The following is a 225,826-nucleotide window of genomic DNA, read 5'->3' as shown; positions in this document are numbered from 1 at the left end:
ACCCTGTCGCACAGCCGAATATTAGAACTTGTTCATTTTATCTAACTGTATTTTTGTACCCATTAATCAACACCTCTTCATTCCTTCCGGCCTCTGGTAACCACCATTGTATTTACCACCTCATGAGATCAATTTTTATAGCTTCCACATGTGACTGAGAGCATGATTTATCTTGATGATATTTGTCTTTCTGTGCCTGGCTTATCTCACTTAATATCCTCCAATTCTATCCATGTTGCTGCAATTGACAGGATTTTATTCATTATTCAGCCATTGTCATTAGTGTCATGGCTGAATAATATTTCCTCGTGTATATATAGCACATTTTCTTTATCAGTTCATCTGTTGATGGATGCTTAGGTTAATTTCATATCTTGGCTATTGTGAATAGTGCTAAAATAAATATGAACATGCAGACATCTCTTTGATACATTGATTTTCTTTTTTTTGGATATATACCCAACAGTAGGATTGCTCAGTCATACGGTAGTTCTATTTTTAGTTTTTTGAGGAACCTCCAAACTGTTTTGCATTGTGGCTGTTGATTGTTTCCTTTGTCGTGCAGAAATTTTTAGCTTGATGTAATCCCATTTGTCAATTTTTACTTTGGTTGCCTGTACTTTTGAGGTTTTATCCCAAAAATATTTGCCCACACCAGTGTCCTGAAGCATTTTCCCAGTGTTTTCTTCTAGTAGTTTCATGGTTTCAGGTCTTACATTAAGTCTTTAAAACATTTGAATTTTGTGTAGTATTAGGGATCTGGTCTCATTCTTCTGCATATAGATAACCAGTTTTCTCAGCACTGTTTGTTAAAGAGCCTGCTTTTCCCCCAGTGTAAGTTATTGATGCCTTTGTCAAAAATGAGTTAGCTGTAAATGCATAGGTTTATTTCTGGGTTCTCTATTCGGTTCCATTGGTCTATGTGTTTTTTAATGCCAATACCATGCTGTTTTGGTTACTATAGCTTTGTGGTATATTTTGAAAGTAGGTAGTGTGATGCCTCCAGCTTTTATTTTTTTGATGAGGATTGCTTTGACTTGTGTGTGTGTGTGTCTGTGTGTGTGCGTGTGGTTCCACATGAATTTTAGCACTTTTTTCCATTTTTGTGAAAAAATTTCATTGGTATTTTGATAGGGATTGCACTGAACCATTTTAACAATATTAAGTCTTCCAATCCATGAACATGGATTTTTTTTTTCCTTTTTTTTTCCTGCTCTCTTCAATTTATTTCATTAATGTTTCATAGCTTTCATTATAGAGATCTTTCACTTCTTTGGTTAAATTTATTCCTAAATTTTTTTGTAGTTATTGTAGATGGAATTACTTTCTTAATTTCTTTTTCAGACTATTTACTGCTGGCATATAAAAATACTACTGATTTTTGTATTTTGATTTTGTGTCCTGTAACTTTACCAAATTCATTTATCAGTTCCACCAATTTTTTTGTGGAATCTTTAGGTTTTTCTAAATATAAAACATGTCATCTTCAAACAAGGATGATTTTGCTTCTTTCTTTCCTCTTTGGATGCATTTTCTTTCCCTTGATGAATTGCCCTGGGTGGGACTTCCAGTTGTATGTTGAATAGAAGTGATGAAAGTGGGCATCGTTGTTTTTTTTGCACATCTTTTAATTTATGGCTGGGCACAGTGGCTAACGCTGGTAATTCCAGCACTTTGGGAAGCCAAGGCAGGTGGATCACAAGATCAAGAGTTCAAGTTTGAGACCAGCCTGGCTAACATGGTGAAACCTCGTCTCTACTAAAAATACAAAAATTATCTGGGCATGGTGGCATGTGCCTGTAATCCCAGCTACTTGAGAGGGTGAAGCACAAGAATTGCTTGAGCCTGGGAGGCTAGAGGTTGCAGTGAGCAGAAATCATGACATTGCACTCCAGCCTGGGCAACAGAGTGAGACCCTGTCTCAAAGGAAAAAAGATAGGGAGAGAGGGAGGGAGGGAGGGAGGGAAGGAAGGAAGGAAGGAAGGGAAGGAAGGAAAGACTTGTAATTTTTAATTTTTCCATGTTCAGTATGATGTTAGCTGTAGTTTTATCTTATATGGCTTTTAATGTTGTGAGGTATGTTCCTTATGTCACCAGTTTGCTGAGAGTTTTCATTATGAAGGATGCTGCATTTTATCAAATGCCTTCAGTATCTATTCAAATGTTCTTATGGTTTTTGTCCTTGTTACTATTAATGTGACTTGTCACGTGTATTGATTTGTGTATGTTGAATCATCCTTGCATCCTTGAGATGAATCCCAATTAATTGATCATGGTGAATGATCTTTTTAATGTGTTGTTAAATTCTGTTTGCTAGTATTTTGTTGAATATTTTTGCATCTATGTTTATTAGGAATATTGATCTGTCATTTTCTTTGTCATTATATTTTTGTCTGGTATAGCTATCAGGGTAATACTGGCCTCATAAGATGAGCTGTCCAATTTGGGGGAATAATTTTAGTAGAATTGGTGTTAGTTCTTTAAATATTTGGTAAAATTTGGCAGTGAAGCCACCAGGTCCTGGGCTTTTCTTTGATGGGTGTTGTTTATTACTGCTTTTGTCTTATTACTTGTTATTAATCTGTTCAGGTTTCTTCTTCATGACTCAATCATGGTAAATTGTATGTATTTAGAAATTTATTCATTTTTTTCTAGGTTTTTCAATTTATTGGCGTATAGTACAAAAGTCTCTAATGATCTTTTGTATTACTGTGGTGTCAGTTGTAATATCTCCTTCTTTGTCTCTTATTTACTTGAGTCTTTCTTTTTTCCTAATTAGTCTAGCTAAAGTTTGTCATTTTTTTATCCTTTAAAAAATTAATTTTTCATTTTGTTGCTCTTTTGCATTGTGTTTTAGTGTTCATTTTATTTATCTCTACTCTGGTTTTTATTATTTCTTCTGCTGATTTTGGATTTGGTTTGTTCTTGCTTTTCTAGTTTTTTAAGGTACATCATTAGATTGTTATTTGAAATCTGGCTTTTTTGATATAAGTATTTATTACTATAAACTTCCTTCTTAATATGACTTTTGCTGTACTCCATAGGTTTGGTATGCTGTATTTCTATTTTCATTTGTTTCAAGAATTTTAAAAATATTCTTAATTTTTTCATTAACCCGTTGGTCATTCAGGAGCATGTTGTTTAATTCTTATGTATTTGTTCATTTTCAGTGTTCTTCTTGTTATTGATTTCCTGATTTTATTCCATTGCAGCCTGAATAGATATTTGATATTATTTCAGTGTTTTGAGTTTGTTGCGACTTGTTTTATGACCTTGCATGTTGTCTTTCCTGGAGAATGTTTTCATGTGCTGGTGAGAAGAATGTGTATTTGGTAGCAGTAGGATGAATGTTCTAAAAATGTCAGTTATGTCCATTTGGTCTAAAGTATAGTTTACTTTTCACGTTTTTTTTAATTGTCTCTCTCTATGATCTATCCATTGGCAAAAGTTGGGTTTTGAGGTTCCCTACTATTATTGTAATGGACTCTCTGTCCGTTTGTGCTCTGATATTGGGTACAATTATATTTACAATTGTTATATCTTGCTGCAGAATGATCCCTTTACCATTATATAATGACCTTCTTTGTCTCTTTTTTAGAGTTTCTGACTTAAAAAGAGACAACGTGCTGGGTCTTTGTTTTTCATTCATTCAGTCACTCTGTGTCTTTTAAATTGGAGAATTTGGTCCATGTTTACATTCAGTGTAATTAATGATAGGTAAACACTATTGCCATTTTGTTATTTGTTTTCTGGTTTTTAAGTCCTTTATTTTATTCTTACTATCTTTCTCTGTGGTTATTTTCTCTGGTGTTATGTTTTAACTTCTTACTTTTTATTTTTACTGTATCTATTATAGGTTTTTGCTTTGTGCTTGTTACAGACAAAAACTATCTTATACTTTAATACCTTGTTTTAAACTGATAACTTTGAACACAGAGAAAAGACGCAAACAAGTTTTTAGTTGTTTTTAGAAAAAAACTAAAAAATTCTTCATCTTAACTTCATCTTCCCCTAGTTTCTGACTTTCTCATGTCTCCATTTATAACTTTTTATGTTACTTATCTCTTTTTTTTTTTGAGAAGTAATCTCACTTTGTCACCCAGGCTTGAGTGCAGTGGTACAATCTCAGCTCACTGCAACCTCTGCCTCCTGAGTTCAAGCTGTTTTCCTGCCTCAGCCTTCCTAGTAGCTGGGATTACAGGTTTCTGCCACCACACCTGGCTAAATTTTTTTGTATTTTTAGTGGAGACGGGGTTTTGCCATGTTGGGCAGGCTTACCTCAAACTCCTGACCTCAAGTGATCCACCCACCTTGGCGTCCCAAAGTGCTGGGATTACAGGTATGAGCCACTGCACCCAGCTTTGTGTTGTTTATCTCACAAAGATTGTCATCGTTATTTTTGATTGGTTTGTGTTTTAGTCTTCATACCAGAGATATGAGTGGTTTACTCAACACAATTACTGTATGAGAATATCCTGGATTTGTGTATTTACTTTTATCAATGAGCTTTATAGCTTCAGATGATTTCTTATCACACTCTAGCATTCTTTTCTTTCAGATTAAAGAAGTCCCTTTAGCCTGTTTTGTAAGTTAGATCTGGTGGTCTTGAACTTTCTGGGCTTTTGTTTGTTTGGCAAAGTCTTTATTTCTCCTTCATGCTTGAAGGATAGCTTTTCTGGGTACAGAATTCTCAGTTGAAAGCTTTTTTCCTTCAGCACTTTGAATATGTCAGCCCACTCCCTCCTGGCCCGTAAGGTTTCTGCGGAGAAGTCTGCTGCCAGACATATTGGGGCTGCTTTATATGTTATTTGCTTCAAAAGAAAAGCAGCTCTTGTGGCTTTTAGAATCCTTTCTTTATCCTTTACCTTTGAGAGTGTGATTATTATACGGCTTGGGGTAATCCCATTTGGGTTGAATGTTCTTGCTGTTCTTTAGCCTTCTTGTGCCTGGATATGCATAACCTTCTTTAGGTTTAGAAAGTGATTTATTATTATATCTTTGAATCAACTTTCTATCTCGTCTTTTTCTCTACTTCCTCTTTAGGCTAGTAACTCTTAGGTGTGTCCTTTTGTGGCTATTTTCCAGATCTCATACATGTACTTCCATCCTTTTGCTTTTTTCTCCTCTGACTTTGAATTTTCAAATAGCTTGTCTTTGAAATCACTAATTCTTTTTTTTGCTTGATCAGTTCTGCTGTTGAGACACTCTGATGATGCTTTTTTTGCTTAATCAATTGTACTTTTCAGCTGCAGGAGTTCTTTCTTTTTTTTTATTATTTCAATCTCTTTGTTAAATGTCTTTAATAAATTTCTGAATTCTTTCTGTCAGTTTTCTTGAAGTTCATTGAGCTTCCTCAAAACATCTATTTTGAATTTGCTAAGTGAGATATCACATATCTCCACCACTCCCGTGTTGGTCATTGGCCCCTTATTTAGTCTGTTTGGTGAGGTCATATTTTCCTGAAGTTTTGTCTGGATGCTTTTGGATGTTTATTGATGTCTTGGCATTGAAGAGTTAGGTATTTATTCTAGTCTTCATAGTCTGGCCTTGTTTATACTCATCCTTCTTCAGAAGGCCTTCCAGGAATTCAAAGGGTGCTGAGTCTTGAGTTCAGTAATGCTGTATCATTACAGCTACTTCAGCACTAGAGGGTGTCCAAAGCCCAGGTACACTAAGATTCTTTGTAGATTCCTGGATATTCATCCCTGATGGACTTGGGGAAAATAAGGAAATTCCCTGGATTCACAAGAAAAGTTCCTCCCTCTCTTCCCTCTCTTTCCCCCAAGCAGGAGTTCCTCTCTGGGGTTGGCCACCTGGTGCTGTGGGAGGGGTGATGCAAGCACTCTGTGGCCATTGCAGCTGGCAGTGCACGGAGTTGCATCTGATACCCATGACTTCCCACACCAGCATAGCACTGGGGCACACAAGGCCAATGGCTGCTACTTCTGTTGTCTGACTGCACTGGTTTTTATTCAAGGCCCAAGGCCACTTTAGTCAGCAGGTGGTAAAGTCAGCCAAGACTTGGGTCTGTCCTGCCAGGGCAGCGGATTCCCTCCTGTTCTGGAATGGGTTTACAAATACGGTCCAGAAGCAGCGGCCTAGAAATAGGGGCTTCAACATTCTGCTAGGTGCTTTGTTTTACTGTGACTGGGCTGGTACCCAGTTGCAAGACAAAGTACCCTGTATGTTAGCCTTTTGTCCCCCCGAGCAGGCGTCTCCCTCCTTGCTGCACTCCCTGGAATTGGGGTGGGATGACAGCATTCTCCTGGCTGCTGCAGCTGGTGTCGTACCAGGTGGCATCCCAATCCCACTGCCTCCAAGACCAGTGCAACAGCAGGGTTTGCCCAAAGCTGAGAGTCACTGTGACCTAACTGCCACTTGCATTTATCTGGAGCCCCAGACCACTTTAGCCAGCCTGTAGTGAAGCCAGCTGTGACTTGTGTTCCTCCTCCTGCTCCAAAAGATTCCCCTCTGTTCCGGGACTGGTTGAAATGCTGCCTTCTTGAGCATCAGAAAAACTCTGCCTGGTGTTGTGTTCTACTGTGTCAGAGCAGCTCTGAGTTCCCATGCAAAATCGCTCGTATTTTGCTCCCCCTCCACTAAGCACACAGATTCTCTCTGTGCTGCACTGCCTGGGGCTGGAAATGACGTGGTGTAGGCCATGCAGTGCTGTCCTTCCTACCCTCTTTAATGTGTCTTTTCTTGTTACTGTTTTAAAACCAAGTGCTGTGATCTCTTGCCTGATTTTTTAGTTCTTTTGAAGGTGCTTTATTTTGTAGGTGGTTGTTCAGTTTGATGTTCCTACAGGTAGGGTGCACAATCCCTGCAGGGTTCGTTCTATTCTGGCAACTTGCCCCACTTCCTAGCTCCTCCCGTGTACTTAAAATCATTTCTAGATTATTGATTTACACAATTTAAAGTAAACGCTGTGTAAATAGTTGTTATACTGTATTGTTTAGGGAATAATAAGAAAAATTTTAGAGTGTTCAGTACAGATGCAACCATTCTCTTTTTCTTCTTGATCCAAACTATTTCAATCAATAGTTGGTTAAATCCACAGATGCAGAACCCACAGATTCTGAGGATTGACTATAGTTGTATTTTAATTAATATTTTATGTAAATTGTACCTCCTCTTTTCTCCAGAATAGCTCCTTTGTTATCCATGGTTCAAGCTATAAAATTGCACACTGATGCGAGGTCCGATGTGGTTCCCACAGTCAGCAGCAATGATTGTTCTCCTTACCCTGTGAGCAGTGTTTATAGAATTAGCCAGGTGAGAATGAGGCTGGTAGGAAGATGGCAGTGAAGGAGATAGCATGTTTTCCCTTCCGAAACAAGTTTATCAAAGATTAAAAGGAAGAGGTGCCCTCCTGTCCTGGGTAAAATGCAGTTTTCATGGCCACTGGGAAAGCCGCTGGACCTTTAGCAGAGGCGCCGTGCCCAGTGTTCCTGGTTCAGGGCCCCTTAGACGTCCTGTTTGACCACGAGCTCCTCAGTTTCAACAACTTTATTTTCCCCACCCCTGGGAGAGAACACTCATGGCTTTCAAAGCTGGTAGATTAACTACATTATCTTAGTTTGGGCTCATCTAAATCAGCTTTATGTTAAGTTATATTTTAAGAGGGACAAAAGATTTCTACTTTTTTTCAGCATGACCCTTCATTTTTGACTACAACATATAACCAGTAAGCTATTATATGTAAGTTTCTTTTGAAAGGTAAAAAGACTTCACTAATGCAAAATGATTTCTTTTAATATCCTCATTATAACTACAAAGGCTAAATATATTCCAGGAATCCACTGTTGAAATGGCTTATCTTCCAGGGACAGGGGAAGTATGAAAACCAGAAATAACACGTCCAGAATCTTGCAAAGCATAATCTATGCTGACTTCGTGAAGTTTTTAGCTAACGTGTCAGAAATCCTTCCAAAGCTTTGGTAGTTGTTTGTGGCAGGACGCAGCATGGTCTGCATAATTTGTGATGTTCTTATACTAAATAAAAACAATTTTAAATAAATTACCAGTATAAAGTACCTAGCATACCTGGCAGCTAATGAATATTAGTTGTTATAATATTATAATTGTTATAATATGTAATATTGTTATAATATATAATATAATATATTATATTATATTTAATATTTAATTATTAATTAATAAAAATAATTAATATTTAATAATATATAATATTATTGTTATATATAACAATAATATAGTTGTTATAATATATAATATTATCTGTTATAATTATGTTAATACTCTGATAAGGAGACAGTTTTTGTTTTTTGAGACGGCGTCTTGCTCTGTCGCTTAGGCTGGAGTGCAGTGGCATGATCTCGGCTTACTGCAACCTCCACCTCCTGGGTTCAAGCAGTTCTCCTCCCTCAGCCTCCTAGGTAGCTAACTGAGACTACAGCAGGCACCATCACGCCCGGCTAATTTTAGTATTTTTAGTTGAGGCGGGGTTTCGCCATGTTGGCCAGGCTGGTCTCAAATTCCTGACCACAGGTGATCTGCCCACCTTGGCCTCCCAAAGTTCTGGGGTTATAGGCATGAGCCACTGCACCTGGCCGAGGAAAGTTTTTTGCTAATTATAAAAGTCAAACAGTTTTCTAGAAATGATGCATAACTGAATATATTTCAGTATGATACCAGTTACCATTTGAACACATTTATTTGTAGAATTAATGACTAGCTTTTGATACCTTTCCAATTCTATTTTAATTCAAAGACTTGATTTCAGCAGCCACAGCTAGAGTCCTTATATTTTTCTCTGGGCCTACTCTACCTTATAAGATGAACCCAAACTAATATTTGATTGGTTTTTCACTTTGTTTGGGGGTTACTATTTTGTACATTTGGAAAACTTCTTTTTAAGAATATTGATACGTTAACATGGGCAAGACAAGTCTCTGCTGTCAAGAAGCTTATTGTGGAAAAAAGCAAGCAAGCATATTACCATAGATAAGTGCTATGATCATCATTAACACAGAGTGGTTCCATTCAACCTTGGGGACAGTGGTCAAGAGAGAACTTTCCTGAGTGCTGGGGCCTCTAAACTGAGTCCTCAAGAACCCATTCTGATTAGCCAAGTCACAAGGGGTCGGAGTAGAAGAAGAAAAGGGGATTACTGTGGAACAGCATGCAAGAAGAGCCTGAGACAGAAAAGGCATGGAAACACTCCAAGAAAATGAATCAAGTGCTGCGGAGATAAACAGTCCTGTTAAAGTGGACTTGAGTGTTATCCTTGTCCTGAGGCCACGGGGACAATTTCTCACAGGGAGTTACAAAATTAAACTTGAACCTTTCAAAAATAACTCAGTCTTAACGTGAAGAATTGCAGGATGGCAAACACCAGAGTCAGGAAGATTTATAACTAATGTACTGGTAACCGTACAAGAAGTAGACAGGCTTAAGAGGAATTGGATGTGAGGGATAAGAGAAAAAGAAAGAGGGATCCGGAATCATTCCCAGGTCCCCCACTTGGCAGGTACAAGATAGTGGTGCACAGGAGGAAAGCGGGTTGTGATGATGACATGGGATGGAGATGATTATAGGATACCCATAAGGAAATATAAACAGGCACTAAAAATATGGCCCTGAAGATCTGGAAAATAAGTCTGGACTAAAACCATAGGAATCAATATAAGAGTGGTAATGCCCATATTTGAACAAGATAAGCCAGCTTATATGATTAAATCCCCAGCAAGGAAGTTTTAAACTTACTTTAGTAAGTTAAAAGCCCAGAAGAATTATTTGCTCCCCACCTATTTCTTAATCTAAACCTGGAGAGTATCTCTTAGCTGCCTGTGTTTCTTTAACAATTGCCATCAAAACTGTCTTTAATGAGTATAAATTCTTAGAACATCCAAGGCTGAATTAATAGAAACCCAAGTTTCTCATATGCTGTACATTTAACAATGTCTAAAGTGTCAGTATGACACATAGAGTTATCACCACACTGGCCCATCTTTCACAAAGGTTAGAATCTTCATCCATGCAGATTCAAGCAAAATCAGCAAGCAAAAGTATAGTGCAGACCTACCTTACTGCTGACTGCTAAAGACCACGGCATAGACTTTGAGTCATCTTGGGGAAGGAGAGTAGAAAGAAAACATGAAAAGAGGAGAAAATGTGGATTTCATCTTTTTGTTGTTGTTGCATTTTAGGTTTTGGGGTACATGTGAAGAACAGGCAAGATTGTTGCATAGGTACACACATGGCAGTGTGATTTGCTGCCTTCCTCCCCATCACCTATATCTGGCATTTCTCCCCATGCTGTCTCTCCCCAACTCCCCACCCCTCAAGGATTGCATCTTAAGACTGATTATAAATGCCATAATGAGGGAAAAGAGAGGAGGGAACCCGTTAGGCAGATAGCTAGGATAAGTCCTCCATTGAATTCCTTTGTCTAACAAAGGAACAGCCTGAAAGATCAGGCTGCAAGCATAGACAAGGAGGAAAGGTCCACCATGAAGATGCCTTCTGTGTAATTAGCAAGGGTCACATACACACTGTAGGCTTCAGTGAGCACGTTCCTTTCCTTTTTTGAACATATCCAGATAAGGGAGTTTGCACAGGGGAGAGGGGAGGGGGCTTGCTTGAAACATGCCCGAGAGGAGTAACACAGGACCTGGCACATCCGCAATGGAGAATTCTGCCCCCCTACACATGCGCAGTAAGGGAAACTAAGTAACTGAGTAACTTAGGCTAGGAGTCCACATGTGCACTAAAAGGACAGGGAGGAACTGTCAGGAATTTGTGCCTTGTGCAAATGAAACGCCTAGTCTAACCATTTTTTTCACACCTTATATAAATGAAATGTCTTGCCTTGCTAGCCTGTTTATAAAAGCCCTTGTATTCGACTGTAGAATGGCAACCCTTTCAGGCCCCGGCTCCTCTGTGGAGAGCTTGCTCCTTTCACTTATTAAACTTTTGCTTCATCTTCACCTAGTGTTCATGCTCCTTAATTTTCTTGGTAGTAAGACAAAGGAATCTGGGTCCTACCTAAAAACAACAAAACTAAAACATTGTGGTGCATTGGCAAGGCTGCTACAATAACATGTATTGCCTTGTGAATCCAGATATGTGAGCACCTTTGGGCTCTCTAGGGGAGAAGGGAGGTCAGGGCAGATTGGGACTAACAGTTGTCCTGTATATTGGCCCATAACAAGTCATTGTTGACCTTACTGAAAACAGTTTCAAGAGGGGATAATATTGGAAGACAAATTATAATGATTGTGAAGAGAATGGGAAATGAGGATGTAGTTGATTAGTATAGTGGGGTCTTTCACACACCCCAAAAAAATACTTGAAATAAGAACTCAAGGAGAGAGGGGGCAAATAACTAGATGGTTGCAGAGGATCAAGAGAGGGTTTTTTTTTTAATTTTGTTTTTTGCCTTTTTTTTTATGATGGGAAGAGATTTAATGATGCTTCATAGTGAAAAGAAGGAATCAAGAAAGAGGAAGCAGAAAATACAAAAGAAACAGCAAGGTCCTAGGGGAGATGAGGAATGGAATTAGGAGCATCTTCTGAAACTAATGTGAAAGATGCTGAATCCATCAGAACTTCTCACTTGCAAGTGTAAGAAACCCAACTCTAACGGGGCAGAAAAGGGAAGTTATGATGTCTTCTAAGGGGTGAAGCCAGCTTCAGGTTAGGCTCAAATGATATCAACAGGTCTCTCTCTCCTCAGTCTCTCGTGCTCTCCACTAGGTTGGAAAGCTAGCTGTTTCCAAGGGATGCCAAAGATGGCCGGCAGCAACTGCAGGCTCACATTCTATCAGTTTAAGAACCCCAACAGGCCAACCACTTCTCTTTCTAATAGTCCAGGTTTGGTTGAGTCTAGTAGCATACCCACCCTCATCAACCCCACTGAAACCACATGAACTCAAACTGGAGGTGAAGAGAACCCCAGAGGGAAATCAACATGCATCCATCAGAAGAAAGGACATGGATGCTAAGCAGGCAGAAGCAGCAGGTAGAAGGAGGGTAGCAGAAGTAGAGAAAGTGAGATGGAGTGGTCTTGTAAGTGGGAGTAAACCCAGAGAGATGAGCAAGTAGGGAAGAACCCAATGGTGAACCAGAGTGGAAACTGCCTTTAGAAAATAATTTTTATTGCACTGAGACTCAGTCTCGCTCGTCTTTTTTTTTTTTAAAAAAAAAAAAAAGCAATTTCCTTATAAAGGAGAGTTTCTATTACTAATTTCCTTTTATATTTCAGAGTCAAATGAGGAATAAGAGACTTTTTTAAAAAGCACCTAGTCTCAAATTTCCTCTGCCAAGAATTGACTCCTTTAAACGTTAGGTTGAATTTAATGATCCCCTCAGAAGATGTTCCAGTTTCCATCTTTCTCTGATTATACAAGCAATGATTCTGTACCTTCCCATTTCTAATCTCTCCATTCATTCTCCCTCTCTTAAACCCAAAGAACACCAAGATCCTCCAAAACAAACTATTTCCATATGCCTGAGTTTCTGGATCCAGTTGATGCAAATTGTTCGTCATTCCAATGCCTATGCGCTATACTAAGAATTCTCTGCCTTGGACAGCTCCACTGTCAAGAATACAAAGATGCTCCTTGACTTGTGATGGGGTTGCATCCAGATGAACCCATCGTAAAGTTGAAAAATCATAAGTCAAACCATTGTAAGTCAGAGATAGTCTGTAATTCATATTACAGGTGGACTGCCATCAGTGGGAGGAAACAATTTATCTCTGATGTGCCCAATCTAATATTCTGCAGCTCATGATGGGTCAGGCCCACCTCACCCATTTCCAGGCCTAGCCTCCTTCCTGCAGGTTGAGCAAGCCCATTGAAGTCATGTCTTCTGATCTGGACTATTTATAAGGGGCCTCCCTAAAGTTCTTGGCCTTTCCACAGTTCAAATTCTTGAAAAAACTTTTTCAGAATCCATGAAGGCATGTGTGACTAGTGCCAGTTAGATTTGAACATTAGACTTTTCACTTAATAATCAAAGATCTATATTTGGTATACAGTTTTAAGTGGTATGCAGTTTTAAATGTCCATGTTATCAACTGATATGAGAACCCAAAACCCTAGATTAATATATGGAGACCATGTAAATATCAACTTCAGATATTAAAGTAAAAATAATGCAGGTTCTGACTTCTGCATGTAAATACACATCTATTCCCTCCCCATTGTACTAATCCATCCCCACCACCACCATCACCACCCTCCTCCACCCACCCCAGGCACTGTCAGCATACAGACATTTACAATATGCCTAGCTGAATTTAACTGGTGGCTGTAGAATATAGCAAAGGCAACTGGCCCCACCGACAACTGATTTTCACCTTGGTGGGGGCAGTGTGAATGAAAAGGAATGGACAAATAGAGGATATATCATCTTTTTGAGAGCAAGTCTACAGGGCACTAGGTCTGTCTCACTTCAATCATCTGTTGAAACCAAATTCTCATGAAAGAGTATCTAAGGAAGGAAAAGAAAAATAAACAGCTCTTACCAAGCACATTTACCAGAAAACAGTGTTTCGATATTGATGAAGGTTTAGATTAGAATTTAGGATAATTCTACGCTCTCAGATCCCTTTGCACTTTCCCCCATCCCTAAAACCTTTCATAATAATATGAGTTTTTCATTATATTAAAAGTCAAAGCAGCACCAGTTGCTTTTGGTATAAATGCTGAAAAGCATCTCCTATTACTTGAAGGACTATGAAGGATTTAGACTTCCTCATGTAAAATGATCGTGGCCTCTTTTCTAGGCTTTGTAAACTGACTTTTGGGGGTATAACTTTCATAGGTCAATTGGCCCACCAGAGTAATTAATTAAAGAGAATAGTTCCTAGACTTCCGAGTTTTGGTGGACTTTTATCCAGTGCATTTGAATGACTAGGATAAACCACTGCATTGTAGATTCCACATGCTCCTTATTCCCCACCTCCATGACAGCCCTGCTTCTAGCCTTGGAAGTGGGTGTCTCTAGCACCCTGACACCTTCGGCTTTTGATTACATACTCTCTCTTCATAACTCTGTAGTGGTCCCACATGTACTTTCAAAGTCATAGAAACCTTCTGGCCCTCTGTTAGGAGAGCCTGCTCGAGGCGAGCTTTTTGGCATTTCATATCCCTGTTTTCCATTTTACCTCCACTCCGCTCGTTCACGTGAAAACTATCCTTTGAGCTTAGGAGGCCCATCATTCACCTTTTCTTCTAAAACCCCTTAAGCTCACGAATGACGGTTAGGTACGGGTATGGATTAAATAGTGCTCAAAATGAATACAAGGTATTGTGAAACATAGTATTTTTATTAGCTTTATTTCAGGCAAGCACATTTAACCAAATTGCAAATTGTATCACTATTAAAGTTAGACAGAAAATCCCACCAGGTAAGACTTCTGAGGTTTGGTACAGTAGTTTGTCTTCATGGCCTCATGTACACAGTCACTATAGTCAGTATTGCACTTGCCGCACTCACAGCTTAAAGCAACAGGATAAGAAAAATAGGGAGCAACATGAAGTGGACATCCTGGTATTTCTACAGTCCTGTAGATGAAGTCTCTGTATGTGCAGACATCCTGGGACAGAGCGTATTTGGGAAGAAACAGTTTGCCGTTGATATCCTGAAGAAAGAACAAAAAAAAGACCATAATGTGACAGGACTTTAGGAAACATACGGATAATAGGAAACATAAACTAAATTCACTTATATTCCTTCCTCACAAACACAACTGGGAAAGAATTCCTTAGCCCCATTCTCCAATCCTAGCTTAACCATGCTGAATCCTACAGAGACAAAAGAGACACGCTCTTCTCTTTTATCCTTGATCATGGGAACAAGATAAGGTTTAAGTAGATCTGGGACATAAAACTGTTACGAAATTATCTGTACCCATTGTGCTGAGTAGATCCACATAATATTCTAAAATCTGTGTACTCTGCTTCTAAGGAGCCAATAACCATTAGGTTTGGGAAATGAGGGAAATTTCATTTCCTTTCTACGTAAGAAAGGACTTCAAGGCTTCTATAATTTGCAGCCAAAAGAAGTGACGTGTACTACATACCCGTGTCATACAATATCCAGCACAGATGGTGGTGTTGATGGCGAGGCAATAAGCACACTCTCCCCTTTCTACGTGCATTGTATACTCAGTTGGAACACAGAAAGACATCGCTTGCCCACATGCAAGGCCAAGAAGCATGGACATCAGAAAGACAGCAGCCATGCTAAATCACAGATAAAATTAAACAACCTACTGGTTAAAATCAGAAAGAGCAAAGAAACCAAGATAAAGTATAGCCAAACTTCAATACCATCCCAGTGCATATAATCGTGCTTATAATTCTACCCATTTGATCAAGGAAGTCACCAGAAAGATAAGGTCCAAACAAGGTCAACTAAAATTACCACTGGTGTTAAGGGGCTAACTGAGAAATCGAGGAAACCCTGATTTTACTTCTGAACCCTTAGGATATCCCTTTAAGGTTGAAATATGTACAGTTGGAACAAATAAAAGATTATTTTACATGAAAGAGGCATGTAATTTGTTCTCAAAAAGATTAACAGGTGAAAAAAAAAAGGTTGACACAATGAGAAGAATACAATCAAGGATGACAGCTCCATTATGGGTTAGCCAGGAATGTTAAATAATTTTTAGATGCATGAAAGGAAACAAAGGTTTCATAGTGCCTCAGGGAGAAACAGAACGTGAATCTCAATAGAGCTTGCGTGAGGGAGACTTGTTCAATATCAACTGGATATCATTATCAATATGTATTGATTGAATATAGTTATCAGAGGGATAATGATATCAATATCAACATCATTACCCCTGGATAATGTCATGACAAATTATTTTAGTTCTACTACTGAGTAAGGGTAATCAAATTTCATACGTTGAGATGTAAGTTGATCACCTCAAAGATTAAGATTTTTTTCGGCTTACAGATATTTTACAGCTTGCTAGATGTGTTTGGATTTTTTTTTCCTTCTCCAGTATCATTTTCAGTAAAGAAAATATATACCCTAACAGAGCAGTATTGTTGTCTATGAACATAAACTTGTTTGCTTGTTCTATTAAATAAATTATAATTTATCAAACATTTTGTTCAATCATCAGAAGTACCAAGATTTCCCCAAATCTGTCAGTTATATCCTAACAGCATCTTTAAACTGTATACATTAAAACCTCTGTTAACTGAAGCCTCCTAGGTTCAGCCTTGGTTAACCAGAATTTTTTTTTTCAGTCAACTTATAAGAAACCATGAAAACCACATTACACAGGTTACCAGGGATTTATTTTAAATGTCAAATTCCAGATATTAGTGGTCATTTCAACCAACCTTCTATTCCTAGAATAAGAATTGCAAATAAATTAGATAAACATATACTGAGCAGCTGAAGCAGGCACTGACAGACACAGACGGGTAAGATATGGTCCTTTACCTAAAGGAATGACTGTCCAGTGGAGGGGCTAATTGATTGTTCTAGTGCTCTGAAAGAGTCCCAGTTATGACTTTAAGACCCATGATTATCAAAGATTTATGTTTACTTACTTCTTATTACACAAGAAAGTGAACTAACCCATCTTAGGATGACTTAACTTTTCAAGATTAAAATAAGGGGTTTTTCTCACAAATTCTATTAAATGAAATGTTGCGTATTCAAATGTTCCTTCAAGGGTTTTTTGCTTTTGTTTGTTTGTTTTTGATTTTGTTTTGTTTTGTTTTCTGTTTTTTGGTATTTCAGTTAAGGAGCAAAAGCATACAAATTCCTTACTCATGGAGTCTGGCTTTCTCAAGTGCTTCTCAAACGTGAGCTCCCTCTATGGTACAGAGTTGGTTCCAGTATTTTAGACACAGACCCTGAGGATCCTCTGTAGGATCTTAAAATTACTAACTAGCAAATTATGTAAAATACTTACCCATCATGATCATTATAGTTCTTGCTTGTTTAGACAGCCAGCTACTGAGTTTTTTCCATAGGAAACAATTAACTTCACATATTTTAACTTTTAGCTCTCTAATTCTATATAAAATAGATACGGTGACCTGGTGATGAAAAAATTGGTCTAAAAATTAAGAAACAGAGTTCTTTTATGAATCTAGGAGAATGTGACTAAAATATATAATCTATTTAGGTCTTATTTCCCCATCTGCAAAACAGAAAGTGACAAGTACACCTGACGCTTTTAAAAATGTAGGATGAAAATTGTTTTGGGTTTTCCTGTTGTCATACTCTATATTTTTTGAAGTTTCTCCTATAAATGTAGAACTCTAAACTAACAAAAGTAGAAAACGAAAGTGCTAAATTACCAGCCGCAGTAGCTGTACAACTTTGTGGGCGTAAAGAAAGGAAGAACTGTTCTTTCTCCTTTACTTCTTTATTGCAAATAGTAAAACTTCACCCACAGACTCTTTCTGGACCTCAAGTTTCTTATCTATACAAGGAAGGCTTAGAACCCAAAGATGATGGTGAAAGTCTTTGCAGCCCCAAGAGTCTATAATTCTGTAGGATAAATTAGTGTCAGATCTCTGGCGCTAAGATTGGTAAGAGTTAGTGATCTACATTCTACTTCAGGATTTAGTTGCGGTTGTGTGCAACTGAGCAATTTAATATCTGTGCCTTCATTTTTTCCTGTGTCCCTTGCTAAAGTCATGAAAAGAACAACACATGTGAAACGCCTGGTGCTCTGTATAAGATCATATAACTATACGACAATAAGATCATATAACTATGCGACAATAAGATCATATAACTATGCGACAATAAGATCATATAACTATGCAACACTGTACGAATGAGCACTAGTTAATCCTTTCCTGTGTGATCTTCCACCATTTCTTCCTTATTGTCATCTGGGTTCTCATCTTTGCAACTTAATTGCCTATTCTGACATCATCATAATAATTTATTGGCTACCTAAACATAGAAGGCATGGCTTCAGGCAGGGCCTAAATAATGAGATGCCTTCTTCAGATGCATAAGCATGTATGTTCCTACTTTCAACATATTTTCTTATTCCAATAAATGTTTTTTTTTACTATTTTCCCCTCTTTTTTTTCTCTTATTTTTGCTTCCAATGCCTCATTCTTAATAAACACTTTCCTCTCTGCTCTGCTAATTTCCTTCATTAGTTTTTACTCCCTAAATCCCTTATTATGAAAAGAACTAATTGCCCATCTATGAACAATCCTGGAACTTCACTAAAGCCGTGTATTTTTCTAGAAAGCAAAATGTACTATACAGCAGGTGTGTGTGTTGGACACTATCAAAGGAGGTTTAGCTAAAAAGAACTAAAAAGAGCTCGTAATACAGAGCACATTACCCCTGCAGGTACTCAAAAAGGAATTTGCTCTAACATTTCCCAGAAGTGTGTTTTCATAAAAGATGACCATTAATACAGTAATTGAAAGGATTTAATACACATATCATTAAATTGATAACAATATTTAAATCAAAATGAAAACAGAAGAAAGCTATGCATATCATATATCCTTCCTTAGGGAACTAACCAATTGTTTCTCTAAGTCAATAAATTTTTTTCTTATCCTTATGTATGTAGTTCACTTACCTTCACCTACTACTAAACAATTTGGAGCAATAATTTAAAATGTTAGAGCCTATTGAAGCAAATTATCTTTCAGCATTTGCCACTTTCTAATAAATGATAAAATTATGAAAATGAAAAAAAAACACTAAAGAACATTTCATTTCACAGAGCCTTTCCACTATAGACACCTACCTTACTTTGCATTGGTGAGCAGATGCTGTGATGACCCAAACTAAAAGCTCTTGGTTCATTTTATACCCTTCAGGATAATCCCCTCTGATCTTCTTGTTTATCTAATTGTATTTGACTCACTGCTTTCTTATCTGAAAAACATCTATTGAAAATTCATACTGAACTCCAAATAAAATTTATTTAGACAAACAAGCTCACAATATCTTTCCCTGTAAACTCTGACATTATTGAAGCATGCATTTTCCTTTCTCCTGTTTCAAAATAAAATTACCCTTTTAACTATATTCCTTATTAATATTAATAAAAGATAAATACAGAATGGGAAATGCCAAATTCAAAAAACATTCATCATCTAAGTAAGTCTTGGGAATAAAAATTTATCTGGGGCTCAAGTGCTCCAAGTTTTACCTAAGTGTTCATGTAAAGATATATACAACTACTCCTCATCCAAAAATCAAAGCCAACTTTTATATTTAAATCCAGAGCAAATGGCCTCTGTTGCCATTCAGAACAAAATGTTTAGTTCAAAATATTTTATTGTTTTTTATTTCGATTTTTATATTAAGTAAAATTTACACATTGAAAGAATGACTATCTGAGGAACATGACCACATCTGACAGGATGTCAAGCTGACTGGGATAAAATTTTGGCCCTGCCATTTACTTGCTATATGACATTGGCATGCTTGACTTCTCTTTACTGCAGTTTCTATTAAAAGGTAGTATCACTTCTCTAATGATTCATGGTGTTGAGCATTTTTTCATATGCTTGTTGGCCACATATATATCTTCTTTTGAAAAAGCGCCTGTTCATGTCTTTTGCCCACTTTTTAACAGGGTTCTTTGGTTTTTGCTTATACATTTGTTTAAGTTCTATATAGATTCTCCATATTAGACCTTTGTCAAATGCACAGTTTGCAAATATTTTCTCCCATTCTATAGATCGTGTGTTTATTCTGTTGATAGTTTATATTGCTGTTACATCAGGTAACAAAAGTACATGATCCTAGAGAGATGGGCAACAAACAGGGAGAAACTGCCTGGAGAAAGTTTCTGGGCCATAATGCAGAAGCTCTTTAGTTAAGGGTCCCGTTTGTCAATTTTTGTTTCTGCTGCAATTGCTTTTGTCGTCTTTGTCATGAAAATCTTTGCCTGATCCTATATCCAGAATGATATTTCCAAGGTTATCCTCCAGGAATTTTTATACTTTTAGACTTTACATTTTAGTCTTTAATCCATCTTGAGTTGATTTTTCTATAAGTGTAGGGAAGGGACCCAGTTTCAATCTTCTGCATATGGCTAGCCAGTTATCTCAGCACCATTTATTGAATAGGGAATCCTTTCCCATTGCTTGTTTCTGTCAGTTTAATTAAGCAAAGGACGATTGTCAAGTCAGGCAGCCCTTAGAATCAGCAGATTCACAGAACTCTGCTCCTCAATATGGGAAGGCAGCATTTATGGACAGAAAGTAGAAATGAGGTACAGAAAGAGCTTGATTCCTCTGCAGCTCAGCACTTGCCTTACTTGGACAAGGTCTGATCAGCGGGCTGCCTGTAATTCCCTGAAGCTCAGCTGCTGTGATGAGCTGAAACTGAGCAGTTTGTTACAAAAGTATACTGCTAAGTTAGGATGTCAGTTTGTTTACATACTAAGTTAGGTTGCAGTTCTTTATGTAGGCAAAACCTAGAGGAATCCCCAGGTCATATTTAGTTTAACAGATATATACCTAGAAATGGCCATTCCAGGGGCTCCAAAGTCTTGGGAATGTGAACTGTGTAATCAGATAATTTTGAAAACAGGGAAACTGGAAATGAGGGTGCCAACCTAATTTCAGACAGGATGCTAATACAAGAGTATGATACGTGGAAGAATGTTAGATGTGTGTTTCTAATGGAATTAGTGCCTCCTTTGTATAAAGCATTGATTCAGGAACTCATTTTATAGTGAATATATATACATATCCCTGGGAGATACGTGTGTGTGTGTTTATGTATGTGTGTGTGTGTGTACATATGTAACGGCCAACTGATAGACACTTGGCCTGTTACTAGAATTATAATAAACATCATGCATTTGGGTAATGATTTTCTTGCTAAAAAAGCCTTAATGTATATGATCTCATACTGTTAAAAAAAATTCAGGCATGTTTAAATTGTGCTTCTGATCCAGACTTACTTTCTCACCTAAAATAATTATAAAACAGTATAAAATGTATAAAATAATGTCTCTATACACATTGGACCTCAGGTAACAAAAGTACGTGATCCAAAAGACGTGGGAAACAAACAGGGAGAAATTGCCTGGAGAAGCTTCTAGCCCATAGTACAATAAAGTTTACCCAGGTAGAGGCCAGAAGCATCACCAAATTAAGGAGATAGACCTGGGAGTCCATGGATCTCAAGGCAGCTAGAGTTCACATGAATGACATTATCAAAAAAGAAAACCACAAACTCCTAGCCCTCATGAAATGAACATAGATGCAAAACTCTTCACAAAATTTTACAAAACAAAATAAACAATATATAAAAAGGATAATACATCATGGTCAAAGTGGAATTTATTTCAAGAATGCAACCAAATAGAGAGCAAAAATAAATAAATAAATAAAAAGCAGGAGTTGCAATTCTCGCATCTGATAAAATAGATTTCAAAGCAACAAAGAGATACTGGCAAAATGATCAATGCAACAATAAGAGCTAACGATCCTAACACCCAGATACATAAGACCCATAAAGAGATTTAGACTCAATGAGACAGAAAATTAATAAGGATATCCAGGACTTGAACTCAGATCCGGAACAAGTAAACTTAATAAATCTTTATAGAGCTCTCCATTTTAAATACACAAAATATTGATCGGCCATTATTAATACCCATTTTTAGACTAAAGCAATATTCCCATTCTCTCTCCCTCTTTTTCTTCCTCTTTCTTCCTCTCCCTCACTTTTTTTTTCTTTCTTTTCTTCCTTCCTTTCTAAAGAAAAATTAAAATTAATTAATTAATTAATTAAATTTCAAAATATATACTTTATTTTTGTTGCAGAGAACTCTATGGATGGCCAATACAACTTTCTATGATTAAAAAAAAAAAAAAGAATGCAAGGGTACTTTGCATTCAATCAAGAAAATTCACCATACTAGCAGACTGAAAATAAAAGCCTTGTGATGATCTCAATGGAAACACACACACACATATATACAACCTCACAAAAGCATTTAACAAAATCCAACATACATTCCTGAAAAACTTCTCAGCAAACTTGGAATAGAAGAAAACTTCCTAACTTAATAAAAGGCATCAACAAAAAAAATTATGATTAATATACTTACTATTGAAAGACAGAATAAATTTCCTTTAAGATCAGGAAAAAGGCAACAATGTTTGCTTTCACAGCTTCTACTCAACACTACTTAGGTGCAATGTTAATACAATAAGGTAAGGGAAAAAAGCCATTCAGATGGGAAAAGAAGGAGTAAGATTTTATTCACATACAACATGATCATCTATGTGGAAAATCTTATTGAATCTATAGAAATCTATGAGAACTAATAAACTAATAAATGAGTTTAGTAAAGTTGCAAGATACAAGATTAATATATAAAAATTAATTGTATTTCTACATATAGACATCAAAAATATTTATCAGATATTGAAACAAAAAAATAATACTATTAGGTTGGTGCAAACATAATTGCATTTTTGCCATTGAAATTAATGGTGAGGCCGGGCATGGTGGTTCAAGCCTGTAATCCCAGCACTTTGGGAGGCTGAGGTGGGTGGATCACCAGGTCAAGAGATCAAGACCATCCTGGTCAACATGGTGAAACCCCGTCTCTACTAAAAATACAAAAAAATAGCTGAGCATGGTGGTGCGTGCCTGTAATCCCAGCTACTCAGGAGGCTGAGGCAGGAGAATTGCCTGAACCCAGGAGGCAGAGGTTGCTGTGAGCCGAGATCGCGCCATTGCACTCCAGACTGGGTAACAGGAGCGAAACTCCGTCTCAAAAAAAAAAAGAAATTAATGGTGAAAACTTTCGATGACACTGAAACTTTCAATGGCATTACTTTCAATGGTAGAAATGCAATTACTTTTGCACCATTGCTATTTACAGTAGCATTAATAAATATGAAATACCTAAGGATATACCTGGCAAAAGATGTGTAAGAACCATGCACTAAAAACTACAAAATATTGCTGAGAAAAATTAAAGAATACTTAAATAAATGGAGAGATGTATCATGTTCAAAAATCAAAATACTCAATAATGTTCAGATTTCAATTCTCCCCATTTATCTATAGATTCAACATAGTCCCAATGAAAATTCCAGCAGGCTTTTTTGTAATGACTGACAAGCTGATTCCAAAATTTATATTCATATGCAAAAGACATAGAACAGCCAAAATAAACTTGAGAAAATAAGTGTAAGTTAGAGGAAGTTGCACTAGCTGATTTCAAGATTGCAAAACTATGGCAATTAAGAAAGTGGTGTTAAGACAGGTCATTGGAACAGAATATGGTCCAGTAATAAACCTGTATACATGTGATCAAATGATTTTCAAGAAAGGTGAAAATGAAATAAAGTAGAGAATGAATAGTATTTTCAACAAATGGTGCTGGAACAATTTGTTATCCATATGTAAAAATAAATAATTTTTTAAATTAAATAAAAAACTTCAATCCATATCTTGCATTATATACAAACGTTAACATGAAATGTAAAAACTAAAATTTAAAAACTTCCAGAGGAAAAGCACAGAATAAAACTTTTGTTAGGCAAAACTTGAATCAGGCAAAACTTTATTAGCTGTAACACCAACAGCATTTTTAAAAATGATAAATTGGACTCCATCAGAATTAAGAACTTCTCTCTTCAAAAGGCATTGTCAAAATAACAGAGACATCTTAGCAAAATGAAAGAAAACTAACTTGCAAATTATACATAAGATAAAGAACTTGTATACAAAATATATGAAGAACTTGCTATACTCAATTATAAGAAAAAAATTTTCCCATTTTTTAAATAAACAAAGTTTTGAATAGACATTTCACCAAAGTATATAGACGGAAAGTAAACAGATGAAAAATCTTCATCATTAGTCTCAGAGATAAGCAAATTAAGACCTCAATAACATAGCACTACACACTTCTTAGGCTGCCTAACATTTTAAAATTGGAAACACCAAGGGTTAGCAAGGAATTGGAGCAACTGAAATTCACATACAATGCCTATGGAAATATAAAACGATACAAGTTCATCAGTATGGAAGTCTCTCCAAAAGTTAAACATACACCTACCACATGATCCAGCCACTCCACTCCTAGGTATGTAAGAGAAATAATAGGATAGGTCCATACATGGACTTGTACACAAACATTCATGGCACCTTTATTTTTAATAGCCCCAGACTGGAAACAACCTGAATGTCCATCCACAGGTGATAAACAAATATGTCATATAGATGCAATAGAATATTTGTCAGCAATAAATAGAAATAAACTACTGACACAGCAGTAACACGAATATCAATAATTATGTTATAATCTTAGTATTGTTAAGATGGACCAAAACAGAGTACTTGCCCCATAATTCTGTTTATATAAAGTGCCAGAAAATACAAATTAATGTAAGACAGAAAGCAGATTAATGATTGGGGATGACGAAAGGCAAGGAGGGGAAGGAGAGGGGGATTTCCAAGGGGCGGAGGAATTATTTAGGGGGTGAAAAAGATGTTCATTATCATGAATGTGATGATGGTTTTATAGGATATGCATATGTTAAAACCCATCAAAATTTATGCAAGGTTAGGGGTTGAATTGTGTACCCCCAAAATTCAAATGTTGAAGTTCTCACCTGTAGTATGTCAGAATGTGACCTTATTTGGAAATAAGTTCATTATAAATGAAATTAATTAATATAATACTGAAGTAAAGTAAACCACTGGCCAATGTGATCGGATATATCTCCTTACAAAAAAGAGGAAATTTGGACACAGACACATGAACAAGGATAATGCCAGGTGAAGACTGCAATTGGGTTGCCTCAAACCAAGGACTACCAGAGGCTCCAGCAGAGGCCTGGAACACATTCTAGACCAGCAGCTTCAGAGGGAGCATGGCCCTGCAGACAATTTGATCTTGGACTTCTGGCCTCTAGAGCTGTAGGAAAATAAAATCTCTGTTGTTTCAAACCACTCAGTTTATGGTTCTTTGTTATGGCACTCTTAGGAAACTAGTATATGCAATTTGTTGCAAGTCAATTATATCTCAACAAAGCTGATAAAAAATATGATAGGTGGAAACGATCTGTGTTTACTTTGCAAACTTCACGTCATACCCGCCTTCCTCTACCTTTTATTTATTGTGTGTCTTTGAACATTCCAAACTTGTTCTTGGAATAGTGCTTTTGCATTTGCTATTTGTTCACTATGGAGCGACCTTTAACAAGTCTTTGAATGGCTTTCTCCTTATCATCTCAGCTTAAAAATTACCTTCTTAGAAAACCCTTCCTTGACCACCAAGTCTAATGCAGCCTACTGCCACTGCCACTTCTTATCCTGTTATCTCATAGTTTCTTCATTGCACTTAGCATTTTCTGATATTATATTATTTGTTTATGTACTTATTTTGTCTCTCCCTTTCCAACTAGACTGTAAGCAATTTGAATAGAAGCTTTATCTGTCTTGCTCATCACCATATCCTCAGAATCCAAACCAGCCTATGCCATGTATTAGGTACTCAGTAAATATTGATTACATAAATAAACAGAAACATTTTTGATCCGTGGAGAGGTTATTGAATGCTCTGATGTTCTACAGATAGTTTCAGGCAAAGTCAGGGTAAAATCCAAGTTTCTTCACATTGTTTTTGCTGCATTAAAATTTTAACTCATTTTCAAAGGAAAAAACACTCATATTCTAATTAGCTAAACAGAGAAGTGGCATTAAAATATGAATCAGATTTACTGACATTATCCCCTACCCCAAAGATTGGGTACATCTCTAGCTCCTACTATTCTCTATATCCATAAAATTCTAAAATTCTGGGCAATATAGACACTTTTTTAAAAAATCAGTTTAACCATCGTATGTCTGAGTTATCAGTAAGAGTCACATTAAAATGATTTGCAATATGAAACACAACCTGTTTGTTTACTTAATTCCTTTCAATGGTTTTTTCTTAAACAATACAGATAATTGGTAGCAAATAGAGTTCACCCTAATGTGCATATTGATCATTTTATTATTTTAAAGCTCTCAAGTGAGAAGACAAAAATTGATTTAATATGTATAAAAATTATGTCAGTTTGCTTCTCTCTTTTAGTAACAGATCAAAGCCCCTTATATACCAGAATTACATGAATGAATGCATGTTCCTTTCTATCTCAAAACATTTTTGAAATTAAGGTCATCTATAAATGTTAATAGAATTTGCTAACATCTTCTCTAATAAAATTTGTAATGTTATAAAGTCACAGTAGTATCCAATTTTCCTTGCCTGTATGTCAAAACTAGTTCCTCTGTCCCTTCGTGTAACTTCTTTCATTCTACTTCTGTTACTTGATATAACCTCTTGGTAATTAGATACTATTTCTCTGACTGAATAACGTGAGCAGTATTAGCTGTACTCACAATAACAGGTGTAACCACTTCTTAGCAACTAATGAATAATTTGCTGTTAATCTCACCCCAAATTTTTAAGCTTTTCTGGTTTTTTTTCAGCACAACTTTTATTTCTAAAGACATTCCCAGTATTATTATATGGAAAAATCAATTTAAAATTTAATTAGCAAATTAATCAGTGATAGTGACAGAATAATAAATTCATAATGTAGTTAACTTCTCTCACTACGTATGTATGAGTTTTCCTAGTGTTCAGAATTATCTTCTATTGGGAACAATGGCTATTCAGGAACTCATTAACTCATTTGTTCAGCAGATCTTTATGGGATCTCGACCTCATTTCAGACGCTGCCCTCAAGAAATTCCTTCTTACCAGTAATCTTGTTCACACAGCTATAAAGTAGCAGTCCAGACCTCTCCTGGAGCTCCAGACCCTTGTATACAACTCCCTACAAGACATCTCCAGTTAGATGTTCCAGGCACTTCAGATTCAGTGAGCACCCTGAATCCCAGGGACTGAGTTATGTGCCCCCTTCTTATACCAGCATATCACCCTCTGGGCTTGCTCCCAAAAGAAAGCAGGAGAACAGCACTAAACCAGCTATTCTAGCCCAAAATATGAACCAGGTTTGGGGAATCTTTCCATAGGTAAAGTAAGTAAAGGAATAGAGAGGACCAAAATGTGTTTAAATAAACACATTTTGATTTCAACAAAGTCAAGAGTAGAGAAAAGCTCTTCCCTGCCTGGCACGAGGGGAGGCCTCCCAGTCTCTACTCCAGCACTATTAACTATTGTTCTAATTGTTCAGTGCCCAGACTATTCAACTTCGCCCCAAAGCCCCACATATCATTTCTGCTTTCATCCATCCAGGATTAACTGCTATAAGAATTTTCCTTCTACTAAAAACAATTAGAAAACAGGGCAAAATGAATAAAATAATTATTCATAGACTTTGGATGATAGGCAGCACAAGGCAGATACTGAGTGAAGGAAAGGAAACAAATAGGCTAAGCCCTGTGATTGTCCTGGAAACCTGAAGGCAGTTTCTAGGCTACAGCACAGAGAAGGGGAACAAAACAGAGATGAGAGTCTTGAGGAACTGTTAAGACACATACAGAAGTTCAGAGAGGCTGAAATGCCTAGGAGTTTTAGTACAGAGTAATGAAGAGGAGGGAGCTGCCTAGAAAGAAAATCTGGAGATCTGAAAGGGTTTTTTTATTGAGTCTTTGACTGATGACCAATTTGTATATGATGGGATTTTAAACTATGAAGCCAGGAAAAGTTACTGAGAATCAGGAGGCTGAATATTCCTAGAGCTTATTTATGTCTCAAAATAGTTTGTGCTTCCATAAGCCAGAGTTGAGAGGTGTTATAATACATAATTAGGTAGAGTCTTCAGAGAAGTTATGCTTTGAAAGTGAGGATAAATTAACTCTAGAGTTAAGGCTGCTCTGAACTTTCCTGAACAAAGATAAAAAGCAACTTTCAAAGGGACTGAGTGAATGAAGTAACGTAAATCTCTCCCAGAACAAAGTGCAGTATTCCTTAAAAAAAACAATAACAACAAAATATAACTCACTTATTAAAATGTAAAATTAACAAATTAACAATGTCTAGCAGCCAATAAAAAATTACTAGGTGTGTAAAGAAGAAGAAACATAAGACCCATACTAGAAGGAAAATCAATAAATAAAAACAGGCTCAAAATGTCAGAAATAATGAAATTCACAGATAAGAGTCTTAAAAGAACTTTTACAAACATTTTTATTAGGCCAAAGAATCTAAATGAAAACATGAACATGAGAAAAAGAGAAGTAAATGGTATCATAAAAGACCCAAATGGATCTTCTAGAGATGAAAAATACAGCATCCAAAATGAAAAAAAGAAGTCACTGAATTGAACTGAAAAACAGAGTGGGTAGTTCAGAAGAATAAACCTGACAAAAACAAGCAATGGGGAAAGGATTCCCTGTTTAACAAATGGTGCTGGGAAAACTGGCTAGCCATGTGTAGAAAGCAGAAACTGGACCCCTTCCTGACACCTTACACCAAAATTAACTCCAGATGGATTAAAGACTTAAACATAAGACCCGGCACCATAAAAACCCTAGAAGGAAATCTAGGCAAAACCATCCAGGACATAGGAGTAGGCAAGGGCTTCATGAACAAAACACCAAAAGCATTGGCAACAAAAGCCAAAATAGACAAATGGGACCTAATCAAACTCCACAGCTTCTGCACAGCAAAAGAAACAGTCTCTAGTGTGAATCGGCAACCAACAGAATGGGAAAAAATTTTTGCAGTTTACCCATCTGACAAAGGGCTGATATCCAGACTTTACAAAGAACTCAAACAGATTTACAGGAAAAAAACAAACAAGCCCATTCAAAAGTGGTCAAAGGATATGAACAGACACTTTACAAAAGAAGACATAGATGAGGCCAACAATCATATGAAAAAATGCTCATCGTCACTGGTCATCAGAGAGATGCAAATCAAAACCACATTGAGATACCATCTCACGCCAGTTAGAATGGCGATCATTAAAAAATCTGGAGACAACAGATGCTGGAGAGGCTGTGGAGAAAAAGGAACACTTTTACACTGTTGGTGGGAGTGTAAATTAGTTCAACCATTGTGGAAGACGGTGTGGCGATTCCTCAAGGCCTTAGAAATAGAAATCCCATTTGACCCAGCAATCCCATTACTGGGCATATATCCAAAGGTCTATAAATCGTTCTACTATAAGGACACATGCACACGAATGTTCATTGCAGCACTGTTTACAATAGCAAAGACCTGGAATCAACCCAAATGCCCATCGATGATAGACTGGATTGGGAAAATGTGGCACATATACACCATGGAATATTATGCAGCAATCAGAAATGTTGAGTTCGTGTCGTTTGTAGGGACATGGATGAATCTGGAGAACATCATTCTCAGCAAACTGACACAAGAACAGAAAATGAAACACCACATATTCTCACTCATAGGCGGGTGATGAAAAATGAGAACACATGGACACAGAGAGGGGAGTACTAAACACTGGGGTCTATAGGGGGGAAAGGGGAGGGCCAGTGGGAGGGGGAGGTGGGGAGGGATTGCCAGGGGAGAAATGCCAAATGTGGGTGAAGGGGAGAAAGCAAACAAAACACACTGCAATGTGTGTACCTATGCAACTGTATTGCATGCTCTGCACATGTACCCCAAAACCTAAAATGCAATAAAAAAAAAAAAGAAAATATCAGTACACATAAAGACATAACAATCTAAACTGTGGTAGCCAACCTCCTAGATGGTACCAATGACCCGCAATTCCTGGTACTTGTATCATTGTGTAATACCAGGATTTGACATGTCTGTGTGATCTTCAGACTGGAGCGGAATTGAAGTTATGTGATTCCTAAGGCTGTCATAAAAGACATCTCCACTTTCGTCTGCTCACCTGGACCACGTGCTGTGAGAGAAGTTAGCCATCAAGTCGCAAAAACACTCTAATGACAGCAACTATGCAGCAGTCCAAACGGCAAAGGACAGAGACCTCCTCCCAACAATCAGAACCAACTAATCGACAATCTGAATGAGCCGTCTTGGAATGACTGCAGTCTCAAGACGATATATTGACTACACCTCGATGAGGGATGCTCCAAGCCAGAACCGTTAGCGAAGTCATGCCCAGATTCGTGATCCACAGAAATCATTGATACATGTTCATCGTTGCTTTAAACTATTAAGTTTTAGAATAACTTGTTGAGCAGCAACAAACACTTAATTCAGAGACTGCTTAACATAAATAGCACAGGCAAGATAAGTTTTAAAAAGCCTTAGTGGGACAGTATCAAGCCGAATAAAATACATGTAATTGGAGTCCAGAACAAAAGATGAGAATTGAAGTGGGGGACAAAAAATATTTGAAAAAAATGTGGCTAAAATATTTCTAAATTTGATGACTACAAACCCAGAAATCCTAGAAGTTCTATAAAAGCGAAGTAAAATAAACATCTACAAAACCATTCTGCTTTCCTCTCCCATGATGGAAGATTAGAGGCTTTTCTAGCATGCCTCGCCTATCTGGAAGAAGCAAAACAGTGTGTAGAGATTCACACTGTGATCTTTCATTCAAGAAGGAACATGAGAATTCAACAGAAAAGCAAAGGACACTTCAGCTCTCAGGAAAGAGAAGGTAAGCGGCAACCTGCACAGCAGCATCTGGCTGAGAAATGTGAGTGAAGACCCAGCACATGAGAAGGGGAAGACAGTGTCCTTCTAGGAGTCAGTCTGTTCTTTCACTGCTGTGAAAAAAAGACCTGGGACTGGGTAATTTATAAAGAAAAGGGTCTTAATTTGTTCACAGTTCTGCAGACTATACAAGAAGCCTAGCAGGTTCGGCTTCAGGGGAGGCCTCAGGAATCTTCCAATCATGACAGAGGTCAAAGGGGGAGCAAAGGATCTCAAGTGGCAGAAGCAGTAGCAGGACAGAGTAAGAGGGGAGATGCCGCACACTTTTAAACAACCAGATGTTAGGAGACTCACTCACTAGCACAAGAACAGTGCTGAAAGGATGATGGTAAATCATTCATAAGAAATACACTCCCATGATCCAGCCATCTCCCACCGGGCCCCACCTCCAACACTATTGACTAGAATTTAACATGAGACTTGGTGGGGACACAGACTCAAAGCATATCGCTCTACATTCCACCTTTCCATTGGGAAACTGTGCCATTCAAGGCACAGTAAAGTACCTTGTTCCTCCCAAGCCCTGGAGCTAACCGGGGGAAAGGCTTGGATACTTTGAGAAGGAAAGAAACTAAGAAGTACCCTAGGCATTTTCTCAGATCTCAGACAGATACCATTCTCCAACCTTGCTCATCCCAAACTGGGTGGGATAGGTATAGCAGCAGTGCCTGCCATGGGCATTAGAGAGTCTTGGGCTGGAGATTGGAGTCCTGGGTCTGGAGTGGGGGAGGAGCTCCCATAGCCCGAACTGAGGAGCAAGTTTAGAGTGTGCTGCAATTATGAACACTGGAATTGGGCTCTGTCTCTTCATGGAATCAGAGGAGGAGGAAATTTTCCAGAGAGCTCTGGTTTTGCACAAATGGTGAAATTTGCGGTCTGCAAATTTAGCTTTGCAATCTAAAGCCAATCTGTGTACAAGTTTACTGAGTGACCAACCTTGCTCTCTTGGTACAAACAAGGAAGTGAGCACAGCTGGCTCTGAGGAGTGAGAGATAAGTGAGTACCACACCCACTTACCTAGTCTAGGGGCTTGTGCTACCCCTCCTTTCCCATGCAAGGGACTTCATGCAGTGGCTGTTTTTCACTCCTTAACCTGAGAATGTCTCCAGCCATTTGGCAACTGCCCCTGGGCCCATCAGAGCAAGTACTTGCACCCACCATTAGGAAACCTGAATGCAGGCTAGCCCAGTCCAGCTGACCCAGCTTTACTCCCACAATTCCCACTGACGCTGAGCATAGAACCCAAACCACTGAGCATTCCACAGCCTAGCCCAATGCCTGGGACACTGGAAAACTGCTCCTGGTAAACAAAGATGAAGATAAACCCAATTGTACCACCATAGTCATCTCTTACCTGCCACCTACTGGCCTGGAGGTCAAGCAGCACAACCAAATAAAAAATCTGCTGTCACAACTGCACGGCAGCTGGGAATGACAGAAGCTTCTGTAGCCTCCACCCCTCCAGCTTCTTAGGACACCATAAGCCTGCTCACTAACCTGGTACACGGCTACTATAACTGACATTTGAGAAAGCTACAAAACTAAGGTTACCTGTAACTAGTCTTTGCCACTGAACACACTGAGAAGCAAAGCGAAATGGCCCTGCTCAATATACTTTATAGTCACATGCTCAAGGAAGGATTAAAAAGTCCCATCCATGGCTGGGGAATTGATGTGAAGGTCAGAGCAGATATGAGAAGCTCCAGCAGAAGGAAACATGACTACCAAAGTGTTTGAGTTCATCAGCAAGTTTGGCCCAGCCTCAGCTGTTGCAGGAGATGTGGTGAACTCTGCCTTATATAATGTGGATGCTGCACACAGAGCTTTCATCTATGGCCAGTTCCATGGAGTACAGAACATTGTGGTAAGGAGAACAACTCACTTTCTCATCCCATGGGTATAGAAACCAATTATCTTTCACTGCCATTCTCAACCATGTAATGTGAGTCATCACAGATAGCAGAGATTTACAGAATGTCAACATCACACTGCACTTCCTCCTCTGGCCTTTTGCTAGCTAGCTTCCTCACATCTTTACCAGCATCAGAGAGGACTATGATGACTGTGTGCTGTCATCCATCACTACAGAGATCCTCAAGTTAGTGGTGGCTCACTTTGATTAGCCAAAGAGAACTAATTAACCTGAGAGAGCTGGTCTGCAGGCAGGTGAGCAATGACCTTAAGGACTGAGCAGCCACCTTTGGGCTCATCCTGGACAATATGTCATTGGTGTATCTGACCTTCGGGAAGGAGTTCACAGAAGTGGTGGAATTCAAAGAGGTGGCTCAGCAGGAAGCAGAGAGGGCCAGATTTGTGGTGGAAAAAGGCAGCCATCATCTCTGCTGAGGGTGACTCCAAAGCAGCCAAGCTGATCACCAACTCACTGTCCACCATGGGGGAGGGCCTGATTGAGCCGCACAAACTGGAAGCCACAGAGGACGTCACATGCTGGCTCTCATGCTCTTGGAACATCACTCGCCTGCCAGCAGGGCAGTCTGTGCTCCTCTAGCTTCTTCAGTGAAGGCCCCCGCTGCCTGCACCTCCATGGGCCAACTGAGCCACACTCCTGATGATTCTTAACACCACATTCCTTCTGCCCTGACCCCAGAAATCACAGTGAAATTTCATGACTGGCTTAAAGTGAAGGAAAAAAAGTAAAATCACTTCAGATCTCTTAAAAAACAAAAAAAGTCCTGCCAAATAAAAGTAAATGCAAAAATACAAAATGACTATTTCTTCAGATGAGATGAAATCAGCATAACAGGCCGGGCATGGTGGCTCACGCCTGTAATCCCAGCACTTTGGGAGGCTGAGGTGGGTGGATCACGAGGTCAAGAGATCGAGACCATCCTGGTCAACATGGTGAAACCCTGTCTCTACTAAAACTACAAAAAATTAGCTGGGCATGGTGGCGCGTGCCTGTAATCCCAGCTACTCAGGAGGCTGAGGCAGGAGAATTGCCTGAACCCAGGAGGCAGAGGTTGTGGTGAGCTGAGATCGCGCCATTGCACTCCAGCCTGGGTAACAAGAGTGAAACTCCGTCTTAAAAAAAAAAGAAAAAGAAAAAGAAAACAGCATAACAATATTAAAAGTATAAAAAAGTAGGGTGTTATCACACCCCTCTCCAAAAAAAAAATTACACTAACTCTATAGTAATAGATCCTAACTGAAATGAGATATTTGAAATGCCAGGTAAATAATTCAAAATACTGATTTTAAAGAAGCTCAGTAAGATTCAGAAGAAATCTGTAAACTAATACTAAAAATATCAATTCAGGATATGAATGAGAAATTTACCAAGGAGATTAGTACTTTAAAAAATAGAATGTCTGGAAATGAAAAATTATTGAAGAAATAACAAAATACAGTTGAAATCCCCAACAGTAGACTAGAACAAGCAAAAGAGACAACAAAACTTGAAAATGGATCTTTTTAATTAATCCATCAAGCAAAAATAAAAAAAGAATAAACAAAGCCTTCAAGAAGTATGGGACTATGTAAAGTCTCCAAACATACAAATCATTGGTATTCCGATGGAATACCAATATATAGATTCATGGTATACAATGGATCTTTGTTTACCAGGAGAAGTTTTCCAGTGTCCCAGGCATTGGGCTAGGCTGTGGAATGCTGGGTGGTTTGGGTTCTATGCTCAGCTTCAGTGGAAGTTGTGGGGGTGAAGCTGGGTGGAGCTGGACTGGGCTAGCCATGGGAATACCAATGATTTGTATGGGAGAATAAAAAGCAAAAAGTTTTAGCAACTGATTAAGACAAATAATTGGTGAAAAGTTCCCTAGTCTTGCAAGAGATTTAAACATTTAGATACAGGAGGCCCAGTAAACACCAGGAAAAGACATTGCAAGGTGGACTTCATTACAACATGTTGTCATCAGTTTAAAGTAAACATAAAGAAAAAAAATTCTAAAATCAGCTAGAGAAAGCATCCAGTCACCTCTAAAGGGAACCTCATCAGACTAACAGTGACCATTTCAGCAGAAACTTTACAAGCCAGAAGAGATTCCATTTTCAAAGTACTTAGAGAAAAAAAAACTGCAAATCATGAATTTTTTGTCCCACCAGAATAAGTTCCATAAATGAAGAAGAAATAAATTCTTTCCAAGACAAGCAAATGCTGAGGGAATTCATCAGTACTTGGCTGGCCCTATATGAAATGTCCAAAGGAGTTCTAAACATGGAAACAAAAGGTTGTTATTCACTACTATAAAAAAAAAAAAAACTCACAGGTCTCATAAAACAATCACATAAGGGAGAAAGAGAAAGAAATCAATGGCAACATGACAGAACTCCACCAAACCACAGGCAGGGGGAAGGGTGGCAGGAAGGAACAAAGAATCTGCAAAGCAACTAGGTAACAATTAATATTATGACAATAATGAAAAGTCACATATCAATGTTAACATTAAATATAAATGAATGAAATGCACCACTTCAAAGATACAGATTAACAGAAGGAATTAAAAAACATGAACCAACTATATGCTGCTTACAAGAAACCCACCTTCTGGAAAAGACACTTATAGATTGATGGCAGAGTTGTGGAAAAAGATGTTCCATGCAAACGGAAACCAAAAGCAAGAAGGAGTAGCTATACTTACATCAGATGAAACAGACATTAAGCCAACAACAGTTAAAAAAAATACAAAGGTCATAAAATAACGATAAAGGGATCAATTCACCAAGAGGATATAATGATCACAAATATACATGCATCCGACATCAGATCCCCAGATTCATAAAACAAATAATGCTAGATCTAATTAAAGCTATAGACAGCCATACAGTAATAGCAGGGGACATCAACACCACACTCATAGCACTAGACAGATCACTCAGACAAAAAAATCAACAAAGAAAAACTGGGCTTAAATTGAACTTTGGACTAAATGAACCTGAAAGACATCTGTAGAACATTCTACCCTAAAATGGCAGAATAGCATTCTTCTCATCAGTTCAGGGAACATTCTCCAAGACACATAACATATTAAGCCACAAAACAAGTCTTAATAAATTTTTAAAAAGTGAAATTATACCAAGTCTTCTCAGACAACAGTGTAATAAAACTAGAAATCAATACCAAGAGTAACTCTCAAAACTATACAAATACATGGAAATTAAACATACTCTTGAATGATCTTTGAGTCAATGACAAAATTAAGTTAGGAATTTAAAATTTTTTGAAACAAATGGAAAAGGAAACTGTAACATACCAAAGCCTCTAGGATACAGAAAAAGCAGTGCCAAAAGGGAAGTGTATAGTGTTAAATGCCTACATCAAAAAAAGAAAGATAACAAAATAACAACCTAGCATTGCCCCTCAAGGAACCAGGACAAAAAAGGACAAATGAAACCTGAAGCTGGCAGAAGAAAAGAAGTAACAAAAATCAGAGCAGAACTAAATAAAATTAAGAACGAAAGAATACAGAGGATTAATGAGGCAACAAGTTAGTTCTTTGAAAGATAAAGTGGATAAACCATTAGCTAGACTAACCAAGAAAGAGGGAGAAGATCCAGGTAAACATAATCAGAAATGTAAAAGAAAGTGCTAAAACTGATACCACGTGAGTACAAAAAATAATCAGAGACTGCTGTGAACAACTATATGCTCACAAACTAGAAAACCTAGAGGAAATGGATACATTCCTGAAACATACTACGAACCAAGACTGATTCAGGAAGAAATAGAAATCCTGAACAGACCAATAATGACTAGTGAGACTGAATCAGCATTTTTTTTTTTTTTTTTGAGACGGAGTTTCGCTCTTGTTACCCAGGCTGGAGTGCAATGGCACGATCTCTGCTCACTGCAACCTCCGCCTCCTGGGTTCAGACAATTCTCCTGCCTCAGCCTCCCGAGTAGCTGGGATTACAGGCACACACCACCATGCCCAGCTATTTTATTTTTTTTTTTTTTGTATTTTTAGTAGAGACGGGGTTTCACCATGTTGACCAGAATGGTCTCGATCTGTTGACCTCATGATCCACCCGCCTCGGCCTCCCAAAGTGCTAGGATTACAGGCTTGAGCTGAATCAGCAATTTTTAAATCTCCCAAGAAAAGAAAAGCCAATGACCACAGGGATTCACAACAAAATTCTGCAAAACATAAGAAGAAGAACTGGTAGCAATACTCCAGATACTCTTCCGAAAATAATCAATGAGAATAAATCCTGGCATTCTATGAAGCCGGTATCATCCTAATACCAAAGCCAGGCAAAGATAGAAAAAAAAAGAAAGAAAGAAAACTACAGACCAATATCACCAATTAACATAAATGCAAAAATCCTCAACAAAATACATGCAAACTGCATCCAAAAGCACATCAAAAAGATACTACACAATGATCAAGTGAGACTTATCCCAGAAATGCAAGAATGGTTCAACAAATGCAAATCAACAAAATGTGATTCATTACACAAACAGAATTAAAAACAAAAACCATATGATCCTCTCAATAGATGCAGAAAAAGTATCTGATAAAATCTGGCATCTCTTCATGATAAAAACCCTCAACAGAGGGTTAATGAAACATCCCTCAAAATAATAAAAGCAATATATGACAAACCCACAGGCAATATCACACTGTACAGGTTACAGTTGAAATCATCTCCTAAGAACTGGAACAAGAAAAGGATGCCCACTTTCACCATTCCTATTCAAGATAACACTGGAAGCCTTAGCCAGAGCAATCAAGCAACAGAAAAAAAGAAAGAAAAGGCATCCAAATTGGAAAGAAGGAAATCAAATTATCTCTGTTGATAATGCGATCTTACAGCTAGGAAACCCCAAGGCCTCCTCCAACAGACTCCTACATTTGATAAATGAATTCAGTAAAGTTTCAGAACAAAAAAAATAATGTGCAAAAATCAGTAGTATCTCTATACAATAATAATGATCAAGCCAAGAACCAAATCAAGAAGTCAATCCCATTAACAACAGCAACAACAAAAGAATACCTAGGAATATATTTAACCAAGAAGGTAAAAGCTCTCTACAAGAAAAACTACAAACACTGATGAGGGAAATTGTAGATAATACAAACAAATGGAAAAACATCCCATACTCATGGGCTAAAAGAATCAATATCATTAAAATGACCATACTATCCAATCTACAGATTCAATGTAATTCCTATCAAAACATGAATGCCATTTTTTACAGAAAAATACAATTCTATATGGAACCAAAAAAGAGCCCAAATAGCCAAAACAATTCTAAGCAAAAAGAACAAAGCTGGAGGTATTAGATTACCTGACCTTATACCACAAGGCTATAGTAACCAAATAGACACATAGATAAATGGAACAGAACGGAGAACCCAATAATACACCCACATAGTTACAGCCAACTGATCCTTAACAAAGTTGACAGAACCATATATTGAGTAAAGGACACTCTTTTCAATAAATGGTTCCGGGGAAATCGGATTGCCATATGCAGAAGCATAAAACTGAAGCCCCTCTCTTTCATCTTACACAAAAATCAACCCAGGATGATTTAACAATTTAAATGTAAGACCTGAAACTACTAAAATGCTAGAAGAAAACCTAGGGAAAATTCTTCTGGACATTGACCTAGGCAAAGAATTCACAACAATTACAGCCTCAAAAGCAAATGCAGGAAAAACAGAAATAGATGAATGGGGCTTAACTAAAAAGCTTATGAACAACAAAAGCAATAATCAACAGAATAAACAGACCACCTGCAGAATGGAAGAGAGTATTTGCAAACTCTTCATCTGACAAGGAACTAATATATAGAACCTGCAAGGAAATCAAAGAACTGAACAACGAAAAACAAATAGCCCCATTAAAAAGTGGGCAAACGACATAAATAGACATTTTTCAAAAGAAGACATATAAATGGCCAGCAAGCATATGAAAAAAATGCTCAACATCACGAATCATCAGAGAAATGCAAATTAAAACCACAATGAAATATCATCTTACACTGGTCAGGACGGCTAGTTTTGAAAAGCCAAAAAAATAATAGATGTTGGTGAGTATGCCTAGAAAAGAAACACTTAGACGCTGTTGGTGGGAACGTAAATTAATGCAACCTTCATGAAAAACAGTGGAGATATTGCTCAAATAACTAAACAAACAAACAAAACTACTCTTTGATTCAGCAATCCCACTACTGGGTATCCACCCAAAATAGAAGAAATCATTATATCAAAAAGGTACCTGCATCCATATGCTTATCACAGCACTATTTAGTAGACAGTAAAGTCATGGAATCAACCTAACTATCCATCAACAGGTGATTGGACAAAGATATGTCATATTCCGTTGTGTGTGTACACACATGTACACACACATCGGAATACTACTCAGCCATAAAAATAAAGAATAAAATAAAAACGCTGGCCACTATGGCCAACTGGAAGCAGCTGGTGTGCACCACACACTCACAGAGAGAAATAGAAAGGGCAAGTAACTACAGTATATTCAATGGAAACATCCATGTGCATGCATTGAGACTCATCAAGGAAACAGCTCAACTCATGAGAATGGAGAAAAGCAAGGCAAGACGACCACCTATCTGGGAGCAAAACAGAACCGTGGGTGCCTCCCTGACCCAGGAAAGCAGGGAGTGAATGAGCGACCTGGGGATCCACACTTTTCCCATGAATCTCCGCAACCCTCGGGTCAGGAGATCCCCTCATCAACACACTCCACCAGGGTCTTCAGCCTGACATGCAGAGCTCTGCGGAGTCTCAGCAGAGTAGCCGCCTAGGCACACACAGAACCCTGGGAGCCTTAGATATCCAGACTTCCCAGCCAAAGCAGCTGCAACTCTGGCAAGGGGTTGGACACCACCACCACTGCGATACACACACACAGATACCCCGAGGAAAGGGGCTGAATACAGGACACCAAGCAGTGATGGCACGCAGGCCCTGCTTCCACGGTACCTTGCAGGATAAGACCCACTGTCTTGGGATGCAGCTAGCCACCGGTAGCAGCATTACACCTCCCTGAGATGGAGTTCCCAGAAGGAGAGGCAGTCTACCATCTTCGCTGTTTCACAGACTTAATGTCTTCTGTGCAGCTGCCCTAAAGCGGACAGACTGCTTTTTATCATGGGTTCCTGACCCTGCTTCCCCTCGCTAGGTGAGGCCTGCTGAGCAGGTCTCCAGCCACACTCAGTAGTGTTTTCCATCCCAAGATGACCATCATCTTTGCTGATTCACTGCCTTAGCTATCGTTGCCTTTGGACTCCAGGGAGTCTGAGGTGACTAAGGACTGGAGTCGTCCCCTAGCATAGCACAACTGCCCTATAGAAAAGCAGCCAGGCTGCTCATCCACACAGGTCCCGAATCCTGCTTCTCTTCAGTGAGCAGAATCTCCTAACCAGGGCCTCATCCCTGCCACTGTTTTCCAGCTGGCAGTGGTTTCAAACCTCCCTGAGACAGCACTCCCACAGGGAGGGGCTGCTGTTTCACAGCCTTAGCCATCATCGCCTTCAGCCTTCAGGCTTCAGAGCGTGCAAGGCAACTGGGGGCTGGAGGGGTCCCCCAGCACAGCACAGCACAGCACAGCTGCTCTAGGAGAAAGTGGCCAGATAGCTTTTTTACAGATCCCCAATCCCGTTCCTCCTCACTGGGTGAGAACTCCTGACTAGGGTCTCCATCTACTCTTGTCTGTGTTTTCCAACCAGTAGCAGTTTCAACCTTCCCTAAGACAGAGTTCCCAGTGGGAGAGGTGGGCCACCATCTTCACTGTTTAGCAATCTTAGCCATTGTTGTCTTCAGGCTTTGGAGAGTTCACAGTGACCAGGGGCTAAAGTGACCCCAGCAAAGCAAAGCTGCCCTACAGATGAGCAGCCAGACTGCTTTTTTTACATGTCCCTGATCCTATATCTCTTGACTAGGTGGGCTCTCCCAAGCAGACTCTCAACCCACCTCCTGCCAGTGTGTCCAGGCTAGCAACCGCTTTGTACCTCCCTGGGACAGAGCTCGCAGAGGGAGGGCAGACCACTCACTATCTTTGCTGTTTTGTGGCCTTCAGTGTTGAGACTTCTAGGTACTGGAAAATCTGAAGTCACTAGGGACTAAAGCAGACCCCCGATGTACTGCAGCAGCCCTGTGGAAAAGTGGAAGACTGTTATGTGGGTCCCTAATCATGTACTTCCTCACTGCGGGGGTTCTCCCTGTCTCAGTCTCCAACCACCCCCACCAGGGCTATCAAGCCAATATCGGCTGTGCAATTCCTTGGGAGATAACTCCCAGTGGGAGGGACATGTTGCCACTTTTGCTGTCTCACAGCCCTTGCCCTTGTTATCTCGAATCACTGGAGAGTCTGTGGGGTCCAGGGGCTGGTCCAGACCGCCAGCACAGAACACCCATCTTACAGAAAAGTGGCTGGACTGTTACCACAGGTCCTGACCCTCACTTCTCACTCAGCAGGACTACCTGACCTGGGACTCCAGCACAATCGCCTGCCCCTGCCTGACCACTTCAATCAGAGGCAACCCAGAATTTCTCTAAGGAGGAAATCTCAGAGTCAACCCACACCCCCTCCACTATTGTAGTTGCAGTGGTACCACCCTAGCAGTCCTCGGGCTGGGGAAGGAACAAAGGGTCTAGAGACCACACTGGCACATCCAGCACAGCACAGCCATCATGGAGAGAGGTCCACCACCTCTTCTCCAGGAACCCTCACCCCCAACTCTTCACTTCACCAAGAAGCGCCCTGGCTCATGACCAAAAAACAGCCACTCCACCCACCACTGAGCATACCTGCTGGTAGTGGCCCAGAATTTCTCTGAGGAGAAGCTCCCAGAGGCATCCATGGCTCCTCTGTCACTGCTACAGCAGCATATCTAACCCTGCTGCCCTTGGTATGGGGAAGAAACAACGAGCCTAAGGGCTACACCCAAGCTTATAGCACAGTCACCATATACAGAGGAGATCATTCTTCTCTCAGTGACACCCTGACCTTCTGACAAGCAGAACCCAAGCTCGTACCAGCAGGGCAGCTGCCCCACCCCATTGGCTGAACATTCCTAGTAACAGCAACTCTGTGTTTCTCAGAGGTGGAACCTCCAGGGGCAATCAAAAGCCTCTCTGCTACTGCCTCTGAAGTGGTACTACCCCTGCTACCCTTGGACTAATTAAGGAGCAACAACCTGAGTGCCTTATCCACATGTCCAACAGGCTGCAGTCAACCTAAGGTAAGGAAGCCAGTCTGCCTCCCAGGGGTCCTACCCACCCTCGCTGCTTATCACCAGGCAGGAAACCCACAGTTTGGGCCCACAGCACAGACCCCTCCATCTCAGACTATTCACACTGAGCAAATGCTGACCTACATCTCTCTAGGAAGGGGCCCCTAGGAGACAAGTAACAGACTCTCAGCCATGACCACTACTAAGGTCCCTTCTTCTGCTGCCTCCAAGTTGTGGGGGGAACATAAACCCTGAAATCACCCCAGAGCTGCAGTGGGCAGCCTGTGAGTATCAAGCCATGATCTACAGTGAGGACTCAAGTGGTACAGGAGCCCACACTTTCTGAGCATTAAAGGGAGCATGGCTGCAACTGTGAGGATATATAGGAAGAAACATAACTGAGCAGAGAAGTCTACCAACTGACCACTATGTTGAAGTGCCACCTACTAGATCAAGCCCCAAAGCTTCAACACCAAAATACCTTACTAACATCCCCCGCTGCCAGCGAAGCCAAAGCTATAAATAAAGACCCTGTATAAAGCCTTGGTCATGTGAAAACATCCAGAAAAGAAGTCTATTGACTGTACTCAATCAATACCACATTTAAAGGAACACTTACACACAGAGATTTTAAAAAACAAGGCAAGAACTCCAGCAACTCAAAGGGCCAGAGTGGCTTATATCCTCCAAACGACTGCACTGGTTTCCCAGCAAAAGTTCCTAACCAGATCAAATTCTCTGAAATGGCAGAAATAGAATTCAGAATGTGGATAAGAGTGAAGATCAGCAGGATTCAGAGGACCAGCAAAACTTAATCCAAGGAAACTAAGAATCACTGTAAAATGATACAGAGGCTGACAGATGAAATAGCCAGTATAAAAAGGAACCTAACTAATCTGATAAGGCTGAAAAACACACTACAAGAGTTTCACAATGTAATGGCAAGTATTAACAGCATAATAGACCAAGCTGAAGAAAAGAAACTCAGAACCTGAAGACTGGTTCTCTGAAAAAAGACAGTCAGACAAAAATAAAGAAAAAATAATGAAAATGAATGAGCAAAACCCCTGGGAAACATGAGGTTTTATATGTAAAGAGGCAAAATCTATGAATCATTGGCATCTCTAAAAGGGATGGGAAGAAATCAAACAACTTGGAAAATATATTTCAGCATATCAAGCATGGAAACTTTCCCAACCTCACTAGAGAGGCCAACAGTCAAATTCAGAAAATACAGAGAATTCCTGCAATGTTCTAAACAAGAAGATCATCCCAAACACACATAATCATTAGATTTTCCAAGGTTGGAATGAAAGAAAGAATGTTAAAGGTAGCTAAAGATAAAGGGCAGGTCATCTGCAAACAGAACCCTATCAGGCTAAAAGTATATACCTCAGCAGAAACCTTACAAGTCAGAAGAGATTGGAAGCCAATATTCAACATTCTTAAAGAAAAATATCTTCAACCAATAGTTTTATATCTGGCCAATCTAAGTTTCTTACACAAAGGAGAAATAAGATCCTTTAAAGATAAGAAAATACTGAGGGAGTTCATTACCATCAGACCCACCTTACAAGAGATCTTGAAAGGAGCATTAAATATGGAAAAGAAAGACCATTACCAGCCAATAAATAAACACACTTAAGTACACAGACCAGTGACACTATAAAGCAACCACACAAACAAGCTGACATAATAACCAGCTAACAACATAATGACAAGATCGAATACAGACATATCAATACTAACCTTGACTGTAAACATACTAAATGCCCCATTTAAAAAACAGAGTGGCAAGATGAATTAAAATAAATAAATAGATAATAAAAAAAGCAAAGCCCAGTGGTATGCTGTCTTCAAGAAACCTGTCTCACACACGATAACACCCATAGGTTCAAAATAAAGGGATGGAGAACAATCAACCAGGCAGATGAGAAACAGAAAAAAAAAAAGTAGGGGTTGCAATCCTAATTTCAGACAAAACAGACTTTAAAGCAACAAAGATCAAAAAAGACAAAGATGGGAATTAAATAGTGGTAAAGGATTCAATTCCACAAGGAGTCCTAACTATGCTGAATGTATATGCACCCAACACAGAAGCACAAAGATTCATAAAGCAAATTCTTAGAGACCTACAAAGAGATTTAGACTTTCATACAATAATACTCTAATGACAGATTGCCAAGGCAGAAATTTTAAAAAAGATATTCAGGATCTGAAGTAAATACTGGACTAAGTGGATCTGATAGACCTCTACAGAACTTTCTATTCAAAAACAACAGAATATGCATTCTTGTCATTGCTACATGGCACATACTCTACAATCAACCACACAATCAGGCATGAAACAATCCTCAGCAAATGCGAAAGAACTGAAACCATATGAAGAACAATAAAAATAGAAATCAAGACTTCAAAAAGCTCAAAACCATGCAATTACATAGATATTAAAGGCCAGCATCTCGATTTTCTAAAATTGTTTGCCTCAGTTTTCTGGAAGTGTTCCAGTAGGAATGGTATCAGCTCTTTTTGATGTATCTGGTAGAAATCAACTGTGAATTTGTCTGGTCCTGGACTTTTTCTGGTTGGAAGGTTATTTATTGCTGATTTAATTTTAGAGCTAATTATTAATCTATTCAAGGAATCAATTCCTTCCTGGTTCAGTCTTAGGAACATGTATGTGTCCAGAAATTTATTCATCCTTTCTAGGTTTTCTAGCTCGTGTTCATAGGTGTTTGTAGTAGTCTCTGATAATTATTTGTATTTAAGTGGGGCCAGTAGTAATACCTCCTTTTGTCATTTCTATTTTTCTTTATTTAGATCTTCTCTACTGTCTTTATTAGTCTAGCCACTGGCATATCTATCTTATTAATCTTTTCAGAAATCCAACTCCTGGATTTCTAATCCTTTGAATTTTTTTTTGTGTCTCAATCTCCTTCAGTTCAGCTCTGATGTTGGTTATTTCTTGTCTTCTGCTAGTCTTGGGATTTGTTTGCTCTTTCTTATCTAGTTCTTTCAGTTGTGATGTTAGGTTGTTAATCTGAGATCAATCAAAGTGTTTCAAATGGGCATGTAGTGCTAGAAATTTCCCTCTTAACACTGCATTAGTGGTGTCCCAGACATTCTGGTGTGTTGTATCTTTGTTCTCATTAGTTTGAAATGATTTATTGATTCTTGCCTTAATTTCATTATTTATCCCCAAATTATTCAGGATCAGGTTGTTTAATGGTTGATTGTAGAGTACATGCCACGTGGCAGTTAGAAGAATGTATATTGTGTTGTTTTGAGTAGAAAGTTCTGTAGAGGCCTATCAGATCCATTTGGTCTAATGTTGAGTTCAGGACCTGAATATCTTTTCCCAACTCATTCTATGATGTCAGCATCATCCTGATACCAAAACCTGGCAAAGACACACCATAAAAATAAAAATAAAAATAAAATAAAATAGAAACTTCAGGCCAATATCCTTGATGAACACTGATGCAAAAATCCTCAACAAAATACTTGCTAACTGAATCCACCAGCGTATCACACAGCTAATCCACCACAATCAAGTAGGCTTTATCCCTGGGATACAAGCAAGTTGGTTTAATATATGCAAATCAACAAACGTGATTCATTACCTAAACATAACATAATTGTCTCAATAGATGAAGAAAAGGCTTTTGATAAAATTCAATATCTTTTCATGTTAAAAACTCTCAATAAACTAGATATTGAAGGAACATACTTCAAAATAATAAAAGCCATCCATGGCAAACCCACAGCCAATGTCATACTGAATGGGCCAAAGCTGGAAGCATTCCCCTTAAAAACCAGCATAAGACAAGGATGCCTTCTCTCACCACTCCTATTCAACATAGTATTGGAAGTCCTAACCAAAGAAATCAGGCAAGAGAAATAAATAAAAAAATCCAGGCAGGAGGAGAGAAAGTCCAACTATCTCTGTTTGCTAACAGCATAATTCTATATCTAGCAAACCCCATAGTCTTTGTCCAAAAGCTTCTTGATCTAACTTCAGCAAAGTATCAAGATACAAGATCAATGTACAAAACTCACTAGTATACCTATATACCAACAATAGCCAAGCTGAGAACCATACCAAGAATGCAATCTCATTCACAATTGCAACAAAATTAATAACATATGTGATGACGGAGGTAAAAGATCTCTACAATGAGAATTACAAAATATTGCTCAAAGTAATCAAAGGCAACACAAACAAATGGAAAAACAGTCCATGCTCATGAATAGAAAAAAATCAATACCTAATGTGGCACGTTCTGAGGGGAAAAAAAATCAATATCATTGAAATTGCCCTACTGCCCAAAGCAATTTACAGATTCAATGCTATTGGTATCAAACTACCAATCATATTCTTCAATGAACTAGAAAAAACTATTTTAAAATGTGTATGTAACCAAAAAAATGCTCAAATAGCCAAGGCAATTCTAAGCAAAAATAGCAAAGCTGAAGGCATCACATTACCCAACTTCAAACTATGCTACAGGGCTACAGTAACCAAAACAGCATAGTCCTGGTGCCAAAACAGACACATAGGCCAGTGGGACAGAACAGAAGCCCCGGAAATGAGGCTGCACACTTACAACCATCTGATCTGTGACAGAGCTAACAAAAACAAGCAAGAGTGAAAGGACTCCCTATTCCATACATGTTGCTGGGATAGCAGGCTAGCCGTATGCAGAAGATTAAAACTGATTTTTTTCCTTATGCCATATACAAAAATCAACTGAAGATGGATTAAAGACTTAAATGTAAAACTATAAAAACCCAGAAAAACAACCTAGGCAATGCCATTCTGGGCGTAGAAACTGGCAAATATTTCATGATGGAGATATCAAAAGCAATTGCAACAAAAGCAAAAATTGAGGAATGGGGTCTAATTAAACTTGAGAGCTTCTATATGGCAAAATAAACTATCAACAGAATAAACAGACAATCTACAGAATGTGAGAAAATATTTGCAAACTATGCATGTGACAAAGGTCTAACATTTGGCATCTATGAGCAACAAGTTTAAAAGGAAAAAACCCTTGAAAAGTGGGCAAAAGACATGAACAGACACTTTTTAAAAGAAGACATACATGCAGCCAACAAGTCTATGAAAAAGGTTCAAAGTCACTGATCATTAGAGAAATGCAAATCAAAGCTACAATACCATCTCACACCAATCAGAATGGCTATTATTAAAAAGTTGGTGCCTCATGTCTGTAATCCAAGCACTCTGGGAGGCCAAGGCAAGGAGATTGCTTGAGCCCAAGAGTTTGAGACCAGCCTGGGCAATATAATGAAACATTATCTCTACAAAAAGTTAAAAAAAAAATAGCCAGGTGTGGTGGCATGTGTCTAAAGTGCCAGTTACTCAGGAGGCTGAAGTGGAAGAATTTCTTGAGCCTGGGAGGTGGAGGGTGTAGTAAGCACCACTGCATTCTAGCCTGGGTGACAGAGTGACGCCCTGTCTCAAAAAAAAAAAAAAAAAAGAATGAAAGAAAGAAAAAAAGAAAAGTAAAAAATAACAGAGAAAAGGGAATGCTTATTCACTGTTGATAAGAGTGTAAATCAGTTCAACCTTTGGGTAAAGCAGTGTGGCAATTCCTCATAGAGCTAAGAGCAGAGCTACCATTCCACCCAGCAATCCTATTACTGGATACATACCCAATAGAATATAAATTGCTTTACCATATAGTCACATGCATATGTATATTGATTGCAGCACTATTCACAATAGCAAAGACATTGTATCAAGCTAAATGTCCATCAATGGTAGATTGAATAAAGAAAATGTGGTGCATATAAACAATGGAATAATATGCAGCCATAAAAAAGAACGATGTCATGTCCTTTTCAGGAACATGAATGGAAACTGGAGGCCATTTACTCTTTGAGTGATGGTTACACTAAAAGTCCAGATTTCATCAGTATGAAACATGCCCTTGAAACAAAACTAACATTTATACAAACGAAAAACTATTCCAAATTATCATAAGCACCTGGCTGACAGTTATTGTTAAGAAGAATCTTAAAGGCAACTAGAGAAAAATAACACATTAAGTATAGACAAACAGAGGTAAGAATTACAGAAAACCTCGCATTAGAAACTATGCAATCCAGAATTCAATAGAAAATCCCCACTTAAAGTGTTAAAAGAAAAAAAATCTGTCAACCTAGAAATGCAATTTCCCACCAAAAAAAAAAGCTTTTAACAATGAAGGCAAATTAAATACTTTAAAATTAGAACCAAGAGGACAGAATGCATCACCAGCAGATCTGTATTACAGGAAATGTTAAAGGAGGTTCTTTGAGAAAAAAAAATAAACAGGAGAAAATTTGATACTATTCAATGAAGAGATGAGTAAATATGTGAGAAAATAAAATTGTTATCATTTTTAATATTGGCGAAAAATGACTGAAGTGAAAGAAGCCAGACATAAAATGTCACATATTGGATGAGTGCATTCATATGACATATACATAATTGGTAAATGCATGGAGACAAAAAGCTGACTGGTGGTTATCAGAGGCTGGAAAGAGTAGGGAATGAAAATAACAGCTTAATGAGTACAGGGTTTTCTTTCGGGGTGATAAAAATGTTTTGGAACAAGAGAGAGGTGGTTGCATAATTGTGAATATATTAAATGCCACTGAGCTCTTCATTTTAATGCTTAATTTTCTTGGGTAAATTTACATCAATTTTCTTAAAAAGACAATTGACAGCTTAAAACAAAATAATTATTGTGGGGTTTGTAGAAGTAAATTCTCAAAAATAAAAGAGAGGATAGGAATAAGAAATAGAAGTATATTGCTGTAAGTTTCTTACACTATATATTAGTCTGTTCTCATGCTGCTAGAAAAAACTACCTGAGACTGGGTAATCTGTGAAGAAAAGAGGTTTGACTCACAGTTCTACAGACTGTACAGGAAAGCATGACTGAAAGCCCTCATGAAACCCACAATCATGGCAGAAGATGAAGGGGAAGCGAGGACTTTCTTCACATGGTGGCAGCAGAGAAAGAGAGAGAGAGAAAGAGGAGAGGTAAGTACCATACACTATTAAACCATCAATCAGATCTTGTGAGAACTTACTATCATGAGAACAGCAAGGGGGAATTCTGTCCCCAAGATCCAATTACCTCCCGCTAGGTTCCTCCTTCACTTCAACATGAGATTTGGGTGGGGACATAAATCCAAACCATATTATTCCAACCCTGGTCCCTCCCAAATCACATGTCTTGCTCACATTTCAAAACCAATCATGCCTTCCCAACAGTTCCCCAAAGTCTTAACTCATCCCAGCATTCACTTGAAATTCCATGTCCAAAGTTTCATCTGAGACAAGGCAAGTCCCTTCCACCCATGAGCTTGTAAAATAAAAAACAAGTTAGTTACTTCAAGAAACGTTGGGGGTGCAGGCATTGGGTAAATGTTCCCATTCCAAAAGGGAGAAATTGGCCAAAATAAATGGGCTACATGCCCCATCGAAGTCTGAAACCCAGCAGGGCAGTCATTAAATCTTAAACTCTGAGATAATCTCCTTTGAATTCATGTCTCACATCCAGGGCACACTGATGCAAGCAAGGGGTGGGCGCCCATGGCCTTGGGCAGCTGCACCCTGTGGCTCTGCATGGCTGGCACTGAGTGCCTGCAGCTTTTCCAGGCACATGGTGCAAGCTGTCGGTGGATCTACCATCCTGGGGTCTGGAGAACGGTGGCCCTCTTCTCACTACTCCACTATGCAGTGTCCCAGTGAAGACTCTTTGAGGGCTCTGATCCTACATTTTCTTTCCACATGGCTCTAATAGAGGTTCTTCATGAGGGCTCTGCCCCTGCAACACCACATGGAAGTCACCAAGGCTTGGGGCTTTCACTCTCTGAAGCAATAGCCTGAGCTGTACCTTGGCCCCTTTTAGCCATGGCTGGAGCTGGAATGCTGGGATACAGGGCACCATATCCTGAGACTGCACAGAGCAGAAGGGTCTTGTGCCTTGCCCAGGAAACCATTTTTCCCTTCGAGGCCTTTGGGGGTGATAGGAGGGGTTACCTCAAAGGTCTCTGAAATGCCCTGGAGACGTTTCCCCATGGTTTTGGCTATTAACATTCAGCTCCTCTTTACTTATTCAGATTTCTACAGCCAGCGTGAGCTTGAATACCTTTCCACAAAATGGATTTTTCTTTTCTACCACATGGTCAGACTACAAATTTTCCAAACTTTTATGTTCTGCTTCCCTTTTAAATATAAGTTTCCATTTCAGACCATCTCTTTCTTTACGCAAAGGAGCATCCAGGCCACATCTTCAAGGCTTTGCTTCTTAGAAACTTCTACCAGATACTCTAAATTATCTATCTTGAATTCAAATTTCCATGGTTCTCTAGGGCAGGGGGAAAATGCTGCCAGCATCTTTGCTAAAGCATAGCAAGAGTGACCTTTACGTCAGTTCCTAGTAAGTTCCTCATCTGAAATTCCTCGTCTTCACTTCACACCCTCAACCTGGGCTTCATTGTCCATATCACTCTCAGCATTTTGGTCAAAAGCATTCTCCAAGTCGCTAGGAAGTTCCAAGCTTTCACATATCTTCCTGTCTTCTTCTGAGCCTTCCAAACTGTTCCAGCCTCTCCCTATTACCCAGTTCCAACGTCACTTCTGCATTTTCAGGTATCTTTATAGCAGTGTCCCACTCTTCTGGTACCAATTTTCTGTATTACTCCATTCTCACACTGCTAGGAAGAACGATCTGAAAGTGAGTAATTTATGAAGAAAAGACATTTAATTCACTTCATTTATTAGCTGACCTCCATAAGTCACTATTTTAACTGGAGGACCACAATGATGCCTTGGTCCCCTAGAATCAATGTCAGCTCAGACCCAGTGTTCAGCAGTCCCCAGCAGGTCTGATCATTTCCTTTTCCCAATGCACAGTTACCCTGCTAAAAGGCTGAAGGTTTCCTTGGGGAAGAATGGGAGAAAGATTAACAGCATAAATTGTTGGTAGTATAGTGGGGTCCTTCCTCAAGGGGACCTGGCCTCCCCATCCATCATTCAAGGGGTTCTGGGTCTGTAAACTGATTCAATTCTGGAAACTGATTGAGGGGCTGTGATTCTCTGTTTTATAATTCATATTAGTCTTTTGTCCATTCAATCTGGAAATTTTCTGCTTATATAAATTAAGTAAGGATGCAGTAGACTTCCTATAAATTTCACTTCTAGCTACACCATGATTAGTTAGCCAATAGTCTGCATGTGTCAGACTTCTGATTGCTGCTTTGCCTCTGCTGTCCATTATGGTAGCTACATCCGCCTTGCCTTTGGTGGTTGACTGCTGCTACTTGGTTCCTGCCACCTTGGGATCCAATTGTTCTCATTGCATTTAAATTTTGTAGTTGAATGACTGCTGTTCCTACTGTAAGATCGGGCACACAGACAGGAGCAATTACAGAGCTCTTCAAGGATGCAAGTGCTTCTCTCACAAATCTGTTATACAAAGTATTGTTCAAGGGTGTATGTATATCTTCTGAACCCTCCCAGATGAGATGAGGGGATCTAAAGTGACCAATCTACTCCAGCATCCCAATCGCCTTAAGCCTTTGGATCCCTTCCTCTACATTAAACCAAAAGAGATCAGACATTTCCAGCTGCTCACAGTGGGCTTTCTTTTAATCCATATTTCATCTAACCAAGCAAATAAACTATTAGAACCTTTTTTCAATTCCCCAAGCTGCAACATTAAATGCAGAGTTCCTGCTTAGTGAGCTCAGATCAATAAATTCAGCTTGATTCAATTCTGTGTTCCTTTCACCATTATTCCACACCTTTAATATCCATTCCCTTGCCTGTTCCCCAGATTTCTGCTTACATAAATTAAAAAACTCAAGCAGTGAATGTCGTTTTAGCTCAGGTCTGACTTACAGTGGGTGCAGTGGGTCCCTGGACTCATCCTGTGGTCATTTCCCCAGTGCCAGGATGCATAATTGGCATAGACATACTTAGCAGCTGGCAGAACCCCCACACTGACTCCCTAACTGGTAGGGTGAGGGCTATAATGGTGGTAAGGGCCAAATGGAAGCCATTAGAGCTCCCTCTACCTAGGAAAATAGTAAGTCAAAAACCATATTGCATTCCTGGAGGAATTGTGGAGATTAGTTTCACCATCAAGGACATGAAAGACACAGGGGTGGTGTTTCCCACCATATCCCTGCTCAGCTCTCCTATTTGGCCTGTGCAGAAGGCAGATAAATCTTGGAGAATGACAGTGGACTATTGTGAGCTTAACCGAATGGTGACTCCAAATGCAGCTGCTGTACCAGATGTGGTTTCATTGCTTGAGCAAAACAACGTATCTCCTGGTGCCTGATATGCAGACATTGACTTGGCAAATGCCTTTTTGTGCATTCCTGTCAATCAGCCCCACTAGAAGCAATCTGCCTTCACCTGGCAAGGCCAGAAATATACCTTTACTGTTCTACCTCAGGGGCATATCAGCTCTCCAGCTTTGTGTCACAATCTTGTTCAGAGGCCTTGGTAATTTTTCCATTCCGCAAGACATCACACCGGTCCATTACATTTGGACTTGGAAGATGCATGATTGGATGACATTGGGCTGATTGGATCCAGTGGACAAGAAGTAGTAAACACAATGGACTTATTGGTGAGAGGTTTGCATGCCAGAGGATGAGAAATAAATCCGAGTAAAATTCAGGAAATTTCTACCTCTGTAAAATTTCTAGGGGTTCGATGGTGTGGAACCTGCCAAGATATTCCTTCCAAGGTGAAGGATAAGTTGCTGCAGTTGGCCCCTCCTACAACTAAGAATGAGGCACAGTGCCTAGTGAGCCTATTCAGATTTTGGAGGCAACGCCTTCTTCATCTGAGTGTGTTATTCTGGCCCACTTACTGAGGGACTTAAACGGCTACCAGTTCTGAGTGGGGTCCAGAACAGGAGAAGGCTCCACAACAGGTCCAGGCTGCTCTGCCACCTGGGCCATATGATGCAGCAGATCCAGTGATGACTGAGGTGTCAGTGGCAGATAGGGACGCTGTGTGGAGCCTGTGGCAGGCCTTCAGAGGTGACTCACAGAAGAGGCCTCTAGGATTTTGAAGCAAGGCCCTGTCATCTTCTGCAGATAACTACTCTCCTTTTGAGAGACAGCTGTTGGCCCGTTACTGGGCTTTGGTGGAAACGGAACGTTTGACTATGGGTCATCAAGTCACTATGTGACCTCAACTGCCTATCATGAACTCTGTTGTATTACCCATCTAGCCACAGATTGGGTAGTGCACAGCAGTGTTCCATCATCAAATGGAAGTGGTATATATGTGATCGGGCTTGAGCAGGTCCTGAAGGCACAAGTAAGTTGCATGAGGAAACAGTTCAAATGCCCATGGTCTCCACTCCTGCCACCTGCCTTCTCTCCAGCAGCCTGCACCAATGGCCTCATGGGGAGTTCCCTATGACCAGTTGACAGAGGAAGAGAAGACTAGGGCCTAGTTCACAGATGGTTCTGCATGATATGTAGGAAACACTCGAAAGTGGACAGCTGCAGCACTGCAGCCCCTTTTCAGGACATCCCTGAAAGACAGGGATGAAGGGAAATCTTTCTGGTGGGGAGAACTTTGAGCAGTGCACCTGATTGTGCACTTTGCATGGAAGGTGAAATGGCCAGACATGCAATTACATATAGATTCATGGGCTGTTGCCAATGGTTTGGCTGGTTGGTCAGAGACTTGGAAGAAGCATGACTGAAAAATTGGTGACAAAGAAATTTGGGGAAGAGGTATGTGGAGGGACCTCTCTGAGTGGTCAAAGATTGTGAAGATATTTGTATCCCATGTGAGTGCTCACCAACCAGTAACCTCAAAAGAGGGGATTTTAATAATCAGTGATAGGATGACTCTCTGTGGACACCACTCAGCCTCTTTCCCCAGCAACCCGTCTTTGCCCAATGAGCCCATGAACAAAGAGGCCATGGGGGAAGGGATGAAGGTTATGCATGGGCTCAGCAATATGACTTCCATTCACCAAGGCTGACCTGGCTACAACCACTGCTGAGTGCCCAATTTGCCAGCACCAGAGACCAACACTGAGCCCTTGATATGGCAACATTCCTTGGGGTGATCAGCCAGCTACTTGGTGGCAGGTTGATTATATTGGACATCTTCTGTTATGGAGAGGGCAGAGGTTTGTCCTCACTAGAATAGACACTTACCCTGGATATGGGTTTGCCTGTTCTGCACACAATGCTTCGGCCAAGACTACCATCCATGGATACACGGAATGACTTGTCCACCATCATGGTATTCCACACAGCATTGCCTCTGACCAAGACACTCCATTTGTGGCTAAAGAAGTGCAGCAGTGAGCTCATGCTCATGGAATTCACTGGCCTTACCATGTTCACCATCATCTCTAAGCAGCTGGATTGATATAATAGGTGGGATGGTCTTTGTGAAGTCACAATTATAATACCAACTGGGTAACAATACTTTGCAGGGCTGGGGCAAAGTTCTCCAGAAGACTATGTATGCTCTGAATCACCATTCAATATATGGTGCTGGATAACAGCCAGGATTCATGGGTCCAGAAATCAAGGGGTGGAAGTGAAAGTGGCACCACTCAACATCACCCCTACTGAACCACTAGCAAAATTTTTCTTCCTGTTCTCACAACTTTATGTTCTTCTGGCCTAGAAGTCTTAGTTCCAGAGGGAGGAATGCTGCCACCAGGAGACACAACAACGATTCCATTAAACTGGAAGTTAAGATTGCCACCTAAATAGTTTGGGTTCCTCTGACCTTCAAGTCAACAGGCTGAGAAGGGAGTTACAGTGCTGGCTGAGGTGACTGACCCTAACTATCAAGATGAGATCAGTCTACTACTCCACAGTGGAGGTAAGGAGGAGTATGTCTGGCATACAGGAGATCCCTTAGGGCATCTCTTAGTATTATGCTCTGTGATTAAGGCCAACGGGAAACTACAACAGCCCAATCTGGGCAGGACTACAAATGGCCCAGACCCTTCAGAGATGAAGGTTTGTGTAATTCCACCAGGAAAGAACCATGATCAGCTGAGGTGCTTACTGAAATCAAAGGGAATACAGCATGGGTAGTAGAAGAAAGTAGTCATCAGCACCAGCTATGGCCATGTGACCAGTTGCAGAAATGATGACTGTAATTGTCATGAGTATTTCCTCTTTCTTCTGTTAAGAACATGTTTGTGCATGTTTACACTTGCACTAAGAAAATATCTTCATTTTATTTCCATTTTCCTTTATCAGGTGACATAAGATTTATTGACTTCATATTAGCATTTAAGTATTAACTTTATGTAATATCATTTGGGTTGGGGATTGTGCATTTCCCATTGTATAAAAGATAGTTGTATTATGTTAGATGTAATTGTGACCTTATTATTATTGTCTTTATTTGAAGATTATGTGTGATTTCAGGAGATGTGTATGGGTTCAAGTTGACAAGAGGTTGACTTGTGATAGTTAATATTGAGTGCCAGGCTGGGCATGGTGGCTCAGGCCTATAATCCCAGCACTTTGGGAGGCTGAAGCAGGCAGATCACTGGAGGTCATGAGTTCGAGACCAGCCTGACCAACATGGCAAAACCCTGTCTCTACTAAAAATAGAAAATTAGCTGGGCATGGTGGCATGCACCTGTGGTCCCAGCTACACAGTAGGCTGAGACAGGAGAATCGCTTGAACCCAAGTGGCAGATGTTGCAGTAAGCTGAGATCACACCACTGCAGTCTAGCCTAGGCAACAGAGCAAGACCTGTCTCAAAAAAAAAAAAAAAAATTGTCAACATGATTGGATTGAAGGATGCCAAGTACTATTCCCGGGTGTGTCTGTGAGGGTGTTGCCAAAGGAATTAACATCTAAGTCAGTGGACTGAGAAAGGAAGACCCACCCTCAGTCTAGGTGGGCACAATCTAATCAGCTCCAAGTACAGCCAAAATGAAAGCAGGCAGAAGAATGTGAAAAGGCTAGACTGGTTTAGTTTTCCGGCCTACATCTTTCTCCCATGCTGGATGCTTCCTGCCCTCAAATATCAGACTCCAGGGTCTTCAGTTTTGAGACATAGACTGGCTTTCTGGCTCCTTAGCTTGCAGATGGCCTATTGTGAGACCTCACCTGTGACCGTATGAGTCAATACTCCTTAGTAGCCTCCCCTTTATATATACATCTATCCTATTCATTCTGCCCCTCTAGACAACCCTAATACATTGACTTTATCATAGTTGCAGGATACAAATTCACTGTACCAAAATCTCATTACTGACTGCTCCCTTCCACAAGGTATCTGAAGGACCAGACCATGCCACATTCATAAACTTTTATTGAATCTTGAGACCCAAACATGGATCTCAAGGTCCATGACATGACAATGAGTATGACGGGCCAAGAAAGTAGGTGGGCCATCCCGTCATGCTCATCTGGCATGTCATATACTTGGCTACCTATCACTGGGCAGAGCTCCCTGTGGTAGCTCTCACGTGTCTATTTGTGGAAACTACAGCCTCCAATCTACAGTTGATCTTTGACAACATAGATTTGAACTGTATGGGTCCCTTTATAGGCAGATTTTTTCCAACCAAACATGGATTGAAAATACGTAATTCGGCCAGGCATAGTGGCACACACCTATAATCCTAACTTTTTGGGAGGCCAAGGCAAGCAGATCACCTGAGGTCAGGGCAAAATCCTGTCTCTACTAAAAATATAAAAACTAGCCAGGCATGGTGGCAAATGCTTCTAATCCTAGCTACTTGGGAGGCTGAGCTAGGAGAATTGCTTGAACCCAGGAGGCAGAGGTTGCAGTGAGCTGAAACTGCACCACAGCACTCCATCCTGGGTGACAGAGTGAGACTCCATCTCAAAAACAAAGAAAAAGAAAAAATATAACTCGTGGGTTTTCGTATCCCATGCAACAACGACATATATGGAGACTTGTTGTATACATGGGTTTTGCAGGGTGAACTATGGGGCATGGATTTTTGGTATATCAGCAGGGAACAGAGAGGGTCCTGAAACCAATCCTCCAGGTATGCCAATATTCATGTTGTGTTTTTTTAGAGATGAAGTTTCCATTATGTTACCCAGGCTGGCCTCAAACCCCTGGGCTCAGGTGATCCTCCCACCTCAGCCTCTGGAGTGGCTGGGACAGTGCTGGGCTCTGTACTTCCATTTTTAAAGAACCTGAGAGAAGCAAGTAGGTGATAATAATGGCTACTTTAAGACATAAAAAAAAAAAAAGACACTAATCTGGTAATATGGGTTCTACTGACATTGCAGGTCCTTCCAGTATAGGAAAGAGGTTTCTGAGGATGGAGAGAACACAGAGGACTCATTCGTAGCTAGGGAACTTCTGGAGCACCAGTCCTCCTATTTCACTGTCTGTTGAATTTTCAGTTTTATATATTGAATCAAATTCATTAAAACCCACTGAAGGACCACCTTTCATGGGCACTAACAACATCAATTTTATAAAAATGAAGGATAACACTTAACACTTGATTTGTGCTAGGCGCTTTTCAAAATGTGTATTAACTCATTCCCTCTAGTTATCATAATCATCGCACTTTCCAGACGAGAAAGCCGAGCCACAGCAAGGTTATTCAGAACTGAAATAGCACAGCTAGCCTTACAAACTCAAGTAGCCAAACAACCCCATACTGTTAAGTGACACATCACATCATCTGTAGTCTGGCCTGAAGAGTTAGTTTTGACTTAATTAAATATGATAATCTAATAAACTATATTTGTGAGTTAGCTGATTATATAAAACAGATTATATAAAAATATCAGGTACTATTGTGGCTAGAAAATTTTTACTATAAAAGTTGTTAATTTAGTAAAAGCTGAAAAAATTCAGCACTATGAACAATACTGTTAGTAGAAAAAAAGCAATTCTCTACTTACTGAGACATTTAAAAGCTACTGATTTACAAGAAGTCATTGGGAAAAAATTGATGCATTTTCTTTGACAAATCATAGTTCATACAGAGGGTTCTTTTATCTGCAGACATCCATATCAAACAAACAACAGGAATCGTTTTTAAAAATTTAAAAATAAGTTGCAAATCACTGAATTAGACAATTTTCAATACAATTTATGTCACTTTTTTAGTAGTTTTATAAGGACATTGTGTAGAATATATCTTGTTGTAGAATATATTTTCAACTTTTACTTACTTAATGATTTATACATTTAACACATATTTCCATACCAGTGGTTTTATATTTACTGTCACTCCTAGGCAACATCTACAAAAATTTTAAGAATATATTACCATAAACCCATGAATTCCAAAATTGGGTATTTATTCTATAGAAATAAAAACACTAACATTAGCACTGTTCATGCAAAACAGAGAAACAGAATTCCCATTATATCAGTTAGGATACAACAGATTATGCCAGCAATAACAATCTAAACTCTAAGGGGCTTAACATCTGAACCTCTTATTTCTTACTCATACTACATAACCAAGATGAGTTAATGAGGGAACTGTGTTTCATGCAATTTTCACTTCAGGAACTGAGGATGACAGAGACTTTGTTATCTATAATACCACAAATTGTTACAACAGAAGAAGAGTGTGATAGAGGGTCTCAGACCACAGAAGTAATTAACATGCATCACTTCTACCTAAAATTCATTTGCTGAAACATAGTATCACCAAGGAGAGAGGGAGGCATAATCTTCTCATATGCCTGGGGGAAGAGAAGATTAGATATAAGTGATCAAAGATCTATCATACCTTTCAATAGAGAAATAGTGAATTATTAGACATCCATGAAATATTATACAGCCACTAAAAAAAACCTACAACCATACCAGATGTTCAGAGAGATTTACCATGTTTTAGAGAGATTTCCATGATAATAAGTAAAGCAAGACTCTGAAAAGTATACATATTATCCTGTGTTTGTAATTTAACCCTAACCAGAAAATCCTGTGTATATGCATATATGTGTAAAAATATAACAAACTACTAAACACATTATAACTATCTCTATCTGTCATGGAGAAAAATAAGAAAGCTTACACCCTAGGTTCTTGTTGAGGGTTACCTAAAGAGAACAGAAGTTAGCAGAGGGGGATTCATATGTGTGGAGTGGGGAAGAGAGAGGTTGAGGGAGAAAGCAAAAGCAAAAAAGGAGGTGGGGAGGATCCAAGATGGCTGAATATGAAAAGCTACAGAGTGCAGTTCCCAGCAAGAACAATGCAGACGGTGAGTGATCAGTGCATTTCCAAACGAGTTTTCACTGCCCACAGACCAGGAGATTCCTGGGCCTAAAAGCACCACTAGTTTTCAGCACGGCTGGTGTCACAGGTTGGTGCATAGAAACTCACACAACTCTGGGCAGCCATTTCAACTGATGCCTGGAATACCTGGGAGACAGAGCCACCAATTCAACTGAAAAGCAGAAGGCTGAGAAAGAGGGAGCTAGGCGATCTGGCTCGGCGGGTACCACCCCCACAAAACAAGCAATCTGAAACACTCTGGATTGGGAGTTTCACAGCAAGTGCAGCTGGACCCAGGATGGTCCAGATCAGTGGGGGAAAGTGTGTCCACCACTACCAAGGCAGTCCAGTGATACCAAGGCAGTTCACACAGCAGGTGGGCAGAGCCTGCATCAGCTCAGCAATGCCTCTGCTGGCAGACTGTGACTAGAATACTCTGTATAGGGCAGGGCATCTCTGAAAAAAGGCAGCAGCACAACAGAACTTATAAAAAAAAAGCCAACCTCCCTAGGTCAGAGCACCCAGGAAAAGAGGTGGTTATGAGGTCCACTGCAGCAGACTTAAAGATACCTGCCCAGCAGCTCTGCATGTAACAACAGAGCTCCCTGCACAGCACTTGATCTCCTAGAAGGGACAGACTGTCTCCTTAAGCAGCTCCCCAAACCCTGTATACCCAAAGAGACACCTCATAAAGGAGAGCTCAGGCCTATACCTGGCAGGTACCCTTCTGGAACAAAGATAACAGAATAAGAAACCAGCAGCAACCCTAACTGTTCCGCAGCCCCTGCAGGTGATCCCCAGGCAAGCAGGGTCTGGAGTGGACCTCCAGCAGTCCTGCAGCAGAGGGGCCTGACTGTTAGAAGGAAAACTAAGAAACAGAAAGAAATAGTTTCAACATCAACAAAAAGGACGTCTACTCAGAGACCCCATGTGAAAGTCACCAACTAAAAAATGCTAAGGGCAGCCAGAGAGAAAGGCTGCATTACCCAGGTAGATAAATCCACAAAGATGGGAAGAAACCAGCACAGAAAGGATAAAAACACCCAAAACCAGAATGCCTCTCCTCCTCCAAGGGATCACAACTCCTCAAGGGATCAAAGATGGGTGGAGAATGAATCTGATGAATTGACAGAAACAGGCTTCAGAAGGTGGGTAATAACAAACTTCTCAGAGCTAAAAGAACATGTGCTAACCCAATGTGAAGAAACTAGAAAAAAGGTTAGATGACATGTTAACTAAAATAAACAGCTTAGAGAAGAATATAAATGACTTGATGGACCTGAAAAACTCAACACAAGAACTTCACAAAGCAAACATAAGTTTCAATAGCCAAATCAACCGAGCAGAAGAAAAGATATCAGAGATTGAAGATCAACTCAATGGCGGGTGTTGAACAATGAGAACACGTGGACACAGGGAGGGGAGCATCACACACTGGGGTCTGTTGTGGGGAACAGGGGATGGACAGTGGGGGGTGGGGAGTTGGGGAGAGATTGCATGGGGAGAAATGCCAGATATAGGTGAAGGGGAGGAAGGCAGCAAATCACACTGCCATGTGTGTACCTATGCAACTATCTTGCATGTTCTTCACATGTACCCCAAAACCTAAAATGCAATAAAAAATAAAAAATTAAAATAAAACAAGAAGATAAGAATAGAGAAAAAAGAGTGAAAAGAAATGAACAAAGCCTCCAAGAAATATGAGATTATGTGAAAAGACCTAATCTACATTTGATAGGTATACCTGAATGTGACGGAGAGGATGAATTCAAGCTGGAAAACACTCTTCAGCATATTATCCAGGAGAATTTCCCCAACCTAGCAAGGCAGTCCACCATACAAGTCCAGGAAATGTAGAGAACACCACAAAGATATTCCTCAAGAACAGCAACCCAAGGCACATAATCATCAGATTCACCAGGGTTGAAATGAAGGAAAAAATGCTAAGGGCAGCCAGAGAGAAAGGTTGCATTACCCACAGAGGGAAGCCCATCAGACTCACAGCAGATCTCACCACAGAAACCCTACAAGCCAGAAGACAGTGGGGGCCAATATTCAATATCCGTAAAGAAAAGAACTTTCAACCTAGAATTTCATATCCAGCCAAACTAACCTTCAAAAGTGAAGGAGAAATAAAATCCTTTATGGATAAGCAATTGCTGAGAGATTTCATCACCACCAGCCCTGCCTTACAAGAGCTCCTGAAAGAAGCAATAAACAGAAAGGAACAACCAGTACTAGCCACTCCAAAACTGTACCAAATGGTAAAGACCATCGACATCATGAGGAAAATGCATCAACTAACAGGCAAAACATCCAGTTAGCACCAAAATGGCAGAATCAAATTCACACATAACAATATTAACCTAAAATGTAAATGGGCGTGCTCGCTTCGGCAGCACATATACTAAAATTGGAACGATACAGAGAAGATTAGCATGGCCCCTGCGCAAGGATGACATGTAAATTCGTGAAGCGTTCCATATTTTTCTACTGGGGGGAAAAGGGGAGGGCCAGTGGGAGGGGGAGGTGGGGAGGGATAGCCTGGGGAGAAAAGCCAAATGTGGGTGAAGGGGAGAAGAAAAGAAAGCACACTGCCATGTGTGTACCTACGCAACTGTCTTGCATGCTCTGCTCATGTACCCCAAAACCTATAATCCAATAAAAAATTAAAAAAAAAATGTAAATGGGCTAAATGCCCCAGTCAAAAGACACAGACTGGCTAATTGGATAAAAAGTCAAGACCCATTGGTGTGCTGTATTCAGGACACCCATCTCACATGCAAGGACACACACAGGCTCAAAATAAAGGGATGGAGGAAGATTTATCAAGCAAATGGAGAGCAAAAAAACCAGGAGTTGCAATCCTAGTCTCTGATAAAATGGACTTTAAACCAACAAAGATCAAAAGAGACAATGAAGGGCATTACATAATGGTAAAAGATCAATGCATCAAGAAGAGCTAACCATCCTAAATATATACACACCCAATACAGGAGCACCCAGGTAAATAAAGCAAGTTGTTAACGACCTACAAAGAGACTTAGACTCCCACACAATAATAATGGGAGACTTTAACACTCCACTGTCAATATTAGACAGATCAACAAGACAGAAAATTAACAAGGATATCCAGGACTTGAACTCAGAACTGGACCAAGCAGACCTAATAGACATCTACAGAAATCTCCACCCCAAATCCACAGAATATACATTCTTCTCAGCACTGCATTGCACCTACTCTAAAACTGACCACATGATTGGAAGCAAATCAGTCCTCCAAATGCAAAAGAATGGAAATCATAACAAATAGTCTCTACAACTACAGGCAATCAAATTAGCACTCAGAATTAGGAACTATCTCAGAACTGCATAACTTTGTGGAAACTGAACAGCCTGCTCCTGAATGTTGATTAGATAAACAATGAAATGAAGGCAGAAATAAAGATGTTCTTTGAAACCAATGAGAACGAAGACACAGCATACCAGAATCTCTGGGACACATTTAAAACAGTGTCTAGAGGGAAATTTACAGCAATAAATGCCCACCAGAGAAGTGGGTACAGATCTAAAATCAACACCCTATTGTCAAAATTGAAGGAGCTGGAGGACCAAGATCAAAAAGAACTCAAAAGCTAGCAGAAGACAAGAAATAGCTAAGATCAGAGCAGAACTGAAGGAGATACAGAGACAAAAAAATCCTTCAAAAAATTAATAAATCTAGGAGCTGGTGTTTTGAAAAGATCAACAAAATAGACCACTAGCCAGATTAATAAAAAAGAAAAGAGAGAATAATCAAATAGATGCAATAAAAAATGAAAAAGAGGATATCACCACTGATTCCATGAAAATACAAACTACCATCAGAGATTACCACAAACAACTCTAAGCACATAAACCAGTAAACCTGGAAGAAATGGATAAATTCCTGGACACTTGCACCCTCCCAAGCCTAAACCAGGAAGAAGTTGAAACGTGGAACAGACCAATAACAAGGACTGAATTTGAGCAGCAATTAAGAGCCTACCAACCAAAAAAAGCCCAGGTCCCAGTGGGTTCACAGCCGAATTCTGCCAGACATACAATGAGGAGCTGGTACCAATCCTTCTGAAACTATTCCAAACAATCCAAAAAGACGGAATCCTTCCCAAATTATTCCATGAGACCAACATCATCCTGATACCAAAACCAGGCAGAGACTCAACAAAAAAAGAAAACTTCAGGCCAATATCTATGATGAACATCAATGCAAAAGTCTTCAATAAAATACTGGCAAACCAATTGCAACAGCACATCAAAACGCTTATCCATCACAATCAAGTAGGCTTCATACCTGGGATGCAAGGATGGTTCAACATACACAAGTCTATAAATGTAATCCACCACAACACAGAACCATAGACAAAAACCACATGATTATCTCAATAGATGCAGAGAAGGCCTTTGACAAAATTCAACAGCCTGTTATGCTAAAAATTCTCAATAAACTAGGTATCGAAGGACCATATCTCAAAATAAAAGCTATTTATGACAAACCTACAGCCAATATCATACTGAATGGGCAAAAACTGGAAGCATTCTCTTTGAAATCTAGCGCTAGACAAAGATGTCCTCTCTCACCACTTCTATTCAATATAGTATTGGAAGTTCTAGCCAGAGCAATTAGGCAAGAAAAAATAAATAAAGGGTATTAAATTAGGAAAGGAGGAAGTCAAATTTTTTCTATTTGCAGATGACATGATTGCATATTTAGAAGACCCTATCATCTCAGCCCAAAATCTCCTTAAACTGATAAGGAACTTCAGCAAGATGTCAGGATACAAAATCAATGTGCAGAAATCACACGTATTTCTATACACCAATAACAGACTAACAGAGAGCCAAATCATGAACAAACTCCCATTCACAATTGCTACAAAGAGAATAAAATACCTAGGAATACAACTAACAAAGGATGTAAAGGACCTCTTCAAGGAGACCTACAAACCACTGCTCAAGGAAGTAAGAGAGGACACAAACAGATGGAGAAGCATTCCATGCTCATGGTTAGGAAGAATCAGTGTTGTGAAAATGGCCATACTGCCCAAAGTAATTTATAGATTCAATGCTATCGCCATTAAGCTACCAATGACCTTCTTCACAGAACTGGAAAAAATCACCTTAAACTTCATATGGAACCAAAGGAGAGCCCACATAGCCAAGTCAATCCTTAAACATAAGATGTAACACCATAAAAACCCTGGAAGAAAACTGGAAGATGCTGGAGAGGATGTGGAGAAACAGGAACACTTCTGCACTGCTGGTGGGAGTGTAAACTAGTCCAACCATTGTGGAAGACAGTGTGGCGCTCCCTCAAGGACCTAGAAATAGAAATTCCATTTGACCCAGCAATCCCACTACTGGGTATATACCCAAAGGACTATAAATTGTTCTCCTATAGAGACACACACACACATATGTTCATAGCGGCACTGTTTACAATAGCAAAGACCTGGAACCAACCCAAATGCCCATTGATGATAGACTGGACAAGGAAAATGTGGCACATATACACCATTGAATACTATGCAGCCATAAAAAATGAGTTCATGTCCTTTGTAGGGACATGGATGAATCTGTAAACAATCATCCTCAGCAAACTGACACAAGAAAAGAAAATCAAACACTGCATGTTCTCACTCATAATCAGGTGATGAACAATGAGAATAGAGGGACACAGGGAGGGGAGCATCAGACACTAGAGTCTGCTGGGCAGGTGCCAAGGGAGGGACAGTGTGGGGGTGGGTAGGTCGAGGAGGGATAACATGGGAAGAAATGCCAGATATAGGTGATGGAGGGGATGGAGGCAGCAAACCACATTGCTATGTGTGTACCTACACAACAATCCTACATGATCTGCACATGTACCCCAGAACCTAAAGCACAATAAAAAAAAGAAAAAAAGGAGGGCACTAAGATTTTACATGTTCATAATTATGCATTAGTGTAAATTATGTACATGCATACTAAAATTTAAAGCCATTTTATAAAACTATCCTTTACTTTTCAATTTCTTTATTGCTTTAATAGAACTCAAATGACTGATCTTTTGAGATTAAATGATCTTTTTGGTTCCCGTCATCTCTAAACTCTGATTTTGTGACATAAATAATGTTGTCATATCTATCTCTTGTTTGTCATTTTCTATTTCTAACCCATGGTTGACTTGTCACTGATTAAAGTTCCTGATGTGCTACAATAGCCTGTGGACTATTAATTATACTGAATTCAGGTTACCTAAATTATCAATAATTTATTTCTAACCTTTATATCAACCAAAGCAACTTGCTCTTTGACATCATTAATTTAAATTTACATGAAATAGAAGACATTTTATTACTGTTAGAGTGATAACGTTATGAATATTTTTCTCAAGACAGGTATCGGATCTAATCCAAAAGTTTGAAACTGAAGCTTTCAACCTAAGACATTTTCCCATTGTAATTGAGTACCCCCATTTTTCTAAGAGGTGATTTAATTTTTTCCTCTCTTCTCATTTCCCCTGTTCCCTATGTCCTACTTAGCCCTTGAGAAACACAAATATAACCTTTCATCTCCCCATCACCAGACATTCCCTACAGGGGAAGTTCATGTATGTGCTTAGATAGATCTCTCCTTGAGAGCTGACAGTTGATTTATAGACCAACACATGCCCCTCACACCCCACCACAGAATTCTGACCTCCAGGAGGTTGCCTCAGGACAGCATGTCAAAAGCATGCCCACTTGGATACTTTTACAGCTTACTTCTTCCCAGGAAGGTGCCAATTCAACCGCCAGATAGATAAGGCACTGAGCTAGCAGCGGGACCCTGGTGTAGCAGGAGTGGCAAGGAACAAACCTTTTGAACACCGAACTGAGGAAGGAAGTGGCTTTTATTCAGCTGGGAGCTGCAGCGGGCAACAGCCTCATTCACCAAGCTCCCCGAGTTGCAGCTTCTCTCCCCTTTTATAGGCTTATAATTCTAAAGAGGAAACTGAGGTGGAACTATGTTATTGTCCATTTGCGACGACCGACCTTACAATCTTTTGGCTTCATTGATTTGCTAATTCATATGCAATTCGAGCAGGGACCAGCAAGGGAGGGGGTCTTACAGAGACAAGACAAAAGCCACAAGCTGTTTATTTGCAGAGGTGTTTCCAGGAGGGAACCTGGTCTGAGGAGACGTGGGGGCATGAAACAGTGCCGGGCTCCAGCTGGCAGAGATAGCATTCATTTACAGCTCTTTCAAGGTTAGCAGACAGCAGAGATGCTGGGAACTAAAGAGGGAGTCATTTTCCCAGCTCTTTGGTATTTTATTTATTTTTTTCCTTCTTCACTCTCCTTCCCATCTGGAAGCAGGTGGGGGGCGGGGGAAGGTAAAATTGAAGGAGGCTTGGGGGTCTCCCCTCTCACTGGCACTTGTGCACTTCCTCCCCTATCATATAAAAGTGCTTCATTTCTACTCCAGAAGTGAAGCAGTGTGGGAAGACATCTGTATCTGACCTCCCACTGTTAACTGGATTCTGCATGTGGCAAGCAACAAACCTGCATTTTGGTTACACTATCTCTTACCTGGACTATTTCAATAGCTTCAATTACTTTATCCAGTTCCAATTACCCTTATTCATCTTCCAAAAGAAAAGTTTTTTCCTCAATTCGGGGGATGGATGACAATTAGGAGACCTTATACTGTATAACCTTTTGTAAAATTTAAATTTGGCTGGGCGCGGTGGCTCAAGCCTGTAATCCCAGCACTTTGGGAGGCCGAGGCTGGTGGATCACAAGGTCAAGAGATCGAGACCATCCTGGTCAACATAGTGAAACCCCGTCTCTACTAAAAATACAAAAACTTAGCTGGGCATGGTGGAGCATGCCTGCAATCCCAGCTACTCAGGAGGCTGAGGCAGGAGAATTGCCTGAACCCAGGAGGCAGAGGTTGCGGTGAGCCGAGATTGCGCCATTGCACTCCAGCCTGGGTAACGAGAGCAAAACTCCGTCTCAAAAAAAAAAAAATTTAAATTTAAAAATACTATATTTTTGGTTCCATATGAATTTTAGGATTGTTTTTTCTAGTTCTATGAATAAGTATAGTGGTATTTTGATGAGAATTGCATTGAATATGTAGACTGCGAAAAAAGGGCTTGTATAGCCAAAACAAGACTGAGCAAAAAGAACAAATCTGGAGGCATCACATTACCCAAACTACACTACAAGTTTATAGTCATGAAAACAGCATGGTACCTGTAATAAAAATAGGCACACAGGCCCATGGAACAGAATAGAAAACCCAAAAATAAACCCAAATACTTACGGCCAACTGATCTTCAACAAAGAAAACAAAAACATAAAATGGGGGAAGAACACCCTATTCAACAAATGGTGCTGAGATAATTGGCAGGCCACATGTAGAAGAATGAAAATGGATTCTCATCTCTCACCTTATGCAGAAATCAGGTCAAGATGGATCAAAGACCTGAAACCATAAAAAGTCTATAAGATGACATCAGGAAAACCCATCTAGACATTGGCTAGAAGAAGAATCCAAATGCAAAAGCAACACAAACAAAGGTAAATCGATGGGACTTAGTTAAAATAAAGAGCTTCTGCACAGCAAAAGAAATAGTCAGCAGAGTAAAGAGACAACCCACAGAGTGGGAGAAAATATTAGCAAAGTATATATCTGACAAAGGACTAATATCTGGGATCTAGGAGAAATTCAATCAAATCAGCCAGAAGAAAACAACCCCATCAAAATGGGCTAGGGACATGAATAGACAATTCTCAAAGGAAGATATACAAATGGACAATGAACATGAAAAATGTTCAGCATCACAAATTATCAAAGAAATGCAAATCAAAACCACAATGTGATACCACCTCACTCCTACAAGAATGACTGTAATCAGAAAATAATAGATATTGGTGTGGATGTGGTGAAAAGGGAACATGTTTACACTACTGGTGGGAATGTAAACTGATACAACTATGGAAAACAGTGTGGAGATTCCTTAAAGAGCTAAAAGTAGATCTACCATTTGATCCAGCAATCCCACTACCAGGTATCTACCCAGAGGAAAAGAAGTCATTACACCAAAAAGACACTTGCACATGTGTATTTACAGCACAATTTATAATTGCAAAAATATGGAACCAGCCCAAATGCCCATCAGTCAATGAGTGGATAAAGAAAATGTGGTATATATATACCGTGGAATACTATTCAGCCATAAAAAGGAACAAAATAATGGCATTTGCAGCAACCTGGATAGAACTGGAGACCATTATTCTAAGTGACATAACTTAGGAATGAAAAATCAAACATTGTATGTTCTCATAAGTGGGAGCTAAGCTATGAGGACACAAAGGCCTAAGAATGATACAATGGACTTTGGGGACTTGTGGGGTAAGGGTGGGAGGGAGCTAGTGATAAAAGACTATTCACTGGGTTCAGTGTAAACTGCTGGGGTGATAAGTGCATTGAAATCTGAGAAATCACCACTAAAGAACTTATCCATGTAACCAAACACCACCTGTTCCCCAAAGCTTATTGAAATAAAAAAAAATTAGTACCATATTTAAATAATATTAAATTATCATTGACTTCTATGTAGCTCTTATGTGTGTGTACTGTCAAATTAATTATAATTGATTCATCTGTTTACATATAAAATTTTGCTCCTTGACTGTGAGTTATTCAGAGCAGAGATTATATCATACAGATAACCATAGGTCCAATTATTTATTTTCTGCTTTCATGCTCATTAGGATTTCATACAGGGGAATATTCCCTTCTTCTTGAATCACTTTGTTCTCTAGGCTTCCATCATCTCTTACACTTGGTTTTTCCCTCCTCCAGCAGTCCCTCCTTCTTAGCTTCTTTGTAGTTCTTCCTGTATTGCTTCATTTTTTGTTTTTTTTCTCTGAGACGAAGTCTCATTCTGTCACCCAGGTTGGAGTGTAGTGGCATGATCTTGCCTCACTGCAACCTCCACCCCCGCTGAGTTCAAGAGGTTCTCCTGCCTCAGCTTCCCAAGTAGCTGGGATTACAGTTGCCTGCCATGTCACCCGGCTAATCTTTGTATTTTTAGTAGAGACTGGATTTCACCATCTGTGCCAGGCTGGTCTTGAACTCCTGACCTCATGATTCACCCACCTTGGCTTCCCAAAGTGCTTGGGATTACAGGCATGAGCCACCGTTCTGGCCTATTGCTTCTCTTTCAAATATTCCTTTACCTCAAGGCTGCTGCTAACTCCTTTCTCTTCTATAACTAACATTTAGTACTGAAAAAAGAGTACATTCAGTTCTGTACTTTAAATAGAACCTATACATCAATGATTACTAAATACACTTCTGGAGAATTCTACATTCATTTATCCAATGGTCTACTCACTATCTCCACTTGGATATCTAAAATATCTCAAATACGACAATGCCCAAACCCATACTTCAAAACCAAACCTTGCACCTTCTCTTTCCCTCAATCCTTATCTCCAGAAATCTTTTTGGTTCCATCATTAAAATACACACAAAATATCTCTGACTGAGTCTCACATCTTTGCCCAGTCTAGTGTGGCTAATACTTGTTTTTTAACAGCCAATAATTTGGCTGAGGCATCCTCAGGCCATGCATCTTCTAAAGTTTATGGCCTGCAGACATATTAAATGCTCATTTTTGCTTCAGATAAAGCTTATGCACTATTCACTTAAGACCCAGAACTTACAACGTGTTTCTGTAAAAACAGTAACTTATGTAAAGTTAAGGCTACTACCAGCTGTAACGACCCACAAAGTGAAAACTCCTATGCAGCTACTTTCCAGGTAGTGCCACAAAAGCTACATCAGAGTTTCAATACTGTTATGTTAATTCCTCTGAATTGCACTCTATTTCCTTCTCAAAGTGTCCAGCCTATTCATCAAAATACTGGAACTTGCAAATATTATTGTGAATTTTTAATTTATTAAACTTATCCCTTCACAACAGGACCACTCTTCCACCTGCCCTATAAAACTTGCAGCATGGAAAAGATCATGTGATTCCCGTAGGAAGCTTCACACCTGAGAGAGACAGAGAATAGTTTGTATCCCACATGCCCACTCCTAAACACATCTGATTGATCCTAAACGCATCAATCAGATTAAGTCAATACTACAAAGAGTGGCTAAAAGGCAGGAGGAGTTTCCTACCAACCTGAAAATAGGCTTTCGCAAACCTTGAAATAGTCTCCAAAATGCATTCAATGTTTAAAGAGGCATTAGTTAATAATCATGTAATTATCTCATAAAATTTTCATAATTAAATAAGCAAATTATGAATTTACCAATTGTTCATTAAGACTAGTGTTTTTTTAAAGTAGTTTAAAAGTAAAACAATAACATGTTATAAATTTTTTTCTGGGACTTTATTGTCAAAATTGAACTCTAGAGTGCAAAGAAGAGTCAAATATAGGATACTATAATATGCTTTTAGAAAATTTCATGATTTTTCTAGTTTCCAATATTTAATCTTATTTTTAAATCAGACACTCAACATTTAGGTTGTAAAGTTTTACTTATTGTAAGGGACAGCGGAGTGGGGGGAGCTGGGGAGGGATAGCATGGGGAGAAATGCCAGATGTGGGTGAGGGGAAGGAAGGCAGCAAATCACACTGCCACGTGTGTACCTATGCAACTATCTTGCATGTTCTGCACATGTACCCCAAAACCTAAAATTCAATAAAAAAAGAATCACTAATATGGTATATACAGGTGTTTCTTAAATATGTATTAATATTTTATTTATTCAACAAATATGTGTGTGTGTGTGTGTGTGTGTGTGTGTGTAGTTTTGTTTTTTTTTTCTTTGAGAGGGAGTCTCTCCCTGTCACCCAGGCTGAGTGCAATGGCGTGATCTTGGCTCATTGCAACCTCTGCCTCCTGGGTTCAAGTGATTCTCCTGCCTCAGCCTCCCAAGTAGCTGGGATCACAGGCACACACCACAACGCTCAACTAATTTTTTGTATCTTAGAGATGGGATTTCATCATGTTGGCCAGGCTGGTCTTGAACATCTGACCTCGTGATCCACCTTCCTTGGCCTCCCAAAGTGCTGGGATTACAGGCGTGAGTCACCATGCCTGGCCTTCAACAAATATTGAGTACCTACTATGGGCAGCATGATTCTAGCCACTTGGAATACATCAATAAGCAAAGCAGATTAAAATTCCTTTGTGAAGTTTACATTCTTGTGAGGAGAGAAAAGGGATAATAAACATGCCAAATAAGGTATACAGTATGTTAGAAGACATAAGGGAATAAGAAATGCTGGAGGAGGGAGAGGGTTATAAAACACGAACATACCAGGCATGTTCAAGGAACAGCAAGGAGAAGCAATCGTCCAAAATTTAAGAGCCTTAACTAACTCGTTCTAACTAAAAGTAAGGAAGAACAATATTTGAAAACTCAAAGACTGTTAACTAATTGTGACAGACTGGCTAGTTGTTTATGCTTTTCCCTAATCTCCTGAGAGATAACTCAAATATGGGTCACAGTCTCCCCTGAAGTTAGGTGTGCCCATATTGACTTGTTTCTGGAAAGTGAAATGTGGGAGGAATTGCTATACATCTCTTTCATGCCCAGGTCATTAGAAACTTCCCATATGGATCCTCCCATATGGTGTTTCTCTTTTAGCATAAACCTGGAAGCCAGCTTCTGAAGATGGGAGAATGAGAAGTTGAAAGGAGTCAGGGTTCCTGAATTACTGCCTGGAGGAATGGTTCTCACTCAACAGAAACATTATGTTGGACTTTAGATAAGTTAGAAGTAAATGAACAGTTAGCCACAGCAGCTAGTCTAATTCTAAATATTTGAAAATATATAGCTTAATAGATAGTCTTATTTAAAATATTTAAATTTAAAATATATTAAATTTATAGATTAATATATTATTTATTTTAAATACTTGAAAATATTTATATTATTTATATTTGAAAATATATAGCTTCAAATGTAAAATTTCACATTTTCAAGACCAATAATTCTCCAAAAATGCTTGCTTAGGAGACTTATTATAAAGTTTCAATTAAGAGATCAGAAGCTAGAAATCTCAAGACCATGGCTAGTTAACAGAATATAATTGCAGTCACACAAATTAAAGGAGGAACAAAATAATTTCCGTAATGTTATTGCATTTCCATTTTTTCTTGGTTAATCTTTTCTACAAACACAATCCATACAGTAAGATGATTCAAATTTTACTTCACCATAGTTGTTTACAGATAACTCTAAAATCATTTTATTCATTTATACATGAATAAAGTAAAAAAGTACAGCTCATTCACTTTCCTACTCTGAGTCTTTCATACCTACATTTCTTTCCACAACCTCCAACAGTGTCTTCCCTGTCCTCATTCTCAGTGCATGGTGTTAATTCCAGCTGCACTGAGAAAACTGAAATTGTGGAATCAAAACTTCTACAAACTCCCATACACTTACCATCATCATCTTGTGCCACATACTCTTCCTTTTTTCCTATTGTTCATGGCAGAAGTGTCTATTCTCTTACTGAAGGCCCAACAGTTTCAATTATCCACTAAACTCCATCCCTCTTGCCTATTATGAGACATTCTATAAAAAATATCCCTTTCTCTCCCACATCATCATTTTCCTTACTCTGAATCTTTCTCTAATTATTTGGATATGCTATTAATTCTTATGTCTTAATAACAACAACAACAAAACCATCTGTTGATCCACTTTCCTTTCCAGTAACTTCCCCATTTATCATCTTCATGTGAAGTATAACTTCTCGAGTTTATTACAACTGACAGAAATAGCTGTCTGCTTACTCTCCCTCTTTTTCCTTTAAACCCTTCCAATCAAGCTGCACTTTACAAAAACTGACATTAAGATGATCAGTGACTACATTAATAACATATTAAACAATTTTACTTTAACTCTGATTAGCATTTAACACAATTTATCACTCCCTCCTCTTTGAAATACTTTCTTGGTTGGGTTCCAAGAAACCATAGCCTACATTTTTTTTACTACCACTCTGGCCAGTCCTTTGATGACTCCTTCTCATCCCTCTGACCTCTTTCCTAGGTACACGCACTCTGATGACTACACATGTTCTCATCCAGTCTGGTCGCTTTAAATATAATGTTGACTCCCAAATTTATATCACTAGTCTGGACTTGTCTTTAAGCCTACTTACCATCTCTATTTGGATCTCTAACAGGTATTTCAAACCTAACATGTGCAAAACTACATTGTTCAGGCCAAAAATATTGCCCATTTTTTTCTTTCATATTCTATCTGTATCTTCAAACTATATCCAAGAGTTCACTATTTTACTCCTCTGCTGCTCTTGCTCCTGTTTAAGCCAATATCATCTTTCACAGGCATTACTAAAATAATCTCCTGTTTATTTATGTCCTCTTTCCAGTCTGTTCTCAATATAGCAACCAGAAAGATACTGTTAGAACATAAGTTGGATCAGAGAAGCCAAAGTTCTTACAGTGCCCTACAAATGCTACATAATCTGCCCACTCAAAAATCCTCATCCCATTAACTATCAGGCCTTCTCTTCCTTCTGCTCACTGTCCTTCCCAATACTGGGCTCTTTGCTGCTTTCCAGATACGCTAGGCACACTCCCACCTCTGGGCCTTTGTATTTCCTATTCTTTCTGTGAGAAATGTTATTCCCTTAGGTAGCCCCACGCTCAGTTGCTGTTTTAATCATGTATTCATTCAAATGTCACTTCTGTAAGGGATATCATACCTAAAATGTAGTCTTCTTCATACTCGTTAATACTCTTCCCTGTTTTTTTCTTCTTAGCAGTTACCATTAACTAATATACTGTGTTCTATTTATTTTTTTAATTGTCTATTTCCCTCACTAGAATGTAAGCTTTAGGAAAACACATGTTATTTTTCTGTTTTCTTTACTATTACATCCCCAGTATCTAGAGTTCTGTTTCTCTTAGTAAACATTAATAAATATTTGCTTAATAAATGTTGCATAAATGAAATATTTCAGGAAGTCGTACTGGTAGAGCCATTTTTTCCTGTCATAAAAGCCATTTGTCGATTTCATAAAAAATAAAAAAATCAAAGCTGCTTCAGAAGTATAAAACTCCACTACAATGCTCTCAAGACTTTAAAAATGAGTAATACTCTCTCAAAATTATAAGGATGAGCTGTTTATATGACCTAACAGAATCAATGAGAAGCACTTATTTGCATCAAAATATTTTAATAGTAAAGAATAAAGAATGACCCTCAATAATGCATTCCCAGCATTCAAAGATTAACTTTACAAATTTGAAAACTTCTTAAAAACAGTTTTCATGAATACAAGAAAAAGTAACAACAAAATATAATCATTTTAATTAACTGAATATAATGGCAGGTTTTCAGACAATATGTAGTTACTTCACATTTAGACTAAAAATAAAAACACAAATCATTCATGCAAATATTTTTTAAAAGTCTCAACTTCCAGATAAAATTTGGCTCTGGAAAATAAGAAAAAAACATTAACTCTAAGTTTCATGTTATTAGGTTCTTAATTATACTGATTCTCCGAAATTAAACAAATAACTTTTCTGCTTCTTTTAGTTTTTTTTTCCTATCCAGTTTAGCAATTACAGCCCAACGGTCCTCCCGCATTTTTCTTATAGCTCCACACTTCAGTGTAGATCCAGGGGTTGTTAGAGATGAAGGGGTCTGAACACAAAATAAAATTTTTAAATTAACATTGTTTTAAGTGCAGTTTTTAAAATTTGCTTTCTGAAATAAAATTTAAAAGCTACCTTTTTTGGTGTTCTGACACAAAGATGAGAAGCTGGTAGATTACTGTTCCCATGTAGTGATTCCAATGTCTCTTCTTCTGAAACCATGCTCTTGAAGAACAATACAAAAATATGTTAGCCTTACCATCATTAATATTATATTATCAACATTTTGTCAACATATCACATGTGAGGAGAATGAAGAGTAGAAAGAGGAGGGATGAAGAAGGGAGAAGGGCAAAAGGAGGAGGAAAGGGAAAGAAGATTATAGAGAGAAGAAAGAAGACCAAAGAAAACAATAACAAAGTAAGTCAATTGTCCAAGCAAGGACCTAGATTTTTATTCTATTAACTGTATTACTGAAAGGCTATGTGAAATACAAGATATATATAGTGAGCAGCATTTCCCTACTGATTTCTACCTCAGTTTCAGAGTCTTTTTAATACCATCTTGTCCTTCTTTCCTAACCCTGTTTATTCAATCTCACATTTATAACTTATAATAAGTATTTACAATTCTATAAAAATATAATATTATCTATGATCCAGCAATTCCACTTCTGGATATATACTCAAAAGAAAAGCAGAGTCTTGAAGAGATCATTGTATACCCATGTTCACAGCAGTATTATTCACAACAATTAAAACATGGAAACAACCAAAGTATCCATCCATGGATGAATAAGCAAAATGTGGTGTATACATACAATGGAATATTATTCAGCCTCAAAAAGGAAGAAAATTCTGACATATGCTACAACATAGATAAACCTTGAAGACATTATGCTAAGTGAAAAAAACTAGTCATAAAAGAACAAATCTTGTATGATTCTACTTAATATACTTAGCATAGTGAAAATCATACAGAGAGAAAGTAGAATGGTGGCTGCCAGGGGCTGAGGGGAAGGTGGAATGAGGAGTTATTGTTTAATGGGTACAAGGTTTTTGTTGTAATGAAGAGTTATGGAGATGGACGTGGTGATGGTTACACAACATTACGAGTGTATTTAATGTCATTCACTGTATAATTTAAAATGGTTAAGGTGGTAAGTTTCATGTGTATTATACCAAAATAAAAAATGAATTATAACGTCACTTAATTTATGATTACTGTAATTCTTCCAAATAATGATAACACTTATTTAGTACTTTCTGGGTGCCAGTCTCTATTTTAATCACTTTGCGTATTTTAATTCCTTTTAATCTTCATAACAATTTTATAAAGTAGGTATACTATTATCCCCATTTTACAGGTGAGGAAACTCAGGCACACAAATATTAAGTGATGTACCCTAGATTATATAGCTAGGAAGAGTGGAAGGAAATTCAAATTCAGGTAATCTGACTCTAGAATCTATTCTCTTAATGAATATGAAACACAAGTCATGTAAGCAGTCAGTTCACATTAAAGCCACATTTGACAAAAACTTCAGAGGCTTCATGGATGGAAAATCTCAAAACAGATTTTTATTAATCTAAGATTTCAACAGAATTCAATGAATAAGTCATAGAGCTACCTTTACAGTATGAGTGTGTATCAGTGTGTATCAATTGACTCTCTGTAGCATTCATCTTTTCATGTGTTCATACACCATTTAAGTTTCATCTTTGAGAAATGGCTATTCAAATCCTTTCCCCCAGTTTTCAGTTGGGTCTTTTCGTGGTTGTTGAATTGTGGGAGGTCTTCATGTATCCTAGACATCAATCCCTCATCATATATATGGGTTTTAGATATTTCGTCTCACTATTTACCTTGTCTCTTCACTTTCTTGATAGTCTACATTAATTCACAACAGTTCTTAATTTTGATGCGGCCCAATTTATCTTTCTTTTTCTTTAATTACCAGAGCTTTTGGTGTCATTCATAAAGTTGTTGCCAAATCCAATGTCATGAAGATTTCTACCATGTTTTCTCCTACAGTTTTATAGTTTTAGCTCTTAAGTTTAGGTCTTTGATCCATTTTGAGTCATTTTTTATATGACTCAAAGGGTCCAACTTAATATTATATTTTTAAAGGGTCCAACTTAATTCCTTTTACATGCAGACAGTTATCCCAGTACCCTATGTTTTTTTAAAAAAAAGTCCTTTCCCCATTGAACAGTCTTGGCACTCTTGTCAAAAAATCAACTGACTATATATGAGACGGTATATCTCTAGGCTTTCTATCCTATTTCATTGGTCTGCATGTCTGACCTTATACAATTACTATGCTGTTTTAATTACTAGCTTTGTAGTAAGTTTCAAAGTTGGGAACTGTGAATCCTCCAACTTTATCCTTATTTTTCAAGACTGTTTTAGCCATTTGGGGCCCTTTGCAATCCCACATTAATTTGAGTACTTTTTCCATTTCTGCAAAAAAAATTGTTGGAATTTTTACAGAAATTGCATTGAATCTGGAGATTTGGGTACTACTGACATCTTAACAATATTTAGTCTTCCTATCCATAAACATAGGATGTGTTTCCGTTTATTTAGGTCTTTCAAAATTTCTCTCACCAATGTTTCATAATTTTCAGTGCATAAGTCTTTCACTTCCTTGGTTAGATTTGTTCCTATTTAAATTATTTTAGATGCGACTGTGAATAGAATTGCTTTATTAATTTCATTTTTGGATTGTTCATTGCTGGTATATAAAAAACATAATCAATTTTTATATGTTGATGTTGTACCCTACAATTGTGCTGAATTTATTTATTAGCACTACTAGCTTTCTTAAAGAGTCTTTGCAATTTTCTATGCCTAGGATCATATCATATCATCTGTAAAGAGAGGCAGTTTTTCCTCTTCCTATCTGAATGCCTTAAGTTGCTTTTTCTTTTACAGTATCTCTAGTTAGAATTTACAGCACAATATTGAATAGCAGCAGTGAAAGTGGGCACCCTGCCTCACTCTTAATCTTAGGGTGTAAGTCTTTCAGTCTTTCACTATTGAATATGACGATAGCTGGGGGTTTCCATAAATACTTTTTATCATATTGAGAAATTTTCCCCCTATCCCTAATTTTCTGGGAGTTTTTCTACCATGAAGAGGGCTGGAGTTTGTCAGATGCCTTTTTTTTTTTTGCATTAGGATGATGATATGGCTATTTTCTCCTTTCTTCTATTAATGTGATTTATTACCTTGCTTTATTTTCTTATGTTGAACCACTCTGGCATTCCTGGGATAAATCCCACTTGGTCATGGCAAATAATTTTTAATATGCTATTGAATTTAATTTGCCAATATTTTGTTGAGTAGTTTTGTATCCAATTTATAAGAGATATTGATCTGTAATTTTCTTTTCTTGTGGTGTCTTTATCTGCATTGGTATTAAGGTAATTAATGCTGGCCTCATATAATGAGTTAGGAGGTGTTACCTTTTCAACTTTTTGGAAGAAGCAAAACTGATGTTAATTTTTTTCTTTTCTTTTTTTTTTTTTTTTTTTTTTGAGATGAAATCTTGCTCTGTCACCAGGCTGGAGTGCAGTGGCACAATCTCAGCTTATTGCAACCTCCAAGTCCCAGGTTCAAGCATTTCTCCTGCCTCAGCCTCCCGAGTAGCTGGGACTACATGTTAATTATTTTTAAGGTCTTAACATATATGTCAAATTTTTATTCTGAAAAGTTTTTTTGCTTTGCTTTTGAATATCCTAATCCTTAAGTGCCTGGCTTTCCAAAGGGTAGAGATGGAAAAAGAGAAAAGAAAAAAGAAAAAGAAAGGTGTGCTTCATGTAAATTCCTGAAAGTTGCTTCAGCCAGAGGGGGCTGAAACACTGAACTCTGTTATTTGAAGGACAAGTTCTTATTGCACCCTCTGACACCAGCAAGTCACTCAAGGAACATAAACATGGCTTTCTGCCACAGGACCGTAGGCTGAGAAGACTGGTAGCTGCTATCATACTTTAGGCTAAAATTGACCAAAATTTACTGCAATTTACCAGCTAAACTTCCCCCGGAAGCTATAAACATTCAAATAAGACTCAGACTTATAAAATAGTTAATTCAGAGAGTTTCTGCCAGTATACTTGTTGCTTAGGTAGAGAGATGGATTCCTGGCACTTCCTACTACACCATCTTCCTGAGGTCATGCTCAATAACTCATTTTTAAATCTTGATTTTTATAATTTGAATGTTCAAAATTTAACTATATGAGCTTAGAAAATTACAAAATGACTAATAGGTTCATATAATAATTATAACCAGGAAACTCATTGTGAAATATGATTTTAGACTAAACAATTGTGTTCAATTCTATAATACTGTAATATATTTATTGTGTCGCAAGTTTGTGATGCTCCTTTTAGAAATGAAATGACGTCATGTTGAATCATTCTGAATCTCAGATCAGCTAAGAAATTGGCCTAAATTCAAACTACTAGAATAAGAGGGATTATAATCCCAGAATGTTTAATTCTAAAGCTCCTTTTCTTTCTAATTCTCAATACATTTTTATATATCTGGACTACAGTTTGAATTGGCAGTTATTATTTGCAGTGACTTACATTGGCTCTGAAGCCAGACTGTGTTCAAATTTGGCTCCATGTTTTACTATGTGATACTGAAAAATATACTTGTGTGACTCAGTTACCTTATCTGTAAACTGGAAAAAACAGTATATGCTGTGATCTCTTAGTATCCATGGGGGATTGGATCCAGGATCCCTCCATGCATACCAAAATCTGTAGATATTTATATAAAATAATGTAATATTTGTATATAACCTATGTTCATCCTCCTGTATAATTTAATCATCTCTAGATTACTTATAATACCTAATACAATGTAAACACTATGTAAATAGTTATGTTGTACTGCTTCCTTATTTATATTATTTTCTATTGAATTGTTATTTTTTATTTTTTTCAAATATTTTTGACCTGTAGTTGGTTGGATACACAGATGTGGAACTTGTGAATACAGAAGGCCAACTGTATTTCTAAAGCCTGAAATTGTTATAAGAAATAATTGATCTGCATCGTATAACATGTTTACAATAGTACCTGGTTCACCGTTTTAATTGTTAAGATATTAATCATTATCTATTAAACAAGGGGTACTGAAGTAGGGACTTTGTAAGTTAACTTCAATAATTAAGGTTTTAAGACTTCAACTACTCATTATTCCAGAAAAAATGAAAATAGAGGGTCCCAAAACAGTAGAAAGCCTTGAAGGATCTTCTAGTGAAAAGTGGGAATAATAAAATTAATGAATTTAACTAGGATTTTTTAATTAAGAATTATTGGTGCTTTGCTCCATTTACTGTGGTATGGTTTACCTTTTTAAAAAAAATTAAATGAATCTAAGCTTAATTATTCTCAAAAAACTATGATTATACCTTCAGAAAATAGTGGTATATGTGAATGAGAGTAATTAGTGATACAAAGCGTTAGATGAAATAGCCTGCTTAAACATGTTGTTCTTAATATATTAACTTCTTTAGAGTGGTAGAAATGTTATACTTGTCAACCAATACCTCGATATAAATATCAACCGGTGATGTAAGAGGAGCATGTATAATATGCAAAATAGAGGAGATACCTAAATAACATTTGGCTACAGCAAAATGAAAAATATTCACCCCATCTGTCTTTTTAAAAATACAGTAAGAACTCCTCTATGATATTCTGCTGGAAAACAAGACAATGATTAATCATATATATGCCCATTGTGCCAAATCAAGTATTTTCAAAGTGCCAGATTTTCTGAAATTTACAGAGACATTATTTGAACCCTAATTTCTCTAAAATGCTGCAAAAGCACAAGGATCTGCATTTCAGCAGAGCTCCACTGTATATCGGTATTGCAATGGTAGGTACTATGTAACTGTGTTTTATATAATATATTATATATATATCAAGAAAAATTGTATACAAATAAGATGAACAAATAATAAACATTATTGTAAAATTTTACCAAAAGATCAGTAGTTTCTGAACTATCTGAATTAACATCAAACTCAAAGGCCATTTTTCTCTTTTTATTACTTTCTTCAGAGGGAATATTCAGGTTTTCTCTTTGCTGCAGTTTTAGTTTTGTTGGCGTCTTCACTGTATATGCCTATCCATAAAGAAAAGATAACACATTATCATATCAAATAAAATATACATTATTAGTAAATGATTTCACGAATAATTTTAAGGTAATTTGAGTCCCTAGCAATCAGAAATCTCCATTACTATTGGCAAGTATATAAGGCAAAAATTTTGGATAAGAATTTAATTCAGGTGTTTTTGATACTATAACTTGTCTTTCTTTAAAAAATGTTACAATGGTAGACTTTCTTTGCCCTTCCTTTAACTTGCTAAAGAAAGTAAGAGAGAGAAAGAGTGAGACAGAGAGACAGATACACTCCAGCCTCAGCAATCAACAATCTCAGGGGCTTTAATATTTCTAATCATGATTGTAAAAAATAACTGAGTGAGCTTTTGTGGAGCTCTCTCCACAAAACTTGTTACTTTATGAGAAAATACACTTGCTTATTTTTAAATTGGTAAAATAATTCACATTAGCCAATGTTTCACATTCTACATTAACTTATAATTTTTATAATTTTTTAAAGTATCTTTAAAAAGTAAGGTCAAAAGCCAAGCACAGTGGCTCATGCCTGTTAATCCCAGCACTTTGAAAGACCAAGGCAGGAGGATGGCTTGAGGCCAGTTCAAGACCAGCCTGAGCAAACAGCAAGACCCCCACCTCTAAAAATTACTTTTTTAATTGAAAAAACATAGCCAGGTATAGTGGCCCATCCCCATAGTCTCAGCTACTCAGGAGATTAAAGCTGGAGAATTGCTTGAACCTGAGAGTTCTAGGTAGCAGTGAGCCATGATCATGCCACTGTACCCCAGCCCAGGCAACAGAGCAAAAGCCTGACTCAAAAAAAAAAAAAAAAAGGTATAGGTCAGAGACATCAGCAAATTCACTCCTCCATAAAAGCCATAAAAATACTGGTAAAAACTTGTCAGAATCAGTTTTCTTCAGAACTCTGGAAATTAACCAAAGGCTTGCAGCCACTTGGAGAGTGCTTTTTCTTTAAAAAATAAAATAAAATGGTTGAACCTCTTTAAGAACCCCAAGCCTTCTGGTGTCTTAACTTCCCCAGTCCCATCCCCTGCTCTAGCTCTATGTTAGACTTAAAGAATAAGATGAGTCGGTGGATCACGAGGTCAAGAGATCGACACCATCCTGGTCAACATAGTGAAACCCCGTCTCTACTAAAAATACAAAAAATTAGCTGGGCACGGTGGCACATGCCTGTAATCCCAGCTACTCAGGAGGCTGAGGCAGGAGAATTGCCTGAACCCAGGAGGCGGAGGTTGCTGTGAGCCAAGGTCGTGTCATTGCACTCCAGCCTGGGTAACAAGAGCAAAACTCCATCTCCAAAAAAAAAGAATAACGGCCCACATTCCTGGTTCAACCTGACAGCCACCAGACAGAACAGAACAGAACTGAAGCTCTTTCAAAGCTTTATTCCCAAATAATGGTCATTATTTTATTTGTCTGGTGGGTCTCTGAAAGATCCCATTTAAAAGGCTGATGGCTGATTATATTCAACCTGAGTGCCCATTAGTGAAAAAAATGTCTTCTCCTTGGTGTGTGTATGAAGTGGGGGGCAGAATTTGCCAAAAATAACAAGTGTTTTCACTTTGCAGCAATGTGAAGCAGTGATGAATAGTTGGGACAAACAAAAGACTAACCAAAAACCTTAAAAGAAAAGCTAGGAAATGAAACATCCATGGGGGCTTTGAAAAGCTTTGACATATTCCTGGAAATACAGAAGGCCAAACATATGTGTAGGGCTATCGACAGGCTCAGGAAAGTCCTGAGCAGGCCCTAAGTTTTTACCGCTAGCTAATCTTGAGATTCCACATAAGCAGGAATGGAAAGCAGAGTTGTAACTACCAGGCCAATTGTTAAAGGCATGCCCTTACATACATATAATAGAGACCTTTGACAAAGATTGGGAAATTTATTGATTCTAGTCATTTAAGAAATTTCTGTCCAAATAATATCTAAGAGATTAAAAGTAGAGCATCTACACTGCCATTTAGCATGGCAAAGTTGTACGAATTCCCCATGGATTAAGTGGATGTACGGAAGGCAGCCAGAATTGAGACACTTTGCTATAGTCATCTACTCCAAGATGACTGCTAAGTAAAAGACTACAGATGCAAGGTGATGTGGGGTAAACAGCAAAGGGAAGTAGTAACTGCAGCGAACTATAAAACGTCAAGTCAGAATCAGATTTCCTGTGTCAGGGTCTTAAACACTGATAAATAGCTAGTAAGTTATGAAATCTGCCCAAGATGACATTAAGTTGTGGACAGTGATTGAAAAAGATGAAACAATTTCATGTTGAAGGCCAGGCACAGTGGCTCACGCCTGTAATCCTAACACTTTGGGAGCCCAAGACAGGAGGATCAGTTAAGGCCAGGAGTTTAAGACCCTCCTAGGCCACACACCAAGATCTTGTCTTTACATTTCATGCTGACACCACAAAAAAAAAAAAACTGAAACTTTCAAGAAACTAGTTATATATGTGTGCGTGATGCCAGGTATATGATGATAACAGAATTTTATTTATTTATTAAAAAATTGCTACTAACTTGGAAAGTTTAGACACAAACCTTTGGTAAGGGTGTAGATAAAGTACTTCTGGCAGATGTCCACAGATAGTCTCTTTTATCTTTGGATTTGCCATGATCAACTGATGTAAAATTTCGAGATATAGTTTGTGAAGGAACTGCTTTAGAGTCAAATTTCTGATAAATTTCAGGTGTTTCCAATAAATATGTCTGTGTTTTCTGCATTGAACAACAAGAGTGAATAAAATAATCATTAATATCATTTTGATTATTTATTTCTTTAATTAAATAAAGTACAGCAACTAGTAGAAATAATAATGAAATAAGCAAATTTATCCCCAAATTTATCAGTGATTAGATAAGTTTGAATAAATTACAGTTATCTTCTTTGTCACTTTACTTGCCATATAAGATGCAAATATTATCTGTCCCTGCCTATCTTCACTGAGCTTCTATGAAAACAAATAAGATATCTTGGAGGCCATTATCCTTAGCAAACTAATACAGGAACAGAAAACCACATACCACATGGGCTCATTTATAAGTGGTAGCTAAATCATGAGAACACATGGACGCATAGAAGGAGACAACAACACACGCTGGGGCCTATCAGAGCATGCAGGATGGGAGGAGGGAAAGAATCAGAAAAATAACTAATGGCTATATGCTTAATAATCTGGGTGACAAAATAATCTGTACAACAAATCTGCATGACACAAGTTTACCTATATAAGAAATCTGTACATGTACCCCTGCACTTAAAATAAAAGTAAATTTTTAAAAATGAAAACAAATGAAATTTTTCAACTCTCTATTTGACCAAAAGTTGAGATTCTCTTAAAAAAAAAAACAAACCTGTACTCCTGGTGGCAAAAAGCCCTAATCTATGGTGCATTCCAATAGCTTAGAAGAAAATTTATTCTAATTTTCATTCATTCTCTTTCATACATTGATAATTCTTCTTTTTCACCTATAAAAATATCAGCCTTTTCCTATCCACCAGCCTCACTTGCCTCCAAAAGCAAAGATAATAATTATGAAAGTAAAGAATGAGAAAAAATTTCAGGGAAAAAACCAACAAAATGGCTGTTTGCTTCAATTCTAAATAAATAAATTGCAAGTTTCCTTTAAATACTTGACAGTTTTTCAACTCAGTTTCCTCAGGTATCTTTCACTCTACTTTTGTATACAGCTTCTTTTAGCACCTTACCTAGATTTCTAGTAAAAGCTAGTAATAGTTGCCTAGTGTGATTTACATGAAACTCATGCTCATCACTTTCTATTTTACCACTGTCTTTGGCTGCCACCATCTCCACAAATACAATCATAGCAATTACTCATATGAAAGAAACAATAGAGCACACACACAAAGAAGGGACTACAAGGACAAAATTGGAAAGCATGGTGGTTGAACTTTTAGTGCATTTAAATTAGAGTATAGAATAAAGAGCTAATTACATGTACTATAAAAAATCATTGAACTAGCGGCCAAGTACATAATATGGTATTTTCTCCTAGATTTTTACGCCTTTCCAGATGATTTTAAGAAAATCTTCAAGTATCTCCAAGCTTAAATTTATTCATCCATAAATCAAGGGACTAAATGAGATGGCTTATATCTTTTTTGCCCAGTTCTAGTGATCTGTCATTTCATAATCCTTTTTCTAGCAAGTATGAAATTTGGTAGCATATTTTCAGAGTTGCATTTCTGTATCCTTTTCCATACATGTTTATACATCATAGTTGATGACAAAATTTTGATGAGAGCAATTTTTTACTACTCTCTGGATTCATCGGGGTAAACTTTGGAACCTCCAAAATGTAACTGCTTTCATGGACAGTTACACCCTACAAGTAGGAGAATGACAATTTAAGGTCACTACACCACCTTGTGGCCATGTCTGGAATTTAACATTTTCCTAGTGGCCTAGAGAAAATTCTGTATATGAGAATACTGAACTATCCCTTTCCAGAACACATTATTGGAACGTGTACTTCCTTACAAGTTACATTCTTTTTTGAAAGAATGTTACATTTACAGCTATGTATGTGGACAGAACATTCATGATTTTCTCTGTTGTATCTTTAAACAAACATTTATAAGGCATGTGCTATGTGTCAAGCACTATTCTAAATGTTTTACAAATACCATCTCATTTAATACTCAAAACAACTTTAGGAAATAGGCATTAGCATTATCCCTTTATAAATGAGAAAACTGAAGAACAAAGAAGTCATGTAACTTGTCCAAACTCATAAACATTTGGTAAATTTAACAATTATTATTTATAAGGCTTCTATTTCAGTAGTGTTGGAATAAACTATAGCAGAAAAAAGGCCTAGTTAAATTTCTTCATTTATCATTGTGTCATTCTGCAATACATTAAGATGGTTCAATTTGCAACATATATATCCAGACTCTCAGATAACATATATGGCATTTACTAATCTACTTGATAATGGAAACAAATAGAATGATACATGAATCAGAACACCTCTATAAGAATATGTGATACATACTTTCATAATACAAACACATTCTAAGTTTAGAAAAGAATGTTAGAGATTAACCTATTTGCTATATTCATTAGATACTTCCTTAAGTCTATACCTAACCATTCTGGCTGATTCTATTATGATTATAATTTCTCCAAATATAATGTTTTCAACTGTCTAGCACTGTGTCTGGAATACATGAAGCACTCAATATTCACTCACAGGTTCAATATCTCTTTCCTTTATTCTCTTTCTTTTTACCCAAATTTAATAAAACATAATGAACTGTTCTCAAACTACTCTGTCATTTCCTTCCAGTTTTAATTATAATCACAGCAAAGTCTGTAGGAACTTAGGTGATTATATCACTATATATAGCCCTATATTATCAAATAGGTTAGAAGCTGAGGGGTATTCTTCTTCTCTATGACTGATGTTTCCTTCCACATGCGGGGAGTACCACAAGGGTAACATTCCAAACCCCTTCCTGCTTCCTTATTTAGGGGAAAAAAATTACTTAATGTGATTGGGGAATTTAAAGAAAAGAAGAAACTGGACACGTACAACCCAGCCTCTTCCTTATTCCTCCTCTTGAGATCTACAGGAATTACACATACATTCTGCTCTACTCCTTTATACCCTGTTTATAAGAGCAGGCCATTGAGTGGGTAGACTTATGCTAGTCAAGCTCTACTTGTGACAGTAGATAAATTTGTCTAAATTGGGATTTCAAAATTAAGAGACCCTTTTGCCTTCAAATATAAGCTGCATTCTCCAGTTTTTAAAATATTGATACTTAATATTAAGTCTTCAATAATAAAAAATACTAATTTTGTTCTCTCTTGCCGTTCTCAGTTGGTTCAGAACAAAAGTGAGGAAAACAGGATGTCATTTATTAAACCCTTCAAAACCCAAAGTTAGACATAATCTAAATAAGCTTTAGAATTATTTATGAAAATATTTTGCCTCTAATATTAAAAAAAATTTTTAAACCACAGAAGTACCTAATTAAATTAAAACTATAAAAAGAATTACAGAAAAAGACTGAAACCTTCTTTTTCCTTCTTTTTTGTTTCTGCATTAGATTGAAACCTTCTCTAAATCTCCAAATGACAAAATTTTGAAATTTTTAGCTAAAATGCTTTTGAGTTAATGAATAGCAATAAACAATTTAGAAAATAAAACTGTATATTTAAAGTGTTACTTTCCTACTTATAAACCAAAAAAATCATTTCTAAGTAGATGTTGGAAAATGAATTGATATTTAAAACTATTGAGTATTACATGCTCTTACCTTGTCCTTTTTTTCTTTTAGAGTAAAAGTGTTTTCTTCTGCCTCTCTTTTGAGTTTTTCCTATTAAAAATAAATATCAAGTACAAATAACATAATCATCACTAGAATCACAAATGAATGTTATTTTTAAAATCTTTCCTAATAAGTATTAACAAAGAAAGATGACTAACCTCTCAATCTTATAAGATAACAAAAAGAAAAAAAGAAAAGTTAGTGTCTTTCTATAGAGATATTATTTGGTTTTGATTATCTTTTTATTCTAATCTGTCTCTAGTGCATATCTGTGGACTCATAAATAAGTCTCTTAAAACTCTGAATCTCAACTTTCTTATTTGAAAATAAAGTTAATGAAACAAATTACACAGTGAGAGATACACACAAGTAACTAAGCTGTGAAAAGTTGCAAATTACAGGCAGAATTAGATTTTTCCATCCATGTTGAAAACAGGTGCATTTCAATTGGACTTTCAATAATGAACAACTTTTCAACAGGGGATAAATGAGGGTAAAAAGAAAAGCTGAGAAGCAAAAATCAACACATGAATAAATATAGAAAAGAACACAATATTTAGACAATAATACATAACTTTGCTGAGGAATAGGGTATGTATGGTCAAGATAAAAATGGAAAGGAGAGTTGTGATCAGAGTAGAAAGGGTGATATATCACTAAATAGAATATATTCAGTAAGATAAAAGAAAAGCCTGGCCTATATAAACAAATAAGTAGGGTACCTGTAACATGATAACCATTTGAAGAACAAAATTTTTACAACTCCAGGAAATATTAGAGGTCTTACAAAAGGAAAATCTCCAAGTGTGCAGAACTTTAGGCAGTAAAACTTGCCCGTGATATCTATGCCAGTATCTATCCTCACTGAAAACCTTGCATATGCCATGTAATCTCTCCCATGGCACTGTTCCTAACCACAGAACTCACTTCCCTGTGAAAGAAGCTGGCAGTAAACTGATGTAATAGTATTTACTGCTCTTCTTATGTACCCTACCATCTACCAATGGTTGATCTTCAGTTATAGTCGCAATTGGGGTCTACTCTAAGGGGCCGGAATGCTGTCTTTTAGGACAAAGTACATTCTCTAAACCAGCAATATTGTAATGACTGTCAGAATATGTATCTTGGCATCTAGAGGGCAGAAGGGAGAAACCATATTCCACAACGGCACTGTCTCTGCAATTCTGACTTTTCCTGGTCTGGAGATGTTGGGAAAGTCTCCAGTTCTAATACAACATATGTTTCCAAGGTGTGAAATAGTCCACACAAGAACATGTAGACCAAAAAGATGGTCAGACCACTATGATTCCTATTTAATCTGAATAAGTAAAATATGCCTATAATATGGCCTGGCAAACAGAGGGTTGACTTGAGCAACCAGAACAGAGAATGACAGCCTTGTGACCAAATTTTAGATCTAAATACATTTATCATCTGAGAGCCCTTTGAATCAAAAGGAAACCTCGTGGGAAAAAAAGAAGATGGCAAACTCTCCACCCCAAATCCACAGAATATACATTCTTCTCAGCACCACATCACACCTACTCTAAAATTGACCACATAATTGGAAGTAAAGCACTCCTCACCAAATGCAAAACAACTGAAATCATAACAGTCTCTCAGACCATAGTGCAATCAAGTTAGAACTCAGAATTCAGAAACTAACTCAGAACTGCACAGCTTCATGAAAACTGAACAACTGGCTCTTGAATGTTGACTGGATTAACAATGAAATGAAGGCAGAAATAAAGAAGTTCTTCGAAACCAACGAGAATGAAGACACAACATACCAGAATCTCTGGGACACATTTAAAGCAGTCTCTAGAGGAAAGTGTATAGCAATAAGTGCCCATATGAGAAGAGTGGAGAGATCCAAAATTGACACCCTATCGTCAAAATTGAAAGAGCTAGAGGAGCAAGATCCGAAAAACTCAAAACCTAGCAGAAGACAAGAAATAACTACAATCAGAGCAGAACTGAAGAAGATAGAGACACGAAAAACCCTTCAAATTATAAATCCAAGAGCTAGTTTTTTTAAAAGATCAACAAAATAGACTACTAGCCAGACTGATAAATAAAAAAAGAGAGAGAACAACCAAATAGATGCAATAAAAAACGATAAAGGGGAAATCACCAAACAGTCCACAGAAATTCAACCATCATCAGAGAATATTACAAACAACTCTATGCACATAAACTAGTAAACCTGGAAGAAATGGATAAATTCCTGGACACCTGTGTCCTCCCAAGCCTAAACCAGGAGGAAGCTGAAACTATGAATGGACCAACAACAAGGTCTGAAGTTGAGGCAGCAATTAAGAGGCTACCACACAAAAAAAGCCCAGGTCCAGATGGGTTCACAGCCGAATTCTACCAGACGCACAAAGAGGAGCTGGTACCATTCCTTCTGAAACTATTCCAATTAATTCAAAAAGAGGGAATCCTTTCCAAATTATTTTATGAGACCAACATCATCCTGATACCAAAACCTGGCAGAGACTCAACAAGTAAAGAAAACTTCAGGCCAATATCCATGATGAACATAGATGCAAAAATCTTCAATAAAATACTGGCAAGCCGATTGCAACAGCACATCAAAAAGCTTATCCATCATGATCAAGTAGGATTCATCCCGGGGATACAAGGCTGGTTCAACATACACAAGTCTATAAACGTAATTCACCACATAAACAGAACCAAAAACAAAAACCACATGATTATTTCATGTGCAGAGAAAGCATTTGACAAAATTCAACAGCCCTTTATGCCGAAAACCCTCAATAAACTCAGTATTGATGGAATGTATCTCAAAGTAATAAAAGCTATTTACGACAAACCAACAGCCAATATTACACTGAATGGGCAAAAACTGGAAGCATTGCTTTTGAAATCTGGCACTAGACAAGGATGCCCTCTTTCACCACTCCTATTCAATATAGTTCTGGAAGTTCTAGCCAGAGCAATCAGGCAAGAAAAAGAAATAAAGGGTATTCAATTAGGAAAGGTGGAAGCCAAATTGTCTCTATTTGCAGACGACATGATAGTATACCTGGAAGACCCCATTGCCTCAGCCCAAAAACTCCTGAAACTGATAAGCAACTTCAGCAAAGTCTCAGGATATAAAATCAATGTGCAAAAATCACAGGCATTCCTTTACACCAATAACAGACTAAAGAAAGCCAAATCAAGAATGAACTGCCATTCACAATTGCTAGAAAAAGAATAAAATACCTAGGAATACAACTCACAAGGAACGTAAGGGACCACTTCAAGGAAAACTACAAACCACTGCTCAATGAAATCAGAGAGGACACAAACAGATGGAGAAACATTCCATGTTCATGGTTAGGAAGAATCAATATCATGAAAATGGCCATACTGCCCAAAGTAATTTACAGATTCAATGCTATCCCCATCAAGCTACCATTGACTTTCTTCACAGAACTGGAAAAAACCACCATGAACTTCATATGGAACCAAAAGAGAGCCCGCATAGCCAAGTCAATTCTAAGAAAAAAGAACACAGCAGGAGGCATCACACTACCGGACTTCAAACTATACTACAAGGCTACAGTAATCAAAACAACATGGTACTGGTAGCAAAACAGAGATATAGACCAATGGAACAGAACAGAGGCATTGGAGGCAACACAACATATCTACAACCATACAATCTTTGATAAACCTGACAAAAACAAGCAATGGGGAAAAGATTCCCTGTTTCATAAATGGTGTTGGGAAAACTGGCTAGCCATGTGCAGAAAGCAGAAACTGGACCCCTTCCTGACCCCTTACACTAAAATTAACTCCAGATGGATTAAAGACTTAAACATAAGACCTGGCACCATAAAACCCTAGAAGAAAATCTAGGCAAAACCATTCAGGACATAGGAGTAGGCAGGAACTTCATGACCAAAACACCAAAAGCATTAGCAACAAAAGCCAAAATAGACAAATGGGACCTAATGAAACTCCACAGCTTCTGCACGGCAAAAGAAACAGTCACTAGAGTGAATCTGCAACCAACAGAATGTGAAAAAATTTTTGCAGTTTACCCATCTGACAAAGGGCTGATATCCAGAATTTACAAAGAACTCAAACAGATTTACAGGAAAAAAACAAACAAGCCCATGCAAAAATGGGCAAAGGATATGAAGAGACACTTTACAAAAGAACACATACATGAGGCCAACAAACATATGAAAAAATGCTCATCATCACTGGTCATTAGAGAGGTGCAAATCAAAACCACATTGAGATACCATCTCATGCCAGTTAGAATGGCGATCATTAAAAAATCTGGAGACAACAGATGCTGGAGAGGATGTGGAGAAATAGGAACACTTTTACACTGCTGGTGGGAGTGTAAATTAGTTCAACCATTGTGGAAGACAGTGTGGCGATTCCTCAAGGACCGGGAAAATGTGGCACATACACACCATAGAATATTATGCAGCAATCAAAAACGATGAGTTTGTGTCTTTTGTAGGGACATGGATGAATCTGAAGAACATCATTCTCAGCAAACTGACACAAGAACAGAAAATAAAATACCGCATATTCTCGCTCATAGGCGGGTGATGAACAATGAGAACACATGGACACAGGGAGGGGAGCACTACACACTGGGGTCTATTGGGGGGAATAGGGGAGGGACAGTGAGGGGGAGCTGGGGGGGATAGCATGGGGAGAAATGTCAGATGTGGGTGAAGGGGAGGAAGGCAGCAAATCACACTGCCACGTGTGTACCTATGTAACTATCTTGCATGTTCTGCACATGCACCCCAAAACCTAAAATGCAATTTTAAAAACAGGGAAAAAAATATGAACTAAAAATAGATCTACCATTTGATCCAGCAATCCCACTACTGGGTGTCTACCCAGAGGAAAAGAAGTCATTATATGAAAAAGACACTTGCTCACACACCTTTATAGCAGCACAATTTGCAATTGCAAAAATATGGAACCAGTCCAGATACTCCTCAATCAATGGGCAGATAAAATTTGGTATATATATATATATATACCACAGAATACCACTCAGCCAAAAAGAGGAACAAAATAATAGTATCTGAAGCAACATGAATGGAGTTCAAGCTCATTATTCTAAGTTCAGTAACTTAGGAATAAAAAACTAAGCATCATATGTTCTTACTTATAAGTGGGATTTAAGGGACTTTGGAGACTCAAGGAGAAGGTGGGAGGGGGATGAGGACTAAAAGACTACACATTGGGTACAGTGTACACTGCTCAGGTGATGGGTACACCAAAATCTCAGAAATCACCACTAAAGAACTTCCAAGTAACCAAACACCACCTGTTCTCCAAAAACTATTGAAATAATAATAATAATAAGAAGAAGAAGAAGAAGAAGAATTCACAAAGTTTTCAAAAAAAAAGAAACACTGAAAGTCTTTCCTCTAAGGTCTGGAACACAACAAGGATGCCCACTTTCACCACTGTTATTCAAATTAGTAATGGAAGTCCTAACTATAGCCATCAAACAAGAGAAATAAATAAAGAGCAACCAAATTAGAAAGAAAGAAGTCAAATAATCCTTGTTTTCAGATTATATGAGCCTATATTTGGAAAAACCTAATGAATCTGCCAAAAAACTATGAAAACTGATAAAGATATTCAGTAAAGTTGCAGGATACAAAATCAGCATACGAGAATCAGTACCATTTCTACATGCTAACAATGAACAATCTGAAAAATAAGTCAAAAAAGTAATCCCATTTACAATAGCTACAAATAAAATTAAACACCTAGAAATTAACTTACCCAAAGAAATGAAGGATCTTTACAACAAAAACTATAAAACACTGATGAATAAAATTAAAGAGGACACAAAAAAATTGAAAGATATTCCTGTTCATGGACTGATACAATCAATTTTTTCAAATGTCTGTACTACCCAAAGCAATCTACAGATTCAATGCAACCTCTATCAAAATATCAAAGACATTCTTCACAGAAATAGAAGAAACAACACTAAAATTTACATGGAACCATAAAAGACTCAGAATAGCCAAAAATATCCTGAGGAAAAAGAACAAAACTAGAGGAATCACATTACCTGACTTCAAATTATACTACGCAGCTATAGTAACCAAAACAGCATCGTACTGACATAAAATCCTCAGCTCAAAATGCTAGCAAATCAAATCCAGAAAAATAAAATGAAGATTATATTCTCCCAAGTAGGATTTCTCCCAAGAATGTAAAGTTGGTTTCACATCTGAAAATCAATTACTGTAATACATAATATTAATAGAATAAAGGACAAAACACACATGATCACCTCAATAGACATGGAAAAAGCATTTCACAAAACCTAACACCCTTTATGGTAAAACAAAAGAAAACAAAGCAACCCTTAAACTAATTAGTAACAGAAAAAAACTTAGTCTGATAAAGGGCATCTAGATAAACTGAATTTCATCAAAATGAAAACCTTCGTGTTGCAAATGATACCAACTAGAAACTGAAAAAACAACCCAAAGAATGAGAGAAAAGATCTGCAAATTGTACATCATATAAAGAACATGCATCTGAAATAACTCTTAAAACTGAATAATTAAAAGATAAATTACTAAATAATTTTTATTGATATATAATAGTTACACATAGTTTGAAAGTACATGTGATATTTCAATATCTGTATCTGATACCTAATGATCAAAATCCAAATAATCAGGATATCTATCATCTCACACATTTATCCAAGGTCTTTGGTTCCACCAGGGTTTCAGAGACTCCCACTTGAGTCCCAAAGCTCCCAAAGTGAGATTTTGACTGGATAGGGGCAGAATTCTTGTTGTGAGGAGATATAAGTAGGTTACCTTCTATTCCCCATCTTAGTGATGACCCTGAAACAGTCTAATTAGCCATTACACAAATTGAATTTATTTAAAAGTCCCTTTCAGAAATCTACAAGCCTAGATAGTTTCATTGGAGAAATCTACCAAATAGAAAGAAAAATTAACACCAATTTTAGACAATTATTTCTGAAAACAGAAGCGAGGAAAACACTTGCAGACTCATGATTTATCATAACCAGACAAGATAGTATAAAGAAAACTATAGACTAATATTTCTCATGAACTTAAGATGTAAAATCCTCAACAAAATATTAGCTGATTAAATCCAGCACATGCTCTCTTTCTCTCTCTCTTTCACTATCCATATATGTATGTCATAAACCAAATGGGATTTATTCTAGGGAATAGCATTCAAAAATCAACCAAGGTAATCCACCATATCAACAAGCTAAAAAAGAAAAATCATATGATAATGTCAATCAATGCAGAAAAAGCATCTGATAAAATCCAATACCAATTCATGATTTTTAAAAACTCATTAAATTAGTATGGGGATGACGTCAACTTGATTTTTTAAATATAGAAAACATCTATAGCTAACATCACACTTACTGGTCCCCTACAGTTAGCAATACTGCAAGTATGCATGCTCTCACCACCTACTACTTAGTCCATCACATAGTACTGGAAGTTCTAGTCACTCACTGCGATCAAACAGACAACCCCATCAAAAAGTGGGCAAAGGATATTAACAGACACTTCTCAGAAAAAGACATTTATGTGGCCAACAACATATGAAAAGTAGCTCATCATCACTGGTCATTAGAGAAATGCAAATCAAAACCACATTGAGATACCATCTCACCCTGTTAGAATGGCAATTATTAAAAAGTCAGGAAACAACAGACGTTGGAGAGGATGTGGAAAAATAAGAATGCTTTTTACACTGTTGGTGGGAGTGTAAATTCATTCAACCATTGTGGAAGACAAAGTGACCATTCCTCAAGGATCTAGAACTAGAAATATCATTTGACTCAGCAGTCCCATTACTGGGTATATACCCAAAGGATTATAAATCATTCTTCTATAAAGACACATGCACACAAATGTTTATTGCAGCACTATTCACAATAGGAAAGATCTGGAACAAACCCAAATGCCCATCAATGATAGACTAGATAAAGAAAATGTGGCACATAGATACCATAGAATACCGTGCAGCCATAAAAAAGGATGAATTCATGTCCTTTGCAGGGACATGGAAAAAGCTGGAAACCATCATTCTCAGCAAACTAACACAAGAATAGAAACCAAACACCACATCTTCTCACTCATAAGTGGGAGCTGAACAATGAGAACATATTGACACAGGGAGGGAAACATCACACACCAGGGCCCGTTGAGGGGTGGTGGCCTAGGGGAGGGATATCATTAGGATAAATACCTCATGTAGATGATGAGTTGATGGGAACAGCAAACCACCATGGCACATGTATACCTATGTAACAAACCTGCACATTCTGCACATGTATCCCAGAACTTAGAGTTTAATTAATTAGAATAATAAAGCTTTTACAAAAAGACACAGGCCAAAATGTTTGGGATCTAGGGCTAGGCAAAGAATTGATAGACTTATGATCAAAAGCACAATCCAAAAAAGGAAAAACTGAGAAATTAAAATTTATCAAGATTAAAAACTTTTGTTTGACAAAAAAAATGTTAGAATAAAAAGCCAAGCTGTAAACTAGGAGCATACATTGATAAACCACATATCTGATGCTATGGTTTGAATGTTTGCACCCTCCAAAACTCATGTTGAAATTTGGTTGTCACTGTGGTAGTGTCAGGAAGTAGGACATTTGGAAGGTGATAGCGCCATGAGGGTTCTGCCCTTATGGGTGGGAGTAATGCTATTATAAAAAGGCATATTTGACTCTCTTTTTTCTCTTTGCCTTATTGCCTTCCACCATATGAAGACAAGGCATTTCTCCCTCTGAATGATGCCACAAAAAGACCCTCACCAGATGCTGGCACCTTGATCTTGAACCTCCCATCCTCCAGAACTGTGAGAAAAATACATTTCTTTATGAATAATCCACTCTCAAGTATTCTGTTATAGCAACATAAATGGACTAAGTCCTCTGACAGAAATGGATTAAAAATAAAAACACAGATACAAATCTCACCTTGAATTGTAGTCCCTATAATCCCCACATGGTGTGGGAGTGTACCCAGTGGGAGGTAATTGAATCATAAGGGTAGTTACCCCCATGCTGCTGTTCTCATGATAATCAGTTCTCATAAGATCTGAAGCTTTTATAAGGGGCTTTTTCCCCTTTGCTTGGCACTTATTCTCCTTCCTGCTGCCATGTGAAGGACATGTTTGTTTCCCCTTCTACCATAATTATACGTTTCCTGAGGCCTCCCCAGACCTGTGGAACTGTGAGTCAATTAAACTTCTTTTGTTTATAAATTGCCCAGTCTCAGGTATGTTTTTATTAGCAGCATGAGAATAGACTAATATACTGTTCAACAGCAGAAAAATGCAAATTAGAATCACAATGAATTATGACTACAAACCTACAAGAATAACTAAAATAAAAAATAGCAAGTTGCTGCTGGAAAGGATGCAGAGAAACTGGATCATTTGTACATTGCTTTTGGGAATGTAAAATGGTACCACCACTTTGGAAAATAGTGTGGCAGTTGTTTATGAAACTAATATGCAACTACTATACAATTTAGCAATTGTATTCTTAGGTAGTTGTTTCAGAAAAATGAGAAAAGGTTTACACCAAACCTGTGCACAGGTGTTCGTAACAGCTTTATTTATAATAGATCAAAACTAGAAACAACTAATCATTCTTTACTGGGTAAACTCTTAAACAAACTTTGGTACATCCATACCACAGAATACTACTTGGCAATAAAAACTAACAAAAAAATTATTTACATTTTTCTATCTGTTTTCCAACTTTCCATGTACTCGGATTGGACTGACAACTTGGATAAATCTCCAAGGAATAAAGCCGATCACAAAAGGTTACATAGTGTATGAATCCAACTATATAACATTCTTAAAATGGCAAAATTATAGAAATGGAGAACACATTCATAATTGCCAGGGGTGAGGCGAGGGAGGTGAATGTGGCTATAAAACAGCAACATGAGGAATCTTTGTGGAGACAGAACTGTTCTATATCTTAATTGTATCAATGTCAATATCCTGGTTGTGATATTGTACTGCAATCTATCAGATGTGACCCCAGGGGGAACCTTAATAAAGGACACATGGAGTCTCTCTATATTATTTCTAACAACTGCATGTGAATCCACAATTATCTCAAAATAAAAATCTTAATTAAAAGAAACTACACTGGCACCTACATCTTTCCTCCCTTCTCGAAATGTTTTTCATAGTCTGTTTTCTTTACCTTAGAACCTAAGCTCTTTCAAGAACTATTAAATATTTTGTAAAGAAATATCTATCTTAAGTTTAGTAACAATAATTCTGCAATTCTAATTTCAAATTATTTTTTCTGATAAATTCAAATATAATATGTATATTTTAGTTTAAAGTAACTAATAGGGCATTGTTTTCAAAGGTATTCTTTCTTTATCTTTCTTGGTATGTGTGAGTGTATCTGACTGTGGTTCTTTTTGTTTTTATTTTTCATAAAGGAGCCATATGAAGTGATACATGCCCAAAACAGACAAAAGTTATTCTGGGATGTAAGTGCTAGAATTTCATCAATATTTGCCTTTATATTTGTATGTATTACTTACATTCTTATACTGTGTATAAAAGTCTAATTTAACATTATAATTTATATACATATGTATAATTAGCATTCATCATTAGCTAGTCTACAGATTATAATTGTACCTTCATTTTATGTCCTCAGGTACATTCATAAACACTGACTATATTTTACAACATAAAGAAAATGCCAAAGAAATTTTCAAAAAGTCACAATAGTATAGACAATGCAATAAAAGTAAACATTTTTTAAACAGAAGAAGAATACCTAAAAGAATTATCTCTATAACTGTTAGTCCAATCTGAGTATATGGAAAGTTGGAAAGCAGATGGACAAACAGTAAACTCTAAGATATGGGTTTATAGGCTATTCTTAACCTTTTTGTACTTTTCTGTATTCACATTTTATAAAATATAAATGTAATGTGTTTTTATTTAACAATTTATGTATACAATAAATCCCTATATCAATGAGTTTAGATGATACTGTAGTAACAACCCCAAATTTTAGTGGATTACAAGAGAAGTTTATTTTCTCAACCACATTACATGTCAATTATGGACTGGTTTCTACCCTACTCCTTGTCATCTCCAGGAATCTAGGCTGAAGAAGCAACTTCTATATCAGTCTCAAGGACAAAGAAAAAGAGAGGCTGGGAAGACCATGTGGTGTCTCTTAAAGCATCTTCTCAGAAATGCCACTTTTGCTCACATTCCATTGGGTAAAACAAAACATTTGGCCAAATCTGAAGTCAACAAGAAATATATAATTTTTTTCAAGTCAGTAGAAATATATAATTTTTCCTTTGGGAGGGACCCTAATAGAAAATGGCAGCATACATTTTGAATAAAACAATCTATCACAAGCCTAAATTTTTTATGTATATCTATGTACAGGCATATTTGTGTGTGTACATATGTGCACATGTGTGTGTTTATATATTTTTTATAGATAATCAGAAAGAAACACAATATGATGCAAATGGAGGCCCTAAATTATTTTTGATATACAAATAAAAATAAGCCCTTAAATTTCTTAATAAGGAGCTCAGTGTGACCAAAGTTGAGAAACTGGTTAGGCCAATAGCTAAATTTTAAGAGTTGAGGAGATAAGAGCTGAAAAAAACAGACTAAAGTTAAGAAAAGAAGAGAGACAGTATAGCAGCTGAAGGAGTTTAATGGATGATAGAAATGAGACAGTATAGGAAAGGGATTCAGCCCTGGTAGACCAGAGATGATAATCAAGACCCCATGAGCCTCACATATCAAGGCATATTCTCCCCTACCTTTCCATCTCCCTTAATAAGCTGACCCAAGTCACATAGCAGAAGGAGGACCTCTCCTAACTTAGCTGACTAGGCCAAATTCATAAACATCAAAAAAGAAACTAACCGTTTATCTCTTTGAAGTGATACCTCCCCAGGTTACTAAAAGTGGACTCTAGCATTCCTATTAAGAACCTGACCATCTTCCACGTTTACTGAAGTGAGGTTCTGGCATTCCTGATAAGAAATGGAACAGATCCAGTCTGCTAAAGACAAGAAGGACTCCAACACTGACCTTTCACTGATGTTTTCCTCATTATAATCCCATCTTAATACTAAAATCTTCACCCAAGGCGGAACTTATCCACCATTTTCTGGTCATGCAATGTATATCAGAGCATGATGCTCCATTACACAAGCGCAAAGAAAATTTTCCCTAAACATGCTTGTATGTTACTCCATTTTCTGCCTCAGCTTCTGAAATGATGACAGCCGAGCCTCAGGGAGCTAGCGCCAAGATCCCTCTCCCATAAACTGCGCCCCTGCTTTGACTGAGCCACAAGCCTACTAAACCTTGCCTGAGAAAAAAATGTCTATTTGGTTTGGTGTTGATTTCCACTTCCGTGAGACTCAAAGAACTTGGGATACAAGCTACAGTAACAGAAGTCTTCTTTACGTTTATTGACTAAAGTAAAAAGTAAAGATTGCTGAGGGTTTAATAGCATCAAAGAGTTAAACCATAGAAGAATTCCTCTTCTACTGAAACTGTAGCATAAGGGTAAGCATGAATCTTATTATTGCAAATAATGGGAAAGCCATTTTGTTATTCCTTTAAGAGACGTTTATTGAAAATCTAAAAATTTCAAAGCCCTGTACTCAGATAAAGGTAAAACAAAGATAATTAAGGCATAATTAGCCCTTGAAGAGCTTGGAATATAATAAGAAGTACAGAGTAAAATAACCATTTTAACATTAAAAACAAAGTGCTACGAGATTACACACATATATAGTAAGCCCACAACTAGAAGATGAAAGATCTGTGAGATTTTTCCAAAATAGAGAAGGATTAAAGGAATTAAATACAGGAAACAAAGTAAACAAAATCTCAGAGGCTTGAAATTGAAAGTGTAGGAACATGTAAATTAAATTAGAAAAAACATTTAACTAGAAGATCTATCAAAGCTGTTCCAGAGTGATCAAGAGAACAGGTTTGAAGCCATGCAAAAATAGACCTAGACTTGAATTCTAGTCATTCTGCTCTCTTACTATGTAATCTTGAATAAATAATGTAACCTCTGACAAAATAAGGATAATAATAAAGTATTGCATATAACATTGCTGTAAAGATTAAATTAAATGTAAGTAGGGTATTAAACACAGTTCCTATCTCATAGAAAGCAAAAAAAAATAGTATTTGTCATTTATAGGGTGAATCAATTCATTCTGTAAACTGCGAAACACTATAGAGATAGCCTGTTTTCTGAAACATGATGAATACCTTCAAAAAAAAGCACATCTAAATATATAAGCATTTTAATATGAGGTAATATTACTCAAATACTTACAGTATAAAGTGTTCCTTTTCTTAAAAACACACTTATATTTACGTGTGTTTTACATTTACATTAGGAAATATTCTAAATGTTTCTAGAAAAAAGCTTATGGGGAAAAATTATTTTCTCATCCAATTACTGAAATTTATCATATTATTTTATAACATGACATATTTCTAAAAATCCAAAGTTGCCCCTAAACCTTATAATAATTTTTTTTGTAATGCCACAAAACCTACTTTTTCTCCTCTTTCTATTTCAAGTTGCTTCTTAACAGACAAAAGTTCATTTCTAAAATTGGATAGTTCAATCTCCTGAAGAAAAAGAAACATGAAGTTTATAAGAGCTTTCATGTATTTCTCAAGACAATGAAAATATAAACTAGTGCTCTGAGTAAATTCAACTTTGTAGAGAAATAAATTCGCTCATACAATATAGATACTTTTAAAGTCAACTGATATAAAGGCTGCTAGCTGAACATAGCTCAAGACCTCATTTAAACACATTTTTTGGGCTGGGCACAGTGGCTCATGCCTATAATATCAGCACTTTGGGAGGCGGAGGCAGGCAGATCACTCGAGGTCAGGAGTTTGAGACCAGCCTGGCCAACATGCTGAAACCCCATCTCTACTAAAAATATTAATACAAAAATTAGCTGGGTGTGGTGATGCACATCTGTAGTCCCAGTTACTCAGGAGGCTGAGGCAGGAGGATTGCTTGAAGCTGAGAGGTAGAGGTTGCAGTGATGCAGTGAGCCCAGATCATGCTAGTACACTCCAGCCTGGGCAACAAAGAAATGCTCTATCTCAAAAAAAAGTTTTTTTATAGTTTTCTTTAAAGAAAAATTTAATGCAAAGTATATCTCTCCTTGTTCTCTCCCAATTTTTCCTACCCTCCTCTCCCAATTTCAATCAGAGGTCCAAATGTGTTAATTGGAGTTTATAAAATTTCACTTGAAAAAAAATTTGTTCCACTATTTTGAAAATTAAATTAGAAAAAGCATTTAACTAGAAGAGCTATAAAATGCCTTTCAGATTTAAGATTCATTCAATAGCTCAAAAATTAGTTTTACTTAATATTATTCTTTACCACCAGTCACTGCTGACATTATGAAAACTGCTATTTTTCCTGTATCTCACCAAAGATGCTCTCAGTGACATCTGCTCCTGTTCTTTGCTCTTGTAAAGTCCTAATTCTGAGTCTCTTTCTTCAATGATCTTATCATATTGGTGCTATATTAAACAAAGAAGACATTTTAGGTGTATTAAAACTGAATAGATTATAAAATTGGTATCCTAACATATTTTATTTAATATTTAATTTAGTATTTAATTAATTATTTAGTATTTAATTATGCAGAAAAATTATGTTTATAAATTCAGTAATATATATGGGTATATATCTTTTTAATGTTTCAATTATATTTTTTCATTCAAACAACCTCAACAGTGAAACACTCAACAGTCTTGGATATAACCTAAGAGCAGAAGATAATTCTTTTATTGGAAACATTGAATTTGAACATTTAAAAATATGACAGAGACACCAAGACCTCTACAAAACTGACTGACTCCAAATCTGGGACAGGAAATATAAGCCTTAAACATTTTGTCGTAACTCAAAGAAAGTTATCAGAGAAAATTAAAATTAAGTCAAAAGAACTTGCCAGCCACCTTGAAGAGGCTCCTGCTGGCCAAATGTGGAAAAATGTGAGTTATCAATAAGGACACATGCTGCACTGCATTGAAACATACCAAATTTGTTTAAATCTATGAGCTCACAATGCTATTTAAACTATGTTTTAAAATCCTCACTGGTTCTCTCATAATAATCTCTTATTCCAGCAGATTTTTTTTTTTAATGAACAGGTAGGTATATCCTACTTCTTCTCCAAATCCTAAGAATGAGGCTTAGTTCCGTAACAGATGGATACGCTAAAACAACAATTAAAAATATAAGACACAAACACATCACACACTAAGCATTTTATCTATTTTGTCCTTTGATAAAAATTAATTTAGCCTATTATGTGTTAGATATACCTACAGAATACAAATACCAATGAAATATTTATCCTGGGCATGTACTTAAAAATATATAAGGTAGAAAGTGCTATAAGAGACTACTAGGAGAATCCAGAAAAAGAGTGATTACTTCCATTCATCACAGATAATAGAGCTTTCCTCAAGGAAGTGACAGAGAGGCTCAACTTTGTACGGTTAAGATCTGAACTTAGAGAAATGGGCATCAAAGGTATTCCAGCTATAGTCAGTCACTGTTGCATAGACAATTATCTTTGCCGACAAATAAGAATACTATCTTGATTTCACCATTTTTAACAGAAATATGGCTCCAATTAATAATTCTCATTATATAAGAAGAAAAAATTACCTTATGTTTTTCCATAAGTGCTACCATTTCAGCTATTTTATGTTGACATCGTATATCAATTTCTTTCTGTAATTTTACTGCTTCATCAGCTATTGCTTTTGCTTTCTTAACCTACAAAATAAGCAAAAAAAAGTTTCTTAAAATCAATGCACAAAAAACAAACAAGTGTTAATAGTATTCTACTTAAATAAAATGTTATTTAAGTGTTCTACTTAAATAGAATGCAAACTTCAAACACCAGGAAACTTGAAAAACAAGTAGAAAATGCACTGCTTGGGGTTTTTTCAGGGTGTTCTCTGAAGTAAGATGACAATATAACACCGTGGCAATCATTAAATCCTTTCAAAATAATTATATACTCAAAACACTTAGAATAACAAGGACAGTTTTAGCTTCTATAAAAATAAACTGACCCTAATATAAATTTACTAAACCTTTTTTTAAACCATAATTTAAATTTTAAGATTTTTTTACTTTTCTCTTAAAATCCTAATAAAAATATAGATTTTTAGTATAATAAATTCGGAATACATTAAGTTTTTCCCACCTCGCCTAAAAGATTTTCTTCTGATATCTTTTTGTCCTCTATTTCCTTCTGATAGCTGTCAGTCATTTCTTGAAATTTCTGTTTGGCACTTTCTAGTTCTAACTGTAATGTATTGACCTTTAAGTAAAGAAAAATGGCATGAATATCAGTAAATGCTATGGATTGCTTGAAAATATTCCATATTCATTTGGGTTTTATGAATTTTTTAAAATTCCTTATACTTTCATATGATGAGATGTATTTTATTTTCTCAAAATCTATCTTCTCCCCTAAAATATGTATTTAGTCTTGACAAGTAATATAAAATAAATACCCATGCATTTATTTTTAATGAATTTCTAACAATATTTACATTGGTTACTCTCAATGAATATAATATGCTTTATTAGTAAAAGTATGTCCATGTGACAGAAAACTCATGTGATTCAAAGAAAAGGTATATTCTTAATGAGATTAATTTTCTATAGAGAAGCAACAACTTCCAATTATATTATTTTCACATACTTTGTATAAATATTTACTGAGTTGTGTAGGTATAATTCATATATACAAATTATCAAGGGGGAAGGAAAGCCCTGAATTAATACCCTTCATATTCAATTTTATCTTAGATTATTACTGGAGAGGTGTTACATGGCAGGAATAGGAATTGGGAAGGGGGTATGAGTAATATAATGATGAATCAGACTGTATTTTATATCCATAAGTCAATCACCGACTTTAAAATATGGACCATTACCAATATTGATAAACACTGTTAAATGCACCTCCTTCTTCATTAGTTTTCCCTATTGCCCTTTCAAGTATAACATTCTTAATTTATATTTCCTTACTCTTCTTCATAGATTGCAAAATTATGTATTCCTAAAAAATATTTCAAGATTTTTTATTTTTGAACTTTATATAAATGTTTTCATAGAACATTATTTTTCTGGCTTGCTTTCTCATTGAACAGTTATATTTGAGATATTTATGTGTATAATAAATACAGTTCATTCATTTTCACTGCTGAGTAGTGTTCCGTTGCATGAATGTAACAGTTTATTTATGTATTCAATTGTTCAGGGCACTGAGTTGTCTCCATTTTGGGGTTGATACACACAATAATGCTATGAATGTTCTTATAAACGTCTCCTGGTTTACAAGAATGTAGAATTTCTCTATAGTATATACCTAGGATTGGAATTGTCAGGTCATAGGACAGGTTACACATTCAACTACAAGATGACATTATTTTCCATATGCAATTACCAATTTAAATTTCCAGCAACAAGATTAGGACTTTTTCTGTTTCACAACCTCAGCAAGAGTTGATTGTGTCAGACAAAAGTATTTGACTAAGTTTTGTCATTTAATTTACATTTTCCAGAAAATTATGTAACATGTTTAACTCTTCATGTTTTCTGTTCTGTGACCATCTCTGTTCATATATTTTACTCATTTATCTACTTGGTGCTTCATTTTCTTCTTAATTACATTTAATGGGTTCTAATCTTTTTTTCATTATATATGTAAAGTGGGGATATTCCTCCAACTTTCAGGTTTGTTGCTTTCCTTTCCAAGTAACCAAAAATTACTATAGTATATAATAATTTATCAATATTTTCAAATATGGTTCTGTTTTTTTATCTTATTTAGGAAACTTTTCACCAACAGGCCACAAAAATGGTTTCCCATATCTTCTTCAAATATTCTGAAGCCCTGCCCTTCACACTTACGTCCTTAAGGAATTTGTGTTTGTATGCAGTGTAGAGGTAGACTTTCATTTTACATATGAATAGTCAAATGTTCTAGCACTATATATCTACAGTATCACTCTGCATTGTGTCTAGTTACCATACACCTGGATCTTTTTCTAGGCTTCTCTTTTATTCAATCGATTTGACAACTTCTGTGCAAATATCATTCTGTCTTAATTACCTTAGCTATGCAATTAATCTTTATATCTGGTAGGGCATATTTTCCTACTTCATTCTTAAAAATTGCTTTAGTTATTCTAGGCCTATATGATAATTTTTGTTAAATAATCCAAGCGTTCTTGAAAAGTATGTTTTCCTCATTTTCTAATATAAAATTATCCTTATTTCTCCAACAGCCTTAAAAGATAGGTATGTTGTAGACAAAATTCAAGTTCAATGTTGATAGTAAACTTCTCAGTCCATGAAAATACTTTCCCATTGTTTTCTGACTTCTATTGTTGTTTGTTGAGATGTTCACGGCCAATCTGTTATTCCCTCACTGGTGATCTTCCATTTCTCTCCAGTTACTTTTAATACTTCTGTGTGCCCAATATTCTTGAATTATATTAAGTCTAGATGTAGATTTCTTTTAATTTTTCTTGCCTGGCATAAAAAATTTCTCTTTCTATATCTGTGACTTCATGTCTTTCATCAATTCTAAATATTCTCATTAGAGGTTGTGTAGATATCATTTATATATACAAATGATATGAAAGCTTGGGGCCAAAAATGTTTCAGATTTCAGATGTTTTCAGATTTGGGAATACTTACATATACCTAATGAGATATCCCAAGGATGGGACCTATGTTTAAACACAAAACTCATTTATATTTCATATCTACCTTATACACATAGCCTGAAGGTAATTTAATACAATATTTCAGTAATTTTGTACATGAAAAAGTATGTGTTAAGTACTTATGCATGGAATTCTCCACTTGTGGCATTATGTCTGTGCGATAAAGCTTTAGATTTGGGAGCATTTTAGATTTTGGATTTTCAGATTAGAAATATTCAGCCTGTAATTACTGCTTATCCCCAATTCACTCTATTTTTTCTTTCTTCTTGGACAATACAAAGCCCCTAGGGAAAAAATCATCAAAGTACATGACAACTATAATAGTATACTAAGATACAAGACATAAGAGATAAAGGAGATAAGGTAGTCTAAGGCCAAATATGCCAGTAAAAAAGACAAAGATTGTCAGAGTGCATAAAATTATGAACTCTGGCTACATGCTATTTATGAGACATTTAAAACATAAAGATACATAAAGGAGAAGCGTAAACAGATTTAAAAGCAAACACAAAACAGAATAAAAATGGTATAGTTATAAAAATAACATAAAATCTTGCTCTAAGACAAGAAGCACTACTAGAGATAAAGGAATTATCTTATTTTAACAACAATTTTTATTATATGTAAATATATAAAATATATATTAACTATACAGTTGACCTTTGAACAACATGGATTTGAACTGCATCCACTTATATGTGGATTTTTTCAACTAAATTTAAGTGAAAAATATACAGTATCCACAGGATATGAAACCCATGTATATGGAGAACCAACTTTTTATTTGCACAGATTCCACAGGGCTAACTAGGGGATATGAGTACGCACAGATTTTGGTATTCATGGAGGGTTCTGGAACCAATCCTCCATGTATAAACCAAGGGAACAATTATACCTATAAAGTTCTATCATATGTAATAAAAAGGTATATATATTCTAAATAATGTATACCCAATAATATGGCCTTGAAATAAAAACAAGTTAACAGAACTGCAAGTAAGAGAACAGAAATCCACAATCATTGTGTAAAATTTTTAAACACATCTATCTCAATCAACTATTCAATAAAACAAAAAACTAAGCAGAGATACAGAATCAAAAAAGATACGCAAATATAAAGAATATAACTGGTAATCTTTACATAATGGAACACTTCACCCAACATTATTTATATACTTTACATTACTTTCAGGTATGTAAGGCACATTTATAAAAAGTGACCTCATATACTGAGCCATCAGGCAAATATCAATAAATTTCAAAGTACTAAAGTCACACCAGAGGGTGTTCTCTAATAACAATTTAATTATGCTAAAAATCAGTAACAAAAATACAACATGTCCCTTAAATGTAGAAATTAAGAAACACAGGAAGGCTTTGGGCTAAACAGTGCTAATTTACTATATATCAAAACCTATAGGACAGCAATACTTAGTGGGAAATATATAGTCTGAAAATGTGTACTTAGAAAGATTGAAAATTAATGATCTAAGAATTCATCTTAAGATAGGGCCAGGCACGGTGGCTCACACCTGTAACTCCAACACTTTCAGAGACCAATGTGGGTGGATAACTTGAGGCCAGGAATTTGAGACCAGTCTGGCCAACATAGTAAAACCCCATCTGTACTAAAAATACAAAAATTAGCCAGGCATGGCAGCACATGTCTGTAATCCCAGCTACTCAGGAGGCTGAGGCAGGAGAAATCGGTTGAACCCAGGAGGTAGAGGTTGCAGTGAGCCAAGATTATGGCCACTGCACTCCAGCATGGGTGACAGAGCCAAACTCCATCTCAAAAAGAGAAAAAAAACTTCCCAAATTGACCAACTCCTGGTAACAGTGATAAAAAAAAAAAAAAAGAACAACCAACCAACAATAGATTAAAAAGAGGACATTACTGTTTTTAACAGTAAATGCTACAGACAATTCAGAAACTGTAGAAAATATAGATGAACTGGATGAAATCCAGAAAAATATTATTTATCTAATTGAAGAAACAGGATAACTAAGTTATACGGTAACTATGATTAAATCGTTTAAACTAAAAGCCTTTGCATAAATAGAACTCTAGGCCCAGTAGCTTTCATTGGTGAGTTCAACTTTAATGAGACATAATATACATGTATTAAATTGCGTGGCTTTAAGTGTAAAGTTTAATAAGCTTTGACAATTTTTTTTTTTCAGAGACAGAGTCTTGCTCTGTCACCAGGCTAGCATGTAAAGCACAATCTTGGCTCGCTGCAACCTCTGCCTCCTGGGTTCAAGCAATTCCGCTGCCTCAGCTTCCTGAATACCTGGGACTACAGGCGCGCGCCACCACGCCCAGCTAATTTTTGTATTTTTAGTAGAGACAGGGTTTCACCATGTTGACCAGGATGGTCTCGATCTCCTGATCTTGTGATCCACCCATCTCAGCCTCCCAAAGTGCTGGGATTACAGGTGTGAGCCACCTCGCCCAGCCGACAAACATATGAGGGAACATGTTCTGTGAGACTTCAATCTTTTAAAATGTATGGAAACTTGTTTACGGCTTAGCATACAGTCTATTTTGGTAAGCATTCTATATGAATTTCAATAGAATTTATAGTTGCAGGTAGAGTGTTCTATAAGTATCAATTAAATCAAATAGTTAAGAGTGATGTTCGGATTTTCTATATCCTTCCAGATGTTTTACTAGTTGTTGTATCAGTTGTTGAAAGGGGAGTATTATGAGTATGGCATTTTTTATTGCTTATTTTATTATGGTTTTACTTCATTTATTTTGAAGCTCTATTATTAGGTACAAAGATATACTTAATTGTTATATCTTTTTTTTTTTTTTTTGAGATGGAGTTTCGCTCTTGTTACCCAGGCTGGAATGCAATGGCGTGATCTCGGCTCACTGCAACCTCCGCCTCCTGGGTTCAGGCAATTCTCCTGCCTCAGCCTCCTGAGTAGTTGGGATTACAGGCACCCGCCACCGTGCCCAGCTAATGTTTTGTATTTTTAGTAGAGACGGGGTTTCACCATGTTGACCAGGATGGTCTCGATCTCTTGACCTTGTGATCTACCCGCCTCCGCCTCCCAAAGTGCTGGGATTACAGGTGTGAGCCACCGCGCCCGGCCCAATTGTTATATCTTTTTAATGAATTGACACTTTTACCATTATAAAATGCCCCTATTAATCTTTAATAATATTACTTGTCTTATATTTGTGTTATTGAAATTGTCTTCTTATTAAAATTGTCACTCTACTTTCTCATGCTTACTATTGGCATGATAGTATTTCTTTCTTTTATCTTTTTCCTTTAAACCTCTTTGTGTCTTTATATTAAATACAATGTGTCTCTAATAGCAGCATATAGTTTGCCCTTGATTTTTTAGTCAGAATGATCATTTCTGCCTTTTTATTAAAACATTTGTCCATTGACATTTAATCTATTGATATGGTTGAGTTCAGATCATTATGCTATTCATCTTCTATTCATATCTGTTTTTTGTTTCTCTGTACTTCCTTAGGAGTTTATCAAACTTTTTTCATATTCTATTTCATTTCAATTCCTCTATTGGCTTTTTTGCTATTGTTATGGACTGGATATTCCCCCAAAATTCATATGTTGAAATCCTACCTTCAGTGTGATAGTATAGTAGGGCCTATGGGAAGTGATTAGATCATAAGGGTGAGCCTTCATTAATGGGATTAGTGTCCTCGTTAAAAAAGGATCCCAGAGAGCTCTCTTGCCCTTCTGCCATCTGAGAACATGAGAGGATGGCTGTTTATGAACCAGGAACCAGACACTAAATCTGCCAGTGCCTTGATTTTTGACTTCCAGTCTCCAATACTAAAAGAAACAAATGTTTATTGTTTATACACCACCCAGTCTATAGTACTTTGTTATAAAAACCTAAACTAAGACAGCTATACTTCATTGCATGATTTTGTAGTGGTTGCTCAAAGGGTAGCATGTATCACTAACCTATCAAACTCTACTTAAGAGTTAATAATGTACTGTTTCATATGTAATATAAAAATGTTACAACAAAATAGTTATATTTACTCCCCTGTCCTTTGTGTTATGGCTGTCACATAGATTATAAACTCTATAATAGCTATTTTTTTCCTTTAAGCAGCTGTATATACCCTTTTAAAATAAAAATATATCACCTTTTAAATTCTTCTCAATATTTACCATTTCCAGTGCTTCTCATTTCTTCTACTGATCCAAATTTCCATCTAATGCCATTTTCCTTTAGCTTGGAGAAATTCCTTTAGTATTGCTTAGGGTACAGCTTTTGATGTCATGTTATCTTCATTTTTTTATAAAGATTTTTTGCTGCATACAGAATTCTGGGTTGATGGTTGATTTTTGTTAGCATTTTATAAATGTCATTCCTTGGTCATCTGGCCTTCACTGTCCGGATACAAGGTCAACCATCATCTGTGTCATTGTTGTGCAATGTGACATTTTTTTCTGTCTGCTTTTAAAGGTTTTTTATCTTTGGTTTTAGCACTTTGACTAAGATATGACTGCTTACATACAGTTTTGTGTCTATCTTGCTTTGGATTTGCTGAGGGCCATGAATCTGTGAGTTTGTTTTATATTAAATGTGGGAAATTTTTGAGAAATTCCTCAATTAATTTTATTTGCCCAGGTCAGGCACAGTCTCACACCTGTAATCCTAGCAATTGGGGAGGCTGAGGCAGGTGGATTACTTGAAACCAGGAGTTCAAGATCAGCCTGGGAAACATGGAAAAACCCCCATCCCTATCAAAAATACAAAAATTAGCTGAATGTGGTGGTATACACCTGTAGTCCCAGCTACTCAGAAGGTTGAGGTAGGAGGATCACCTGAGCTCAGGAGGTCGAGGCTGCAATGTGTTGTGATCACTTCACTGCACTCCAGCCTGGATGACAGAGTGAGAGTCTGTCTCAAAAATAAAAATTGTATTTTCCCTATTCTCTCTCTCTTCTTATTCAGGGACTCCAATTACACTCTTAAAAACACTTGCTATTGTTCTACAGAACACTGAGGCACTATTCCTTTCTTTTAAAAAATCTTCTGTGTACTTCTGACTAGATACTTTCTACTTATCCAACTTCCAGTTTACTGACACTTGATTCATTTGTCTTCAATCTACTATTAGGATCATTTGGTTTTGGTTTTGGTTTTTAAGGACATTTTACTTTTCAGTTTTAGAACTTCCATTTGATTATTTTCAGTTTCCATTTCTTCACTGAGATTCCCCATCTAATCTTTCATTATGACCATAGTTTCCTTTCTGTCTTTGAACATGTTTATAATAGCTGCATAAAAGACCTTATCTGCTAATCCAACATCTGGGTACTTTTGTGTTATTTTTTTATTGACTGATTTTTATACTACAAATTGACATTTGTGTTGTCTTCTGTTTGGGGCTAACACAAATAATACTGCTATGAATATTTTTGTACCTTTCTCCTGACTTTACCTAGAAGTAGAAGAGCTGAATTATAAGATATATGTATCTGCTACATTTATATAGAATATCAACAGTTTATGAAAATCCTTACTTGACTTACTTTTTAATCACATTTACATATTTTCAATTTCAAATACTATTAAAGGAAGTATGATTTTTATGTTTCCTCCCAAAAAGCACATACTTAATACAATGAGAATTGTTTTCCATTTATAATTCAAAAATGATTTATTGAATACTTACTGTCAGTCATTGTTCAAAGACTTATGAATAAGATTACAAAATATGGCTTTAATATCAGGAGCTTACATTGTAAAGCTTTAATTTGTTTTATACAAGTAAATGGTTCTCAATCCCCTTTTGCAGCCGGATAATCACACCTAGACTTAGGGAATATGACCACACACAAACAGCTCATGCATGCACATACATCCTTAAGCTGCTTGAATCCAATTTCATTTTATACTGTTACAGTATAAATAACTGGCATAAAATTTCTAAATTCTCATCTATCTATTAGTATTTAACAAAACAAAAATAACGATGCCAAATACCTTTATCTCATAAACATTCAGTTGCTTGCTTTCTGCTGTACCTTTTTTTTTCAAGGCCTTATTCTGTTAAAAGTAAAAATAAATATATTTAGTACTAAAGTCATTCAAACCTACCTTCCCACTGACTTTGACTTAAATTACTAAAGGAAGGGAAAGTATTATTCTCTAAAACTGTGGTGATATATCAGTTTGATTTTAAGAATATTTATAAAAAATACATACCTCCTGCTGAAGTTCTTCAATACGTTTGTTTTTATTTTCAATTTGTTTCCTTAAATTGTTACGCTAAAAAAATTATGAGAAATTACAACTATTTTATTCAGTATTCCAGTCAAAACAGGCAATTTCAGACTAATAAAAATTTTGCATAAGGTACTGATAAAGGCCACTTCAAAATCATGGTAATTCCATTAATATAAAAATTATACTATAATCACAAATTTTAATAAAGATCATCTAAATACAAATGCAATCATAGCTCACTGCAACCTCCAACTCCTGGGCTCCTACCTCAGCCTCCAAAGTGCTGGGATTACAAGTGTAAGCCACTATACTCAGCCTCAGTGTCCCTTTTTTTAAAAACAATTATCTTTATATGTGAAATTATGAATATGTTAACTAGCATGATTTAATCATTTCACAATGTATACATATATCAAAACATCACTTTGTATACCATAAATATGTATAATTTTTCTCAGTTAAAAAAATCATTTTCATGTTACTTCTTATATGTCAACATTCATCATTCTTATATTTATGATGCTTTATCAGCTTTCCCAGTTTATCTTGAATTTTTTTAATTGTCTTGAATATAATGTTTATAATCTATTAAATATAGCTTTAACAAACATTTTTTAATTCTGAACTTTGCAACAATCAGAAAAGGATAGGCATTATTTCCATTTGAGAGATCAGGAAACTAAGGCTCAGATAGGCAAAATGTATATAAAATAACAAATGTCTGAATTAAGGTACCAGATTGGGGGGAAAAAAGTATAATGAAATTCAATGTCATACAAAATATCTGGAAATATTTACAACCTGGATTCTTTCTGGGAAACTGTTTCAACAAGTAAGTTGAAATCCAAATATGAAAAACTGAAATATGCTAAAAATTGTCATGCATTTCATTTTTTTCCTTAAATCATCACTAATATTTTGTATATTGGCAAAATAAATTATGGTTTAAATTCTTAAGGGAGAATTTTATTTTATGTTAAAAATTAAATTCATGTTTTTCTCCATGACAAACAAAAGGCTTAATGATCTGCAATGGCCTCTGATACAAATGTTTAAGTAGTGAATTACATACCAAGTATTTAGTAAATTAAGTTCATTTTTTCAGGTTATATTTAACTAATAAATATGAACTAAAAGAAAAATCGCTTTTCAGGGAGGAAAATATGATATAGTGTAAAGAATGCAGAAGACCAGCTCTACTACTTCTTAGTCACGTAACCTTTTGAAGGTTTTTATCCTTTGGAGGTCTGATTCCCCAATTCATAAAATAAGAGCAATAATTACTTCCAGTTAAGCAAGATAACAAGAAAGAACCTAGAATGCACCTGGTCTATTGTAAGCCCTTTAAAATGTTAGCTCAACTCATCCTTGAACTATTCCAATAGTTTTACAGCTCTCAAAAGTGTAAATACAATTTTAACAATCCTCATGTCAAAATTCTTCAATGACCTCAAACTCATAAATATAGTTTATGTGGCCTTAAATGATCCACCCTCATCGTTCCCCACCTTCATCTCTCCATGCTTACCTATCCCTACCCTCATCTTTCCTCACTCTGCCCACTACCACAGTTACCTTACACTCCATCTTTCAGTCACAATGAACTTTTTGTAGTTACTTAAATACACCATGCTCTGATCCTTCAGACTTACCCATATAATGTTTATATATTTTTAACTTAGAATATTAACCTCTCTGCTATACTTAGGTCCACCACCTGCCCTCAACTAATTCCTATTAATCTAAGGCTTTACATTGAATGTGACTTCTTTCAGGAAGCATGCCCTAACTCAAGTTTGGATTACATGTTCTTCCTACAGACTCTAATAGTATCCAAATAGGGGCCTCTGTTTTGGTCTGGCCAGCACCCTCTCCTACAAGAACTATACTCTACTATAAAATCCACAGTAGTCCTGCTCAGGTCATGATATTTGATGAGGGCTAAACTCTATCTCTATGAATGGACATGCAGCTCAGGCTTAGCCAGGTTACTCTATCTCCTAGCTACAATGATTGGCTCAGGATTAAATATGAACTAAACTAGGCCAGAGTTCTCACCAAGATTTTTTTAGAACTTTCAGGACTACTTTTAATAGCCTTCCAACTAATTCCAATACCTTTCAACTATCCCCATTTCATTCTCAAATATTAAAAGGTGTCACCTCCCCATTAAAAAACTTTACTTAGATCACTACTATGTCCCAAATAAATGAAATCCAAATGTAATACCCAGAACAGTGTCTGGCACATAGTAGGTGGTCAATAATATTTGTTGAACGAATGAAAAAAAAACACAATCAAAGATCTCATAATCTAGATCGAGATTTCTGCTTTGGCACAATTTTCTTCCATTCTGTATAACATATACTATAATCATGTCACATACCTTGTACTATGCCATTTTCATGACATTCTTCCCTAAGAACCTTATTATCTTAATTTGTTATCATACTCACCAAAGCATGACACAAACTTATTAAACAATTTTTATCCATATATTTTATATGACTAAAGTATGAGCCTTTTATTTAGCCTAAAAATGTAAGTCTACATTAAATATTGTGCATGTATTAATAGAAAATCAGAATTATGCCACTATTTCTTCTAGATATAAATCACATATTAATAGCAAAATAATCCAATTTTTCCTAGATATTTAAAGTTGATGGCAGTCTCTAGATCACTATTATTTGTACAACAGTATACTTCCCTTTTTTTATTTTAGACAATGATGTTGCTTTTATGATTTGAAATTTGGTGATAAAATTTATTATTAAATATAACATACATTTTCTTCACTCTTGTCCAATTTACATTTAACTTCATCTCTTTTCTGTTTTAGCTCTTCTCTCACATATTCCAGTTCATTTCTAAAAGAAAATGGAAGAGTGACATTATAATAAAAATTATTAGATATAAAGATCTCAAATAACTCAAAATAAGAAAGTTTCAAAGACCACATTATTTAACCAAATGTAAAAACCAAAACTGAATACTTCAGAATATAAGTACAAACAAGAGTCCTCAAATATGTGGAAGTCATCTAAACAACTAATGGATTAAATGGAAACTTAAAATACAAAAACAAGTTATTTAGAAAATAATGAACATGGAAACATTACATATCAAACACTATGTCATAAGTTCATCATTGTGTTCAGAAGTAAATTGATGGCTTAAAATGTTTTTATAGTTTTAAAAAAGAGAAAGATAAACTAAATATCAAAATACAAAGCAACAGGGACAGAGCTGCCCAAGGCCAGAAGAACCCACCCTTTGTAGCAGTGTTCCCTGTATGTCGCATACGGAGTCAAAGGAGATTATTTTGGAGCTTTAAGATTTAATGACTGCCCTGCTGAGTTTCAGATTTGCATGGAGCCTGAACTCAATTCTTCTGGTTGATTTCTCCATTTTGGAATGGGAGTATTTATTCAATACCTGTATGCCTATTGTATCTTGGAAGTAATTAACTTGTTTTGATTTTACAGGTGGATAGGACTTGCCTTCTCTCAGATGAAACTTTGGCCTTTGGACTTTTGAGTAATGGTGGAATGAGTTATGACTCTGGGGTACTATTTGGAAGGCATAATTGTATTTAGGAATGTGAAAAGTATATGAGATGTGGGTAGGGGAGGTGCAATGATACAGTTTGGATATTTGTTCTCACCCAAATTTCAGATTGAAATGTAAACCCCAATATTGGAAGTGGAGCCTGGTGGGAGGTGTTTGAGTCAGGGGGCGGATCCCTCATAGCTTGAGAATGTCAGCAATAGCGAATTCTTGCAACACTTGGATGTTTAAAAGTGTGTCCTCCCCACCACTCTTGCTCCTGCTTTTGCCATGTGAAGTGCCTGCTCCTCTTTTGCCTTCTACCATGAGTAAAAGTTCCCAAAGGCCTTCCAAGAAGGTAAGCAGATGCCATCACCATGCTTTCTGTATGACCTAGAGAACTATGAGCCAATTAACCTTTATTCTTTAGAAATTACCCAGTCTCAGGTATTTCTTTATAGCAATACAAGAATGCTTAGTACACATGCCTACAAGATCTAGAAAACAGCCTCAAAAGGGCAAATCTAAGAGTCATTGACCTTATAGAAGAGGTAAAGACAGAGATAAGGGTAGCAAGTTGATTCAAGGGGATAATAACAGAGAACTTCCCAACCTAGAAAACAATCTAAATATTCAAGGACAAAAAGGTTATTAGAACACCAAGTATATTTAAACCAAAGAAGATTATCTTAAGGCATTTAAAAATCAAACTCACAGAGGTCAAGGACAAAGAAAGAATCCTAAAAGCAGCAAGAGAAAAGAAATAAATAACATACAGTATGTCAGGCAGAAGACTTTTCAATGGAAACCTTACAGGCCCAGAGAGTGTCATGTCATATTGAAAGTGCTAAAGGAAAAAGCTTAAACCCTAGATTCGTATATCCATTGAAAATATCCTTCAAACATGAAGGAGAAATAAAGACTTTCTCAGACAAACATAAGCTAAGAAATTCCATTAACACTAGATCCGTCCTATAAGAAATGTTAAAGAGGAGGCCGGGCGCAGTGGCTCAAGCCTGTAATCCCAGCACTTTGGGAGGCCGAGGCGGGTGGATCACAAAGTCAAGATATCAAGACCATCCTGCTCAACATGGTGAAACCCCGTCTCTACTAAAGATACAAAAAAAAAAAATTAGCTGGGCATGGTGGCACGTGCCTGTAGTCCCAGCTACTCAGGAGGCTGAGGCAGGAGAATTGCCTGAACCCAGGAGGCGGAGGTTGCAGTGAGCCGAGATCACGCCATTGCACTCCAGCCTGGGTAACAAGAGCGAAACTCTGTATCAAAAAAAAAAAAAAAAAAAAAAATGTTAAAGAGAGTTCTTCCATCTGTAAGAAAAGAATGTTAATGAACAATAAGAAATCATCTGAAGATATACAACTCACTGGTAACACTAAAACCAGAGTATTACAACAATGTAATTGTGGACTGAACTGGTCATTTTTTTTTTAAGACAGTCTCACTTTTGTCGCTCACTGCAACCTCTGCCTCCCGCGTTCAAGGGATTCTCCTACCTCAGGCTCCTGAGTAGCTGGGATTACAGGCATCCACCACCATGCCCAGCTAATTTTTGTATTTTTAGTAGAGACAGGGTTTCACCATGTTGGCCTGGCTGGTCTCAAACTCCTGACCTCTGGTGACCCACCTGCCTCAGCCTCCCAAAGTGCTGGGATTATAGGTATGAGCCACCATGCTTGGCCTCATATCTTAAATAGGAAGACAAAAAGATGAACTGATGAAAACTAATAATTTTTCCAGACATAAACATAATAAAATATAAACAACAAAAATTTTAAAAGCAGGGAAACAAAGTATAGAATTTTTATTACTTTTCTCTTTGCTTGTTTATTTGCTTATGCAATCAGTTAACTGTCATCAGTTTAAAATGATGGGTTATATGATATTTGCAAGCCTCATTGTAACCTCAAATAAAAAGATACACGACAAATAAAAATGAAAAAGTAGGAAATTAAAACATACCACCAAAGAAAAATGCCTTTGCTAAAAGGAAAACAAGGAGGGAAGAAGAGACCACAAAACAACCAGAAAACAAATAACAAAATGGCTAGCGTAAGTCCTTATTTATCAATAACATTGAATGTAAATGGACTAAACCCTCCAATCAAAAGACATAGAGCAACTGAATGGATAAAAAAGACTCAACAGGCTGTTGCCTAACAAGAAACATCTCTTCACCTGTAAAGATACACACAGACTGAAAATATAGGTATGGAAAAAGAAACTCCATGCAAACGGAAACTTAAAAGGAGCAGAAATAGCTCTTTTATATATGGCTATATTTATGCCAGATGTTATAGATTTCAAAACAAAAACTATAAAAAGGGACAAAGAAGGTCATTATATAATGACAAAGAGATGAATTCAGCTAGAGAACACAACAATTATAAAGATATATGCACCCAACACTTGAGCACACAGATATATAAAACAAATATTATTAGAGCTAAAGAGAGATAGGTTCCAGTAAAATAACAGCTGCTAACTTAAACACCCCACTTTCAGCATTGGACAGATCATGCAGACTTTGATCATCCAAAGAAACATCAAGCAATCTGCACTTTAGACCAAATGAACCTAATATATACTACAGAACATTTCGTCCAACAACTGTGAATAAACATGCTTCTCCTAAGCACATGGAACATTCCTAAAGACAGACCATATGTTAAGCCACAAAGCAAGTCTTAAAACATTCAAAATAATTGAAATCATATCAAGTAAATACTCTGACTACAATGAAATTGAGCTGAAAATTAATAACAAGAAGAATTTTGAAAACTGTAAAAACACATGAAAATTTAAAAATATCCTACCGAATGTTTAGTGGGTCAATAAAGTGATTAAGAAGAAAATTGAAAAATTTCTCGAAACAAAGGATAATAGAAAGACAACACACCAAAACCTATGGGATACAGCAAAAGGAGTTCTAAGAGGTGTGTGTATTAGTGCCTACATCAAAAAAGTTAAAAAAGTCAAACAACCTAATGATGCATCTTAAAAAACTAGAGAAAGCAAGAGCAAACCAAATCCAAATTAGTAGAAGAGAAGAAATAATAAAGATCAAGGCAGATATAAAGAAAATTAAAGAAAACAATACAAAATATCAACAAAACAAAAAGTTGTTTTTTTGAAAAGATAAAATTGACAAAACTTTAGGAGGATGAACTAAGAAAAAAAAAAGAAGACTCAAATAAATTTTAAAATGGAGTTGAAAAAGGAGATAGTATAACCAGTATCACAGAAATTGAAAGGATCATTAGAGGCTACTCTAAGGAACCACACATCAATAAATTGGAAAACCTAGAAGAAATGAATAAATATCGAGACACATGCAACCTAACAAAATTGAACCATAAAGAAATCTAAAACGTGAACAGATCAAAAACAAGTAACAAGATCAAATCTACAATAAAAAGTCTCCCAGCAAAGAAAAATCCAGGACCTGATGGCTTCACTGCAATTTTTCAAAACATTTAAAGAAGAGTTAATATCTATCCTGCACAAACTATTCCAAAAAATAAAGGCAGAGGGATTACTGCTAAACTCATTCTGTAAGGCCAGTATTAACCTGAAACCAAAGCCAAATAAAGACACATAAAAAAAAGGAAACTACAAGGTCATAAGTTGAGGCAGCAATTAAGAGCCTACCACACAAAAAAATCCCAGGTCCAGACGGGTTCACAGCAGAATTCTACCAGACACACAAAGAGGAACTGTTACCATTCCTTCTGAAACTATTCCAAATAATCCAAAAAGAGGGAATCCTTCCCAAATCATTTTATGAGACCAATATCATCCCGATACCAAAACCCGGCAGAGACCCAACAAGAAAAAAAAAACTTCAGGCCAATATCCATGATGAACATAGATGCAAAAATCTTCAATAAAATATTGGCAAGCCGACTGCAACAGCAAATCAAAAAACTTATTCATCATGATCAAGTAGGATTCATCCCGGGGATGCAAGGCTGGTTCAACATACGCAAGTCTATAAACGTAATTCACCACATAAACAGAACCAAAAACAAAAACCACATGATTATCTCAATTGACACCGAGAAGGAATTTGACAAAATTCAACAGCCCTTTATGCTAAAAACCCTCAATAAACTCGGTATCGATGGAACGCATCTCAAAGTAATAAAAGCTATTTATGACAAACCAACAGCCAACATCATACTGAATGGGCAAAAACTGGAAGCATTCCCTTTGAAATCTGGCACTAGACAAGGATGCCCTCTCCCACCACTCCTATTCAATATAGTATTGGAAGTTCTAGCCAGAGCAATCAGGCAAGAAAAGAAATAAAGGGTATTCAATTAGGAAAGGAGGAAGTTAAATTGTCTCTATTTGCAGATGACATGATTGTTTATCTAGAAGACCCCATCGTCTCAGCCGAAAATCTCCTGAAACTGATAAGCAACTTCAGCAAAGTCTCAGGATACAAAATCAATGTGCAAAAATCACAAGCATTCCTCTACACCAATAACAGACTTAAAGAAAGCCAAATCAAGAACGAACTGCCATTCACAACTGCAACAAAAAGAATAAAATACCTTGGAATACAACTCACAAGGAACGTAAGGGACCTCTTCAAGGAGAACTACAAACCACTGCTCAACGAAATCAGAGAGGACACAAACAGATGGAGAAACATTCCATGTTCATGGTTAGGAAGAATTAATATCGTGAAAATGACTATACTGCCCAAAGTAATTTACAGAATCAATGCTATCCCCATCAAGCTACCATTGACTTTCTTCACAGAACTGGAAAAAACCACCATGAACTTCATATGGAACCAAAAGAGAGCCCGCATAGTCAAGTCAATTCTAAGAAAAAAGAACACAGAGGGGGGCATCACACAACCGGATTTCAAACTATACTACAAGGCTACAGTAATCAAAACAGCATGGTACTGGTACCAAAACAAAGATATAGACCAATGGAACAGAACAGAGGCATTGGAGGCAACACAACATATCTACAACCATACAATCTTTGTTAAACCCGACAAAAACAAGCAATGGGGAAAGGATTCCCTGTTTAACAAATGGTGTTGGGAAAACTGGCTAGCCATGTGCAGAAAGCAGAAACTGGACCCCTTCCTGACCCCTTACACTAAAATTAACTCCAGATGGATTAAAGACTTAAACATAAGACCTGGCACCATAAAAACCCTAGAAGGAAATCTAGGCAAAACCATCCAGGACATAGGAGTAGGCAAGGACTTCATGAACAAAACACCAAAAGCATTGGCAACAAAAGCCAAAATAGACAAATGGGACCTAATCAAACTCCACAGCTTCTGCACGGCAAAAGAAACAGTCACTAGAGTGGATCGGCAACCAAAAGAATGGGAAAAAATTTTTGTAGTTTACCCATCTGACAAAGGGCTGATATCCAGAATTTACAGAGAACTCAAACAGATTTACAGGAAAAAAAACAAATAAGCCCATTCAAAATTGGGCAAAGGATATGAACAGACACTTTACGAAAGAAGACATATATGAGGCCAACAATCATATGAAGAAATGCTCATCGTCACTGGTCATCAGAGAGATGCAAATCAAAACCACATTGAGATACCATCTCACACCAGTTAGAATGGCAATCATTAAAAAATCTGGAGACAACAGATGCTGGAGAGGATGTAGAGAAAAAGGAACACTTTTACACTGTTGGTGGGAGTGTAAATTAGTTCAACCACTGTGGAAGACAGTGTGGCGATTCCTCAAGGCCTTAGAAATAAAAATTCCATTTGCCCAGCAATCCTATTACTGGGTATATATCCAAAGGACTATAAATCGTTCTACTATAAGGACACCTGCACACAAATGTTCATTGCAGCACTGTTTGCAATAGCAAAGACCTGGAACCAACCCAAATACCCATTGATGATAGACTGGATTGGGAAAATGTGGCACATATACACCATGGAATATTATGCAGCAATCAGAAATGATGAGTTTGTGTCATTTGTAGGGACATGGATGAATCTGGAGAACATCATTCTCAGCAAACTGACACAAGAACAGAAAATGAAACACCGCATATTCTCACTCATAGGCAGGTGATGAAAAATGAGAACACATGGACACAGAGAGGGGAGTACTAAACACTGGGGTCTACTGGGGGGAAAAGGGGAGGGCCAGTGGGAGGGGGAGGTGGGGAGGGATAGCCTGGGGAGAAATGCCAAATGTGGCTGAAGGGGAGAAAGCAAGCAAAACACACTGCCAGGTGTGTACCTATGCAACTGTCTTGCATGTTCTGCACATGTACCCCAAAACCTAAAATGCAATAAAAAAAATTTAAAAAATTTTTAAAAAGGAAACTAAAAGCCAATATCCCTGACGAACATTGATGCAAAAATTATCAACAAAATACTAGCAAACCAAATTCAACAATACAGTAAAAGGATCATTAATCAGAACCAAGTGCGATCTATTCCATGAATGTAAGGATGATTCAACATATACAAATCAATGTGATACATCGTATCAACACACTATAGGACAAAAACATATGATCGTTTCTATTGATACTGAAAAGGATTTGATACAATTCAACATTCCTTCATGATAAAAACCCTCAAAGAACTGGGTACAGAAGGAACATACCTCAATATAATAAAAGCCATATATGATTGACCCACAGCTAGTATCATACTAAATGGGAAAACACTGAAGGTCTTTCCTCTAAGATATGGAACACAACAAGGATGCCCACTTTCACCACTGTTGAATTCAACATAGTACTGTAGGTCCTAGCTAGAGCAATTAGACAAGAGGAAAAAGTAAGGGGCATTCAAATAGGAAAAGAAGTCAAATTATCCTTGCTTGCAGATTATATAATCCTATACTGGGAAAAGCCTAAAGATCCCACCAAAAAACTATTAGAACTAATAAGCAAATTCAGGAAAGTTTCAGGAAAAAAAAAATTAGCAGCATTTTTACACGCCAACGGCAAACAATCTGAAAAATAAATCTAGAAAGTACTCCCATTTACAATAGCTATAAATAAAATTAAACACCTAGAAATTAACACCACCAAAGAAATGAAAGATCTTTACAATGCAAACCCTATAAAACACTGATGAATGAAATTGAAGAGGACACAAAAGTAAAAAGATATTACCTGTTCATGGATTGGAACAATCAATATAGTTAAAATGTCCATACTACCCAAAGCAATCTATAGATTCAATGCAATCTCTATCAAAATACCAATGACATTCTTCACAAAAATAGAAGAAACAATCCTAAAATTTATATAGAACCACAAAAGACCCAGAATAGCCAAAGATATTCTGGGCATAAAGTATAAAACTAGAGGAATCACATTACCTGATTTCAAATTCTACCACACAGCTATAGTAACCAAAACAGCATGGCACTAGTATAAAAGCAGAAACACAAACCAATGAAACAGAACAGAAAACTGAGAAACAAATCCATATATCTGCAGTGAACTCATTTTTGACAAAGGTGCCAAGATCACACATTGGGGAAAGAATAGTTTCAATACACAGTGCTGGGAAATCTGCTGGATATCCATTTGCAGAAAAATAAAATTAGACCCATATCTCTTACTATATATAAAAATCAAATCAAAATGAATCAATGACTTAAATCTAAGCTCTCAAGCTATGAAATTACTAAAAGAAATCATCAAGGGAACTCTCCAGGACATTGGACTGGGCAAAGATTACTTGAATAACATCCAACAAGTACAGACAACGAAAGCAAAAAACAGACAAATCAGATCACATCAAGTTAAAAAGCTTCTGCACAGAAAAAAAAAATCAGCAAAGTGAGGAGACAACCCACAAAATGGGAGAAAATATTTGTAAACTATCCATTTGACAAGGATTAATACACACAATATATAAAGGCCTCAAACAACTTTATGGTAATAAATCTAATAATCCAATGGAAAACCATGGACAAAAGATCTAAATGGGCATCTCTCAAAAGAAGACATACCAATGGCAAACAGGTATACGAAAAGGTACTGAACATCATCGATCATCAGAGAAATGCAAAGCAGAACTAACATGAGATATCTCATTTTAGTTAAAATGCTTTTATCTAAAAGTCAGGCAATGAAAGATGCTGGTATGATGTGGAGAAAAGGAAACCCTCATGCACTGCTGGTGGGAATGTAAGTTAGTACAACCACTATGGAGAATGGGTTGGAGTCTCCTCAAAAATAGAGATACCATATCATCCAGCAATCCCACTCCTATGTATATACCCCAAAGAAAGGAAATCAATATATCAAAGAGATATTTGCACTCTGTCAATTGCACTGTTCATAATAGCCAAGATTTGAAAGCTATGTAAGTGTCCATCAACAGATGAATGGATAATGAAAATGTGATGCATATACACCATGGAGTAATATTCAGCCACAAAGAATGACATCTTGTCATTTACAACAGCACAGATGAAACTGGAGATCATTATGTTAACTGAAATAAGCCAGGTAGAGACAGACAAACTTTATATGCTCACGTATTTGAAGGAACTAAAATTACAGCAACTGAGTCATGAAGACAGAAAGTAGGAAGGTGGTTTCCAGGAGCTGGGAAAAGTAGTGGGGTTAAGGGGAAATGCAGACAGTTAGTGAGTACAAAAAACAGAAAGTGAATCATATCTAGTATTTAAAGCACAAGGTGTTTATAATCAATAATAATTTATTTGTACTTTTTTTTAAAAGTAAAGGACTATAATTGGGTTGTTCGTAACACAAAGGATAAATGCTTGAGGTAATGCATACCCCATTTATTCTGATATTATTATACATTGTATCCCTGTATCAAAATATCTTATATACCCCTTACATACATATACCTACTATGTACCCACAAAAATGCTGATCACGAGGTCAGGAGTTCGAGAACAATCTGACCAACATAGTGAAACCTCGTCTCTACTAAAAAAGTACAAAAACTAGCCAGGCATGATGGTGCACACCTGTAATCCCAGCTACTCTGGAGGCTGAGGCAGGAGAATCGCTTGGACCCGGGAGGTGGAGGTTGCAGTGAGCCAAGATCACGCCTCCGCACTCCAGCCTGGGCAACAGAGCAAGACTCCATCTCAAAAAAAAAAAAAGAAAAGAAATGGTAAAATCACAAAAGACAATCAAGTTTAATTCAAAATTAAAACCTTTTCTATAACAAAAATTTCTCTGAAGTTAAAGGAAAACAACAGGTTAGGGAAAATATATGCTATAAATAAGCCACACAAAAGATTAATATATTTTTAGAAGCATAAGCTTCTAAAATAACCTCAAAAGATTAGAAGGCAATGGGTATAAGCAGATAATTTTTAAAAGAAATTCTAAAATCAAACTTGATTCGAAAAGCTTACCCAAAAAATAAAAACCACAATATATTAAAAAATGACTTATCCTTATATTTTAAATTATGAATAAATTAATAATGCCCAATATTAATTAAAACATTTTAGGACCAGCGTTTTCCTATAATATTTGTTGTATTGTATGGTTTACAATTGATATAACCTATTGGAAACTATTTAACCATCAAGCCATTGAAATCGCTATTACTATGATCTAATATATTCTACACTTAAATCTTATCAAATTCAAAATAAGGAAAAAGTGTTTATTTGCCAAAATGTTTACCAGTATTATTTATGAAAATGAAAAACCAAAAATTTAAATATCCAAAAGAAAATCTGCTAAAATAATGCCATTACATCCACTTGAATAACTGGTAGATGGGCATTAGATGACTGTGAAAACACATAGAAATATTAATAATGTAAAAATAATATTAAATGGAAACACCACATGTAAAATTATATCTATATAATTATAAGCAATGACCAAATACATGCTTTAAAATATACAGTGGGTATAAATACTCCATTATAATACTTCATATGATTAGAAGTAATTTTCAAAATTTCTCTTCTATATTTTATAAAATGTGATTAGTATATTTTCTTAATTAAATATTAAAGAATTAGAAAGTTTATGATGCTTTAAAATTTCTTTGTCTAATCTCACTAACTTTTAACACTAAGTATAAAAGAGATTATTATAATTTTATTTTTAAGCAGGATTCCACAACATTGATTTATGCCTAATTTTTACTTTATACAATATTCAACATCAGTTCAATTTAAATTAATGATAAATGTTAATAGAAAAGAAATACCAAAATCTTTTGCCAGATAAAAAAGGCCAATTTGTTAGTCTTGCCTTAATCGTGTTTCTGTTCCTTCCAGATTTTCTATCTGTTTCAACATCCTTTCTTCTTGCTTTTTGCTATTCTAAAGAAATAATGTTGTTTATATAAATGATTTTGTTTTAACAAAAATAAAATTTAAACTACTATTTAAGACCTTTATCTGTTAGCATAAAATTTATTTAGTTATATATAAAGCAAAAAAAAATGAGCTTTTCAACTTGTATAGTTCCCTACTACTTTTTAATCCTTACTTTATTCTCCCAACAATCTCTATATAACAGTTAACAAAACATGTCTCATTTGGTTCCCAGGGCTAGAGTCTGTATCCTTTGTTCATATTGTCACTTCAAGTAATGTTTTCCATTCGCTGCTACCTACTGAACTCAAAATTCATCTTTAAAGACAAAATCAGTGCTATATTCTCTCTGAAGCCTTCTCTTTATCCAAAGTAGAAGTGATCCTGTGAACTCTGATAACACTTTGTCCCACTAACAACACATACAACATACTATTTTGCTTAAGTTACGTGAGAAATTACTATTTTTATTAAGTCCTAAGTTCTTAAAGAGAAAGGGTGATATTTTATTTATCATTGTATCCTCCACAATCTTATATGACTTAAAAACCTACTGACTAAATACTTTTTTAAAAATCTTGATGCTTAAAATTAGATTAATTTTTTTCTAGGAGTAGCCTCTACGTGAATCAGAGGGTAGTCTCTGTTGTCCATTACCACCCTAATAAGACCAATATGCATACTTTTCTTCTAAAACAAAGTTTTAGCTCTAAAGCAATCAGACTTTAAAGTTCAAAGGATCCTTAGAGGTCATCTATTCTAACCTAATTTAAAGGAAACTAAGTAACCAGCGCTTTCTTTTTCAACTCACATTAATATCTTCTTGCTGTTTCTTGAGTTCTGGGATCATATCACTTATTTCCTGTGCGAGTTTTTTGTTCTCTAGTGAAAGCTTGTTGCAGCGTGAAGTTAATTCAGTATTCTTACGCCTATTTTTTTTAAAGTCATACCAAAATATTTACAAATGAAATGACATAATATGGAATTTAATTCAAAATAATGATAGAGGAAAGGGATGACGGGCTTGGGGAAAAACAATGAAACAAAATTGACCACTGGTTTATAATTCCTGAAGCTGCGTGATAGGTTGATAAATTATTCCCTCTCATTTATATATTTTTGAAATTTTCTTTAGTAAATTTTCAAATATCACACAATATATTTCCTTGCATGTTCCCTGTACTCTCATTCTTCATACTTTCCACAAATTTTGAAGAGTACATTATTTTCTTCAATAATTTTTTCCTATCCATTAGACTGTCTCTTAGAAGTTATTTCAAACTTCTTATAACTTGATTAAAGTAGTACATGAGGCATGAGCTGTTTTTAATTAAAATATTTTCATTAAAATACATAAAACTAGGTTTAACTTTTCTGCACAACACGTAACTTGCTCTTAAAAGGTCTCAAATGTTCTACCTCAGAAGAGAAACTATTGCTCTATTGGTTACATCCAGTATCAATTTTAAATGAAGCCAGAGGAGTATGTGTCTCTACACAATGATTTCAGAAGCATCTATTATCTATTTCTGCTTAATGATACTGGAAATTCATTAAAGAGGAGATTGTTTCACTACGCCATGAAAAGTTAAAAAGCAAATATACCAAGGATAACATACATTTACACTAAAGTACAAATAACTAACCAGTCCATTCTTTAAAAAGCACCTCTTTTTAGCTAATATATGTTTTATACATAAGTTTTATATATTAGTTAATATATAAGTTTTACCTAGGACCTTTAAAACAATACTATTAAAAGGGTACCAGAAATAGAAAACTAGATGAAAAAGAAGGGAGAGGATGCTGTATAAACTGTTTACTTCTCATATTTAATCTTGCACTGAGATGCCACCAAAAAGGGAGAATCATGCTCACCACTGTTAGACTGGCTACCTGAATTTACTTTTGTCTGAGTAATAACACAATAATAATTTCCCCCACTTTCTCTCCAAATTAAACTTACTAAATAGGTAAAATCACCCAATTAAATATTTTATTCAGACAATGTAAGAAATGAATTTGTATTTTGATACTTTATCAACAAAAACCTAAGAAATAATTTAGCAAAACAACCAAAATAACTAGTTAGAACTGAAAATGATTATTTTTATGGGAACTAAATATCTCTAAGAAAAGTAATGAAAGTGGTTCTCAATTTTGGGGTGTACTCTTTTATGTCAGTGATATGTACTTTCCTTAGCAATGAAATTTGGCACATTATTTTGATATTAAGCATAAAATACAATTTCAAATCCATTCAAATAAATACTAAATATAATTTACCAAATTATTATTTATTACCAGAAACCTTAGGAATTGAGTGCGTAAGCTATTTTTAGATAGACGAAAAACATACTTCTCATTTTCAAGCTCAGTTTTCAGATCTGTAACCTGTTTTGAATAATATTGTTCACTCGTGGTAATGGCAGTTAACTGTGTTTCCAAATTATGTACGTCTTTCTGCAAAATAAACATATATAATGATAGCGAGTGTTTTTCCAATTTTCTGATTTAAAAGGTACAGTCACTGTGTAATTAAGTCATATATTTAGCAAAAATTTGGCATGTTATATCAAATATATTAAACGAGTAGATTTAAAGTGAATAATCACTACAACAAACAATGGCATATTCAATATAAGTAAATTCTATCTTGATACTGTAAAGTTCAACCAGTAAAATATTTATATATTATAAAATATTCTTATCACTCTACCAAGTAATTAATTTCAATTAAAATGTTATATTATCAAAGAGAAATATATTAATTGATAAAATCAGATAGTATCTTAAAAAACTAAAATGTTATTATTATAAAAAGACAAGATGCAATACTGTCATGGACTGGAAACATACCTTAAAATACAAATTCTTAAACTGTAACATGAGCACTATAAAAAGGATTATAAACTAAGAACCTAACTTAATGAAGGCTAAATTTCAAATATACCAATTAAGAAATACTTGGCTAGGCATAGTGGTGTGGTTCTACAATCCTAGCGACTTGAAGGGATCAGCCAGGAGCCCCAGAAGTTCAAAATGATAGTGCACAATGATTGTGCCTTTGAACTAGTGAGACGCTGTCTCAAAAAAAAAAAATACTGAAGACATCAAGAAATAGAACTATTATAAACCATAGCATAATGCATCATGCCGATATTTTAAGTGTTGATCTTTCTCACATTATAATATTTTATAAATTTATAAAATATACAAATTTATATAAAATTATAAAATATATAAATTTATATAAAATTATAAATTTTAAATAATTTTAATAAAATATATAATTAAAAATTAAAATTAAAATATATTTATATATAATTATATAAAATATAATTGTCTAGATGTGTTTTAAATCAATCATAAACATATTGAATGTAATAGTAAATGCTTTGAAAGGAATTTTGTGAAGAAATCTTTCACAAAACAAATAATAATCCATAAATCTATATTATAATAACAAAATATTTAAAATAAAAATGTTTCCTTAAACAAACCTCTCTGGTTTGGAGAAGACCAATTAGTTCTTGTTCTGTTTCTTTTAATTCTTCAGCAATCTTCTCAAATTGTTCCTTTTCATATAAAAGCTTTTCCTTTTCTCCCTTTTTATAAACATTAACAAATCAGGAGTGCCAAACCATACACATATTCAAAGTAATCAAACTGCCCAAATAGAGCTGTAGAAAGAACTATGAGCTTCCCCTGGGCCAAAATTCTTCAAAAAGAGATAATTAAGTAAATTCAAAGACTAAACATGATGACAGACAATTAATGGACAGAGGCCTGGAACACAATCATTAATTCTTTAGTTACAGATGATAAATTTTTAATCATTCCTTTTGCTATCCAACACAGCATATATTTATTAACTCATTTTTTACTTAGTCTTCCCAAGCATGACATCACAACAATTTTATAAAAGGTCTCACAATAAAAGGTTCTATATTATTAACTTTATAAGGACTACTAATTGTAGTTGAGGAGTTTGAATTTTATCTATAGACAATGTGGAATCATCATAAGTTTTACTGTAACAATATCATCACTATATTTGTGATTTTAAAAGACACTAGCAATAGTGCAGAAGAAAGCTTAAGTAGGATGAAGCTAAAAACAAGAAAGCCAGTAACGAGACTATTGTGCATAACAGATGCAAGATGAAAAGGGTTTAAATTATGTCAAGGACTGTGGAGACAGATTGGTAACAATAACCATGCTTTCATGCTTTTGAATGACTTCTATATGACTAGACTTCACTAGATGCTTAAAATGTATTTTCATTCCTTGTACTACTCTATGGAAGTCAGATGTTTGTGTCTCCTTTTGACAGATCAAAAAATAGAAGCAGTCTTTTAGGTTTTAGTATGCCACTATAATCTCATGCCTAGAGATCAACTCTCACACTGAAAACCACTATAAACTCTGGACAAAATATATAAATACATATAAATATATATGGTGTGAGTGAGTGTGTGTGTGTGTGTGTGTGTGTATGTGTATAGACAGTGGGGAAGAGAGAGGGAAAGAAAGAGAGAGAGGGAGAGAAAGAGAAAGACATATATAAAACATAAGGATTTTAACAAGTGAAAAAAAAATTAACACAAGTGGCTCGAAGAGGAGTGAGTTTGTCAGTTTTTGGTAGCTTTGTCCCACTGGTGAAATGTCACTGCTAAGCAGTGTGGTATAAGGCAGCTAAAACTACAATAGAAACCCCACCATCTCTCTTGCCAGAGGAACCTGGTAGAACAACGGAAAGGAGCCCTGGGAACCATGACCAGCTTCCAGAATATGAAGGAGAAATTATACAGAGCAAAGAACCACAGAAAGTAATCACCTGATTCTATGTATGAATACTACACAAATTTAAAAACAACCCATGAAGCATACATTCATATGCAAGTCAAAAGGAGTACATCAAAGGCTCAGAGAATTAAACTAAGATTTGAAGCACCGTTCAGAGAAGGTGAAGTAAAATTTATTTCTGATTCTAGCAAGCTAACTGATAGACAAAATAAAAACATTTACATTATTCAGATGAATATAATAACCTTAACAATGTTCTGAATATAATCCAAAATTACTCAACATACAAAGAACTGGTAAAATGTCAACATTCTCAAGGGAAAAGGCAACAAATATATGCTAACTTCAGTAAAACTAAGGTGTGAGAACTTTAACAGATGAGAACTTTAATGCAGCTAATTCAATTATACTCAATCAGGTATAGGAAATATCTTAAAATGAATAAAAAGATAGAAAATCTAAGGAAAGAAATAGAAAATAAGAACAAATGGAAACTTTAGGACTGGTAAAAATTCATGGGGTGCTTATGGGGCACAATGGAGATTATAAGGAAAGAGACATTGAATCTGACTATCAGAACAACAGAAACGATAGTCTGAAGAACAGAGAGAAAAAATATTGGAGTAAAATAAATAGCACCTCAGGAACCTGTGGAACAATCTGAAAAGATCAAATCAATGTATAGTTGTAATCTTAGAAGGAGAAGACAGAAAAAGTAGGGCAGAAAAATATTTAAGTGGCCGAACCTTCCCATATCTGAAAAAAGTTAAAAATTTACAGATTTGGGCCAGGTGCGGTGGCTCATGCCTGTAATTCCAGAACTTTGGGAGGCTGAGGTGGGCGGATCATGAAATCAGGAGTTCAACACCAGCCTGGCCAATATAGTGAAACCCCGTCTCTACTAAAAATACAAAAATTATCTGGGCGTGGTGGTAGATGCCTGTAATTCCAGCTACTGGGGAGGCTGAGGCAGAAGAATCACTTGACCCAGGGAGGCAGAGGTTGTGGTGAGCCAAGATCATGCCATTGCACTCCAGCCTGGGCAATTAGAGTGAAACTCTGTCTCAAAAAAAAAAAAAAAATTTACAGATTTATGAAGTGTAGTGAATCTCAAATATAATAATTCAACTTCACTTACATATTGCTGAAAAATCAAACTTAAGGAGAAAATCTTGAAAGTATGTGAGTTTCTCATTAGAAAACACAGAGGATCAAAGACAATAAGATGTCATCTTTAAGGTGCTGAAAGAAAAAAAAATTGTCAACCCATGATCCTATACCTAAAAAAAAAAAAATCCTTTCAGAAATGAAGAGTAAAAAAATAATACATTCAAAAAGCAAAACTAAGAAAATTTATCAGTAACAGAACTGTACTACAAGAAATACTAAAGGAAGTTCTTTAGGCTGAAGGAGAACAATATTAGAGGTAAATGTGGATCTTCAGGAAAAAAATGAAGAATATCACAACTGGTAAATATTGAAGTAAATATAAAAGATCATTTTTCCTCAAGTTATTTTTTAAAAATATGACTATTAAAGCAAAAATTATAGCACTGTCTTGTCAAAACGTAAATGCATGTAGGTATAATATAAGACAACTCGAGCATAAAGGACAAAGTGGAAAAAGGACATAAATCGTCATAAAGTTTCAACATTTAACATGAAGTGGTAGAACATTAACTCAATATAAACAAGGTAATGGATATGTTATAATCCCTAGAACAGCCACAAAAATAAATGCAGAGAAGTATAGATAAAATACTAATAGATACATTAAAATGGAATACCAAGAAATGTTCAAATAACCAAAAAGGCAGAAAATTTAAAAGAGAAACAAAACAAAAGGAGCAAACAGAAAACAACTTTTAAATGGTGAATTTAATCTAAGCCACATCAACACTTAAACACTTTTAAAGGTAGCGATGGTCTAAATTAGCAGTGATTGGTGGAGTGCATAAAGAAGGAAGACCCAATTATATACAGGCTACATATAAACACATATGTACAAATAAAGTCAAATATAGGTTGAAAGCTAATTAAGAAACATGGAGTGGCTATAATAATATGTTAAAATAGACTTCAAAACAAAAGAATATTATCAGAAATAGAGGGCATTTAATTATAATCAAAGGGTCAATTCATCAAGAAGATATGGTAGTTCTATATAAATATGAAGCTTATAGCAGAAGTTCAAAACACATGAGGCAATCATTGATAGAATTAAAGACATAAACAATTCCAGAATCATACTAGTTTTAACACTCTTCTCTCAATAAATAATAGAATTAAACACAAAAATTCAATAAAAATCATATATTTGCACAATACCATCAGCCAGCTGAATCCAATTGACATCTATACAACTCTACCTAATAGCAGAATACATATTACTTTCAGTGCACATGAAACATTCACTAAGATATATCATATCCTGATACATGAAACAAACCTTAACAAATTTTTAAAAATCAAAGTACATTTTCTGACCATAACAAAGTTAAACTAGAAATGAATAACAAAAAACAACAGGAAATCCTCCAACTACATGTAAAGTAAACAACAGACTTCTAAATGGGATTTTTAAAAATCCTCAGGAGAAATTTTAAAATATTTTAACCTAAATGAGAATACAACATATAAAAATTTGTGAAATGCAGCTGAAAAGGTGACTAGAGGAAATTTATAGCATGCAAATTCTTATAGAAAAGAAAGGTCTCAAAACAGTTTAAACTTTCACCTTACAAATCTAGAAAGAGAGCAAAATAAACTCAAAGCAGCACAAGGTAGGAAACAATAAAGATATGAGCAGAAAACAATGAGATTGAAAACAGAAAAACAATAGAAAGAATCAATGAAATAAAAACTAATTATTTGAAAAGATCTATAAAATTAAGAAACTTCTATCAAGACTAACAAAAAAGGGGCCAGGCACGGTGGCTCATGCCTGTAATCCCGGCACTTTGGGAGGTCAAGCAGGTGCATCACTTGAGGTCAGGAGTTCAATGCCAGCCTGGCCAACATGGTGAAACTCTATCTCTACTAAAAAATACAAAAAATTAGTAGGATGTGGTGATGCATGCCTGCGATCCCAACTACCCAGGAGGCTGAAACAGGAGAATCACTTGAACCCCGGAGGCAGAGGTTGCAGTGAGCCAAGATTGTGTCACTGAACTCCAGCCTGGGTGACAGAATGAGACTCCATCTCAAAAAAAAAAAAAAAAAAAAGACAAAAAAGAGAAATGACACAAGAACCAATATCAGTAATAAAAATAAAGACCCTACAGATATTAAAAGGGATATAAAGACCCTACAGACCCTACAGATATTAAAAAGGATAACAGGGAATGCTACAAAAAACTATGCACAGAAATTTGACAACTTGGATGAAATGGACTATCCCTTTAAAACCAAAAACTACTAAAATCATTCAAGATTAAACAGGTAACCTGCACAGTTCTTTAACAATCAAAAACATTAAATCCATAGTGAAGACCTTGCCAAAAAGAAATTTCTAGGCCAGCTGGTTTCACTAGAGAATTCTACCAAATACTTAAAGAAGAAATTACACCAGTTCTACACAATCTCTTCCAGAAAACAGAAAAAAAACAAAAGCTTCTGTGGAGCCTAAAACAACTCTATCTTGGAAGCTAATCTACCATGTTAGCTTCTGCATAACCCCTGTTCCAGAAAGGCCTCTGAGATTTCCAGTTTATCTATTGTTCCTTGTGTACAAGAAGGTACTTCCCATAAATCTTACCCTTAGGGCATATTCCTATGTATTTCCTCTGAAGCACATGTGATCGTCCTTGAAGGTGTATAACCCTTGGGTCTGAGAGATAATGATGCAGGGATTCACCATCTTGTCTTGCCACCACTTGAGACACATATGGCTTCTGTTTGAAAGTCCCTATTAAATGTTTCCAAGAAACTGGATTTGTCAGCCTCTTCCTTCCACCTCTAAGCTTCTTTGAACTTTGGGATAGATTTGCAAATCCCTGCCTCTGTGAAACAACTTCCCAGTTCATTTTCCAAAGCCAGCATTACTTTGTCTCCAAAAATACTCACAGATAACACAAGAAAAGAAATCTACAGGCCAATATCTCTTATGAACTCAAATATTAAAATCCTCAGCAAAATATTAACAAATAAAATTCAGTAATATAGAAAAAAGTACATTATGCAACACCAAGTGGGGTTTTTCCTGGAAATGCAAGGCTCATTCAATCTTTGTAACTCAATGAATATACCATATTAATGGTCTAAAGAAGAAAACCACATGATCATATAAATTGACACAGAAAAAGCATTCAACAAAATTCAATATCCATTTATAACAAAAACTTTCAGTAAACTAGAAACATAAGGGAACTTTCTACAAAAAAACCTGCAAGTAACATCATAACTTAATGTGAAACAATGAATATTTTTCTTTTAGGATCAGTGCACAAGCTCACCACTGCTATTTAGCATACTGGAAGTTTGAGCCAGTGCAGTAAGGCAAGAAAAAGAAATCAAATACCTATTTGGTAGTTATTTAAAATATCTGCAAAAAGAGAAATACTTAGGTATAAACCTAATATAATATTTACAGTACTGTATGCTGAAAACTGCAAAATGTTAATGAAATAAATTATTATAAAGATCCGTATAAATAGAAATGATACTATATTAATGTACTAGAAGACTCAACATAATAATGATGTCACTTCAACCCAAATTAATCTACGTATTTCATGCAATTCTACTAAAAATTTCAGCAAAGGTTTTTTAGGTATAGAAAAGCTAATTCTAAAATTTATAAGAAAATGTAAAGGAACTAGAATAGCTAAAACAATTTTGAAAATCAATGGAGGAATCATATTACCCAATTCTAAGACTTAGCATTAAATCTACAGTAATCAAGACACTGCAGTATTGGCAAATGGATAGACAAATACACCAAAGAAATAGAAGAGAGTTCAGAAATAGATCCATTCACAAACATGGTCAATTGATTTTTTTAATAAATGTGCAAAAGCAATTCAATGGAGAAAGGAGAGTATTTTTAACAAATGGTAATATAATCCTACATCAATCCAAAATATTTAAACCTTAAATATCTCTCAAAACCATCCAGTTTTTCTCACTACTTGTACCACCTCCCAGACTAAGACACCATCGTCTCTCCTCTGGCTACTGTGATTATCTGTCTACTCTTAACTGTTCTACCTTAATATACTATTCTCCCTCAGGCCAAATGTGCTTTTTGAAATGCAAATCTGATCAAGTCAGTCCCTGCTAATGTGTCCCATTCCTCTTAGGCTAAATAGAAAATTCCTTTGATATGATTTACAAGACCATGAATTGTAACACTCCCGTCAGCAGTGGCATCTTTCACTTCATCATGTACTCACCATACTCCCTCCCATGAAAAAAAATCTTAGCACATTTCCTCTATTTGAAATGTAAATTTTTTCTCCAGATTTCAGTTCAATCCTTACTTCTTCAAAAAAAGCCTCTCCTAACTTAAGCAGCTCAAATTTTTTGGCCTCATGATACTATGAACTAATCCTGTATTGCCCTTATCACCATTGTAATGTTACATTTCAATGAGTGATTGAATTTAAGTGTGACTATTTGATGGCTATAGTTCCATGAAGACAGTGTATGCATCCATTTGCTCCCCACCGTATCCCCAGAGTTTTAGCATAATTAAAACTCAACAAATGTGGTTTTTGTTCTTGAGGCAGAGTCCACTCTGTTGCCAGGCTGGAGTACAGGGGTTCAGTCTGTGCTCCCTGCAACCTCTGCCTCCTGGGCTCAGTCTGTGCTCCCTGCAACCTCTGCCTCCTGGGCTCGAGCGATTCTTGTGTTTCAGCCTCCCGAATAGCTGGGACTACAGGCATGCATCACCATGCCCAGATAATTTTAGTATTTTTAGAGACAGGCCTCACACCCTTGTCTACACAGCCCCAGTATCGGGTTCCTGACCTGTAGTAAGTAAAGAATGTCACTTTCTAACACACCAGAAGTTCCAAGTGTATCTTGGGACCTTAAGAGGAGAGGATCACCCAATTCAGAGGTATTTGAGGATACAAATCCATGGCTGGGCTTGGCTTTAAAAGTTCTTATCTGAGATTCCTTGTGGAAAAGAGTTCCATCAAAGCCAATCTAGAAGTCCTATGTAGAAATAGTTATTCTTGCTGCCCTTTATGGAAATAATCAAGCCAGGTATACGACTAAAGTCTATTTTGCAAACAACTCAGTCCTATCATGAGTTATTTTTTTTGTTTGTTTTGTTTTTTTTGAGACAGAGTTTCGCTCTTGTTACCCAGGCTGGAGTGCAATGGCGCAATCTTGGCTCACCACAACCTCCGCCTCCTGGGTTCAGGCAATTCTCCTGCCTCAGCCTCCTGAGTAGCTGGGATTACAGGCACGCGCCACCATGCCCAGCTAATTTTTTGTATTTTTAGTAGAGACGGGGTTTCACCTTGTTGACCAGGATGGTCTTGATCTCTTGACCTCGTGATCCACCCGCCTCAGCCTCCCAAAGTGCTGGGATTACAGGCTTGAGCCACCGCACCCGGCCGATTTGTTGTTTTTAACAAAAATGATGACTAGAGAGAAAGAAATTATGTTTCAAAACTTATCATACATTTGTCATTACATTCTAAACTCATTCGTTGTTTTTAAGTTTTTGCCTACACTTTAGACTAACCCTGCTTATTCCTGTGAACCAACTAGCATTCTCCAGATGCAGCTCAGAAGGAACAAAAGGGGATGGCTAATGTAAAAATCTGGATAAATATTCTAGTTCTGAGCAATTATCCTGCAAATCCTAACAGGTGATGGGAATAAATAGGGTGCCCATCACCCAAAGGTTTCTTTTTTGGGTAAGACCAAGGGAGCTATCCAAAGCCAAACACCATGAACCCAAATCTTAGGAAGCATAATGATAGAATTGTACCAGAGCAAGCACAGAAAGTCAACACCACGACAAAATTATGCTAAATTGCAGGGTCTTTTTTGCCGGCAGCCATGAAGGACTCACGTCTCTCCAACCCATGGCCCCGAAAGGAGGGTGTCAAGACCTTTTATGCCCATAAACCACCTCCTGGGCAGGGGTGAGGGTGAGGGGCTTCAGACATTCCGAGGGCCAGGGGACTTTGGACATTCTGTAAACCACCTCCTGGGCAGGGGTGAGGGTGAGGGGCTTCAGGCACTCCGAGGGCCAGGGGACTTTGGACATTCTGTAAACCACCTCCTGGGCAGGGGTGAGGGTGAGGGGCTTCAGGCACTCCGAGGGCCAGGGGACTTTGGATATTCTGATTGTTACTTAAGTGGTTCACAGAAGTGAAGATAAGCATTAGTTTACATACTGCCTGGGTAGCGTGGAAATTACAGACCTTAGTTACTTATTACAAGTCACAGGGGCCAAGATGGCATGGGTTTGGACTGCTTGCCTGTCACATCAGGGTTACAGAGAGCAGTTTCAACAGAAAGCTGAGGTATGGTTGAGGTATGCAGTTTTATGGGGCGTTTACCATGTCACATTAGCCACTATTTACCTGAGTATGTCACAGAACATCCTTTCTCTCCCTTGTTGGAGGAATATCAATTCCACAGCATCACCTTAGCATTCAGCTTATGATAAGGAGTCCATGCAACACCTTTAACAAGTTTTATCTGAGATTTAAAACTGAGACACATTTTGGTCCCAAACTCAATTCCAAGCTTTGGGTCAAAGCACTAGGAAAGAAAACTGGATCCAGAGGCAGACAATAATGGAAGTTAAAAGGCACCATACAGGTGAGAGTGGCTGATTCCTGCCAATTAAGCCAAGCTTCCGATTTTATGGATAAAGTCCATGCTAGTATCTGTGGCATAAATGAGGTCGAGGGAATTCAAAGGCTACTGATGGCAGGGGAGATATAGCATATAGATACTTCCACCCTTTAGGCCCCCCATTAATATGAGTGAAAGCCACTTAAACACCAATCGGTGGCACCCTGTCATGCCTACCAGGACTCAGGGATGCAAGGACAGAGGAAAGAAAAACGAGTGTCTCACCTTCCCTCCCTCACATACCCCAGGTATTTGCCAGGAAGAGAAAGGAACCAGGGATGCCTGCTCTCCTGTTTCTAGATGAGTAGCCATTCATCTTCAGTCTGTATCCCTTTCAAATGCATCCTGAACCTCCAGGACTCCTTTGAAAAAAAACACCTTTTTTCCTTTTTCCTCTTCTGCCTCTCTTCACTGATAGGTAATTGTGTCTCTCTACTACGCAAGGCTCCCCTCATATGCATCCTCCAAACTGAGAAGAGTTAATTTCTCAAACCTTAAACTGATCGGCTTCGAATTGGGCTCAGTGGGAGGCAACCCAGAAGCCTGACTTGCCAGCAAAAGAGTAAGATTTCCTTACCAGTCAGGCTTTTGGCCCCCATCTCCCTGTGCAAACTGGTAAAAGGCCTCGGGGTTTTTGAGCTGTCTGTCCCCTATCTTCAAGTTGTTTATATTATTTGAATATGTGTTGACAGCACACTAAGATCAAATTTGCGTGTTATGTAGCTGATTGTAAATTTGGTAATTTTGGATGTTGTAACCTTTGATACCTCTGAATAATGAAGATGCAATATTGAATATGTGTAATGTATCAATATGAAATGTAATCACATTACATACCAATACATATTTTCTAATAACCCTGTTTGTGTCTTCTCACCTTCAGGCCATCAAACTCCAACAGTCTTGCAACCAGAGCCTCAGACATTGGCCCCTTTTGCCAGGAACCCTTAGTTAGGTCTCTGAGGGAGATGTGACTTCCATTTTCCCACAACAGCACCCCCTGTCAGCAGGAAAATTGATCTTCGTCATTATCCTTACCCTTATTCTAATGGCAATTAGATGTACTTCTTTAGAGTGGGGAATGAGACAGCCAAGTAAAAAGGGCTCCCCAGAGAACCTCCAACCAGCCTGTGCACTGGGAGGACAGGGTGGGGCCTTGGGAACATCATGCCATTTGCAGGAGGAAGGAGTCTGGCCAGTCTATTTCCTGTATGGTAGCCAGGGATTCAATCTGTGAGGCGGAAAGCTTGCTAGCAGGACTCTCACTTCGCTTAGAGTCCCTCTTTCCCTTTTTTCACTTTTCACCAAATAAAGCATGCCCTACTCACCATTCAAAGTGTCTGCAAGCCTAATCTTTCCCGGTCATGTGACAAGAACCTAGTTTTTTCCTACAACAATTAAAAAAACCTCCAAACCAGTCCTTGTTCATGCAGAAGTGAACCGTTATATAAAAGACAATCCTTTCGTATTCATTCAACAGATATTTATAAAGTGTTATAGAGTGTCACTTTCTGTGCTAAGTACTAGAGTTACAGCGTAAATATGACAAAGGCTCCTAACCCTTATTGGAGCATACATTCATTCCACTATTTATTTATTAAATACCTACTATGTGCCAGATGCTACACTAAGTAAGGAGGAGTCTAAAGGGTGAATAAAGCCTTTACTAATAATACCAAAAATAAACGAATTTCATTTGTAATAATTGTTATAAAGGAAAAATTCAGGGTGCTATGGAAATAAGCCATACAAAGACTTAAACCCAGTCTGGAGTGTCAAGAGAGGTTTAATAAAGCAATGACATTTAAGCTAAGACCTGTGTAAGTATGCATTAATAAACTGAAGGCACTGAAAACATTATTATTAGTTACAAAGAGTTTGTGCCAGAGTAATTTAATGAAGAAAAGATAAGTATTTTAAAATAATGCTTCCCAAGGGACAGAAGAGCTAGGAGCTGAAAAATCAGGTAGAGATGTGATAGATAAATACAAAATCAAGTATCAGTCATCATAAACAATATTATCCTCTACATCAGGAGCCAGAAAACTCCAGTATGCAAGACAAATTCAGCCTGAGTCTCTTTTCCTAGACCCTTGAGCTAGGAATGGTTTACATATTTTTACAAGGTTCTTACAAATAAAAGAAAGAGAAGGAAGGGGAAAGATGGCGCTATAGGAGCAACTCAGGATTGCAGCTCTCAGTGAAAGCGCAGAGGGTGAGTGGAGGCCGCATTTACAGACGGATCTTTATTGCCTACAGACCAGGAAATTCCCATGTGTAGGAGCCCCACGGGACGCCAGCACAGCTGTTTCAGCTCGCACGGCCATTTCGGCCAGAGCCGCAGCGCAGCGGCACTCCATACAAAATACACTGGTCTGGTTGCCCTGTTAAACTGGCAATTTGAGATTTCGAAAGGCAGTTTAGCACATTCATCTGATTAAACGGGACTTAAACAGTAAGCCAGGCCAGGAGATTCCCAGGCAGCGACATTTGAGCCGGCGCAGTGGGTCGCTGCCTGGGAAATCACAGAGATCCCGGTGCCCTTTCAGCAGGTGACTGAAACACCTGGGAGAGAGTCAATAATTCAACTTAAAAAAAACAAAAGGGCTCTGAGGCAGGGAGCCAGGTGATCAGGCTCGGTGGGTCCCACCCCCTCAAAAACAAACAAAACAGCAATTGGAAATGCTCGGGGTTGAGAGTTTCATGGCAAGCACAGCTGAACCTAGGATGGTGCGGCTTGGAGGGAGAGGCATGTCTGCCATTACCGAGGCATTCTGCCCCTACTGAGGTACTCTCCCATTGCTGACGCAGCCTGCCATGGCCGAGGCAACCCACCATAACAGAGAGAGTCCGCCAATACAGAGGCGGGCCACCATCGCCACAGCAGTTCTAACCACACCCATATAAACAGGACTACAGGAAATTAAACTCGGCAGTAGGGCAGAGCCCACGGCAACACGGCGGAGCCCATGAGAGCAGGGCAGAGCCCATGGCAACAGGGTGGAGCCCACAGCAGCAGGGTGGAGCCTCGGCAGGCAGGTAGTGACTAGACTGACTCCTTGCTGGGCAGGACAGTGCAACGGATACTCATAAAGAAAGCCCTAACTCCCCGAGACAGAGCACCTGAGGAAAAAAAGGGGCTTTATGAGTTCTGCTGCAGCAGACTTAAATGTACCTGCCTAGCAGCCCTGAATGAACAACAGAGCTCAAAGCTCAGCACTTGAGCTCCTATAAAGTACAGACTGTCTCCTCAAGCAGCTCCCTGACCCCTGTATATCCAAAGAGTCACCTCACAAAGGACTGATCAGACTGACATTTGGCAGGCATCATTCTGGGACAAAGATAGCAGAAGAAGAAACTGGTAGCATCCCTCACTGTTCCGCAGCTGCTACAGGGTACCCCAGGCAAGCAGGGCCTGGAGTGGACCTCAGCAGTCCTACAGCAGAGGGGCTAGACTGTTAGAAGGAAAACTAAGAAACAGAAATACTTCATTATCAACAATCTGGGCGTCCACTCAGAGACCCAATCGAAAAGTCAGCAACTACTCAGACAACAGGTGGATAAATCCACAAAGATGGGAAGAAACCAGCGCAAAAAGGAGGAAAACACCCGAAACCAAAACATCTCACCTCCTACAAGGGACCACAATTCCTCACCAGCAACAGAACAAAGCTGGACGGAGAATGACTGTGATGAAATGACAGAATCAGACTTCAGAAGGTGGGTAATGAGAAACTTCCGTGAACTAAAATAACATGTTCTAACTCAATGCAAAGAAACTAAGAACCTTGAAAAAATATTTGAGGAAATGATAACAAGAATGGACAACTTAGAGAGGAATATGAGTGAATTGATGAAGCTAAAAAACAAAACACGAGAACTTCATGAAGCATGCACAAGTTTCAACATCCAAATTGACGAAGCAGAAGACAGGATATCAGAGGTCGAAGATCAACTCAATGAAATAAAACGAGAAGGCAAGATTAGAGAAAAAAGCGCAAAAAAGAATGAACAAAGTCTCCAAGAAATGTGGGACTATGAAAAGAGACCTAATCTACGTTTGATAGGTGTACCTGAATGTGATGAAGAGAATGAAGCCAAGCTGAAAAATACTCTTCAGGATATTATCCAGGAAAATTTCCCCAACCTAGCAAGGCAAGCCAATATTCAAGTCCAGGAAATACAGAGAACACCACAAAGATATTCTGCAAGAAGAGCAACCCCAAGGCACATAATCGTCAGATTCACCAGGGTTGAAATGAAGGAGAAAATGCTAAGGGCAGCCAGAGAGAAAGGTCGGGTCACCCACAAAGGGAAGCCCATCAGACTCACAGCAGATCTCTCAGCAGAAACCCTACAAGCCAGAAGAGAGTGGGGGCCAATATTTAACATCCTTAAAGGAAAGAGCTTTCAACCCAGAATTTCATATCCAGCCAAACTGAGCTTCATAAGTGAAGGAGAAATAAAATCCTTTGCAAACAAGCAAGTACTCAGAGATTTTGTCACCACCAGGCCTGCTTTACAAGAGCTCCTGAAAGAGGCACTACACATAGAAAGGGACAACTAGTACCAGCCAGTCCAAAAACACACTAAATGCTAAAGAGCATCAACAAAATGAAGAATCTTCATCAACTAACGGGCAAAACAGCCAGCTAGCATCAAAATGGCAGTATCAAATTCACACATAATAATATTAACCCTAAATGTAAATGGGCTAAATGCACCAGTCAAAAGACACAGACTGGCAAATTGGATAAAAAGCCAAAACCCATTGGTGTGCTATAACCAGGAAACCCATCTCACATGCAAAGATACACACAGGCTCAAAATAAAGGGATGGAGGAAGAGTTACCAAGCAAATGGAGAGCAAAAAAAGCAGGAGTTGCAATCCTCATCTCTGATAAAATAGACTTTAAAGCAACAAAGATCAAAAGAGACAAAGAAGGACACTACCTAATGGTAAAAGGATCGATACAACAAGAAGAGCTAACGATCCTAAATATATATGGACCCAATGCAGAGGACCCAGATATATAAGGCAAGTTCTTAAAGACTTACAAAGAGACTTAGACTCCCACACAATAATAGTGAGAGACTTTAACACTCTGCTGTCAATATTAGACAGATTGACCAGACAGAAAATTAACAAGGATATCTAGGACTTGAACTCAGACCTAGAACAAGCAAACCTGATAGACATTTACAGAACTCTCCACCCCAAATCCACAGAATATACATTCTTCTCAGCACCACATCACACCTACTCTAAAATTGACCACATAATTGGAAGTAAAGCACTGCTCAGCAAATGCAAAACAACAGAAATCATAACAAACAGTCTCTCAGAACATAGTGCAATCAAGTTAGAACTCAGAATTCAGAAACCAACCCAGAACCACACAGCTTCATGGAAACTGAACAACTGGCTCTTGGATGTTGACTGGATAAACAATGAAATAAAGGCAGAAATAAAGAAGTTCCTTAAAACCAATGAGAATGAAGATACAACATACCAGAATCTCTGGGACACATTTAAAGCAGTCTCTAGAGGAAAATATATAGCAATAACTGCCCACATGAGAAGAGTGGAGAGATCCAAAATTGACACCCCTATCGTCAAAATTGAAAGAGCTAGAGGAGCAAGATCAAAAAAACTCAAAACCTAGCAGAAGACAAGAAATAACTACAATCAGAGCAGAACTGGAGGAGATAGCAACACAAAAAACCCTTCAACTAATCAATAAATCCAAGAGCTGGTTTTTTGAAAAGATCAACAGAATAGACAGACCACTAGCCAGATTGATCAAAAGGAAAAGAGAGAATAACCAAATAGATGCAATAAAAAATGATAAAGGGGAAATTACCACGTATCCACAGAAATTCAAACCATCATCAGAGAATATTACAAACAACTCTATCCACATAAACTAGTAAACCAGGAAGAAATGGATAAATTCCTGGACACTTGTGTCCTCCAAGGCCTAAACCAGGAGGAAGCTGAAACTATGAATAGACCAATAACAAGGTCTGAAGTTGAGGCAGCAATTAAGAGGCTACCACATAAAAAAAGCCCAGGTCCAGATGGGTTCACAGCCGAATTCTACCAGACACACAAAGAAGAACTGTTACCATTCCTTCTGAAACTATTCCAAATAATCCAAAAAGAGGGAATTTTTCCCAAATCATTTTATGAGACCAACATCATGCTGATACCAAAACCCGGCAGAGACTCAACAAGAAAAGAAAACTTCAGGCCAATATCCATGATGAACATAGACACAAAAATCTTCAATAAAAATACTGGCAAGCCGATTGCAACAGCACATCAAAAAGCTTATCCACCATGATCAAGTAGGATTCATCCCGGGGATGCAAGGCTGGTTCAACATACGCAAGTCTATAAACGTAATTCACCACATAAACAGAAACAAAAACCAAAACCACATGATCATTTCAACTGATGCAGAAAAGGCCTTTGACAAAATTCAACAGCACTTTATGCTAAAAATCCTCAATAAACTCGGTATCAGTGGAATGTATCTCAAAGTAATAAAAGCTATTTATGACAAACCAACAGCCAATATCATACTGAATGGGCAAAAACTGGAAGCATTCCCTTTGAAATCAGGTGCTAGACAAGGATACCCTCTCTCACCACTCCTACTGAATATAGTACTGGATGTTCTAGCCAGAGCAATCAGGCAAGAAAAAGAAATAAAGGGTACTCAAATAGGAAAGGAGGAAGTCAAATTGTCTCTATTTGCAGACGACATGATTGTATATCTAGAAGACCCCATCGTCTCAGCCCAAAAACTCCTGAAACTGATAAGCAACTTCAGCAAAGTCTCAGGATATAAAATCAATGTGCAAATATCACAAGCATTCCTACACACCAATAGCAGACTGACAGAGAGCCAAATCAAGAATGAACTGCCATTCACAATTGCTACAAAGAGAATAAAATACCTAGGAATACAACTCACAAGGAACGTAAGAACCTCTTCAAGGAGAACTACAAACTACTGCTCAACAAAAGAGAGGACACAAACAGATGGAGAAACATTCCATGCTCATGGTTAGGAAGAATCAATATCATGAAAATGGCCATACTGCCCAAAGTAATTTACAGACTCAATGCTATCCCCATCAAGCTACCAATGACCTTCTTCACAGAACTGGAAAAAACCACCATGAACTTCATATGGAACCAAAAGAGAGCCCGCATAGCCAAGGCAATTCTAAGCAAAAAGAACACGGCAGGAGGCATCACACTACTGGACTTCAAACTATACTACAAGGCTATAGTATTCAAAACAGCATGGTACTGGTACCAAAACAGAGATATAGACCAATGGAACAGAACAGAGGCATAGGAGGCAACACAACATACCTACTACCATACAATCTTGGATAAACCTGACAAAAACAAGCAATGGGGAAAGGATTCCCTATTTAACAAATGGTGTTGGAAAAACTGGCTAGCCATGTGCAGAAAGCAGAAACTGGACCCCTTCCTGACACCGTACACTAAAATTAACTCCAGATGGATTAAAGACTTAAACATAAGACCTGGCACCATAAAAACCCTAGAAGGAAATCTAGGCAAAACTATCCAGGACATAGGAGTAGGCAAGGACTTCATGAACAAAACACCAAAAGCATTGGCAACAAAAGCCAAAATAGACAAATGGGACCTAATCAAACTCCACAGCTTCTGCACGGCAAAAGAAACAGTCACTAGAGTGGATCGGCAACCAACAGAATGGGAAAAAATTTTTGCAGTTTACCCATCTGACAAAGGGCTGATATCCAGAATTTACAAAGAACTCAAACAGATTTACAAGAAAAAAAACAAGCCCATTCAAAAATGGGCAAAGGATATGAACAGACACTTTACAAAAGAAGACATATATGAGGCCAACAAACATATGAAAAAATGCTCATCATCACTGGTCATTAGAGAGATACAAATCAAAACCACATTGAGATACCATCTCACGCCAGTTAGAATGGTGATCATTAAAAAATCTGGAGACAACAGATGCTGGAGAGGATGTGGAGAAATAGGAACACTTTTACACTGCTGGGGGGAGTGTAAATTAGTTCAACCATTGTGGAAGACAGTGTGGCGATTCCTCAAGGACCTAGAAATAGAAATTCCATTTGACCCAGCAATCCCATTACTGGGTATATATCCAAAGGACTATAAATCGTTCTACTATAAGGACACATGCACACGAATGTTCATTGCAGCACTGTTTACAATAGCAAAGACCTGGAACCAACCCAAATGCCCATCGATGATAGACTGGACTGGGAAAATGTGGCACATATACACCATGGAATATTATGCAGCAATCAAAAACGATGAGTTCGTGTCCTTTGTAGGGACATGGATGAATCTGGAGAACATCATTCTCAGCAAACAGACACATGAACAGAAAATGAAATACCGCATATTCTCATTCATAGGCGGGTGATGAACAGTGAGAACACATGGACACAGGGAGAGGAGCACTACACACTGGGGTCTATTGGGGGGAATAGGGGAGGGACAGCGGCAGGGGGAGCTGGGGAGGGATAGCAGGGGGAGAAATACCAGATGTGGGTGAAGGGGAGGAAGACAGCAAATCACACTGCCATGTGTGTACCTATGCAACTATCTTGCATGTCCTGCATATGTACCCCAAAACTTAAAATGCAATAAAAAGGAAAATAAATGAATAAATATGAAAATAAAAGAAAGAAGGCAGAGGAGGCAAAAGCAGAGAGGAAGGAAAGAAGAGAGACCACATATGACCCATGAACTGTAAAATATTAACTATGTAGTCCTCTACAGAAAGTTTGCTGACCCATGTTTTATATACTGTAATCAATTAAAATATAATGAAATTTTATTCTACATCTTCACTAAATATGATTCTACCTGAACATTAAACATAGGTACTGAATATGTATCATACATCTTTTTCAAAATTGCATCTTTATTGTTCAAAAGTATCAAAGAGTACAACATCCAAAATTACCAAATTTACAATCAGCTACATAATATGCAAATTTGATCTTAGTGTGCTATCAACACATATTCAAATAATATAAACAACTTGATGAAGACAGTTAACAAGGTACATAAAAATTAGTATAAAAAATAATGGGCCAGATGCAGTGACTCGTGCCTGTAATCCCAGCACTTTGGGAGGTCAAGGCAGGTGGATCACGAGGTCAGGAGATCGAGACCATCCTGGCTAACACAGTGAAACCCTGTCTCTCCTAAAAATACAAAAAATTAGCCAGGCATGGTGGCAGGCACCTGCAGTCCCAGCTACTTGAGAGGCTGATGCAGGAGAATCGCTTGAACCCAGGAGGCGGAGGTTGTAGTGAGCCAAAATCATGCCACTGCACTCCAGCCTGGGCATCAGAGTGAGACTCCATCTCAATAATAATAAAAATAATGTAGCTTTACTTAAAATCAAATATATTTTTTATATTTTAGCTGAAAAAAATAGTACATAACATCTATAGTACAAGAGTCTAAGTTAAGGGATTCAATATTTTTCTGAAAAGTAATTGCTATATATTAATCGGAAAGACTATACTTACCAAGATATTTTTTAATTCTTCAAGTTCTACTTCTTTATTCTTTGTAAGCTTAATCATCTCTTCTAAAATAAGCAAAATAAATAAATACATGTGTTACAAGGCTGGATTAAAAGAACAGGAAAAGAGACAGAAAGAACAAGCACAATACTATGCAAAATTGAAAAAATTAGGAGAGATAAATGCAACTAGAGCAATGTAAAGCATAGAGGAAATCCAGATCTAACTATTCAAAGACAATAAAAGATAAATATTAATCGTAATGTTTCTATAAATACCATAGTCAAATAACCCAAAGTTCAAAAAGCAAAATAAGCAATAAATCTATATAAAATATATTTAAAATGAGGTCGGAATGTACATTTACGTTCAACTCATCCCTATCTAAACATCTGGCCTCTTAATAGTCACTCCAAATTTAAAAGAAGTGATCCTCTTTTCTCAAGCTAACTCTGAGCATTGTACTTTGGATTCAACATTACCACCTCCTCTGAGACTTTAGCTTTTATACTACCAATATACACAAATTCTGTGTAGAGGAATCTTTTATTTCCCCTATCTTATCTAAACATTCTATTTGAATATAAACAATGCCTGACCTTTCAAGCCGCTTTCAAATTTCTTACTTTGTTTTACCAACAAATTCCTATTTGTTACCTACACATTTCTTTTTGAACTCCATGTAAAACTAATGCCTATCACCATAATAATAAAATTATCATCTTAAAGATCACCAATAACCATTTTGTGATACAGTTCTCAAGTCTTCATCACTGTGGAGTATTTGATACTATTAACTTCTCCATGTTTTTTCCTCTTTGTCAAGACCTTGCACTATTCATTCATACTTCCTGTTTTCTCTCTAACTCCTGTTTTTGTTTTCTTTGCTGACAGCCTTCTTTCTTGACATCCTAAAAAACGAAGCTTTCCGATGTTTTTCTTTCTACACTGCCAGGAGTTCAACATAATCCTAATAAATTAAAAAATCTTTCCAGCCCAAACCTCCCACATTTTTCAACTTTCTTATATTTTTAAGCTGCCCACAACAAATTAAACCAAAGAAGAAACTGCCTACAGAGTTCCCTAAAATGTCCAGCTGTCAGCTAAAAAATTTATTGTCTCTGAAATATTGTCCTTCCTCACTGTTAAGAATCATTATTGATTTCTGGAGATAAAATAGACTTACTGAAAATTTCTCAGACTCCGTACATTTTTAAAAACACGTGTACTAATTGTCCACAGTCTTTAAGGAAAATTAACAAAACATAAAATGTCAATATAGAATCCAAAAGAAAAATCTGCTATATACATAGCTTATTTAACCAGAAAGTGTTATTTCAGGTAAAAACACCTAATTTTTAAAAACTCAAATAAAGACAGTGGACTGAGCATGTCTCTCTATTCTCTCTCACCCCAATCTTATAAAATTAGAAAAAAATATATAAGAACAACATTAACAAAATAAGAGACTATCATTAACAAATCAGAAAATTAAGGAATCCTTAGAGGAAAAAAAACCTCACATTAATTCAATGAAGGCTATGTGGAACAACAAGACCAGGTGACCATCCTCCTACCACAAAGCCCACCTCAAGATAAAGTAAGAACCTAGGAATTTGGGTGGCATATGAGGTAGTGTTCCAAATAGATTATTGTTCCTAAGAGAGGTAAACATACTCTATAGCAAAAGGCAAGCCACCATGCCCACCCTTCCCCACAGCAACTCCCACTCACTTCCATAATCAGAAGAATTAGATTATAATTCACATGTGGGAAAAGACGAACACTTATACTTAGATGAGTCAACAATCAGGTACTAACAATTTGTGAAGAAAAGCAAAACAATGAAAAAAGAAAGCTCAAAATTAAACTATGAAAAAAACTAAAACCCAAAGAAAAAGACTTAACAGAGTAAACAGAAACAGATATTTCACTAAGTATAATGTTCCAGCAGGAAACCAAATCCCTGAAATAGATTACCTAGAGCTCTCAGAAATTTAAAATTTGACAACTGAGATTTTTTAAACAGTAAAACAGACATATTTAAAGATTGAATTAGCAAGGGAGAAACAAATTTATATATACACACACACACACACACACACACACATATATATATATAGAGAGAGAGAGAGAGAAAGATCTCAATTCAGGAAAAAGAAAAAAGAGGTAGAAAATATAAGACAAAAGTTTAAAAACAAGAGAGACTTCATGATGGCTGACTAGAGGCATTTGCCCACCTACCTCCTCCACAAAGAAGAACTAAATTAGTGAGTAGACACAAGACACAAGAACAGGAAATGAAATACCACATATTCACACTCATAGGTAGGTGATGAAAAATGAGAACACATGAACACAGGGAAGGGAGTACTAAACACTGGGGTCTTTTGGGGGGAAGAGGGGAGGGACAGCGGGCGGGAGGGGAGCTGGGGAGGTTTAGCCTGGGGAGAAATGCCAAATGTGGGTGAAGGGGAGGAAGGCAGCAAAACATACTGCCATGTGTGTACCTATGCAACTATCTTGCATGTTTTGCACATGTATCCCAAAACCTAAAATGCAATAAAAAAATTTTTTTAATTAATTAATTTAAAAAAAAATAGTGAGTAGATGATTACACTTCAAATAGATACTCTAAGAAAGAACGCTGGAATTCAACAAAGATGTGTCAAGAAACACCTAAGGCAAGGAAGGAGAGGGAAGCTAGGCAGCCTGCTCAGGATGGGCTGAGAGCCTGTAAAGGCTCCCTAACTCAGGGAAAGGGTAAATGAGAGAGCCTCAGCCATCCACATTCCTTCTGCAAACCTAGCCGTTGTAGACTCCTTTAGGACCTGAGATTAACATAGGTAGCTGCCTATAGGTCTCACAAAGGCATTGCTCCAGAGAGGGAGTTCTGGGTCCCACCCACCCTTTAAGTTCTAAGCAGTGCCATTTTGAGAGCCCATCCCCCAGGAGACTACATCCTGCTCTGGGGCCCAACAGACCCTGCATCTTCATGTCTCTGGAGCCCTACTAACATCCCCTCCCAATACCCACTGCTGACTACTGGCCACTCAGACTGAAGTGTACCCCACTGGCAGCAACCCTGCCCCCTACCAACAGCAGGACTGCAGCATATCTTCTCATGCCCCAGGGAAAGGCTACCCCTCCTGCAGCTGCTACTACTGGCTGCTGCTGGAGCCAAAGCGTAAGAAAACACCATCAACCCCATGTCACCCCAGCAGCAGGGCCATCACACATTTGCACACACCAAGGACAAGTTCCCTACTCTCAGCCACAACCACTGCCACTGCTGGCTACCAGGTGAAGCCAGAGCCACTAGCAGCAACCTCATTGCCCCCAGCGGTGGGGGCACATGCCCTAAGTGTGCTCAAAGACAGCTAATACCAGGGGCTGAAAGCACATGCTCCTCAGAAACTTGCCTACAGCTGCTGGCACCAACAGCAATCCCATCGTCTCTTGCAGCAGGGCCCCAGCATGTTTGCACATCCCTAAAGGAAGGCTCCCCCAGCTTACCACAACTGCTGCAGCACCCACCTGAGTGCTCCACCAGGGACCTAGGGATCACCCACCCCTGCCCACCAGAGCCAGCACCGATAAACACAACTGGGGATCCTGAAGATAGGCCCAGCAGGACTATCCCTGCTCCCTCAAGTGCCTGAGTACACTTGTCCAAGAGCCTAGCAATCACACTGCCCCATGCACCACCATTAGCACCTGAGCACTCCTCCTGGGAGCCTGATGAAGGGTCAACGAGGCCTGCTACCACCACATGTGCTGTCTGCAGGCCTGGGGCCTGGCCCACAGGTCCACTACAGCCAACACATTGCATCATTTTTATTTCCTTCATAGCACTTATCCCTATTTATGATTAAATATTTATTTGTGATTATTCGTTTTGTATGTCTCCCTAAGTAGAATGCAAACCTCATGAGAACAAAGACCATGTCTGGTACATTCCTCATTATGTATCCAAGACTAAATAAGGTATAAGTATCTAAGCCTTAGTTCAATAGTAATTATATATGTAATAATCAAAGCAGAAGCAATAGAACATACCAGGAAGGGAATCTGTTATATAATCAAATTGAAAGCAAAGATGAATACAGATATGGAAAAATGAGTACAAGAATAAGACACATTTAGAGCAATATTAGACTGAATTGAAGATGGGCAATGCATGAAGCAGCAAAAAAAACTGTAACAAGTTAAGAAACTGGGGAAAAAATTACTTGCCAAAGATTTCCTGTTGCAGTTGGCTTCAACTCACTTGGTATGCAGTACTCTCACTCTTTAAATGAACAATGAAAAGATACCTGATACCTAAATAGTTTGCACTTAGGCAATGAGATGGCTCTAAAATTTGCCACATAGAAAATCAGATTTGTATTTTTAAGGAAACACTCTAACAGCAATGTAGAAAATGAGAAAAAGAGACTGCTATCCTGGAAACAAAAGGACTGATTCTCAAGCTATTGTAACTATAATAGCACTGGTCAAAGATGTCTGACCTAAAAGATATAAGGAGAAGAGCAGGCTATTTCTGAGCAAGACATAGGTTAAAAGTGTTTTGAGGATTGAGACTACTGAGGAAATCATGGAAGACTACTTTAACCAAGATGTAAGCCTAAGAAAATACCATCAAGGAAGAATGTAAAGTGTAGCCAGGAAACAAAGAATGAGAGCTGCTGGAGCAGCAAAAAGATTATTAAAGAAAGGCAAAGCAAACAGAAGGTTAGTTAAATATAGCAAGGGATGAATAAAGATTCGGACAAATGGGAGTAATCTGAAGCACGGTTTGATGATTAATCTTACAAATACAATTTTTACACCATTATGTTCTTTACATGCATCCTAAAACTCTAAAACCAAGAAAGAGAAAATGAGAACTTGAACTATTCTAGGACTGTGGAAATCAAGAAAAGGAAAATATTCAAATGATAGTTAAGAGTTAGAAACTTTTAAGCTAGTTATATTTTTATGAGTTGGGTGTTAAGGAGCACCAGATAACCAATTAGCAGTGAAGCATAAGGGAAAGAGAAAAGTACAGAATATCCTTCAAGATTTCTGGTTTTGAGACTATGTTGTCAGCCAAAGAAGTTGAGTACCTATTTCATTGTTAATGCTACTCTCCTACACATTAATGCTTCCTACACTCCTTCATCCTCTACGACTATCCAAAGCCTTAAAGTCTACTTTTAAATTTAAAGCTATCTTTTCCATAAACCTTTTTCCAACTATGAAGTACACATTGTTATCTTAGGCTTCCTCTTGGTATCAGTGTTAACACACCTCCACAATAATAAGTATTCACCCCAAATATATAAGTATGTATAAAATACATATTTATATTTACATAAATATATAACCAATGTTATACATTGTTTATAAATATAAATTATAAAATATAAATATGTATTATATTATTCATTTTTAAACATATTTAAAATGTAAAAACAAATAAAAATAGAAATTCTAATATTTTATTCCCTTTTCCTAATGGAAATTTTGCTCACCCCCTCATTTTGGACACATTACCCTAGGGGTTTTATGTATTCAAGATTTCTCCAACAAAAATCAAGAGATTTCTCAAAAGAATGATATTTTACTTCTATACATTCCTACAACATCTAAGGCAATACTAAAAGACACACAAGGTTCTATTTCACAATTCTAGAATACTTTTTTCAAATTTGTCATAATATACTGCCCTACTATGCGAAAATCACATGATACAATTGCATATTTAATATGACAAATAGCAGCCACTTAATTTCAATATTAGACTGAATTGTTACAAATCAATATCCATTAAAGACATTTTAAGAAACAAAATTATTCCTTAGTCTAAGACATTTAATTAAACAATTCTAAAGAAAGTAAGTATATGTATATATAATGATCTAAAACAGTATTTTATGCTCCGAAGAAGGAATAGAAAATGGAATGGTTTATATTATAACCATTCTAATTTAAAGTTATGCCAAGAAGATAAAATTATTTGCATTTGATAGTGCAATTTTAGATGATAAAGGGCTAATCTACAGTAGAAAATTAAGCATCACAAAAAAAGCATAAATATGGTTTAAAAATTCAACCAACCTACTTGTGAAATGTAAAACACACATTTCAAATACTAGACAATATTTAGTTGACAATTATTTTAATTATACAAGTATTTAAATATAATAAAATATTTGCCAATTCATGAATATTTTTAATTTATAAGAAATATTTTTTCACTAAAATTAGAAAATAATTTGTTGTTTGTAATTTGCCACAGTTATAGACATGAAGATTTATAAATATGAAGCAGAGGTTATTAGAATTATCTAATTACATGGTTATAAATTCACAAAATAACTACTGTAGAGAATGTCTCTCCCTTTTGGCCATGAAAGCTGTTGAATTTTAATAACACTTTATTATAAAATAGGATCACATTTTCCTATGAATAGTACATAATCTAACATGACAAACCAATGAAATTTCCAAATTCGATTAAACAGTAACAGACATTTTTCACTAAGAATTATTTTCTTCCTTCAAATATTAAAATACAAATATTATCAAACAATCTCTATGGGCAAATGACAGAGGGGAAATTATATTTTATTTCAAAACAGTGTTTATGATTGTATAATCAGTTAATATTATTAAAGTATGCACATTATTATCTAAGTCTTACCCAGTTGACTTGATTTCTTTTGAAGCTCCATGGTAAGTATTTTCAATTGATCTTCATTTTTTTCCAATCTTGTTAAATATATCATTTTCAATAGAAAATATTATTTTAGTCAGAATTCATCTCATAACTAGCACTGGTGCAATTTAGCAACTGATATATCTTAGAGTAGATTCACCCACTGGATTGTTAAACATTAAGTACCTACACTAGGCCATATAGTGTAACATTTTAAAATAAGATATTACTATTATAAATACATAATTGTATATTAAACCTATGTAATATACATAGATATACCTTAAAGCTTATGTTATTGCTTACTGTTGATGATAATCAGATTAATGCATCCTAGAACTTTGAAAGAGATTAAGTATATAACTACTACTATACTGATTTCTGATTAGGAACAATATAATTATAAGAACATGTATAATTTGCTTAACTTCTCTGGCTTTCTGCTTCCTCAAAGTATAAAACTGAATTAATAGGGATAGATGAATCTTAGGTAACATACCATTTTAAAAATGAAAAATCACTTGGATAGATCAATCAAAGATATATAAATTAGGACAGCTAGAAAAGCTAACTTTTCTCTTACCATGCACAAGCAATGGAGAAAAAATATTGCTAGGCCCACGCTATGGCTTCAGAGAGAAACTTGTTCTCCTTTATCCTACCAAACTTAATTAACCCTAATGCTAATGAGACAAAAAATAATTACCTAGGCCTCCTAACACAGCTTTATATAAGTATTCCCTTAATATAAAGTAGTGAAAAAAAGTCTTTTTTAACTATTTTTTAACTCCAGTGAAACTTTTAAAATATATTCCCACTTTATACATAAGACACCTGACCACAGTTGTTATAGGAATTACACACCAGTTGGCAATGCATAGAAAATGGCACTGAATATTTAAAGTAAAATTTTTTTATTCATTTATTTTATTTATTAAAAATTATAACTATTTTACCTTTGCTGTTCTGTTCTCAGTAATTCTTTCAAGCTGCAGATAGTAGTTTCAAAGTTAGTAACCACAAAAGAATGAGCAGCTCTAGCTTTATTAGATTCTTCCATTTGAGCTTCTTTTTCTTCAGTTAGCTGACAAATTGTTTTTGTTGCTATCTGTAAATCTTCCTCTAAAGTATTTTGAGTACTCTAAATGAAATAAGGTATAAAACAAAAGCAATGATCCAAAGGCCTCAACCAAAAAAGCTGAACTCATCTGCTTCCATACATTTACTGCCCCATTCCAACCTCCATATTTTCCTAGCTATTATCCCTCCTCCCCACCCTGGAATGCCCAGCCACTACTCTTGTTTCAATTCACCATTCTCCATATTCCACCTACAGTTCTAATTCCTCCATGGAGCCTTCCCAGCCAACCCAGCCACACTGTTCTTCCAATTCTTAGAACTGCTAATTTATTATCTAAACCACCCTGTTGGCACCTGTCCAGGGTCTTGTATTTTAATTATACTTTTGATGTGTTTTTTGCAATATCTCTACTCTATAGTATTTTCTAGACTAGGATTGTGTCTTCTCTATCTATTTGAAGCTCTAGGTCCTTGTACATTGTATTAGTATTTAATAAATATTTGTTGACTAATTGATAGTGTGAGACTTATTACACACTAATCAATTTTTAAATCATACCACACTTTTTTGCAATGACACTTTCATGTCTTCTAGTTCTTTAGTCAAATGATGCTGCTTCTCAATTGATTCTTTCAGGTTTTCACTCTGTAATTCTAAAAGAGAAAGTTGTAAATAGATAATAGTACTTAGTACAATATATATACCAAGAAAACTAATTATTATTTTTAACAATTAGGCTTTTTCCTCCATTAGATAATAGTAAAAAATGAGGGGGAAATATGCAAATATAGACACACAAATATTGGTCATCATTAAGCTTTATTGACTTTTCAAGACTTTGATCTCCCAAGAACTCAAAAATAAATATTTAAGGATTTACATTTTTTATAATAGCAAAACATTAGAAACAACCTAAATATCCAAAAGTAGACAAATTATGGAGGTACGTAAATGGGATGGTATACCATGTAGCCACTGAAAATAATACTACAAATTTTATTTATGGATTACTAATTTGGATATTCATAAAATATAGAAAAGAGTGGGTTTAATATTTAAACACTATGTGCAAAAGAAAAGGATACCCACTAAAATATGAAAAGTAATTTATCTCCTAACGGTAAAATTATTTATGATTTTATTTTCATTATTGATTACCTTAATTTTTTTATTTTTCAAAATATTCTCTTTACTTATTAAATGATGAATAAATGCTTTTGACTCCACTTATGAGATCATTTTTACTAAATACTAAGTCTCAAATACAAGTCTATATACTTTATATGTGTGCACTCATTTTCAAACATCATAAAAACAATAAGAGAAAAAAGAATTTTATTATATTCTCTGGATCCGAATTATATGATTTCCTCTTACTAAGCTACCTGTCCTTGGGCATGATACTTAACCAGTCTGACTACTTTTCCCATCTGGAATATTAGAATAATTATAATTATTCATATTATGAAGAGTTCCCTGCTGTTAGAAATAAAAAAGATGATTTAACTTAAAATGCTTAAGCACAGAGTCTAATGTGAAATCAATAAGTGAAAACTGCTATTATGATGATGATAATGATGATATACGGTAGAAACTGGACCTTAATATTTATGGTATTTACAATATATTGATCAGGCAGGCAAATAATAATCACACTGATGGGTACTGACTAGAAGTTCTGCGAGTTTACATAGAGGGGACACCTAAGCCAAATAAGATCAGGGTTGGAGGTACCGGGAGACAGAAAAATAAAGTTTAAAGAAAACTTCCAGAAAGTAGCAGCTGAGTTCAAACATTTGAAAGACAGTAAAAATTAGCCAAGGTAATGGGAGTTAGGGTTAGGCAAGTATAAAGGCATGTACAAAGGAAAACACAGAAGAGATAGAATGACACCTTCTAGCATCTAAAGAAAATATATTTTAGGAGTATAAGGCTTAAAGTATAACAGATAAGTCACAAGAGATATAATTGGAAAGATAATAATGACAAGATTATAACAGGACTATATGACTTGTTCAGAGTCTTCCAATTTGTAATTCATGAAGACGATACGAAACAATGAAGGATGTTAAGCAATAGAAGTATGTGCCAAGTTTATACTTTTAAAATTCCATTCTGAAAAAACTACATAGAATAAAAGGGTCAATGGTCCAACTCTGGGGAAAAAATAGAAAAAGTAAATCTGGAGAGAGTGAAATGTTGACTATTGCAGTGTCCACTATGATACTATTTCTTATGGTCTAGATGGTGATAAATGTCTCCTCTGGAAAATCATAAGCACAAGCTAGCCCTTAGGTATGTATGGGAACTGAATGTATACTGCCAAAATGTTCAAAAGAGTTCCAAGCCAAAATTTAGTTTGAAGTTCCCTAGGATTCTAGAAGAAGCAATATGCAAATTTTCTCCATAAAAATATTCTGCTAATCCAGGCCTTAAAGAATTTCCCCAGATAAAGTTACATGACCTCACACTCAACAAACACAACAGGAAACAAAGCACAATGAACAGAGTCAGCAAAATGAACAAAACACCACCTTAGATCTGCAAAGATTTCAGATTTTAGAATTATTGGCTATGAAACTAAAAAATAGGTATTATCATATACTTTATAAACTAAAGGAAGATATCAGTAATCAATAAAACTACTAGAAGGGATACATAAATTTGAAACTGAAAACTCCAAAGGGGTAATGACGAGCTTTGTCATGTAAACACTCCTCTAAAAGGGAATACAAATTCAAGATCAAATATTAAGAATACTAAAGCATTAAACTCCTGACAGAATAGGAATTTGCCAGGCCAAAAATGAAGAGAAAAATAGAAACCTATAGAATTAAGTAACCACAAAACTTGTTTGTGCCCAGAGGACATTTGCAGACCCTGGCAAAGTTGGACTTTTGGTTTGAATATAATGGGATAAAGAATTTAAGATCCATGAAAACCCAAAGGTAACAGAAGGTAGAGGGAGTCTAATTTATTGGTACAACAAATTGGGACACTTTTGCTGTAAGGAATAAGCAAAAGTAAAACAACTCACAGGCAGATTTGCAGCCCAGGTTCAAATCACCTGAGTGGTTCATGACACCCCAAGCCTTCAAGCTGACTTAAGATTGTCCCAAATGGATAGAACTACCGTGTACATGGAAAAAGAAAAGCAAATCCTCCTAGGTGGATGTTAGTGATCTGCATACTAGGCAGGCCTTAACTTATTCCTTTAAGTAATTTTTTCAAGTTAAAAAAAGGAGCATAAAGCCAAAAACAACAAGGCACACAGGAAAATAAGGCACTTTGACTAAAAACTATCATAAACAAGAAAGAATGAGAGTCACAAACATTTAAGATAAAAACATTATCAGAAAAGGACTATAAAACAGCTATTGTTTGTATATTTAAAGAAAAGACAACCTAGAAAATAAGTAGAAATAGAAAACTACATAAAGTAGAAGAGCAGGTTAGAAAAAGAAGTAAGAATAACATCTTAAAATAAACATCTTAGTAACTAAAAATAAAATGGAGGGGGTTCATAATGTGTGAGAAATAAAAGAAGAAAATTAGTGAATTACAAGATAGGTAAATAGAAATTATCTAGAATAAGGTATAAAAAGGCAAAACTGTTGAAATAGGAAAGAGATTAAGAGTCAAAGAAGAGTTAGAAAATTAATGTAGGTTTTTATTTTGATTTCTGGTTTGGTTTTTGTTGTTGTTTTTGTTTTCTGGGGTTTGTCACCCAGGCTGGAGTGCAGTGGAGCAATCATAGCTCACTGTAATCTCATACTCCCGGGCTCAAGTGATCCTTCCACCTCAGCCTCTCAAGATGCAACATGGGTTTTTTTCCTCAACACTTTTTTCTTACTCAAAAGCCAAGGAAACAGAGAATAAATACAATATCTGAAGAGATTGTTGTTGAGAGTTTCCAAGAAACAATAGTAATAGATAGTAATTTAAAGATTTAAGAAGGTATTAAAAGAAACTAAGCCTATACTTTAACATATCATACTGTAAATGCTTCAAAGATGAAGAACATCTGAAAATCCATGAGAGAGGGGAAAGATATTACTAACTTCATAAAATCAAAGTAAGAAAGGCATGGTGGTTCATGTCCGCAATCCCAGGACTTTGGAAAGCCAAAGCAGGAGGATCACTTGAGCCCAGGAGCTTGGGACCAACCTGGGCAACATAGTGAGACCCTGTCTCTACAAAAAATAATTAAAATTAGCCGGGTGTGGTGGCATGTGCCTGTATACCAGCTACTCATGAGGCTGAGTTGGGAGGATCACTTGAGCCCATGATTGTACCACTGTACTCCAGCCTGGGCAACAGAGTGAGACTCCACCAAAAAAAAAAAAAAAAAGAGATGGGAAGAGGAGGGAAGCAGAGGGGAGGGGAGGGGGGAGAGAGAGAGAGAAAGGAAAAAAGGAAGGAAGGGAGGAAAGGAGGGAGGGAGGGAGGGAGAATACTTTCCATGTGCTAAAAAAAATGTCTAGAAAGACATATCATGAACACATATCCTTTATGGATGAGAATGAATAAACAAATTTTCAGACAAATGGAATCTATGACAGCTAATCACAAACATATTCTCACTAAAGGAGATTCTAAATATTCCTCTTTAAAACAGAAAGAAAATGATTTGAATGAAAAGTTTAAGATGCAAAAAAAAAAAAATGAAGAGCAAAGAAATTGAAAAAAATACATGGGTAAAACCAATTAAATATTGTCTGCATAAAATAATAATAATAATGTCCTATCTATAAAATTAAAATACACATATTGTAGCACTTTTCACAATAACAGCAATATGGAATCAACCAGTGTTCATCAATAGATAACTGAATAAAGAAATATATATATACATATATATATACACACACACACACACACACACACAAATTGGAATACTGTTCAACCATAAGAAAAAATAAAATCATGTAATCATGTAATCAAGTAAAATCTGATTGTTGTCTCCTTAAATTTTTGATAATTAATACTCTTTAGTAATCAACTAAATGGTTACAAACGGTTATTTTGCAAGTGACAAAATAAATTATGTAATAACAAGCAAACATTAAAAAGAAAAACAAAAATTAGCTGATTATAAGTTATTTAAATGGCTATTCCAGGCAGGATGGAGTAGCTAGTAGCATACCCGCTCTCATGCTGGAAACAACCAGAAGAGACAGAATGGTATAATAGGACTAAAAGGGCTGATTCCTAAAGGAAAACTGCTGAGAAGTGAAATGATAAAGTACAACTGACATCTGCTGATCTGGGCATGAGAAAAAGACTAAATGCTGTCTTAATCCAGGCAGAGGGCTGTTGCTAAGGTATAGAAAAACCAGCTTACGTTTGAGAGGTCTCAAAGAGCTGAAGAAACAAAATTGAAAACTTGAAAAGCTTTACATACTTGGCCAGTTTTCTTTCATTTAGCTCAGTCTCTAAAATGATTCAGATAATCAGCCCAACACACCCTCAATTTTTCTCTAGCAGAGAAAAGACATCATTGGGAAGCTCCAAGATTTTTCTTATTATGATGTGCAGAACTTAATTTAAAAAATTACTGGGCACACCAAAGGAAAAGAACAAATACCCAAACAACAAGAAAAAAAAGAAAGAAAGAAAATCAAATAGCGGTTGCCAGGAGCTGCAGGAAGAAGGGAATGGAATGTTATTTTTTAATGGGTACAGAGTTTCCATTTTGCAAGATGAAAAGAGTTCTTGGATGGAGAGTTCTTAGAGAAGATGGATAGTGGTCATGGTTGCATAACAATGTGAAACATACTTAATGCCACAGAACTGCACATTTAAATATGATTAACATGGTAAATTTTATGTTATGCATATTTTACCACAGTTTTTAAAAAGAAACAATAGAAATAAACCAACAGATGAGACATATATTGAAAAAACAGAGAATAGCTATATCAATGATGAATATATACTTAAAAGGTGAAAAATGAGATTTTTAAAAGAGGAGAAAACCAGAGAACTGAACTCTTAAATAAGTAATCAAATGGAAACTTCAAAATGAAAAATATATGATTCATTTAAACAATGCAGTAGATGTATTTAAGGCAAATTAGACATATCACAGGCAGGACTGGGTAACAGATTAGTAAAAAATATTCACAGTGAAACAGAGAAAAACAAGATTTTAGAAAGGCATTAGGGAAAAACTTTGGTGAACTGCTTAAAAGTTTACTAGACAGTGAACTGGAGGAGACAGTATAAGTGGAATAAATGGCTTGTCAAGGAAGTAGGAACCAGTGAATTACATATGGAAAACAATGAAAAGTCATTTAAATGAACACATTTCAGTGGCTATCAGACTACAGAAATCATATAGAATTATTTATTACTGTAACTTGTTTTCAGTTTATATAAGATCAAATATTCTTTTATTCATCCAACTATTGAACTCATATTATGCACAAAACAATATACTGGGCAAACAAAGATACTTAAGACACAATCCCTCCTCAAGACATTCATAGTCACAGGGGACAGATAGACAAATACTTATGCCATTACTAAGAATTTAGCCAACAGATTTGGGGTGGAGAGAAGAGATTAATTTTAAATAGAGGAAGTAGCCAAAAGCATAGGGTGGGATCAAAAGAACACAAAATATAGAGGAGGTTAAACTATTTCAATATATCTGGAGTATACCATACAGTAATGACAATAAGACGAAACTAGCAGGTATAGATTGGCAGGAACCAGATAATTGTTTGCCACTTGAAAAAAAGAGAATGTTTTGAAGAACACAAAAACAATAAATGCTGTAATCCCTATAATGTTCTGGAAGGTGCATGGTGTTTCACGAACACCATTCATTTCTATTTATATAGATCTTCTTTATAGTAATTGAAAAAGTTTGAAAAATATTAAATAATAAGACAGTCTAAACATGACATGACACTCAGGATCCTTCATAAAGGGATTCAAATCTTTTACAATTTCATCTGCCTGAGTTCGGTAAGATATTGCCACACCAATCAGTTTACTAAAAATACACCCTAACATTCCTACTTCCTTGACAAGCCATTTATTCCACTTATACTGTCTCCTCCAGTTCACTGTCTAGTAAACTTTTAAGCAGTTCACCAAAGTTTTTCCCTAATGCCTTTCTAAATGTCTCTCTAGGAAAAATTAGTAACCCTCTCCATCGTGCTCCCATAGGATTTGTTCATTCAAAAAATAATTTTTGCTGGGCACGGTGGCTCACGCCTGTAATCCCAGAACTTTGGGAAGGTGGATCACCTGAGGTCAGGAGTTCGAGATCAGCCTGATCAACATGGCATAATCCAGTCTCTACAAAGATACAAAAATTACCCAGTGTGATGGTGCACATGTGTAGTCCCAGCTACTAGGGAGCCTAAGGCAGGAGAATCGCTTGAACCTAGAAGACAGAGGTTGCAGTGAGCAGAGATCATGCCTCCACACTCCAGCCTGGGTGATAGAATGAGTGTCCATCTCAAAAAAATAATAATGTTACTAATTTTTAGTGTCTTATATGTGCCAGGCACTGTTCTCGGCACTTGGAATGCAACAGCTCCAAGTCAGTGAACAAAAAAGACAAAGGTCGCTGTCTTTGTGGAGCATATAGTTGAAACATTTGAAAAAGGTAAGAGCATGGAAAAGGGAAAAGAAGAGTACATGCATTTTACAAAAGCTCCCCAGGTTATTCGATTATGCCCTCCTCCAACCGAACCAACTCAGATTGAGAAGTACAGTACTAGAAAGCATTACAACAAAGTTGTAATAAAAGTCAAGATTTAGAACATAACAAGAGGAATACATAAGGCACATTATATTATCTTATATAATTTCTTACTTATCTTTTCCTCTAATTGATTAACTTTATCTCTGGATTCCTCTAGCAGAAATGTTAAATCTTTCATTTTATTTTCTTTCTCAGTGATTTGGATCAATAGTAGTGATACCTAAAATATTTAAATAATACATTATCAATATAAAAAGTTGAATATGACACTTCAACATTTATAATACCTACAATTATTTTAGGTACTTGTCTACATGCTTTTCAGTGGGTCTCCTCCAGTTCACTGTCTAGTTTCTACTCCCTGATAGCCAATGTAGTCAGATAACTGGCCCTATCATCTTTGTAAGAGACAAATTGAAAAAGGCAATCTCTAACCATGGGTATTGCAGGCACAGGGAAGGGTGGGGGTATATAAAATGGAAAAGCCAACATATATAATGGTAAGATTCAGTCTGTCTTTGCTATCCTGACCAACCTAGCTCCAGAATGCCGTCAGCCAAGTTTATAACCCCAAGAAAAAATTTAGAAAGCTCCAGCAAAAAAAAGTGTTACAGATAATGACATTGAAGAGTCCTCAGCAAAAACACTAGCTGGCCATGCCATCATTTTACAAGGAAGCCCAGCAATCTGTAAGCTCTGCCCATGCACCTAGAACTCCAACAAGCGTTTTAGTACTTCATTCTGTGTTTGTGGTTATTATCCTCTCCATACTTTCAATTAACTTTTAATTATTAAGTAGATATCCCTATGAACCATCTTAGAAGATATCTTGTGGCAAATCAGACAAGAAAAACTGCAAATATAGTGGGAAATAGAAAAGGATACATTATATATATTGCTTTCCATTTGGGAAGCAACAGACTTGAAACTGATAGAGATGGCATAATAATAATCTGAAACATTGTTGTGAATGCCAAAGGATATAGAATTAACATTTTCAAGTCTTCCACTACATGACATTAATAGAAAAAAACATCTGTGTCTTGTTTTCTTGGGCTAAAAAAAGAAAGAAAGAAGCAACAAAATATTTTAGTTCCTCTTCATTGAAGTCATGGATAGTACATTTCAAAACAAACTGAAAAATGTAAGTTGAGTAGTCAATAATCCTCTATGCATTTTATGAAGTTTTTGAGCAAAAGTTCTCACAAAATAATATATTTTGAGGCAATATCCTATTACCCACTGACATAAATATTATAGAACAATAATTGATTAAAACCCAAAAATGGCTAGAGCAAGTATATATTTGAGTAAATGAAAATTAAGTAAATGAGTACAAAGGCTAAATATTTAGATATGTATAACATTAAAATTATCTCACAGTAATTTATCATACATTCGGCAAATATAAACTTCTTTTGAAATTTTAAGTATTTAATGAATTAGCAAATATAAAGATTGTACAAAGAGTTGGATTTTTAAAAAACCTGCTCTTCCTTGTCATTTACTTCCTTCTTGTATTCTTGTTCAAGGTGTTGGATTTTTTCATAATCTTCCTTTACTTTAAAAATAAAACAAATATACTGTAATGTCTTAACATAATTGTATAACATTTCTATTAAAAAAAAATTTAAAGTTTTAAATATATATATAATTTGATATATATACAATTATTTTAACATGCATACTATACCAAGATATGTAAAAAGAGACCAAATCACATTTTAAAAAAAATTAGTCTGATTTCATGAAAGATGTAGTTTTAAAGCCCAAAACTATTTTTAAGATATGCTAATTCCCTGTCACATTCTACAAGATTTAGAGGGGATTATAGAAGTGTAGAAAATAGAAAATAGTTGAAAGCATCAGGCTCAAGAAATGAAAGCATTAGCAGAATCCAATAAAAATATAAATAGTAAAAGAGTAATATAAAAATTAAGTGAGATCCCTACACTTAAAATGCATCTCCAGTCTGGAATTTTCAGCTTGCACACGAAGTTCCTCAAAAGCTGTTATCATTTTCTGGAATATAAAGTTTAAGAATCATACTTAGATTTTTTTAAATAGCTTTCTTCAATCTATGAAAATATTATCAATTTTGTATCATGCAATCCTTAAACTTAAAACCACACAATTTGTAATAATTAAAACACTATAATGTGAGTTACTTACTAAAAATGTATTAAGAGGGACTTATGTTAGTTTCCCAGAGGCTTAAATGCACTGGCAACATGTTATATAATATAAAACAGCAGCAAATGGATTGTTGGTAATCCAGCCACTTACTTAATAGCATGTATCAAAACCTGTAATTTTATATTTATTTGTGCTTATTTATTTATGTCTTCTCCACAAAAGTGAGGCCTCTCCCCATGAATCCAAAGTTACACTTCCATCATCTGGCAGCATGTGTTCATTCAGCATTCAACAAATCTTGCTTTGTAAAATCAGGTTAATTAATTAATTAATTACTGAGTGCCTATTATGTGCCAGGAACTGTTTTAGGCAATTGGGATAGAAGACAATGTCTCTACCCTACTGGAACTTACAATAAAGTGTAAAAAAGAATACATATAAACACACACACACATATATACATATCAAATAAATGCCATGTAACTTCAAGTGCTCTTGAGAAAAGCTAAATGGGGTTGAGATATATAGAATAATCAAATAGAAATTTTAGATAAAATATTAAGAGGGGAATAAAAAAAAAGCAGAATGAAGTTTAGAAATGTGCGTAAGATCTTGGACATAAAAGTTCTGAAAAGGGTACAAATTCAAAGAACCACCATCAGAAAGAGCTTAGCAAATTTGAGAAACGTAAAAGATTGACTATAGCAGAAAAGAAAAGTGTAGAATGATAAGAGACGTGATAACAAAGGTAAACCGGAGCCAGACACAGATTAATAATAATTTATGTATTTTCAAATGAATGGTTAGCATCACAATGTGTTGGTTTCTGAGAAGAGTCTGTAAATATTTGATAAATTAAGTGATGTAACTAACATGTAAATCAAAAAGCTAATACATAACAAAACATTAATGCTCATAATATAGAACCTAGGAGTTTTATTAGTGATACAATAATATATCAACAAATAAATAATAATCCTTTTAGTAAGAATAGTTGTTCATATCTTTGTAGCAATTGCTCTAATTTGCTTAGAAATTCCTATGTTTAAAATATTCACATTTCATTAACACTCACCTCAATGTTATTATTTAGATCCACATAAACTTGCCTGGTTTCTTCCCGTTCATATTCATCTATTGTTAATATAAAAATTTCAAGATTAAATTTTAAAATAATTAAGATGTCAACAAGGCAATACTCAAAATGCCTCCAGAGAATATTAAAATATTTAAAATTCTGTGTTAATGATGAACACTGGGTTATCTAAATCATTACTGGGACTTTTTAAGTTGCATCAAAAGCAGTTTAGGTCCAGTCTGGTGTGAAGAAGCTTAGACGTCACTGCTCCATCCTAACAACAAGTAAAGAGCTAAACAAACTGAAAAATCAACAAAAGAGAAGTAAAGTCACAGGGCAAACTACTACCCAAAAATTGGAGAGACAGGCAAACATAAAAGCACAACTTCCCAGGGCAGAAACCCATAAGCAGAAAACTCTATGGGAACCAGAGTCAGAGAAAAAAACCTGAACTATAATTGACACATAGCTGGAAATTCAGGGTAAACAAATCTGAGAGATACACTCTATGGAGGCCATGTGTGGTGGCTCATGCCTGTAAGCCTAGCACTTTGGGAGTCAGAGGTTGGCAGGTTGCTTGATGCCAGGTCTGGCCACCATGGCAAAACTCTATCTCTACTAAAAATACAAAAATTCACTAAGCATGGTAGCACATGCCTTATAGTCCCAGCTACTCAGAAGGCTGAGACACAAGAATTGTTTGAACCCCAGAAGGCAGAGGTTGCAGTGAGCTGGGTGACAAAGCAAGACTCTATCTCAAAAAAAAGAAACCTCTGTGGAGACCCAGTCATCAGAGAGGCCCCAAGTTCTTGCGAGTTTTACCTTATGGAACTCTACCAGGTTTCTCAGTGAACATAGGAAAAACATCCCTTTGTGCTTCTGGCAGGAAAAGCCGTTTTGAACTATGCCAATGTATTCTGTTCTTAACAAGGCTCCCTTGAGAGCAAAATCTGTTGGGGATTTGTCAGAGTCTAACTAACCTGGGAGAAAGGAAATACCCAATTCCAGACAGCTGTAGCCTTCCATCTGAAGCAAGGAAAATATCCAACTCCATCCCCCTCTAGCCTTCCACATGGCAAATGGGAAATTCCCAACTGTGGCCCACTCTATCCACCCTGTCCCATCTAAGAAGGAGAAGGATGCCAAGGCTGAAGAAGTATATATGAAGTTCATAATGTAGAGACAAAAATTTGCTAAAAAACTGAGACCTAACCATAGGTCTATAGAACACTCCTCCCCCTGTATCTTATCACCACCTTACAATAGTTCCTTTACCTATCATGTCTAGCTATCCAAAAAAATAAAAACACAACCATACAAAAAGGCAAAAAATACACTTTGACAAGACAAGCATCAGGAACAGACTCAGATACAGTTAAGGATGTTAGAATTATCCCAGACCAGCAATTTAGAACAACTATGATTGCTATAAGGGCTCTGGTGGATAAAGTAGACATCATCAAAGAATAGATGAGCAATCTAAACAGAGAGATGAAATTCTAACAATGGCTCAAAACAAAAATGTTACAGATCAAAACCACTATAACAGAAATGAAGGGCGTGTGGTTGTGGGTGCTCGTGCCCGTAATCCCAGCCACTCGGAAGGCTCAGGCAGGATGATTACTTGAGGCCAGGAGTTGGAGACCAGCCTAGACAACATAGCAACACCTGTCCCTAAAAAAATATTAAAATGAAGAAATGAAGGGCTTATTAGACTAGGCACAGCTGAGGAAAGAAATATCTGAAGTTGAAGATATTTCAACAGAAACCTCAAAAACTGAAAAGCAAAGAGAAAAAAGACTAAAAAGAACAGAACAGAATATCCAAGAACTGTGAGACAACTACAAAAAATATAATGGGAATACCAAAAGGAGAAGAAACAGAAAAAGGAACACAAAAAATATTTGTAACAACAATGACTGAGAATTTCCCCTAAATTAATGTTAGACACCAAGTCACAAATCCAGGAAGCTCAGAGAACAGAAAGCAGGATAAATGCCAAAAGCACTACACCTATACATATTATATTCAAACTACAGAAAATCAAAGATGAAGCTAGAAGAAAAAAACATTTTACCTAAGAGGAGTAAAAAGCAAGATTATATCTGACTTCTCCTCAAAAACTATGCAGGCAAGAATAGAATGGAGTAAAGTATCTAAAATGTTGAGAGAAAAAAACAGCAACATAGAATTCTGTAATTGGAGAAATTATCCTTCAAAAGTGAAGAAATAAAGACTCTTTGACAAAAGTTGACGGAATGTGTTGCCAGTAGACCTGCCTTCCACAAAATGTTAAAAGAACTTTGCAAACCATATACAAGTTTCAATAACCGAATTGATCAAGTGGAAGAAAGAATATCAGATTGAAGATCAACTCAATGGAATAAAATGAGAAGGCAAACTAGAGAAAAAAGAGTGAAAAGAAATAAACAAAGCTCCAAGAAATACGGGATCATGTGAAAAGACCAAATCTACATTTGATCAGTGTACCTGAATGTGATGGGCAGAAAGAAACCAAGCTGGAAAACACTCTTCAGGATATTGTCCATGAGAACTTTCCCAACCTAGCAAGGCAGGCCAACATTCAAATCCAGGAAATACGGAGAAATTATTTAAAGAGAAAGAAAATGATTTAGGTAAGAAATTCAGATCTCTATAAAGAAAAAAAGAGCAACAGCTGGTCTCAGTGGCTCACACCTGTAATCCCAGTGCTTTGGAGGCTGAAGTGCGAGGATCACTTGAGGCCAGAAGTTCAAAACCAGCCTGGGTAACTTAGCAAGACCCCATCTCTACTTAAAAAAAAAAAAGAAAAAAGAGCATCAAAGGAGAAATAAGTGAAAGCTAAATAACTTTTATTTTTCTTATTCTTAATTGAGCTAACATATAAGTTTGTCAAAAATAATAATGGCAACAATGGCCAGATGCAGTGGCCCATGTCAGTAATCCCAGCACTTTGGGAGGCCAAGGCAGGTGGCTCACTTGAGGTCAGTTCAAGCCAGCCTGGCCAATATGGCGAACTGCCATCTCTACTAAACATACAAAAATTAGCTGGTGTCACGGCACACACCTGTAATTCCAGCTGCTCAGGAGACTAAGGCAGGAGAATCACTTGAACCCGGAAGTGGAGGTTGCAGTGAGCCAAGATCATGCCACTGCACTCCAGCCTGGGCAACAGAATGAGACTCTGTCTCAAAAAAACAAACAAAAAATAGCAACAATGTATTAGATTATAAATGCTTATTTATGCTTTTATATTAAAGAAATGAATGACAACAATGATAAGAAAGATGGGAGGAGGCCGAGCCTGGTGACTCACACATAATCTCAGCACTTTGGGAGGCTGAGGAAGGTGGATCACTTGAGGTCAAGAGTTCAAAACCAGCCTGGCCAACATGATGAAACCTCATCTCTACTAAATATACAAAAATTAGCTGGGTGCGGTGACACCTGTAATCTCAGCTATCAGAGAGGCTGAAGCATGAGAATCACTTGACCCCGGGAGGTGGAGGTTGTACTGAACCAAGATGGTGCCACTGCATACCATTCAGTCTGGGCAACAGAACAAGACTCTGTATCAAAAAAAAAAAAAAGATGGGAGGAAAGAATTATAAGATACTCATACTAACCTTGAAGCAGTATAGGATTATTTGAAAGTAGACCTGGATTACTTGTAAATACATATTGCAAACTCTAGTGAAATCACTTTAAAAGTAAAAATAGGGCATAACAAATACGATAAGAAAGGAGAGAAAATGGAATCACATAAAATGCTCAATTAAAACCACAAATAGCATAGAAAGAGTGAAAGATAAAAATAGGAACAAAGAACAGGACAACAAATAGAAAAACAGTAACGAATACGTAGATAATAATCCAACTATGTCAATAATCACTTTGAATGACAATAGTCTAAATGACCAACTAAAAGACTGCCAGAGTGGATCAAAAAAATACCCAACTATATGCTGTCTATAAAAAACTCATTTTAAATGTAAAAACACATCTAGATTAAAAGAAAATGGATAAAAATATACCATATTAACACTAATCAAAAGAAAGCATATTAACACTAATCAAAAGAAAATTTAAAATTTCTGCTTTACAAAAGATAATGTCAAGAGAATGAGAATACAAGCCACACACTGGGAGAAAATGTCCGCAAAAGAAACATCTAATAAAGGACTGTTATCTATAATAAATAAAGAGTCAAATATTGTTAAGTCTTTTTTTCTTATTGTTAAAACTCAACAATAAGAAAACAAGCAACCTGATTAAAAAGTGAGTCAAAGACCTTAACAGACACCTCACAAAAGGAGACATACAGATGGCAAACAACCATATAAAAAGAGTAGCTATATTAATTTCAGACACAGCCAACTTCAGAGCAAGAAAAGTTGTCAGATATAAAGAGAGCCATTTCAAAATGCTTTTAGAGCTGGGCAAAGTGGCTCATGCCTGTAAATCCCAGTACTTTGGGAGGCTGAGGGAAGATCACTTGAGCCCAAGAGTTCAAGACCAGCCTAGGCAACATAGCAAATCCCATCTCTACAAAAAAAAAAAAAAAAACTAGAAAAATTAGCCAGGCATGGTGGTACACACCTGTTAGTCCCCAGTATTCAGAGGCTGAGGTGAGAGGATTGCTTGAGCCCAAGAGTTCAAGACTGCAGTGAACTATGGTCATATCATTGTACTCCAGTCTGAGTAACAGAGCAAGACTCTATCAAAAAAAAAAAAAAAGGATGCTTTTGGGTCAATTCTCCAAGAAGATAAAACAATTTTTAACATCTATAGACCTAACAATATGGTGTCAAAATACATGAAGCAAAAACTGGTAGAACTGCAAAGAGAAAGTAATCCACTATAATAGCTGAATATTTCAACATCTCTATCAGAAATGGACAGATCCAGCAGGCAGAAAATCAGTAAAACATGTAGGTTAAGTGTCCCTTATCCAAAATGCTTGGGACCAAAACAAACTATAAGAGTTCAGATTTTTTTTTTAGATTTCAGAATATATGCATTGTGTTTACCAGTTGAGCATCCCCAATCTGAAACTCCAAAATTTGAAATTCTGCAGTGAGCATTTCCTTGGAGCATCATTTTGGCACTCAATTGGATTTTGGAGTATTTTAGATTTGGGATTTTTGGATGAGGGTTGCTTAACCTGTAGTTGGATTCAATAAAATCATCAATCATCTTGACATCTCTAGACTGCTTAATCGAACAGTAACAGAATACATAGATTTCTCAAGCTCACATGGAGCATTCATTAAGATAGACCATATTCTGGGCCATGAAACACACCTTAACAAATTTAAAAGATTAGAAATCATATGTATCTGCTTTCAGATCACAATGGAATTAAACCAGAAATAAATAACAGAAAGATAGCTGGAAAATCACAAAACACCTGAAGATTAAACAACACACTTCTAAATACCACCTGAGTCAAAGAAGAAATCTCAAAAATAATTCAAAATTATTTTGAACTAAATGAAAATGAAAACACATCTTTCTTTTTCTTTATTAAATATTCATTTGTTCACTTATTTGTCAGTAGTGATGAGGTCTCACTATGTTGCCCAGGCTGCTCTTAAGCTCCTGGGCCCAAGTGATCCTCTTGTCTCAGACTCCCAAAGTGCTGGGATTACAGGGGAAAACACATCTTATCAAAATTCACGGGATACAGGAAAAACTGAGAGGAAAATTTATAGCACTGAATGCATAAATTGGAAAAGAATATCTGAAATCAATCTCCTAAGTTTCCACCATAGGCAACTAGAAAGAGAAGAGCAAATTAAATCCAAAGTAAGCAGAAGAAAAGAAGTAATACAAATTAGAGTAAAAACCATCAAAGTGAAAACAGAAAACCAATATTTTAAAACATCAATGAAACCAAAATCTGGTTATTTAAAAAGATCAATAAAATCAATAAATTCTAGCCAGGCAAAGAAAAAGAGATAGAGAGGATTCAAATTACTGATACATAAATGAAAGAGGAGACATCACTACAAATCCCATGGATGTTAAAATGAAGAAATATTATGAACAATCCTATGCCCACAAATTTGCTAACCTAAAGGGAATGGATCAACTGTCAAAAGACACAACTGCCAAAACTCACAGAATTAAAAATAGGCAATCTCAATAAGCCTGTATCTACTAAAGAAATTAGGACAATAATTAATAACCCTCCAAAACAGAAAGCAACAGGCCTGCCAGCTTCACTGGTGAATTCCAAAGACATTTAAGTAAGACATTATACCACTTGTCTACTATCTCTTTCAGAAGACAGAAGCAGAGGGAATATTTTTGAACTCATTGCATGATGCCAGCAGTACCCTAATACCAAAACCAGACAAAGACATTATAAAAAAACTACAGACAAATATCGCTCATGAACATAGATGCAAAAATACTCAACAAAATATTAGCAAATCAAATCCAACAATGTATAAAAGGACCCTGGCACAATGGCACACACCTGTAAACCAAACTCCAGCTACTCAGGAGACTGAAGTGGGAGGACTGCTTGAGGCCAAGAGTTTGAGACTAGCCTGGACAACATAGCAAGATCCCATCTCTAAAAAGAAATTTTAAAAACTCTGGGTGCAGTGGCACACACCTATAGTCTCAGCCACTAAGGTGGGTGAGGCAGGAGGATCACTTGAGCCCAGGAGTTCAAGGCTAGTGAGCTATGATCATGCCTGTGAATAGCCACTGCACTTCTAGCCTGGATGACAGAGTGAGATCCAGTCTCAAAAAAAAAAAAGTGTAACAAGAATTACACAACACAACTAAATGGGATACAGTCAAGGTATTCAAGCCTTGTTCAACATTTTAAATCAACTATTGTAATCCATCACATAACAGGCTAAAAAAAATTACACGATCATATCAATAGATATAGAAAAATCATTTGACAAAATCCAACACTCATTCATGATAAGAACTCTCAGTAAACTAGGAATAAAGAAAACTTGCTCAACCTGGTAAAGAATATCTACAGAAACCTATAGATAATATCATACTTATGGTGAGAAACTAGAAGCTTTCCCACTAAGATCAGAAACAAGGCAAGGATGTTCCTTCTCACCATTCTTTTTCAACATTGTACTTAAAGTTTTAATCAATAACAACAAAACAAGAAAAGGAAACAGGGATACACATTGAGAAGAAAGAAATAAAACTATTTTTGTTCACAGATAACATAACCGTCTATATAGAGAATCTGAAAAAAATCAACAAAAAAAATCCTGGAACTAATAAGCAATGACAGCAAGGTTGCACGATGTTGGGAGAAGCAGCAAAGGAGAAAGGACTTACAGAGTGCCTTCATACATTGGTTATGAGTAACATATAAACTGGGAACAACAAAGCACAGCAAACTGCAGGAGGTGGGGAGGCAAATTTGTCCATGCCTCATGTTCCAGTGCAGGGTGACCTAGGCTCTGTTACCATAAACATTGTACTCGAGGACATAAAACCCCTTCATAGCACTATGACATAGCCAGACTTGTAGGCTCCTTGTGAGGCCTGAGTTTCACCAGCGGCACACAGATAATAGGCTAAAGATAACCACATGTTCTTGTTTTGTGAAACTCCTGAAACCACCACTGTTATCAGTCTTTACAATGATACAATAGTTCCAGCTCACTGATTCACTTCCAGCTCAGTGATTCACTCCACCATCATGTCACCCTCTCCCCACCATCACTTCACCTCTACCCTATAGATCAAAGTAATTGTAAACAATAAACAGTGTGAGAGATCAGAGCTCAGGGCCTTCACTGTCTCCTCTAGCAATGAGTGATGACCCCCTGGTCGCACTTTCTCTCTTAAATCTTTTTCTCATTCCTTTGTCGCCACTGAACTCAGGGTACCCACAGGTGATGTGGAGGCTGGTTCCCTACAGCACAATACAAGGTTAATATACAGAAGTCAATCATTTTTATGCACCAGCAACAAATAAGCAGAATTTGAAATTGAGAACACAATACCATTTACATTAGTATACAAAACACTGAAATGCCTAGGTACAAATCTAACTAAATATGTGCAAGATCTATATGAGGAAAACTATAAAATTTTGATGAAAACAATCAAAGAATAATTAAATCAATAGAGAAATATTCCATGATCTTGAGCAGGAAGATTCAATATTGTCAAGATGTCAATCTTTCCCAACTTGATCTACAGATTCAATGCAATCTCAATAAAAATTTCAGCAAGTTACATTGTGGATATCTACAAACTGATTCTAAAGTTTATATGGTGAGGCAAAAGATTCAGAATAGCCAATACAGTATTAAAGGAGAAGAACAAAGTTCAAGACTTGCTATAAAGCTACAGTAATCAAAATAGTGAGGGATTAGTGGGAAAAAGAAAGACAAAGAGACCAATGAAACAAAAGAGAGAGCCCATAAATAGACCCAAATAAATATAGTCAACTGATCTTTGATAAAGGAGTAACAGCTATATAAAAGAGAAAGATGGTCTTTTCAACAAATGATGCTGAAACAAGTGGACATCTACATGCCAAAAAGAAAAAAAAATAATCTGGACACAGATCTTCACAAAAATTAACTCAAATGTATCACAGATCAAAATGTAAAATACAAACCAAAAAACTCTGAGATAAATAAGAAAAAACCTGGATGCTCTTGGGTATCATGATGACTTTTTTTTTAGATACAATACCAAAGATACAATCCATGGAAGAAATAATTCATAAGCAGGACTTCATTGAAATTAAAACTCTGCTCTATAAAAGTAAATATCAAGAGAATGAGAACACAAGCCATAGACTGGGAGGAAATGTCTGCAAAAGAAACATCTGATAAAGGATTGTTATCTATAATATACAAAGATACAAAATTTTAAATCATTTTTCTTATTGTTAATTAAAACAGAACAATAAGATAACAAGCAACCTGATTAAACAGTGGACCAAAGACCTTAACAGACACCTTGCCAAAGGAGACATACAGATGGCAAATAATCATATGAAAAGATTCTTATCATATGTCATCAGAGAAATGCAATTTAGAACAACGAGATACCAATACACACCTATTCAAATGGCCAAAATCCAGAACTTTGACAACACCAAATGCTGGTGAGAGTATAGAACAACAGAAACTCTCATTCACTGCTGATAGACATAAAAAATTGTATATCCACTTTGGAAGACAGTTTGGAAGTTTCTTACAAAACTAAACATACTTTCACCATATGATCCAGGAACTGTGTTCCTTGGTATTTACCCAAAGGAGTTTAAAATATCCACACAAAAGCCTGCATATGGATGTTTATAGGAGGTTTATTCATAACTGCCAAAGCTTGAAAGCAACCAAGATGTCCTTTAGTAGGTAAATGAATAAACTGTGGTATGTCTAAACAGTGAATAGAATATTATTCAGTGCTTTAAAAATGAGCTCTAAAGTGATGAAAAGACATGGAGGAAACTTGAATGAATATTACTAAGTGAATGAAACCAATGTGAAAAGCCTACATACTATAGGATTCCAACTATATAACATTCTAGAAAAGGCAAAATTATGGAGACACTTAAAAGATCAGTGGTTAGTGGGGCAGGTTGTGGAGGATCAACAGCAAGAACACAAAACTTTAGGGCAATGAAACTATTCTGTATTATACTATAATGGCAGACATATTAGTCCAAACCCATAGAATATACAACACCAAGAATGAATACTAATGTAAACTATGAACTTTGAACAATTATGACGTGCCAATGTAGGTTCATCAATTATAACAAATGTGCCACTCTGGTGATGTATGTTGATAATAAGAAGGCTATACATGAATGGGCAAAAGCTTTGAAAACTGGACTCTACATAAACCACTACCCAAGCCCCAGAACTAACCTTCAGTAGAACATACATAAAATAGACCCAGGGCAACACAGCAAAGGCATTGAAAATTGAACTGATACTGGAACTCCCACACTGAAACGGCAAGACAAAACCTATTTTGAACCTAAGTGAGCTAACTGGCTGACAGGAAATAAATAAATTTTCTCTAGGGAATCTTAAGAGGACTCAGAATCTCATAACATAATATTCAAAATGTCTGGGATACAATCCAGAATTAACACTCAAGGAACTAGGAAAATGTAACCATTCTAAGTCTCAAATTATCTAAGACAGCTGATGAGATAACCAATAAAACTAGGATTTATATGGGAAAAAAAAAGACCACAAAAATGGACCCCAAGGTATTCTAGATACTGGCATTACTGGATACAACTATGTTTATTACATTCATAGAGATAAAAAGTTGAGCTTTAAAAAGTCAGCAAAGAGCTTAAAACTCCGGAAAGTGATATTACGTATTTTTAAAGAACCAGCTAATACTGAACTAGAAAATATAATAACAGAAATTAAGACACCAACTGATATATTTTAAAACAGACAAGAATTAACTAAATAGAAAATCAGTAAACTGGAAAGAGAGGTTAGAAGAAATTACGTGGTCCAGGGCAGTGGCTAATACCTATAATCCCAAAATTTCGGAAGGCCAAGGTAGGCAGATCACTTGAGCCCAGGAGTTTGAGACTATCCTGGGCAACATGGCAAAACCCAGTCTCTACAAAAAATGCAAAAATTAGCCTGGCATGGTTGTGTGCACCTGTAGTCCCAGCTACTTGGGAAACTGAGGTAAGAAGATTGCTTGAGCTTGGGAAGCAGGGGTTATAATGAGCCAAGATGGAACCACTACACTCCAGCCTGGGCAACAATGTGGGACCCGAAAGAAAGGAAGAAAGAAAAAACAAGTATTCTGAGTGGAGTACAGTGAGAAAAAATGAAAAATACAGAGTCAGAAATACAAAACAGTGGCCTCATTGTTGTGACCTGAAAAGATTGAACAGGCTCTCATCTCAGGGACTTTGCACTTAACTTCTTCCTCTGCCTGAAATATTATTTACCAAAATAGATGGCTCATTCCCTTAACTTTATTCAGGCCTCTACCCAATGTCACTTAATCAGAAAAAACTTCCCAATTACGCTGTACCAAAATATTCTCTCCTTAAGCAGGTATCATCCAACATATATTTATATATTCATTAGTGAACTATATCTTCCCCCTCACTAGAATGTATACTCTCTTTAATTTCTAGGATACATGTGCAGAACATGGAGGCTTGTTACACACGTATACATGTGGTAGTTTGATGCACCTATCAACCCATTGTATAGGTTTTAAGCCCCACATGCATTAGGTATTTGTCTTAATGCTCTCCCTCCGTTTGCCCCCCATATCCTGACAGGCCCCAGTGTGTGATATTCCCCTCCCTGTGTCCATGTGCTCTCATTGTTCAGCTTCCCTTTATTAGTGGAGAACATGTAATGTTTGGTTTTCTGGTTCTGCATTAGTTTGCTAAGAATGATGGCTTCCAGCTTCATCCATGTCTCTGCAAAGGACATGAACTCATTCTTTTACAGAAAAAAATATAAACGACCCCATCAAAAAGGAGGCAAAGGATATGAATAGACACTTCTCAAAAGACGACATTTATTTGGCCAACAAACATATGAAGAAAGCTTATCATTAATAGTCACTAGAGAAATGTAAATCAAAACCGCAAGATACCATCTCACGCCAGTTAGAAGGGCGATTATTAAAAAGTCAGGAAACAACAGATGCTGGAGAGGCTGTGGAGAAATAGGAACATTTTTACCCTGTTGGTGGCAGTGTAATTTAGTTCAACCATTGTGGAAGACCGTGTAGCGATTCCTCAAGGATCCAGAACCAGAAATACCATTTGACCCAGCAATCCCATTACTGGGTACACACCCAAAGGATTATAAATCATTCTACTACAAAGACACATGCACACATATGTTTATTGCAGCACTATTTAAAATAGCAAAGACTTGGAACCAAACCAAACGTCCATTAATGACAGACTGGATAAAGAAAGGACGGCACATTACACCATGTAATGTATACTTTTGTAAGAGTAGAGACTTTGTTCACTGCTGTTTTTCATCAGCATCCAGAAGATTTCATAACATAGCAGGTACTAAAAAAAATTGAATGAATGAATAAAAAAGGTAAAAACACAGGAACAAAAAGACTGGTCAACAACTTAAGGCAAGAATCTGGATACAGTTTACACTAACAATAAGGCAAGTATCAAAACTTTTTTCTCTTTCTTTTTCTTTTTTCTTTTCACTCAGCACAAATACATGAATAAGTATCAAGACTTTAAAAAAAAAATCTTTTAGCTGGGCACAGTGGCTGACATCTGTAATCCCAGCACTTTGGGAGGCCCAGGAGGGCAGATCACGAGGTCAAGGGATCAAGACCATGCTGGCCAACATGGTGAAACCCCATCTCTACCAAAAATACCAAAAAAAAAAAAAAAATTAGCTATGCATGGTGGTGCATACCTATAGTCCCAGCTACTCAGGAGACTGAGGCAAGAGAATAGCTTGAACCCAAGAGGCAGAGGTTACAATGACCAAGATCAGTCCACTGCACTTAGCCTGGTGACAAAACAAGACTCCAACTCAAAAAAAAAAACAAAAGAAAAAAGAAAAAAAACTACATGTCACATCAAGGCATACCTCAACTTTAGTTTATTAAAGAGATCACTTTGAAAAATGTAACTTCCTCACCATCTGATCTCTAACTTAACTAAAATCTAAATGTAAGAAAGAAAGAACTATCAGACTTGTCTCTCTAACCCAAGTTATTTTCTACAAGACAGCCAATGTACTATCCCTCTACCCTATCACTGTACTTTTCACCACTTTTTATATCTAGGCAGAAAAATTAATCTTGAATGTTGAATACATTGGATATAGCAGAGGAGTTGGTTGTGGTATGGTACATTCTGAAAGATTATATAGTTTTAAAAATCAAGGTCCTACAGGCAGGGATAAGAAAAAAAAAAAACCTGGCCGAGCACGGTGGCTCACACCTGTAATCCCAAAACTTTGGAAGACCAAGGCAAGCGGATCACCTGAGGTCAGGAGTTCAAAACCAGCCTGGCTAACATGGTGAAATCCCATTTCTACTAAAAATATTTTTTAAATTAGCTGAGCATGGTGGTGTGCACCTGTAATCCCAGCTACTCAGGAGGCTGAAGCAGGAAAACTACTTGAACCCTGGAGGTGGAGGTTGCAAGTGAGCTGAGATTGCACCATTGCACTCTAGCTTGGGCAACAAAAGCAAAACTCCATCTCAAAACAACAACAAAAAAAGAATAAAAAACCTAACAGTGGATGTTAGAAATAACGACAATAATAATAATAAAATGGCCAACATTTATTGAGTACTTTGCACTGTTCTAAGCATATTTATTAACATTTATTTCTCAGGACAATACTAAGAGGCTTTAATTAATAAACAGAGTGACAATCAGAGAGACTACATAATTTATTCAAATTATTCAAGCTCCCCAGGTAGGCAGAAACTGAAAGTCTAAATTTGAGCACAGCCTGTCTAATCCTTAAGCCCAAACTGTTAAGTAGTAAGCTGCATAATATAAATTAAAATTTTTAGCTAAGAAAAATAGAGAATATCCTGAAAAAGCAGGTAGACAGTATTTCCCAATGAATTCTTGGCAGAAACAAAGTAGAGTCAGTGTCAAATTAATGGCAAAAATGAAGACTATTATTTTTTATCATCAGACAGTTTTATTTTTTATCAAAATGGGAAATAATCCTACTTCACAATTAAAAAATGAAAATGGGTAAAAATTTTAAAACTGTTCTTTTACATACATAACAAAACCATATTAGAATATTTTAAAAGAATGTTTGTTTAGAAAAAAATTGAGAATTCTATTTAGATTGAAAATAAACACTGCACCACTGTTCATAAGTACAATGGCTTTAGCAAAGCCTCTACTGGTATTTTCTGTTATGAGTATGGCTATGTATCTTATTCTTGATTCAATTTCCTAGTTGTTCCAGATAGAAGTTAGTCTCAAAATCATCCCTTACCTGAAACCAGGATTAACTATAAATATCAAGAATATACATTTTGAATCATATTACCTTCCAAAAAGTTTTGAGCTTTCAAAACTCAAAGAACTGTGACTCTCCTTACTACTTACATAATAATAGTCTGAGACACACATAATTGGTTCAAATCAAAACTGGTTCCAAAAAGTAAAAAGACAATTTCTTCCCCTCTTCACCTCTCCCAGTAAAATAATAAATTGTTAAAATCACATAAAACAAGAAAGATACTTACATTTCTTTGACTTTTCTGCAGATCTAGCGCAGGTTTCTTTGAGTAGATTACATAAATGCCTTGTAGCATTGTTCCTGAAACAAAGGAAAGAGTTTGTCTATGTGTAATCTGATCTCAAAGCAAAATCACATATGTAAGTTATGAAATATATTGTCATAATATTTAAGAAATTTTAAAAATAATATATTTGGTATATATCGCATATTATTATAAAAGACTATATGAAGAAAAGGTGGGTTGATTATACCACTAGCAAAGATAATTTAGTAACTACCTCCCTTTAAAAGTAAAATTCTAGTAACTGGCCACTAAAATAAATAAACAAATAAAAGTGACAGTTCCTTAACAAGTTTCTACCCAAGTTGCTATCAATAAACTTTCAGAAGACAGGTCCAGATTTGCCTAAGGAAAATAATGAAAATAGGTTGGGCCATTCATTAACAAATTAATATCATATATGTCTAACCTTCAAAACACAAAATAAGGTAACTTTCTGATTAGGCATTCATTATGTGAATAATAAGACCTGTGGCTATCTTCACATTACTAACACATATGGCAGTTAGATTTAATTTTCTAATATCATTTTTCTGTAGAAATAAACTGTTACATTTCAAACAAAAAAGTAAGAATTAACTTGGAACTAAGTTGAGCCCCATTTTATAAGTACTGTACTCAAGGCAGTAGTGAAACAGACAATATACATAGGAATAGTTGTAGGTACAGAATTATCAGGCATCTTTTTTGACACCAAGGAATGTTTCTTCCTGATGCCTGACATTTCAATAAGTGAAGTTATTAGTCAGTGACCACAGTTTGCCCGCACAAGAATCTATGTCTTCCTTTTTCCATAGCACTCAGGTATAATTCTAGTTATAAATTCATATTACATAACATATAGAAAGTGCTCAATAAGTTATCAAAAATTATTTTAGTAGTAAATTTGGAATTTAAAAAAATTGTGGAAAGAACAAATTCATTAAATCACTACTTACTCTTTTATTAAATCTTTATTTTCTTGAATTCCTTCTTCTAGTTTCAAACTTACTTTTTCATTTCCAAACTAATTTATAAAACAGAAGAATAGTTCACCACATTTTGCTTATTAGCAAAAATAAACATGAATATAATCATTAAGCAGCATTTCTTTACGAGTGCACAACACAGTCTAAAAGAATTATCTTTCCACATAAAAAGGAAACATTTTTGTAATACCTTATGATTTCCCTTAAGAATATGGCCATCAATCTGAAATAATATTGGCTAAATCATCTCCAAAAAACATTCAACAATATTTTAATGCAATATTATGTAAATATTTTGAAGTAATGTTTTTTATTTGTCCTAACCCAATGTTGAATTTTCTCAACATTTTTTTTTACTTTATGCTACACATAAAGTTACACAGTTTCAAATTTAAAGTGTGATCTACTACTATTGTATTCTAATATAAGAGAAGATATTTATATCAAACAAAACATCAATAGGAATAAAAATTAAAACTTTTTATGTTAGAATCATTAAATCAATCTTAATCTAGAGTGATTTATTTTTTCCCTAATCATTTGCATTAAGCATTATACAACTTATCCTCTATGCTCATTCTTAAAGTTGAAATGTATTGAGTATTGATGTAACTTTTAAAAAGCATTATCCTTAAAATATTCATCACAAAAACAAGATCAACCCAAGTTATCCCGAATAATACTCTACTTTCAACAGTATTATAAGATTTACTATTTACAATTCAAAATTTTGTCATACCTGCAGTTCCTGAATGGCTTTTCGCTGTGCTTCAATTATCTTTCTGCTTTCTTGCAACTTATTTTCTTTCTGCCTCAGTTCAGCTTCTGTACTTATTTTCCACTTTTTTATCTTTTCAGCCTCCTTATACAGTTTTGAATACACTCTGCTCAATGATTCTGATTTCTATTAAAATAGGTTTTCAAAAATTAATTGTTCAAAATTCTAATATAACCAAACTACAGCTGCCTACTGAAAATATTTATATACTAAGAGTTGAGACCAAATCTCTCCTCAATTTAAGCACTAACAGCATACTGAAAGCCACATTAACTCTTTTAAAACTACTAAGGCAATATTAACTACTTCACTAAAGTTATTGGTCACTTGACTAAATTACACCTTGCTGAATAAAATGAAATGGCTCCATAAAATTATTTTAGTTAGTGAGAGAATCTGGCTAGTTAAAAGCTAAAATAAATCACTCTATAAGAAATCTACAAATCTTAATAATGGTCTTGAAATGCTTTGATTACACAAACAGTTTGAAGATTCACTAAAGGATCTGAAGTTTAAAATATAATGAAAAGAAAAATAAAAGTGAACACAAAATAAAATTTTCATCAAGTCTGATGTTTTATGCAGAATTCTTACCTTTTTAAAAATCCACATTATATTGTAAATATTAGTTTTTTAAATCACATCAATTTCTGCTGGCCTATAACTTTTTCTTATAAAAATAAGTACTATATTTTCAAATTCTGTGATACTATAATCACAGCAACAAATATACAATACCTTACCAGGTTATGGAATTTCTCTTCCTTTACGCCATAAATAAGAAATATTTTTATAACAAAAACCTATGCCATAAATAAGAAATATTTTTATAACAAAAACCAAAAGTATAACTAAAATCAAAAGTACATATGTCCTACAAATTCCTTACACAATAAACTAGCCAACCAGTCAATTCCATCTATTAATTAAAGGCTGATCTTGTAAACTATTGTCTCAATTCTCAGCCTTTTCATGTATAGTACCCATTCCCTCCTTGAGTTCACAGTTTAAAATTAAATTGCCTCTACATAAATGGAACTTTCACAACCCAAAAAATACAGAAGTGGAAAAAAAGGTTTTAAAGGATATATCTTAATGCATTAATCAAATAATAATCCTTTTGAAGCTTCAAAATATACATGTAGGTAATAAGTTATATTCAAATTATAAGAAATTTAATATGAATGGGAAATCCTCTGACCTCCAAATCAGAGTCTTTTAGTCCTTCCTGATAGTGACAGTCAGAATTACCAACCTAAAAAAAAAAAAGATGCTATAAGAAAATACTACTGATAAAAGCTTCCAAATAATAACAATTAAACACAGAAGACTGGTAATGCAACAACTGAATACTTTTTCTTCTTCAAATAAGCAGTTCATGACCTAAACAGATTATATCTGTATGTACTATGCTTAACTAACCTGCTCAAGCATGGGCAAGAAATTAACTTTTTGTAAAGCAGGATCTGCAAGATAAAAGACAACAGGTATTAAATATGCCAACATCTGTTTTCTTTCCTTTTTTTGTTGTGGGAGAGAGAGAGGGTCTGGCTCTGTTGCCTACACTGGAGGGCAGTGGCGCCGCCATGGTTCACTGCAGCCTCAAAGCCTACATTTCTAGGGCTCAAGTGATCCTCCCACCTCAGTCTCCTTAGTAGCTGGGACTGTGGGCATATGTCACCACGTCCAGCTAGTTTTTTTTTGGGGGGGGTTGCTTGTTTTTTTGTACAGACAGGGTCTCCTTACATTGCCCAGGCTGGTCTCAAGCTCCTGGCCTCAAGTGATCCCCCTGCCTCAGCCTCCCTCCAAAAGTGCTGGAATTAAAGGTGTTAGCCACCGCATCCAGTTTTATTTTTTATATTAAGTATTATATCTAGCTTTCATGTCAGGGATACTAATATATACTGGTATTTTCAATAACTAGCGATGTATATAACAAAATATTTCTATATAAGCTGATACACTGCTTTTCCAGGTTCCTACCTGAATCAATGTTTTCCCCATTTTTGGAGAGATTAGTCATTGCAAATGGAAACTCAAAATCATCTTCAGTACATTTGTTGAAACTCTAGAAACACAAAGAAGTTTTTAAATATGCTGTTTCATACCACTCTGATACTAACAGTGTAATATATACATATGTAATATACATCTGCTTAAAGAGGTTACTATAATTACAAACACTTTAATGTACATAAAATGTTTAAAATGTCAAATGCCTTCTCTATATAAACAAAGAAAAATTCTAATTAGGTATTTCCACTTGTAAGATGAAGCTGAACTATAAATTACTCAATATATGGCTTTGTATTCAAGAATAGTAAATCTAATTAGCATGAATAACAGATTTCTTCAATTTATGATTTCCTTGATAAAATTAAAGACTGTCTTCATTGAATAGCATTTAAATATATATATATATATTTAAGATGGAGTTTCACGCTTGTTACCCAGGCTGGAGTGCAATGGTGCGATCTCGGCTCACCGCAACCTCCGCCTCCTGGGTTCAGGCAATTCTCCTGCCTCAGCCTCCCGAGTAGCTGGGACTACAGGTGCGCACCACCATGCCCAGGTAATTTTTGTATTTTTAGTAGAGACAGTGTTTCACCTTGTTGTCCAGGATGGTCTCAATCTCTTGACCTCCTGCCTCCTTGATCCACCTGTCTCGGCCTCCCAAAGTACTGGGATTATAGGCGTGAGCCACCACGCCCGGCCTAATAATATATTCTTGCCTATAGCAGTCATAATAAATTTTTTACAGCATATAAAAGTAAACTGTTCATTGCATTACTGCATCTCCAATATAAAGACCCACATGACAATTTTTTAAAATAATTTTTTAAAAGCTCTGTTTTGCCTGAGAAACTTGGTGTAATTCCTCCTATCCAATGATAACTCTACTACATAAATGAATTTCCCTTTGTCCTATCCACCAGGAAGCTCAAAGCCAAATCTGAAGCTCAGAACACGAATTATTACTCATATATAGGCATTTGTCCAAATAGTCCTCATTTTCCTTGACAATTTTCCTAATCTTCTCCTAACATATTCTACTATCCCATAGTGTCTGTCCTATAAGTTGCCTCGAATTAAATGCAGAAAGAAGATTAAAATAAGCAGGTTCCACAATGTATGCAGAGTTCTACGGCAGCAGCAGTTATTTACATGAACAATGCCTACTCAATAATGCTCACTGTTCATGTAAAGCAATGGGATGCAAAATTCTTGCATAAATGAGACCATCTATTGAAAAGAAACAACTGTAAAATAACACCAGGACAAAGTACACTTTTCTTCATCCCCTAAAGTTAAGACGAGTCCAATCAAGAGTCCCATGGAAATTTACCTTGAAGAAAGTGGAATCTCCTCCCAGGGTCTGAGGTTTCACCGCAGACACCTGGCTGCTGGTAAATCTCGGTGGTATGAACAATGTAAAGGGCTTTTGACTTTCCATTTTCTCCATTCCCGTTGTAAATTTCTCTGCCCCGGGAGACAGGAGGGGAAAGAAAGTTTTTCACCGTGTGCCATTAAATACATTATGTATTCTTTAAAGTGATGTTTTACAAACTAAATGACTAAAGAAAGGAACCCACGGGGCTCTCGCTGCAAGGTGGCTGACCGCCGGGCGGGCAAGGGGACGACCCTTCGTTTCCCTCCCCCTTTCCTCCCACCGCCCTCCGCCACGCTGGCAGCCTGGAAAGGAAGCCCGTCCCCTTCTCCAGCGCCATTAAACTCCATCCCATCGCCAGGAGGAACTGTCTTACGATCCCGGACCACTACGGAAAAGAAGACGGCGACAGGCAGCGGCGGGGAGGTGCAGTAGCACAATGTCGCCCCGCTCGGGGCTCTGCCCGGAGGAAAAGAACTCGGCGCACCTGCCCTCGCCTCTGAAGAACTAGTGGGAAACCGTGGGCTCCATACCCACGCGAACTGCTTCTTATGGTCTGTAAGGGCAGCGGAAAGAACCAAAAGCCCCCGCTTCAGAACCTCAGAACAGGCGGGAAAGAGCTCAGCCCGAGCCGCCCAGAACGCGTGTGCCCCCGGCGGTTGGCAGTTTAACGGCTAAATAACCGTCGCTGCGTGGGCGGGCGGGGCTCCCAGCACCCGGATCTCGCGAGATTTCCCTTCTCGCTAGGAACAATTCTTTCTCGGATTCTGTATGTCCTTGGAGCGGAAGTTCTCTAGGGTTCTGCTATTGTCAAAGAATGCTGGGGAAACTGTCAGGCGCTAGGACAGACTGAAGCTCAGAGTGAAAAAGCCATTTCTGCCCGCCAAGAGGTCACCATCATTTAGGGTGATCTCTATGCCGGGGACGTAGGGAAAGTGGCTCCTAGGGTGGGGTGAGGAGTCAGAAGAAGCGCCACAGATGTGGTCCGCTCGTGTTACCCCTTCGCATAGTGAGTGAATGGAGAGTTGGTTAGGCCAGCCGGTGGCTCAGGCCTGTACTCCCAACACTTTGGGAGGCCAAGGCGAGAGGACTGCCTGAGCCCAGGAAGGAGTTCAAGACTAGTCTGGGCAGCATAGTGAGACCCTGCCTCCCCTAAAATAGCTGGGTGTGAGGGCGTGCCCCTGTGGTCCCCAGCTACTTGAAATACAATACCGAGGCGGGAAGATAGCTTGAGTCCTGGAGATTGAGGCTGCAGTGAGCTAATGATCCTGCCACTGGCTCCAGCCTGGGCAGCAGAGCCAGATTCTGTCTGAGAGAGACGGAGGAGAGAGAGAGAGACAGGGGTGGCGGGAGGAGAGAGAAGGGGGAGAGGGAGACCGGAAGGGAATGGGCGAAGAAGAGTATTGCTGGCTGAGGGAAAGCGAGCTGTGAGGATTAAGTGGGGAAAATGGCAAGAGATGACACTAGAGAGTTAAAGAGCAAGTATTAACTGGGCGCAGTGGCTCGTGCCTGTAATCCTGGGAATTTGGGACGCCAAGGCGGGCAGATCACTTGAAGTCAAGAGTTTGAGACCAGCCTGGCCAACATGGAGAAACTCCATCTCTAGTAAAAATACAAAGTTAGCCAGGCATGGTGGCACATGCCTGTAGTCCCAGCAACTCGGGAGGCTGAGGCAAGAGAATCTCTTGAACCCCCGGGGAGGCAGAGGTTATCAAGATGGTGCCACTGCATTCCAACCTGGGCCATAGAGTAAGACTCTCAAAAACAAAAATAAATCCAGTATTATAGAAAGGCCTTGGGAAAGTGTGCTTTTGTTTAAGACTTTGATGATGGAGATCTTGAAGAATTTTGAGCAGAAAGGATGACATGATCAAGTTCAGAAGAAAACTTGTAAAGAATGGTTTAGGCTTAAGAGACTAGGTAGAATAGGGAGAAAGTTTTAATAGCCTGGGTGAGACATGAGAACAGTGGAGCTGAAGAGGAGGTGTCAAATGTAAAAAAAAATTTAAGAAGTAAAATTAATAGAATTTGATAACTTTTAAATAGTAAGAAGTGAAAGAACGGAAGAAGTCTATGATGACTGCCTGGTTTCAGGCTTAAGTAACTAGCTATTATCATTATCCTAGTGCTAAGTTACCCAATTTTGAGCAATAGGATAATGAGCTCCATTTTGGATATAATACTGACTTTGTTTTCCAACTTTCTCTGGGCATCATAATATAACTGATGCTTTTTCTAAGGACTTTAGCAATATTTTTAATAACTCATTTTGTATAAAGTAATCAGAAACAATCATTCCTCATGAAATAGAATTTTTGAGCAGTAAAGAATGATCCAGTTTAACTCCTTCACTTTACTATTTAAGGAAACTGAGTCTAGATACCCTGAAAAAGATAAGATACTCCCTCAGAGAGATAATACCAAGAATATACACAAAGTACTACGTGGGGCAATAATTGATCTAATTAAAAATTTTCAATTGAGGGTATAAATCTAATATCCCAAGTTTTACAACAGTGAAAAATTCAACTATTGTCACTTTTTTCTTTATTGAAAACCAAAATGCTGCTCCTAATATTATATTAAATTTACCATCTTTTGTTAACTTATAATCAGTCTTTCAAAGCCATAGTGGCACCAAATAACTTCTCACTTCCATGTATTTCACATGAAATTTTAATTTAACATATTAACATCCTGTTCATATAAGAATTTAAATATTTGTAGAAAGATTTCTGGTTTTAAGAACTTTGTTTTTTTCTACACAAGATGTTGACAAAAATGTCAAAATATTCTGTGCCAGAATGAGAAGTAAATTATGCTTAATTTCCTAATATATGTTAAAATATTTTAATAATTTGTATTTTAATTTTTCATTATTCTTGCCATCACAAAATTTCTACTTTGTTTTTATAAAACATCTCTTTTTATAAGGTATTAAGCAATGGTAAGATTTGAACAAGTCTTTGCTCACCTTTAATAATTCATAAAATACTGTAATAGTAATAGGTTTAAAATGTTACTTCCTTATTCCATCAGTCTGGTTTAGTTAACGAGGGTCACAAACTCTATTCTTTTTGTTGTTGCTGTTGTTGAGATGGAGTTTCACTCTTGTTGCCCAGGTGGGTGTACAGTGGCTCTCTGCAACCTCCATCTCCCAGATTCAAGCAATTTTCTTGCCTCAGCCTCTCCAGTAGCTGGGATTACAGGCACACACCACCATGCCCAGCTACTTTTTGTATTTTGTTTTGTATTTTTAGTAGAGATGGGGTTTCGCCGTGTTGGTCAGGCTGGTCTTGAACTGACCTGAGGTGATCCACCCGCCTTAGCCTCCCAAAGTGTTTGGTACAGGCATGAGCCACTGCACCTGGCCAAACTCTCTTTATTCTGATTACAACCATTTCTACTAGCTAGCCTTTCTTACATCCATAAATTTTTCATATTTTCATTCAGTGTTTTTTAATGAATGATAAAAGTAAAGTTTCTTCAGGTAATAATTTTCTGGTTCCTTTTGAAGGAACCATGGGGAAACAACTTTTGCTTCTTTTGAGTTCAATCATAAAAAGAATCCTAGATATCCCTCAGTGATCATTTTCAAATCTGGTGGTGGATGATAGAAGTTTGTTGTCTACTCCTTCCTCTTTCACTTTAATGTTAGAGTAAAAATTATTCTTCTGCTTAAAGTTCTTTTGAAGTCTCTTTGATTTACATTGGATTTCTGTGAGCAAATCTGTGTTATTACAAAATTCATATAAAATGTTTTTGGTATGACAGATAACATTATAGGATTAAAATTACCTTATATTGTATACGTATATATACATATATCATCCTAGACTTGTGTTTTTACAAAAAATCCTCCTCCTTTTGGGCAAGTGTATGCACAGCAATTACATTTACTACATTACTTTCTCCTTTTCATTCCACAATTACCTCGTCTACTTAAACATATATAGTCATTCTAGACATAAATTATAAATTAATTTTGCTTCTCCGAATGATAAATGTAGACTTTTTAATATTAGAACAATTTTCACATTAATCACATTTTGGAAACAACATAAAACATTAATTTATAAAGCAGTCGAGCCACCTTAGCTACAGACTTTTATCTTTGACGTTTACATCATAAGGTCAAGAGAATACCTTGTGAATTCCAAAATCAGCTAAGTCAGTTTTTTTCTTATAATCAAGACAAGGCAGTGGATACCCTTTTTATAATGTGAACAATTTTTGTTTTTGGCTTGCCACCTTTACTCATCTTTGAATCTTCAACTAGCACCTCTACCTGAAGAGCAACAGTTGTCATAAATAACTACTAAAATTAACCAAATATTAATCTTTACCATTTATTATGTTTGTCATTTTTTCATAAGTAAAACATACCAATTACATAAAAAGTATATCAGGAGCTGAGGTAGAGAAAAAAACAAAAGCCTTAGCCCCTTTCTAAATTATTTCTTGATTTTGTTGAGAAACAAGAACATATCAAAATATGAAGCCATTTAAAGTATATCAAATATTAAAATAATTTGAACTGAATACACAAATGCAAAAAATTATATCAAGAAAAGGAGTCATTAGAATCAGAGGGAATTAATTGTGAGGAGGCTTAGTAAAGAGGTATAGTCAAAAGAGGTTTTAGTTCTGAGAGAGGAGAGTACCCTAAAGGAAAAGGGAATGGCAGAGAAGTGAAGATAAGTCATGAAAGGGTGAAAAATAAATTCATAAAATCTTACACAGGCACAAGAGGAAATGGTGGTAATGAATTTCAACTACAGAAATATTTCAAATTAATAAGAATTAACTGTTTGGAAAGACAAATTACAGACTCCTTTAAAGAAAGGAGCCATTCAGAAGTTTGAGAACAACCTAGACAACGTAGTGAAACTCCGTCTCTGCAAAAAAATATAAAAATTAGCCAGACATGGTGTGGGTGTCTGTAGTCCCAGCTACTTAGGAGGCTAAGGTGGGAGGATCACCTGAGCCCAGGAGGTCGAGGCTTAAGTGAGCTGTGATCACACTACTGTGCTCCACAGACTGAGCAACAGAGTGAGATCCTATTTCAAAAAAAGGAAAAAAAAAAGAAGTGAAAATGGAGTCCATGATATGTGGGAAAAGGGTATGTTTTTAGTTACATTCAGAGCAAGAAATAATGAGACTCACAACTTCCTGCATGTATGTAATACTGAGGGCAACTTGAAACAAGTTATCCTTTTTGGACAGCACAAAATTAAATGGTCATCTAAATAGGTGAAGAAATTCTTTAAAAACAAGTGTTCTTAATGCATGTATATCTTTTAAACTGAAAAACATTGGTTTCTATAGAATTGAACTATAGTCTGATATTGGAGGAATAGTAGATAATAAGAGAAATGTTAGTAGTAGTCATAATGCTTCTCAAAAAGAGGCAGAAAAATAAATTTCATACAATTTGAACAATTTATTTATAGAACCTCAAAAGGTAAAGCAATAATCAGTGAAACCCAGCATGAATTAACAGAACAACTAATCATGTCAGCTTAATTTCAATTCTGTCTTGGACAGGATTTAGAGAATGACAGATCAAGGAAATGCTGTAGACAAATTATACATGGAATTTAACACGTCATTTAACAAGTCCTCTTAATATATGCTTAGAGCCAGAATGGAACTGTAGGTTGGATTCAAGATTGTCGCTGGTAAAGTAATAACTACTTGAGGAACCAAACTCAAAGAAAGTTGATAAATAGATGAATGCCAGCCTGTAAGAATATTTTTAGTGGAAAGTCATAAGATTTCATCCTTCATCTAGTTCTAGACAATATTTTAAACCATGATATGGATCAAATTTGTCAATGTCATCTTAAAGAAATAACCCAAACATCGTATAAAAAATATATAATTTTAAAAGCTCTTCAGACTGAATATTATGCTGAAATGTAACAAAGGAAAAGTTGACTGAGGATGGACATTAAGACATGCACATGATGTCCGTTCCTGACTTTTCCAATGCTCCTTAGCAGGAAGGGCTAGTATCTTTAACCTGCAAGATCAGCTTTGCAATGTTTTTGAACCAATCTTGAGGACACAGTCACAAACATTGTATTTCTGATTGTAATACCACATAATGTTTAACATAACCAATATTGGAGCTGGTCAGCATGCCTGGGTTTGAATGTTGGCTCTGCCACCTAGTTAGCTATGTGACTCTATGACTTGCTTTCCTCATTCATCAAATGGAATGATAGAACGCCTATTTCGTTGTGGTTATAGTGAGAACTAAGTAAGATGTGGAAAATGCTCAGTTCTATTTTTTATTTTTACTGGCTTTCTGTTCAGCTCCCCAGTGAGAGTGAAACCTTGTCTTGAGCCCTAAACTACTTTTCTGGGGCCTAAAAACATCTTAGATCTCACCATCTCCCCCGTAAGTAGAGGACTTGGTCTCCTATGTCTTCAGCCTTTGGCTAGAATCATAATTCACTGATAATCTGGAACCATGACATTACAACTCATCTGAGTTCAAATGACTTCCACTACCTGGGATATCCTATGGTAATCATACCTCAGAGTGTGATTAGGGACCACCCTTGCTAATAAATCTGTTCTTGGAATTCAGCTTTTGAACTTTGTAGAGTGAATTGGTTAATAACAGTAAATTAATAGCAGTACATGTACAAGCAAAAGGGGGTAGTCTGTCAACTCGTAGCTCAATATGAGATAATAGTTTCAGGGTCCAGAGTTACTAGCAGCCAATAACATTGAGCTGAGATTAAAACAGAGAAAAAGGGATCTATAGTGTAGCCACCTTTAAAAGCCAGCATGCTCTTAACTATATTAATATACCCATAGTATCTAGAAAGACAGAAGTATTTGAATTCCACTCTGCTTTGCACATGTCTGATTACCATGTTTGGTAGTAGACAGAATACTTTAAAATGAGAGAAAGGAATTCATGAGGAACAAGATAACTGTATTCAGATACTTAGAGTTATCATCATGTGGCAAGGGAATCAGGACTCCGAAAGAAAGCAAGTAACATCGTACAGGCCTGTTTGTACAGGCTTCTGTGACTACTTAGGAAACCAAAAAAAGTTAATCAAAAGTGTATTAGCTCAATTTAATGATAAGTGCATGAATATCTATAGTAGTTGTAGCAGGATCATGAAAACCAAAGTTATGCATTACTTTAGAGCAAACTTGGGGCAACCCTCAATTCACTAGGTCTTGACAATTTCAAATTTTATCTGAGCCCCATGCTCCTATAAAATAACAAAAGCTAAAGGAATCCTCCCGCCCTTTTATGTTCTGGAAAATGGCTTCCTGCAAAGAACTACTTTTCCAAATCTGACTTAGGTAAGATTCATGGATGCCCCTTTGTTTACTTATGACAAAGCCAGACACAGACCATGCAAATTCACATTCTTTGCTTCCTGAATGATTATCCAAAGTGTTTTATCCCCACTGATCAATACAAAAATATATGTATCAATCAAACTTTGGTTAACCTTCATTTCTTGCTCCAGGCCCTGAAACTTCGATCCACCCTCAACCTAAGCCAGCAAACGTAGCTTTCTGAGACTAGGTTGGAATCGGAGTAAAACATACTCTGATACATTATCTGATCATATCACCTTTTTATCCTACTCTGTATTCAACACTTTCTGGCTTTATTTATTCTTTTCTATAAAACTGTTTTTTGCCTAACTCTTGAATTGCTTGCATATCTTTTAATCACAGCATTCTTCCTATGGCAATAGTCTCCCTTGCCTGACTGCAAAAGTCCCTTCCCCCCTTGCAATGCCCCTTTCGAATAAAATCTCTCCATTGTTCTTTTATTTGACGGATATAGTCTTAAGCATACCTAAGTCTAGAGAGATATGCACATTGTTCTGTGAACACATCTCTCAGATAAATAGGCACCAAATGCTTGAGAAGCAAGTGGACTGGCTTGGTGTACTCTGTAGGTATCACAAAGTTATAATGATATGCCGATTACTTTAGTGGGACTCTTGTATTCTATGAAAATAGGAATATACTGTGCATTTAATACTTTTGGTTCATCATTTTCCAGTTCCATTATTCCAGTTGCATGATTATGGAATGAAACTAAGCTACATAAAAATCCAGGGCTTTCCTGATGAAAACCCCTTTTACTAAGAGTATGGAATCTGGACACCCAGGAATTCAAATATAGAGGGATAAACACAGGAGAGAGAGACATAGAAAGATGAAGTGGGAGACTGAAAAGCATATGATATTTGAATAATATTTATGTTCATATTCCATGATAGCTACACTCATATAGATTCTCTTTTTTCAACTTTGGAATAATTCCTTTAAGTTTAGAGGAAAGGGGGACTGATTTCATTTATGGATTGTCTTGGGAGAAAATTAGCTCCCTTTTACATAGGTTTTCAGGCATAGGTTAAAAGACAACTTACTAGGGATTGCCAGAAACTGAATTGTATCCTTCAAAATTCATATATTGGAGCCCTAACCCCCAATGTGATGGAATTTGGAGATGGAGGCTTTGGGAAGTAATTATGTTTAGATAAATTCATAAGGGGTGGAGCTCTGATGATGAGAGTGGTGCCCTTCCAAGAAGAGACACCAGTGAGCTTGCTCTTTCTTCTGTCCACTATGTAAAAACACTAAGAGAAGGCAGACATCTGCAAGCTAGGAAGGGAGCCTTCATCGGAACCCAACCATGCTGGCACCCTGATCTCAGACTTTCCGCCTCCAGAATTGTGAGACAATAAATTTCTTTTTAAACCACCCAGTTTATGGTATATTCTTATGGCAGCTCAGGCTAATTAAAGTCGGGCTAAAGTAAAGGATTCAAGATAGTTGGACAGGATAACCTTAAGATCTATAACGTCCCTGGAATTTTAATTAATAGGAATCTTTTTGGTGAAGAACTTTGACTAACGATTTTGGGTTTTATAATAATAATCCATAAGAAATAAAAAGAATATTGCATTGGCATTTATTGAACAAGAGTAGAGATAATTTTAAAAGATGGAGATTTTTATGACAGCTAAAGGTAGATTGAACTAAAGGGAGAAAATGAAGAAATGGCCATGAAACTAATATAACAGTATAAACGCAAGATAATAAGAGTTTGAACAAGGCTAGATTAGACATGAAAAGAAAACATTAACAGTACTCTTTAAAGCAATTAGCTGAGCATGGTGGGATACCTGTAATCCCAGGACTTTTGGAGGCTGAGGTGGGAGGATCACTGAGTCCAAGCGTTTGAGACCAGCTTGTGCAATAAAGCAAGATGCCATCTCTACCAAAAAGAAAAAATTTTTAATTAACCAGATGTGGTGGTGTGTGCCTGTGGTCCCAGCTACTTGAGAAGCCAAGGCAAGCGGTCGAAGCTGCAGTGAGCTGTGAGCTGTGAGCTGTGATCATACCACTGCACTCCAGCCTGGGCAACAGAGCAAGCCCTGTCTCAAAAAAAAAAAAAATTCAGTTGAGAAGAAAATATGATTACTTCCAAAATTAGAACAAGATAGTATGGAGCAGGGTCCATGGAAATAATTACTTACATTCGTAACTGGCCATTCAAATTGAGCAGTTTGCTAGAGAAATAGCTTAAATCCAAACAAATAAGTAGACGTTCAAAATGACATCCTGAAGAATGCATTAAGTTCTCAGTAAGGTAAGAAAATCAAAATGTCCTTCAGGAAAAAGCAAAACACATGGCACTTACATTCTGCCAACATTTGTACTGCCTCACACTTTTTCAGTCTGCACTTTTGACACTGTCTATGCATGTACATGTCCATTTCACAGTGACCACCATTCTTGCAACTATATCCTGCATTTTTGGTGATGGTACGTGGAAAAAAAACCTAACAACAAAGTTTTAAAATTTTTTACCATAGGTATTTCTAGTTAATTATTTTTATGAATATATGCCTTCATATTAAAGTGATCAAGCTAACTAAATTATTTCAATAAAATGTTTTTTTCTCTTAATAAGATCGTTTGATATACATTTATCTGGATAATTGTCTTAATCCTCTCCTGATTAATATATTTTATTCCAAGGTTGTTTCTTTCAGTAATCACATCTGGAAATTAAACTGAAGAGCTCTATTACATTAAGTCAACTCTCTATTTTACTATGGTTACATCAGCTAAAAGCATTTTTAAAACTGTTTTACAGAATATCAAGATTTAATGAAGCAGCTCTCAAGACTTCCTTTAAAGACTATGTGATCATGTAAAATAAAACTACAAAGAAAACCTCTTTTATTCTCTCACATTTCCACTCAACTCACAAAGGAAGAAGTTTTCTTCCAAACTTACAACCCTGTGCATGTCTCTTTTTCAGCACTTTCCCAGATGAGAAAGTGTTGCTAGTTTATTTGGACTGAGACATTGAGGGAGCCAAGTTTGGCAGGGGGAGGGGGAGGTCTACATTTTCTCTTTCACTTTCTAAATCCATGCATAGTAGTTCCTCTTCGTATTTTCTCCTTCAATCACTGTTCCTATGCAATAATTCCTGCTATCTTTTTCTTCCATTCCAAGCAGTGAAGTCAATAAACTTTAGCCAATGCCTTCTTAAAGCCCAGCCATAGCATCATTTTCCATAGACACTTGAAAGTGGGAGTTTCATGATTTAGATTCAACAAAAAGAGTAAAAATCCCAACTTAGGTTTCCAGAACTATGCCTCGTTTTCAATCTAGTTATAATAGCAAGGCCCTGCATTTCAAGAGAAGGCAAACATGTGCCCAGCTATTCTATTCACAAAGCTGTTACTTCATTTCCCATAGTCTTCATTTAGCTATTAGCCTATTTCCCATAGGCTTCATTTAGATTTGTAAGGGGTGAATTGTAAGATTCTGATGGTGAAACTTCACTCTGAACCTCTAACAGAGGTGTTTTCCTAGTATATTGACCTAATTATTCACAGGTTCTGTCCCCAAACTGCATTTTTAAATAAAATCCATGCAGGGGTATTTCAAAACTTCAATATTTTATCAAGGACTGTTTCACTCTTTGAAAATGCAATGGTATTCACTTTCAGATCTTTAATTTGTTTTTGAAAAGCATTAAAACATATAGAATCTTGGGTCATTCAATTCAAATTTCCTCCAAATGCATGAGTTATAACGATCCCATAAAAAGATGTGATAGTAAACATTCAGATCCTTCAATACATCATTTTCTTTTCCAGCATAAGATTGATCTAGGAATATGGAAACCTTCTACTATATAAATATCAAATTATACATTTAACTGTAAAAGTCCTCATCAAAAATGAAAAAAACACTACATCTAAACTTTACATTCATTCCATTTTCCTGTCTTTGATCCCAAAGATTGATCTATTTAAACAAAGCATGGCTCTCCCTGGTTTTAATTCTCATATTTTAAAAAGTAAGAGTATTCTCACATGCCTAAAGTTTTGTACTAAGATTTCAATTTTGTTTGAACGTTATCCCTACCTTTACCTTCATAAGTAAGTGCATTATAATAATATCCTGATGCTTTATCACTACAAAGTACACAGAGTTCTTCCTGTCCCTTCTTTCTCAAGGAAGAATAGGTTGGGCTGGACCTTTTCATTTCAGGATATCCATCTTCAGCATCATGAGCAACCACATAAGTGGGTTTATTTAATTCACAGGAGCTAAGTCCACACTATCCACCACCACTGTACTGAGGATCCAAGCTATAAGTGTTGAAACGACCTTGTAAAGACTCAGACTATAAAAGCCAGAGGAAACTGAGCAGTAGAATACTGGCAATAAGGTGATTCTTGAAAATCAGTGTCATGCAGCTGATACCTAATTTGTTCTAGCGAAATACCTAGTTTTTAAAACATGAAAAAGAACAAATGGTTAAAAAGTCAAAATTTCATAATTGTTTTCAAATTTCAAAGTGTTTAATGCTCAAAAAGCGAAGTGAGTTCAACGTCTCCACTACATCCCAGAAGCTTGTTCTCCAGCATGACGGACAGACGGCAAACAACTGCAATACATGATAAACGCTGCAATCCCAGAGGTCTGCAGAGGTTGCTCGGGAGCGATGAACATTGCTCACAGCTTACATACCAATCCATTCTCCCTCCTTACGTGAAAAAGAATATGTCCTAGAGTTTGGAACCAAGAAAGTTTCCCCATCTTCTGCATTGCCCCTGTGTATACAATTAATTTCAGCGTAATCCAGTCAAGAACAATATAAATTAATAAATTATTTCAATCCCTTGCAAAAAAAATCAAACTAGAATACACTTTTACCAGTTATCTGCTTATTTCAAACAAAAGAAAAATTTTGTTTGATTGCCCTTCTTTGCCATTTGTAGCCAGATTTAAATTACTAGTTTCTGTTTTGTTGTTTATCTTGGTAAATTTACCTAATTCACAGGGTTACCATGAGAATGAAATGAAATACAGTCATGCACTGCATAAAGACATTTTGATCAATGATGGACCACATATACAACCGTGATCCAATAAGATTATAATTATAATGGGGCTGAAAAATTCCTGTCACTTAGTAATGCCATAATCATCCTAAGGTTGTGGCACAATGCATCACTCACATGTTTGCGGTGATGCTGTTGTAAACACACCTGTGCTGCCAGTCATGTAAAAGTATGGCACATGCAATTATGTGCAGTACATACACCTAATAATGAGAATAAACATGTTATTGGTTTATGTATTTACTATAGTTTTTATCATTATTTTAGTGTGTACTCCTAGTTATAAAAAAAAATGGTTAACTGTAAAACAACCTCAGGCAGGTCCTTCAGGAGGTATTCCAGGAAAGGCATTGTTAGCATAGGAGATTACAGCTCCATGCTAAGTTTATAACTTAAGAAAGTTACAGTAAGCTAGGATTCATTTACTATTGAAGAAAGAAAATAATTTTTTATAACTTTAGGATAGCTTAAGTATTCAGTGTTTGTAAGTTCTGTAGTGTACAGTGGTGTCCTAGGCTTCACTGTCACTCACCATTCATTCACTGACTCACTCAGAGCAACTTCTAGTCCTTCAAGCCCTATTCATAAGTGCCCTATACAAGTGTATCATTTGCTATCCTTTGTATAGTATTTTTACTGAAGCTTTTCTATGTTTAGAATAATCTGTACAATACTTACCATTGGGTTATAATTGCCTACAGTATTAAGGACAGTAACATGCTGTACAAGTTTTAGCCCAGGAGCAATAGGCTAGACCACAGAGCCCAGGTATGTAGTAAGCTATACTGTCTAGGTTTGTGTAAGCAAATGCCATGATATTCGCCCAAAGATAATAGCCTAACAATGCATTTCTCAGAATGTATTAAGAGGCAGCACCTGTTATTAAGTGACACACGACTGTATGTAATTAAAAGCATGCATATACTATAAAATGATACATAATATCTATCATTATTATCAGAAGCAAACAAACACCAATTTACTTCCTGCCTTCAGGAGAAGTACTAAATTCAAAGTTTTAAAATTGGATGTAGAAGGACCCAGGAATACTTAATTGTTCTATGTCTGTAAGTAGTAATATGTATGCTTCCCCAGGTGCTGAATCATTAGATTATTAGACTTATTTTATTTTTTTTTTTTTTTTAAGACGGAGTTATTCTGTCGTCCAGGTTGGAATGCAGTGGTGCGATCTCCTCACTGCAGCTTCCACCTCCTGGATTCAAGAGATTCTCCTGCCTCAGTCTCCTGAGTACCTGGGACTACAGGCGTGTGTCACCACGCCCAGCTAATATTTTGTGTTTTTGGTAGAGACAGGGTTTCACCGTGTTAGCCAGGATGGTCTCAATCTTCTGACCTTGTGATCCTCCTGCCTCGGCCTCCCAAAGGGCTGGGATTACAGGGTGAGCCACTGCTCCCGGCTGATTAGACTTATTCTTATCCTCAAAATTCTGCCACCAAGATTGGTAAATAAAATGATTTTAATTAATTTACATAAATCATTTACCATCTTACAGCATCCAAAGCAATGCTAAGTATAGAATTGAGGAAGGAGATCCTTAATCACCCTTAATCCTCTTAAGCTTCTAAGACCACTTCCCGCTAGCCTTCTGCATTGCATTTCAATAAGAGAGGCAAAAATCTAGCAGACCAGGCCACCCCTAACTGCACCCCTATAGATAGCAGGCATGGTATGGAGGAATCTTTCCAGAAAGCATTATTTTTGCTCAAACACGATCAGACCCCCACTTAAGTCACGTAGCCCACGCCTACTTCATGGATCAAGACCTTTTCTCATGTAATTTCTAAGATTGTAAGCCTTTGAAAGGGTAAGGATTTTCTTTGTGGAGGGGTTCGGCTGTTAAGGTACTTTCACCAGCCCCTGCTCATGGCCAAATAAATCACCACTTCCTTTCCAGTTCAGCAGTGTTCCAGAGGTTTGTTTGCAGCCACTCCTGCTTCAGAATGAATACCAAATGACAGCCTTATATAAGATAAAAAAGGTCATCAGCAAAACAATGAAGCTTAAAAAAAAAAAAAAGAAAAAGAAGACCTTTCTTGGATGACTGTCAAAAGAGACTGTCTTTTTTTCACTACAGTACAGAAAACTGGCTGGTGTTCCATTGGCATGGAAATCAGAGTTTAAATTATAAAAGAAAGCTGCATTTAAGATTAAATTTATATTATAATCTGAGTCTTTTTTACAGAGAATTCCTGTTTATCTTGCATTCTGTTTTCTTTCTCTTTACCTTTTATAAGAATCTTATGTTAAGATTAAAATGTCAAGCATGTGAATAGCTATTATGAATTGCATTTGCTAAATTGCATGAAAATTAGTTTGAGCCAATCACTAAAAATAACTTTAAATTCGCGTGTTAATTCTCTTTTTAAAAACTGAATACAATTTTAGACTATTGTGCTTTTTCTTCTTTACCTTTCATTCTGGCTAACAATATTTTAGTATTATTGATTTTTGAAGTTAATTATTTTCTTTCTTAGAGAATAATTTACAGTCTTTTGTTCATTTGTTAACTTACTTTTTAAATCTCTATAATTAACCATAATTCTCACAAAAAAGTCTTATTAACCATTTTTTACTGTAGTTTTTTGTTACATACCATAGCAATGCGCTGACTGGTTCAGCAAGGCAATACCCATCAGATACAGTGACATAAGTATTTGCCACTCTCTGGTCCAGTTCTCACTGCTTCATTCATTTCAGTCAATGCTGGACTTTCAGACTAAAACATGAAGGAAACAAAATTTTTGCAGACTATTTGGAAGTATGATTATCAAATCAGTGTAATCAGATCCGCAGCTTGGGCTTTGGGCTCAGGTTCTTGGGTTTCCTTGCTCAAAGAACCAAGCAGAGAGAAACCTTATCTCCATGGTGAGTGCTCCAGCTCCAAACAAAATTTCACAGACAGAGAGTGAGCAGAAATGCAGTTTATTCAGCAAGCGACAGTGAAAGCTTCCATAGCATGGAAGGGTGGAAGGGGACCCAAGAGGGCTGCCATTGATGGTTAGGGCTGCCTGGGCTTATAGCCCCAAGCAATTTTGAGTTGCTGAGTGTTTGTCCCCTAGTCTTATGTGGGGAGAGGGTTTGTGACCATGAGTCTCCTAATCTCTCCTTTGAGTTGCCGAGTGTTTGCCCCCTAGTCCTGTTGACAAGACTTTCTTTAGCAATCCTGCTTGAGGAAATAAGTACTTTCTGGTTTGGTATCTGCATATTTTTCCATCCCTGTCTTTATGGGCTCCACCAGGTGACTGGGTTTTCTCCTGCCTGTTTGTGTAGTTGTGTGTCCGTTGTGTGTGATGTCTGTAAAAATAGTTCTAATTAATTGGCCTAAAAGAAGACAAGCAATTGGACCAGGTAGTTTTTAAAGGGAACGTAAAAGCTCTGGTTCCTCCAGTTCATATGACTTTAATCTTTGAGAAATAAAAGCAGCCTTTAAGATTATTGATAAAAAGGAGACATCATCAAAATGTAAATATGTGGGCTAAATTATGCAAATCAGATGCAAGGTTTGCTAAGTGTTATAAAGTACTTGCTGGGTTTTGAGAACTATTTGACATGCTGGCTTCATCATTGGTAAGGCCTGGGGACACGTGGAATTAACCAGGCCCTTAATTATGCTGGAAGGAGTCAAACTTGGCTGCACCCAACACACAATTAAACAAGTTACCATGTTTTACATTAAAGTTAAAAATTGCTAGGAGTTACCATTATGACATGTAATTGAAACTACTGAAAATAGATTTACATGTGCGCTGTGTAAGAACAGTAAAATGTGTTTTTTAGTAAAAGGTTATGGAAATATAAATTTTTGCCTAGGGTTAAAAGATGGTGTTACATTAGATAGGATAAAGCTGAAGGTTCAAACAAAAGTAGTGGAAGGAGTGTGGAAATTAATCTTGCAGAGGCAGTCCTCTGTGTGAACATATTGAGTAAATTCAAAAAGGTATTATACAGTTTCTCTGTAAATTAAGCATTAAAATAAAAGCACAACAAGGTACTGTTTAGGCATGAATCTGCTCTTTAGCAAAATTTGTAAAGGATTATAAAAGTTTTTTGTTCCTTTACAATTCCTGAGTCATCATTTTGGCAAAATAAATAACTTATTTTAATTCAGTATTCTATTTCATAACATCAAGCGTTTCAAAAATCAAATATATTTAACAACCTTCCCAAAATGAAACTTGAGTTTCAAAATTGTCTTTCCTGATTGTTTGGCTTTTTGAATGAATCAGAGGGCCCCTGAAACATCTAGAAAAGAAGTAAACAGGATTTTTTGACATATTTAATTACATGAGATTGCCAAAATGATGATCAATCTTATTTAGGTCATATTTTGGTAAATATTACTAATATATGTTCCAAAATTATCTGGAATTTCTAAAATTCTAAAGTGTAAGTATATGTTATCAATCATAATTAAGGTTGTTACATTAAGTTATTATAAACCACAGAGATAACCAAACTTCTTTGTCAATTGGGTGTCTAACTGTAACTACCGTGGACATTTTGTAATTCATAGACAATTATTGTCTTGTAATCCTTTCCAAAAGATGGTTTATAATAGGCTATAGAACTGTAACAGGTGCTCTCAAATACAGGTTTTTGATAATTCCGGAGATTGTAACATTAGAATAAAGGGAAATATACGGGACTCATGAAGAGCTAAAATGTTCACAAATAACAAGCAAAACAAGAGTTAATTAAATGGTATGAACTTAGGAAACTGAAGCAAATCATTTTTACCTTTGCTTGGAATATTGCTGATCCATGGTTTTTTTTTTTTTTTTCAGTGTCAAGGAAACTTATTTTGAACTATTTACAGTCTTTAATAATTGAGTAAGTTATACTCCTGTAAACAAAATTTGGAACATATTTGTTTCTCTCTGCCTGGTTCCTCTAGAATTCAGAAACTATCTGTGAGTATTTTTAACTTATGGCAATATAGTTCTTTGCATCAGTGCAATAAGAATCCATTTTTCTACACTTGATCTTAGCCAAAAGGCTGAGAAGTGATAAAAATCCATTTTTCTTTTATAACAAAACACAATTGGAGAAACTGGTTGTTCTGTCACGGCTTTGACTGGCAGGGAATTCTTCCCTTTAAGGAATCAAGCTCGACTCGCAGAGTCAATAAAAGTCCAATGGGGAGCATGGCCTCATACGCTTGTCCTTGTACAGGGTTCCTGACCTGTGGTCAGCAAAGAATGTCACTTTCAAGCAGGTCCATAAGCTCCAAGTTTATTATGGTACCTTAAGAGGAGAGGATCACCCAATTCACAGGTATTTTAAGATACAAACCAATGGCTAGGCTCAGCTTTAAAAAGTCTTACCTGAGATGCCTTGTGGAACAGAGTTCCATCAAAGCCAATCTAAAAGGCCTATGTAGAAATAGTCATTCTTGCTGCACTTTATGCAAATAATCAGTCCAAGTATAAGACTAAAGTCTATTTTGCAAACAACTCAGTCCTATCATGGTTTGTTTTTTAATAAAACTAGGACTAGAGAAACAGGAATTATGCTTCAAAACTTATCATACATTTGTTATTAAATTCTAAATTTTTTAGTCGTTTTTAAGTTTTTGCCTACATTTTAAGACTAGCCCTGCTTATTCCTGTGACCCAACAAGCAATCTCCAGCTACAGCTCAGAAAGAACAAAAGGGGATGGGTAATGTAAGTCTAGATCAATATTCAAGTTCTAATTAGCCTGAAATTCCTGCCAGGTGATGGGAATAAATAGGAATAAAGAGGTGTCCTTTTAGGGAAAGTAAAACCAAGGGAGCTATCTAAAGCCAAGCACCATGCACCCAAATCCTAGCAAGCATAACTATAGCCACCAGTTACCTGGTTGTGTCACAAGACACATTTTCTCTTCCTTGTTGGAGGAGGACTCAGTACCACAGCTTTACCTTAGCATTCGGCTTATTATGGGTCCATGCCACCCCACTCTGCAAGACACATTTTGGTTCCAAACTCAATTCCAAACTTCAGTCAAAGCCCTAGGAAAGAAAATTGATCCAAGGGATCCAGAGGCAGACAGAAAACGAAAATCAAAAGGCACAGCACAGATGAACGTGACTGATTCCTGCCCTGCCAATTAAGCCAAGCCTCCCATTTCATAGATAAAAGGCACGCTAGTATCCATGCCATAAATGAGGCCTAGGGAATTGAAGGCTACTGACAGTAGGTGGCATAGAGACATAGGTAAGAGCAGATGATTCCTATTTTCTAGGCCCTCCTTGCTTCATGGGTGCAAGCTGCTTTGGCATACATGGTGACACCTGCAAAGGTCACCAGGACTCAGGGATGCAAGGACGGAAGAGGGAAAGATGATGCTCTTCCTTATCTCCCTCATGTATGCCGGGTATCTGCTAGGGAGGGAACCAGGGACACCTGCTCCCCTCGTTCTAGAAGAGTAGCCATTCATATTCTATCTGTACTCCTTTCACATGCAAGCTGAACCCCTGGGACTTCTTTGAAACACAAAATGCCTTTGTTTTTCCTTTCTCCTTCTCTGTCCTCTCTTCACTGATAGGCAACTGTGTCTCTATACTACAAGGCACTCCCCTCAGATGTGTCCTCCAAACTGGAAAGAGTTGACTTCCCAAACCTTAAACTAGTAGCTTAAGTATTGGGCTCAGGGAAAGGGAGCCCGGAAGCTCAAAATGCTGGCAAAAGGGTAAAGGTTTTTATCAGACCGGCTTTTGGCCTCCCTCACTCTTTGCAAACTGGTAAAACACCCTGGGATTTTTGAGCTGTCCTTACCCCTCCCCTTGTTTCATTCTGATACATGTTTTCTAATAACCCAGTTTGTCTTGTCTCACCTTCAGTCCATCAAACTCCATACAGTCATGCAATCAGAGCCTCCGAGGATGGCTTCTGCTGTGGACCCTTAGATAGGCCTCTGAGGGAGGTCTGACTGCTGTTTCTCCAAAGCAGCACCCCCTCTCAGCAGGAAGTAGTTAAGATTGGTCTTTGTCCTTATCCTTTTCCTTTTGCTTATTCTTTTTTTTTTTTTTTTTTTTTTGAGACAGCGTTTCACTGTTGTTACCCAGGCTGGAGTGCAATGGCATGATCCTGGCTCACTGCAACCTCCGCCTCCTGGGTTCAAGCAATTCTCCTGCCTCAGCCTCCTGAGTAGCTGGGACTAGAGGTGTGCGCCACCATGCCCAGCTAATTTTTGTATTTTTAGTAGAGATGGATTTTCACCATGTTGACCAGGATGATCTCGATCTCTTCATCTCGTGATCCACCCACCTCGGCCTCCCAAAGTGCTGGAATTATAGGCCTGAGCCACCGCACCCGGCCCTCCTTTTGCTTATTCTAACAGCAGTTAGATGTACTTCTTTAGAGGAGAGAATAAAACAGCCAGGTGAGGAGGGGTCCCCTGAAAAACTGGCCTGTGCACTGGGAGGAGTGCACATTGTGGTGGAGCCACAGAAGTTCACACTGTTTGCAGCGAGGGGGAGCCTGGACCCTCCTCTACCTGGGTTCAGTCTGTGAGGTGGAAAGCACACTAGTAGGGACTCTGGCTTCTCAGAGAATCCCTGTTACCCTTTTTTTTTTCTTTTCTGGCCCAATAAATTCCATTATTCTCACCCTTAAAATTGTTCGTGTGCCTAATTTTTCATGGCCGTGTGACAAGGACTTAGCTCTTAGCTGAACTAAGGAGAATGTCCTACATCTTCTTAGGCATTTTATTCCTGTTACACCCCAGGGCCAAGTTTTCTTATAGTTTTTGAAGCAGTTTGTCTGCCTGCATAGGGCCTCACTTTGTGGCCCATTGGGGTCCCCACCTACTATCTTTTTTTGAGTTAGCACCCTCATAATATAACATGTAACCTTTTGTTTCTAGCTTTTCTCACTCAACATAATGCTTGTGAGGTTCATCCACATGTATCAGTACTTCATTTCTTTTTATGGCTGTGTAATATTCCATTTGATGTATAGATGTATATGCCACAGTTTGTTTAGCCATTCTTTTTTTTTTTTTTTTCCTTGAGCAAGAGTCTCACTCCATAACTCAAGCTGGAGTGCAGTGTCACAATCTTGGCTCACTGCAAACTCCGCCTCCCAGGTTCAAATGACTCTTGTGCCTTGGCCTCCCAACTAACTGGAATATAACCTCAGAAATTTTCCCCTCCTCTGTTCTCAAGTGGGTAATTGTGATGAGATGGGACCAAGGTTAAGGGTATATATTATATTATAGGATATAATATAGCCTACAAAAACTGAGAAAAGTTTGGTTCTCCCAAACCTTAAAACAAAAGCACTAGTTTTCCTTTGCAATACTGTTTGGCCTGAAAATGAACTGGGAAGAAATAACAAAAGTCAGCCTTGCAGGAGGTCCTCAGATTAGCCTTTTCAGTTTTTATGAACAAAGAGCAAAGTAAGGAGGACAGGGCTAAGAAAAAGGAGAAACACAGGGAACAAAGGCAGGTTCCACTATTGGCTGCTTTACAAGTCCCCTTTAGGTTGCCTTCAGAATACCCTCATAGGTAACTGCCATCAGTGCAGGAAGCCAGGCCACTGGAAGGCAAACGGCCCCAATGGGATAAATGGGAAAAAGCCACACATGGCTTTCACCCTCTGCTGTAGCCTTCAATTCCCGAGACCTCATGTATGGCCTGGATACTAGCATGGCTTTTGTCTATGAATTTACATATTATGTTATCCTATTTGTATGAAATATCCAGAATAGGTAAATCTATAGAGATAAAACACACATTGGTGGTTGCCAGGACATGAGGATAATGAGTACACAGCTTATTGGATATGGGCTTTCCTCTTGGGGTGATGAAATATTTAGAACTACATGGAGATGGTAACTGCATGATATTGTGAATATACTAAATGCCACTGAATTGTTCACTTTGAAATGGTTAATTCTGTGTTACATGAATCTCACCTGAGTTTTTTTCAGCCAGGCCCTACAGATGGAACTCATATTAAGCAACCAGAAACAATGTCTCCTAAAGTACTCATTTTCACTTTATGTTTAGATCAGATGAATTCTGTTCCATATTTTGGAGTTGTTTTGAATTTAAAAACTAAACTAGATGTGGCTTTCAATCCCTCAAAAAAAGCAGTATAAATTATAGTGACAAGATAAATGGTTACATGGTTCTTTTTCTCAAGTGGTTAAAAACATATTTAAGGTTCATAACAGGAAAAGTAAACAATATTTAATATAGCTGGATTATTTCTACATAATTGGCTTTTCATTCATGATCTGGTTTTGAACTGTTTATTCCAGTTTAGTAATTAACTATTATCATCCTCATTAATGAAACAGAAACCAATCACCTCTTCTAATCATTTATGAAACGCTTGTCACACAAAGTCTAAACAAAAAACAGGATCTGGGCAAAGTAACCACCCTTTAAAAGCTACTGCCACTAGTTATAAGATTGTTCAAGTTATTTTGTTGTTGTTTTCCATTTATTATGATAGAATCCTAGAGACCTACAGCATTTCTCTTGGCTTAGCAGTTCTAGAGTCTATCTGAATTCTTCTATACAAGGGTAATTATTTTAACACGCTTTTATACACTGATGTGAAAGGTGAGTTTTCAGCTGCTTATTTATGTCTATAAGTTATTTTTTTTAAGTTTCCTATTAATCAAGACACCCTTAGAGATATTTTTTTTCTATTCTACTTAATTTTTAGTTGACTGAGTGAAAAGGCATGGGAGACAGTTTAAGATATATTTCTCAGTTCAAGATATAGTTCTTGCGGCTGGATGCAGTGGTTCACACCTATAATCCTAGCACTTTGGAAGGCCAAGGTGGCCGGATCACTTGAGGCCAAAAGTTTGAGACTAGCCTGGCCAACATGGTGAAACCCCATCTCTACTAAAAATATAAAAATTAGCCAGTCATGGTGGTGGGCACCAGTAGTCCCAACTGCTAGGGAGGCTGAGGCAGGAGAGTCACTTGAATGTAGGAGATGGAGGTTGCAGTGAGCCAAGGTAAAACCACAGCATTCCAGCCTGGGCAACAGAGGGAGATTCCATCTCATAAATAAATTAATTAATTAATAAGGTATATTTCTTTCCACACTGCTGTGCCTGACACATAAGTCTCAGCTACTCAGGCAACTAAGGCAGGAGTATTGTTTGAACCCAGGAGTTCTAGTCAAATCTAAGCAACGTAGAAAAACTCATGTCTTAGAAAAAATACATCTTGTAAGATAGTACAAGCAAAATTATCAATTTGTGTACCCAAAAACAAAATTAGATTTAATATCCAATTTTCAAAGTTTACTGAGATTTAATGAGAATGCCACAATGTTTTAAATGGTTTATAGAAAAATATATTGCACTGTTGTAATTCTTTTTTTCCAAAGTTATATATTTTATTGAGTTGAGAATTTTCTTTTTTTTTTTTTGAGACAGAGTCTCACTTTGTTACCAGGCTGGAGTGCAGTGGTATGATCTGACCTCACTGCAACCTCCACCTCCTGGGTTCAAGCGATTCTCCTGACTCAGCCTCCTCCTAAGTAGCTGGAACTACAGGTGCACATTACCATGCCCAGCTAATTTTTGTGTTTTTAGTAAAGACCAGGTTTCACCATCTTGGCCAGGATGGTCTTGATCTCTTGACCTTGTGATCCACCAGCCTCCGCCTCCCAAAGTGCTGGGATTACAGGTATGAGCCACCACGTCCAGCCGAGAATATTATTAATTTAGGAAGATTAGGCAAAAAACTAGAATGCCAATTCGAAGATAAGGAATAATCATGGGATGCTAGCTTTATAAACATGTGATACTAGTGAGTGGTCATCAATTGAATATGTTCTTTGAGCTGCTTTTCAAACACTTTTCACAATTCACAGCTGCACCTTGCTAGCTAAAGGGGTCAATCTGTAGCTGTGAAACAGGAAAAGGCTCCAATCCGCAATTGGTTATCTAATTCATGATCTTTTTTACATTATCATTCAATTAGACTCTTGGTCTGTGACTATCTTCTTTACTATTGTGTTCCCAGTGCCACCACAGGGCCTGGCTCACAGTAGGTGCTCAATAAGTATTTATTGTATAAATGAATAAATGATAAAGAATGAATGGCTATGGTAACCAACTGAGCTGCCTCTAGGATTCAAGAAAGTCAGAATACTCATGGCATTATTTATCTCACACCTTCTATTTTGAAATCAAGTTTATTCTCATTTTGTAGGTGAAAAACTGGGCACTAGCAGTTGACAATTTGTTTATGCATCTATTAGTACTTTGTCTTGCTGGGCTATAATTGGTTTCATTCATAATGTATCTAACCAACTGATTGTGTATAGCTTACAAGCATTGATAGTTTTTACTTTTATTTCTCTGGTGCTTAATACGATGACTTGCATGTAAGAGATACTCAATAGGTGTTTGTTGACCCCAAGGTTGATACTTTTCTAAAATATTCTCCTCTTCATTTTTGTGTTTTTTTCAGAATTCAGAATTCAGACTTCAGAATTCAGAAATCTATAGAAAATGACAGAGGCATTTCTACCTATGTAAAACTTTAATATATTTTCAAAATCATATTGATTAGCACTGGTTTATAAAAACACAATTCCAAAAATTTAGGGCTTCTAATTAGCATTTAATAGTATTTCATAAAGTTTTTCAGGCATCTTCGATAAAACATTATACATTTTAAAAATCATATTAATAAAATAACCTATGAATAAATGAAATCTCATGACAGTCTCAATTTCAAGGACAGAGAAATTTCTAAAGTGTTCTAGTTTCAGTTTTCCTGTCTAGAGAATTTAAAAAACAATACTGCCGAATATATTTCTGTAATACCAGTCAAAATCTTCTGCATAAATATTACTTTTTCTCCAAAGTGTCAAGGTATATGAGCACCTCTTAAGGATCTTATTCTGGGGAGTTGGAAAAGTTGAGGAAAGAGGAAGACCCGGTTAAATGGCCAGGTGAATCACCCTTATATGAATTAAAGAACTGAACAATGTAAAGGAGAATTTGTGGTTTCACCATTTATGATCCTGACAACATTTACCTGGAAATTTCACCATTAATTTTGGATTGTCAGATATTTTGTATAAATGCACATTAAAATGTAGAATTAAATATTCTAAGACATTTTTTAAATTATCCCCCCTTTCTTCAAGTAGTCATATGTTTGATATATTATAGAAACACACATCGTATGTGAAGACTGTTTTTTTGTCATTGTCAGTCTGTTTTATGTAATGAAGCACTGACAGACCAGCTCAGGCTCTAATTGTAAGGGTAAAAAGTTATTCGCATTTTTAATGCAGTGTTTATAAGTATGTGGCACTTCACTTTATATTAATTCTATGGTTAAAATGGGTATTTTAAAGATTATCTACAGAGAAGGATGGTTACTCTTTCTTGTTTTTAATTACATCAAGTAATTCTTTGTTTTTGTTTTTTGGGTTTTTTTTTTTGGTGATGGCTTTACAACTCTAGGAATAGATTAAAAACCACTAAATTGTACACTTTAAAATGGCCAATTGTTAAATATATGAATTATATTTCTTTTCTTGTTGTTCTTGAGACTGAGTCTCAATTTGTCGCCAGGCTGGATGGAGTACAGTGGCATGATCTTGGATCACTACAACCTCCACCTTTGGGGTTCAAGTGATTCTCCTGTCTCAGTCTCCCAAGTAGCTGGGATTACAGCTATGTACCACCATGCCTGGATAACTATATATACATATATTTTATTGCACTTTAGGTTCTGGGATACATGTGCAAAACATGCAGCGTTGTTGCATAGGTATATATCTGGCAATGTGGTTTGCTGCCTCCATCCACCCATCACCTATATCTGGCATTTCTCCCCCGTTATCCCTCCCCAACCTCCCTACCCCCTGCTGTCCCTCCCCTATTCCCCCGCCAACAGACTGAAGTCTGTGATGCTTCCCTCCCTGTCTCCCTCTGTTCTCACTGTTCAACAGCCGCCTATGAGTTAAAATATGCAATGTTGGTTTTTCGGTTTTTCTGTCAGTTTGCTGAGAATGATGTTTTCCAGATTCATACATGTCCCTACAAAGGACATGAGCTCATCATTTTTTATGGCTGCATAGTATTCCATGGTGTATATGTGCCACATTTTCCTTGTCCAGTCTATCATCAATGAGCATTTGAGTTGGTTCCAGGTCTTTGCTATTGTAAACAGTGCTGCAGTGAACATATGTGTGCATGTGTCTTTATAACAGAATGGTTTATAATCCTTTGGCTATATATCCAGTAGTGGGATTGCTGGGTCAAATGGAATTTCTATTTCTAGGTCCTTGAGGAATTACTACAGTCTCCCACAATGGTTGAACTAATTTACACTCCCATCAACAGTGTAAAACTGTTCCTATTTCTCCACATCCTCTTCAGCATCTGTTGCCTGCAGATTTTTTAATGATCGCCATTCTAACTGGTGTGAGAGGGTATCTCAATGTGGTTTTGATTTGCATTTATCTAATGACCAGTGATGATGAGCATTTTTTCATATGTTTCTTGGCCTCATAAATATCTTCTTTTGTCTGTTCATGTCCTTTGTTCACTTTTGAATGGGTTTGTTTGTTTGTTTCTTGCAAATCTGTTTTAGTTCTTTGTAGATTCTGGATATTAGTCCTCTGTCAGATGGGTAGATTGCAAAAATTTTTTTCCCCTTCTGTTGGTTGCCAGTTCATTCTAATGATTGTTTCTTTTGCTGTACAGAAGCCCTTGAGCTTAATAGATCCCATTTGTGTATTTTGGCTTTTGTTGCCAATGCTTTTGGTGTTTTAGTCATGAAGTCCTCGCCTATGCCTATGTCCTGAATGGTTTTGCCTAGATTTTCTTCTAGGGTTTTTATGGTGTTAGGTCTTATATTTAAGTCTTTAATCCATCTGGAGTTAATTTTAGTGTAAAGTGTCAGAAAGGGGTCCAGTTTCTGCTTTCTGCTCATGGCTAGCCAGTTTTCCCAACACCATTTATTAAACAGGGAATCCTTTCCCCATTGCTTGTTTTTGTCAGGTTTGTAAAAGATCAGAGGGTTGTAGATGTGTAGCATTGCCTCTGAGGCCTCTGTTCTGTTCCATTAGTCTATATCTCTGCTTTAGTACCAGTATCATGCTCTTTTGATTACTGTAACCTTGTAGTATACTTTGAAATCAGGTAGCATGATGCCTCCAGCTTTGTTCTTTTTGCTTAAAATTGACTTGGCTATACGGGTTCACTTTTGGTTTCATATGAAGTTTAAGGTGGCTTTCTCCCATTCTGTGAAGAAGGTCATTGGTAGCTTGATGGGGATAGCATTGAATCTATAAATTACTTTGGGCAGTATGGCCATTTTCACAATATTGATTCTTCCTAACCATGAGCACTGGGCTGGGTAAGTGTGGCAGGAAGGGCCTAGGAGGCTCTATTTAGCCTTAAAGGCTGTGTGGCCTTGGGTAAATTTCCTTCTCTGAATCTCTGGTCCTTTCCATTTCCAGTTCTCCAGGCTGAGAACTGCACTCTGATATGTGGTTATTCCCAATAATAATAATATGTGTATCATACATAATCCAGCACACCAAAGTCTTCACCATCCTGGGACCTACTCCCCTCCTCCCCCTGCTGGCTTCCTCAGCCCCTGCGTCTGCTCTCTCCACACTCTGAGATGACCGTCCTCCTTGCTCTTCAGCTTTTTCTCCAGCAGTGAGTTCCTCCTCCTAACTCAGGCTTCCAGGAATGATATCCTCTGCTTCTCAGACATGAATCTGCCTCGAATACTCATGAGGGCCCAGGAGCTACTCCTTACCTCCCACTTCTCTTCCCTGCTCTCAGATAACCAAGGCACTGCCAACTGACCCCAACCATGCCAGAAACCCAACCATGTGAGGCCACCCATCGCTTTCCAGAATGTTCCTCCCTCCCCTTCTTTGTATTTATACTGACGCAAATTTGCTGGCCATCCTTAGTCCTGTGCCTCAGCGCTCCTATCTGTAAGATCAAGAGGAGGATAAAGATGTAAGATACTTTCTATGCTCATCTTAAGATGAATTCCTTGTTAGTTACCACATCTGAGGGTGTCTGTATATGTTTACTGTGCTACCCACATGAGAGTATAGAATAAACACAAATCTAAACAAGGAAGTAGCAAGTCCATTCAAGAGTTAAGCGACTAATTGGTGGTTTATTCTTTCTGTCTGCAAACATCTACTGATTCTCTCTTCAAAGCACATGTTGATAGCTACAAAAATGAATATGACACTACACTAGCCAAGGAAATAGCCTCAAAAACAATTGAACTCTTATCCAGCTGTGTGTACAATAAGGAGGGACAAATTCCTTCTGGGGTGAGGGAAGTCAGGAAAAGCCTCTTAGCAGAATGTGTGCCTCTCTACCAGGCCCAGGGAGAACAGTATAAAGACAGTGTTCCAGGTGGGGAGCAGAGGCTCACACGTATAATCTCAGAAATTTGGAAGGCTGAGGTGGGAGGACTGCCTGCGCCCCAGAGTTCAAGACCAGTCTGGTCAACATAAGAACTGGAGTCAGGCAGTCACATACTTCACACTGGCATCCACCATGCAAGGCACTGAGTGAACTGCTGAGAAGGAGACTAAGCCTCATTTTGGGTTGCTTATGGTCAAAGATAGGCCCTGCATACTTCATCCTCTGTCCCCTCTCTGCCTTCCCCTGGGGCTCAGGGCCAGGCTGATGGTCAGCCTTGGCTCCTCTGGGCAGCCCTTGCCCCGGGTGTGCCCCAGGGCAGGACCCCCAGCCCAGGCCCAGAGGCCACCCTTGCCCTCCTGCCCTACACCCTGACCTGCTTTTCTATGTCTTTCAGCACACCTGACCTTGTGTTTACCTCTGCGGGAAACTCCTCTGTGGTCCGCTTAGTTCCCAACCACCTTTAAAAATTAAATAGAGGCTGGGTATGGTGGCTTACATTTATAATCCCAGCACTTTGGGAGGCTAAGGTGGGTGGTTCACAAAGTCAGGAGATCAAGGCCTTCCTGGCTAACATGGTGAAACCCTGTCTCTACTAAAAATACAAAAAGTAGCCCAGTGTGTTGGCATGCACCTGTAGTTCCAGCTACTCAGGAGGTGGAGGTTGCAGTGAGCCAAGACTGTGCCACTGCACTCCAGCCTGGGTGTCAGAGAGTGACTCTGTCTCAAAAAAAAAAAAATTAAATAGAGAAGTCAGGCATGATGAGGTGGGAGGATCACCAGAGGCCAGGAGTTCATGACCAGCCTGGGCAACATAACGAGACCCCTGTCTCTAAAAAGTTTTATTATAAAAATTAAATAGAGAAGCCAGACATGAAAAGACAGATATTGTATGAGTCCACTTATGTGAGGTGCCTACAACAGTCAAATTCACAGAGGCAGCAGCAGTAGCCTCCAGGGATGAGGAAGCAAGGCAGGAGTTGGGCAGCTTGTGTTTCATGGGTGGAGTTTCAGGTGGGGACGATGGAAAAGCCCTGGAAATGGCTGGGGGTGACGGCTGCACAGCAGTGCGAATGTGCTAATGCCACAGAACTGTCTGCTTCAAAATGGTTTACATGGCACATTTTAGGTTAGGTCTATTTTACCACAATAAAAAGTTAGGAAAAGCTGGTAGAAAGAAAGAAAAGAAAGGAAGAGAAAGAAAAAGAAGAAAGAGAGCAAGAAAGAGGGAAAGGAAGAAAGAAAAGAGAGAAAGGATGAAAAAAATAGAAGTTAATTCCTTTTCTCAGGCAATAGTCCAAAGTTTGCAGTCTGAGGCTTGCATATCAGCCATGCCCTATGAAGTCCTTGGGATACCAGGCTCCTTCCTTCTCACGGCCACACCATAACTTGGATGTAGCCCTCAACCTTTTGATGGGGGTTGGATGATGTGGAGAGAAAAAGAAGCAACGGCCTGGAAATTGTCACCGAGCACATGCCTAAATCCCATTGGCCAGATGTCAGTTACATGACCACACCCGGCTGCAAGGGATGCTGGGAATTGAAGTCTGCTTTGTGGGTAGTCCTGTATTTAGGCCAAAAATTGAGGAGCCACTCACTTTGGAAGAAGGGGAAACTAGATAGTGGGGACAACTTAGCCACCTCTGCCGCCATCCCCATTTGATCTCTCAATGGTCAGAAACCACAGAGGAGGACTGCCTCCCAAGACATCCAACATTCAGCATCCCTTTATATCTCTTCATTCTTTTTTATCCATAAGGAATCCTTCTGGCCACTCCTACTAGGCATCGCCCTCTCCCTAGAATTACAAACTATACAGGGATTCCTTCATCTTACAAACCTACCTGGTTTGAGGTAGGCACTGTATTAGGTAAGGGGACAGGAAAGATAGAGAAGGTGCAGTCCTTAATGAGTCTTCAGTCTAGCAGACAGGAGTAGAAATGTGGACCAGTTGCCCTGAAATGTTACAGTTGTATGGACAGATATTTGAACGATGTATGAGGGGGTATAAAAAAAAAAAAGCAGCTCACACTAAACTCAAAAACAGATGGGGGAAGGGTAAGAAAACGCTTTATAAAGGAAGTCTGCATTAAACCGAGTGTTTAAAGATGGGTTCATTGAATGTTCATTCACAGGACAGAGTCTCTGTCTTTCTCCTTCCTTTTTTGCTCCCTCACCTATGCCTAATATGCTTTGTATCTTACCAGATGTATGCAAGTAGATCAATCTGGCTGCTAACCTATGAAAAATAGAGTGACTTGGCTATAAGCTTAAGTTACCAACTTGCATATTCATTTACATGGCAACTCCTGCGACCTTGCCTCTTAAGAAAACTAGATGAAATAAAATTAATTACCAGAGGCAGCCATCTGCAACAATGTCCAAACCTTAATTCTAGGTACAAGTTACAGAATGTGGCACAAAGTGGACTGTGACGGGGGTCTGTGGATGAAGTGAAGCAATAGTTTTTACATGGAGAAATGATTGGGTTCCATACAAATGTGATTGTAAACGAAGCATTGGAATTTGGCTTCACGTTGACTAAACTGTCGAGCCATGGTTCACTCATTAACATTCTGGGTAAGGTGTATTTTTGTCAAGTTATCATAAAGAAAAGTAAATGGGAAACTGAGAAACTGTAAGCAATAAAACTTGGTGTTTAGGAGAAAATAATTTATCTTCCACACTATATAATTTTGAAAGAGTAAAAGCACATTCATCTCACCACAAAAATTAAATAATGCTTAAATTACTTCCAAAGTGTTCATCCAAGTTGAGGCTTCAAGTTTTCACAAATTGTTTTCTTTATAAATTTTTGCTAAGTTCAAATGTTTTCATTTTCTGAACTTCAAAAATACACATTTTTCTATATGCTATACATAGGAAACCTAATATAGGAATATTACATAATATCAGAATAACATAATATAGGAAACTTACATTTCCTATGTATTATTTTTATTTTACAATGTTAAATTCTTTGGAGGATATCTTGTTTTCAAGTATTAAATTCAATTTTATTAGCAAGTATTTATTATCTAATAAAACAAAATGAAGTACAGAGAGCAGGGATCCACAAACTTTTTCAATAAAAAGCCAGGGAGCAGATATTTCACCCTTTGCTAATCATGTACAGTCTGTGGTACACATTTATCTTTGCTTTTTTCCTTTTAACAACTTTTTAAAAATGTAAAGACAATTCTTAGCTAGGGGCCAAACAGGTCTCTATTTGACCTGTGGGTCTTAGTTTGCAAACCTCTGAAAAGCCTTGTTGTCGGAAACTTACATGCCTATAAATAACTATAATACAGGGGAGATATGTTAATGCTATCTAACAGAAATATGAAATATGTGGTTACATAGAATATGGCTCTTTTCCAGTGTTCCTTTGCTCAGCAGTGGTGTCATTATCCATAAAGCTATGAAGCCAGAAACTTTAAGTCATCCTTGCCACCACACTCTCCCTTTCTGTCATGCATAATATTTAATCTATTACCAAGTTCTGTCCATTTTACTTCCTAAACGTTTCTCAACTTGATTCACTTCTCTCTGTCTCACTGCCACAATCCTATAAAACTATCATTATCCTTTACTTGGAATGCAAGATTCTTAGATTGCTAACTGGTGTCTCTAATCCACCCTCATCTATTTTTCTTCTCTACCAAAATTGTAGTTTTTCTTCTTCCCATTTCTTTTATCTTTTCTTCTTTCTACAAACTAGGAGGGTCTCAGAAGAGGAAGATAATACAGACAGTTTCTCACTAATCACCCCAGAGTGGTACAACCCTGAGAGGTACAGGCTTCAGAGCAGGGTGACTTTAATGGGTACCATGCACAAGATCAAACAAACAGACATGTGCTGCAAAAGTGGGGGTGATATGCAAAAGAAAAAAAAATATGATAGGGAGGCTTACCTGGCTGAGAATGAGAATAAGGCTTGCAGGCATAAGCATGTGTGGTTTTTGCTCAACTAGAGTTCTTGCACAGCTAAAAGTTCTTCAAGTCTGTTCTGTGCTGGGAAAAGGTGTGAGGTGGCCCTATGGACCAGTGAGTTTGTTGTCTTGTCTGGAAAACGGGGTTGGAATGCAACAGTGTTTCTTGGACTGTAGGGTGACCCAGTAGGGATTGTGAATTGATTTTTAAATAAAATACACAGACTAAAGTAGAGTAGGACTCACCAGGGTGCAATAAATGCACATAAGGTGGGTACAGGACATGAGGTTTCATTTCATGTGATGTGTTGGTGCATGATAGGAATGTGTCCAATCTATGTCTCACCGAGTCTTTTTAACCCCTTCAGCTCAATTCTAAGTGAGCACCCCACTTTGGGTGGTGCTCGGAAGAAAGGTGCTCACTTGGGTCAGAGCAGAGAAAGCTTCCGCAAATGAGCCACTCTTGGCTGTGACTACCACTGCACAGAGCCATGTTTTCTCTTCCTCTTCTTCCAGCTCCCCTGCCTTCCCATATCACTCCTGCTTTTCAGCTTTGTCCCCCACTTTCTGAATTCCTCTCTACCCAGTACCCTTTCTTGGCTGCAGCCTCCAAGCTTCTGATTTTTTCATATCCCACTCTCCATTCAAATACTTTTACTAGTCAAACTCTCCTCCAAATTTTTTCTAACTAAAACAAAAAATCTCAATGGTTCTATTTTCTTCAGTTTGATTTTCACTCCGACTTCCTCCCCAGTCTAACCCCTTTAAATGCTGCCAGGTTTCAATATCCTCAATCGCTTAAATGTCCAATTTCTTTCCTCCTTTGCCCCTACCGATGATCTGGTTACTCCTTTTTGCTCCAACATTCGCCCAAACCTTCTCAAACACATATTTTTCCCTCTTTCCCCACAAATCTCCCGATCAGGCTTCTGCCCCCAAACATCTTCTCACCCCTTCACACCACATCACCCAGGTCCTTTAGATTCCTACGCACCCGATTTATCTGTCCCCTCACACCCGCTTGCTTCCCTTGTTCCCACCATGGCAGTGCCCATCTGCTCCTCCCCGCTCACTCGGGTCTGCTGCTCGGGACGCGTTCGGCGACGGCGAGGGAGATTCTTGCTGAAGAGGGGCTCCGGGGGCAGCATGGCAATCCGGGGACCTTTCTTCTCATTGTTGGCCTTGGCCCCAAGTGTCCCCAGGTGCTGATAGAGAGCCTGGGGTGTGTGAGCCCCGCCGTCATGAGCTGTCCGTGGTTCTGAAACGATGCCGGCTGTCCCTGGGCGAATGAGCGCTGTCCGTAGTGCTGAAGATGTTCCTGCGCCCCGGCAGTGGCAGCAGCGGTGCCTAGGAGGCCGGCAGCCGGAAGACCAGCAGGTAAGGAATCCTGGCGGAGGCTACGCTTTGCAGCAGCTGCTGATGCTCCCACAAGCAGCGATTCTCCGCGCTCAGCTCAGTCCAGCCGCCGCTCCAGTTTGTCGATGCTCTGGCGCTGGGTGTGGACAAGGCTCTGCTGGTTCTTTTTCTTTTTTCTTTTGACAGAGTCTCGTTCTGTTGCCAGACTGGAGTGCAGTGGCACTTTAACCTCTGCGTCCCAGGTGCAAGCGATTCTTCTGCCTCAGCCTCCCGAGTAGCTGAGACTACAGGCGCCTGCCGCCACTACCAGCTAATTTTCGTGTTTTTAGTAGAGACGGGGTTTCACCGTTTTGGCCAGGATGGTCATAATTTTGATACATGGTGGTGGCTGCAGTGATAAGGTAGAGATTTTTCCCAGAGTGCTGTAGGAGTCAGCAGCTGGGAGATCCAGGAATGCTTTTTGGAGGAAGTAACCCTTGAGGTGGGGAGGGTTTTCCAGGAAGGTAGATAATAGCATGAGCAAAAGCTTAGAGATGTTAATAATCATGGACTGATAATCATGGCCTTGTGCACGTGCCTTGTCAGGCCAATCCGTTAAGATCCCGAGCCCTTTGTGCTCGACTCTCCTTCCAGTACCTAGTGCGTGCGCCGCTCAGTCCCCCGCCCCCAATCCCGCAGTTGCCAGTAGCTGCCTCGTGTCCGTACCTTGCCGCACCAATCCGTTAAGGTCCCAGGTCCTTAGTGCACGCGCCTCTCCCTACAGTACCCCTTGCGCGCGCCACCCCTTCCATTGCCATCAGGTGCCTTGTGCGCAAACCTTACCGCCCAAACCGTTAACGTCTGGCACCCTTTGTGCATGCGCCTCTTTTTCCGGTACCTATCAGGCGCCCCTTCTACCCCGCGCCCTCCCCCGCCGCCATTGCTGGCAGGTGCCTCACGCACATATTTTGCCCCCCAACTCCGCATTCCCAGCGGGTGCCTGGCGCGCATACCTTGTCACAGGAATCCCGTAAAGTCGCCCTTCTGTTACTTCTGCGCGGATCTGTTACTCGCCCCCATCTTTGCACGTGGCCCACTGGCTCAGGTTTGAATGATGCATTTCCTAGCAACAGGAGAATGCTCCCTTCGCCTTTGGCCAAGTTGGCAGCAGACAAGAGGATGCTCAGAGCCCAGCTCTCGAGAGTTCAAGGATCCAAAAATACCCCACTGCTCCCAGGAGCGGTTACCTGGAAACTCTGTGCCCTTTATCCCTGTCCCAGTCCCGTCCTGGGGCCAAGGACCTGCCAGTAGGACTCAGTTGCCTTGAGCCTGCTGCCCGCATCCCTCACTTCACTCTGCTTGTGGGATCTCTCCGGTGCTCCTGCCCCTGAACAGAGTGGCAAGCCTTCCTACAAGTACCCAGACACTTGGAATCAGCCTGGTGTCGAAACAACTCCAAGGATTTCTGTATCCTACAAGCCCTGTGTTCCGTCCAGTGATCCTGCTTTCAATTTGAGGCACAGGTACTGCAGCAAGCCAGTGCTGTGTGCTCACTATACCAGAATGTCCTGCAGCTCAGCGATTGCACTGATCCTAAGGACTCTCAGAGAGGCCCTGGAGCAGGTAATCACCTTTTTGTGGCCCAGAACACCCAGCTCTACCCCACACTCCCATCCAGAGATCATGTTGAGGGCCCTCATGCAGAGTGGGGCAGGGATGCCTGAGCAGGACAAGGACCCCAGAGTCCAAGAGAAGCCTGATGATCAGAAAGGGGGCCCTGAGGGCACCAGGGATGCACGGTCTGCATTTAGACCCCTGCGGGACAGTGGAGGCCCTCTCTCCCTTTGTACCCAGGCCCGGGCCCCTGCAGAGAGACCTCCATACCCAGAGGTCAGAAATCCCAACTGACAAGAAATCCCAGCCCTCTGGCATGAGCTGCTGTCCCAAACGCATGCCATATCCAGCTCCTACAGCTTCACGGGAGGCTTCCCATGGCTAAAGAGGAGGAAGGGGCCAGCCTCACCCCACTGCTGGCTACCCCTCATTTCTTCAAAGACAGTGAGTGAGGTCAGCCCTCAGGCTGTCTCTCAGGGTCAGGCCCAGTGTGAAAAAGCAGCAGATTCAGCACCTGGGGAGAAACTGGCCCCCAGGAGTGGCTCCCCGACATCTCAGGCCTCTAGGCCTCGTAGACAAAAGTTCCCTCTGCTGCCACGCAGGCAAGGGGAGCCTCTGATGCTGCCACCTCCCTTACAGCTGGGGTTCCAGGTCACCTCTGAAGACCTGGACCTGGAGAAAAAGGCGGAAATCATGTGCATTAACAGTGCACTGTGGGGTGAGGACAAGTCCATCTGGGAGTGCAGTGCCTCACTGCTTTCCCATGCTTTGTCCTCACCGGCAACAGGGACGTCTTCTCTGCCTGCTGTCCCTAAAGCAGCCAGCATGGATGCACAGCAGGAGAGACGCAAGTCCCAAGATGGCCTGGACCCTGTGGTGCTCCAAGCATCTGCTGCAGGGTCCCCCTCTAGACCTCCTATGTCTGGGAGGAAGCGCAGATCAGCAGGCCCTCTGTTCTCCTCCTCAGACACCCTTCCTGCCACCTCTGCACACTCCTGGGACTCAGCCCAGGCCTCATCTTCTGCTCCAACACAGCCAGCCCAGGGCACCAAAGCACACTCAGCCACAGGAGTTTCCTTACCCATTACTTCCACCTTGAGCCTCCACACCAAAAGAAAGTCGACCCAGGCTGCAGGCCCGGCTGGGACCCTTCCTGACCCATCTTCTGCCTCTCATACCACCACCCTGGCCAGACAGAAGGTCAGTGGTTTCGCCTTACTACAGAAACTTGCTGTTATCGCTGCAGCCGTCACCCAGTCCAAACCTGTGGTCCTTCATGGACAGCAGCAGGAAACCCGCACCTTGAAGCGGGTTCATCCATATTCCCGTCCAGCTGCTTCAGCTGCAGCCCAGGCCTCATCTTCTGCTCCAACACAGCCAGCCCAGGGCACCACAGCACACTCAGCTGCAGGGGTTTCCTTACCCACCACTTCCACCTCGAGCCAGGCTGGGACCCTTTCTAACCCATCTTCTTCCTCTCCCCGTGATGCACATGCTGCCTCCTCAGACTGTACACCTGCCAAAGTTAGGCGGCTCTGCTAAACAAGGTCCAGAAGAGTTTTCTCTAGGTTTCCTTCTCATATTTTTCTAGTTTTGTATCTTGTGTTCAAGTCTGAATCTATCTGGAAGTGATGTTTGTATATGGTGAGAGAAAAAGGGTCCAGTTTCATTCTTCTGCATGTGGCTATCCAGCCCTACCAGTAACATTCACTGAAGAGAATGTCCTTTCCCAGTGTGTGTTTCTGTCAGCTGTGTCGAAGATCAATTGGCTGTGAATATGTGGCCGTCTTTCTGGGCTCTGTCATGTGTCCCATTGATCTATGTGTCTATTTTCCTGCTAGCACCATGCTGTTTTAGTTACCATGCACTTGTCAAAAATTTTGTCGTTCTAATTTGTAGTGAAATGGGATGCCTCAATTTTTTTTTTCTATTTGCTGAGGAAGGCTTTGACTCTTTGAGCTCTTTTTTGGTTCCATATGAATTGTATGAGTTTCCAATTCTGAGTGATGACACTGGTATTTTGGCAGGGGTTGTATTGAATCTCTAGGCTGCTTTGGGCAGTACGGTCATTTTAATGCTACGAGTTTCTTTCATCCATTTGCATGGGATGATTGTCCATTTCTTTCTATCTTATTAAAGTTTTTCATCAGTGTTTTGTAGTTTTTCTTGTAGAAATCTTCAAACTCCTTGTCAAATTTATTCCGTGGCATATCTTTTTTCATGTTGTTGCTACTGTAAATGGGATTGCCTTCGTAATTTCCTTCCCAACGAGACCATTATTCGTGTATAGAAATGCTGCTGATTTTGGTACATTGATTCTGTATCCTGCAATAACTTTATTTATTTATTGATCAACTCTAGGGGTTTTCTGGTGGAACCTTTACATGTTTCTAAATCCAAGATCATATCTTCATCAGATAAGGATAATTTGATGTCCTCTTTTCCAGTGTGGATGCCTTTTATTTTTTCCTCTTGCCTGATTGTGTGATGTTAAATAGCAGTGGTGAGAATGGGCATTTTTGTTTACAGAGGAAATGTTTTCAATGTTTCCTCATTATGTAGTAGGTTAAGTATGGCTTCGTCATAAACAGCTTTCATTATTTTCAGGTATGTTGGTTGTTTTTTTCTTTTTTAGATGAAGTCTTGCTCTTTTCACCCAGGCTGCAGTGCAATGGCAGGATCTCAGCTCACTGCAACCTCCGTCTCCCAGGTTCCAGCAATTCTCCTGCCTCAGAGTCCTGAGTAGCTGGGATTACAGGTGCCCGCCACCATGCCTGGCTAATTTTTGTACTTTTAGTAGAGATGGGTTTCACCATGTTGGCCAGGCTGCTCTTGAATTCCTGATGTCAGGTGATTCACTCACCTCAGCCTCCCAAAGTTCTGGGATTACAGGCATGAGCCATGCACCCGGCCATTTTCAGGTATGTTTCTTTTATGCCTAGCATGTTTGTCCCTTTTTCAGGACATGGCCTCACTCTGCCTTTCATGTTGGAGTGCAGTGGCAACGTCAGAGCTGCAGCTTTGAACTCCTGAGCTCCAGCCCCCTCAGCATCCCGAGTAGCTGGGACTCCAGGTGCATGTCACCAGAGCTGGGTAATTTTTATTTTATTATTTTTTTTTTGTAGAGATCTATGTTCCTCAGGTTGGTCTTGAACTGCTCATGTCAAGTGATCCTCCCAGCTCAGCTTCCCAAAAGCACTGAGTTCACAGCATGAGGCAGCGCCTGGCCCAGAGTCACATGTTAACATCACCTCCTCACTGCCGGGCTCCAATTTTGGCAGTGACTGAAAACGCTAAGGGAGAGTTTCTGGTCAGGCCCTGCCCAGTCTGTGAACAGGGGGGAAATGAAAAGATGGCATGTGGATGGTTCTTTTGGAGAACTGGCCAGACAAGTGCTGAGATGCCGTTTCCTGGAATACAGGACCTTAAGATGTCCAGTCCAGCTGCCTGGTCCAGGGCCCCTGGCACCATCTAGTTTGGGAGCTCATCCAGAAGCGACCTCAGTTGCCCAAAGCAGCTGATCTTCCTACCAATCTGGTCCCATTTGAGAGATGTAACCAGGCCCTGTCCTCCAGGAAACCATTCCTGTGCATGCCTGTCTTTGTCCTTGCCTTGGCTGGTCTCTCTGTACCATGAGAACTTAAATTTGCAAGGCTCTGTCTGTCAGCTGAGCTTCACGGAGCAGCTCTCTTCTATTCCAGTGAGGATGCCCAGGCTCCTACACCACTGCCCAGATCTGACTGTTCTCCCCTTCACCCACAGGTGACCTCCAACCCGATCCTGCTCACTGTCTTCTGGCAGCTGCTCTGAGAAAGGGCATTTTGGCCTCAAGGGCTGAGCATGTCACTCCCTGTTTTCTGTTGATCTTTCCAGTGCTGTTTGGGATAGCCCATGCATTTGTCCATGTACTGCTTCTTTGGAAGGCAATCAGGGCTTTCTTTCAGGTGTGGGTATAAAAGTTCTTGGGAGATTTGTGTATGAAGTTTGCCTTCACCACCTGGATAGGACAGCATGCTTCCGCTGCACAACTCTGCAATCTTACTACAATTTTTTTTAATTTTTAATTTTATTTATTTGTTTATTTTGAGACGGAGTCTGGCTCTGTCGCCCAGGCTGAAGTGCAGTGGTGTGGTCTTGGCTTACTGCAACCTCCTCCTTCTGGGTTCAAGTAATTCTCCTGTCTCAGCTTCCCGAGCAGCTGAGACTACAGGCGCATGCCACAACACCCAGCTAGTATTTATATTTTTGGTAGAGATGGGGTTTCCCCATATTGGCCAGGCTGATCTCGAACTCCTGACTTCAGGTGAACTACCTACGAGAGCCTCCCAAAGTGATAGAATTACAGGCTTACATTTATTTATTTCTTATTTATTTGAGCTGGAGTCTTGAGCAGTCATTCTGGCTAGAGAGCAGTGGCCCAAACTCAGCTCACTGCACCTCTGCCTCCCGGGTTCAAGCGATTCTCCTGCCTCAGTGTCAACAGTACCTGGGTATAAAGGCAAGTGCCACCACATTCTGCTAATTTTTGTATTTTTAGTAAAGACT

General features: G+C 37.2%; 3 protein-coding genes, 1 long non-coding RNA gene, 1 other non-coding gene and 1 pseudogene across 21 annotated transcripts in view; 4 read left to right on the top strand and 2 right to left on the bottom strand.

Moving 5' to 3' along the window:
• Window positions 1–11,426: 11,426 nt before the first annotated feature.
• Window positions 11,427–54,201, bottom strand: TSHB (thyroid stimulating hormone subunit beta). 3 transcript variants are annotated; one of them, XM_035252548.3, is made up of 3 exons: window positions 54,006–54,201; window positions 15,056–15,218; window positions 11,427–14,614 (listed from the first exon to the last, which is right to left on the bottom strand). In XM_035252548.3, the coding sequence occupies exons 1-3, from the start codon at window positions 54,056–54,058 to the stop codon at window positions 14,360–14,362; spliced, it is 471 nt and encodes a 156-aa protein (XP_035108439.1). In that variant the 5' UTR covers window positions 54,059–54,201; the 3' UTR covers window positions 11,427–14,359. The 3 variants fall into 3 exon arrangements, with proteins under 3 accessions (XP_035108439.1, XP_035108440.1, XP_035108438.2); XM_035252549.3 differs by lacking the exon at window positions 54,006–54,201 and adding an exon at window positions 16,916–18,773; XM_035252547.3 differs by lacking the exon at window positions 54,006–54,201 and adding an exon at window positions 18,737–18,773.
• On the top strand, window positions 30,379–33,622 carry LOC108592702 (prohibitin 1 pseudogene; annotated as a pseudogene).
• A 117-nt stretch (window positions 54,202–54,318) lies between the features above and the next one.
• On the top strand, window positions 54,319–99,865 carry LOC118143100 (uncharacterized). The gene is made up of 4 exons (XR_004727271.3): window positions 54,319–54,687; window positions 96,012–96,100; window positions 97,717–97,767; window positions 98,391–99,865. It is a non-coding gene; the product is annotated as an uncharacterized LOC118143100 (long non-coding RNA).
• Window positions 61,440–61,546, top strand: LOC118143321 (U6 spliceosomal RNA). The gene has a single exon (XR_004727548.1). It is a non-coding gene; the product is annotated as a U6 spliceosomal RNA (small nuclear RNA).
• Window positions 74,294–187,906, bottom strand: SYCP1 (synaptonemal complex protein 1). Of its 8 annotated transcripts, none has more exons than XM_035252542.3 (32): window positions 187,780–187,906; window positions 186,526–186,659; window positions 185,163–185,247; window positions 184,602–184,645; window positions 184,381–184,434; window positions 183,141–183,305; window positions 182,372–182,439; window positions 181,377–181,450; window positions 167,142–167,200; window positions 165,883–165,952; window positions 165,418–165,491; window positions 164,042–164,150; window positions 156,766–156,860; window positions 156,083–156,267; window positions 155,112–155,179; window positions 148,427–148,488; window positions 129,697–129,801; window positions 128,553–128,656; window positions 127,005–127,122; window positions 126,129–126,199; window positions 115,116–115,197; window positions 112,307–112,369; window positions 112,085–112,147; window positions 103,552–103,668; window positions 103,005–103,115; window positions 101,753–101,845; window positions 100,853–100,927; window positions 87,200–87,259; window positions 83,452–83,628; window positions 80,741–80,884; window positions 74,870–74,959; window positions 74,294–74,783 (listed from the first exon to the last, which is right to left on the bottom strand). In XM_035252542.3, exons 2-32 carry the CDS (start codon window positions 186,640–186,642, stop codon window positions 74,646–74,648), a joined length of 2,940 nt encoding a protein of 979 aa, XP_035108433.3. In that variant the 5' UTR covers window positions 186,643–186,659; window positions 187,780–187,906; the 3' UTR covers window positions 74,294–74,645. The 8 variants fall into 8 exon arrangements, with proteins under 8 accessions (XP_035108433.3, XP_035108432.3, XP_009000197.4 ...); XM_035252541.3 differs by lacking the exon at window positions 187,780–187,906 and adding an exon at window positions 186,944–187,220; XM_009001949.5 differs by lacking the exon at window positions 187,780–187,906 and adding an exon at window positions 187,055–187,220.
• Window positions 187,907–219,431: 31,525 nt separating this feature from the next.
• The window catches only part of LOC118143099 (putative POM121-like protein 1), a 22,722-nt gene continuing 16,327 nt past the window's right edge, over window positions 219,432–225,826 (top strand). For 5 of the 8 annotated variants that reach the window (XM_078332844.1, XM_078332843.1, XM_078332842.1 and 2 more), the window contains exon 1: window positions 219,432–225,826. This exon is cut by the window's right edge and continues 3,765 nt beyond it. In XM_078332844.1, the coding sequence (XP_078188970.1) occupies window positions 221,900–222,823 (924 nt within the window). In that variant the 5' untranslated portion in view covers window positions 219,432–221,899 and the 3' untranslated portion in view covers window positions 222,824–225,826. The other 3 variants (XM_078332846.1, XM_078332845.1, XR_013520354.1) reach the window with 2 other exon arrangements.

This window comes from Callithrix jacchus, chromosome 7 (assembly GCF_049354715.1).
Source record: "Callithrix jacchus isolate 240 chromosome 7, calJac240_pri, whole genome shotgun sequence".
NCBI classification, from domain to species: Eukaryota; Metazoa; Chordata; class Mammalia; order Primates; family Cebidae; genus Callithrix; species Callithrix jacchus.
Note: the sequence above shows the minus strand (reverse complement) of the source record. Positions and strands in the feature narration are given on the sequence as shown.

Bases quoted from the DNA above. Each gene is read 5' to 3' on its own strand.
- SYCP1 (XM_035252539.3), bottom strand. From the start codon at position 186,917: ATGGAGTTTAATGGCGCTGGAGAAGGGGACGGGCTTCCTTTCCAGGCT. The intron at 164,151-165,417 runs GTTTTTTAAAAA...TAAATATTTTAG, and splicing joins TAAATGACAAGGAAGAGCAG to GTATCACTACTATTGATCCA. The intron at 129,802-148,426 runs GTAAGTATAGTC...GTTTATAAAAAG, and splicing joins AAGAATTAAAAAATATCTTG to GGAGAAAAGGAAAAGCTTTT.
- TSHB (XM_035252548.3), bottom strand. From the start codon at position 54,058: ATGGTAGTCTTGGCCGAAGCATTGTGTGCAGAACAGGCAAACCCATAT. The intron at 15,219-54,005 runs GTAAGTGTCTAT...TCTGTGATTTAG, and splicing joins CAGGCAAACCCATATCCAGG to CATGGCTGCTGTCTTTCTGA. The intron at 14,615-15,055 runs GTATGTAGTACA...TTCTTTCTTCAG, and splicing joins CTGGATATTGTATGACACGG to GATATCAACGGCAAACTGTT.